General features: G+C 41.7%; 22 protein-coding genes, 1 long non-coding RNA gene and 1 other non-coding gene across 51 annotated transcripts; 8 read left to right on the forward strand and 16 right to left on the reverse strand.

Annotated features, from left to right (window-relative positions):
- Nucleotides 1–995: 995 nt before the first annotated feature.
- Trnah-gug lies at nt 996–1,067 on the reverse strand. The gene has a single exon. It is a non-coding gene; the product is annotated as a tRNA-His (tRNA).
- Nucleotides 1,068–6,796: 5,729 nt separating this feature from the next.
- Nucleotides 6,797–14,653, reverse strand: LOC116616199 (retrovirus-related Pol polyprotein from transposon 412). 2 transcript variants are annotated; one of them, XM_048724866.1, is made up of 3 exons: nt 10,690–14,653; nt 9,233–10,644; nt 6,797–7,826 (listed from the first exon to the last, which is right to left on the reverse strand). In XM_048724866.1, the coding sequence occupies exons 1-2, from the start codon at nt 14,303–14,305 to the stop codon at nt 10,094–10,096; spliced, it is 4,167 nt and encodes a 1,388-aa protein (XP_048580823.1). In that variant the 5' UTR covers nt 14,306–14,653; the 3' UTR covers nt 6,797–7,826; nt 9,233–10,093. The 2 variants fall into 2 exon arrangements, with proteins under 2 accessions (XP_048580823.1, XP_048580822.1); XM_048724865.1 differs by having other exon boundaries at nt 9,233–14,653.
- Nucleotides 14,654–16,665: 2,012 nt separating this feature from the next.
- LOC5518651 (NHL repeat-containing protein 2) lies at nt 16,666–27,705 on the reverse strand. 3 transcript variants are annotated; one of them, XM_048724867.1, is made up of 15 exons: nt 25,599–27,705; nt 24,489–24,655; nt 24,121–24,178; nt 22,341–22,421; nt 21,605–21,651; nt 21,272–21,308; nt 20,592–20,722; nt 20,238–20,274; nt 19,562–19,689; nt 19,321–19,357; nt 18,845–18,975; nt 18,337–18,370; nt 18,091–18,221; nt 17,834–17,897; nt 16,666–17,712 (listed from the first exon to the last, which is right to left on the reverse strand). In XM_048724867.1, exons 1-15 carry the CDS (start codon nt 25,672–25,674, stop codon nt 17,591–17,593), a joined length of 1,281 nt encoding a protein of 426 aa, XP_048580824.1. In that variant the 5' UTR covers nt 25,675–27,705; the 3' UTR covers nt 16,666–17,590. The 3 variants fall into 3 exon arrangements, with proteins under 3 accessions (XP_048580824.1, XP_048580826.1, XP_048580825.1); XM_048724869.1 differs by lacking the exon at nt 25,599–27,705 and adding an exon at nt 21,975–22,041 and having other exon boundaries at nt 24,489–24,566; XM_048724868.1 differs by lacking the exon at nt 22,341–22,421.
- A 3,541-nt stretch (nt 27,706–31,246) lies between these two features.
- LOC125561159 lies at nt 31,247–32,688 on the forward strand. Its single transcript, XR_007307169.1, has 2 exons — nt 31,247–31,824; nt 32,067–32,688. It is a non-coding gene; the product is annotated as an uncharacterized LOC125561159 (long non-coding RNA).
- A 1,975-nt stretch (nt 32,689–34,663) lies between these two features.
- On the reverse strand, nt 34,664–53,808 carry LOC5518642. 5 transcript variants are annotated; one of them, XM_048724583.1, is made up of 14 exons: nt 53,659–53,808; nt 51,220–52,281; nt 48,099–48,242; nt 47,493–47,688; nt 47,134–47,215; nt 46,593–46,764; nt 46,359–46,497; nt 42,876–43,047; nt 39,124–39,428; nt 38,584–38,669; nt 37,627–37,980; nt 36,616–36,991; nt 36,223–36,414; nt 34,664–35,063 (listed from the first exon to the last, which is right to left on the reverse strand). In XM_048724583.1, exons 2-14 carry the CDS (start codon nt 52,183–52,185, stop codon nt 34,942–34,944), a joined length of 3,306 nt encoding a protein of 1,101 aa, XP_048580540.1. In that variant the 5' UTR covers nt 52,186–52,281; nt 53,659–53,808; the 3' UTR covers nt 34,664–34,941. The 5 variants fall into 5 exon arrangements, with proteins under 5 accessions (XP_048580540.1, XP_048580541.1, XP_048580544.1 ...); XM_048724584.1 differs by lacking the exon at nt 53,659–53,808 and adding an exon at nt 52,362–52,379; XM_048724587.1 differs by lacking the exons at nt 51,220–52,281; nt 53,659–53,808 and adding exons at nt 49,112–49,831; nt 49,892–50,216.
- A 352-nt stretch (nt 53,809–54,160) lies between these two features.
- On the reverse strand, nt 54,161–58,657 carry LOC5518647 (lysM and putative peptidoglycan-binding domain-containing protein 2). The gene is made up of 3 exons (XM_001638599.3): nt 58,364–58,657; nt 55,398–55,783; nt 54,161–54,991 (listed from the first exon to the last, which is right to left on the reverse strand). The coding sequence occupies exons 1-3, from the start codon at nt 58,601–58,603 to the stop codon at nt 54,790–54,792; spliced, it is 828 nt and encodes a 275-aa protein (XP_001638649.2). The 5' UTR covers nt 58,604–58,657; the 3' UTR covers nt 54,161–54,789.
- An 822-nt stretch (nt 58,658–59,479) lies between these two features.
- Nucleotides 59,480–63,917, reverse strand: LOC5518658 (restriction of telomere capping protein 5). 3 transcript variants are annotated; one of them, XM_048724590.1, is made up of 9 exons: nt 63,902–63,917; nt 62,501–62,629; nt 61,957–62,100; nt 61,813–61,868; nt 61,249–61,347; nt 61,096–61,169; nt 60,360–60,517; nt 60,148–60,234; nt 59,480–60,025 (listed from the first exon to the last, which is right to left on the reverse strand). In XM_048724590.1, the coding sequence occupies exons 2-9, from the start codon at nt 62,564–62,566 to the stop codon at nt 59,939–59,941; spliced, it is 771 nt and encodes a 256-aa protein (XP_048580547.1). In that variant the 5' UTR covers nt 62,567–62,629; nt 63,902–63,917; the 3' UTR covers nt 59,480–59,938. The 3 variants fall into 3 exon arrangements, with proteins under 3 accessions (XP_048580547.1, XP_048580546.1, XP_032219357.2); XM_048724589.1 differs by lacking the exon at nt 63,902–63,917 and adding an exon at nt 63,109–63,866; XM_032363466.2 differs by lacking the exon at nt 63,902–63,917 and adding an exon at nt 62,987–63,035.
- A 1,393-nt stretch (nt 63,918–65,310) lies between these two features.
- LOC5518659 (dymeclin) lies at nt 65,311–90,829 on the forward strand. Its single transcript, XM_048724588.1, has 16 exons — nt 65,311–65,804; nt 66,804–66,856; nt 66,968–67,061; nt 67,452–67,615; nt 68,186–68,375; nt 69,554–69,657; nt 84,195–84,368; nt 84,542–84,629; nt 84,797–84,899; nt 85,333–85,458; nt 85,800–85,913; nt 86,202–86,296; nt 86,550–86,685; nt 88,774–88,956; nt 89,536–89,652; nt 89,866–90,829. Exons 1-16 carry the CDS (start codon nt 65,323–65,325, stop codon nt 90,007–90,009), a joined length of 2,367 nt encoding a protein of 788 aa, XP_048580545.1. The 5' UTR covers nt 65,311–65,322; the 3' UTR covers nt 90,010–90,829.
- A 555-nt stretch (nt 90,830–91,384) lies between these two features.
- Nucleotides 91,385–98,649, reverse strand: LOC5518704 (sodium- and chloride-dependent transporter XTRP3). The gene is made up of 10 exons (XM_032363464.2): nt 98,244–98,649; nt 97,300–97,569; nt 96,656–96,840; nt 96,230–96,340; nt 95,802–96,011; nt 95,119–95,235; nt 94,259–94,457; nt 93,340–93,499; nt 92,719–92,881; nt 91,385–92,422 (listed from the first exon to the last, which is right to left on the reverse strand). The coding sequence occupies exons 1-10, from the start codon at nt 98,461–98,463 to the stop codon at nt 92,216–92,218; spliced, it is 1,842 nt and encodes a 613-aa protein (XP_032219355.1). The 5' UTR covers nt 98,464–98,649; the 3' UTR covers nt 91,385–92,215.
- Nucleotides 98,650–100,624: 1,975 nt separating this feature from the next.
- Nucleotides 100,625–120,769, reverse strand: LOC5518660 (sodium- and chloride-dependent transporter XTRP3). 2 transcript variants are annotated; one of them, XM_048725379.1, is made up of 11 exons: nt 120,480–120,769; nt 111,035–111,481; nt 108,185–108,460; nt 107,002–107,201; nt 106,157–106,267; nt 105,693–105,902; nt 105,196–105,309; nt 104,756–104,957; nt 104,295–104,454; nt 103,208–103,370; nt 100,625–101,700 (listed from the first exon to the last, which is right to left on the reverse strand). In XM_048725379.1, the coding sequence occupies exons 2-11, from the start codon at nt 111,246–111,248 to the stop codon at nt 101,434–101,436; spliced, it is 1,917 nt and encodes a 638-aa protein (XP_048581336.1). In that variant the 5' UTR covers nt 111,249–111,481; nt 120,480–120,769; the 3' UTR covers nt 100,625–101,433. The 2 variants fall into 2 exon arrangements, with proteins under 2 accessions (XP_048581336.1, XP_032219316.1); XM_032363425.2 differs by lacking the exon at nt 120,480–120,769 and having other exon boundaries at nt 111,035–111,644.
- Nucleotides 120,770–121,287: 518 nt separating this feature from the next.
- LOC5518662 lies at nt 121,288–132,133 on the reverse strand. The gene is made up of 7 exons (XM_032363467.2): nt 131,922–132,133; nt 131,632–131,833; nt 131,160–131,201; nt 130,589–130,727; nt 129,463–129,689; nt 129,139–129,339; nt 121,288–122,898 (listed from the first exon to the last, which is right to left on the reverse strand). The coding sequence occupies exons 2-7, from the start codon at nt 131,657–131,659 to the stop codon at nt 122,183–122,185; spliced, it is 1,353 nt and encodes a 450-aa protein (XP_032219358.1). The 5' UTR covers nt 131,660–131,833; nt 131,922–132,133; the 3' UTR covers nt 121,288–122,182.
- Nucleotides 123,803–125,729, reverse strand: LOC5518661 (failed axon connections homolog). Its single transcript, XM_001638603.3, has 2 exons — nt 124,993–125,729; nt 123,803–124,463 (listed from the first exon to the last, which is right to left on the reverse strand). Exons 1-2 carry the CDS (start codon nt 125,316–125,318, stop codon nt 124,019–124,021), a joined length of 771 nt encoding a protein of 256 aa, XP_001638653.3. The 5' UTR covers nt 125,319–125,729; the 3' UTR covers nt 123,803–124,018.
- Nucleotides 127,089–128,733, forward strand: LOC5518705 (failed axon connections homolog). The gene is made up of 2 exons (XM_001638540.3): nt 127,089–127,582; nt 128,132–128,733. The coding sequence occupies exons 1-2, from the start codon at nt 127,239–127,241 to the stop codon at nt 128,571–128,573; spliced, it is 786 nt and encodes a 261-aa protein (XP_001638590.2). The 5' UTR covers nt 127,089–127,238; the 3' UTR covers nt 128,574–128,733.
- A 181-nt stretch (nt 132,134–132,314) lies between the features above and the next one.
- Nucleotides 132,315–167,458, forward strand: LOC5518663. Of its 3 annotated transcripts, none has more exons than XM_001638541.3 (34): nt 132,315–133,238; nt 135,379–135,555; nt 135,963–136,042; nt 138,103–138,209; nt 138,348–138,463; nt 138,971–139,077; nt 139,212–139,331; nt 139,556–139,691; nt 139,989–140,117; nt 140,923–140,973; nt 143,740–143,814; nt 144,380–144,456; nt 145,391–145,469; nt 146,719–146,873; nt 147,130–147,393; nt 147,914–148,030; nt 148,275–148,347; nt 148,604–148,822; nt 149,755–149,966; nt 150,441–150,704; nt 151,226–151,442; nt 157,483–157,616; nt 158,023–158,092; nt 158,619–158,769; nt 159,215–159,411; nt 160,615–160,862; nt 162,023–162,040; nt 162,215–162,346; nt 164,854–165,001; nt 165,292–165,375; nt 165,576–165,632; nt 165,808–165,879; nt 166,268–166,297; nt 166,369–167,458. In XM_001638541.3, the coding sequence occupies exons 1-34, from the start codon at nt 132,897–132,899 to the stop codon at nt 166,429–166,431; spliced, it is 4,521 nt and encodes a 1,506-aa protein (XP_001638591.3). In that variant the 5' UTR covers nt 132,315–132,896; the 3' UTR covers nt 166,432–167,458. The 3 variants fall into 3 exon arrangements, with proteins under 3 accessions (XP_001638591.3, XP_048580556.1, XP_048580557.1); XM_048724599.1 differs by having other exon boundaries at nt 132,316–133,238; nt 151,229–151,442; XM_048724600.1 differs by lacking the exon at nt 132,315–133,238 and adding an exon at nt 135,086–135,196.
- A 426-nt stretch (nt 167,459–167,884) lies between these two features.
- On the reverse strand, nt 167,885–169,827 carry LOC5518664 (deoxyuridine 5'-triphosphate nucleotidohydrolase). Its single transcript, XM_048724601.1, has 3 exons — nt 169,466–169,827; nt 168,458–168,641; nt 167,885–168,239 (listed from the first exon to the last, which is right to left on the reverse strand). The coding sequence occupies exons 1-3, from the start codon at nt 169,714–169,716 to the stop codon at nt 168,186–168,188; spliced, it is 489 nt and encodes a 162-aa protein (XP_048580558.1). The 5' UTR covers nt 169,717–169,827; the 3' UTR covers nt 167,885–168,185.
- A 9,101-nt stretch (nt 169,828–178,928) lies between these two features.
- LOC5518708 (biogenesis of lysosome-related organelles complex 1 subunit 6) lies at nt 178,929–181,313 on the reverse strand. The gene is made up of 4 exons (XM_001638606.3): nt 180,984–181,313; nt 180,763–180,850; nt 180,543–180,629; nt 178,929–179,462 (listed from the first exon to the last, which is right to left on the reverse strand). The coding sequence occupies exons 1-4, from the start codon at nt 181,178–181,180 to the stop codon at nt 179,340–179,342; spliced, it is 495 nt and encodes a 164-aa protein (XP_001638656.1). The 5' UTR covers nt 181,181–181,313; the 3' UTR covers nt 178,929–179,339.
- A 96-nt stretch (nt 181,314–181,409) lies between these two features.
- LOC5518665 (solute carrier family 17 member 9) lies at nt 181,410–189,840 on the forward strand. Of its 4 annotated transcripts, none has more exons than XR_004290328.2 (11): nt 181,410–181,568; nt 184,407–184,666; nt 184,960–185,173; nt 185,417–185,516; nt 186,660–186,893; nt 186,987–187,083; nt 187,162–187,249; nt 187,751–187,785; nt 188,162–188,349; nt 188,664–188,693; nt 189,271–189,840. XR_004290328.2 is itself a non-coding variant. In XM_001638542.3 (11 exons), the coding sequence occupies exons 2-11, from the start codon at nt 184,430–184,432 to the stop codon at nt 189,148–189,150; spliced, it is 1,347 nt and encodes a 448-aa protein (XP_001638592.2). In that variant the 5' UTR covers nt 181,410–181,568; nt 184,407–184,429; the 3' UTR covers nt 189,151–189,840. The 4 variants fall into 4 exon arrangements, 2 of the variants coding, with proteins under 2 accessions (XP_001638592.2, XP_032219365.1); XR_004290327.2 differs by lacking the exon at nt 189,271–189,840 and adding an exon at nt 189,011–189,208; XM_001638542.3 differs by having other exon boundaries at nt 188,178–188,349; nt 189,011–189,840.
- On the reverse strand, nt 189,735–203,942 carry LOC5518710. 4 transcript variants are annotated; one of them, XM_001638607.3, is made up of 24 exons: nt 203,812–203,942; nt 203,081–203,120; nt 202,761–202,893; nt 202,389–202,532; nt 201,964–202,148; nt 200,613–200,796; nt 200,285–200,418; nt 200,009–200,120; nt 199,612–199,797; nt 199,492–199,533; nt 199,194–199,361; nt 198,794–199,047; nt 198,578–198,695; nt 198,080–198,325; nt 196,549–196,766; nt 194,372–194,483; nt 192,971–193,076; nt 192,258–192,436; nt 191,598–191,777; nt 191,187–191,329; nt 190,977–191,116; nt 190,697–190,794; nt 190,236–190,374; nt 189,735–189,995 (listed from the first exon to the last, which is right to left on the reverse strand). In XM_001638607.3, the coding sequence occupies exons 1-24, from the start codon at nt 203,864–203,866 to the stop codon at nt 189,868–189,870; spliced, it is 3,444 nt and encodes a 1,147-aa protein (XP_001638657.3). In that variant the 5' UTR covers nt 203,867–203,942; the 3' UTR covers nt 189,735–189,867. The 4 variants fall into 4 exon arrangements, 3 of the variants coding, with proteins under 3 accessions (XP_001638657.3, XP_048581273.1, XP_048581274.1); XM_048725316.1 differs by lacking the exon at nt 203,812–203,942 and having other exon boundaries at nt 203,081–203,549; XM_048725317.1 differs by lacking the exons at nt 202,389–202,532; nt 202,761–202,893; nt 203,081–203,120; nt 203,812–203,942 and adding an exon at nt 200,905–200,978 and having other exon boundaries at nt 201,964–202,088.
- A 574-nt stretch (nt 203,943–204,516) lies between these two features.
- Nucleotides 204,517–214,634, reverse strand: LOC5518711 (guanylate-binding protein 7). 4 transcript variants are annotated; one of them, XM_048725322.1, is made up of 11 exons: nt 214,471–214,634; nt 213,869–213,971; nt 210,930–211,167; nt 210,223–210,457; nt 209,800–209,962; nt 208,414–208,651; nt 207,972–208,267; nt 207,262–207,522; nt 206,654–206,776; nt 206,185–206,232; nt 204,517–205,679 (listed from the first exon to the last, which is right to left on the reverse strand). In XM_048725322.1, the coding sequence occupies exons 3-11, from the start codon at nt 211,159–211,161 to the stop codon at nt 205,428–205,430; spliced, it is 1,848 nt and encodes a 615-aa protein (XP_048581279.1). In that variant the 5' UTR covers nt 211,162–211,167; nt 213,869–213,971; nt 214,471–214,634; the 3' UTR covers nt 204,517–205,427. The 4 variants fall into 4 exon arrangements, with proteins under 4 accessions (XP_048581279.1, XP_048581281.1, XP_048581280.1 ...); XM_048725324.1 differs by having other exon boundaries at nt 210,930–211,136; nt 214,471–214,633; XM_048725323.1 differs by lacking the exon at nt 213,869–213,971 and having other exon boundaries at nt 210,930–211,136; nt 214,471–214,633.
- Nucleotides 214,635–214,967: 333 nt separating this feature from the next.
- On the forward strand, nt 214,968–226,318 carry LOC5518667 (guanylate-binding protein 6). 3 transcript variants are annotated; one of them, XM_048725318.1, is made up of 10 exons: nt 214,968–215,116; nt 216,771–216,999; nt 217,489–217,736; nt 218,424–218,592; nt 218,905–219,166; nt 219,735–220,030; nt 222,567–222,821; nt 223,881–224,003; nt 224,534–224,581; nt 224,768–226,318. In XM_048725318.1, the coding sequence occupies exons 2-10, from the start codon at nt 216,775–216,777 to the stop codon at nt 225,068–225,070; spliced, it is 1,929 nt and encodes a 642-aa protein (XP_048581275.1). In that variant the 5' UTR covers nt 214,968–215,116; nt 216,771–216,774; the 3' UTR covers nt 225,071–226,318. The 3 variants fall into 3 exon arrangements, with proteins under 3 accessions (XP_048581275.1, XP_048581276.1, XP_048581277.1); XM_048725319.1 differs by having other exon boundaries at nt 215,074–215,231; XM_048725320.1 differs by lacking the exons at nt 214,968–215,116; nt 216,771–216,999 and adding an exon at nt 217,146–217,151.
- Nucleotides 226,319–229,404: 3,086 nt separating this feature from the next.
- LOC5518712 lies at nt 229,405–247,978 on the forward strand. Its single transcript, XM_048725325.1, has 9 exons — nt 229,405–229,566; nt 231,448–231,493; nt 234,625–234,905; nt 236,541–236,787; nt 239,419–240,179; nt 240,388–242,733; nt 244,289–244,576; nt 245,058–245,364; nt 246,077–247,978. The coding sequence occupies exons 1-9, from the start codon at nt 229,420–229,422 to the stop codon at nt 247,570–247,572; spliced, it is 5,919 nt and encodes a 1,972-aa protein (XP_048581282.1). The 5' UTR covers nt 229,405–229,419; the 3' UTR covers nt 247,573–247,978.
- A 433-nt stretch (nt 247,979–248,411) lies between these two features.
- Nucleotides 248,412–268,981, reverse strand: LOC5518713 (glutamate receptor ionotropic, kainate 2). 5 transcript variants are annotated; one of them, XM_048725329.1, is made up of 18 exons: nt 268,647–268,981; nt 266,121–266,324; nt 264,684–264,857; nt 263,997–264,275; nt 262,970–263,232; nt 261,916–262,068; nt 261,295–261,465; nt 260,631–260,735; nt 259,885–260,022; nt 259,461–259,664; nt 259,003–259,157; nt 258,482–258,602; nt 257,935–258,251; nt 256,585–256,755; nt 254,738–254,803; nt 253,005–253,189; nt 250,654–250,727; nt 248,412–249,590 (listed from the first exon to the last, which is right to left on the reverse strand). In XM_048725329.1, the coding sequence occupies exons 2-18, from the start codon at nt 266,200–266,202 to the stop codon at nt 249,357–249,359; spliced, it is 2,892 nt and encodes a 963-aa protein (XP_048581286.1). In that variant the 5' UTR covers nt 266,203–266,324; nt 268,647–268,981; the 3' UTR covers nt 248,412–249,356. The 5 variants fall into 5 exon arrangements, with proteins under 5 accessions (XP_048581286.1, XP_048581283.1, XP_048581285.1 ...); XM_048725326.1 differs by having other exon boundaries at nt 250,654–250,790; XM_048725328.1 differs by lacking the exon at nt 268,647–268,981 and adding an exon at nt 267,122–267,249 and having other exon boundaries at nt 250,654–250,790.
- Nucleotides 268,982–272,739: 3,758 nt separating this feature from the next.
- On the forward strand, nt 272,740–275,479 carry LOC5518714 (sodium channel modifier 1). Its single transcript, XM_032363461.2, has 4 exons — nt 272,740–272,819; nt 272,908–272,978; nt 273,144–273,232; nt 274,749–275,479. The coding sequence occupies exons 1-4, from the start codon at nt 272,769–272,771 to the stop codon at nt 275,342–275,344; spliced, it is 807 nt and encodes a 268-aa protein (XP_032219352.2). The 5' UTR covers nt 272,740–272,768; the 3' UTR covers nt 275,345–275,479.
- A 562-nt stretch (nt 275,480–276,041) lies between these two features.
- Nucleotides 276,042–281,516, reverse strand: LOC5518715 (secreted frizzled-related protein 3). Its single transcript, XM_032363460.2, has 6 exons — nt 280,973–281,516; nt 278,933–278,974; nt 278,115–278,186; nt 277,350–277,600; nt 277,101–277,185; nt 276,042–276,860 (listed from the first exon to the last, which is right to left on the reverse strand). The coding sequence occupies exons 1-6, from the start codon at nt 281,409–281,411 to the stop codon at nt 276,853–276,855; spliced, it is 897 nt and encodes a 298-aa protein (XP_032219351.1). The 5' UTR covers nt 281,412–281,516; the 3' UTR covers nt 276,042–276,852.
- Nucleotides 281,517–282,868: the final 1,352 nt, after the last annotated feature.

Below are 282,868 nucleotides of genomic sequence, written 5' to 3' on the forward strand. Positions count from 1 at the left end.
TCAATGCAAATGCGTGCAAATGGATCAATTCGATTGTTTCATCTTCATTTGCAAGCATTTGCATTGAATACGGCTCATGGATAATACGATGTTTGAACTTAGCCTTAGTATGTATATCAAGCCTCTGTGGTTTTATTGAATATAAAAATGTGTGTGTGTGTGTGGGGGGGGGGGGGGGGGGGGGGAGTTGCAAATTTTTGGACGTCCGGTCTAGGGGGGGTCACGATTTTTTGGGCTTGTATTTGGGGGAGGAGGGCAAAATTTTGAGCCCAGGGTTTTGCAAAATTGCCCCCCCCCCTCCCACCAGTAATTAATGACCGCTCCCTTACAGTCTTACAAAGAGTAACTGAACAACCTTTCACAGAGTACAGTTACATATCAAGAAAATTGAGCCTAAATTGTCGTTTTTGCCAAACGCGGTCACTTCCATATAAGGAAGCTAATATATTCCTTATTTGGAAAATCTGCATGATCTTTGTAATTTTTAAAGTAAGCGTACCCCAGGGGCTTCGTAAACTTTATGACTTGTAACCAGAAGAGAAAAACAGTTACTGTGACCATCTTTAGTTAGTTGAGAAGGTCCCTGAAAAGAAACTAAGTTTCCTCGGTACCAGACCCCCAAAACGACAACGTTTTCTTCATATGCAAATATTATAATTTTGTAAAAGTTGATTCTTAACCCGACCTCGCTACAACAGTATTTTCAATGGATTTTCCTTTATATCTTAAAATCGAGGGCCTCTATGCAACGATACCTCGATTTTTTGATGCATTTTCTTTCTCCCGAGTCCCGGTTCCACTGTATAGCACCCCGTTTTGTATCGAATTTTCAATCGAGCGATCTGAATTAAAGTTTTGTATCGAGCGGAACTCTGACCATATTAATCTTAGCTAGTTTTTCCTTTATTCAATTTGTTTTCATGCACGATGTAGTGTAAAGGCTATGAAAAGAATGAGAAGTTCGATGTTTAAGAGTTATAGGAAGAAAAAAAAAGTGCCGTGACCAGGATTCGAACCTGGGTTATTGCGGCCACAACGCAATGTACTAACCACTATACGATCACGGCATTAGGCCACCGACCGCGTGACCGGAGAAACCAGTTGAATTAAATAGCTATAGCCTACTGCTAACAAGTCTTGTCACGCATTGTTTAATTCTTTGTTCACTATTTGTAGTGGTTCCGTTTGTCTTAAAATCTTTGCCCAGCTCAATAAAGCCTGCTAGACTTAAGGCAAAATAGCAAAGGACATATTAAAGATAAAATCAATGATTCATTTGCGATGTTCATAGAATTTACAACCAAATGCTACCCAGGCAGTCCGTTCATAAAGCAGATAAAAGCAAAACTGAACGTGGAAAAAATACACCAAGCTAGTAATAATAGTCAAATATACATAAAAGTAGCCTTCTAGCCGGCTCTCCCCCGAATCTCCGGAGAGCAGGCTAACATAAAACATGTTTTTCTCTGTCTTACCGTTTTATATTGCTTTACAAACGCGCGCTAGATCGTGTTCGTGTGCACTGCGTGTACACTCTGTTTCTTTTTTATAACAACGTTTTTATAAGAACGTCAAGCCTGAGATTTCACCAAATTTTAAGAACATGCCGAAGCTCAGATAGCAGAAAAATATTGCTTTTTTAAGTCCTGATGCGTTCTAAAATGCAGCAGAATCAAATTGTGCTCATAATTAGAACCTTTTATATATAATTCATTGAGTATTAAGTATATTTTTATAATACACTAAAATTTAATTAAGAACATCGTTATTAACATACTACTCCCTAAATTGCTCCAGACGCCCAGCCTCTGAAAATTATACGTTCTTATAAAAAAAAGTGTATCATTCAAACATCCTCTCTTCTGCTTTTTATACACATACATTTTAGGGATCATACTTTTTGCTGAACACTTCTGTGAAAGGTGCATTCGGCTGTTAGAAGTAAATACTTTTGCGCAAGTGAAAAGAATTTTATTCAGAATTAAGTAGCCTTCAGCCGGCAGTTTGTCATTTTAGCAGAAAACCAAAAAGTGCGAGAAAGCATCAATTTCCATAGGCTGATTATAAAAAGAATATTGCGATACTTAAAATTGAATTTTGTACATGAAGTATGGTGCCGTAACGCCTAGAGCCCCCCCTCCCCCCCCATTTTTTTCTTAAATTATATTAGGGAATGAAAACTGGCGTTGCTGTCCTCCCTCCCCACTGTATCGTTTCTTAGATGAAGGAACGATAAAGAACAACAACTACAAGCCTACGAAACTCGTACAAGCGTGACTGCGCACGTGGTGTGTGACGTCACCGGAAGTTGTATAAACCGGATATCGTTACATCTCCCCTTCCAAAATTAAAAAAAAAATACGCTAACAAAATGTCATTGTCCTGGATAATAAAACTATTGAAAACGTACAGGCGGTTTCACAACCCTTACTGAACGCGTGCGTTGCTCCGCTGGGACATCGGGGACATCCTGTGCAGTATTCTAAGGGGCTTTCTCTGAAGGTTGTTTCTCCTGCTGCTGCTGCTGCTGCTGCTGCGGCTTGTGTGTCGTAGGCATCGCCGGTTTAGCAGGTCTGCTTGGGGAAGGGCAGTGCATTTCTATCTCTTCTTGCTGCGGTGGCTGCATCTGCTCTCTGGTTTTCCGCAGGTGTCGTCTGTTTCGTCGGTAAACCCGTCCGTCTTCAGTGCGTACCTGATATGATCGAATATCAACTTTTTCTTCAACTCTTGCTTGCTTACATTGTTTGGCCTTTCCCACTGTCTTTGTAGGTTGTAGACGCACAACATCTCCTTGTTTCAGCTCTTCTAACTCCTTTGTTCCACGGTTGTAATTCAAGCTTTGCCTTGCCTTTTGTAGCGTGAGCTTCTGGCGTACATCTCTGGGCACTGATGGTTTCAAGAGTCTGCTGGAAGTTGGTAGGAGTGTCTTGGTTCTCCTATTGAACAATCTTTGAACTGGTGAATAACCAAATGTTTCGCTTGGTGTATTCCGCCAATCCAGTAGAGCCAAGTACGGGTCTTTGTTTGATTCTGTGGCTTTTTTCACCAGATTCTTTGCCGTCTTGATTGCATTCTCTACTTTTCCTTTGGATTGGGCATAGCCTGGGGAGCTGGTCACATGTTCAATTCCATAACTGTTTGTAAACCGTCTAAACTCATGCGAGTCGAATGGCGGGCCATTGTCACTCATAATCTGGTCTGGAATACCATGTCTGGCCACGTGTGGTTTGATCTTCCTCATCACTTCTTTCGCAGTCTTGCCTTCCAACCTGTCAACTTCAAAGAAGCCTGAATAGTAATCAACTGTTAGTACAAAGTCTTTCCCATTCATTTCAAACAGGTCTATGCCTACTTTCTCCCATGGGCGGTTGGGGATTTCATGGCATATGATTGGCTCTTTGCCTTGCTCTGATAAGTGACTGTTGCAAATCTCACATTATTCATTCCAGGCCAGTATAAGACTTCTCTAGCCCTACGGAGACATCCCTGGATCCCTATGTGACTGGCATGTATCTGCCAACATTTCTACTCTCGAACTGTTGGGAATCACTAACCTCTCTCCTTTTGAAGACCAGGCCGTTTTGTAGTGACAACTCATCTCTAAAAAAGTAGTAATCTCTGATGCTCACAGGAACATCATCCTTCACCTCTGGCCAGCCTTGTCGGATTAGAGGCTTCAGCTCTCTCATAGCTGTGTCCTGCTCTGTAGCTTGTCGTAGTGATGCTTGGGTAGCTTCGGAGACAGGTAGAAACTGTATCATGTCAATACTTTCTACTTCTCGCTCAGTCGTACCTCTCATCTCTCCTAGTAGCATCACATCTCCTACATCATCTCGACTAGCACTCCTCTTCTGCCCTCGGAAGGCTCTGCTTAGGGTGTCTGCAAGGTACATTTCAGCTCCTCTCTTATAGTTGACTTGCAGTTCAAACTTCTGTAGTCGCAACATCATTCTTTGTAGGCGCTTGGGGGCACTAAAGAGGCTTTTCTTGAAATTGCTTTTAAGAGGTTTGTGATCCGTTTCAACTTTTGTTGGCCGTCCATACAGATAATGCTCGAAGCGCTCCACTCCAAATACAATGGACAGCATTTTTTTCTCAATGTGAGCATAGTTCTTTTCGGTTTCTGTTAGAGAGCGTGACGCATATGCGATGGGCTGTCCCTTCTGCATTAGACAGGCTCCCATCCCTTTCTCTGATGCATCACACTGCAGCTCGACCTCTTCGTGTGGGTCGAAGAACTTCAGAACTGGTGCTTGTGAAACAATCTTCTTCACATTCTTGAAGCTTTGTCCTTGTACTTGCTCGTCCCAGTGGAACTGGTTCTCTTCTCTGAGCACTTCGCGCATCGGTGCAGCTGCTTCTGAGAGATTCGGTGCAAACTTCTGGAGGTAATTTGCCATACCAAGCAACCTCTTGATATCTTGCTTGTTGGTGTAGGCATTTCTTCAATACCCTGTAACTTGTCGGGGTCTGGCTTCAACCCGTCTGTCGATACCACGTGAACCACGATACCCATGAACTTGACTTCAGCACAACGCAGCTTCAGCTTCTCCCTGTTGAGTTTGATACCCTTTTGGCGACAGCGCTCGAGGAGGGATCTCAACTTGGCATCATGATCTCTGATGGCTTCTTCTTTGGAGTCACCTTTTCCGAAGATAAGGGTGTCATCGAAGATTGGTTCGACAACCTCCAGGCCTTCTAGTGCTTGTTCCAATCTCCTCTGGAACTCTTCAGGGGCTGGGGCGATACCGGACGGCATCCTCGTCCACCTGTACCTTCCCCATGGGGTGCCAAATGTAGTCAGGAAACTACTCTCGTCATCCAGTTGTATATGCCAGAATCCGTTCTTCGCATCTACAACACTGAACACCTTGACATTAGTAAGCTGCGGAAGTAAGTCATCAATCACTAGTAGAGGGTATCTATTCCTCTTTAACCCTTTGTTAAGGGGCTTCTGATCTATGCAGAGTCTTATCTTTCCGTTAGGCTTCTTGACAACAACCATTGAGGATACCCATTCTGTGGGAACATCTACCGACTGAAGGACTCCTAACCCCACTAACCGATCAATTTTGTTGTTGAGTGGTTCTCGTACTAGCAGTGGCACCTTCCTGACTGGGAGGATTACAGGGGGGACAGTTGCATCGAGCTCTAGGTGTAGCTTTTGACCTAGTTTACCCTCCCCTGTAAACACATCCGGAAATGCACTAACTGGATCTGAGGTTGGGCTTGAGTCTGACAAAGACATAATGTTCTCACTGTTTACTGTCATTAGCTTGAAAGTCTGCACGGACTGTGAACCTAGCAGTGGGGTGTAGCCTCTAGGGTCTATTGCAAACTTCGTGAGCAGTAGATCATTATTCCTTGGGTTGAGGGTTTCTATGTTGACCACCCCTAGCGGTTTTAGCTCTGACTTGTTAAACATGACTAGTGTTGCGCTGCTTTTCTGTAAGCGTTCAAATTTTGGGTAATTGAAAACTTTCTTATACAAATCTTCTGGCAAGATATTGACTGTGCCTCCACAATCTAATTGGAACTTGATTAGCTCATCACGAAGGCGCATGTGTGCATAAATTTTCTTAGGGTTGAGTGGATTTGTGTTCAGAGTGTCCACAGACTCCCCAGTAAATAATGCACCATAGTCACTGTCAAGATTGTGTATTGGTTTCTTACCCTTCTTGCTTGCTTTTAGAGCCTTACATGCTACTGAGAAGTGATTAAGTTCTCCACATGTATCACATGTTTTCTGCCAAGCAGGGCATTTTTCTTTAGCTCTAGGGTGTAATCTATGGCAGAATTTACATTTGGGGTGGGGATTTGATTTGCTGCTATCCGTATGTGGCGGTTTTCTGGGTTCCTGCCTTCTACCCCCTTTTGACCCTGTTTTTCTGCGCGCGCGGGGGGGGGGGGGGGGGGGGGGGCAGTGGTAATAGCGCTTATTTCGCCGGATTGCTGGGACATTTCCTTTAGCCTTTTAGCAGTAGCTTCATTTGCACGGCATATGTCAACACACTTTGCTAAGGTGAGTTTAGCTTCCGTCAGCAATTTCTTCCTAATACTGTTGTCGGCTATTCCGACTACGATTCTGTCCCTAATCATTCCATCTTGCAATTCGCCGTAATTACAAATTTTATCAAGTGATCTAAGTGCAGCGATAAAGCTTTCTACTGACTCACCATTTTCCTGGTTTCTTCGGTTAAACAAATACCTTTCATAGATCGCATTCGTTTCTCCAACGCAGTGCGCTTCCATGAGCTCCATAATGCGATTGGTATTTGTTTTGTCCTCCGTCGTAGATCTCAAGTGCTTCGGGACCAATGCATGAAATCAAAGTAGCCGTTCTCAGCTCCATTCTCTGTTTATCCAGTGCGAGGCTATTTCGTAGTTTATCCAGAGCCTTTATTTGCCTGATATTTGTTTTGTCCTCCGTCGTAGATCTCAAGTGCTTCGGGACCAATGCATGAAATCAAAGTAGCCGTTCTCAGCTCCATTCTCTGTTTATCCAGTTGCAAGGCTATTTCGTAGTTTATCCAGAGCCTTTTAAAGGTCTTCCAATTGTTAGCTAAGTTGCCTCTCGTCCCTAACTTTTGCGGTAGTTGGAGGTTGGTTTGTACAAACCCAGGCGCACTCGTCGACTTCCCTGCACTTTCATTATGCATCATGTTCCACCACCAACAAAAACGGCACCATATGTAAAACATATAAAGATTGCATGTTCTATAAATACTGCAATTATTATTGAAAGGTGTCCTCCCAATCCTCCTAGGGAATACCTAGAACAAATATGTAAAACAAATAGGTAAAAAAAGTATTTATTGACATTACTAAGGATATCATTAACTAAACTATACTTGATAGACAACTGATACAGCAAAATTAGCAAAATAAATTTATGCTTGATTAACAGATAACGCTTTCAGGTGTAATGGGAGGTCATATTTCTTTTAAAATGAGGATCAATTAAAGTTCCTTACAAAAAAAAAACTGGGTGCTATTTTTATTCTCTTCAAAATCAAAAACAATAAACAAATACATATCAAATTCCTATACATTAATAAGTATATCAGCAAATCACACTATCATAGTGGATTTGAGGTAAAAGTACTCATTCCCTGCCTGTACTGTCCCAATTCCTTTAACTTCTTTAAATTACTTTACTTAACTTGCAAAGATAGGGATTTATCATTTTCTTTCTCTTGTGTAAGTTTTAAAGTAAGCAATTCAAATATTGGAAAAATATCTTTATTAACCTTCACTCTTGTGCTTTAGAATGCAACTTTGCTAAGGGTGGATTAAAAGCACTCCAACATATTTAAAAAAATTCTGAGTACGTCATTTTATTATACAGTTAAGAACCACATAAGAACCTAGAATGAACCTGTTAACCTAAAATTATCAAATTAGAATCCTTTTTATAAGCATCCATTTAGCCTATAATTTGAAATAGGTTGAAATAGGAAAATTGGTTTTCTAAATAGTTTTAAATATGATCTTAAGGGATCATATAGGAGACCTGTTTTTGTTTTTTTATGATTAACTTCAATTACTTTACCTCAATTACTTTACCACAAGTCATTGTAATAGCAAGAGACTATTTATGAACCTAAATAGCCTATGTGTCACTAACCACACATTATACAAGAACCTGTCAGGCTAACTTGGAAAAAAAAAACTAGGTTTTTTTACTTTTATAACTCTATATGTGTTTATTTTTGGTGACCTACATTAAATACCAATGCCTTATATGTACATCCTGCCCTGGGTCATGCCTCTTAGCCAGCAGCTTGTGTCTCAGCTTGATTTCAGAATCTCTGGCTAAGATTAACCTGAAGAAGTTTGGAGAAAAGCGTTTAAGAAAAAACTGGTAATTTCCTTAAGATACAAATATTATACCACAAAAACCTAATTCATAAAACCTAAAACTAAAAATAGCCCCAACTTAAATTTTATAAAATGATACCCATTACAGAAAATGAACATATACCTATTTCAAAAAACCGTTGTCAGTGCGAAACGGCAAATTGCGATTGGCAAATGGCAGTTCTAGGACCGAAAGGAACCATGGGCCTCATCAAATTTCTACTAAATGCTAAAGAATATGGATAAATCAAACAATTATCCATTAAAGATCATCAATGTATGTCTCTGACATTGCTAGACTTTATTTAACACCTTTAATTTTACGAATGATTAGTACCCAGAAGCACCGTTCAGGCTTAGAACTGCCATTTACTATTTGCCATTTGTCATTTGCACTGACAACCTTTTTTGAAATAGGTGTATGAACTTTGCTGTCTCATAAAGCTCTATGATCTGATGAGCCAGAGGTTGAAAGAGCTTTTATAGGAGAAGCTGCAGAGGGAAAAAAAACATTGCTTTTAAGCAAATTGCTCCTCCACAAAAAAGCTGTCTTGGCTTTCTATGAAACCTGAATTTTACTTTTGGACCACATTATATTGTGACATTGAGGTACCCAGGGTTATTGAAAATATTGTAGGTGGTATAAAAACAATGCATATTTTTTAGGTAATAACAGATCCTCAAGGTCCTAATATGTATGTGCACTTTTTTTTTTAATCAAAACAGAATTTCAGAAAAGTTGATTTAAATTTCAAGTGTTTAATTATCAAATATATGTTGTTTTTCTCAAATTACTAATACTTAGGGTTTAAGGAGACCAGTTCTTTATTTCTTTCTCCAAAGAAAGCTGGAGTTTACCCAAGTAATTCATTTAAGCCTTGCTCATCTTTGTGAGTATTTGACCAATCATAAATTGAAATGAATTAAACATCACTTGGTTTTATTTCTAGTATATCATAGCTGTCAACCCAACTTGGACAGAAATCTTGTGAAATCGGATGACAGCAAATCGGATGACAGCAAATATGTGGGGGAAAAAACAAGAGAGCCAATGCGGATGAATACAGAGAATGTATGAACATTCTCACAAAATTAGGTTAATGATGAGGTCCAAAATCTTGTGACAGAGTTGACAGCTCTGGTAACTTATATTCAATTTATTCATGAATAGTAGTTATAATTTTCCTATGATAGATGGTGAATGGCAGATTTAGAGATCGAATTTGATAAATACAGCCAAGAATATTTATTCCCTGAGGTAAGTACTTAAAGTAAAGTAAATTCAACAATGAAAAAGGTGTTCAAAGTTTGAAAACAAAACAACTCCGAAAGATCGTTCCGCTAATTACTTTAATACAATACGCCAACTTACCTACGTCTGCCAGTGCAAGAACAAATACATAGGAGCACTTGTCGGAGAAGGTGTCCATAAAATTAGCTTATTTTTTCTTTCTTTATCATGTGGCTTACTCTGACATTTCAGCTGACCTTGACTCGAGCACAAGACTTGACTCTTCAAAACTTTCAACCATGCTTTAACACAGTCTTTTGCACATAATTAGACAAGTTCATATCCGTGGTTTTAAATAGTTATTAGTTTATCGTTTTACAACAATACCTGGCAAATAATTCTAAGATTTTTTCTATATGCTGGTGTTACCTTATAATTTGTGAAAACTCGAGTAACATTAAAAATAAACCGAAAATAAACCACACAGAAACAAACATGGCGGTCAACACGTTTTCTTCTTCTTCTACACACACTGCATTATGGGTAATACAATATTTTTCTATGGGGGGGGGTGGGCAAGTGCTTAATTCCAAGGGTAACACACTTCCCCCCTGAAAAGATGTCGTCCTCGACATTTAAGTTACTAGTATGTTTCAATACTACAATGCAACTGAGGAAAAAAAAATCTGACTACTCTACTATTTCAATGTTCAGTTCCATGAAGGCATGGTGTAGGGTGATCAAGTCCAACCATGGCTTCCACTTGTTTCTTCATACAGCTGTATCTTGCTTATTCTTTACTCTACAGTTTTCTTGCACAATGTCATTGCCACGTAAATACCCAATGCTGCTCAAGGTCTTACACCTTGTTACCTACACTATTTGCTAGGCTATACTAGTATTATTCAACTAGTGTCTCTAACTAGACCGTTTTTTTCCTTTTCTTTTTCTTGTAACAAACAAACAAATATAAGTCAAGTAAGTGTACTAGTGTACTTGTAATTACATTGCTGGTGTCCATGGTGAGAAGGAAGGACATCTGTAGGGTACCTGTAAACCGTAGGGTACCGGATAACCGTAGGGAGTCTGTAGACTGCAGGGTACCGAATAACCGTAGGGTACCTGTAAACCGAAGGGTGCCTTGAACCCGCATGTGGCACATGGTAACTCTTGTGTAGGAGGTGCACCGTAAGCACTCCATGCTGACTCATTTATAGTTATACCATGGTTAGCGACCGGTCCCCGATAATAGGATGGCTGACCAATAACATCATAAGTAACCCGCAAAGGTGGATGCCTATTCCGCTCGGGTCGTCCAATGATGCTGCCATTAGCATAGTTCTCCTGGCTGTCCCTATCACCTTGTTCCCCTTGCTGCTGCTGTGATGCCCTCTCTGCCTGCTCCTCTATTGCTTCATCCAGCTCACCTGCCGTTCCTTCCTGCTGATCGGGTGCTCCATCCAGCTCGCCTGATGCTCCTTCCTGCTGATCAGGTGCTCCATCCAGCTCGTCTGAAGCTTCCTCTTGCTGATCCAGAGATACATCTGACTCGCCTGATGCTATTTCCTCTTGCCGATCCGGTGCTACATCAGACTCGCCTGATACTTCCTCCTGCTGACCCAGGACTACATCCGATTCGCTTGATGCTTCTTCTTTCTCGTCGGGCGCATATCCAACCTGTCTACCGTAAACAAAGTCTGGTTCCTCTTCACTACTCGACTCCTCTTTCAACTCTGCTGCGTTCCTTGTTGCAGGTTTCCGTGTTTTGGTTTTCCTTTTTGGCTGAGTAATCACGTCACTCATGAGATAATCACATGGCAGTAAGAGGTTATAATGCAGAGTCCGGTTCCTGCCCTTGCCATTCTCAGGTCTGACCTCATACACTGGGCTCGATTCTCCCTTCTGATTCACAACCACAAACACCTGATCCTCAAAGTATGAGCGTAGTTTCCCTGGACCGCCTCGTTCTGACAGGTTTCGTACCAATACCCGATCACCCGGCTTAAGTGATGAGCATCTCACTTTCTCCTCGTAGTACCTCTTACCCCGCGCGGCTTGAGCTGTCGACTTAGAACGTGCGATCCTGTAAGCTTCTTCCATGGTTTCTCGCCACTTTGTCACATATTTCGGATACTGTTGCGGAGTGCCTTGCAAACTGGTACCAAGCATTAAGTCAATGGGAAGTCGAGGTGAGCGACCATAAAGTAGATAGAAAGGAGAAAATCCTGTTGAGTCATTTCGAGTGCAGTTGTATGCGTGTACAACTTTGTTAAGACTATCTTTCCACTTGGATTTCTGGTTCTCTGGTAGTGTGCGTAACATTGCAAGAAGGGTCTGATTAAAACGCTCGACTTGTCCATTGGATTGTGGATGATATGGTGTGGTTCTTGAGTGAGCTACCCCACTAAGCTTTTCCAGATGTTTATGTAGATCGTTCTCGAACTCCTTCCCCTGATCGTGATGTATCCGAAGGGGAAACCCAAACCTCATGATGTAATCATTATACAGCTTCTCTGCCACTGTAGGGGCCGATTTATTCCGTGTTGCGTATGCTTGGGCAAATCGAGTAAAATGATCAATCACTACGAGGATATATTCATACCCACCACTGCTTTTTTCTAGATGTAAAAAGTCCAAAGAAATGAGTTCAAAGGGAGCTGTTGTTTGAATACTCTGCATTGGTGCCCGTTGAGCATGTTTCGGTCGTTTTTGCTTGATACATCGACAAACAGAGGTAACATAGTGTTCAATGTCCTGTTGCATACGGGGCCAAAAGAACCTATCCCTCGCAAGTTGCAATACCCTCTCTGCACCGAGATGCCCCATTTCCTCATGTAGTTCCTTATAAACGAGATGATGAAGTTTCCGTGGAAGGACCAATTGGAGACGTGGTCCAATTCTCCGGCGAAGGATATCATCCTTACCTAGTTCCAACTTCTTCCAGTGACGTAACATGGCCTTTGTTTCAGGAGTTTCCTTCTTTCGCTCCTTTAAGCTGGGTAATGACTCATTAAGTATGAAACCAATCACCTTTCCAATTGTTGTATCCTCACGCTGAAGTCTCACAATGTCCTCTGTCGACCATGCTTGCGTGCCTAAGGTGACATTATCGTCGGGAGAATCTTCAAGGCATGCTGACAAAGAGATAGTCGGAATGCCATCTTCACCTGCCTGGAACTTTACAGAATTCACAGTGGCTCCTATGTCTTCTTGGCATATGGTCTTCTGACATTCTTCCATATACTTCTCCATGCCTTGTGAAATCCGCGAGAGACCGTCTGCATCCCCATTTGCCTTTCCAGGTCTGTATTTGATGACAAAGTTATAGTCAGCCAATTCTGATACCCAACGCTGTCCGGTCGCATTCAATTTGGCAGTGGTCAGAATGTATGTTAACGGGTTATTATCCGTGTAGACAGTAAATTTAGGGGCATAGTACAAATAGTCTCTAAATTTCTCCGTAATTGCCCATTTTAGCGCTAAGAATTCGAGTTTCCCCGAATGCAGATGGTAATTGCGCTCGGCTTGAGTTAACGATCGTGACCCGTAACCAATGACTCTCAAGGTTCCTTTCTGGCGTTGGTATAATACAGCCCCAAGTCCCCGCTCCGATGCGTCAGTGTGAAGAATAAAGGGTTGTTGGTAGTCCGGATAAGCCATAACGGGTGGTGATGTGATAGTATCTATAAGTGTCTCCAGTATTCGCTGATGTTCCTCAGACCAAGAGACTGGTTGGCGTGATAAGGACTTACTCGACCTACTTTTCGATTTGGTACTTGTACCTCCCTTGGGTTCCGTCAAAAGATCATAAATGGGTGCTGCTAACGTCGCAAAGTTATGTACATATCTCCTGAAATAACTTAGAAGTCCCATAAGTCTGCGAACTTCTCCGACTGTCTTAGGTGGCGTATCCTTTAAATCCGTAACTGCCTTAATACTCTCCTGATCCATCCGATAACCTTCTTCTGACACAACATGTCCAAGGAATGTAACTTCCCTTTGAAAGATTTTACACTTGCTGGGTTTCAATTTTATCCCGTGTTCCCGCAGTCTTTGCAAAACTTTCCTCAGATCACTAACATGTTCTTCAAAACTTTGACTAAAGACAATGATATCGTCCAAATATGGGATACATGTGGTGTCTCTTAAATCTTCTAAACAATCTTGCATATATCTTTGAAAGGCCGCGGGGGCCTGGGAAAGACCCATGGGAATGCGAACCCATTCATACAGTCCCCAAGGGGTCACAAAGGCAGTCAATGGTCTACTGTCTTTCCCCATGAAACCCTGATGACATGCGCGTCCCTGATCCAGTACTGAAAACCAACTATTTCCCCCTAGGGTGTCTAATGCATCTTGAATCCTTGGGATGGGAAAACGGTCAGGAACACTCTTACGATTCAGTTCACGATAGTCAATGCACAGTCTTAGAGACCCGTCCCGTTTACGGACGCAGACAGCCGGCGACGAGTAGGAAGACTTTGACTTCACAATCCATCCCTTATTTATCAAGTCCTCAATATAGCCTTTGACTTCTGCATACAATGGGCGGCTAATTGAGACATATGTTTTCTGAACAGGAGTCTTATCCATTAGGGTTAAATTTAACTCAAGGTCTTCGATGCAACCGACATCCTGACTATCACGGGCAAAGGTCTCCTCCTCTTCCTGTAACAGACGAGTGACTTCCTTTTTTTGTTCTTCATTCAGATCTCCAATCACCACCCCTGGGACCCTCTGTGATGAATCTATGGTCGCCCCCCTGGATTCTTGTGTTTCACCTGGGTGTACCCCCCTTGAATCAGACAAGTTCATCTCACTAAGTTTCACTTCTGCTGGGGTAACTGATCTGATAAGGTTAAGACTACCCAAGATGGTGCCCCCCCTGAGGGTGATATCATGCTTGGTGGCATTACTGACGTAAATGTCAACTCGCGTAGCTTTCCCTTTCGGGATGGACAATAGAGACTGGGAGAGTTCTAGCCCTGTAGGCAATGTCTGGTCTTCATCTGGTTCAAAGATAACTGGGCATTTCTCCTCGACTGGGCCGGTATTTGCACGACAATTAATTCTCAGGGTCTGCCCCCCCGGTATGCTGACACTCTTCTTAGGTGACTTTAAGATGCACAAGGGTTCTGAGTTGTCACATGTTTGGATAAAGTTAATCAAGGCCACAACTGCCTCCCCTCTGATTTCTGGAAATGCACCTTTCATAATATCCTGTAATGGGCTCCCTGTGGTGTTGCTATTATCCCCTGGGAAATCTTTAATCACTGTTTCTATGACATTATATCCAATGATGGGACACTCTAACTCTCCTGGGGTCACTAAAAAAGGTACTTCTACATCTGGCCCTGTATACCCATGGGATTCTAGCTTCAATGTTATGGGGATCCATCCCTCATATGGGATCTCACTGCCATTTGCAGCAGATACATTTCAGTTTCTATCCCGACCCAGGAGTGTCTCAATATCTTGTAAATCAGTGTTCAAACCATTCTCATTGACCCATGATTTAGATAAAACTGAAATTTGCGCGCCCGTATCCCAGAGGGCCTCTGTGCTAATATCATTAAGCATGCAGGAAACTTTGCATTTTGGTCCTACATGTTTACAAATAACAGCATGTTGTTTTGGAGTGAGATGAGACCTAAATACACTAGACTGAATTCGCTCTGCGTACTCACTGTTTTTCTTGGCTTGTAACTCTTGTATCGCAGTGCAAAGTTTCTTGTGTTCCAACCAATGAGCCCGTTGGCATTGCACACCGCAGTACAATGCTGACTTACAACCTGCACATTGAACTAAACAATCACTACCAGATGGTTGATGCCCACATAACACACATACTTGGGCCTTTCCTGTGGAAGCAACTTGCGACCCGGCTACCGCCTGTCCCGCGGTGGCAGCCGGTGCTGGTTTCCCGAATCCTTGTTTTGTGTTGGTCTCCGCTTACGACATCCCCGTGCCCAATGCTCAGATGAACCGCAATAAAAACAATGATCACATGCATCAATCGTATTGCTATCCTCACACTGCTTGCAAACTCTCTTGGTCTTCTGTACATGTATATCCCGATTATCAATATTGCCATCCCTTTCCTGTTGCACTTGGGACACTGTCTCCCGCAATGTGGCCATCTCCGACTTCACTGACTTGAGTTCTGCTAGGATCAGGTCTTCTGTTGAGACTGCGGCTGGAGCAGTCTTCCCTTTGTCCTTACGTCCACCATTCCCTTGTGATTCGACATTATCACTTGTTAGCTGATTAACTTTCTTAGTTATTTTGGTTAACTTTGATTTCCTCTCTAACTCCTCAGATGCCACAATATTTACATGCTGGATTAAATCTTCATCAGTGGTATCTGTGTTCTGTAGATATGGTCTTAGTTTCATCCTTACACCATCATCCATTAATCCAGTCTCCACAGTTCTTAAAAATAGTCCTTGCACCAATTCGGGATCGTATTTCATTTTGCTATCAGACTCTTGTGACGCAAAACAAACTTTCTGCCTTTGATCCAAAGCCCTGATCACAAAACTCTGAGGGGTTTCCCCGGGAGCTTGAGCCAAAATTGCTAATTCTTGGTACAGTTCTGTTGCATTTTTTTCCTGATAATGCGAGCGCAAAATGTGTCTTAATTGGGCCAGAGTCAAGCTTGGAATACCTTCCAAGTAGCTGCGAAGTCTCATTCCTGGGCAAATGGACTTTATTACTGCATCGACCACCTCAACTTCTGTGTGTCCTTTCTTTAGTCCAGAGTCAATTTGTCTCACGAGACTGACAAAACTTAACTTATCTTTCTGTCCTGGCTCTCCAATTTGCCCAGAAATCTTCATTTCTCTCTTTATATCCGAAATGTAGAGACCTTTCTATGATTCCATACCCATAAGCTTGTTCATTTGATCCTTCAGAGCTTGGAGCTCCTCGCTCGGACTTGCACTTGCACTCGTGTTTGGCTGGGCTTGTTTTTCTTGTTTGGGCTTCGTTGCTCCAGAAATCGCCGAAATAACCTCCTCTAATCCCTTCAGATAGCTGACTGCTTGGTCTCCTTTGCTCTCAAGCTCGTTATCCACAGCTTGTGAGATCCTTCTGACCCGTTTCAACCTAGATAGTTTGTCGTCCTCGTGTAGCTTCAAAACGTTTTCCACTTCGTGTAACTGTTCGGCCGTCAAGCGACACAAACTCTCTTCGATACTAAGCTGAAGTTCTTCAGTCATCTTCTGAATCCGTTTTCTTTGTCTGAGCCCCCAATATGTTACCTTATAATTTGTGAAAACTCGAGTAACATTAAAAATAAACCGAAAATAAACCACACAGAAACAAACATGGCGGTCAACACGTTTTCTTCTTCTTCTACACACACACTGCATTATGGGTAATACAATATTTTTCTATGGGGGGGTGGGCAAGTGCTTAATTCCAAGGGTAACACTGGCATTTATGCGATGTCATATGAAAGCGGTTTACCACCTCGAGCCGAAGGCCGAAGGTACTGGAAATTGAAGTATGTAGAAAGGTTCGTGAAACTTGTATTAATCGTTCACTAATGTCCAAGAACAATACAGAATTCCTTTTGCATTTTATGAGTATTTATTTAACCACAACTCCCTGATTTAACACAATATAAGAATAATCTTCTCTTTTTTGCGTTCGTGTCGATACCAACGGCAACGCGGACGCCGACGGCAGAAAACAATGGAATTTGATTCAGAATTCAATAGCAGCACGTGGGAATGCGTTCTGTCTGATACATTTCAGCCGTTTTCCGTAAAACCACGACGTGAAAACTTCAAGTTTCACGGTCAATTGAGGACGCTGACGTTTGCACTGTAAACTCCAATAATTACGTTCGCCGCTGTAGAAATAATGTTTTTAGTTTATTTTTATCTCTCTCTGACTATAATGTTTTGCTTATTCCATTGCAATTAAATTATTATTGATCACCACGCGCGAAAACATCTTTTTCGATCGCGTTGTCCTAGTCGTCGCCGTCGTCCTTGCTTAAGGTCCCTAGTATCCCCCGGGGGTGGGGGGGGGGGGGGGGGGGGGGGTTCTTCAGGGTAAAAGTGATAGGGTTGCTCGTCGGGAAATTCGAAAAATACCCCTAAAAAATACCTGTACACCAAAAATTGCTACCCTAATAAATACCCCAGAGGCCCTGAAAAATACCAATTCTCGGATACCTCCTAAAAAAATACCTGAGGCCCGATTGTGACTCCTAAAAATACGACGAGCATCCCTATCAGGTCGTCATGGGAAGAACCCCCCCTCACCCCCCCCCCCCCCCCCCCGGGTCAGTATGTCAGCAACCAGTAAGGTCTCTTGAGATCAATATTATCACCATTATGATCGTGATGATGATGTTGGTGATGATGATGATTACATACAGTAGGTTAATACGATCATGGGTCCGTACCCTTCCCTACAGAAAGGCAGGCATCAATATGATGACGATGACGATCATGTTGATTGCGATGATGACAATGAGGACGATAATCACACCATCCTAGTCCGCAGTCTTCGCCGCCAATAGGGCCTTGACAACACAATGAGGGCCAGCACAACGGCACAAAATACAAACACCAACAACGCATTCTCGGAAAAGTTGGCTCGCAATTCTGAAAAACAAGATGGAATATCACACAGGCTGCAAAAATGGCTGTTGTGTCACTCTCTATCAGCTCCTCTCCCCTCTCTGTAACCCCCTCTCTAGTGCCTGATGGGGGTGCCACACCGTACCTTGCACTCTCGCCGGCCAGTCTTTGTTTCCAAGTCCAGATATGCTCCTGATCATATGATTATACTGCAAATAAATGTTGAGGTTGTCAAGACAATTCATTTTTCTAAAACAAATATATCCACCACCCTTACCTGTGACGTCAATAGATCACCTTTGCCTGAACTGTGACGTCAATACACTACTACCCTTGCTTAAGGTGTGACGTCAATACATCACCTTTGCCTGAGCTGTGACGTCAATACACCACCACCCTTACCTGATCGGTGACGTAGATAACTTTCCTCTTATGGTCGAAAGTGAGACGAGTCGGATGAAAGAACTTTGCGTCTGAGCCCACGCCATCTTGTCTACCGCTGGCCCTTCCACCGGCTAGTGTAGTAACGTGACCTGGTGAAATTGATTGATTGATTCATTGATTGATTGGTTAGTTGGTTGATTGGTAGGTTGGTAGGTTGGTTGGTTGGTTGGTTGGTTGGTTGGTTGGTTGGTTGGAAGGCCATACCTTGCGTTGTGATCATTCTAACAGCGTGATTAGCCTGCAAAAACCAATACTCCAATTTTAATATCCCTTCTTATATAACAATATAGATTCATAATTCAACTAATAGAAGCATAATGATATTAGAAGCGGAATGAAGCATTAAAAGTAGACGCAACGAAAATAGAATAAAAAATACACGGCAAACAATAATAAACAATTTTGTGAAGTGTTAGTCATACCCGGAATAATCAATGTCGTGACAAGTGAAATCAGGCAGACAGTTTCGCGAAAATAATTAAGCCACCACTTCTCGGGATCGAATCTTCGCGCCCTAGGCCCAAGATGCATTGCTAGCTGATTATTCCTCAATCAGCCACCCTAGCTGATAAGCCTTCAGATTGCGAGGTTCTGGGGTTCTCAAAATAAGCGCGCACTCTTGGCCAATCAGAATCGACATGGTGAGCACAATGTAGCCGCCTTGAGACGTTAGACATAGTCTAGCATAGTACATGAACTCTCAGACACTCACAAACTCCGCCAAATATAGCACACGATGGTCCGAGTCGTACTCAAGGCCTTCTGGGTAATTGAATGCGGCCTGGTCACCTTGCCCGTCCTTTAGTCCTTCTCTCCCGGTCCCTGCAAGCGTAGTAACCACGCCTGCACAACAGCAGACCGCTTATTGGTTAAACAACAACGTGGCTTTAAAGATGACATAGTCCAATCGCTCTACAACAGTTTTAAACTGAATGCAATAAAAACAAAATCACTATCAAATGATAATATAAGCTTTCCTTTAGAGGATGCCTTTGGCAATTCTTCAAAAGGCTGCCGAGGGGGACACAATTAAAGATGATGGAATTATTATTATTGTAAATCATGGAAAAAAATCATCATAGATCATAGGATATGATTATAGATCCTTTGATATCATTATAAATCATGGAACATATAATCATAGATCATGGAATATCATCAAAGATACTTAAATATCGAAATTCTTACGTTCTGATACTTTAACTGCTCTGATCACGTGGTTGTACTGTAGAAGCAACAACAACTTTCTTATCAGCCCAAGTATAAGTTTATGTTTGTTTTTGTTTTATTCCTGGGTGATAATGATCTTCAAGATGCGTCGAATGGGTATCACTTTTTCATTCATCCCTTTTAAAGACTATACACACTATTGCCATGTGCAAATCATGTGATTTGCATGATGAATCATGTAATTGCCATGTTTACTTACATGATCCGACACGTATAGTATATCGTTTTCCTTGTCATACGCTATTCCCGTTGGGTGGTAAAACTTGCTATTCAAACCAACACCATCCTTAAATCCCAGAGATCCACCAACCAGCGTCTGTACAGAGCCTGTAACAATCCACACTCGTTAGCAGAGCTGTAACACACATCGAAAAACATTGGGGGTGAGGGGCACGATACAAGAATCTTTCAGGAAACTTACTGGTCATTTTCATGTAATTTAAGGGAAAATGGGAGAGGGGGGGTGGTCACGGGCCCTCCTGGTCCCTATTGGCGTTACGGCACTGATAAGTGTTTAGAAATAGCAAGAGGCGACTGCATTCCGAACACTTATTTACGGTCCCAATGGGTCGCAATAGCAAGAGTTGTGTTTAACTGTGGTTTGGTGCACATTTTTTTTGCGGAAATCTGATATTTTTTTAGGATTCTAAAGCACAGGTAAGGCGTACCATACTACATGACAATTCCACTGGCGAAATAAAAAAACATTTTATCACGTCCAGGGCGTGATGATAAACGCTATGTACGGTCGCCCAGCCGTGACACCCCTTATTCTGTCAACCCCCTTTACCGTCACCACACCTTTGTCTGTCACCCCTTCTCGGTTACCCCAGCAAGCTACGACTGGCCATAGGATATATATATATGACACTCACCATCTTTTAGAGAGATGACTCTGATAGCATGGTTATCCTTAGGAATAAAGGAAAAACAACGTCTAGTTGTTACCACGCACAGGTAATGTACATAGTGTTAGTGTGGAGGGCGATTTAAATAATGGCGACTTGAAGGGAAAACAACGACGATAAAAAAGATGACGATATGATGATGATGATAACATTAGAAATCAAGGTGTTGATAATGATTATGACATTAGAGATTAAGCTGATTATGATGATGATGATGACATTATGATGATACATTTAATATTGAGGTGATGAGTGTGACGTTAGAAATTAAGGTAATGATGGTGATGTTAAAGATTAAAGTGCTACCAATAAAGTTTTTACCGTGTCTCCGACAAAAAGCCGGTCACCTTCATCATCCAGCGACAAGGACTGGGGCCCCTTAAACTGAGCTCGCGTTCTTTCACCGTCCACAAGACCCTCTGACCCATTACCAGCAAACGTCGTCACTTCCGCTAGAAACAAAGGTAGTTTGAGGACTGCTACTGATTATGCCAAATCAAGATTTTAAAACAACACGAGGTTTAAATTGAACGTTTTACAACGCTGTGAAAACAACGTAGTTAAGCTGATGTTACCAGGTTTCGAGCTTCTTCATCGTTGCAAAAAGAGAAAATCTTGTAAACTCTTAAAATTTCCTAGAGACTAGATGTTTCATTTTTCATCAAGAATGAAAGTCAGAGTCGTCGACAAGTTAATCTTATAGCTTTTTTTTCACGGTTAAGACATGAACCCGCGGATAAAGATGACATTGAAGTGATTTTGAACGCAACTCTTACTTGACATCCAGCCATGGTCAATGCTCAGTTGTCGATTGTTTTGTTAAAAAAATGTCGCTAGGACCTTCAAGCAAATTTACTTTCAGCGCAAGCTTAAGCATAAACCTCGTGTTGTTTCATTTTTTCTGATTCCACCAAGCCTACGCAGACCACCTATTCTAAAGCTTGTAGCTTTGCATACAAGTGCTTGCGTTATCAAATGAGAGAATATAATAAGAGTCCTACCTGTTGCCATGTCAACCTTGCGAATTCTGCTATTACCCTGTAAAAGAGGTGAGCGGCCTCGAATATTCGACTTTTTATTATTCGGCTGTTAAATCGTATCAATCATTCACTTGTTATTTTTAAAATTTTAAAATTTTTTTAAAAATAAATAGTAAATTTGCCTGAAAAAAATCAAAATAACCATCCTTGAATGATGTTTCTGTGAGCCCGCAGCGTAAAATGGCGGCGATTGCCCTTTGCCACTTTGATTTTGTGCTTTCACGGCGAAGTAATCCTGTGCCTATATCTGAAAGATGTGCAAATCGTGAGGGCGACTTGATATCTGTTACTTACCACATCCGCAAGATACATGACGCGTTTTCGAGTATCAATAGCCATACCTAGAAAACATATAGTCTAACTGCAAGTTGCAACAGTCTTAGGAGCACCAGAAGACTGGAACTAGCGCCAGGAGTTTGGGAAAAGGGAGGGAGGAGACCGCGCGTAGCCTTTATACAGACCCCCGTAATTCCATTACGGAGGTCTGTATACAGGCTAACCGCGCGCTTCTCAAAATAATGAGAAGACTGGAACTAGCCCGCATAGCAACAAGCGCAAGCGGTTTGGAAAAAGGGGAGGGAAAAGAGACCGCGCGCGTCTCGAGATAATGACGTCTACTAAGCCATATTTTATCTATCTAGCTGGATGCCATATAGACAATTACCCTGGAAATCCTGGGGACAAGGTTTGCTAGTTAGACCTTGTGACGTAGATATGGGGGGATGCTTGACCTAGAAATGAAAGAATGCGTGACGCAGAAACTGGTAAATGTTTGACGTAGAGAAAGATAGGGGATGCGTGAAGTAGAGGCGAGGAATGTGTGACGTAGAGATAATGGAATGCGTGAATGGAATGGGAGGAAATGCTTGACGGATGGGGAATAGGCTTGGGGAATGCTTGAATTTATTTTGACGTAGACGTTTTTATTTAAAACGTAGAGCTAAGAGAATACGTGACGTAGTGATGTGGGAATGCGTGACGAAGGGGTGGAAAAATGCGTGACTCAGATATGGAAGAATGCGTGACGTACCTGCCAGGTGGCTAAATTGCGCCTCTTTGCCGACACCATCCTTAAATCCCAGCATGCCTCCCGCGAAAGTAGTAACTTCACCTAGGGTGTTAAAGCCGCATTGTCACCAGTTTACTTCCGGTCGATTGCGTAACAATCTCCGATGCTTTTTAACGGAAAACGCGAAAATATTTCAAAATATTAAAAGCATTGTGTCTATTAGAAGTTTCTTTGAGGATGTGATTGATAATTTAGAGCGGATGGCCTGTTATAAATATCTGGGATTCTAATAGATTCTTTTGCCTTTAAACGGTTGAGTTTTCCGTCGGACCTCCGGTAGTAAACTGGTGACAATGCGGCAGGCGGACCATTTGACTTTTGAGGGGGGGGGGGGGGGGTGATTTTATGCCCTTCAAGAATTTTTTTTCTTTTCGCCCATCGGATGTGCAGGATTTATTTTTCCCATGTACTGCTATGCAGGATTTTTTTTTCTTGGAGCCCACGTCTTTTTGAAGCATTTTTCTTTTTTTCAATCGGCATTTCTTTTTTCTATTCTCGTCCTATATCTCTAATATAGAACTCCATACGTTCTTTTTGACCTTCAAATAGATTGAAATTATAATTCAATAAACTTACTAGATATAGGGATTATACATGGTAAGACCTTCGTGTCATAGCAAAACGAGTCTTCGCTATCAAGCTCTTACCTTGCATATTAAGTCTAATAAAATAGCAAAAAAAGACAGGCTTCTTTGAAATCTCCTATATTTGTTAGAATGTCTATTAAGGTTCTGTTGAAATATTCCACAAAACAAGGACATTCTAGGGAGCAAGCATTTATAATAGATTCCATCTCCTGAATTATAATCGATGGTTGGTATCTCTGCCTATATATATATATGGTTTAGTAAATATAAGTTTGTGACTTCTGTTGTACAAGTTAACTTTTGGGTATTTTTTTCTAAAATGATTGCAAAGGGCATTATATCAATCATCATTGAAAAATCTTCAGACATGAGCACTTTGGTTTGTCTTCAGAATGTAATTTCTAAAATAAAATCATTGGAACTAGCCCGGAACTAGTTCCATCTGATAGGAGGAGACCAGACAACTTATAAGTTTCAACATAGGGTGTGATAGTGGAAAGGGCGAGTCTCAACCAATAGAAACTTTCAAGAATATTTTGAGGAGAAATACAAAATACACATCAAAAATATAGAGGAAAACGTTTCATACCAAGAAAATTTAGCCAAAATTTGTCGTTTTTCCCAGACGCGGTCACTTCCATATAAGGAAACTAATATATTCCTTATTTGGAAAACGTGCATGATTCGTGTTATGAATTGCATTCAAAAGATAAAAACAGTGACTGTGACCTACTTTAGTCAATGGAGAAAGCCTCTGAAAAGCAACTAAAAATGCTCGGTACCAGACCCTTAAAACGACGTTTTCTTCATATGTATAGAGTAAAAAACGTCAAAGCTATCACAGAATTTTAATTTTATTTTATAGAGTTCATCTTTTCGCACAATAGTTTTGCAACATTTTTTTTCTTTAACTTGTGCATGAATTTTTTTTCTGCTTATTTACTTTGCATGCAATTTTTTTCTTTGAAATGTAGCTTGAAGGATATTTTTTTTCAAAATCACCCACCCCCGCCCCCCTCAAAAGTCAAATGGTCCGCCCCTAAGGCATGCAGGTTATAAGATGTGCAGAACATGCAAACTAGTCACGCAATCAACTCACTATAGAACTGTCACGCAAACACAAATAATCGGGCTTGGTATGTAACTTTGCTCACCTGTGTTGGGGTTTATTCTGCGGATTCTGTCGTTAGAATGTGGGGACTCAGGACAACTCTACAAAAAAGATATCAAACCCACTATGTATGTTACTGTGTTTCCACGTTTGAATATGACGTCAAATGTCACACATATCGCTGGTAAATCTTGTATCCACAAATCACAGAGAGCTCATTCATAGTTGAATAACATTCAAATGGTTTCCGAGCTCCATGTGACAAAATGACCTACTAAGGTGATTTGACTAAAACGACAAATTCCGGTCGACCTTATGTTCTCCGAGACAATACCATAGTGTTTTCGGCCTCATGGGCTATCGACCTTTAGAGCCCATTCAGGGCCGAGGAATAATTGTTAATATTCTTACACAATCTCCTACGTAAATCATGTTTTCCGTGGGGTCCCATTCGATTGCCCAGGGGTAGTTGAACCGTGCGTCACTGCCGATACCGTCCATCCCTTGCGCCGACTCGAAACAGTCCGAAACCCCGCCGTTGTGGGGATCTCCGCCGCCGGCGACAGTCCGCACAATACCTGGAAATACAGGACAAAATGTTTCAGCTTGGATGGTCACGCATGCTTATCGGGTATACTAATGCCCTGTATTGTAATGCTTGCGTTGCTTGTATTCTAGAAAACAAATTTACTACGGAACAATTCCACAACATTTTGATCATGAGGTGACGAATATCGTGGTGTATAAGAAGAACACACCACGGAAAACTATGGGAAATTTGTTAAATATCCTGTACACCGGTTACTGCGAAAAAAAAAATGCTAAAAAATATGCCCTAATATGCGTACTTTGCGGGCGAACTTTGGGAGTGCCCGCAAAGTACGCTGGATCCTCGAGCATGTAGCGAAGGTCGCGCTGATTAAACGTAACGCAACACCGTGACGGCATGTTTGTGTAACGCAGCAACGCCAAAGCAAGTTTAGACACGTTCCTTATAATCCGCAGTCACGATTATTAGAATCTGAAATACGACGTTGAATTCTATATATATATATATATATATATATATATATATATATATATATATATATATAGTGTTGGTTTGAGAAAAATACAAACTACATAGGTTTCCCTACAGGTCTGTTTCGTGGTTGCCCACTCATCACTCATCCCCTGATGAGTGGGCAACCACGAAACAGACCTGTAGGGAAACCTATGTAGTTTGTATTTTTCTCAAACCAACACTATACACCGCTCTACTTTCGAGTATTGAGCACTTTCTATGAAAGCCTTCAACCATCATTTTATATATATATATATATATGATCAAGTCGATTGTTTTATCTTCATTTCCATGCATTTGCTTTGAATACGGCTCATACCCTGGGTACCAGAGCCTCCAAACTTCTCTCGCCCAGTGACGCTCAGCCCAAATAGTCGCGACGGGCTAATGGCTTATGGATTATACGACATTTGAACTTAGCCTTAGGTTCATCTGAAATAAACAAATTTCTACCTTACCTCTCGCATTTATACTGCTTGTAAACAGACCAGACCAAGTCCATAAGATATAAGCAAAGCCGTGAAGACGACGCATATCAGCTGACGATGACTTGTGAATGCAATATAGAATTGTAGAAGTCTAGAAGTGATTGCCACACCGTGTGTTACAGTTCTTTGCTTGTATTTTCACGCACAAATGGTCACGCATGCGAATCAGAGGTGTTATTGAAGCGACAAGGGCCGCTACGAAGTTCGTAGCTTTGTATGATTTGTTACCACAAAGACTTTTAACCCTTCCATAGCGAGCCACACATAACTCATTGATGGTTTGCAACCAATCCTAGGAAGGCCAACTGACGCAAACGAATCGAAAGGAATGCCTGTGGATAACAATAGAAATCTTCCATCGTGCCTGATGGCTGCATTTTTTTACGACGTCATATAGGTCACAATGAAGGTCACAATACACCTTTCGCTGTTCAATAACGGGAAAGGGACATTCATTTGTGCCAAACGTTGTATAACGTGCATTGTACGTTCATCAACATCGCACGAAACATCCTTAGCGTGACTCGACTTTCAATAACAATGATTGAATATGCGCGAACATTCAATAGCATCAACGGACATTCAATAACGCAATTGGGCATTCATTCGGGATGGAATGAACATTCTTTTGCATGCAATCGAAAACTCAATTACACGTTTGGACAATCAGTAGCGTTTATTGAGAATCAGTTATAAAAGATAGAAAATTCATTAGTGCTATTAACATAAACAAAGACAATCAATAAGCCTTTTCAGACAATCATGTTCATCAATGTGACATTCATCAATGTGGTTTGACAATCATTTGTTTGATTCAAACAAACATTAAAAGAAAAGAAAATATCATTAGTTCTAGTGTTATTTTCGATTTTTGCATTGACATTAATCCCTCAATTTGATCTCTATTGATACAGCGAGGTACATATGTTTGCATAAAACGAAACCATTGCCCACATTTCGCTCCCGTGATTGTTCCTATGTTACGTTGTAATGCCTCAGACTCGTACCTAGTCGTTATTTGCTGTTGCGCGGATATCCACAGGAATCCTGAAGCGAAGACGGAAAAAAAATAACGACTGGCAGATTACAGATCCAAGATGGCGGACGAAATCGGCGAGCAAAAATGTTACGAATTTTCACAGACGAAGAAGGACTTATCTGTACTGCATTTCTAGCCTGTAAAATTCCATGTGCACATGACAACTGCAGAAATAGCCTAAATACTTTCCTGGAGTTTGGAATTCGGCGTAAGATCATGTGCGAATAGTGACTTCCTCGCTATTGAGCTTCTTCTACATCTTCTTCTAGGGAACATAAAGACAGTATGTGCTCGAATTATATCTCTGAAAGTGTATATTTGTGATAAATACAATCCAACCAGAGCATTATGAGTTCAAATGAGTGCCAGAACATTCAGATTATCCAAATTCATTTCATGAAATGATGTATCGAGCTCACCAGTGTCGTCCGCCGGTTTTACGTAACGAAAATATCGTCTAATTGAACAGGGAACCACCGAAAATAAAACTAAATGGTTTACAACGAGTGTGTGTAGGTAGGCCCTTGGACTTGTGCACAAAAAAAGGAAAAAAAAACGGTCGTAAAAACGCTGCTTGCAAGATATTTGAAAAACTTGCAAGATATTTCCTGAGTTCTGCCAGACGTCAAGCGAATTCCGACCCCGAAACCGCATCCTGACCGTCATGCATCGCGCGGTCTCTGGGTACGATACTGGTAATGCCTCCAGCAATAACTGGGTCCGTTAATGTCCGAGTGCAATCCCCAGGTTTCGTGCCTCCAACCTGTCATTCATTCGTCGCTGGGTCTCTGGACGGCTGATGTCGGCTTTAATAGCTGCTTTTAAAGCGCTAATCGCCTGCTCAACGATGTTCAGAAATGGGCTGTATGGCGGTGACGTTTTTAGTTCCGTGTTTGGGCCTGGATTTACTGGGTTATGGTGCGCTGGCGGTGCAACGTCGTAAATAAAAATGACGTTTTCGTCCGGGTCAAGATTTAATCGTGTTTGTGCAAGGAAGTCGTTGAATCTTTGTGCATTCATTCCCCCGATGATACTGCATTGTACTTACATGTAGAAGCTATTGTTAGGGAGAAGCAAGAGATCATAAATTCTGTTTAGTACACTATATGTTAACACATGAGCAGTAATCATTTCAGTAGCTATTTTTTCATGGCCACCACTTAGACCAAAATAGCTTACTGTGTTTGTACGGGCATGCAGCTCGGGGTGGGCACACTGTTTGTGCACCTCCAACTCTACAACGAAAAGCAGTCTTTTTAAAAATATACTTATTTTCCATTTAATATCTATGACTACACATCTGTCCAGATTGTCTGTTATGGTTATCAGATTTCACCTTTACCTTTTTAGACATACAATGCCTTCAATTAATAATTTCTTTTGTTTAATAAAATAAGACTACAAGCAATTTGTTTTTGTTCTATTTCTCTTATAAAAAAAACAGAGAAACAAACAGATTTCACCTTTACCTTTTTAGACATACAATGCCTTCAATTAATAATTTCTTTTGTTTAATAAAATAAGACTACAAGCAATTTGTTTTTGTTCTATTTCTCTTATAAAACAAACAGAGAAACCAAGAAACAAAGGGTTAGTGATCAGCCAAGACAGTGCCTACAAAGAAAATGGGGTCTAGCATAAGTCTGGCTTATGGAAAATGTGCGAACCGCCCCACACAAATCTAAAAGAATATCGATTTAACCCTTGCAATTGAATGACCAACCAATCTATGAGCTCGAGCACTTCACTTTTCCACGAGAACTTCTAGTCTATTTTATATACAGAAGGCGACGGGAAAAATTCGCAGCGGCTAAAAACAGCTTAAAATGGCAAATAATGGCGGATTTGAGTAGCAGCAACGTCAAGCTACTGTTTTATTTTCAAATCAGCATATTCATTTCAACGAGATTTGTTCGCTCATACAAACTCTGTAATAAACCTACCGAACCTACACTCGCCGTGAGCCTGGGCTACCTGTGATTTCCGAAGCACCCTTTAATTTAAGAGCAATAAGTCCTTAAATAGCAAAGACATGCAACAACAGCCAAAAATTATGTTTGCTTTTAAAAACATTTTAGGTACACCTAGTCATAGACTCGTTCTATGAAAATCATGTACAATATATGAATCTCCAACTAATAAACTCTCGGTGTTTGAAAGATGGGCTTCAGATCCTAACGCGTTAAAAAATAGGAGGATAAATTCAAAAGTGTGTCATTCACTCAGTCTCGACTAAATCTTTGTTCTAGCCGTAGAAATCTGCGTAAATAGCAAAAGAATGAAATGAACATGTGACCGTACATTCCAGCATGGCAACTGCGTTAAAAATAAACTCCCCCCCCCCTTTTTTTTACAAAATGTTGTTTATTTGAACTAAATAAAATTTTGTTATTATGTGTGAACATTACTCTTTAGGATGAGGCACAATTTAGAAAATGAAAACAAATAAAACGCTCAAAATAATTTTATTCACGTCCAAGAAGATTTTATGCTAATGATCGAGCATGATTTTTATTGTAAATTTCCTCTTTGCAATAAATTATGGTGGTGAGACACCGAGAGAGAGAGTAGAAAAGCAGCGAAGGATACCTCTTAAGCCTCTTTGAAGCTAGAAACCTCACTTTTGGTACTCCGCCTGAAAAAGGAAAATGCCATTTATATAATAGTGTAGGCTGTTTCACTTGTGAAATTTGTTTTACCAGCTTTAAGCAAAGCGATTCAATCGAATCAAAATGTAAACATATGACCAATGATTGATATTAACCAAAAAAAAAAAGAAATAATCGCAAAATAGGTTCTCTATTACAAGAGTCATCATGTGACCCACAGTCCCTAATTAGGTTAAAGCGGTTAAAATCGAGAGTCCTTGTTTAAAATCTACTTTAAACCACGCAGTGCATGTTGCAGTACTCCAAAGAAAAGGTTAGTAAAAAAAAGTTAAAAGACCCATTTTTAGGGGGGGAGGGAGGGTGAATAGGTTCGCGGATCGGCGGATTCAGCCCCGAAATGCTCACGGATTACGGATTTTGATGATTATTTCAGCGGATTGGCGGATTTTGGAAATACGGCGGATCACGGATCTTTTGACAATTTGGTCACGGATTTCGGATTTTGACTGCTTTGACCGTCGAATTTCGGATTTTAAATGAATATCAATCGATGCTATTGTTTTTCTGTCAAACCATGCGGATCTAAAAATATCTGCGGATCCACGGATTTGCCACGAAAATGTTGCGGATCGGCGGATTTACATACCCCTAATCACCCCCCCCCCCCCCCCCCTTTTAGCTATGGTTGCAAATCAGACAGCCTTTGTTACATCCTTACATCAACCGTATGCTAGATCAAAGGTGTGCTGTGTGTTGTTGTGAACAATAATGCGATAAATTTTAGTGAAGGAAAGAACCAAATACTACCGATCTTCAAGATTTCTAAGAAATTCATCATGTTAATAATGTGAATGATTTACGAAGATTGGCGATCAGCTTAGAAACTTTCTAACTCAAACCCCCAAATGCACACTGTTCGGTCGCATTTCTCCTCAAAAGCTCTCTTTCACCATATCAATATTTTTAGTGGGTTTCCCGAAAAAAATCGAAAGAATTCATCTAGAAAACTTGCTCACGCTAAAATTTGAAATGTTACAAAGTTGTGCTGAAGTACAGGCTTGGGTTTATTATCATTTAGCTAGGTAGAAAGCCGGCCTCGAGCGACGACCCCTTGGTAACCGAAGATGTAAAGTGATTTGAGAGTTAGCATTTCGAGGGCAAGTTCAAGTAGCTCAGGACGGCCACCACGAGACCTTAGGTATAAGAGCTCCTATAAGTAGCCATGAGCGGCAAAACTACCAGCTTACTGTCGAATCCGTTGTATCGCGACGCCGCATTTTCAAAACATCGATTTGTTTTTGTCTTTTGGGATTTTCTGTTCCGCCAGTCAAATTATTCTAAGCTAATCAGATTCTTGCCATCTCTCGCCTAGTGCAGTTGCCCGGCTTTCTGTCGGGACACTGTCTGGTTTTCGTCCAGAGAATAGCCAGGGAAGTGCACAAAGATAGACTCTGCTCTGGTTGGCTAAGAATAGTTTTTCTGACGGAACAGAAAACCAAAACAAATCGTGTTTTGAAGACGCGGGTCGCGAAACAACGGATTCGACAATAGTAATTGCAAATATAATGATTGTGTCATTTAGTAGAGAGGCAGTATGCTACATGGTGACATTTAGGTGGCCGCCTGAGCTACCTCGGAAAGCAAGGAGCCCAGTTCGGCCACCTAAACGAGCACTTTTCATAACCAAGAACCAAATAAGGGGTAAATGGGCTTCGAGGTAGTGTCCAGTTAGTTTGCCAGGTGTGTTACTATAATTCTACGGTGGATCTTTGAACGGAACCAGATATTAATTCAGTTTATTTTATCCCTGGCCTGGCAACCGGCTCAGACTGAGGTTTGAGTTTTGTGTGGAGAAGGGCTTGTCTGTTCGAGCTGTTCTTTAGGACTGAGTTTCTGGTGTAAGTTGGGGTCTGAGTTCCCTGCTAGCAGAGGCCTCTTTTCTCTGTATTTCGCTGGGCTGGAGTTCGCAACTCCAGCCCAGCGAAATACAGAGAAAAGAGGCCTCTGCTAGCAGGGAAGGGTCTGAGTTGTGGGTATTTAGATTTTTAAGATTCTTAGTTATTCTTAGTCTTAGCCAGGAATCATAGAAGTCCATTCTTAGGATGGTTTATTCCCTTATTACCCGTAACCTTGTATATACACCTATTTCAAAAAAGGTTGCACTCGAGAATCAGTGTCGTAACCCGCGGTGGCTCATGGGTAGCATATAAACGGCTGAATCTTGTATCTGAAAGCCATGTAAATGTTCAAATATTACTTCTCAAACTCATTATTTATTCATGCATGCATTAACCAATGAGTGGAGAGGATATGGGTCACATGCATGGGTCTTGATACCCAATGAAAACCCAGATGAACATCACTAGTGATTTGGATATGTGATCCAAACCACTTGTGAAGTTCGTCTGGGTTTTCATTGGATATCAAGATCCATGCATGTGACCCATATAGAACAATAACATCAATGACAATTTTATTTATAATTTTAATCACACAATTGGGCAACTAGTTTAATCAAGGAAACCAAATCAAGCCTAGGAAACAGCAGGTAGTCCTACTTTTTTTCGTTTACAATTATGTTAAGGGAGGAGCGTCACGGTAACTCGCAAGACGGGAAGCCTGTGTACTATTTTTCAAAATATCCAATCAGAGATGTCCACTTTACGAGAGTATCTTGTAACAAAATTTGGAAGAGAATCGCGCTAGTTAATCGTACTGTTTGTTTTGACTCAAACCCAATGAAAAATCTCTTATTTCTTGATGAAATAAGCGTCTTTGACATGTTTTCAGCGCTTGGAGAGGTCCCTGGAGGCCATACCGACGACTCTAAGGCAATGTTGTGGTTCGTATTCGATGTTTATTTCGTTGTCAATTACTGAGTTACGCTTCGGAGCTTTGCGTGGCTGAACAAATAAATTACACTTCCCTCTACAAACAAAATATTCTATTTGCCGGTTATTCTTCCAAGGTGATGACTGTGACTTTGACTAGGGATAAGCAGAGACTACCAGTAGCAAAAATATCCGAGATAAAGAGGAGATAAGAGAGAGATAGAAAAAGCAATACTCGAACGGAGAATGACATTTATATACGTCAAGTTGTGTTTACATATGCAATAAATTAACCTTGCACTAAAAGTCTTAACAATGATATTATTCTTGCCAGCATTGAATGTTCGATTACCCTTCTAAGAAAGATACTGAGTACTCGCTTCGATCCAAATTTATGCCTGATTTGACTTCCAATAGTGATCGCTGAACCATACCTGCTAAACCTGAAGAACGACTCCAAATTTTATCTCACTGATTTTTTAATCAGGAAACGATAATCTTTGAAAATATAACGCTAGCTAATAAGAAAAAACATTATTCGTAACAGAAACTTGGATTTAGCTTTCGGATGGGCAGTAAAACAGAGAGAATTTTGAAGAATTATCAACGGCATTTTTCCCCCTTCTCAGAGATCGATCCGGGCTATCCGTTTCGGAAGGCTTGAGAAGGCATGACGCTCCTCCTTTTACCTCACAATTTGAAAATGAATGATGCAGAGTGTAAAATTAAACTTAAGCCTTGGTCTACTTTATTGCACTCCGACATTCTGAATATTGACCGTTTCTTCCACCGCGGTGATCCTAGAACCTAATCCCTCAGAACCGAATCAGAACCTATAAACGGTCATGGGGGGGGGGGGGGGGGGGGGGTACTTCAAAAAAACAATAATACCTTTTAAACTAGTAAAATCAGCTAGAATCGATGAAAAGGCATTATATAAATATGCTTTCCTAAATTATTTATAGCAACTTCTGTATTTTGTTTGGATCCTAGACAAATGTTTGGATCCTAGACAAATTAGAATTCCTTGTCTGGTTTCTGCTTTTAGACGCTTGCAAATTTCTATGCAATCACAAGGAAATAGCAATAATATGCATTTATAAAACGTTTCTATACCGATTTAGCGTTAGTTATTGCTAAGTTTTCAAACAGCAATCGTCTACTTTTGTACTTTTTGGCGCCGACATAATGAATGCTGTGAACGGGGAAGATGTCACGCTTAGATCACGCGCTTGGACGTCACGCTAGCTACATCAACTACAGTAACTGCGCTTCAATTACGGAGTTAAATTGACCAAATTGACCGGGATAAAATCAAATCATCCGAAAGAAGGGGATTTTTTTCCTTATGAGATCTGCATAATTTTTTGGACCAGTTTCTGATCTGAAACAAAAAATAAATAAAAATAATAAAGAAATACAAAAAAAATAAAAAAATTAATGTTCCAACCAGCTGCTATTTATACGAAAATCCAAACTCTATTCCCCGTATTTTTATTCAATTGTATTAAGCTATGTGTATGTGTAGGATCGCCTTTTGGATATTTCACGCTACAAATTTTTTTTGACGTATTTCCAGCCCTACTCTGTAATTCTATGCAGAAAATAGGTAATTTTTATTTTTTTTGTTACCCCCCCCCCCCCCCCCCCCCCCTTGCCCCTTGCTATTAGCTTGTGTTTCGGTTCTGTTTAGGTTATGATCTGTTCTGTTTAGGTTCTAAGAAATTTTAGGCTCTGGATCACTGCGGTGTTTCTTCCTTCACATAAACTTTACTTTCTGGACCTAAAAGATTGGAAACTTTGCTAACCTGTACTCCTGTACATTGTCGACTTTGGGATGCTGGCTTTAACCAATGTCTTTTCGTCCTCTCCGCATCTTGGGAGAACGAAAACGATTGGCCGCTAAACCTTCGGCCATAGCTAATGCTTCTCTCGCCAAATGAATAATCTTGCGTCGCATAACAAAATGAACTAATTGTATTTCCCATGAGAAAAATCAGGTTGAGACTGGATACAAACTTCTCGGCATTGTTCGGTCAATAGTTTGAAACGCAGTTTTGCGTTCCGTTCATGCCTCCTTTTACAATAAGGGCAAAATTGCGACTACATCGTGACATTCTTTGGTGAATACTTTGAGAAGCCATATAAAAAACTCTTGCTTCGTTTTTCATCAGGGATTCCAAACACCTCGACACGATAAAAGCACTCGGCCTCATGCTTTCATCTCTCTCGGTGTTTGAAATCCCTGATGAAACACTCGCACTCGTTTTTCATAGATTACATAAACAAGAATTCTACAGATTTACATTTTATTCACGCTTATTTGCTTATTTGCTTGATACCCATGAAGCACTGCGGGTTACGATATACAGATCCTCAAAGTGCAACCTTATTTGAGATAGGTGTATACCGACATCACGGCATTTTGGCTGAGCGTCATGGATGAGAAAAGTCTGAAGGCTCTGTTACCCAGGGTAAAAAATGTAGCCTTCCTCGCAAGCGTTTTTAGGCAGGCGTCGTTCTAAGGCGAGCGAACATATGTTATATGAAAGGGAATTATGATAATTACTTTTATTCTATAAAAATATCATTTATATTTCAAAGATTAGTCCAAGCCTAAAAGGATTCGATTATTTGCGGAAAACTTCTATTTATTTACTTTGATGTGGAAAAGATTTATCTTTCTTTTCTCTTTCCATACTCAAATAGTACCTCACATGTCTTTTCTTTACCGAACTAGATAAAAACAACTTTCTTGCTTTAGAGTGGCTCAAATATATTACTTATTTTCATAAATTAATTATCGGCGCTTTGTCGAGTTCATGGGCTCTTGCTCAGTCCTCCTCCATAGCATGGTCACGTGGTATCCGGACAGTACCCACAAGGGGGCCATTCGTCTTGAACTTCCACAGGAGCTTGCCGTCCTCTGCCTTGAGGGCATACAAATAGCCATCCACTAGAATGTAAAATGATCAGTTAAAAGATGTCATCGTACAAATAGCCATCCACTAGAATGTAAAATGATCAGTTAAAAGATGCCATCGTACAAATAGCCATCCACTAGAATTAAAAATGATCAGTTAAAAGATGTCATCGTACAAATAGCCATCCACTAGAATGTAAAATGATCAGTTAAAAGATGTCATCGTACAAATAGCCATCCACTAGAATGTAAAATGATCAGTTAAAAGATGTCATCGTACAAATAGCCATCCACTAGAATGTAAAATGATCAGTTAAAAGATGTCATCGTACAAATAGCCATCCACTAGAATTAAAAATGATCAGTTAAAAGATGTCATCGTACAAATAGCCATCCACTAGAATGTAAAATGATCAGTTAAAAGATGTCATCGTACAAATAGCCATCCACTAGAATGTAAAATGATCAGTTAAAAGATGTCATCGTACAAATAGCCATCCACTAGCATGTAAAATGATCAGTTAAAAGATGTCATCGTACAAATAGCCATCCACTAGAATGTAAAATGATCAGTTAAAAGATGTCATCGTACAAATAGCCATCCACTAGAATGTAAAATGATCAGTTAAAAGATGTCATCGTACAAATAGCCATCCACTAGAATGTAAAATGATCAGTTAAAAGATGTCATCGTACAAATAGCCATCCACTAGAATGTAAAATGATCAGTTAAAAGATGTCATCGTACAAATAGCCATCCACTAGAATTAAAAATGATCAGTTAAAAGATGTCATCGTACAAATAGCCAACCACTAGATTAAAAAATAATCAGTTAAAAGATGTCATCGTACAAATAGCCAACCACTAGAATAAAAAAATAATCAGTTAAAAGATATTATCGTACAAATAGCCATCCACTAGAAAAAACAACAAATCGTTCAAATAGCCATCCACTAGAACTAAAAAAACATTTAATAATTGTAAGTAACAGTAGCCTTTATCCACTTATTTTTTATTTGAATAATGTGATAAAAGTCTTTCATTAAAATGAATAAATATAATAACTAACAGATACAGGATTCGCAATGTCCCGGATATTGGTGCGCGCTCTTCCCGCGGAAAGATCTAGAAATCAGCCCCCTATCAGCTTCCGGTTTTACCTCATATTGGCGCGAGTAGCCTGGAACCTACCTCCGCCGATATAAAGAGTGCCGTCTTTCGTCATCTTGGGTGAAGAGTACACCATATCGTCTGTCTCCGTCTTGAAGGACCAGATAAGAGAGCCATCTGATTGGTTGAGGGCCAAGACATTTCCCGTCCCAGACCCCACGTACACTCGGTTATCCGCGGCCACAAACGCAGTGGAGAAAAACTCGCCCTTGGCTAAAACAAACAACATATAATTACGGTCACTCTTGGCAACGGCCTTTCTTGGAAAATTTTTCAAAGCGCACATTTCATCATCCGATTATCTACACTGGACTTAAGATTATGCAGTAAAACAGACAGAGTTTTTCCCCCAATCTCTTTCACATAAATGTCCTCAATAAAACTTTGCTTGAAAAGAATGAATAAGCTACTCACATTTATGGATCCATTGAATCTTGCCATCACTCAGTCGAACACAGAACATATTGCCCTCAGTTGAGGTGACGAACATGAGTCCTCTAGACTTGCTCAGGGCTGGGGACGACTGGAACGAAGCATCGGCCTCGAATACCCACATGATCTTACCCGTGGCACTCTCATACGCGTAACAATTCGCATCAAACGAGCACACGTACACAGTGCTCTCATCCGCGCTCAGGGCCGGCGAGGCGAACACAGGCCCGCCCGTCAGACGCTGCCAGAGGACCTCCCCAGTCTCCCCTTGCAGGGCGAACACATTGTGGGGTTCCTGTGCCATGGAGGCGATAAAGACGACACGACCGCCGTCCTGTAGGGCTGGCGTGGCCCAAACCTGGACAACAAGGGGGTGTCAGTCTTTGAGCGTGGCCAATAGGAGAGAAGGGGATGCCAGTCTTGGGCGTGGCCGACAGGAGGGAAGGGGATGTCAGTCTTGGGCGTGGCCAATAGGAGGGAAGGGGATGTCAGTCTTGGGCGTGGCCAATAGGAGGGAAGGGGATGTCAGTCTTGGGCGTGGCCAATAGGAGGGAAGGGGATGCCAGTCTTGGGCGTGGCCGATAGGAGGGAAGGAGATGTCAGTCTTTGGCGTGGCCAATAGGAGGGAAGGGGATGTCAGTCTTGGGCGTGGCCAATAGAAGGGAAGAGGATGTCAGTCTTGGGCGTGGTGAACAGAAGGGAGAGGAAAACCATTCTTGGGCGTGGGGAATTGAAGGGATCAGAAAGGGGGCACAAGTATTTCATTCGGACGCACATAAAATACTCATGTGTCCGTTTGCACTAAGTAAACAATATTTACCCATTTGCTATCCAGGAATGAAGAGGTCGACTTCAATAACCAATTCAATTCCATTTTCAATCAATTCAATTGTGTAAAGGATTATTGGATCAAAAGTTCAAACATAGCAAAAAGGACCGGTCTAGGGGAGGGCATAAGGCCTTGTGAGAGTGTAACTATACGCGTATCCGTACCTGGTCCCCAAGGTGCTTCTTCCACTTGAGTGTCCCATCCGGCTTGATGCAATAAATGTGGCCATCGACGCACCCGACAAACAGCGTCCCATCGGTACCGACTCGCGTGGATGATGTCACAGCACCCTCCGTCTTGAACTTCCACAGCAAAGTGCCATCGAGGCGGTTAAAGGCGCGTATGAAGTTATCATCCGTGCCGCAGTACAGCACGGTTTCGTCAGGGCTGAACGCACACATGGAGCCGCCGTCTTCAGCCGTGCCGTACTTCCACATGAGGTCCCCGGTCTTGGCGTCAAGGGCATAGATCACTTGGTCATCCGAGCTGACGTACAGGGTGGCATCTGACGGATCAACCTGCGCATGGAGAGAAAATGGCACAGAGAAGGCTCGTACTTATAAGAAAGGTTTGTTCCATGCAGAGATCTGAGAAATAGAAAGATCAAATCTGACGGATCCGCGCATGGGAATTGAAAGGCTCATATTTCACGGATGTGTGAAATTGAAGTTTTGTTCTAAGCAGAGATCTAAGCAAAGAAAAGAAAATTGCCGCGGAACAAAAGTTTGATAAACTCCATACCTTACCCTAACTCCACGCCTTTAAATTACGACTATGGTCGATCGACTTCTGCTTTATTATTGTTTACAATTGTTTATTTTCAAGAAACCTTCAAAATAGCCTATCATAATTAAAGTCTAATACCTTATTAACGATATTTTATTGAAAGCATCTCAGTCACTTGCTAACTAGTAGATGGAAAAGGATTCTTTGAGTGAGTCGGTTTTGTGCGAGAGCTAAAAGGCGGTGTGATTGGCCTTCGTTAACACGACCCCGTGGTGTTGACGGTTTTATGTGGCTTTCCTATGCCAGTCCGTGGCGTGTATAACTAGATGCGGGGATATTTGTTGTTAGTCCTGTTTCCTGTTGAGTGCGCTTTTTCAATGTTTGACCTGCCTCACCTTCTTCACCAGCGTTAACTTGTCTATGATGCTAGGGTCTCGTACAGGTTTCTTGGGTTCCTCCTCTTCTTTTGCTTTCGGCTCTTCTGTAGATCATAATACAAAAGTTAGGTACTCGTGCGAATAGCGTGATTTGCAAGCGCTAAAGTGGGTGCGTACTCTTTTCCATCTCTCTCCGAATAGCCTGCTCACAGGTGTTTAATAGGTGATTTTAGGTCTCGCACGACCAGTGCGAAACACGATGGTGGTCAGGCTACTCTTCAAGAACTACACATTATCTGCCAAGGTAACAAATAGAGCTTTTATGTATGTGATTTTTTTGTCAACCTAGTGTAGAGAGTTAAGAACAGGGGGGGGGGGGGGAACCGATACATTTGACATTTTATCATATGGATAGTAGTGGAGTAGAACTAGTGATCTAATATGCAGTACCTTTGGCGGTTTTCGTTCAACTTAGAGTAGAACTAGTGATATAACATGCAATACCCTTGGCGGTTTTCGTTCAACTGTCAGTAGAACTAGTGATATAACATGCAATACCTTTGGCGGTTTTCGTGCTAACCGGAGCTACCTCTTCGTCCTCTTGTTCTGAATACAAGCCATCCAAGCTGTCAAAATACGCCATTTGTTTGGAGTCCAGTTGCACGTGGTCCAAGTGGAAGTTCGTCCTAATGTGGTTAGGCGTTCGGGACTGCGGGATCACCAACACGTCTTGTTCTAATGCCCATTTCAACACCACTTGACTCACAGTGGCGTCAAACACTCCCCCTATACGCTGCAATTCGAAGTTGTTCTGCACAGGATTCTTGTCGAAGCCTTCGCGCACATACATTCCACCCAAGGTGCTACAGACAAAAAGACAAGGTGCTACAGACAAAACGGCAAGGTGCTACCGACAAAAAGACAAGGTGCTACCGACAAAAAGACAAGGTGCTACAGACAAAAAGGCAAGGTGCTACAGAAAAAAAGACAGGGTGCTACAGACAAAAAGACAAGGTACTACAGATAAAAAGACAAGGTGCTACCGACAAAAAGACAAGGTGCTACAGACAAAAAGACAAGGTGCTACAGACAAAAAGACAAGGTGCTACAGACAAAAAGACAAGGTGCTACAGATAAAAAGTAAAGGTGCTACAGACAAAAAGACATGGTGTTACAGACAAAAAGACAAGGTGCTACCGACAAAAAGACAAGGTGCTACAGATAAAAAGTAAAGGTGCTACAGACAAAAAGACAAGGTGCTACCGACAAAAAGACAAGGTGCTACCGACAAAAAGACAAGGTGCTACAGACAAAAAGACAAGGTGCTACAGACACAAAGACAAGGTGCTACAGACAAAAATACAAGGTGCTACAGACAAAAAGACAAGGTGCTACAGACAAAAAGACAAGGTGCTACAGACAAAAAGACAAGGTGCTACAGACACAAAGACAAGGTGCTACAGACAAAAAGACAGGGTGCTACAGACAAAAAGACAAGGTGCTACAGACAAAAAGACAAGGTGCTACAGACAAAAAGACAAGGTGCTACAGACTAAAAGACAAGGTGCTACAGACAAAAAGACAAGGTGCTACAGACAAAAAGACAAGGTGCTACAGACAAAAAGACAAGGTGCTACAGACAAAAAGACAAGGTGCTACAGACACAAAGACAAGGTGCTACCGACAAAAAGACAAGGTGCTACAGACAAAAAGACAAGGTGCTACAGACAAAAAGATAAGGTGCTACAGACAAAAATACAAGGTGCTACAGACAAAAATACAAGGTGCTACAGACAAAAAGACAAGGTGCTACAGACAAAAAGACAAGGTGCTACAGACAAAAATACAAGGTGCTACAGACAAAAATACAAGGTGCTACAGACAAAAAGACAAGGTGCTACAGACAAAAAGACAAGGTGCTACAGACAAAAAGACAAGGTGCTACCGACAAAAATACAAGGTGCTGAAGACAAAAATACAAGGTGCTACAGACAAAAAGACAAGGTGCTACAGACAAAAAGACAAGAGGCTACAGACAAAAATACAAGGTGCTACAGACAAAAAGGCAAGGTGCTGAAGACAAAAAGACAAGGTGCTACAGACAAAAAGACAAGGTGCTGAAGACAAAAAGACAAGGTGCTACAGACAAAAAGACAAGGTGCTACAGACACAAAGACAAGGTGCTACAGACACAAAGACAAGGTGCTACAGACAAAAAGACAAGGTGCTACAGACAAAAAGACAAGGTGCTACAGACAAAAAGACAAGGTGCTGAAGACAAAAAGACAAGGTGCTACCGACAAAAAGACAAGGTGCTACAGACAAAAAGACAAGGTGCTACAGACAAAAAGACAAGGTGCTGAAGACAAAAAGACAAGGTGCTACAGACAAAAAGACAAGGTGCTGAAGACAAAAATACAAGGTGCTACAGACAAAAAGACAAGGTGCTACAGACAAAAAGACAAGGTGCTACAGACAAAAAGACAAGGTGCTGAAGACAAAAAGACAAGGTGCTACAGACAAAAAGACAAGGTGCTACCGACAAAAAGACAAGGTGCTACAGACAAAAATACAAGGTGCTGAAGACAAAAAGACAAGGTGCTGAAGACAAAAAGACAAGAGGCTACAGACAAAAATACAAGGTGCTACAGACAAAAAGGCAAGGTGCTACAGACAAAAAGACAAGGTGCTACAGACAAAAAGACAAGGTGCTACAGACAAAAAGGCAAGGTGCTACAGACAAAAAGACAGGGTGCTACAGACAAAAAAACAAGGTGCTACCGACAAAAAGGCAAGGTGCTACAGACTAAAAGACAAGGTGCTACAGACAAAAAGACAAGGTGCTACAGACAAAAAGACAAGGTGCTACAGACAAAAAGACAAGGTGCTACAGACACAAAGACAAGGTGCTACAGACAAAAAGGCAAGGTGCTACAGACAAAAAGACAAGGTGCTACAGACAAAAAGATAAGGTGCTACAGACAAAAATACAAGGTGCTACAGACAAAAAGACAAGGTGCTACAGACAAAAAGACAAGGTGCTACAGACAAAAAGACAAGGTGCTACCGACAAAAAGACAAGGTGCTACAGACAAAAAGACAAGGTGCTACAGACAAAAAGATAAGGTGCTACAGACAAAAATACAAGGTGCTACAGACAAAAAGACAAGGTGCTGAAGACAAAAAGACAAGAGGCTACAGACAAAAAGACAAGGTGCTACAGACAAAAAGACAAGGTGCTACAGACAAAAAGGCAAGGTGCTACAGACAAAAAGACAGGGTGCTACAGACAAAAAAACAAGGTGCTACCGACAAAAAGGCAAGGTGCTACAGACAAAAAGACAAGGTGCTACAGACAAAAAGACAAGGTGCTACAGACAAAAAGACAAGGTGCTACAGACACAAAGACAAGGTGCTACAGACAAAAATACAAGGTGCTACAGACAAAAAGACAAGGTGCTACAGACAAAAAGACAAGGTGCTACAGACAAAAAGACAAGGTGCTACAGACAAAAAGACAAGGTGCTACAGACAAAAAGACAAGGTGCTACAGACAAAAAGACAAGGTGCTACCGACAAAAAGACAAGGTGCTACAGACAAAAAGACAAGGTGCTGAAGACAAAAAGACAAGGTGCTACAGACAAAAATACAAGGTGCTACCGACAAAAAGACAAGGTGCTACAGACAAAAAGACAAGGTGCTACCGACAAAAAGACAAGGTGCTACAGACACAAAGACAAGGTGCTACAGACAAAAAGACAAGGTGCTACAGACAAAAAGACAAGGTGCTAACGACAAAAAGAAAAGGTGCTACAGACAAAAAGACAAGGTGCTACAGACAAAAAGACAAGGTGCTACAGACAAAAAGACAAGGTGCTACAGATAAAAAGACAAGGTGCTACAGACAAAAAGACAAGGTGCTACAGACAAAAAGACAAGGTGCTACAGACAAAAATGCAAGGTGCTACAGACAAAAAGGCAAGGTGCTACAGATAAAAAGACAAGGTGCTACAGACAAAAAGACAGGGTGCTACAGACAAAAAAACAAGGTGCTACCGACAAAAAAACAAGGTGCTACCGACAAAAAGGCAAGGTGCTACAGACAAAAAGACAAGGTGCTACAGACAAAAAGACAAGGTGCTACAGACACAAAGACAAGGTGCTACAGACAAAAAGGCAAGGTGCTACAGACAAAAAGTACAATTAGATCGCCCATAAACTAGATATACACTTAATACTAAACTCAACTATAGCCCATATACTTGATATTGAACTCACCTATAGCCCATATACTTGATACTAAACTCACCTATAGCCCATATACTTGATGTTATTTTCTTTGCAGTACTGCCTGGTGGCTTTATCTTGGTAAAACGGAGTAAAAAAATTCTGAATAGCAGACGGTGGAACCTTGGCGATGTCCTTCAGCTTTTTCAGGTCCTTTACTTCAAAATTGCTGACGCCAATGCTGCGAATCTTGCCTGATAATTATAAACAACCCAAGCGCTTCATGAGCTAATGCCACAGGCTAGCACTAGGGGGTGTACTCGGATACATAGAGCTTTAATGGATTTTTGGGGGTTTAAGACATTGACCAGAATTTTAAGGGTGTAGAAAATGTTAACATTTTACTCAGTGCTACAATAAAGGCTCATCATATCCAATATAAGTATGCCATACCCCTTTTTATAGGTGTGCTATTCATTAGGGCCATTTTATAGGTGTGCTATTCATTAGGGCCATTTTATAGGTGTGCTATCACTTAGGGTCTTTTTATAGGTGTGCTATCCATTAGGGCCATTTTATAGGTGTGCTATCACTTAGGGTCTTTTTATAGGTGTGCTATCCATTAGGGCCATTTTATAGGTGTGCTATCACTTAGGGTCTTTTTATAGGTGTGCTATCCATTAGGGCCATTTTATAGGTGTGCTATCCCTTAGGGTCATTTTATAGGTGTGCTATCACTTAGGGTCTTTTTATGGGTGTGCTATCACTTAGGGTCTTTTTATAGGTGTGCTATCCATTAGGGCCATTTTATAGGTGTGCTATCACATAGGGCCATTTTATAGGTGTGCTATTCATTAGGGCCATTTTATAGGTGTGCTATCACTTAGGGCTTTTTATTGGTGAGCTATACGTTAAGGCCATTTTATTGGTGTGCTATCCATTAGGGCCATTTTATAGGTGTGCTATCACTTAGGGTCTTTTTATGGGTGTGCTATCACTTAGGGTCTTTTTATAGGTGTGCTATCCATTAGGGCCATTTTATAGGTGTGCTATCACATAGGGCCATTTTATAGGTGTGCTATTCATTAGGGCCATTTTATAGGTGTGCTATCACTTAGGGCTTTTTATTGGTGAGCTATACGTTAAGGCCATTTTATTGGTGTGCTATCCATTAGGGCCATTTTATAGGTGTGCTATCACTTAGGGTCTTTTTATGGGTGTGCTATCACTTAGGGTCTTTTTATGGGTGTGCTATCACTTAGGGTCTTTTTATGGGTGTGCTATCACTTAGGGCCATTTTATAGGTGTGCTATCCATTAGGGCCATTTTATAGGTGTGCTATCCATTAGGGCCATTTTATAGGTGTGCTATCACTTAGGGTCTTTTTATGGGTGTGCTATCCATTAGGGCCATTTTATAGGTGTGCTATCACTTAGGGCCATTTTATAGGTGTGTATATTCATTAGGGCTATTTTATAGGTGTGCTATCACTTAGGGCCTTTTTATTGGTGAGCTATACATTAAGGCCTTTTTATAGGTGTGCTATCCATTAGGGCCATTTTATAGGTGTGCTATCACTTAGGGCCATTTTATAGGTGAGCTATTCATTAGGGCCATTTTATAGGTGTGCTATCACATAGGGCCATTTTATAGGTGTGCTATTCATTAGGGCCATTTTATAGGTGTGCTATCACTTAGGGCTTTTTATTGGTGAGCTATACGTTAAGGCCATTTTATAGGTGCGCTATCCATTAGGGCCATTTTATAGGTGTGCTATCACTTAGGGTCTTTTTATGGGTGTGCTATCCATTAGGGCCATTTTATAGGTGTGCTATCACTTAGGGCCATTTTATAGGTGTGCTATCCATTAGGGCCATTTTATAGGTGTGCTATCACTTAGGGTCTTTTTATGGGTGTGCTATCCATTAGGGCCATTTTATAGGTGTGCTATCACTAAGGGCCATTTTATAGGTGTGCTATCACTTAGGGCCCTTTTATGGGTGTGCTATCCATTAGGGCCATTTTATAGGTGTGCTATCCATTAGGGCCATTTTATAGGTGTGCTACCACTTAGGGCCATTTTATAGGTGTGCTATCCATTAGGCTTTTTTATAGGTGTGCTTTCCATTAGGGCCATTTTATAGGTGTGCTATCCCTTAGGGACTTTTTATAGGTGTGCTACAGTATGCATTAGGGCCTTTTTATAGGTGTGCTATCCATTAGGCTTTTTTATAGGTGTGCTTTCCATTAGGGCCATTTTATAGGTGTGCTATCCCTTAGGGACTTTTTATAGGTGTGCTACAGTATGCATTAGGGCCTTTTTATAGGTGTGCTAACCATTAGGGCCATTTTATAGGTGTGCTATCACTTAGGACCTATTTTTTGGTGTGCTATCTTTAAGGGCCATTTTATAGGTGTGGTATCACTTAAGGCCTTTTTATAGGTGTGCTATCCATTGGGACCTTTTTATAGGTGTGCTATCCATTAGGACCTTTTTATAGGTGTGCTATCCATTAGGACCTTTTTATAGGTGTGCTATCCATTAGGACCTTTTTATAGGTGTGCTATCCATTAGGGCCCTTTTATAGGTGTGCTATCCATTAGGGCCCTTTTATAGGTGTGCTATCCATTAGGACCTTTTTATAGGTGTGCTATCCATTAGGGCCCTTTTATAGGTGTGCTACCCATTAGGTCCCTTTTATAGGTGTGCTATCCATTAGGGCCATTTTATAGGTGTGCTATCACTTAGGACCTATTTTTTGGTGTGCTATCCTTAAGGGCCATTTTATAAGTGTGCTATCACTAAGGGCCATTTTATAGGTGTGCTATCACTTAGGGCCATTTTATAGGTGTGCTATCCATTAGGACCTTTTTATAGGTGTGCTATCCATTAGGGCCCTTTTATAGGTGTGCTTTCCATTAGGGCCTTTTATAGGTGTGCTATGCCTTAGGGTCTTTTTATAGGTGTGCTATCCATTAGGACCTTTTTATAGGTGTGCTATCCAATAGGACCTTTATATAGGTGTGCTATCCATTAGGACCTTTTTATAGTTGTGCTATCCATTAGGGCCCTTTTATAGGCGTGCTATCCATTAGGGCCCTTTTATAGGTGTGCTATCCATTAGGACCTTTTTATAGCTGTGCTATCCATTAGGGCCCTTTTATAGGTGTGCTATCCATTAGGGCCCTTTTATAGGTGTGCTATCCATTAGGACCTTTTTATAGGTGTGCTATCCATTAGGGCCCTTTTATAGGTGTGCTACCCATTAGGTCCCTTTTATAGGTGTGCTATCCATTAGGACCTTTTTATAGCTGTACTATCCATTAGGGCCCTTTTATAGGTGTGCTATTGTATCCAAGGGCCAGGGGCTAAGGCTTTTATTTAGGGCCTTGTTATTGGTTTGCTATCCCTTAGGGCCCCTTTTATAGGCCTGTTATCCATTAGGGTCTTTTTATACCCCAGACACCTCTTCCTGTTATGTTAACCCTCTTCTTCTCTGGGCCCCTCACACTGCCAAATCTAAAATTGATACATATTTGGTGTTAGTTATAGACTGAATATTACCTTGAGATACGAGTTCCTCTAAGGCTCTCCATGAGTCTTGCCAAGTCCCTCTTGGCTCCCCTTCACCACAGGTCAAAAATGCCTCAGGTTCCATCTCGCATTCCATAGCATGGATAAGCATTAAGTCAATGTATGACGTCTATAAAACAATAGAGCTATCAATAAACAGCAGTAAAATGATTGCAAATCATTCCAATTGCTTGTACAGTACATTATAACAAATTTTTACTTTACCTTAAGCTTCTTCAATGATTCCTCAACTGATCGAAGAGTGTCCTCATACCCAAGATTTCTTGGCTCAACTTTGGACACAATAAAGATATCCTCTCGTGGTACCCCACTCTCCTTAATAGCAAGACCAACTGATGCTTCATCATAACCCCTGGCTTGCGCTGTGTCAATCATTCTAGCAAAAATCATGACAATAGTTAGAATCATGGCATACTGAATACTATTGTCTCATACTTTTACTCACTTGCCTCATGCTGGCTACGGCCCTGGCTACGGCCCTGGCTACGGCCCTGGCTACGGCCCTGGCTACGGCCCTGGCTACGGCCCTGGCTACGGCCCTGGCTACGGCCCTGGCTACGGCCCTGGCTATGGCCCGTCCCCAGCTGGCGAACAGCTAAAAGCCAGCTGAATTATGACTCTATAAACACTTTAAACTTGATTTTGTGCTATATCTAAAGGCTCAATTTCCTAGCCAGCCAGCAGACAAATTTCTTAGGAACAACCTGCTGTGAGTTTGTAAAGATGGAAGAGAATTGAGACTAACCTGTAGCCTTCTTTTAATGCAACAACTATTGACTTTTGAGCATCTTCAAACAAACCAGCAGTTCCAAACCCAAGCATGGGCACTATACAAGAAGAATAGAACTAGTAATCAATGCTTACAAATAGAACAGGCAATCAATGGTTATCATACTCCCGCAGATGGTTCTGTTAATGATAAATGATAAGACCCAAAGACTCTCAATTAAAAAACAGAGTAATAAGTGCTTATTTTAATAATAATAATAATTTTATCATTTATATAGCGCAAAATTCATTATCTATATGATCTAATGCGCTTTTACATAGAGAAGCATTAATCCATTTCCATTTGGTACAGTATTGGTATATCATTTTCCTTACTTTTGTATCCACTAGCAAGAATTGTTGTCCATTTATCAGGGTCCTCTCTGTTAGGTTGATTGGGTTCATCTCCTTTGGGCCAGAAGACTTCAGACACAGGCCGATTCTGAGAGCGACACTCAATGGTTGAAGGGGCCCTGTCCACAAGTCTTTTAAATGCTGCCATATATTTCAAGGCATCAATTTCATCTTCATCCTACATTGTAATCAAGCATAATATTAGATAAATTGTATGTATACAAGTTGTACTTATTCCTTTAGTACAGTAAGTTATACACTTATACCCCTCCAAGCTATAGCAAGCTAAGGGCCATTCTACACAACATAATGTGTCATCTGCTCTAGCTTATTGCACCATCTGCATGTAGTGCATGTTGGTTAACCCAAATAGTGAGCCAAAAAAAGCAACAAGTTTGGCTCCTTGTAGCATCTATACGGGGGTGGATTGTGTGGGTATCCACCACCCCAACCCCCTTTTTTAGTAAGAAAAAGAAAATGTCTCTTTATTTTGCTTAAATAACGCCTCACACTTATGCCCCACCCCCCCCCCCCCCCTATAATAAAATCCATTCTGGATCCCTTCCTGTAAAAGTAAGCAGTAGTTACCTCCTCTGTAGCTTCACTAAATGCTTCTTCCTCTTTAAACATGTGGAACCAGAGAGCAATGCCAATGTTGGGAGAGTCAAAGGAGCGAACATGATGCCACCAGGTTTGTGGTATGTAGAGAATGTCACCAGCATTTAGTGTCACCTGGAATTAAATAAGGAAATTAGGGAGGAAGAGGAAAACAAACAAAAAATCAAATATTATTATCAGAATTCAGTTTCACCTGGAAAAAAAACAACAAGACAATTAAATAAATTATTGTCAGAATGGGAAATTTGTCAGCAGAGATGGTAAAGATGAATTCTAATTTCTAGAGTTCTCCAATATCCCCCAAAAAAGGTTGATTAGTTGACTTGCAAGACAAGACAACCATTCAATAAAGTAATTCAAACCATAAAGAAAATGCAGCTCTCCATGTACTGTAGAAGTCCAATTAAAAATAAAAATTCAATCTAATCATCTTTGATTTGAGCCAAGTATCTCTGGCTTATAAGGCAGAAAATATAACCCTTAGTTATCATGGCTCTTTTCAATCCCAGTGAGTGTATTTCAGACAACATGACGGAAAAACCTGCAATTTGCAATTCCAGATAGAGAGAAGACACAATTTCTTCAGTGGCTATAGGTTTCTTGTATTACGGACTGATTTTTAAAACAAAAATAAGGTGAGGCTGAAGTGCACATAACCAGATTTTGGCTTTTTAAGATAATTTTTCCTTGATAATCATTGCCATGTGTATCAACTCAGGGACGAAAAGCTCAAATTACAATGACACTTTACAAAAAGTCACATCAATTTAAAAAAAAGTCGCACTTGATATTTTATTTGCTATAAGTTACTTAGTACTGAGAGAAATTCTCTGCCTTATTCGATGTGAAATGGGCTTATTTGAAGCGTCACGTCATGTTTTTCCGTCATGTCATTTCAGACCTGACCAAGAAAAGTTCAAAGAACAATGAGCAGAGATTCAAACAATGATGTCAATGGTTTACTACCACCATTTCAATCATACCTTATGAAATGGGATTTTAGCTAGATTTGGCATCCGCATGAGATCAATGGCTTCTGGGTTTAAAGGTGCATGAGGAATAATCTTCTCTGTCACAGTCTTTTTCAGATCCAAGTGAAACAATTCACTTTGGCTATAATTAGCAAGTAGAACCACCTTTTGTCCAGACAGAACTGTCAATAAATTCTCATAACCATCATAATGGCAACTACTACTTGTATTACCGCTACTAAACAGTAAATGAGTGCTGATGATTTGTGAAGCTTGCTCTTCACATTGAAGGCAAAATGGCAATTTCAGATCTTCTGTCATCTGACTCTGAGGGAATGGTGAGTCCATATACACATCTTGTGTTTCGTAAATTCTAAGGAACTCACTCATATTCATTGTCCTCTTTGCTGGCGGATCTGTTGGACTGTGAACCTTCCTGTACTCTACATCGAATACCTCATGACCATATTTACTAGCTAGATACTCTTCATCTTTCCATAATTTGAAAGCTGGCCAATCATTCGCTGCATTCCGCATGATAACTGGTCGCCGCTGACGTATAAAATGGCTATAAAAATCCTTTCCATTTAGAACATAATCTATCTCTTCAATTTCACCTAAAAGGATTGGTGACCCATGTTCTCCCAGCTTCTTAAGATGACCCGAGGGAACATGGGTCGCAGGAGGATTAATAGATTCAGTAATATCTAACTTGGGAGGTTTGGCAGTCTCCCCTTCTGCACTGTGCGACTCGGCCTGCACGGAAGCCTTTTTGTCTGCTCGTTTTGACTCGGGACTTGATGATGGAGTATCTGCTGTTTGTAAAATACCGGTGTATTGTTGAAGTGTTTCGTTATTCCATAAGTACACAGCTGCAGCGAATAAACCAACGAGAGACGCGATCAGGAAAAACCCTGACTTCGCCATTGAGCGTAAACAATGAAGAACTAAGCAATGTTTACCAACGATCTTGGGGTTCTAAAACGTCCAAATAATACAGAATAAATACCGTAGAAAAGTGATGCTATCGAAGATGTCTTTGCATGCATTACATGTTAGTTTTTCTAACACAATGGTTCGTTATTTAGTTGCAGGACCGTCTGCTGCAGTTATCCACCAGGCGTTCCTAGAGTAGCTAAAAGGAGGGAGATTGGGAAATGGCGTGAGACGTTCGTCGATGAGCACTTTACGGCAATCGAGCACTTGAAAAACTCGGCTTTTTGTACGCTCACAATCATGCGAGGAGCTTTATGGCGAGAACAAGAAAGAGAGAGAAAAGAATGTGAGGAAAATATTAAAAAACTAACGCAAACGAGAATTTTGCTATCACATCTTCACTAGAAAGTGATGGACAGATGACCATAAAGGTGTGCGCAATATCGGAAGTGCACTGTACTGAGATAAAGTGGGACGGATTGTTACGCATTTTCTCTGACGCTGCAGTATGAGAGAAGTAAATGGAATCAAAGTAAAAAGCAATTTTTTTCTTTTTCACATACAATACGCGAAGCTCCAGGACCTAGCGATGCCAGTCAGGGGCGTAGCCAGGGCCTAGCCCCCCACCCCCCTTTATCAGCCAAAAATACAGTAAATATATGAGACTATCTAAAATACGGAGGAAAATGCCTTGAAAATCCCTTTTGGGCCTCCCTCTTGTTAAAAATCCTGGCTATGCCGCTGCCAGTATCAAATCAAAACATGGCAATCGTTTGTTTACTCTTGAACTCTTTTCTTGTAAAAGGCACCTGGTGATCTTGGCGATACTTGGGAATCGATCTCTTACCTTGTAAAAGGCACCTCGGTGATCTTGGAGATCCTTGGAAATTGACATCTTACCTTCTGAAAGTCACCTCGGTGATTTTGGGGGTCATGGGAATTGATCTCTTCCTTGTGAAAGGCACCTCGGCAATCTTAGGAACCTTGGAAATTGACGCCTTACCTTGTGAAAGGCACATCGGTGATCTCATAGTTATTTATGGTGATCTTGCAGATCCTTGGAAATTCATCTCAGTCTTACCTTATGAAAGACACACCTCGTCGGAGCTTTGGGATCCTTGGAAATTGATCTCTTACCTTGTGAAATGCGGCGATCTTGTAGATCCTTGGAAATTAATTCTTACCTTGTGAAAAGGCACCTCGGCGATCTTGGGGAATCTGAGTAGGTCCACTGCTTCTGGATCGATAGGAGCCTCGATATTCACAGTGGTGTAGTTACGGTGGTAGAAGCGGTCAGTGTAGGAGTAATTTGCGACCAGGACTTCCTTTGTTCCCGATACCAAGCTCAGCAGATTCTCATAGCCGTCATAGTGAATACTAGAGCTTGTGTTCCCGCTGCTGAAAAGCAAATGAGTACTAGCGATTCCGCTAAGGAGCTCGGGGCATTGTAGGTTGTACGGCACTAGAATGTCTTGGGTCATAGGGCTATGTGGAAAGGGGCAGTCCAGGTAAACGTTTTCCTTCTTGTAGATTTTAAGATACTCCTTGAGGTTCATTGTCTTTTTTATTGGTAAAATTGTTTCATACTTTTTAGTGAATTGTACGTCGAATATGATATCGCCGTATTTCTCCGCGAGATACGATTCATTTGACCAATGTTTTACCGCTGGCCAGTTTTTGATTGCGCCTCTCAGAACTACCGGCTTTCTCTGGCGAACAAAGTGTTCATAAAAGTCTTTCCCGTTCGGCACAAAGTCAAGTTCCTCGATTTCTCCCTGTATAATAGGAGAGCCGTGTTCTCCCAGATATTTCAAATGTCCCCTAGGCACCGCTTTTTTGGCATTTTCTTTTTGTTCATTTTCCTGCGCGCTTTTTCCCCGACTTCCGGTTTCGTCGTCTTTGTGTTCTCTATCGCTCTTTTCGGTTCTATCGCCTTTCCCTCGCTCTTGTTTGTAATGTTCTTTCTTTTCTCCTTCCGTTCTTGATTTACTTGGTATCTCGCTTTTATCGTACGAGACAGGAGTCCCTTGGAAAAGTTGTTCCTTCGCTGTTATTATAGCAAGTTTCACTTCCTCGTTCTGCCAAGCATAATATGACAGAACCGCCACAACTCCAACCAGTATTGCTACAGTCAAAAAACCTTGCGCCATATTAGAGGACTGACGAAAAAGATAAAGCTTGAAAGTAGGTGATGTTTACTCGTTCACAGGGTGGTGGAAATCATGTAGTCCCCTGTACCTTTTGACCTGTAAAGAAAAACCGCAAAGACTGCTCAATACATAATCCCTCAGTCACAGCGAAATGTCAGATTCAAATCGGAATTCACCTGTCTTTACAGCATATGCAAATACGCCTAGCGAATTCATTAAGTACAAGAGACGGGGCAAGACTTCATTTGCTGAATTGAAAAACTACTGGTTAATTGTAAAGAGCAGCCCACACATTAATAATGATTTTGAATAGAGTACGTTTCTCAGGGCAAAAGTCTGACAATCTCCGTAGAAACGTGCGCCTGCTATTGCAAAGAAGTATAATGACATTGGATATTCATTACAATGGAAAAATCAATGTTATCAAGTATCTAAGTGATTTTCAATTTGCGGAGAATTTATAATAAAAAAAATACCTGCTGTAATACGGCATCCTTAATAAGATGAGCAAACAAACTAGCAAGTTGTGATTATTTACACCGCTACAACCTGATGCTTTAAAAATAAGTAAATCTTGACCGTCTGTTTCTCGTTACTTGTAACACGCTTCCGGGATTTGTTATCTCGAAGTCTTGAAGGAGGTAAAAATCTTTGAGCTGTGCTAATTGCTGACTTCAGATCAATTACCTATTACGCCTCACAGAGAATGTGTTATTTTTATCATTTTTTTTTATTTGCGAAAAAGAAAGGGATGCGAGGAGGAGGAAAGAGCAATGTTGAATAACAGAAATGTCAAAAATGCATTAATCATATTATTTTTTCCAATCACTTGCACCCACGTATCGGTGGCAACGCGTCATTGAGAAGAAAAGGTGAGATAAGAAAAAAAAGTGCTTTTTTTGAAACAGCAAAAATAATTATGTGAATACTAAAGAGATTAAGAGGACTGCAAGAGAGATGGAATAATTTTTTTTTAACTTATAAAACAACACCAAAAACTTCTTAGGATAAAAACATTCTGTATCTATAAAAGGAAGTGTGAATACTAAAAACCCTAAACCAAAATAGAGCACATAAACACGATATCTGTTCTAATCTGTTAACGGTGAACATTAGTTGCCGATGCCTCTGTTTCCACTACTAGACAACCCTGCCCTATCACCCCTCCCCCAAGAAGACTATTCAATTTTAATCAGTTATTCCGGTCCAGCGAAGCGCGTCTTACTAGGTTTATTATCGTTTAAATTCGCACAAAAATTCGTCACTGGAAACTCACCGACTAACAGCAACTAAAAACCTTAGAACGACAATTCAAAACAGACCATTCCAATTTCAGCGTTGTAAAACCGCTGAATTATTTTTATACGGACGACCTGTTATGCTACGAAAGTAAATAAAATAGTTTCCAATATCTACAGGATTCTAAACATACTTAATCGATATAGTAAACTTATGTAATTCCGCATTTTTTACCTGATAGGCTTAAAATGAAGGGTTTGTAAGCTGGTCGGGGGTAATCATGGTCTGTTTTGCTCTTGCGCTATCTGTATCAGTTGTATCGATGAATTATACGCTCGATTGCTGTCAGTGTTGATCAAATCAAAGGCTACTTGAAAGGAATTCCAATTATACGCTCTAGAAGAACATGCCTTTCTTATGTGCGCATCAGCTTTTGTACTTTTGTTTTGCGTGGGAAGGGGATAAGGTGTGCAGTAGCGGATCTAGGGGTAGGGTTTAGGGGGTTTAAACCCCCCCTTTGGGCTGCCAGAAAGCCATATGTAACAACAACAAAAAATTACCCAGGCTTTTGTCACTGCCAAACCCCTTTTGCGAAAAGCTAGAAGTGCTGTAACTTCGTTAGATCTGCTGGTATGTGTGTGTGTGTGGGGGGAGGGTCGATGTCAGTCAAATTTCTGTTTATTGCAATGAAGGCTTTCAGGCACATAAGCAATAAAATTGCACATTCAAAAAAAAAAAAAATTGGAACCTTTATATTTGTTATTCCAATGAGAGTTTGCGATAACCAAGTCCCGTTAATCATTGAACAATGTCATTTCGTATAAAAATACAATTGGTACACAATAGAGTGATTAAAGCTTATACATGAGAAATTATCGTTTCAGCACTATTCACAGTTCCATTAAGCCTTAGCCCTTTTTTGAAAGGCACTTGTTTCAAGAAATTAAGTTTAATCACTCCAAGTCAACTTTCTTGGCTAATATATTAGAATTTATTTATTTTGATGAAATTCTTCTTAAGGTATTGCTGCAACTTGTATGGCATCTTTAATAGTTTTGGAAATTCAAACAAAAAATACTTTAGTTTAAAGTTTACATTCAGACCAACATTATTTCTCCCATTTCCCAACCTCTTTTGCTCTTGTCAAATCTGTAAAATAATCTATTAATTTCTATTTTAGTCCCTGGCTCGGTTGCTTCGTGTTTCTGTTGGAAAATTCAAATTCTCAAAGTATTGTATTATGTAGAACAGCAGTTGACCATTGCTAACAATAAAGAAAGAATTAATGTCCCGAATAATTGGGTTTATATATCTTGTATAAGCATAGTTGGTAATTGTCACACTGCTGCCTACAAGTAACCATGGTCATAACTCAAAAAACTGGTCCTCAGTGTGGTTAAGTTTTGACCTAGCTCTGCTGACAAAGCGTCCTGTTGCCGCAGGGGCGGGTTCCTGAGTCCCCCGTCTGGCCCCATATGATAATGGTCTAAACAGATCTTCATCAGAGGATGGTGAATTGGGATTCCTTCTTTCCAGAGATTGAATAACTTGGGGTCCACTCTGCTTTCTATGAGTAAGAAAGGGATGTCAAATTATAAAAAGATGATAAACAAACAAACCTCTATGTTTGACAGATAAATGGATAGATGTTGACAGATAGCCAGGAATTGAAGGGGGGGGGGTGAGGGAATTATCCACAAGCTCCTAGATATGTAGGTTTTGCTAAATAGGGAAGAGTTAATTAGGATTACTCACAGGCATATAGAAAGATAGCTAGGATTTGCTGAGGAAGGAGGGTGGTGGTAAATTCTCCACAGGTGCCTAGATATATAGAAAGCCAGGGTTTGCTGAGGGGGAGGGGGAGGGGGAGATCATAGTCATATTCAAGTTATCACATGCAGAAAGGCTAGGGTATTACTGTGTTTCTGCTGACCACCCACCAGTTATGCAACTGCCCTATCCTTTCTACTTACATCAGCTTTTCTGATTTCTCTACATTCTGCATAATCTGTGAATCAAGTCGACTCAAGAACTTGGCCATTGGATCTGATTTTATTTGTTCTTTCTTCCCTGCAGGCTTTCCTTTACCATTATTAAGGTCACATGTGAAGCCCTCTGTATTGACAGAGATACAAGCACCATCGATATCATCACCATTCTCATCAGCAGCATCATGAATAACGTTCATTCGTTCTTTAGAAACACTTGGTATTGGTGCTGTCGATGACTCCAGACAGTTTGCTTCCTCATCACCAAGACTAGCAAAGTCAGACTCAGTTTTTATAGGGATTTTGATAATTTTGAGAATATACAAGCTGTCACTTGCCCATAACTTGTTCACCCTTCTAATATCTTCCATCTGTAACAAGAAAAATTAATCTCAGCATCAGCTTCAAGCTATCTTACTGGAAAAAAACTTGAATATATTTATTGCCTCTTCTAGCCTGCTGGATATTCCTTGGTGTTACAAGTGTTACGGAGAGCTTTGTTTTTGGTGCTCAAGGCCGTTGTACTCTATTACATTGTCTTGTTCTAAGGTCGTTGTTTTTCGCTTTTGTTCCATTGTGTTTTTGGTGCTGGTGCTCCGTAACACCAAGAAACTACCAGCCTGCTACTTCAAAATCAATTAAAAAATAAAATCAATAAATGATATATTCATAATAACTTATTTAGCAGGAACTTCATAAGAATGTCATAAGAATGCACGCTCTGATTGGTTCGCTATCTGGGAATAATGGACAGTATTCACCACTAAAACTCGGAACAATGAGTTGATTTGTGAAATTACCATAAAACACTTGCTTCTTGCACCCAAAATTATCGAGATTCACATTTAAACTTCTTTTTTTTTTTCAAATAAGTTTAGATTCATTGTCCTTTATGGAAAATTGGCTTCAAACTCCCTGTGTTTTGCCAATTTCCCACTGAAATTATTTTGAAATGCGCGGGATGACAAGAGCAAAAAATGGCAAAGCTCAAATTGTATGGTTGTGTTTGCTTATATTTGCTTGATTTTTTGCATAGATGTTCCTTGTGTAATATAAAACAAAATAAGCTTTAGTATTTTTTTGTAGATAATCCGTTCTTGAGGTATTGCAAATTGTAAGACTCTTGATTTTTTCCGAATTTGCTCGATTTGGGCGAAATTGCTACTTTTTTCATGATTTATGGCAACTTTGCTCAATCCTATCTCAAGAAGTGCCCCTGAGAAAGAAGGCCTCTCTGTTCGCTGCAGTGTGCAATCCCTTGTACACATCTCTCAAACCGAAATCTTGAAAATCGAAGCATGGCTTCACAAAATGCAGACATTTCTTGAGGAGAGCCTGTCTGCCGAAAGAGGACTGTTATCCTTTTGATTATGGTGTAGAATTTGATCGAATTCAGATCCCGAGAGATTAAAATTAATGGTGAAAGTGTGGCGACTGGACGATAACTCTTTCAAATTCCCTATGACAATGGAAAGTGGCAGCCTTCGTAAGTGAAATACATTCATCACCCCTGGGCAGTGTTTGCCCTGTGTTTTGGGAAGATTTTTGGCCTTTTTTTAGTAAGGTAAATAGGCTGGTAAAGTCACCTCTTGTACTTTCGACATTAGCGTATGTTACCACAAGAGCAAAATTGACCAGTACACGAATTTCCTGTGCCTGTAATGGATCAATCTAGAAGAATCTAGAATCATGCAAAGAGGAGAAGTGCCAATAGATCAGCAACTAGATGAGATAATGCACCATAAAATTGCTTGTAATCAAGAGGTCATGGTGTCAATTATTGATAGGAGTTACTGTCTGTGTCACGAGCTGCATTACAATGCGAGGTTGTTTTTTTTATATATTGCTACTGTATCACACTATTTGGATATTGCCAAGGGTTTTTTTTAAAGAATAACTGGTACTTGCCTCGCCGCACTTTCAAGAATACAAATTTGGTTAAATTAGGTAAGAATAGTGTATTTATTATCTGACTAATTGATGAACGTAGGCACTCAGTCTTAAATGACCATAAGTTTAATAAAGCACCAGTTAAACTTAACCTTGAATTTACCATCTGACTATATACATCCTTAAAATGCCAAATGCATTTCCCAAAAATTCTGCTGATTGCATGTTTCAAACATGTAATTTCATAAATTACCTGTGAGGAATGCCCCTATATTCCCCCCCTTCCTCCCTTGATTGGTCCGTGACCATTTGGAATCAGTCTAGATCCACCCCTGAATAGGATCAAGCTCAGTGAATAGCGCTATCCAACGCTATTCACTTTGCCTTTGGCAAATAATTGTTAAATATTCCTCCTCTTCTGTACTGGTTTGACAGTATTTTTATCAAATGGTGTATTTAAAACCGTGTATTGTTTTCATTTGTTTGAAAGGCATATGGTTTGTGCGAACACTTGCAATCGTAGATAATTGTTCTTATTTTAACATCACTGTTATTTCTTTTTGTCTTTTATTTTAGTGAACAATACACTGAAACATTTTTTCTCATCTTCCTATTTTGACTTGCCCTAATACAATTATTTGAATAAAACAGGTTCTTTAATAAAAAGATAAACATCTAGTTACACAATTACTATTTAATAAATAATATTATGTAATTTAAGTTTTAAGTTTTGCTTACGCCCAAGAATAACATCTCTCGCACAAGGAAATACTGCGACCTTTATACTCGGTACAGGGCACAACGATTATCAGATTGTTTTATAATGTAATAAATCAGCCTGACAATGAATTAAGGTACAAAATGAAGAACAGCAAAGCAAAGGTAATGTATAGAGCAAAATGTTATTAAACAATGTTCGTGTAGATACGAACACCACACACAAAGTTGCGGAATTGCTATGTAAGTATTTATCATCTGCGCCTAAACAATTTAACAATTTAAAGGCTGCACGTATTTTAATCACATATATAACATCGTATCCAACATGTATTTCTACTTACCGGCACTCCATATTTAATGGCGAGTCCCTGTAGAGTATCGCTTTCTTGTAATACATGACCGACAAGTTTCGTATCCACGCCACTCTTTATAGGATTTGTCGTAGATCCATAGCTCTTTTGGGACTCATAGCGTCCAGAGAGTGAGCTCCCTTCGTTAGCTTCTCGTTTCCTAGCCGAGGTTAACAAAGGACTATTTTTATGATGTTTCTTGCTGCTGGAATCGACCCCGGCACGAGACATGGTTCTACACTCAGCCCGCCGCCATCTTGGATAAGAAGGGATATCCAGTCCCCAATCTCTCACGCGACCGGAAGTATTTTGATATAAAAATATCACAATCACGTGAAACGTCTGCCCTGTAGACAGCCCGCTAAAATTATTCGATCCTTACCAAGCATTTTCATAGCCCCAGAATTAGATTGAATGATCAAAACAAGGGAAAAGGAATTTAGAGTAAAGTTTAAAAGAAAACTCCAAGTTCTGCCGTACTATCGATGAAGAAATTTATGTCAAAGAGGCACAGGGAACCCATTATTTAGAAAGGCCGCCTGGTAAGGCTAATAATAAAATTTCTTACCAGATATTCAAATGCGGCAGCTCAATCTCCGGTGCCGTGTTAACTAGTTTCGGATATTTCATTTGACTCTCTCTTTCTCTCGCTCTGCTTACTTAAGCTTGAAAACGGAAGATTGCTCTAAGCCGTGTGCGATGGCAGTGTCTTACAACAACCCTAAACACTAGCGGATGTTTATTTCGACCTGAAGAAATTTTCGCGGGCTACTCCATCTGGAAATCATCAAGAAAACCCTTAAGGCGATTGCTTTTTAAAAGCAAATGCATATAACTATAACAATGCTGAGTCAGGTATGCAGGGGAAGTAGGAGAACTTTAACAAAAGGTATCTGACATAGTCTTACATTTCCTGGGTGGGGAAAATTCTCAAAACGCGGGCTTCATATGCTCTATATGAACATTCTATCCCTTAAACTGAAATAAAGATCTTATTTCATATGAAGCCGGCGTCGAGGGGTTATCACTCTTGTTCATAACTATTGAAATGTTTTCGGATCCAAATTTTCCCACACGGCCCGCGCATTCGGTAAATACACTCATAGATAATGTATATAAATATATTCATATTAAAATAATGCAATTTATACATCGATGTCATTAGATATTCAATAAATTTCTATCAAATGTGAATGTTCAAATGCTTTGCGGACGCTCCCGCAAAGTACGCTGGGTCTTCGAGTATGGATCAAATAATGACAGGACCGTTGTTTGTAGACGGATGTTGCTTCCGTGCCACTTTTTGGCTAAGAGTGGCTTTCATCCCCATCTACCTCGTCCTGGTCCGGTCTATTTGGCTCTCTACCTGCCGTAAGATCCCACCCTTTCTCGTGCAAATAAAGAAACTCTCGTCTTCCGCGGTATCGCGTCCTATTTATCACTGGAGATAGCTTTAATCCATTCATACACATCTTTTTGGGTAGTAATTCCTTCCATCTCTATTCCTGTCGTCTTTGGTTGTAGCCTTTTTGCCATAGGCTGCGTCTCTTGACATCTCACGCAATCTCATCTTTGACTGTAGTTTGTTCTTATTCCTGCCATTTCTAGTATTGCTTTATCTGGGTTGTCGTCCCATTTTCCGGGTAACTTAACCTGAATAACAATAACACCATCGAATGATTCGCGACTTATTTCTTTACATTTCAACTCCAATAGAAGAAGGTTTGATGTAGAAGGTAAAAAGAGGAAAAAGCACCTTCGTTCCTATTGCTTACCTTACGTGATTTCTCGGCCTGAGCACGCTCCCATTGCTGTTGCTTTTTCTGGAATTCTTTGGCTTTCTCTCCCCCACATCCCCAAACCTGAAAAAAAAAATACGTGTCTTAAAAAAAAATCTCCAAAGTCTAAAACAAGTCATTGCATTAAAAAACCCAAATAGATTGGGCTAGCCACGTGTGATCCGTGAAGTGTACATTTGTCCGAGTACCTCTAGTTTCGTGATGGTCTGGGTATCACTGTCGCCTTGTAGTCTGACAGAGGACAAATCCGTATCTATAACTGCCCATGGATTGGCAAGTGGCCCCAGTACAATTCCCATGGGACGCCCTCGGGTTCGCTCATTGAAGAATACCATGTTGGCACCCCCTGTTATTAGATGATGTCTGTTATAAATTACTTGCACTATATAGGTTGGTGTTCTAGTACAGTGGAACCTGGATTTTACGATATGCCTCAGGAAAAAGGAAATGCATCGTAAACTCGAGTTATCGTTACAAAGGGGTACTCGATTTTATGATTTACAGGAAAACCCATTGAAAATATCGTTGTAGCTAGGTCGGGTTAATTATCAACATTAACAATATTTTGACTGTACTCTGTGTAAGACTGTACAGTTTCTCTCTGTAAGACAATTATCTGTGTTTAACGAACTCTGGCAACTCAAAAATCGATTAACTGTACTGTACGTGTGTGGTGTTTTGAGTTTTTCTCTCTTTCTTGATATACAGAGTCAGAAATATCGTTGAATGGAGATATGAATATTTTCTGGAACTACACATTTCACTTTAACCTATTTCCGCCGGGAGAAAGGAACGCCATCGTAAAATCGAGGTTATCGCAAAATCCAGGTATATATATACTTCTTACAACTATATTGAAGGAACCAAGAAGTTTTTCAAAAAGGATGCAAAAGGAGGGATGTTAATACCTTAGTTTTTGGTTACCTTGTAAAACCTGTAGTTGTGGCTGGACGTAAACCATCACACAATCAGTTTTACCCCATGAAGATGAAGACTCCCTGTGACCAAAATTTAAATAGATTAAATCTGAATAAAACTAAATACCTCTTTACTTTAAGCCATACTTTGATTAATTACCTCCATTCGGTGTCTATTGCCATAACAAAGACTTGACCAGACATGACCCTCACAATGAAAAGGGTAGGACCTCGGTATGAGAAGCAATGGTGCTTGAACCTTTAAAAAGGAAAAGAAAAAAAACCCTTTTACTCATCAACCTTTATCTCATAAACCAAAACAGGCTGATGTCAAGATGAACATTGATGAATAACCCTCATTATAAATCTCAAACATTGACTGAACTTACACACCTTGAGCCACAACCCACTAAGGAAAGTTTCAAACTTCAAAACTATTATAGCCATTTTGCCAATCAGGTGAATGGATTTGGTCTGAAGGTCTACTATGTACTCGGTTAAAGAGAGCCCTGGTACATAAAGAACTACTACACTGAAAAAAAGGGTTCTTGGTTGTATAATCAAAATTATAATAATTGAAAAAACCTGGGGATGTCTTCTTTTCTGTCAATAGCTCGTTTATTAAACAGTACACATAACCTACTATAAGAAAAAGGTCAAAATCTATTTTAAAACCCAGAGAGCAATACTTGTTGTACTGATGGTCTAAGGCTTTCTGTCAGACCTGTTCAAGCTCTGTCCGTGCTCCACACAGTCATAGAGGAGGGTCCAAACGGGAACCTGGGTTTGACAAAGGGAAAATGTTGGTTTAAACCATCTTCTCTTTAGTAAGGGTACTAAATAAAAGAACTCAAGAGCTGGTATCTACCTCCTGGTCATCTGAGGGTGCTGCAGTAGGCAGGGCATGCTGGTTACCAAGGTAACATCCAGGAAGCACCATGGACAAGAGCCAGACAGTATCTGGACTGAGGAGTACTATACTGTCATGGGACCAGGAACAGCATGGTAACACCTAGAATCAAGACAGTCAAGAGGTCTCAACTGGTACGCCCCTACAATCCCTCACCACAACAACCCTTTCCCCAAAGACGCAACTATAGAGGTAATAATTAAATGGTTCTTGAAATGCACTTATGATTTGAGGGGGGGGGGGGGGCATAAAGGGCACATAAAGGGGTAGTACCTGTGGATTTTGAGGGGACCATTTTGGGCACTTTATAGGGTAGTACCTGTGGACCTTGATGGGGCCAAAAAGGGATTGTATGAAATAGTACCTGTGCATTTTGAGGGGACCATTTGGGGCACTTTATGGGGTAGTATCTGTGCATTTTGAGGGAACCATTAGGGGCACTTTATGGGGCAGTACTTGTGCATTTTGAGGAGACCATTTGGGGCACTTTATGGGGTAGTACCTGTGGTTGTGCTGACCCTCCATTCAGAATTCTCCCCATGAGCCACTGGTGGAGACTGCCAAACATCGAGGAGACGTAAGAAGAGGCCCAGCTGATAAACTGTTCACAGCTAATGCCTTCTTGACCATCCTGACAAAAATAATTTAAATTTAATTATTCTTGCTGCTTACGGAAATGATTCATTTGCAGATGATGCTAGTGCTGCTATCACTGGGCCTAGGGTGTGATGTCATGTGTTTTACCAGGGCAGATGATGCTAGTACTGCTATCACTTGGCCTAGGGTGTGATGTCATGTGTTTTACCAGAGCAGATGATGCTAGTACTGCTATCACTGGGCCTAGGGTGTGATGTCATGTGTTTTACCAGGGCAGATGATGCTAGTACTGCTATCACTTGGCCTAGGGTGTGATGTCATGTGTTTTACCAGAGCAGACGATGCTAGTGCTGTTATCACTGGGCCTAGGGTGTGATGTCATGTGTTTTACCAGCGCAGATGATGCTAGTACTGCTATCACTGGGCCTAGGGTGTGATGTCATGTGTTTTACCAGTGCAGATGATGCTAGTGCTGCTATCACTGGGCCTAGGGTGTGATGTCATGTGTTTTACCAGCGCAGATGATGCTAGTGCTGCTATCACTGGGCCTAGGGTGTGATGTCATGTGTTTTACCAGCGCAGATGATGCTAGTACTGCTATCACTGGGCCTAGGGTGTGATGTCATGTGTTTTACCAGCGCAGATGATGCTAGTACTGCTATCACTGGGCCTAGGGTGTGATGTCATGTGTTTTACCAGGGCAGACGATGCTAGTACTGCTATCACTGGGCCTAGGGTATGATGTCATGTGTTTTACCAGGGCAGACGATGCTAGTACTGCTATCACTGGGCCTAGGGTGTGATGTCATGTGTTTTACCAGCGCAGATGATGCTAGTACTGCTATCACTGGGCCTAGGGTGTGATGTCATGTGTTTTACCAGCGTAGATGATGCTAGTGCTGCTATCACTGGGCCTAGGGTGTGATGTCATGTGTTTTACCAGCGCAGATGATGCTAGTACTGCTATCACTGGGCCTAGGGTGTGATGTCATGTGTTTTACCAGGGCAGACGATGCTAGTACTGCTATCACTGGGCCTAGGGTGTGATGTCATGTGTTTTACCAGGGCAGACGATGCTAGTACTGCTATCACTGGGCCTAGGGTGTGATGTCATGTGTTTTACCAGCGTAGATGATGCTAGTGCTGCTATCACTGGGCCTAGGGTGTGATGTCATGTGTTTTACCAGCGCAGATGATGCTAGTACTGCTATCACTGGGCCTAGGGTGTGATGTCATGTGTTTTACCAGCGTAGATGATGCTAGTGCTGCTATCACTGGGCCTAGGGTATGATGTCATGTGTTTTACCAGCGCAGACGATGCTAGTGCTGCTATCACTGGGCCTAGGGTGTGATGTCATGTGTTTTACCAGCGCAGACGATGCTAGTACTGCTATCACTGGGCTCTCCTCAGAGACTCCCTGCTGACTGTGGTCCAATGATTGACAGCTAGCAAACTCCCAGCACGTGTAGAATATCTCCCTAAGATCTAAACAATCAGGTTAAACAGTATAAGAATAGAAAACATGATCAAATAGTGGTCTTGGGAAATGATTGGGTGCCATCATGGGAGGGGTACTAAAGATGTTTCATCCCAAGAGTGTAAAGTAGGTACTCAGATATTAGCAGGACAGGGGTCCCAGTATTGGGATTTGTATTTTTAACTTTACATAAAAAAAAGATATTTTTTTAAATTTGAAGTAGGTGAATTGGGAACACTTTTCTGTGATGTGGTCATGTTGTTTTTTGGTACTTTAAGGCAAATATTTTTTTGGTATAGATTTCAGGGTCTGTTCAGTTTCTAGTATTGGTATTTTCTTGGGGTATAGGATTTTGGTTTCTGTCAGAGCCCCTGTCATGTTTATAGATGAGTAAACCTGTGGGAGGGCACCCATCTGAATTACCCTATTAGAATAGTGTCCTTTGCTGGCTCGCCAGCATGGATCATCTTCTTTAAATAATTAATTTGGAAAAGATTATCTTGCTTTAGATTATTCACCTTGATCACCGAGGACTGGCTTTCTGTTGGTCAAAAGCTTGGAATACTCTTGAAACTTGCCTTGAGCAGAGGAGCCTGGGTGGATTAGAGGCATAACCAAAGTAAGATAAAACAATTACTGTGTAACAGACTAAATGCACTTGCAAGGCCACACTGAATGATAGTATGATAATAAAACTCAACCAGACATACACTGATCAATGAACTTCTCCAGACGTCTGACCAAATCTTTAGTCCCAAGTGCTTCCATGTGATCACTAACATGGTTGAAAAACAGATGCCCAAGCTTCCCACTCTTCCTCCAGCAGAAATATTCCTTTAAGGAAAAAATAATTATTAAGTAATTACTACAGCCTTTTGAGACTGTCAGCAACTGTGTGTCTTTTTTCATATTTTCAAAATTAAAATTTAAAAAAAAATTCGTTCATTCGTTATCTTTAAATTTCATTCCCTCTCATCTTTCTCATCCATCACCTTTTTCTTCTACTGTATAGTATATAAACGGCATAATTTGTAGCAGTCTTTATTTATCATTTAAGCAGACTTGTGACTAATTTGTGGGACTATAACTTACTTAACTTAATTGAACAACATCCTAATTGAATTTACTTTGATTTATCCTTAACCGCCATACCTCAAAATCAGCCACTCTTATTTTCTCATCAGGTTTGTTCTTTGCTAACGACTGAAATAGAGAGCCTTTAGTTGCACTTCTATCATACGTTGGGGTAATGATGGACTTCTCTAATACGCCCCTTTACCTCAGTAAATTTGACCAACTCGTTCCAGAATACACATCGCGGTTCTTCCCGTTTTGGGGATCCTTCTTGAATATTCCCCATGGCTCTTCATTGCTTATTTACGTCCATTTCCTGTTGAAAACAATTAAAAATACCAACTCAATTTTTATTTCCACTGGGCCGCCATCTTGCTCAAGCTTTGCGCGCCTGCGATCGACTGTTTATGATCAGCGTACTCCACCATTGGGCTTCGTGGCACAAAATGGCGGCGTCGAGGGAAGCAACGAAAATGGGCTGAAAAAGCTCACTCAGAATACGCTATTTCCGGAAAAGATGGGCGCTAGACCTTCCTCCATCAGCGACCTACAACACAACGCTGTATTGAAGAAACTTACCGGCGAGCTAAGCGTTGGAGATGATGAGGAGTTTTGGGACGAGCTGTTGTCATTTTCGTTCCGCGTTCCGTACAACAGGTGAGAAAAAGATGAACGTGGGGATTTATATATGATAACACTACACTGATGTTAGGGTGACGGGACAGCACATCCATGAACAGGAAGGAGATTCAACTGAGCTGTGTATAAACTCAGCGGTACAGACATGTTAGCAATTTTGAAAACGAGCTCACGCACAGCATAAAATTTGCAATAAGCTTAAGATAATACTTATAAGCTGACATGTTTTAAATGAAGCCTATAACATCAAATTTATCCTAGTATTTAAGGTTTAGCTATTTTATAGTGATGGGGCTTTACCGAACTGTTGTAGCCCCATTTATTGCTTATTCCTGTCTGGTAGATATCATTCTATGAACAAAACGTCTGGTTTCTTTCTGCTTGCTGCTTCGTATGTGAGATGATCGGCATTGTTTCTAGTTCCTGTTTACAAATAGTTCCTTGTGTACCAATAATTAGCCAAAAGCACGATTAACATTTGTCTAAATGCACAGTATCATTAAAGTACAAGTTGTACTCTGAAATAACCAAGATTTATTGGCTTTGGCAGAGATGATTGAGTTTGATTTCTGGATTTTTTAATTGAATTTACGAGCGCATGTTAGCTTATTAGTTTACCTAGTTATAATGACACCCTAATACATATGACATTGTTTTAATCCCGGCTAAAACCCAACATATACCTCTTTGTTGCCATGATATTGTAAATTGACTAAGGAATTTAATTCATTTTTAACAAAACACATCTCAGTCTCATTTGTTGCTAAGAACATCTTTAAGGTATTCTTATATTAATATTCTATTCCTTGTTAAGCATAATTTAACTCTTGTTAAACATAATTTACCCCATGCTTTTCCCACAACCATTTTTGTAATTTTGTTTATTTTTATCAGTATGGATTGTTTGATAAAGCAACTTTTTTTTTGTGCATTTTATCTTTATGATTTGAGGTATTGAGCCCTAAAGGGTCATTTAGGGCTCTTGAAGCTTCTTAACTCTTTTAAATGTATACACAGTGCTGATGCAAGATTACTGGAGGAAGCGACAGAACCAATATGTCAGCATTTAGGTAAGCTTCATCAAAAAATATATAAAGTGTATGTACTATTGCTTGTACCAATATTGTTTGGAATTCTTGGACTTTAAATAAAAATGAAAATTGATGCATTTTTGGTTTCAGCCCAAAATAACTTGACATCTAAGAACTTCATCTTTCTTGTGCGAGTGCTTTTATCAAGAATTTCTGAACTGAAGAACTCAGACAAAGCTGAAGAGTAAGATTCATGGTGTTGCTAACATAACAGTGGAAGTTTAGTATGAACATAGTGACTAGCATAGTTGTTTTGTATTTGCATTAGTTAGATGTGTTGCTCAACACAATGCTAATTAGAAAGGAATGCATATCATAAAAGGGACATGCCCTAGGTTAAGTCATCATCCCTGTCAAATTTTGTCTAATACAGACCTTTGTTAATATTTAAAGCAGCATCTCACATAGACTCATTTTTAAGTTGAAAACATTGTTTTGTGAACAAAAGGCAATTACATTGAACTAATTGGAATTTGTTTTATTGCTTAACTTATGCACCGACTTAAACACATACAAAAACATGAAATTAATGACCTATTGACATATCACTGATCAATACTATTCTCTCTTGCAGTTCAGACTTCTTAGTGCAATTATACAATGCTCTCTTGCTCAAACGGAGCTTCTGTAAATATTTTGTTGAGATGCTGCCATGTGAAGATGTAATCCTTCACTTTGGTGGCTCTCTCTCACAATCCATACATAGTGAGACAGGGAGAGAAGTCATCACTTGTACAGGTGAGATACCTGAATATCTCGTTTTGGAGAATGATAAAATATGTCAACTTGCACCTCAGGCCTGTACATAGTATTTACTGAGGGAAGGTGTCTCTTGTCATAGGTATCATTTGGAAAAAAGGGTAGTATTTGATCACCCCTCACAAATAAATGACCCAGTTTTGGAGGGGGCCAAGGGGGACAGACATCCAGCCCGCCCTCCTGTGTACAAGCCTGCACTTGGGGAGCTCAAACTTTTGAGGTCACAATACAGAGAGCATTGTTTATTTCTTATTAAATATTGTTATATATTGTACATTATATATTTGTCTTTCAATTTCCTCTCTCCCTTTTTCTGCACCGCTTCTCCACTTACCCAGACACCTACAACATGTAGACTGCTCTCATTTTGTGCCTGCTATCCACTACCCTACCCTCCCTATCTCTCCCTGCACCCCAGGTGCCTACCACTTGTAGACTGCTCTCATTTTATGCCTGCTATCCACTACCCTGCTGTACTTTCTCTCCCTGCACCCCAGGTGCCTAAGTACAAATACCCAAGTTTTTATATTTTGGTTTATTTGATTTCAGATTGTGGTATTACTGAGGATGCCATATGTGGCTTGTTTGACATTCTAATCAGCATCCCTGTAAACAATCAGACATACGCCCTCCATGTAGAGACTATGAACTGTGTGCTTGTACTGCTTGCAGTGCAAATGTTTGATCCCAATGCATCTAGCAACAGTATATTCTACCACACCATCATGAGGGGGAAATGGTGAGTCACCCCTACACAAAATTGTCCAATTGTCTATCTATAACATTTCTAGATGTAAAACCTCTACCTTCCAGGGGCCGGTTGCACAAAGCTTGGATAACTTCTATCCACAGATTAAATCCTTATCCAGCGGATAAAATTTAAGTGGCATGATTCAGTTGCACAAAGCCCTAATAAAAGTTATCTAGCCTGGTTGAAATAGGTTGGATAAAATACACCGAATATATGTGAAGAGAAAACAAAATAGCGTCTTGCATTTTAATTTATTTTCATTATTTAGACACTATCTTGATAGAGTGAAAGTTGAAACAGATGCAAAAGATGCAATTCACAGTTGGTAAATTTGCAATGAAATACGAACTTACATGCAGCTCTGGTAGGACTAGAAACAGTCTATATTGCCCTTCCTGTCAAGAAATGTGACTCCCACAAGATAGGAGGAAGTTAAACACTATCACATGTACTTTGCCTTGATAACTTGTTTGTTTTCTATCACCTTTTCTCGCTCTTGCTATAGCTGCCATTTTATATATGCTTTGCATATTTACCATGGAAATCGGAAGCCATTTAGTGGTAAATGATGGCTATTCAGGAATAGTTATTCAGTCTATTCAATCTACGCTTTGTGCAATGCTATTTTATCCAGCGGATGACTATCCACTGGAAAGGGATTCAGGGTTCAAAATAGCAGCCAGCTGCTGGCAATAGCTGGCTGTTTTCTGGTCTTTGCCGGCTCTTTTTTTCTGTATCCCCTTGTCATATTTTTAGTATGCAGGCTTTTTTCCCCCACCAAAATCCAGAAAGCCGGCAAAATCTAGCAGATTAAAAAAAAATATTTTGAACCCTGGAATTTTATCCAGTTTTGTCGCTTTGTGCAACTGCCCCTGAAATATTTGGTAACATATTTTTGTAACTTCCATGACTGAAAACTGTGAAACCTTCAAATCTATCTGCCTTAAATATAAATATATGTGTTTTTTTTTTTCAAATCTTTTTGTCTTTAAGTCATCTTTCCTATTCGTATAATTCCTTTTTTTACACTTGTCTGATTTTACTTCTTCCACTTCCACCCTTAAATAATTTGCTCAATTAAAAATGGTTTTAGACATCTACTGTGCTGCAAATGTGTGTTTCTTACTATGTCATGTCTTTTTACATTTTATGGTGTCTCCCTCTAGTGCCAAGATGTCTGGGAATATTGTGCATTCATTACTACAGAACTTTATACAGCAGATGCCCACCCCAGCAGGTCTTACCTCAAGTGGAGGCACCGGGTGGTTCTGTAAGTATATTATACTTATCCCAGCAGGTCTTACCTCAAGTGGTGCCACTGGGTGGTTCTGTAAGTAATTATACTTACCCCAGCATATCTTACCTCAAGTGCAGCCACTGGGTGGTTCTGTAAGTAATTATACTTACCCCAGCACGTCCTACCTCAAGTGGTGCCACTGGGTGGTTCTGTAAGTAATTATACTTACCCCAGCTCGTCTTACATCAAGTGGTGCCACTGGGTGGTTCTGTATGTAATTATACTTACCCCAGCACGTCTTACCTCAAGTGCAGCCACTAGGTGGTTCTGTAAGTAATTATACTTACCCCAGCACGTCCTACCTCAAGTGGAGCCACCGTGTGGTTCTGTAAGTAATTATACTTACCCCAGCACGTCTTACCTCAAGTGGAGCCACTGGGTGGTTCTGTAAGTAATTATACTTACCCCAGCAGGTCTTACCTCAAGTGGTGCCACTGGGTGGTTCTGTAAGTAATTATACTTACCCCAGCACGTCTTACCTCAAGTGGAGCCACTGGGTGGTCCTGTAAGTAATTATACTTACCCCAGCACGTCCTACCTCAAGTGGAGCCACTAGGTGGTTCTGTACGTAATTATACTTACCCCAGCACGTCCTACCTCAAGTGGTGCCACTGGGTGGTTCTGTAAGTAATTATACTTACCCCAGCACGTCTTACCTCAAGTGGAGCCACTGGGTGGTTCTGTAAGTAATTATACTTACCCCAGCACGTCCTACCTCAAGTGGTGCCACTGGGTGGTTCTGTACGTAATTATACTTACCCCAGCACGTCTTACCTCAAGTGGAGCCACTAGGTGGTTCTGTAAGTAATTATACTTACCCCAGCACGTCTTACCTCAAGTGGAGCCACTGGGTATTCCTGTAAGTAATTATACTTACCCCAGCACGTCTTACCTCAAGTGGTGCCACTAGGTGGTTCTGTACGTAATTATACTTACCCCAGCACGTCTTACCTCAAGTGGAGACACTGAGTGGTTCTGTACGTAATTATACTTACCCCAGCACGTCCTACCTCAAGTGGAGCCACTGGGTGGTTCTGTAAGTAATTATACTTACCCCAGCACGTCTTACTTCAAGTGGGGCCACTAGGTGGTTCTGTAAGTAATTATACTTACCCCAGCACGTCCTACCTCAAGTGGTGCCACTGGGTGGTCCTGTAAGTAATTATACTTACCCCAGCACGTCTTACCTCAAGTGGAGCCACTGGGTGGTCCTGTAAGTAACTGTACTTACCCCAGCACGTCTTACCTCAAGTGGAGGCACCGGGTGTTTCTGTAAGTAATTATACTTACCCCAACATGTCTTACCTCAAGTGGAGCCACTGGGTGGTCCTGTAAGTAATTATACTTACCCCAACATGTCTTACCTCAAGTGGAGCCACTGGGTGGTCCTGTAAGTAATTATACTTACCCCAGCACGTCTTACCTCAAGTGGACCCACTAGGTGGTTCTTTAAGTAATTATACTTACCCCAGCACGTCTTACCTCAAGTGGTGCCACTAGGTGGTTCTGTAAGTAATTATACTTACCCCAGCACGTCTTACCTCAAGTGGAGCCACTAGGTGGTTTTGTAAGTAATTATACTCACCCCAGCACGTCTTACCTCAAGTGGAGCCACTAGGTGGTTTTTTAAGGAATTATACTTACCCCAGCACATCCTACCTCAAGTGGTGCCACTGGGTGGTTCTTTAAGTAATTATACTTACCCCAGCAGGTCTTACCTCAAGTGGAGCCACTGGGTGGTTCTGTAAGTAATTATACTTACCCCAGCACGTCCTACCTCAAGTGCAGCCACTGAGTGGTTCTGTAAGTAATTATACTTACCCCAGCACCTCTTACCTCAAGTGGTGCCACTGGGTGGTTCTGTAAGTAATTATACTTACCCCAGCACGTCTTACCTCAAGTGGAGCCACTGGGTGGTTCTGTACGTAATCATACTTACCCCAGCACGTCTTACCTCAAGTGGTGCCACTGGGTGGTTCTGTAAGTAATTATATTTACCCCAGCACGTCTTACCTCAAGTGGAGGCACTAGGTGGTTCTGTAAGTATATTATACTTATCCCAACACGTCCTACCTCAAGTGGTGCCACTGGGTGGTTTTGTAAGTAATTATACTTACCCCAGCACGTCTTACCTCAAGTAGAGCCACTGGGTGGTTCTGTAAGTAATTATACTTACCCCAGTACGTCTTACCTCAAGTGGAGGCACTAGGTGGTTCTGTAAGTAATTATACTTAACCCAGCACGTCTTACCTCAAGTGGAGCCACTGGGTGTTTCTGTAAGTAATTATACTTACCTAAGCACGTCCTACCTCAAGTGGAGCCACTGGGTGGTTCTGTAAGTAATTATACTTACCCCAGCACGTCCTACCTCAAGTGGTGCCACTGGGTGGTTCTGTTAGTAATTATACTTACCCCAGCACGTCTTACCTCAAGTGGAGGCACCAGGTGTTTCTGTAAGTTATTATACTTACCCCAGCACGTCTTACCTCAAGTGGAGGCACCGGGTGTTTCTGTAAGTTATTATACTTACCCCAGCACGTCTTACCTCAAGTGGAGGCACCGGGTGTTTCTGTAAGTAATTATACTTACCCCAGCACGTCTTGCCTCAAGTGGAGGCACTAGGTGGTTCTGTACGTAATTATACTTACCCCAGCACATCCTACCTCAAGTGGTGCCACTGGGTGGTTCTTTAAGTAATTATACTTACCCCAGCACATCTTACCTCAAGTGGAGCCACTAGGTGGTTCTGTAAGTAATTATACTTACCCCAGCACGTCTTACCTCAAGTGGACCCACTGGGTGGTTCTTTAAGTAATTATACTTACCCCAGCACGTCTTACCTCAAGTGGTGCTACTGGGTGGTCCTGTAAGTAATTATACTTACCCCAGCAGGTCTTACCTCAAGTGGAGCCACTAGGTGGTTCTGTAAGTAATTATACTTATCCCAGCACATCTTACCTCAAGTGGTGCCACTGGGTGGTTCTGTAAGTAATTATACTTACCCCAGCACGTCTTACCTCAAGTGGAGCCACTAGGTGGTTCTGTAAGTAATTATACTTACCTAAGCACGTCCTACCTCAAGTGGAGCCACTGGGTGGTTCTGTAAGTAATTATACTTACCCCAGCACGTCTTACCTCAAGTGGTGCCACTGGGTGGTTCTGTTAGTAATTATACTTACCCCAGCACGTCTTACCTCAAGTGGAGGCACCAGGTGTTTCTGTAAGTTATTATACTTACCCCAGCACGTCTTACCTCAAGTGGAGGCACCGGGTGTTTCTGTAAGTTATTATACTTACCCCAGCACGTCTTACCTCAAGTGGAGGCACCGGGTGTTTCTGTAAGTAATTATACTTACCCCAGCACGTCTTGCCTCAAGTGGAGGCACTAGGTGGTTCTGTACGTAATTATACTTACCCCAGCACATCCTACCTCAAGTGGTGCCACTGGGTGGTTCTTTAAGTAATTATACTTACCCCAGCACATCTTACCTCAAGTGGAGCCACTAGGTGGTTCTGTAAGTAATTATACTTACCCCAGCACGTCTTACCTCAAGTGGACCCACTGGGTGGTTCTTTAAGTAATTATACTTACCCCAGCACGTCTTACCTCAAGTGGTGCTACTGGGTGGTCCTGTAAGTAATTATACTTACCCCAGCAGGTCTTACCTCAAGTGGAGCCACTAGGTGGTTCTGTAAGTAATCATACTTACCCCAGCACGTCTTACCTCAAGTGGAGCCACTAGGTGGTTCTGTACGTAATTATACTTACCCCAGCACGTCCTACCTCAAGTGGAGCCACTGGGTGGTTCTGTAAGTAATTATACTTACCCCGGCACGTCCTACCTCAAGTGGAGCCACTGGGTGGTTCTGTAAGTAATTATACTTACCATAGCACGTCTTACCTCAAGTGGAGCCACTGGGTGGTTCTGTAAGTAACTATACTTACCCCAGCACGTCTTACCTCAAGTAGAGCCACTGGGTGGTTCTGTAAGTAATTATACTTACCCCAGCACGTCTTACCTCAAGTGGTGCCACTGGGTGGTTCTGTAAATAATTATACTTACCATAGCACGTCTTACCTCAAGTGGTGCCACTGGGTGGTCCTGTAAGTAATTATATTTACCCCAGCACGTCTTACCTCAAGTGGTGCCACTGGGTGGTTCTGTAAGTAATTATACTTACCCCAGCACGTCTTACCTCAAGTGGAGCCACTAGGTGGTTCTGTAAGTAATTATACTTACCCCAGCACGTCCTACCTCAAGTGGAGCCACTGGGTGGTTCTGTAAGTAATTATACTTACCCCAGCACGTCTTACCTCAAGTGGACCCACTGGGTGGTTCTTTAAGTAATTATACTTACCCCATCACGTCTTACCTGAAGTGCAGCCACTGGGTGGTTCTGTAAGTAATTATACTTACCCCAGCACGTCTTACCTCAAGTGGTGCCACTAGGTGGTTCTGTAAGTAATTATATTTACCCCAGCACGTCTTACCTCAAGTGGAGCCACCGTGTGGTTCTGTACGTAATTATACTTACCCCAGCACGTCTTACCTCAAGTGGGGCCACTGGGTGGTTCTGTAAGTAATTATACTTACCCCAGCACGTCTTACCTCAAGTGGAGGCACTAGGTGGTTCTGTAAGTAATTATACTTACCCCAGCAGGTCTTACCTCAAGTGCAGCCACTAGGTGGTTCTGTAAGTAATTATACTTACCCCAGCACGTCCTACCTCAAGTGGAGCGACTGGGTGGTTCTGTAAGTAATTATACTTACCCCAGCACGTCTTACCTCAAGTGGAGCCACTAGGTGGTTCTTTAAGTAATTATACTTACCCCAGCACGTCTTACCTCAAGTGGAGCCACTGGGTGGTTCTTTAAGTAATTATACTTACCCCAGCACGTCTTACCTCAAGTGGAGCCACTAGGTGGTTCTGTAAGTAATTATACTTACCCCAACATGTCTTACCTCAAGTGGAGGCATTGGGTGGTTTTGTAAGTAATTATTCTTACCCCAGCACGTCTTACCTCAAGTGGAGCCACTAGGTGGTTTTGTAAGGAATTATACTTACCCCAGCACATCCTACCTCAAGTGGTGCCACTGGGTGGTTCTTTAAGTAATTATACTTACCCCAGCACATCTTACCTCAAGTGGTGCCACTGGGTGGTTCTGTAAGTAATTATACTTACCCCAGCACGTCTTACCTCAAGTGGAGGCACTAGGTGGTTCTGTTAGTAATTATACTTACCCCAGCACGTCCTACCTCAAGTGGTGCTACTGGGTGGTCCTGTAAGTAATTATACTTACCCCAGCAGGTCTTACCTCAAGTGGAGCCACTAGGTGGTTCTGTAAGTAATTATACTTATCCCAGCACATCTTACCTCAAGTGGTGCCACTGGGTGGTTCTGTAAGTAATTATACTTACCCCAGCACGTCTTACCTCAAGTGGAGCCACTAGGTGGTTCTGTAAGTAATTATACTTACCCCAGCACGTCCTACCTCAAGTGGAGCCACTGGGTGGTTCTGTACGTAATCATACTTACCCCAGCACGTCTTACCTCAAGTGGAGCCACTAGGTGGTTCTGTACGTAATTATACTTACCCCAGCACGTCCTACCTCAAGTGGAGCCACTGGGTGGTTCTGTAAGTAATTATACTTACCCCGGCACGTCCTACCTCAAGTGGAGCCACTGGGTGGTTCTGTAAGTAATTATACTTACCCCAGCACGTCCTACCTCAATTGGAGCCACTGGGTGGTTCTGTAAGTAATTATACTTACCCCAGCACGTCTTACCTCAAGTGGAGGCACTAGGTGGCTCTGTAAGTAATTATACTTAACCCAGCACGTCTTACCTCAAGTGGTGCCACTGGGTGGTTCTGTAAGTAATTATACTTACCCCATCACGTCTTACCTCAAGTGGTGCCACTGGGTGGTTCTGTAAGTAATTATACTTACCCCAGCACGTCTTACCTCAAGTGCAGCCACTGGGTGGTTCTTTAAGTAATTATACTTACCTCAGCACGTCTTACCTCAAGTGGTGCCACTGGGTGGTTCTGTAAGTAATTATACTTACCCCAGCACGTCTTACCTCAAGTGGAGGCACTAGGTGGTTCTGTAAGTATATTATACTTATCCCAACACGTCCTACCTCAAGTGGTGCCACTGGGTGGTTTTGTAAGTAATTATACTTACCCCAGCACGTCTTACCTCAAGTAGAGCCACTGGGTGGTTCTGTAAGTAATTATACTTACCCCAGCACGTCTTACCTCAAGTGGAGCCACTGGGTGTTTCTGTAAGTAATTATACTTACCTAAGCACGTCTTACCTCAAGTGGAGGCACCGGGTGTTTCTGTAAGTAATTATACTTACCCCAGCACGTCTTACCTCAAGTGGAGGCACCGGGTGTTTCTGTAAGTAATTATACTTACCCCAGCAGGTCTTACCTCAAGTGGTGCCACTGGGTGGTTCTGTAAGTAATTATACTTAACCCAGCACGTCTTACTTCAAGTGGGGCCACTAGGTGGTTCTGTAAGTAATTATACTTACCCCAGCACGTCTTACCTCAAGTGGTGCCACTGGGTGGTTCTGTAAGTAATTATACTTAACCCAGCACGTCTTACCTCAAGTGGAGCCACTGGGTGGTCCTGTAAGTAATTATACTTACCCCAGCACGTCTTACCTCAAGTGCAGCCACTGGGTGGTTCTGTAAGTAATTATACTTACCCCAGCACGTCTTACCTCAAGTGGACCCACTGGGTGGTTCTTTAAGTAATTATACTTACCCCAGCACGTCTTACCTCAAGTGGTGCTACTGGGTGGTCCTGTAAGTAATTATACTTACCCCAGCAGGTCTTACCTCAAGTGGAGCCACTAGGTGGTTCTGTAAGTAATTATACTTACCCCAGCAGGTCTTACCTCAAGTGGTGCCACTGGGTGGTTCTGTAAGTAATTATACTTACCCCAGCAAGTCTTACCTCAAGTGGAGCCACTGGGTGGTCCTGTAAGTAATTATACTTAACCCAGCACGTCTTACTTCAAGTGGGGCCACTAGGTGGTTCTGTAAGTAATTATACTTACCCCAGCACGTCTTACCTCAAGTGGTGCCACTGGGTGGTTCTGTAAGTAATTATACTTAACCCAGCACATCTTACCTCAAGTGGAGCCACTGGGTGGTCCTGTAAGTAATTATACTTACCCCAGCACGTCTTACCTCAAGTGCAGCCACTGGGTGGTTCTGTAAGTAATTATACTTATCCCAGCACGTCTTACCTCAAGTGGACCCACTGGGTGGTTCTTTAAGTGATTATACTTACCCCAGCACGTCTTACCTCAAGTGGTGCTACTGGGTGGTCCTGTAAGTAATTATACTTACCCCAGCAGGTCTTACCTCAAGTGGAGCCACTAGGTGGTTCTGTAAGTAATTATACTTATCCCAGCACATCTTACCTCAAGTGGTGCCACTGGGTGGTTCTGTAAGTAATTATACTTACCCCAGCACGTCTTACCTCAAGTGGAGCCACTAGGTGGTCCTGTAAGTAATTATACTTACCCCAGCAGGTCTTACCTCAAGTGGTGCCACTGGGTGGTTCTGTAAGTAATTATACTTACCCCAGCACGTCTTACCTCAAGTGGAGCCACTAGGTGGCTCTGTAAGTAATTATACTTACCCCAGCACGTCCTACCTCAAGTGGAGCCACTGGGTGGTTCTGTACGTAATCATACTTACCCCAGCACGTCTTACCTCAAGTGGAGGCACTAGGTGGTTCTGTTAGTAATTATACTTACCCCAGCACGTCCTACCTCAAGTGGTGCTACTGGGTGGTCCTGTAAGTAATTATACTTACCCCAGCAGGTCTTACCTCAAGTGGAGCCACTAGGTGGTTCTGTAAGTAATTATACTTATCCCAGCACATCTTACCTCAAGTGGTGCCACTGGGTGGTTCTGTAAGTAATTATACTTACCCCAGCACGTCTTACCTCAAGTGGAGCCACTAGGTGGTTCTGTAAGTAATTATACTTACCCCAGCACGTCCTACCTCAAGTGGAGCCACTGGGTGGTTCTGTACGTAATCATACTTACCCCAGCACGTCTTACCTCAAGTGGAGCCACTAGGTGGTTCTGTACGTAATTATACTTACCCCAGCACGTCCTACCTCAAGTGGAGCCACTGGGTGGTTCTGTAAGTAATTATACTTACCCCGGCACGTCCTACCTCAAGTGGAGCCACTGGGTGGTTCTGTAAGTAATTATACTTACCCCAGCACGTCCTACCTCAAGTGGAGCCACTGGGTGGTTCTGTAAGTAATTATACTTACCCCAGCACGTCTTACCTCAAGTGGAGGCACTAGGTGGTTCTGTAAGTAATTATACTTACCCCAGCAGGTCTTACCTCAAGTGGAGCCACTGGGTGGTTCTGTAAGTAATTATATTTACCCCAGCACGTCTTACCTCAAGTGGTGCCACTGGGTGGTTCTGTAAGTAATTATACTTACCCCATCACGTCTTACCTCAAGTGGTGCCACTGGGTGGTTCTGTAAGTAATTATACTTACCCCAGCACGTCTTACCTCAAGTGGTGCCACTGGGTGGTTCTTTAAGTAATTATACTTACCTCAGCACGTCTTACCTCAAGTGGTGCCACTGGGTGGTTCTGTAAGTAATTATACTTACCCCAGCACGTCTTACCTCAAGTGGAGGCACTAGGTGGTTCTGTAAGTATATTATACTTATCCCAACACGTCCTACCTCAAGTGGTGCCACTGGGTGGTTTTGTAAGTAATTATACTTACCCCAGCACGTCTTACCTCAAGTAGAGCCACTGGGTGGTTCTGTAAGTAATTATACTTACCCCAGCACGTCTTACTTCAAGTGGAGCCACTGGGTGTTTCTGTAAGTAATTATACTTACCTAAGCACGTCTTACCTCAAGTGGAGGCACCGGGTGTTTCTGTAAGTAATTATACTTACCCCAGCACGTCTTACCTCAAGTGGAGGCACCGGGTGTTTCTGTAAGTAATTATACTTACCCCAGCAGGTCTTACCTCAAGTGGTGCCACTGGGTGGTTCTGTAAGTAATTATACTTAACCCAGCACGTCTTACTTCAAGTGGGGCCACTAGGTGGTTCTGTAAGTAATTATACTTACCCCAGCACGTCTTACCTCAAGTGGTGCCACTGGGTGGTTCTGTAAGTAATTATACTTAACCCAGCACGTCTTACCTCAAGTGGAGCCACTGGGTGGTCCTGTAAGTAATTATACTTACCCCAGCACGTCTTACCTCAAGTGGTGCCACTGGGTGGTTCTGTAAGTAATTATACTTACCCCAGCACGTCTTACCTCAAGTGGAGCCACTAGGTGGTCCTGTAAATAATTATACTTACCCCAGCAGGTCTTACCTCAAGTGGTGCCACTGGGTGGTCCTGTAAGTAATTATACTTACCCCAGCACATCTTACCTCAAGTGGAGCCACTAGGTGGTCCTGTAAGTAATTATACTTACCCCAGCACGTCCTACCTCAAGTGGAGCCACTGGGTGGTTCTGTACGTAATCATACTTACCCCAGCACATCTTACCTCAAGTGGAGCCACCGTGTGGTTCTGTAAGTAATTATACTTACCCCAGCACGTCTTACCTCAAGTGGAGGCACTGGGTGGTTCTGTAAGTAATTATACTTATCCCAGCACATCTTACCTCAAGTGGTGCCACTGGGTGGTTCTGTAAGTAATTATACTTACCCCAGCACGTCTTACCTCAAGTGGAGCCACTAGGTGGTTCTGTAAGTAATTATACTTACCCCAGCACGTCCTACCTCAAGTGGAGCCACTGGGTGGTTCTGTACGTAATCATACTTACCCCAGCACGTCTTACCTCAAGTGCAGCCATCATGTGGTTCTGTAAGTAATTATATTTACCCCAGCACATCTTACCTCAAGTGGAGCCACCGTGTGGTTCTGTAAGTAATTATACTTACCCCAGCACGTCTTACCTCAAGTGGAGGCACTGGGTGGTTCTGTAAGTAATTATACTTACCCCAGCACGTCCTACCTCAAGTGGAGCCACTGGGTGGTTCTGTAAGTAATTATACTTACCCCAGCACGTTTTACCTCAAGTGGGGCCACTAGGTGGTTCTGTAAGTAATTATACTTACCCCAGCACGTCCTACCTCAAGTGGTGCCACTGGGTGGTTTTGTAAGTAATTATACTTACCCCAGCACATCTTACCTCAAGTGGTGCCACTGGGTGGTCCTGTAAGTAACTGTACTTACCCCAGCACGTCTTACCTGAAGTGCAGCCACTGGGTGGTTCTGTAAGTAATTATACTTACCCCAGCACGTCTTACCCCAAGTGGAGCCATTGGGTGGTTCTGTAAGTAATTATACTTACCCCAGCACGTCTTACCTCAAGTGGTGCCACTGGGTGGTTCTTTAAGTAATTATACTTACCCCAGCACATCTTACCTCAAGTGGAGCCATTGGGTGGTTCTGTAAGTAATTATACTTACCCCAGCACATCTTACCTCAAGTGGTGCCACTGGGTGGTTCTTTAAGTAATTATACTTACCCCAGCACGTCTTACCTCAAGTGGTGCTACTGGGTGGTCCTGTAAGTAATTATACTTACCCCAGCAGGTCTTACCTCAAGTGGAGCCACTAGGTGGTTCTGTAAGTAATTATACTTACCCCAGCAGGTCTTACCTCAAGTGGTGCCACTGGGTGGTTCTGTAAGTAATTATACTTACCCCAGCAAGTCTTACCTCAAGTGGAGCCACTGGGTGGTCCTGTAAGTAATTATACTTAACCCAGCACGTCTTACTTCAAGTGGGGCCACTAGGTGGTTCTGTAAGTAATTATACTTACCCCAGCACGTCTTACCTCAAGCGGTGCCACTGGGTGGTTCTGTAAGTAATTATACTTAACCCAGCACGTCTTACCTCAAGTGGAGCCACTGGGTGGTCCTGTAAGTAATTATACTTACCCCAGCACGTCTTACCTCAAGTGCAGCCACTGGGTGGTTCTGTAAGTAATTATACTTACCCCAGCACGTCTTACCTCAAGTGGACCCACTGGGTGGTTCTTTAAGTAATTATACTTACCCCAGCACGTCTTACCTCAAGTGGTGCTACTGGGTGGTCCTGTAAGTAATTATACTTACCCCAGCAGGTCTTACCTCAAGTGGAGCCACTAGGTGGTTCTGTAAGTAATTATACTAATCCCAGCACATCTTACCTCAAGTGGTGCCACTGGGTGGTTCTGTAAGTAATTATACTTACCCCAGCACGTCTTACCTCAAGTGGAGCCACTAGGTGGTCCTGTAAGTAATTATACTTACCCCAGCAGGTCTTACCTCAAGTGGTGCCACTGGGTGGTCCTGTAAGTAATTATACTTACCCCAGCACATCTTACCTCAAGTGGAGCCACTAGGTGGTCCTGTAAGTAATTATACTTACCCCAGCACGTCCTACCTCAAGTGGAGCCACTGGGTGGTTCTGTACGTAATCATACTTACCCCAGCACATCTTACCTCAAGTGGAGCCACCGTGTGGTTCTGTAAGTAATTATACTTACCCCAGCACGTCTTACCTCAAGTGGAGGCACTGGGTGGTTCTGTAAGTAATTATACTTATCCCAGCACATCTTACCTCAAGTGGTGCCACTGGGTGGTTCTGTAAGTAATTATACTTACCCCAGCACGTCTTACCTCAAGTGGAGCCACCAGGTGGTTCTGTAAGTAATTATACTTACCCCAGCACGTCCTACCTCAAGTGGAGCCACTGGGTGGTTCTGTACGTAATCATACTTACCCCAGCACGTCTTACCTCAAGTGCAGCCATCATGTGGTTCTGTAAGTAATTATATTTACCCCAGCACATCTTACCTCAAGTGGAGCCACCGTGTGGTTCTGTAAGTAATTATACTTACCCCAGCACGTCTTACCTCAAGTGGAGGCACTGGGTGGTTCTGTAAGTAATTATACTTACCCCAGCACGTCCTACCTCAAGTGGAGCCACTGGGTGGTTCTGTAAGTAATTATACTTACCCCAGCACGTTTTACCTCAAGTGGGGCCACTAGGTGGTTCTGTAAGTAATTATACTTACCCCAGCACGTCCTACCTCAAGTGGTGCCACTGGGTGGTTTTGTAAGTAATTATACTTACCCCAGCACATCTTACCTCAAGTGGTGCCACTGGGTGGTCCTGTAAGTAACTGTACTTACCCCAGCACGTCTTACCTGAAGTGCAGCCACTGGGTGGTTCTGTAAGTAATTATACTTACCCCAGCACGTCTTACCCCAAGTGGTGCCATTGGGTGGTTCTGTAAGTAATTATACTTACCCCAGCACGTCTTACCTCAAGTGGTGCCACTGGGTGGTTCTTTAAGTAATTATACTTACCCCAGCACATCTTACCTCAAGTGGAGCCATTGGGTGGTTCTGTAAGTAATTATACTTACCCCAGCACATCTTACCTCAAGTGGTGCCACTGGGTGGTTCTTTAAGTAATTATACTTACCCCAGCACGTCTTACCCCAAGTGGAGCCATTGGGTGGTTCTGTAAGTAATTATACTTAACCCAGCACGTCTTACCCCAAGTGGAGCCATTGGGTGGTTCTGTACGTAATCATACTTACCCCAGCACGTCTTACCTCAAGTGGAGGCACTAGGTGGTTCTGTTAGTAATTATACTTACCCCAGCACGTCCTACCTCAAGTGGTGCTACTGGGTGGTCCTGTAAGTAATTATACTTACCCCAGCAGGTCTTACCTCAAGTGGAGCCACTAGGTGGTTCTGTAAGTAATTATACTTATCCCAGCACATCTTACCTCAAGTGGTGCCACTGGGTGGTTCTGTAAGTAATTATACTTACCCCAGCACGTCTTACCTCAAGTGGAGCCACTAGGTGGTTCTGTAAGTAATTATACTTACCCCAGCACGTCTTACCTCAAGTGGAGCCACTGGGTGGTTCTTTAAGTAATTATACTTACCCCAGCACGTCCTACCTCAAGTGGAGCCACTAGGTGGTTCTGTAAGTAATTATACTTACCCCAGCACGTCTTACCTCAAGTGGAGCCACTGGGTGGTTCTGTAAGTAATTATACTTACCCCAGCACGTCCTACCTCAAGTGGAGCCACTAGGTGGTTTTGTAAGTAATTATATTTACCCCAGCACGTCTTACCTCAAGTGGTGCCACTGGGTGGTTCTGTACGTAATTATACTTAACCCAGCACGTCTTACCTCAAGTGGAGCCACTGAGTGGTTCTGTAAGTAATTATACTTACCCCAGCACGTCTTACCTCAAGTGGAGCCACTGGGTGGTCCTGTAAGTAACTGTACTTACCCCAGCACGTCTTACCTCAAGTGGAGCCACTGGGTGGTTCTGTAAGTAACTATACTTACCCCAGCAAGTCTTACCTCAAGTGGAGCCACTAGGTGGTTCTGTAAGTAATTATACTTACCCCAGCACGTCTTACCTCAAGTGCAGCCACTGGGTGGTTCTGTAAGTAATTATACTTACCCCAGCACGTCTTACCTCAAGTGCAGCCACTGGGTGGTTCTGTAAGTAATTATACTTACCCCAGCAAGTCTTACCTCAAGTGGAGCCACTAGGTGGTTCTGTAAGTAATTATACTTATCCCAGCACGTCCTACCTCAAGTGGTGCCACTGGGTGGTTCTTTAAGTAATTATACTTACCCCAGCACGTCTTACCTCAAGTGGAGCCACTAGGTGGTTCTGTAAGTAATTATACTTACCCCAGCACGTCTTACCTCAAGTGGTGCCACTGGGTGGTTCTTTAAGTAATTATACTTACCCCAGCACGTCTTAACTCAAGTGGAGGCACTGGTGGTTCTGTAAATAACTAGGTTTTCTTGCAAGGTCTTTTGCCAACACATACAATAAAAATAAGTGAAGAAATGTAACAGTCTTCTTGTTTTACTGCTTTAAAGGGGCAGCGTCATAGTACTGCGCAAGTATTGGGTCAGTGTTTAATGTAGGCTTTTAATTGTCTACAAACAGTTGAACTTTAAGCTGTAAATGCTTTGTTAAAATAACATCAATATTTTATTGAAAACTATGTTTATTGACAGTCTGTAGTCATTTCCTTTTAATTTAAGTCTCCCACATGTACCAAAGGCTCATAAGTCAATATTACAATTTGACTAAAATTCATTGTGTCTGGGCCGGAGAGCTATTGCGAAGCTCTCACATGACACTGCCCCTTTAAGTGCAAGTTATGTTTGAGTTCAGTATATAAGAATGTTTGTGGTGTATAAATATACCAATTATAAAACATGTTGGCAGGGTCGTTCTCCAACTGGTTTGTCAGTGAAATGTCTGCTCATGTTTGTAAATTTTTGCATTAATTTGGTGACCTCTAAAAAAGGAAATGAAAAAAATGAAAATAGAAATTGAAAGACACCTTCTTAGGCTAGGCGATGAAGAGATAAAAGCACAAATGTGTGTAGACTGGCCACTTTGCCTAACCCTTTGATGTTCACAAGAGATATTTATTATTTCAGCTGGTTTTTGGTGGTTGTTTGGAAGCCAGAGCACAGAGGAGGAATCAGATCCACTACTAGCCAATCAGAGCTTGCTATTACTCTTAGTGCTTGTCAATCATTGTACACAAAGCAAGAAAAAGATGAACCCTTACCGTCTCGCCTTGTTCTCATTTGCTGATAGACAGGCTAAAGGTGAATTGGTCAACTGCATGACTTATTGTCTTTTGCTCTGATGAAAGGGCTTATACTCCAATCATAAGTAAAGCTACTCTGTTTTCAACGAGTTTAAAATACATACAGTATTAAGCATGTGTTTCCTTTTTCCATATCTATTTCTTTGTCTCTGATCTCTCTCTTTATTTCAGCAAGTGGAGGTAAATCTCCAGATGAGAAGAGACGTGCAGATCCGCCATTTTGTATAAACCTTGGATTGCTCTACACAACTATATGCAAGTATGTTTGCATGTTTATTTATGTATTGAATGGCAGGGGCATGGCAAGGGCAATTCGCATTTACTGTGTCTTTGTGACTTTGGCTGCTTGTTTTTATGCCGTTTTATGATTATGTTGCTGCTTGTTGTGATGTCATTCTATGACTACAATTTGCTGCTTGTTTTCAGGGGTCTTATTAAGGACCAAACCACCTTGCTGCTCTACCTGATATTACACAGAAATCCTAATGTATCTTCATTTATACTATCCCGTACTGATATTGACACACTAGTAAGTACACATATAATATTTCCAAATATCAAATGGTCTTTGTCATGTAAAGAGGGCATGGAAGGCTTCAATGATTTCTCTGATCTATGCCCTCTGCCAGTTTGGTAGAATATATACTGTCTTCTTACATTCAATATCATGTTCAGCAAGTCCCCAAGGAAATGGTTTGAATGTTGACCAATTCAAAAACATCATTTTGTCATCAAGAACCTTTTATGATACACAGCCTAAATGACACTGTTGTCCTCAATGATGTATTTAATACATATTAAGTTGACAATATTGTGTGATTTCCTGCCTATAATCAGAGAAATAAGGCTTCAACCCCAACCGCTAAGGCCCCCACCTCAGCACCCCCTTCAGTTTGTAGAATGGACCTCACACTATTTCCACTAGCTCCAATCCGTTGAAGTTCACACTGTTTGATTGACAGGTAATACCTATACTAAAGCTGCTGTACAATGCTGAGGAGCAGAACGCCCACCATATCTACATGTCCCTCATCATCCTACTCATCCTTAGCCAGGACGAGAACTTCAACAAATCTGTCCATGAACTGGTAAGTGGTTCCCTATAGTTCCCTTAAGTCTGATAACAACATCAACATTATACTGTGACACGTCTAAACACCAAACACCCACTTTCAAAAGCCATAACAGCTGTAGGATATAACAATTTAATGTACTACTGTTAAATGTTTGATAAATAAATTTGTGTAAACTTGGGAAAGCAAGTCATTATATATTGTAGAACATGGCAGAAGTCCTTTTCAATTATAAAGAGAGCTTGAACTGCATAATCCTTAGTACCATACTAGGCCCATCCTATCATTCAAATAGGGAAACATCTATGTGACTATATGTGAACCTTAACGTCTTATCTGTTCTTGTTGTTTGTCAGGTTATCTCAAATATTCCATGGTACACAGAGAGAGTTATCACAAACATCACCCTGGGGGGACTCCTTGTGCTTGTTGTGCTGCGAACCATACAGTATAACATGACAAAGATGAGGGTAAGGTGGCTGAGACATTGACAAAACTGGGGGTGGTCACGCCCAAACTGGTCATTTCTTTATAATTTAAGAAAAAAATGGGTGGGTGGCCACCAGCCCCTATTGGTATAACTCCACCGAATGTCGTTTTTTAGCCAACACAAGGTTTAAAGTTTATGTAGGCAATAAGTGGTTGAAGTACCTACCACCATATATTCATGTGCTGCATGTATTTTCTATTTATAATAACTGCTACGAGTAAATTCTGGGTGTGTCATATTTTTAATGCTTGCATACTTTGTCTTCCAGGACAAGTATCTGCACACCAACTGCCTTGCCACTCTCGCTAACATGTCATCTCAGTTTCACGCACTCCACCCTTATGTCACACAACGAATCGTCAGGTGAGCACATGACTTCGTCACAAACCCTTATGTCACACAACGAATCGTCAGGTGAGCACATGACTTCGTCACACACCCTTATGTCACACAACGAATCGTCAGGTGAGCACATGACTTCGTCACACACCCTTGTGTCACACAACCAAAGCTGTAGCTTCATAATAATGTGCTTGGGACTGATTCTGTTTTCATGTTATTGTTTTTTATCATTCAATTTTTTTGTTTAGATTGACCTCATTCATTATGATTGCAGTTTGTATGCCTTGCTGTCGAAAAAGCATGCCAAGGTGACGGAACACATCAAGCAACTTGAGACCACTCCCCTAGTGACAGAGAACGGCGGACCGGACCATGCAGCAGGCTCACATGATGCGGACTCCGAACATTATGTGCGTAAAGTACTAGTATTATAACATCTTACCATATACCGCAGCTGTATGAGGAGGCTTAGTTCTTTGATTTATCAGCTGGAAAGCCTGCATCAAACGGAGATGAGAGCTGATGAGACATCCAGCTATCAGGACCGTTTGACCGTGCACACTCACATAGTCTTTGATTCAATGTGAACATGTTCAAATTAGACATGAAAGTTGTCATCTTTTGATCGCATAAGTGAGAGTTGATACGTGTAATTACAAATATCGTGATGAATCCTGAAAGCACACGATTGACTGCGCTGATTCTTGTATAAAAAACGTGACCATTCTCATCACTTTTCAAAGACCGCAATCTAGTGAGAGCTGGAAGAGTGTAACTCTCATCAACTCTCAAAGACCATTTGATCGCAACGCGTGGGAGATGTAGAAAGAGAGGAACTCTCATCAACTCTCAAAGACCATTTGATCGCAACGCGTGTGAGATGTAGAAAGAGAGGAACTCTCATCAACTCTCAAAGACCATTTGATCGCAACGCGTGTGAGATGTAGAAAGAGAGGAACTCTCATCAACCCTCTACTCCGTTTGGTTGAGGCTTAGTCTACCCGTATTGTCGGGCCGTGTTGGAGGGCGAGTGTTCTAACAACATGCTATTTGTGTGTTTATACGCGTAGGTTCATTTACTAAACATTGTTTACGAACACGAACTGTAATATGTGTTGTGTTATTTTAAAAGTCTCTGTCAGTCGCCATTTTGTCATCCTAATAATATACCAAGTATGAGAGAAACATTTTTATCACCTGATTTGGGGAAACTTGAGTTTCTCGATTGAGTTTCGGTAAAAAAAAGTATAAAGCTTTGTTTTTATATTGTTATTTGAAAATTGTATCGCATGATGTATTTGCCGTCCAATGTTGAATGGTAGCAACTACAGGTGTGGCTCTTTCATTTTCAGTTTATACTATAACAGCATGTTATCTGTCTGGTCTCTTTTATATACTATAACAGCATGTTATCTGTCTGGTTTCTTTTATATACTCTAACAGCATGTTATCTGTCTGGTCTCTTTTATATACTCTAACAGCATGTTATCTGTCTGGTCCCTTTTATATACTCTAACAGCATGTTATCTGTCTGGTCTCTTTTATATACTCTAACAGCATGTTATCTGTCTGGTCTCTTTTATATACTCTAACAGCATGTTATCTGTCTGGTCTCTTTTATATACTCTAACAGCATGTTATCTGTCTGGTCTCTTTTATATACTCTAACAGCATGTTATCTGTCTGGTCTCTTTTATATACTCTAACAGCATGTTATCTGTCTGGTCCCTTTTATATACTCTAACAGCATGTTATCTGTCTGGTCTCTTTTATATACTCTAACAGCATGTTATCTGTCTGGTCTCTTTTATATACTCTAACAGCATGTTATCTGTCTGGTCTCTTTTATATACTCTAACAGCATGTTATCTGTCTGGTCTCTTTTATATACTCTAACAGCATGTTATCTGTCTGGTTTCTTTTATATACTCTAACAGCATGTTATCTGTCTGGTCTCTTTTATATACTCTAACAGCATGTTATCTGTCTGGTCCCTTTTATATACTCTAACAGCATGTTATCTGTCTGGTCTCTTTTATATACTCTAACAGCATGTTATCTGTCTGGTCTCTTTTATATACTCTAACAGCATGTTATCTGTCTGGTCTCTTTTATATACTCTAACAGCATGTTATCTGTCTGGTCTCTTTTATATACTCTAACAGCATGTTATCTGTCTGGTCTCTTTTATATACTCTAACAGCATGTTATCTGTCTGGTCCCTTTTATATACTCTAACAGCATGTTATCTGTCTGGTCCCTTTTATATACTCTAACAGCATGTTATCTGTCTGGTCCCTTTTATATACTCTAACAGCATGTTATCTGTCTGGTCCCTTTTATATACTCTAACAGCATGTTATCTGTCTGGTCCCTTTTATATACTCTAACAGCATGTTATCTGTGTGTGGTCCCTTTTATATACTCTAACAGCATGTTATCTGTGTGTCTCTTTTATATACTCTAACAGCATGTTATTTATGTGTCCCTCTCTTAAGATGGCGGACTTGGCTATCCTGGAGGAGGTGCTCCGTATGGTTTTGGAGATCATTAACTCGTGCGTCACCAACACCCTGCACCACAACCCCAACCTGGTCTACACCCTGCTGCACCGGCGAGAGCTGTTCGCGCAGTTCCGCACGCACCCTACCTTCCAAGACATCATACAAAATATAGACACGGTAAGTTTTTCATTTTGGCTCAGATAGTGGTATTTTACAGTCTCATCTTAAAGCCGCATTGTCACCAGTTTACTTCCGGAGGTCCGACGGAAACCTCAACCGTTAAAAGACAAAAGAATCTATTAGAATCCGAGATATTTAACATGCCATCCGCTCTAAATTATCAATCACATCCTCAAAGAAACTTGCAATATACACACTGCTTTCAATATTTTGAAATATTTTTCGCGTTTTCCGTTAAAAGTCATCGGAAACTGTTACGTAATCGACCGGAAGTAAACTGGTGACAATGCGGCTTTAAATAGCTTTGATAATACCCAACACTCGTTTTATCGGCCTATAAGTTCCAGAGTTTTCCTTCAAGCACATTTGCTCTGCAGTCCAGAAAACCCTTCCCTTCCTCATACCGTGCTGTGTGTCCGCACACAATGGCGTATCTTCAGGATCTTCTACAATCCGAACATCCCCAACATTTGTTAATCGTCTTGCGTTTTGAAGATCCTGGCGTTTTCTCCCCGTGCTTACTCTACAGGCTAGAGTATCTCCCCCTTTTCTTTAATCATACTATGCGTTGCACAGGTCCTGGCGTTTTTCAGCGCGCGTTTGGAGCAGCATCCGGACCAGACTTTGTCTGTTGGAGTAGTCTTAGACGTCATCAAACAGGGAACGCTCCAGTGGCCTAAAGACAGATTAAAGGTAAAGGGCTTTGTTTTTTAACTAGTCGAGGACGATTCCTTGTCTCCAAGCGTCATTTATCCCCGGTAAATATTATTGTAAGAAACTTGACAATAATCGTTGCATTAAAACTACCGTACGTATTTCACCTCGCTCATTGTATAACACAATACGATATTTATTTCGATGTGTAGGAAGGAACTAATTGTAGTTTGTTATGTTCCTCCCTTGCAGAAGTTCCCCGAGCTGAAGTTCAAGTATGTGGAGGAGGAGCAACCAGAGGAGTTCTTCATCCCCTACGTCTGGTCACTAGTGTACAAGTCATCAACCCTTTACTGGAACAAAGATCATATCATGCTCTTCCAGCCAGATTCCTGACCTAGATCAACCCTTTACTGGAACAAAGACAATGTCGTCTCTTCCAGCCAGATTCCTGACCTAGATCAACCCTGTTCTGGAACAAAGACAATGTCGTCTCTTCCAGCCAGATTCCTGACCTAGATCAACCCTGTTCTGGAACAAAGACCATGTCGTCTCTTCCAGCCAGATTCCTGACCTAGATCAACCCTGTACTGGAACAAAGACCATGCCGTCTCTTCCAGCCAGATTCCTGACCTAGATCAACCCTGCTCTGGAACAAAGACCATGTCGTCTCTTCCAGCCAGATTCTGACCTAGATCAACCCTGTACTGGAACAAAGACAATGGGACTCTTGACCTAGACCATTTTCGCGTCATCGGCCAGCCTTACGCGTCAAAACGAAACCCGCCCACTGAACTCTCAGAATGGTGCTACGCCATATTAAAATATTGTTCCAAAAGCTCTAGTGGAACCCTTTAAGGGAAAAAAAGAACACATTTACAGTAGGAATGAGTCATTAGGAAACTTGAAGTCAGTTCGAGTTATCGGCCATAATAATAGGCTTACAGATTATACGACTGGACTCAAGGAAAAAGTTTAACGTGTCGGACAAACGACATACATTTATAAAATTGTTTATGAAAAGAATAATGGAAAAATTGTCTCATATCCTTTATGTCTTAAGAATATTAGATTATTAGGTAATATAGGTGATGTTGCTTGTGATTATAACCCTTTTTGTAAAGTTATGCGATTGTAATATTTCGAGAATTCTCAGTCAATTTTATATATGGAAATAACATAGATATGTTAAGTAATAAAAAATGTATTGCGAATACACCGTCATTTTTGTATTTACCACTGGATTTGTAACCAGTCCCTCTCCTCAAATGACTCAGTCTAATGTATCCCTTGAAGTCTATGCATGGACAGGAGTAACAGTTTGTTAGGCTAAATTATGATATTATTAAACCACAAAATTCCCTGTAATATGCCTTCTTTTGTGACGCGCTTTCATTGGTTACTTAAAAAAAAAAAAAAAAAAACAGTCAAGTTACGCGAAATCTGAGCACCTATCATGTGGTGCGTGAACAGTCCCGACGCGCTAGCCGAAACCTACCCGAGTATGTTCCGGCTAGCGCGTCGGGGATTGATCGCGCGCAGTAAACACGGACAGCGCGTCCAAAACAAGGAATATTTAAGCCAAATTAGAGGAAATTTATGGTTGATTACGAAAATTTCGCCTAACAAACTCTGTACCTCGTGCGTTATCACTGCTTCCACCCCCTTCCTAACAAGAGCCCAGAGACTGGATCAGATTTAGATACTCAAAGCCTCATATTTCTAATAAATATTTTAGAATATAGAAATAGGAAATACACGTACGACCTCATGCACTACACACTATTTATTTTTACATTGACTCTGATGTAACACAATGACGCACGTAATTCAAAGCGCTTACCTTTTTCACTTCTATCAAAATATATATTTTATCTTATCAAACCTAGATTTACCAAAATAACTTGCTTTCGTTTTACGTGGGTAGCTTCGTTTCTGAATGGCTGCCCCCATGAAAGTCAACTATATAAAACGCTTCTATAATTAATATGAATGTATAGATTTACTAATAAATCTCCTTTCGTAGATTCAAATGATAGTGTATTAAATAGACACATAAAATATATTTAAAGTTAAAAAGACAGAAAACGCCGGAGAGCAAAGAATAAGAGCGTTTTCAAGTGTAAAATAACTAAAGAGTAGCTTAAAATATGGAAAGCTTTTGCGTATTACACCTTTGTACAAATCCTATTGCTCTTCCTTTGTCTTGTCAGACTTTTATTCTTTAATTAATACATGGAAACAACTCAAAACTACATTATATCTTCACGGGTTTCCGAATTTAACCCTTGTATGTATCCATTTTTAAAATATATTTACAATTGTTGGTATCCATACCGAAATTCGAGTAGTTCAACTTATCGCGTTTCCCATTTCCGAGTGTTAGATTTTGCTGCTATACGCGTGCTGCATAGGAAACACTGGAAATGCTGAACAACAAAATGATAGTGGCGTTCGTAAACACGTGAAACAAAGTGTAATATCCAAGCCAGCACAGAAGAGAACAAAGACATTGGAGTGTATTAATGCTAAATGAGTATATTCCAGGGGTGTACGAAAACCACACTAATGTAACGCGCGCATCAAATGAGTTGGCTTGTTCTTAATAATCGACGCCAGTCTTGCCGGTTCTCGTCAGCATATTCTCTTCTTCATGTATATTGCGTTCCCGCGATTTGCGAGAATCCCGTTTGTATCCTCGCAAAGCCCTCACCACAAATACGCCGGGTATAAAGAGACAAGACGAGCCAATCAGAAACGCGATGACAATGTGTCCCCACCAGGGATAGGCTAGGATCTTGGTGTCGGCCTGCGAAGGAATCAGCATTGTCATTAGGGACTAACACGTGAATCGGCCCTATTGACGGCGTGCTGGACTTCAAATCTCAAAGCATCAATTTCTATCGGCTGATTTTGATAGATAAAGCATAAAGATTTAATTTTGGTGAGATTTCTTCTCCTAATTTGTCTTCTGTAATATTGTGAAAACAATACAAGTTAACAAGGTACAAGAGGTACAATAGTTTTGCCAGTCAAGTCACCAGAGCCTTTATTCTAAATAGGGGAGGGGGTGCAAATAATAAACCTCTAATAAACTAGCATCACCTTAGCAAAGTCCCACACGGTGTATCCGATTGGTTTGACGGCGAGGTTCACCACACTAGGAACGATTATAGCTAGCACGACAAGGGGGGACAAGACGAACCAAGAGATGAGCCAGTACCACCCTGGGCGGCAGCCGATCATGTATTCGATGTCGCTCTCAAATCTGCAATGGTAAAAGCAAGAAAATAACCTGATCATGTATTCGATGTCGCTCTCAAATCTGCAACGGTAAGATAGGGAATGAAACGATTATGTATTCGGTGTCGCTCTCATATTTGCAACAGTAAGCAAGGGAGTGAACCGACAGAAACAAGAAAATAAATTCTTGCTCCGCATTCATGAGTGGGTAGAAACAGACATTAATAAAGAAAATTGAAAAAAAAAGTGGTGTGGAGACAGCAGGGTGTACTTCAGGTGCTGTAAACAATTATACCGCTGAAAGATGACATGTAAATACATTTACGTGGATCAATATCATGTCAGAAAGGGTGCAGTAAAAGGGTTTTTTTCATCGCTCTCTGATGTGACGGCCGCAACCTTTCCTGCATCTGGCGTCTGTCACTGAACATGTCACGTGATTTCTTAGTGCAAGTCGCCAAATGACACCATATGACAACCCACCTTCTCAGTCCATACACGTAAGCCACTCCTATAAGCTCGAACAAGCCCACGAACAACAAGGGCAGCGGTCCAGAGAACGAGTCAAACATCTGCAGCCAGTACTCTCCAGACCTCTGACAGAACACGAGGCCAACGAAGAACGAGATCACGCACAAGAGGCCTGGTATCAGAGAAGGGAAGAGCGCATTTTTAGCAATAACACGTCGTCTGTATATCAATAATATAATGGTGTTGGCGGCTCGTTGGTGCAATAAATAAATTTACAACAGCGAAAGAAAAAAATTCGTACTCTCTTAAAGACCATTTATAGTTCACTACATTCTTTGGACTTTGTTTACCAGGCTGACTCGTCAATGGTGACTTACCTCCAACCAGAAAACAAGCATTCTGGCAGTGTTACTACATCCCCCCATCCTTATCAGACTCCCCATCCTTTCTAGAACAACCCTCCCTTACCAGAACCACTACTTATTAGACCACCTCCTTACCAGACCCCCTCATCCTTACCAGACCCACTACTTACTAGACCACCTCCTTACCAGACCCCCTCATTCTTACCAGACCCACTACTTACTAGACCACCTCCTTACCAGACCCCCTCATCCTTACCAGACCCACTACTTACTAGACCACCCCTCCTTACCAGTCTTCCGACCCTTTCTAGACCCCCTCCCCCAATACACATGGAATGGATGCCTAAATCAAAGACTTTTTTAGACAACGGACGGCAACAGGGAGTTCCTTGTATAAAGTTTTGCATGAAACCAATGTAAAAGACGCTTCTTTTCCAACACGCATGAAACCTAACATTGTGATAACGCTAAAAACAAAAATCATCTACTTCCGGTTGCCATCAGTTTCCTAGAGACGCCTTTGCTTAAGTACCCTAATAATCTCTGCAAAGTCGCATTCGACTCACCTGCAATGATCTCCTTTCGGAAGGGCACCAATTTCATCTCGTGTATTGGTGTGACCACGCCCTCGAGGATGCCATACTGGCTGCTTAGCCCCAGCATGATGAGCATCCCGAAAAAGAGCACGGCCCACAGGGGAGAGATAGGCATCTTGAGAATGGCCTCTGTGAAGGCGATGAACGTCAGACCTGGGCCCCCGGCGGCCTGTAACAAACCCTTGTTAATAACAGAAGAGAGGAGGGCGGTTGTGTTGTGCAAACCTTTGTAAGTGAGGGCAAGGAAAACGATATGGCCTTGCATAGCCGTAGCAGGCCTCGAATTATTGGGGGGAGGCACAATACAGAAACATTAAGAAAACAATGGGGGGCACAGCCACGCCCCTACTGGTCATTTCCTTATAAAAATATTCCTTTTAAAATATTAGAGGGGGAGGCACGTGCCCCCAGTGCCCACTCCCTGCTACGGCCCTGCCTTGTAAGTGAGTAAGTGAGGGCAGAAAGGGTGTTGTGGCATGTATGCATGCTTATAGTGCAAAACGTTTATTAAGAGCACATCTAAGGGAGCATCTAACAGAACTTTCTAAAGGCTGCACGATTTAGTTGTAGGCCACACTTTTACAAATCGAGTCGTAGAGTTTTATTCAACCTAAGACTCTGCTAAAATGTTCAACTACGAAAGTTGCAACATATAATTCACGGCTAAGACATGATGCCTATGAATAACTTTTAGTAATAGTAATAGCATAAAGGGGGGGTCATGGTGAAACCCTTTAAAAAGTGGGCAAATAAGAGTGTGGCATGTAACAGATGGTGGATAAGCACCTGAAAAAAGCAAACACTTATACTGTGCTCAAAACTCTTTGTACCTCATTAAGCCACTTTTCCAAGTTAAAGCACATGTCTGCCATTGTCTTGTTTTCTGGGAGAAGAGTCCCATTCACGCCTCCGTACAGCGCAATACATTCGTCGTATGATCTGTTTGCCTGTATAGTGCCAAAGAAACAATAAATAAGAATAAGAATGTGATTATTGTGACCAAGAAGAGATAATTGATTATAAGCCATTTAGTGTTTGATTGTTTTGTCATACCCTTGAATCTAAGAGAACTGCACTTCCTGCACAACCTTGTCATGTCCTCAGAGAAAAGTCTGTATATCCATTTTATCCGGTTTAAATACCTCTTTACTTTATAGACTACTGTATAGACTACCTATTCACTACTTGATTTCATAGCATTTTGGATTCCATTTGCCTTGAATTCCAAGACAAAGATGGTAGCATATGCTGAGTCGGGGGTATTGGGATGATTATCAGCAAAATATATTTTAACCCTAAGGAATAGCACTTTATTGGTAGTCAAGTATTACCCCTTAGAGTAGCACATTGGGTACACAATTAGCATGAGGCAGCCTAAGGGATAGCAGAATCCTAAGAATCTTTGAATGTCCCCTAATGGATAGCAGATGGTAGAGTTTTATACCCTAAATGATAGGATCTCCCCCCCCCTCCCCCCCTCCCCAGGAGATGGAGGTTACTTATCCCCACATACTTTGAATCCCAGGATGGAGAAGATGACAATAGTGGCGTAGATGGAGGTGGCACAATTCATGAGAGACACGAACACCGCATCACGCCGGCAGTTGTTGTGGATAGGGTTATAACTGGACATCGCAATCAATGAGCCATACCCAATGCCAAGGGAAAAAAAGATCTGAGTAGCGGCCTCCAGCCACACTTGTGGGTCCTTTAGCTTGTCAAACTTAGAAACAAAATAGTAATCAGTAAACCCCTAAGTTTATCAATCTACAAAACTGCGAGCATTGTAAACACTATTGACTTTAATAAAGAAAGGTGTGTACCTAACTTACAAATAGTCCAGCACTAACACCACTTCAGTGAGGTTTAATTGTTACTGAAAGTATAGCTATGAAATGGCCGATGTGATGTACTCTAATAGAATAACAGCTAAATGGTTACCTGTGGTGTGAACATATGTTTAATGCCATCAACAGCGCCATCAAGTGTAAGCCCTCGAATGAGGAAAATAGTCAGCACAATGTATGGTACTGTAGCGGTCACATACACAGCCTGTTGGATGTAAAAACACCAAGATATCATTACATGTAGATAGAACAACATCAAAGGAGTGATGGCAAAGCTTGGCAGAGGGGATGGAAAAGGGTGGGTATAGTGCTGTATGTAGTGCTGATGTGTTCATCAATCTGCATCATGACATCTTCAACATTAGTCACCATGTCATCATCGTCGTCGTCGTCGTCCTCGTTGTTGTCGTTGTTGTTGTTGTCGTTGTCGTCATCATCATCATCATCAACATCATGACCACCGCCACCGCCACCGCCGCCGCCGCCGTGGTGGGTATAGTGCTGTTTCTTTTTTACACACCTTTCCTCCTGACTTGACACCCCTCATGATGCACAGGAACACAATTATCCATGACAACAGGAGACACAGGCAGAGATGCCACTGCAACCCCCCTCCCTCCTCCAGGGATGAGGACACACCCAGTGCCGTCTTGTACCAGTAGTACTGGGTCCTACCTGCAAATGTGCATTCTGGTATCTCTGTACCTGTAAGACATAGGCATAGCCATTTTCACATCCTCAAATCATCACAGCGGCGTAGCCAGGATTTTTAACAGTAGGGGGCCCAAAAGGTCCTATCAAGGCATTTGCCTCCTTTTTTAGATTATGTCTCATGCATTTACTGTATTTTTGGGTGCAAGAAGGGGGGGCTGGGCCCTCTGGGCCACCCCCTGGCTACGCCCCTGCATCACAATATACATGAAAAACAATATACCTTTCAAGCTGGTTGTAGACCAGAGTGTTTACACATTGACTCAGACTCATGTTTGTAAACTGCATAGAGCAGCCTATATATCTAAGACCAGCTGTCATTTGCATGTAAAGTGCAGGTGAGTATGCCTACATAGATACTTGTGCTCTAGAAACGCATCACACTTGTTACATCCGGTCTTGACACCATCATCACAACTACACCTCCACAACTATGACCTGCTACTCTCTTACCATTAATACTTGGGCAGGAAGAGTACGGCAACTCCTTTTGGAATGCACCAAACAAGTAAATAAAGCACCATGCCAGAAGCACGTTATAATAAATACTGATGAGCAGAGAGAGAACGACAGAAGCAATCCCCACACCTCCTAGGTAGGGATGGATATTGTTCCATACTCCGATAGACCCCTTGCGTATGCTCTGGCCAATTGCAAGCTCCAGAAAGAATAAAGGAATTCCCATGGTCACAAGACTTGTGAAGTAGGGGATAAGAAAGGCACCTGGAAAATGGTCACAAAAATGATCACACTTTATGGGTATGAGTTTAGACTTAAAAATCTTCTTATAATCATTATAGGGTAGGCATCTTACAAATTCTTAGTTTCAATTATGGATTTTTGTGATTATTCTAAGCGAAATTTTTCTAGATCTGTTATATGTCTCACAACTCTATTCTGTCACACGTAATATCGACGATTGTAAACGTGGATTCGACTGGATTCGACTCAAGGCAAAATCAAAACAAAACGCGATGCATGTTGGGTAATACTATTTTTAGATTTCCCGCTCGCTTTCTATAATGGATTTTCCGAGAAATGGTGAACAATTAAAATGGCAAACTCATTCTCTTTATTTCTAATATTTAGAGGGTTTCTTTTTACATTGTAATTGTGTATTCAGACATTGAACAATACAATAAGAAAACAAAAAAAATACTTTTTTACATATCAAGCGGCTGACTGGTTTAGCGGGTTAACAAACGAGAACATTTGTTTTGAGTAATTTTCACTTCGTTTAACATATTCTAGAAAGTTAAAGATAACAAACAATGAATATATAAAGTTTATTCTAAATTCATAATTTTAATTTTCATCTCATAGAGTAAACGTAACTACTTCAACTAAAGCTTGATATTATCAATATTTTGAAATAATTAAAAAGAACACGTGCTTACCTCCGCCGTTCTTTTGACAAAGATACGGAAACCTCCAAACATTACCAAAGCCGATGGCAAAGCCAATTGTAGCCAGAATATACTCCACTTTACTTCCCCATCCTTCGCGATGGTGGTCTTCAATAACAACAAACTCCTGTGGTGGATTCGCTGTACTACCACCGTCACCTACTACAGCGAGAGTTGCTTTACTTTCATCTTCCACAAGTGGAATAGACATTTTTTAAACAGGTCTTACTTAAATTTCCCTAAAAGATGACACTACATTTAGGGGGTTGTTTTCCCCCTTTCGCTACGTTCCACGTTAGCCGGTTGAATCGTTTCTTCTTGATTTATGCAAATACAGCTGAATGAACAAAGCGAGCCATTGAGCAACTGAGCAACCTGCCACTGACGGGCCCGCAGTCACGTCATACGTGGCACTTGGAGGTTCTTTTTAAAAACACTCAAACGACACGAAGTTGAACACAAGCGATGTGTGGGTGCTAGTGTTTGTTTCTGCCGTTATGGTGTTTATCTAAATAAGAAATTCCAAGGGGTTTTCTATACGAAAATTATTGCGAAACCGAAACAAAAGAAAAAAAAAGATTATAGGATTACCTTTTGAGTAGATATATGCAAGAGTAGGTTTATTCAATTTATTCAATTTCTATTGTCTATAAAAGTCTAGAACAGGTACATTAAAGGTACATTATTTAAGTGGTACACTTGAACACTTTTAGGGGCCGGCCATTTGACTTATGAGGGAGAGGTGTGTGGGTGTTTTTGAAAAAAAATATGATGTACGCCCCCCCCCTAAAAAGTCAAATGGTCGCCCCTTATGAAATCGCGTTGTAGGGGAAGGGTAGGGTGTAGATTAAGGCAATATTTACTCCATCACTTTAACCCCTGCGGTGTCACATCCAAGGCGATCCGAGAAAGGTTGGTGTATAGGAGGTAAAAGCGTAAATATATTTCTCATAAGTTAAATTACCTCCCCGCTCCGGGGATTTCTTTATCCCCCCCCCCCCCCCCCCCCCAGGAAATCCCGGATCCAGGTATTCTTGATTTTTAGATTCTCTCATGAGTTTATTGCTTCAGCGCTTGCAGTGGCTAGTTCCTCCTCAACCTCCCCCCCATGGACTTGGCGGGAAAAAGTGTCACGCTCCCGTGCTTGGAATGATTGAGTTTCCTACTCGCCTCGCGTTACTCGTCGAAAGACATAATCAGGTGTTGCATGTAAAACTAGACGCTGCACCAGCGTTTACTCAGGCTACAAAAGAAATCACCGAAAATATTTCGGAATCACATGTGTCCATCGGAGGTTGTTAGAACTAAGAAATATTTGCGTTACGAGCTGCAGAGAAAAAAGGCCGAGGCGGAGCGAGTCCCTTTATAGCAGTCCTTGAAACAACCCTGGCCAAAATATACGGCCAGGGTTATACACATCTTTTAGTGTGGGTCTATCGCAGACGGCGAGTGCATTTGTGCGAGTAGTGAGCGTCCGAATTTCGCGAACGAAAAGAGTCTTCCACAAAAGCCGCTCGCTTTCAGGCAGAGTATACCGCAGACCTCTGAGCATCGCAGGCTTACACGGCCAGGGTATAATTTTTCATTGTCTGTGAATAATTAACAATTTATCGGCGGCTTCTTACACTTGATTAATGAACAAGAATCTATGCAAGAAATGTTTACTCTACTTCATATGCTTGATTTCATTTCATATTCCAAACCCCTGGCTTTTTTTTGCTCTTTACCGTTTATTTTGCCTGTGCTAGATCGAAGATTATTTTTTGCACCATTCCAAGTCCTGTCTTCTGCTTTTTACACATACATGTAAGAAAACATACTCTTTACTGAGCACTCCTAACTCATTTGTTGTGAATAATCAAGCTCTGAGCGTCAAACTCTGCTTTAGGCTAAGGCTAAGTTCAAACGGCGTATTATCCATGAGTCGTATTCAATGCAAATGCATGCAAATGAAGATTAAACAATCGACTCGATTCATTTGCATTGAATACGGCACATGGATAATACGACGTTTGAACTTAGACTAAGAGGAATAAATGCTTTTGGGGGCTTCTAAGAAGAACGCTTTAATTAAAGCTTATCTTTGCTTTATCATCTCAACATCAAACCATTCTCCGGTACCCCCTTATGGCTAGGGATTGTGATCGATGTGATTAATGAGCCATCTACAATTTTTCAGGGGATTTTTCTAGTATCCTCCAGAAAACATAAGAATCCGATGTGATCATGGTATTACAATAAATATCGAACAAGAAATGTTGTCCGGGAAGGAAATAAAAAAGAATTAGAATCGGAAAAGATAGGCATCTACATAGAATGGCACCCTCCCCTGAACCCGCCCAAGACTAAGTGATTGGCTCCTGACAAGAGTATATGATTTCACTGATGTGTTTTATTTGTATGATATAAATCACGATAAAAACACCGTCAAAATTTATTGTCTATCCGCCTGTATATGCTATCTACCTTTTTCTTTACTTTAGATTATAAGCTATATAAAGATTTGTTAGAGTACTTTTGGTGAAGATAGACTGATAGAGTTTAAAATCGCTCTAATTCTTCTTTCGTAGATACATCAGATTCTCCTCTAAAAACGAGGATATATTCAAAATAGATTTACCAATGTAGAAAGGGACCACATCGCTGGTCTAAATTATATTTTGCGCGCCCATTATGAACAGCGGGAATACGAACGCAAAGCATGGTGGGTAAACGTTCGAAATCCAAGTCACAACTCCAAATTAATATCTAGAACTCATTTAAATTTTTTTTTTAAAAAAAAGCAAATTTAACCGGCTTATACGTAAATCAACAACGATATCAGAATATATACTTCATTTAAAAGGCTTGTTCAATTTACAATTTTATGCTTGGTGGTCCGCTAGAGACACGCAAATCCTATACTTCTTCCCACAATAACTTATTAGCAGATTCGTCATCTCCTTTCTAAAGGCGATGTGATAAGAAATACGGTCACTCACGATTTGAGATGCGTCAGTTCAATTCAAATCGTCTAAATTCGTCATTTACATCTAGAATCGGTCTTGAATGAGCAAGTTGTATAAAAGTCGTGCATTTTAACGTTGGAAAAATATCCAAAAGGCTCAAAACGATCACCAAAAAGATAACTTTCTCCTACAAACACGTTTCCAGATGCATAATCATTATCGGTGATTCATCATCAGTTGATTCTCATCTCATCGTCATCATCCTCGGCTCCTCCCATTGGCTCCTCCGTCATAGTGATCGGCACCCGGGTAAGGTTAGGGGTCATGGCCCCGGGGGGGACGATGTTCTCCTCCGCCCCCTTAGAGGTCTGCCTCTCGTATTTAGTAAAACCGAATCGCCGTAGGATAAACACTAGTGGGATGGGTAGGATGGACACGGCGATGATGACAGCAATGCAACCCAGACCCCAACCGGGGTACTCGGTGTCGATAACTTTCGACTAAAAAAAGGATTCAGAAAGACGTTAGAAAGACACTAGGAATGCCATCTATCATCGTGATGTAAAATGGTGGAAATGGATTACAGTGAAAACGAGTTATTGAAGACACTCTTGGGACCGAAGAATGGCCTAATACAACCGTGGAACCCTGTTTTAAAATAAGACTAAAAAACTCCTCTCATTGAAAGTGATTTGTACAGAAATAGCATTTGAACTTTATCCTATTTAATCCTGGTAAAGTGCCATTAAAGAAGGGTTGATATTTATAATAATTTAATATTTATATGGCGCAAATGATGAATTTGGTGAAATGTTGAATGTGTAGTTCCAGAAAATATCCATACCCTCCCATTGAGGGGATTGGAAATTCCGGGGGTGGGGGTGGGGGTGGGGGTGGTCAAACGCCCAGGAATTTCCAGGGTGTGTGTGTTTCTGGGGGGGGGGTATGCACGTTAAACCGAAGGTCCCGTCTCTCCAATACTACTTTACACTAATCTGAACCGGGGGGACGTAAAAGAACCGCTGAGGACGTGGAAACCCTGGCAGTGACCATCCCCGTGACAAAACTTACATTACTAAAATACTTATGCAGTCTTTGAAGATGAGATATCCTAGCATGCAAAACGCTTAGAGCTAAACGAAAGCGCTATACAAATGAACACATTGTATTATTATTATTATTATTATTATTATTATTATTATTATTATTATTATTGTTATTGTTATTGTTATTGTTATTGTTATTGTTATTATTATTATTATTATTATTATTATTATTATTATTATTATTATTGCAAATCAAATAAAAAACTGACTGAAACTATCTTTCGAGGGGCTTTCCACTTAATAAGACGGGTTATTTTTCGTAACGCTTTTCTGATTAAATCTGTCATGGATTTGGGATCAAAATTTCCAGAGGAGGTGGGGGTACTATGTCTGGAAAATGGGTTGGTGGTGGGGGTGGGGGGCAAAATGGGCTCCCAAAAAGGTAATTTCAGAGGGGTGGAAGGTGAGATGTAGATGTTTTATTATTGTTACCATATAACTTTTGTTACAGGTTGTTTCAACCAATAAATTTCTATATTTCATTTCCTTATACACATACACAGACCCCCTCAAAGGGGGGATGGTATGGATATTTTCTGGAACTACACAGTTTGATCAACATCCAGAATTCGATGTTTCACTTCGCTCTGAATCGACAACCATATCCTTGTGTGCCATTTATGGCGAGGAGGTTTGTTTACTATAATCTGGTTAGTAAGATCGTATGCGAGACGGTCAAAGCCCTGTGATTACTCTTTGCTAATGCATCTTGTTGTAGCTCACCTTTGAGTTAGTCCGCAGGCTCGCGTGGTCGTGACTGGTTCAGATAGCATGCCCGCAAAACCCGCGAACACTCACTTTAGAGTCCCGCAAAACCCGAGAAACACTCACCTCAGAATAAGACCATGCGGAGTTTGTGATCGGTTTGGATATCATGCCCGCCAAACCCAAAAACACTCACCTCAGAGTTAGACCATGCGGAGTATGTGATCGGTTTGGATATCATGCCCACCAAACTCGCAACCACTATCCCTGCCACGACGACCGGTGCCTCGTACCTCCACGTGATCTTGAAGTACCAGTTAGGCCGCTTGCTGATCATGTATTCGATATCGTCCTCAAACCTACAGCGACGCAACAACACGTATGAGGTTTGCATATCATGTGAGCTCAATATCGATGTTTAGGCACCAATAGGTATCATTTGGGTCAGGCCCGTAGCCAGGGGGGGGGGGGGATTCGAGGGGTTCGGACGACCCCCCTACCCGGCTTGAAGGTCCGCTCAGAGAAAACAAAAAAATATATAACGTTTGGCTTGATATACCGTGCACTTCAATATGTCTTTAAAAGGACTATAATTTTTTTATAATAATTATCTTTATTATTATTATCGCTATATGTTCAAAAACACTCGATAATAACATTTTAAATACAAGATTGAATTTATTGATTGCCTAATGTAATAAGGCGAGGAGATGGGTATACCGGTAATTTGGTCCGCTCAAATAAAAAACGAGCCACCCCGCTCAAAATCCTGGCTACGGGCCCGTGGATACTATTTGACGATACTTCAATAAGTATGACGCACGTTTTGGAGGTCGAAGCGGAAGATTATTATGAAATATGTTCTCTCGAAACGGACTGTATTAGCCCTTCACACCCTCCTAGCTAATACAAATACGCCTATATAAATATAACTATTGCACGTAACATGACGGAAAAACATGACATGACGCTTCAAATAAGCCCATTTCACATCTAATAATTCACATTTAATTCACATTCACATCTAATATCAAATGCGACTTTTTTTTTAAATTGATGCTACTTTTTGTAAAGCGCCATTTAAATATTTGAGCTATTCGTCCCTGAGCCATACACAGAACAAAAATCTGGGTATGTGCATTTCGGTCTCACGTTATTTGTGTTTTGAAAATCATTCTGGAATACAAGAAACCGATGGCCATTGTAAGAAATTGTGTCGTCCTTCTCTATCTAGAATTGCGATTTTCCAGGTTTTTCCGTCATGTCATTGCACTAAGGTTTACCTCTTGGATCCGTACACCCAGCACACTCCGATCATTTCCAGCATTCCGATGACAAGGAGGGGGAGGGTTCCAGAGAACGAGTCGAACATCTGCAGCCAGTACTCGCCCGAATTCTGACAGAACAGCAGTCCAAGCAGGAACGACACGAGACAGATGGCGCCTGCACAAACAGGACAATTATTACAATGATATGATGATGATGATGACAATGATGATGATTATGATGACAATGATAACGATGATTATGACAATGATAATGATGATTATGACAACGAATATGATAACAATGAAGAGAAAGGAGGAAATGAAAATGAGGACGAAGCAGGCAATAATCACGATAATGATGACTATCATGATGATGGTAAAAAAAAAACAAGATGACATTGAGGCAGCTGATTAGCATATAGTGATAAATATGATTATGACCATAATAATAATAATAATGATAATGCGCTATATACCCGAGACAAACTCCTTTCTCCACGACACAAGTTTGGCGTCGTACACGGGGGTAATCACGCCCTCCAGGGTCCCAAACATGGAGCCGAGGCCAAGGGTGAGAAGCATGCAGAAGAAGAGCGTGGCCCAAAGTGGCGAGAGTGCGGGCATCTTGACGATCGCCTCGGTGAACGCAATGAAAGTCAGACCAGGCCCCTCTGCAGACTGCAAAACGATATAATCGAGGTTCAGAATAAACAACACAAAATAGCCATATCAACTGGCAGTTAAACCATCTATGTTTTATAATTTCTCTGTCATCCAAATAGAATTTAAATCTAAAATAACATAAGGAAATGGTTAATATTTCGCAAGAAAATAGTCAAATGGGCATCGGCCTGCTCTTCTGATAACTTATATAACTTTTACACAGAATCATTTTTCAACATTCTTCCCCAGTTACCTGACCAAGCCAGTATTCCAGCGTCTTGCATGCCTCGCCGACAGTCTGGTTGCCTGGTAACGTCACATTGTCCTTGGTGTAGAGCTCGATACACTCGGTGAAGGTCTCGTGCGCCTGTAGAACAGAGTACACATGTTAAGGATGGAGACACGTGCGCCTGAAGATAGTACACATGCTTAGGATGGAGACACGTGCGCCTGTAGAACAGAGTACACATGTTTAGGATGGAGACACGTGCGCCTGTAGAGATTACACATGCTTAGGATGGAGACACGTGCGCCTGTAGACAAGAGTACACATGCTTAGGATAAAACATGACACGTGCGCCTATATGGTAGAATACACTTGGTTAGCTGTCCTCTTTTTATACGACCTCACGTATGTCGGTTCTCTAGTCTTTGTCCACTTTGTCTATGTCATTGTCTATGTCATCTCAGCATGCCTCCTTTATCCACCTCTCTTTATTTCGACAATAATCAAGGAGCAGCAGACTTTACCTTGAATCCGAGAATGGAAAAGATGACGATACTCGCGAAGACAGACGTGCCGCAGTTGATGAGCGATACCATGACGGCGTCACGAAGGCAGTTATTATGCACGGGGTTATAGCTCGACATGGCGATCAGACCACCGAATGCCACGCCCAGAGAGTAGAAGATTTGCGTGGCTGCCTCGAGCCACACGCGAGGGTCCGCCAGCTTTTCGAACTAAAGAAAAGAAACGTACCGTAATTTGCTCGAACATGCGCCTGCCCCAAATAACAGCCTCTCCCGAACGAGCGCCTCGCCTAGATGCGTTGCACTTTATAGATTTTGATGCCAAGAGGGACTGTACTATTAAAGGGAAGTAAGGAAAACTGAGAGTACTACGCGCCACAACATTTTAACTTTGTATAAGCTTGTAAAACATACCGTTTCAATCTGAAGGAACTGTATGCATTATTTTCTTAACTTCAGCATACCTGTGGTTTGAACATGTGCGCGACGCCTGGTCCGGCTCCCTCTAGAGTGACGCCACGACCGAAGAAGATGATGAGAACTAGATAAGGGAACGTCGCGGTGAAATACACAGCCTGTCAATCAAGACGAAACACTTAAGAAAAAATTGAAGCAAGCATAGTTCTTCTTTTGTTCATTCTCAAAATGAATACAGCAGACTTGACCAATGTGTCATTTCTAATGACACTTTGAGCTAAGCAAATCCTAACATAACAGAGCCGTAGCAGGCCATGTAAGATTGGGGAGCACAATACAGAAACATTAAAAATATATTGGGGGGGGGGGGGGGGGGGGGAAGGGGGCAAAGCCACTCCCCCTACTGGTCATTTCCTTACATATCAAGAAAATTGAGCCCCAAATTTCCATATAAGGAAACTAATATATTCCTTATTTGGAAAACCTGCATGATTCTTGTATTTTATAAGGTGAGCGTACCGCAGGGGCTTCGTAAACTTTAAGACTTGAAACTAGAAGAGAAAAACAGTTACTGTGGACCATCTTCAGTTAGTTGAGAAGGTCCCTGAAAAGAAACTAAGTTTCCTCGTTACCAGACCCCCAAAACGACAACGTTTTCTTCATATGATAATTTTTGAAAACATATAAAGAAATCGTTGTCGTTTAAGGGGTCTGGTACCGAGGAATTTTAGCTTCTTTTTAGAGGCCATTGGGGAGAGGGGGGTGGGGGGAGGGGCACATGCCCCCGGTGTCCCAACCCATGCTACGGCCCTGACAAGCAATACAAAAGAAATATAACAAAAAAAAAATTACATGGTGGTATATACAACAAAACGTAAAGCAAAGTCCGTACCTTGCCTGCAGACTGCACGCCTTTCATCATACACAAAAAGACGACGATCCAAGCGAGCAGCAAAGACAGGCACATGGGCCACACTAGCCCGCCACTCTCATCAATAGTCGGCGCTATTTTTAGTGCATTCTGGTACCAGTAGTACTGGGTACGTCCAGCGAGCCCACACTCGGGAAGGTCATAACTTGTTATGTCAGAGCCTGTGAGTCACAATGGGAAATAACTTAATCCCGGTGCTCAAAGTCATAGTGGTGATGCAGTGTGCTAAGCTCAATTTCACTTTAACGATAAATGGCAGTCATACTCAAAAAGTACATCATACTCTCTTTTCATACAGTAAACACCCGTGTAGAAGAAACTAGAAAATTCAAGATCAATAGGCTCTTATATATGTGGCTCTTATATATATATGGTTCTTAATTCTTTGACTTACACCATACAAGGCTCTTCTAAAAAGAGCGGTTAAAATACAAAATGTCAACCTGTAGGTTTTCAATCTATAGATGAGGGGGACATAAGGGGGGGAGGGGGTCGAAAACCGCACAGAAATCGCATAGGAAAACGCCAAAAACAGCAAAACCGTCTAAATAAGTCAATAACCGTAAACCGCGCAGTCTAGAGAAACCGAAATGCCGCGGAATAAAATAAGAAAAACTGAAAAAGCCGCGCCAGATTAAAGGCAAAACCGCAAACCCTTACGCCCCCTTCTAGGTTCTTACACGCGGGTGTTTACTGTACTATAAGATGTGTCTCTGTGCCGTGGACGCAAGAAATAAAAAGGCGGGACTAGTAAATGGATGTGGGCGGGGCTTATTACGATTGTTTATTGCCCATGCGATGGTTTGAGTTGAATTGAGTTGAAAGTGGGGTGGCACGACATCACCTGTGGGGGGTCTACATGTGCTATTTTATTTCCATATGTCGTTGTTCAAAATGGTCTAGAAGAGCCTGGGACGAGCGTGTGGGAAACATGTGATATTCCAAAACTATAGGGTATGGGCCTTTTTTAACCTTTTTAAAACCTTAATAAGACGAACATTTACGTGGAAATTTTCGTCGTACACAGTTCTAAGGCGAAAAACTGATTAATGTGGACCCAAAAATAAAGCATGCAATGTCCTTATAAGGAATTGCCTAAACGAGCTTTCAAAACAAGATTGAGAAAAAATTCAGGACTACTTACTATTTGTGAGAACTTGCGGACAATAGCTGTACGGAAGAGGAGACTGCCAGGAGGCAAAAAGGTAATAGAAACACCACGCAATAATCATGTTATAATATACAGCAACAAGGAAGCAGACGATAACAGATGAGATCCCCACCCCTCCCAGGTAGGGATGGATATAGTTCCAGACCCCGACCGAGCCTTGACGCACGCTTTGACCAATAGCAAGCTCCATAAAGAACAAAGGAATCCCGAGTAGAGCCAGGCATAGCACGTACGGGATGAGAAATGCACCTAAAATACAACACAAAAATACAATAAGGGGGTTATAGTCCAATACAACACACCAAACCACAATCAGGGGGGGATATAGTCAAATACAACACACACAAACAATCAGGGGGATATAGTCTAATACAACACAACGTGATATAAAAAGCCGACCTTATGGTAAAGTGAAGCACAAACCCCCCCTCCCCCCCCAAAAAAAAAAAAATCTGTCATCCCTCCCCCCATATACAAAGACAAGCGGAAGCTCAAAGGGTGTTAGGGTCAGCACGTCAGAGCACAAGTGGTGGAGAGTTCGGGGGCCTTTCGTCCCAACTCATCTTTAGATGTTCGAAGAATCCGTAAAGAATTATAAGCGGGGACGTTTTTTTTTTAGCAAATTTAACATATCCAGCCCCCTATATATGATTTATGAAGACAAGCGGAAGCTCAAACGGCGTTGGGGTCAGCACGCCAACGAAACACGAGCGGTGGAAAAGTATGGGGTCTTTTCGCCCTAACTGATTTTTAGACATTCAGAAAATCTGTAAAGAAACTTTGAACGGTGGCGGAGTAAGAGAGGTTTCTGTTCAAAAACTGATCTTTATACATTCAGCGATTCTGCTGGGAATCTTTCAAGGGATCTGAAAGGCAAACTCCATATACATCCAACAGAGCGATCAAGTGCGAAGTGCGATCCGGTGCGGTTATATGGCAATCACGCTTTACTGTTGTCACATGTTTTATTCATTTCAAAAGCCCCACTTCCCACCCCCCTCGGGGCATACAAAAAGCTGCCCTGACCTTTTAAAATAATGTAGTCTTTTCTTAACTTCACAAAACATTATTCGCCTCATGTGCCATGTACATGACATCATCGCTCAGTGAGATACACTTCAAACATGAGTACTTTACGCTAACGCTTGCAACACATTTATTGACTTTAGGACAGGGTCCGAAAGTAGCTCATTTGCTACTAGGGGTACTAGTAGATATGATATTCTCCAAAGGTCTGTGTTTCTTTTATAACAACAGATCATCAATCATCTTGATTAAAGGGGATAGAGTTTGGAAATGACAGAAAGATAATCGATTTTCCAATAAAAAAGGTGTTATATTCCAAAAGAAGACGCAGAAATGAAATAAGTTCACCTCATCGATTTGCATTTTTTTCTGTGAAATTCTACATGGGTTAAATGAAGTTTTGTAAAGGTCGCCCCACGCTATAGGGAGATAGTATGACGGAAGTTCTCAGACGTGCTCAACCATTTAGCAATTACGAAATCACAAATCCTCCGGCAGAGCCCCAATATACCGCAAACAGTCTTCTTTCGGAGGAAAATTACCCCTCAATGTAAAAGATGTTATCTACATCTACTAAATACATCAGGGGTTTTAAGGTGACAGAAATGGCTTAAAATACGATGAAGTTCCTAAAAGGCCGACCATTTAATGTGAAAATCAGATAAAATGACGAGAGCTGTGCTGTTGCCTCGCGATACATTCGCGAATAACATGACATATTCAAATGAGGTTAGAGAAACCATTTTGCCAAGCTCTAATTAAAATAGACTTGAACAACAAAGGGTTTTATAAACATACACGCCTCGACTCGGTCCGTTTAATTAATAAATAAAAGCTTCAACAAAAAGTAATTCACGAAGTACTGTTTTAAATAATCCGATTGTGCTTAGTACCTCAGGTTCTCGCCAATGTTGTCTTCCTTTCCGAGGTTTAAAACCAAGTTTTCTCACTTATCAAGTTTATAGAACAGCATGTGTAAACAAAGATTACAAGAAAACACAAGGATTTCACATGATTTAATACAGTGCTTTGAAAACAGTAGTTGAGTCGGCGACTTGGTTTTGATGTGATATGATTAAAATAAAACGCAATTAATTCCAGTCAAGAAACCAGTTTTCGTCAATTATGCATTTTCATTGTATTATTATTATTATTATTATTATTATTATTATTGTTTTTTTTCAGTATTTCTTTAACAGCTTTATAGAGAGTAAATAAGCTAAAACAATAAAGGAAGTTAATTCAAAACTCTAAAAAAGGTGGTCGGTTAATTAGTAAAAACATCGATGTCCTATCGCGAGATATAATAGAGGTGAAAATGCGATAGGTTAAGAATGGAACTTGGTAGGAAATAATCCAGAAGAAGAAAGGTTACTGGTAATGATAATATGAGTTTTATATCAAATAAACCGATGTTAACTCAGCAGGGAGCCCGTAAGCCTTCAATACAAAGTTCACAAAAAAGCGAGCCGAGAAGCTAGTGATCGAGTGCGTAGACTTGAGCTACCGCGTGCTCGTATTCTTAACCTATGACAAGTCTATTATCAAAGCTTTCGAGAATTATTTCATCCAAACACAAAAGTAATTTCACAACAACGCTTAATCCTTTAGGATTTCTCAACACAAATCATTAGCCCATTTACTATGGCGAAATCGCTTTCCACTCTTGGAGATTTACTCCAAATTAAAAAGAATCAATAATGCAAACGTTCCCGGGAATATACTCAACGCAGGACGCATAAAAAAGGCTTGTAATTTGGGGAATCGGATTCTATTGTGAGCCATAAACCCTCTTACCTCCACCGTTTTTCTGGCACAGATAAGGAAATCGCCAAACATTGCCTAGTCCTACGGCATAGCCAACAGTAGCAAGAATAAACTCGAGCTTGTTACCCCAGCCTCCGCGATCATCGTTAACTTGCATTTCGACATCCATGCTGTTCGCATTCTCCTCGAGAGGCGTCACAGTCACCGACATCTCTCCGTTTGCTTGCACTTCAGCTTTCGCCATCCTGAGATCTGCAAAAAGCCCAGCTTCGGGGACAGGTTACACGCAGTTACCCTAACTTGAGCAGCGTTTGCGGTGAGATTATGCGTTTTTTTCCTGCGGGGTCAGTTATCGCACACCGCTCGCTCCTTGTGCTGCCACGGAGTGGAGGCTCTCTCACGTGCGCAGTCCGGATAGGAGCTCTCCTATTACACCGTTCTGCTCACCACAAGACAGCCTGATCAGGGTGCAAGTACCTTGAAGAGAAAAACCCTCAAATTTTGGCGTTATTTGCGCAGTGAAATTAAGCGAGATAAGAACTAAACGCCAACTCAAACTGTCTTTTAGAGTCTGCTAGGCATGTAATCTGATTCCCCCGTACTACAAGGGGTGTTATTTACACAGGATTGATATGTCACAGTTTGTGACCGTAATTTGCATGTGTATATAAATTTCCTTTAATTAGAATCGAATGTAGTACTCGGATTGCTCACTGAGTATCGCAGTCTACACACAAGACGTCCAGCAATCGCTGTGTTGTTGCGCAGGTTTAGGATAACTGATACTATGTGCCCGGGCGCTAGCTGCGATCCCGTATCTGTTCGCGTTTCCGTTTCTAGCAAGAGTACGTTGACCTTTAGAACCGGTGTAACCTCTATGAAAGCTGCGCGCGCATGCTTTAAAGCGTTGAGACTTGCAGGCTCAGGTAATCTCGTGATGACCATGCATAAAACTAATATCAAAGGCCACCCTTCCAAATATTGTATCCAATGCTAAGAGTGTTAAACTCATCGTCTGATAAGTCAAGTTTGGGGTCAGGTATCGGATAGCTTGGTAACCGACTAATCAAGCGCACCCGAGGAGCCAGGCCTCCGGGCCACAGCTCCCCGCCAAAGGGTGCTTGAAACGGAGGGACTGAGGAACGGAGAGAATGGTGCCTCCTGACCCCAAACACTGACAAGCACCACTGGACCGCAATATGTCTCTGCTACATAGTGTACGAAGAACAACCTGACGATGCCCTGATTATACCTTTTGCTGAACGAGAAGCCGGCTGCGGCCATGAAACCGGCAGTAGTAGCCAGGCACTAGCCACTCAACCAGGCGCCGAATACCGCCCGCCGATACGGTGTAAGCATAACACGTGTGTCAGCTTTGCGTGTTTATCACCAGATCGCTCGGCATCAGCCACACTCCTGGTGCGACCGCAAGACTCAGTCTCACCTTGGCCTCCTGCACGGCTAACTGGTATACCACACGTGTGTTAGCCCAGACAAAACACACTCCAACAGAAGCTCGCGTGGACACGCTAGTTCCTATGGGCGGGCTAGGATGGGGCCTAGGGGGGAGGGGGGTGGGGGGGTGGGGTCACATGAGCGCGATAGCTTGGAATAGTGTGTTCCACACCAACCCGGCGGTATAGCCTGCACAAGCGCGCTAGCCGAAAACCCCGAGTAATGCTTACATGAGCGACCAGCAACTCCGGCGGCGGTGTCAATCAAGTAAGTTCATAGGTCGCGTAGCCGCCTGAAAGCAGTCCAGAAGAGGGCGAACCTCATCAGCCCCCTGCAATGCACGGCTTGCATGACCCATGTGTAGGATGCACATGGACCAACAGACCTGGCGGTGTCGCTCGCCGAGCGCTAGGTGGGGCTCAATGCAGACCTAACGAAACCCGCAGCATAGCTCGCGTGAGCGCTGAGAGTTGGACTGAGGGTGAACCTCAATTAGCCATCCGGCAATACATGGCTTGCATGCGCCTAGCTAGGGCTACCTATGGATTAACAAGTACGGCGGTGACGCCCGCATAAGCGCGGTATTATTTGGGGCTAAGGGCGGACCTAGCGAACCCCGCAGCACAGCTCGCGTGAGCGCGCTTGAGACTGAAGGCAAACCTCGCTTAGCCTCCAAGGCAATACAAGGTATGGGCCTTGGATGACCAGCACACGCAGTTTGGTGTCGCTGGCCTAGTCGCGCTAGATGGGGCTTAGTGCGGACCTGTACAGGACCCGAAATAATTCCAGGACCCGAAACGATCCCAGGACCCGAAATGATCCCCAAAAGTACCCCAACTGATCCTCGGACCCGAAACGATACCGAGGAGTCCCCGAAATCAACCCCAAGGAATTGCGGTAATGGACAAAGGGGAAGCAGAAGAAATACTTTCAATTCTTTCAGCATAATAAAGGATTAACAGCGACTCGATTTCTAAACAACGTGACTTAAAAATATTAAATTCCAACGCAATACTTCTATTTATTACATTGCCCGGCGTTAAACCAATAAACAGAGTCCAAAACAAATACACAACTTTAACTTGCTACTGAAAGGAATATAGCATAAACATAGCGCAGCTTTGCTCAGATCAACCATACTTTTGACCTTCCATCACACTCTTAACATTTTGCGGTTCCGACACATGACTCCGACACTATAAATCTTATTTCCGGTAAACATCACCCCTAAAAATTAATATTCATCTGACAACCAAACATGTATTTCACCACGAAATCCTTGTTCACACGAGCGAATATTTACCGACACATTTTAGGCAGCCGGTTTGGCCGAGAAGATGGAATGACAAAAGCACACTGAGTAATACACTCGAACAACCCTTCTACTACCGATGCAAAATATTAAGAGGATGTGAAAGCAATATTATGTGAGTTTTGAATTTCCTCATGTAGTCGTGCGTACACCCCAGCATGATCTCGTGATATGATACTTCTTTCATTCACCGAAAACAAACATGCCAAAAAATAACTTTAAAACATTTCGCTTCCTATGTAAAGCAGCATGTCCCATCTGTAAAGACTTTCTTTTATGGCTAGTTATGTAAAAATGATTTATCCACGCCGGGCTCCTCAAATTACTATCACAGGGATTGTTAGTTGACCCCAATTTCTGACTCAACCACTGTATTCCCCCCGCAGTCGTATATAAAAATCTTAATACTATAGTTTTAGTTAATGTAAATTTCCTTTTAATAACACAAACAAAGCTAAATGTTTCATATGTTTTTAAAACTGAAAGCCAATCCTTACACATTCCTTTAGTTGTCCATTACTGTAATTCCTTGGGGTATATTTCGGGGACTCTTGGGGATCGTTTCGGGTCCCGTGATCAGTTGGGGTACTTTTGGGGATCGTTTCGGGGCCTGGGATCGTTTCGGGTCCTGGGATCATTTCGGGTCCTGTACAGACCTCACAAACAAGGTGGCATAGCTCGCGTGAGCGCATGAACCTGTTTGGGACTGTTAGCGAACTTCATAGGCCCCCAGGGGAACGAACACATATCATGCCCGAGCCTGGCTTGGGCTCGACGTGGACCAAAAATTTCCCAGGTGTCATTCGTCTAAACGCTCTAGATGAGACCAAGAGAGCATAAGATAAGAGAGGGACACTTTGGTATTACCCGCGCGCCATGTTGCGTCCGAATCCGGCTATTTTTAGTAACCACCACCCCACCACTACACGTGAGCATTTTTACTCACCCTACCCCCACGCTTTGGCATTTACATCTTGTTGTTTGCCGCTGTTTTGTGACTTGAAACCGAAAAAAACACCCTATTTGCACAAATACCATCGAAAATTTCATTCTAGCATCAAGGATACAGGCACTTTATTAAGGGGGTGTAGTACTTCGAGGATTGCAAGATTTCCAAAAGGAGATTTCATCCAAAATCAAGAGCGAAAAACCTCGTGCTTCAATCACCGATTTTGCTCTAACTTCGATCATCGAACGGGGAGGGTTTTCCGCGATGATAACCGAGTATTCCCTGCTAGCAGAGCTACTTTTCTCTGTATTTCGCTGGGCTGGAGTCCGCGAGGAAAAGATACCTCTGCCATGGATCGAGACTGTTTCTGTTGCGCATGCGTGAGCGGTAATATGCGACCGACGTGCCAAAACCCGTACCATCGCGCGAAAGCTGTCAATATGCTTTGCATGGGTTTCAAACTCCGGTTAGTTCTCCTCTTCGAAAAAAGAAAACAACTGTTCAATTTCAATCACCTAAAACGTCACTAAAAAGATTGAACAACAAACGCAGCAAAGACGACTTTTGTCTTGTTTGTGGGATTAATTTCAAGACATCTGGGCAGGCGAGTTTCTTTGATGTAAATATCGCACAGTTGGATTCGAAGAAAATGTTACAAAACTTTTTGGTAAAATTAGATCAGCTATTCCCAGAAGAATATGCAAAACCTGTAAACGGAAGATTGACTCGTTTGTCAAAAGAGAGAAAATTCTGAATGAAGATAAGGCATTGAATGGCTTCTTTTTATAATTCGTCGCGTGATATTTCTACGGAGGACGCCGTTTCGAATGCGGGCTTATTATCTGGCAGCGGATATACGTTTCATGCATGCGCTAGTCATTGTGGGCTCAAATAGTGGCCAGAAATTAATGAACGGAGCATGCGCTCTGGATCTCGTCCACGGTCGTGGACGGCGGTTTGATCAAACGAACTTGCGACCCATGGCAGAGGTATCTTTTCCTCGCGAACTCCAGCCCAGCGAAATACAGAGAAAAGAGGCCTCTGCTAGCAGGGAAAACCGAGTACCGCCTGCAAGCAGGCTAACTATTAAGGGATTTAGCTTTCTGTGAGTATATTTGCCAATCTTGGTAACTTAAGTTAGACCTGTTTTCTTCTTCCGAGTTATTTGACATCTCTTTTCATTCCTATCGAGTTGGCAAAATAACAACACGCAACCCGCGGGGGAGTAGGACAAAATAAAAGGAGCAAATCCTCACGCGCAGTGGTGGGGTGGTGGTTACTAAAAATAGCCGGATTCGGACGCGACATGGCGCGCGGGTAATACCAAAGTGTCCCTCTCTTATCTTATGCTCTCTTGATGGGACTAGAAGTAGAGATTTAACAAAGTACATGGCATGCATGAGCAAAGTGCGGGCCCAACACACCGACGAATCCAGCGGTGTCGCTCGCATAAGGGCATTGAAGAAAAAAAAGGGGGGGGGGGGTTCAGGGCGGACCAAACGGACCCCGCCGAATCGCTCGCGTGAGCGCGTGAACGCAGTTGGGGGTGAAGGCGAACCTCACAAGCCCCTCAGGTAGTACATAGCTTGCGGGAGCCTAGCTTGGGATCAATGTATACCGGCGAATCTGGCGGTGTCGCACGTATAGGCGCGCTAGATGGGGCTCAGGGTGGAACTGACATCCCTGCAGCATGGGTTTCATCTGGTGGTGTCACTCGCATAAGCACGCAAGGTGTAACTTAGAGCGGATCTAACGAAACCTGTTATATAGCTAGCTTGAGTGGGGGGGGGGAGGGGGAAGGGCCAAACGATGTATAGCTAGCGTGAGAAGGGGGGGGGGAGGCCAAATGAAAACTGCAGCATAGCTCGTGTGTACGCCGTTGGCGACAGCAATACATGTCTTGCTTTAGCAAAGCGTGGGCTCAACGGACCTCGGTGCTGGTCGCCTGGGCGAGCTTTGTGGGGCTTTACGCGTACCTAACGAACCCCGCAGCATGGCTTGCGTGAAAGCGTGAACGCAGTCGAGACAGAGGGCGTACCTCATAAGCATTCCAGGCAACGCAGCTAGGGGTGAGGGCAGACCTAATCAGCATTTCCGGCAACGCAACGCAAATAAGGGGTGGGGCAAATGAAACGCACTTAGGCTAATGGCAAACCTCCTCAATATTCCAGGCAGCGCAATTAGGGCTAGTGGCGAACCTCATAGGCATTCCCGGTAACGCAACGCCATAACGGCAAACCTCATCAGCCTTTCAGGCAACGCAACGCGATTAAGGGCACAACCTAATCAGCTTTTCAGGCAACGCAACGCAATTAGGGCTGAGGGCAAAACCTCAAGAAACCTTTCGGCAACGCAACGCAGTTAGGGCTGGGGGCAAACCTCATCAGCCATTTAGGCAACGCAATTAGGGCTGAGGGGCGCATAGGCAAAAGGCCGCCAGGAGCGCCTAGGCAGAGGCGCGAGAGCTGCAAAGGCAAAGGCCGCGAGGGAGGCAAAGATCACGAGGGCCACAAAGGCAACGGCCACGGGGGCCGCAAAGGCAAAGGTCGCAAGGGCCGCAAAGATAAAGGCCGCAAGGGCTGCAAAGATAAAGGCCGCATGGGCCGCAACTATAGGCCACCAAGGGCCACCATTAGGCCACCAGGGCCGCAACTAGGCCAACAGGGCCGTAACTAGGGCACCAGGGCCGTAAATAGGGCACCAGGGCCGCAACTAGGCTAACAGCGTCACAACTAGGCCGCAAGGGGCCGCAACTAGGCCGCAGGAGGGCGCACCAAAGCCGCAAGGGGCGCAACTAGGCCGCAACTAGGCCACCAAGGGCCGCAAGTAGGCCACCGAGGGGCGCAACTATAGGCCGCAAGGGGCCGCGGCTATAGGCCGCAGGGGCCGCAACTATGGGCCGCAGGGGCCGCAACTATAGGCCACCAAGGGCCGCAACTAAAGGCCTCAAGGGCCGCATCTATAGGCCACCAGGGCCGCTACTAGGGCACCAAGGGCCGCAACTATAGGCCGCAAGAGCCGCAACTAAAGCCCGCAAGAGCCGCAACTAAAGGCCGCAAAGGGCTGCAACTATAGGCCGCAAGGGGCGCGGCTATAGGGCGCAGGGGCCGCAACTATAGGCCACAAGGGCCGCAACTATAGGCCACAAGGGCCGCAACTATAGGCCGCAGGGGCTACTAGGGCACCAAGGGCCGCAACTATAGGCCGCAAGGGCCACGGCTATAGGCCGCAGGGGGCCGCAACTATAGGCCGTAGAGGCCGCAACCAGGCCACCAAGGGCAGCAACTATAGGCCGCAGGGGGCCGCGGCTGGGGCCGCAACTATAGGCCGTAGAGGCCGCAACCAGGCCACCAGGGGCCGCAACTAAGCCACCAAAGGGCCGCAACTATAGGCCGCAAGGGCCGCAACTAAGGGCCACAACTATAGGCAGCAGGTGCCGCAACTGTAGGCTTCCAAGGGCCGCAACTAGGCCACCAAGGGCCGCAACTAGGCCACCAAGGGCCGCAACTGTAGGCCACCAAGGGCCGCAATTATAGGCCACAAGGGCCGCAACTATAGGCCGCAGGGGCCGCAACTATTGGCCACCACGGGCCGCAACTATTGGCCACCACGGGCCGCAACTAAAGGCCACCAAGGGCCGCAACTAAAGGCCGCAAGGGCCTGCAACTAAAGGCCGCAAGGGCCTGCAACTAAAGGCCACCAAGGGCCTGCAACTAAAGGCCGCCAAGGGCCGCAACTATAGGCCGCCAAGGGCCTGCAACTAAAGGCCGCAAGGGCCTGCAACTAAAGGCCGCCACGGGCCGCAACTATTGGCCACCACGGGCCGCAACTAGGCCACCAAGGGCCTGCAACTAAAGGCCGCCAAGGGCCTGCAACTAAAGGCTGCAAGGGCCGCAACTAAAGGCCGCAAGGGCCTGCAACTAAAGGCCACCACGGGCTGCAACTAGGCCACCAGGACCGCAATTAGCCAACTATGGCCGAAATTTGGCCGCAAGGGCCACAATAATAATAAAATAATAATGGTAAGCAATAGCAATAGCACTAATAATAGCAATAGCAATAACGATAGCAGTAGCAATAATCATAGCAATAGCAATAATAATACCGATAGCAAGAACAAGGGCAATAGAAATAGTAATAGCAAAAATAATAGCAATAGCAGTGGCAATAGCGATAATAATAGCAATAGCAATGATAATAGCAGTAACAGTAGCAACAGCAATAATAATAGCAATGACAATAGCGATAGTAATGTAATAGCAAGAGCACTAGCAATAGCAATAACAATAGAAATGGCAATAATAATAGCCATAACAATAGCAATAATAGTAGCAATAGCAATAGCAATAATAGCGATAACATTAGCAATAGCAATAATAATAGCAATAGCGATAACAATAGCAATAACAATAGCGATAGCAATAATAATAATAATAGCAATAGCGATTATAATAGCAATAACAATAACAGTAGCAAGCAATGGCACTAGCAATAAGGATACCAATGATGATAGCAGTAGCAATGATAATAGCCATAACCATAGAACTAGCAATAGTAATAGCAATAGCACGAACAAGGTGTGTGTGTGTGTGGGGGGGGGGGGGGTCTGTAGTTCTTGAGTAAATTAGTTGCATACAGGGTGGTCTAGTCTAGGGGAAACGCCATCACCCTTCCAGGCAACGCAGTATGTTTGAGGTCACATCTCATGGCATTCTAGGGCCTAGATCCACTGCAGATGCCGTAGCCTAAGAGGGAGGAGATGGGGCTTACCCATCCCAATACAACAGCACTGGGGCTGGTGGGGGGAGCCCTTGCCATGCCCAACACGACACTGCTAGGGCAGTGAGAGAGAGGTGGATTAGCCGCCCCAACACAACACTGCTAGGGCAGTGAGAGAGAAGTGGATTAGCCGCCCCAACACGACACTGCTAGGGCAGTGAGAGAGAGATGGATTAGCCGCCCCAACACAACACTGCTAGGGCAGTGAGAGAGAGAGATGGATTAGCCGCCCCAACACAACACTGCTAGGGCAGTGAGAGAGAGGTGGATTAGCCGCCCCAACACAACAGTGTTAGGGTATTGAGAGAGAAGTGGATTAGCCGCCCCAACACGACACCGCTAGGGCATTGAGAGAGAGGTGGATTAGCCGCCCCAACACGACACTGCTAGGGCAGTGAGAGAGAAGTGGATTAGCCGCCCCAACACGACACTGCTAGGGCAGTGAGAGAGAGATGGATTAGCCGCCCCAACACAACACTGCTAGGGCAGTGAGAGAGAGATGGATTAGCCGCCCCAACACGACACCGCTAGGGCAGTGAGAGAGAGGTGGATTAGCCACCCCAGCACGACACTGCTAGGGCAGTGAGAGAGAGGTGGATTAGCCGCCCCAGCACGACACTGCTAGGGCAGTGAGAGAGAGGTGGATTAGCCGCCCCAACACAACATCAAGATGCTCCGGGCGAGGCTTGGCCTCGGCCTGTTATCGTCCAAAGGCAAAGTCATATACAGCAATACGACCCACCAGTGTGGTTGGTATTCCCCAGCAAGATTATTACAAGTAAATACGTATGACCATAGTAAGGTAACCCGAGCCAATTCAGCAAATGTTGTAGATAGTTAGGTTTCTGTCGTTCAGCCAGCTCAGCCAGCATCTGTTGAGTTGTGTCATGCTTGACACACTGCCTCTGCTAAACATCGTGGCATTCTACAAAACGACAAGCCAGCCCACTGCATATATACTGAGAGTATATATTACTCACCACTACCACCGACGTGAAGTGAAGGTTCGTCAATGCTAACTGCAATTGCATCTTTCCTCCACTAGCAAACGTGCCCTGATGTTGAGATGCTATAGCTCTGTCACACTAAGTGGCCTTGAGTCGTTTGCTTTTACCGAAGCGGTCGACTCCAGCCATTGAAAACAGCTCCCCAAAAAACGCGTCCGGCGGTGCGAACATGATCGGAACTTGTAGGCCTACCGAAGATTCCTGCTTGAGTACTTTTGCCATTGAAAAACACAGCGAAAAACCCGCGAATCCAGTGTTGAGTCGAGCGAGATTTGCAGGACTCTCAGAGAGGATGCAAACGTGCCAAGGCCTGAATAACCGGGGCGCCCAAGCCGCAGCAGGGGCTAGACCCAGGAGCGCGCGGTCATCCTCGATTTTAACTTATGCTAAATTGCGCTTATGCTTATGTAGCATACATTAAACAGTGGTTTTCGGGCCGTCGATGTGTTTCTCTTCAGATAAGGATTACGAAACTGAGTGTGTAAGGACAAGGATGTAAATAGACAACCTGACCCGCCCCCTCCACCCCCCTACCGATCGGTTGACCCGACGGAAACCTCAACCGTTAAAAGACAAAAGAATCTATTAGAATCCGAGATATTTAACAGGCCATCCACTCTAAATTATCGATCACATCCTCAAAGCAACTTTCAATAGACACACTGCTTTCAATATTTTGAAATATTTTCCGCGTTTTCCGTTAAAAATCATCGGAGATTGTTACGTAATCGACCGGAAGTAAACTGGTAGCGGCTTTAACCTCTTCTCTTTCGACACATAGTAACCATATATAGTTTATATTCTCTATACTGAGGAAATATAAAATATACATACCTAGTCAACAGCATGATATTCTATTTCGCTATTTCAATTACTTATATACTTTCTACGTTGTTTCTTAGAGAAACCTTTTTTCTACTGTCTTAACTTGTATCTTAATTTAGAGATGATATATAAGTGAACAGTTCATGTTCGAAGATCCAGTGATTATCGCGCTGGATCGGCAAGCATGGTTTCTTTTCTGAACAACATCTTTTTAAAATATGTTCTACGTAACTGTTTTTTTTAAAAAACCTAGACAATCATTATTTTCTTGCTAACGACTCTATAAACCCGTGAATCTATGTCCGGTTCACACGGCGTATCTGTAACATGCATCTGTCTCGCATTGAACATACCTGTGTAACTATATCAGGTTCCGACAGAACAGGTATCTCTCTCGCAGTACTCTATAGACCTGAACATTTATGTCAGGTTCACATGGAATAAGCATCTTATTCAAAGTACTCTATAGGCCTGTACATCTATGCCAGGTTCCCACGGAACAGGTATCTCTCTCGCAGTACTCTATAGACCTGAGCATCTATGTCAGGTTCACATGGAATTAGCATCTTATTCAAAGTACTCTATAGGCCTGTACAACTACATCAGGTTCCCACGGAACATGTATCTCTCTCGCAGTACTCTATAGACCTGAGCATCTATGTCAGGTTCACATGGAATAAGCATCATATTCAAAGTACTCTAAGGCCTGTGAATCAATGTGAGGCTCATTGAGTAGGTGCCTTGTTTGCAATATCTTACTACAGCCTGTACTGCAGCATTTTGGCTCACAAAACGGGGTTTCTGTAGCAAATAAAGTGCGAAAAAAAATTTAAGCGATAGAGGCTTCAAGGTTAGAGCCACACGCTCAATACATTGCCATCAGTCTCCCTTTCATTTCTTATGGAGACTATGCTAGGTTCACACGTAACTTGACTACACACTTGACCCGTTTCCTCTCGCCTGATCCATGTGGGAACAGTTTCTTCTAACAGTGTCATTGGTTCACCGCTACTGCTAACACCATCGCCATCTGCGCTAGTATAATTCCGACGGGCTGTATCACCAGACATCCTATCCGACTCGACCCCGCTTGGTGGATCTACCTCTAAACGCACCGCCTCACCAGAGACGCAGTTGATCTCACAATCATCGTTTGCTGAGTCAGCACTCGCATGGTCAGAGGAAGTCCCAGCGTTGCCATGTCTGGCGTAAGGCCTTTCGGAGGTGTACCCGGGTATCTCATCATTCTCCTCGGTTTCCTGACTCTGCACATTCTCATCTCCAAACCCGTGCTGGCCAAAATGTTGCCCACGATCACGAGACGTCGTTTCGCTAACTCGATTAATCTGAACGGGAACAGAGTAAGACTCTAATTCTGGTTGGTTAATTACTATCCCGGGGTAGGGTGGGGGACCTTCGTCTTCATCCTCGTCACCAGTGTTGCTGTGTGTTGATAACCTATTTATGACGTCACGAACGACCAAACCACGTGATGTCCCAGGAGTCGACACAGGGGTCCCAGTGAGGGAAGCTGAGGGCGTAGGGTAGAGATCTGGACGGGCCATTACTGAGAAACACAAGACACGGATTAATCGAGTCCACACGCCACCTATCATAACGTTTTTTTGTAATTGTTCACTGTTAAAGAGGCATTGTCACAAGTTTACTTCCAGAGGTCCGACGGAAACCTCAACCGACAAGAAACAAAAGAATCTATTAGAATCCTCGCTTTTTAACAGGCCTTCCGCTCTAAATTACCAGTCACACCCTCAAAGAAACTTCCATGAGACAAACTGCTTTTACAATTTTTTATAAAAATTTTTCTCGTATCCCGTTAAAAATGATCGGAGATTGTTAAGGAATCGACAGGAAGTAAACTGGTGACAATGCGGCTTTAAGTTTAAAATTTGTGTAACGCGATGGCATCTGAATTAATAGAAATACATTACTGTGAAGATTGAGAGTTTGTTTATACAAACATGCATGCGCTCACTGGTGCGACCCTTAAGCTCCTATATGGTTCAGCTAGCAATAAGGTGTTATAATGGACTTGAGCCAAGAGATCACGTGACTGTTTGGGTGGCAAACTAGCGCGCTCTCAGGCAAAATAACAGCAACAAAAAACAACTTATTCAACGCTTACTAAAAAATACTTTTTTCAGTAAGGGTTTAGTTTCATTTAAAGATTATATTTTTTCGTTGTCAGTAATTTCTGTTATTATTTTGGTTTGAATTTGCCACCCAGAAAGGTCATGTGATCTCTTAGCACAAGTCGCATATTGTTGAAAAAAAAAAAAACAAAAAAAAAAAACACGAAGATTCATGAAAAAAGGTGTTCCGATGGCGACTTCTCACACAGGCTAGGCCAAGAGTTTTTAAACTCGCCACAATCTCTCGTGAAAAAAGTTGGCCAAAAGAAACCTTGTAACGAATCCAAACAAGACAAAACGAAAAGTATGGACATGAAGAACTGAAGCAGACTTTATAACTTTATTCGCTATAAATACATGCATTTGTTTCATAAGATAAGTATCTCATATTTAGATGATTAATATTTACACTTTGTGATATATAGCAAAGCTTTGTTATTAGATACTTTTGATTACTTGAAGACATTCAATATTTTTTAAATGATAAATAATTCTGATTTCTCCTCATACAAATCAAGTAATTTCATTTTGAATTGTTCACTTTTTTTTCTTGCAGAATTCAAATGATTCACTCTTGATGACCTCGTCCCAGTCCGGATAAAACTCCTTCTTGATCCTCTGCGCATGATCAGCTAGATTCGGCAGTTCTCCACTGATCAGCTTCTCTTGCGGGCTCTCTTGCATGGTCCAGATCACATTTGCCACGATTCCAAACAGGGAGGCGTCCGCTTCCACGGGCCGGTCCCCGAACAGGTATGGCTTGTCCCCGAGTAGGGTGGAGACAGCGCGGAGGTCGCGTTCAGCAAGACTGTATACCTCCGCCTCAGTATGGCGACCCATGCCCTGGGCCTGGAGCTTTTTCTGGGTGTCACATCTGAAGCAACAAAAGGCGATCTTCTTGAAGAAGGAGTTGAAGCCGTACATCAGGTTATCTCTGAACTGTGTGGCGTAGCCGCTACACCAGCGATGGTACAATAAGGTCCTTTGGGCGGAATAGACAAGATAATGAGATAACTCTGTTGATACAAAATCATCGCCATGCTATAAAATTGAGGTTCACTAGGACGGATGCTTAAGTCCGCATGTTATTAATCTTTAATGCAAATATAAAAAGGATAATCTTAGCACAATTTTGTTTTCGTAGAAAATACATTATCATTAAGCAAAAGATGGGTCATGATTCATCATAACCCGAGGCTATTCCACACGAGTAACCCCACTCAGACGTCATGTAAGCTGGCGTGACAAGGACTGGCCACGCTTGAGCAGCAGAGGCAGTAAACAACACACACCGCAAAATACAACATTGAAACCACCAGCCTGACCACAGGCGTTAGGTGATTTTAGTGCAAGAAACTCCGACATGACTTAACGGAAGTAGTTCAAAATGGCGGCCATATGAAATCTCCTGGCTGCGGAATTTCTTTACGAAAGTACGAACAAACGCATACTATTAGGCTATAAACAACCTACAGTTTATCAAACATCCCACCAATCACCGCGCCACTCACCAGCTAGTGTGCTCGTCCAGCATAGCTGTAATCGTTGTTGCGGTAGCTTTTTGCTCCTCGCTCAAGTCTCGGTCCAGTTCCACGCCATAGCGCTCGTTCAGGTACGGTATACATCTTGCCGAGTGCACGACTACTTTGCCATCGTATTCTACCGCCGGCATGTTCACCTTATCGATATTCTCGCACGCGGTGTTGACGTGGTACTGGATGTTTGCCATGCGTGCGTAAGTCTCCAGCTTCAGGCACGATGGTGAGATGCTAGGTACAGGCAGCTTGGCGAACCGGGGGAAAATACGCAACACTAAAGTCTTGCTGTCAAATGCCATCTTGTAATCAGGGAATATATTCTGCGTCTGGAAAAATAACTGCACTCTTTTCGGATCTTTCTCAGCTTTTTGTTGTTGAAAGTTTTTCTTTGGTTCTTTTTTCCTCTATGTGCTTGTTGTATTCAATATGAATTTGCAGCTTTTCTTCGGTAAGTTTTTTCGTTTTTCTTTGTGTTTCGCTTTTCTTGAGACTTGTTGTAATCCGTTTGACTTTTTCGCTTAATTCTTGGTTTATTTATACCCAGTAGTGGCGATGCTTCAATGGATACACACGAGAATGTCGTAAATATCTAAATTTATTTGACCGCCACGTATTAATGAACTTCATGCTATATTGGACCGTGAAGGGTCTGATACGTCCGAATTTAAATCTTCTTCCATATAACCCCATCTCCTTCTATGCGAAGATTCTTATGAGGTATAATAAGAAACGCTAAAAAAATCTATTCAACTCATTACATGTCTGCTCATGAGTAATCCTTAACAAATAAATCATTTTATCTACTTATTTTATTTTATGGAAAAACAAGTACAAGGGACGTTTTGATGTTTGCATCATTCGAAAGAACATTGGACCGGATGTGACGTCATAACATCTGTAATTATTCTGATGTAAACTCTTGGTTTAGGAAAACAGAGGCCCAGGAGTTCATGAAATACTTGAAAGCTCTTGCGATAAGGTGGACTTCGGGAGAGACAGGTAGAGCCAAGGTCTACCATTCAACTAAGTCTGCCGATTACGTATTTCTTTGCTAAAAAAAAGTAGAAATATCTTTTATGGAATACCCAATTTATCAATGATAGAAGTAGATTGACTTGCACAAGGCTTTTAGCCTGTGGCTTGTTGAAGAGAACCATTTGTAACAGCGTTGTTGGTAATAAAAATAAGTTTTCAGAGGGGTAAAAAAGCGTGATCACAAATCTGCTACGAGATGACGAGCACCTGAAAACTTAAATTTTACAGAAACACAGCAACGAGGTACATCGAGTAATTCATCCTTGAAATACATGAAACCTATGCAAAACGAACTACAAGCGAAATAACGTTATGGATATAGGCTTGTTTATGGCCTTACTGGAATTGTATCGGGTTATTTTAGCTAAACTATACCTACATGAGCCAGGAGCGATAAATAACAAATGAACGCAACCAGCAACAACATATGTAATTATCATAAGTGAAAAGAAAAAAAAAAGAAGAGGAAATTTACGCAAATAATATCAGGCGCTGGTATTGGACTAAATAGACGGGCTTTATGGTGTTCACAATAAAACTTCAAGCGTGAGTTATCGGGGGAAATGTTCATACTACGATAACTTTGTTTTGAAACACATAAAATCTAACCATCTATACAATAAAATGGTTACTGCAAACGGCTTCTTAAAACCAACTAACACCAACTAGTTAAAAAATTAATACAGAGTTATAAAAAAAACTTCGTTGAAGACGTCATGTCCGGTCCAGACGTAATGATGCAAACAGTACGGTTTGCAAACTGGAAAAAAAAACATTTCGCCTCAAAGAAAACTAAGTAAGAAAAATCAACAAAATTATGTTCGGTAAGGCTCTGTATGAACTAGTTATATATTGTTATGATTTTGCATAAGATTATCTTTAAGATTTATCGCTTTATAAGTGAATTTCCCGGCGGACATGCAAATGAAAACAAATTTAGACAGTTACGACATTATCTTACAATCTCATTGGAGCAGGACCACTCGAAAGGGTATAAATAAACCAACATGCAGAACACACGAACTAAAACAAGCATTTAGAGAATAGCACTAACAGAATTCGTTAGGCGACTGCTTTAAAAAGAACGCGACAACTTAAACAGAAAAAAGTTTCGCAAAAGTTTCCACAAAGAATTAACACTTATCCTAACAAGAAACGCAGACAGAACAAAATTACTACTGATCATGGCCGATAATTCATCCAAGATGTTCGACAGCAAGACTTTAGTGTTGCGTATTTTCCCCCGGTTCGCCAAGCTGCCTGTACCTAGCATCTCACCATCGTGCCTGAAGCTGGAGACTTACGCACGCATGGCAAACATCCAGTACCACGTCAACACCGCGTGCGAGAATATCGATAAGGTGAACATGCCGGCGATAGAATACGATGACAAAGTGGTCGTGCACTCGGCAAGATGTATACCGTACCTGAACGAGCGCTATGGCCTGGAACTGGACCGAGACTTGAGCGAGGAGCAAAAAGCTACCGCAACAACGATTACAGCTATGCTGGACGAGAAAACTAGCTGGTGAGTGGCGCGGTGATTGGTGGGATGTTTGTTAAACTGTAGGTTGTTTTATTAGCCCACCAGTAGGCGTTTCTGGTATTTTCGAGTTTTGGGGTGAGCAATGTGATTTACTGCATTACATTGCTGCAAAGTTGCAATTTTCCGTTTTATCTTTTACGTACTGTGCATTTGACCATGTCACTTCATGACAAATTGTTCTCATGAACGGCCAGCATGTTATGTTCCTTTGTCTGTTAATCGTTCGAAACAATCTTAGATGTTTAAGAACCACTAAATAAAAACTAAACGCAGTTTGGTGACATAGCGAAACCCCGCATCTAATTCTCGACAATTATCATTTATTGTGACTGACAAAATCTTTTTGTATTTGTAGAAAAAAACCCGCTATACCTGTTGTCATCTTCTCTTGTATACCCCCTCATCTTCATCAACAGGACGCTGCTGCATCATGTTCCCTTCTAACCTTCTAATTCATCGTATGATCTTTCTAACAAGACGCTGTTGGATCATGTACCCTTGTGTATATTAATCGTAAGATCTTTCTAACAGGACACTGCATTACCATCGCTGGTGTAGCGACTACGCCAAACAGTACAAAGACGAGCTGATGTACGGCCTAAACTCAATATTCAGGAAGATAGCGTTTTGTGTCTTTAAAAGTGACGCGCAAAAAAAACTTGAAGCGCAGGGCATCGGTCGCCATACTGAGGCGGAGGTATACAGTCTTGCTGAACGCGACCTCCGCGCTGTCTCCACCCTACTCGGGGACAAGCCATACCTGTTCGGGGACCGGCCCGTGGAAGCGGACGCCTCCCTGTTTGGAATCGTGGCAAATGTGATCTGGACCATGCAAGGGAGCCCGCAAGAGAAGCTGGTCAGTGGAGAACTGCCGAATCTAGCTGATCATGCGCAGAGGATCAAGAAGGAGTTTTATCCGGACTGGGACGAGGTCATCAAGAGTGACACGTTTGAGTCAGGAAAAAAGAAATAAAGAGCGGCTATCTATCACATACTGCATGGGCTCTTTAGTTCACAAATAGTTTAGCACATTTGATACGTTATACTGCTGTGGTAGAAAGAATTGACCATAAACAAATAAATTGACAAAAACAAATAAATCTATGTTAATATCTGCCTGATATTTAACCAAATTTGGCAGTTGTGATTGCTTGTTAGAGCTAACTCTGTGGTTGATGTTTTTAACATTTGTTAGATGTTGTTTTTTGCATTGAGGCTGATAACACCATTTGCCATTCAGTCAAGCTCATCTCAGGAACACCCCCCCCCCCTTACTGAGCAACATGCAAGACCCTTTGAAGAACACAAGGGGGGGCAGGCCACAGCTACTGGGGGGGGGGGGGCTAGGATTCCCTTTGGCTACAAAGGTCTTCCAAGGTCCAGGCAAGTGTTGTTGATGAGCATGACAAAAAATCGCAATCACATCTTTGGTGTTAGAAGAAGGGGTGGGGGGCAGCTACTGAAAAGGGGATACACAAGGAACACCTACTGCTTCCAGTTAAGATACTTAGCATCAAAAAGAAACATGCAAATCATACCTGTGACATAATCTGGTGGGTTATCCATATTAAAATCTACCGGGTCTTCATCTGTCCCTACACATTCTCGCACACCTGTCTCTGTTTGGCATCGGTGACACATTCCCATCATTATACATCGCATTGTTCCAACCCCAAGAAATACAATGCCACAAAATATAGCAGCAACTATTCCAGCTGTTGTCTGGGAAGTTGTGATGGCTGTAAAATAATTCACAAAAGAATCACTATGGCTACACAGCCCTACACCACCAAGCATGGGAGCAGAGGGTGCAGCCATCTCCATGCTCCTGTTCAACCCACATACCCCCAGTACCCCCATACCTGAGTTAGAGTTTGCAAAAAAGGATGCTTTGAATCCTGATGCAGTTTTGTCATCACCATTAGAGTAGAACTCGACACGTAAAGACTTTTTCTTCACAAGAATGTCTGAGGGAATCACTGAACCACAAAACTTAGCAATTTGATTTTCTATCTTTGGCAACATTCCATAGTAGATAGCAACATAGTCTAGGCATACTTTGTTGGTTGGTGGTGGTAGGTCAAAGGAACTGAAAAAAAATAGAGATACATATATAAACTTATACTTATACATATACTTTTTCAAGAAGATACAGTTTGGTACAACAAAGCTAATAAAACATATGCTTTAAGCACATGGTCTGATCTGGCCTTTCTCCCCGAATTTTCAAAGATTTTGTACAAAAAAATAAAGAAGTATAAGAAAATGTAAGAAAGAAGAATAAAATAAAACTAGCAATAAAATTGGCCAATTCTTTTTTTTTAAATCATTGCTCCTTTCCTGTTATTAAAACTCCTGGATCCACCCCTGGAATTTGTACAAGCAGCACTTCCACACCAGATTTTAGTGTGCGTTTTTCTACTGAATAGATTAGCAGAGGACAGAATGGGTGACATTGGTCACTGTTATGGAATTCAATACATGCAATACTCTTGTTGTTATGGAATTCAGTACATGCAATACTCTTGGGGCACGTGTACCTAAGATTATGCAAATCTAGCGTATAAATTAAGTGTGTGAGTTGTTTTACAGTGTTGAATAAATATCTGAAAAACGAAGTAAAACTCTGATTTGTGAGGCGAAAAACCATGGTTCTGTTTCAATAAGCTGTTTGTAATAACAGTGTTGTCAATACAACTGAAAGAAGGCTAATATTTCTATGAGTTGTTGTACAACACTGAAAGTAGACTTGTGTTTCTATGGGTTGCCTGTTACAAGAATTAATGTTTCTATGATTTGTCTGTTATAGTTAGTTGACCGCACAATACTTAAAGGTTAATTTTTCTATGAGTTGTCTGTAACATTTGGTTGTATGTATAACGCTAGAAGACTACTGTAATGCGTCTATGAACTGCCTGTATTACTGAGTTACCCATATGACACTGAAAGGAAGCTGCTGTAATGTGCTCTCCAATATGTAGAACTGACCTGAATTTGAGTTGTATTTGCGGTGCACTCCCCTGCACAGTGATAGTCCATACACAGTTCTTGTCTGGAGGGTATGGTTTAGGGTGATTAGGTGACATGAAAAAGCCTGTATTTGCTGTCAAGTGAGACCCACAATCAACTGGAATGAGAAAACAATGTAAATCAGCAGCAGTAACCAGGGGCTTAGCCAGGGGGGTGGCCAAGGTGGCCTGGGCTCTCCCTTTAAACAGCCAAAAATACAGTAAATGTATGAGACATTATCTAAAATACAGCGAAAAATGCTTTGAAAGTCCCTTTTGGGCCCCTTTCTGTTAAAAATCCTGGCTACGCCACTGGTAACCTATTGTTGCATTGTTACTTCTACTATTGTATTGTTTTTGCAGCTCTGAGTAAAAAGCGTGGTTCGAGAGGGGGGTAGGGTAGGTGTGGGGGAGGGGAGTAAGAAATATTAAATTTGATGAGAACAGTTATTCAACAATATTCAACTTGCATTTTGTTCTTACAAGTATAAAGTGCCCGGCAAAAAATGTTTTTTGGCTTTCACCATCTACGAGTAAAAGGGTACCCATACCTGCATAACAACTCTTTAGAATACAGACCAGTAAAAGGAGTCCTGGAAAACAATTTATCACACAATTATTGTTACCTTCACTAGAAAAGAGTTGGCAGTCCATTATGGTTATTTTACGATCACGATTACTTTGCACTTTACTGGCCCATTCAAAGGAGGACCTTGGGGCATTCTACTAAGGCTTTATCATTAATTGTTAGTAAATGTTGTACGTAATGAGAGATTTCCGTCGTCGAATAAATCAAACAACGTCATCACTATAGGTTTCTAAAAGATGGAATTCGCCTACAAACGGAACAAAAATAGAATACGATAAAATTCCCACAGAAGTGTGAAAAAATTATTCCAACATATAATTAAAGTACCATATAAGCGTATGTTTACTAAACAAACGACGTTGAATTTAAGGCCTAAAATAAAAATACTGTTGGGGCTAAAATTCAAAAAGAATGAAATTAATTAATTAATTCACCTGAGGAAAATGTCAGAATATGCCCCATGGCTTGCTTGACAGTAAATGCTCATTTGCACATCCAATATCCACGCATTGCTTGTTGCCTCTTCAAACAACCCAGGTATTGTCGCATTAATCTTATCGTTTCTGCTTCTTTGCTTTAAGGTGCGCACTCTAAACTGACAATTTCAACATCGAGACCATGGCCTAGACCTCTTTTCTATCACAAAAAAAAAATAAAATGACCTCCAATCTACAATGATCACTTTTCGCTAATGCACTTTTGTTGGTTGTCGGGAGAGTCGTACTTTGTGTCTTGGTATTGAAATGGCGCGTGGAAGAATGGTTGCAGTGTGAAATCGTCTATCTCACTGAACCGATCGCCACGATTCTCTCTCTTGGCCAAATACTTGACATTAGAAATGGTTATAATATGTTACAATACTTAAATGTTGGCGGATATGAGGAGATGTTTAGAAATATGCGCAGCAAAACACGACAAAATGTTTACTCGCATGCCGAACCCGAAGAAATACTCCGTCGATATTCGCTCGGATACCGTCGAATTTCACTCGGTATCTGAATAAATTTGATTTTTTTAAATCCTTGAGGCATTATACATTTCTATTTGCGGTAATGATAACATTTGGCAGATTTTTTTTTTAAATTGAAGTATCCAAGTGTAGATTTTGAGATTTTACAGCGGAAGTTCTCGCTTTGAGCCAACTGGTTCTTTTTTCTCGAGTACCTGCGGGATCTTTCGGGATTTTCACGGGAAAGCAGCGGGTTTTTCGGTTGTTGTGGAAATGTGAGCCGGCCTAACGACTACCAACTACACTATTATAACACACGTCGATTGAATGGAGATTTAGCTAACTTTATGGTAAAAGCATCATTCGAACGAAGCAAGGATATCATCAGTGTTTAGGATTTAAAGGCGAGGTTAATGTTGTTTCGGACGTGGGACTCTCGTTTTGCGGGATCGTCTGGTTGACATCGCTCAAGAACTTTTCCCGAATTCCTTTTACCGCCAATATTTTGACCCCAAGTCAACTGATTAGATGTCTGTGCTCGCAGTCTGTAAACATGTGGGGATAAGGGTGGACTCATTATGACTTGAGCCATGTTTTGGGTGCATTTGCTCTATTTACTGAAAAATTAATTGTGTTGCCATGATGCATAAGGAACTGAGGAGGGCACCCAATTCTCCATTCTAACTTTGTGAAACTTCGGGAGTTCGTTCCTTGGAAAGTACTATGAGTTTCAGTATAACTCCATGAAATATGGCCACAGGCTACAAGCAAGATGACCAAGGCGAGATAAATTCAACAAACGGCCAGAAGTCAGAAGATGCGCGTAGCAGAGCGGATGAAGATGTCGGGTCGGCAAATGGTCAAACAATATGGCGACTTGTTCTTCTCTCTTCTAAAATTCGACAGTCTTCAACTCTCAGTGCTGCTGCAAGGACAGGAGTTCTGGTCTCGCAGTATAAATACGAGAGTAGTACTTTGGAGACAATTCTGGCTCAAGCGCAAAATGTCTTGTCCGGGCGAAAGGTTGCAAGTGTCGCGATCATAGCGAACGGACAATCTGGGACATTTCAGCTCACAGCCTCTGCAGATCAGGTACGGGAACAGGGTACTTTTATTTGTTATTTGATTATATTTTTAATTTAACTTAAGATTTGATACTTCACATCATCAAAATATACTCTCAACTCTCGTACGAATTAATTATTTCTGATTAAATCTTCATGGTTCTAATTTTAGCAGGCACCGTAAGCATATGTCTATCATTGATCGTATGTCAAATACCATTTCCTTTTTTTTTTCTTTGATAGATGCTATCAAATGGAATCCATGTCTGTCAAATACTACCTATCATGTTTCAATTAGGAATCTCCATGCCTTTTTTTGCTCTGCCCTACCCCCCCCCCCCCCCCCGTATTATTTGACAGAAAGCCTCCTACATTCAAGACGAATAAAACAACAGTCCAATTTCAAATTCATCCATATTAAATTAAAGAAACAATGAGCAGCTACAGCACAGGCAGGATGGAAGGCATGACATGAAGCAGAGTGTAGTACTGTACCATCATGAGCCTAAAGGAATCCTGCTACAATTTCCATCAATGTCTTACATTCCCAGAAAACCTAAACAGTTTTTTTAATGGAAGGCGTCTCATAACTCAATCTATACTCCAAGTCATAAAATGTCATTTTAGTTTGTTGTTGCATGCAATGGCAATTTGCCCTAGGGCAACACGCTTCTTTTTGTAAGACTGCCTACTTTAGAAAAGGGTTTTGTAAACACTTAATGCGAAATATAAATAGTAGTGGCCTGCTGAGTTTTATCACGAAAACAATCCCCATACCAGTTTCTAAATACAATCTCTGCTCTAAAAGTATACATAAGCATGTTGTTAACACTGACCGTTTTTGACTACTGTTTTACCATGGAATTTATCAATGTGTTTGTACAATGTAAGGTGTATTGAAACTTTCCTCTAAATCAAACTTTTGCTGTAAAAGGATTGAATAAACTATTATTATTACTATTTTGTTTTTATTTAGTTTCCTGCAGGGACAAAAAATCTTCAATACATTATGGCATTTGACTGAAAAATATAAAATATTTTTAAAACAAAGCAACTCAATTTGTGCTAGAACTGTAAAAACAGGAAACAATAGCTGAAGATGTGAGATGTAATTAAAAAAAAAAGAAAAAAAAAGAAATAGTTGTTATGTAATCTTATAAAGCTGATCTGTATTTCAAATAAGCATACCGCATTCAGTGATGTCACTGAATCAAAATGAGTATACAGTATCTTCTCTTGACATACAAAATCTTATTCCATCTTGTTAAAATTAGGACTTCATTGCCTCCACTGCCAAGTCAACTTTACTAGCCTTTCTATTATTGGGCTACCCTTGCCTTAAGTTTTTTTTAACCTTGATGCTTAATCTGGTTTATAAAACTTTTTTACTGTGATGGCATCAATTGTTCGACTCTTGAATTATTAACCAGATGTTTTAGTTTGTTGAGATTTTTGTTTCTAAGTTTTAACTTTATTAGCCTTTCTATTATTGGGTTACCCTTGCCCTAAGTTTTTTTTAACCTTGATGCTTAATCTGGTTTATAAAACTTTTTTACTGTGATGGCATCAATTGTTCGACTCTTGAATTATTAACCAGATGTTTTAGTTTGTTGAGATTTTTGTTTCTAAGTTTTAACTTTATTAGCCTTTCTATTATTGGGCTACCCTTGCCCTAAGTTTTTTTAACCGTGATGCTTAATCTGGTGGATAAAACCCTTTCATTGTGATGGCATCAATTGTTTGACTCTTGAATTATTACCTAGATGTTTTAGTTTGTTTAGATTTCTGTTTCTAAGTTTTAATGTCCATCCCACACACTCATGAAGTGATTATGTTAAAAAAATTTCAAATTATTATTACTCTGGGTGCAAGAAGCTCCAAGCTCCAATGCCAAAGATCCTTGAAGTGGAGATGACTAAGCAAAGGGACATGACTCCCTCTGCTTGTTGTCTTTGAAGGGGAAACTTGGAATCTCTGGTACACAGGGTAGAGTATTATCAATTCCTTCTTTGCTTTTTTATTTTATTTGACACACTTTCAATGGTAAGTTTTTAAGAAAGGGTTATAACACTATAAAAAATAACCAAGATTTGTTTGTACCCTGTATCTATCTATTTATCACATGCCATTGTTTTGTGCGATAAGGATATATATTTTTGTCTTTATAGGTAGTAACTCTAAGGTCATTAAAGGATCAGGAAGATATCCGGAGTTTTTTCACTCAGCTCGTTTGTACTTGCCTGGACACTAGTATTCCTGGAGCACGCCTGGACATGCTTGCCTGTCCATTGGTACAGAGCAGTGACACTGTGCAGTTTATTGACTTCTTGGAAAATGTAGCCAAGGTACTTTACATATGTATGCATGTCATGTGACCATAGACTGAGAAATGACTCATTTTGAAAATACTACTTTGTTATCATTATGAATCACAATTCTATCTTCAGTTGTGCGTTTTGGTCAGGTGCACTACTGCCCTTTGTCTCTGTGTTCATATTACAGGTGTTATTAGGTCTATACCTGCTTCCTAAAGCCAACACAACCTCTCTAGCCTTGTCTAGCATGTTCTTTGTCCTCTACTGCATGATTATGGGTGCCAATTGGTGACAGAGGCAATATCCAAGTGTCATCAAATAAACTCATGACAAATCAGCTTTTATTTGCTATGTAGGGCTGATTGTCCCCAGGCATTACCACCTTAATGCACTCCCAGCATAAATTTTGTCCACTTGACCTAAGTATGTGTTTGCAGGTGACGGTTGGCATGACCAAGGAGCTGCTAGGAGCAGATGTTAGAGGGAACAATAACATAAAGGCTGATGATGGATCAAGGTATAAGCATGCTCTTATTATGTCTATAAAAATTACAACTTCACCACTTCATCCCCTTTCTGATATGAACCCCTTCTACATCCATCACCTTTCCTATATGACCCCCCTTCTACACCCATCCCCTTTCCTTTATCCCTATATGCCCCCTTCTACACCCATCACCTTCCCTATATGACCCCCTTCTACACCCATCCCCTTCCCTATATGACCCTCTTCTACATCCATCACCTTCCCTATATGACCCCCTTCTACACCCATCACCTTCCCTATATGCCCCCTTCTACATCCATCACCTTCCCTATATGACCCCCCTTCTACATCCATCACCTTCCCTATATGTCCCCTTCTACACCCATCACCTTCCCTATATGAACCTCCTTCTACATCCATCACCTTCCCTATATGACCCCCATTCTACATCCATCACCTTCCCTATGACCCCCTCTACATCCATTACTTTCCCTATATGACCCCTTCCACACCCATCACCTTCCCTATATGACTCCCTTTCCACACCCATCACCTTCCCTATATGACCCCCTTTACACCCATCACCTTCACTATATGACCCCCCTTTACATCCATCACCTTCCCTATATGACCCCCCTTTACACCCATCACCTTCCCTATATGACCTCCTTCTACACCCATCACCTTCCCTATATGAACCCCCTTCTACACCCATCACCTTCCCTATATGACCCCCCTTCTACACCATCACCTTCCCTATATGACCCCCCTTCTACATCCATCCCCTTCCCTATATGACCCCCTTCTACACCCATCACCTTCCCTATATGACCCCCTTCTACACCCATCACCTTTCCTATATGACCCCCTTCTACACCCATCACCTTCCCTATATGACCCCCTTCTACACCCATCACCTTCCCTATATGACCCCTTCCCTATATGACATCCATCACCTTCCCTATATGAACCCCTTCTACATCCATCCCCTTCCCTATATGACCCCCTTCTACACCCATCCCCTTCCCTATATGACCCCCTTCTACATCCATCACCTTCCCTATATGACCCCCCTTCTACACCCATCACCTTCCCTATATGACCCCCCTTCTACACCCATCACCTTCCCTATATGACCCCCCTTCTACACCCATCCCCTTCCCTATATGACCCCCTTCTACACCCATCACCTTCCCTATATGACCCCCTTCTACACCCATCACCTTCCCTATATGACCCCCTTCTACACCCATCCCCTTCCCTATATGACCCCCTTATACACCCATCACCTTCCCTATATGACCCCCTTCTACACCCATCCCCTTCCCTATATGACCCTCTTCTACACCCATCACCTTCCCTATATGACCCCCTTCTACACCCATCACCTTTCCTATATGACCCCTTCTACATCCATCACCTTCCCTATATGACCCCCCTTCTACACCCATCACCTTCCCTATGACCCCCTCTACATCCATTACTTTCCCTATGTGACCCCCTTCCACACCCATCCAGTCCCTATATGACCCCTTCCACACCCATCACCTTCCCTATATGACTCCCTTTCCACACCCATCCAGTCCCTATATAACCCCTTCTACACCCATCACATTCCCTATATGACTCCCTTTTGCACCTATCACCTTCCCTATATGACCCCCCTCTACATCCATTACCTTCCCTATATGCCCCCTTCTACATCCATCACCTTTCCTGTATGACCCTCTTTCACACCATTCACCTTCCCTATATGACCCCCTTCTACACCCATCACCTTCCCTATATGAACCCCCTTCTACACCCAACACCTTCCCTATATGTCCCCCTTGTACACTCAAATGAACATAAAAATGGTCAGTTCTGATTGACAATATAATGGGGTCCATGCCCTTTAGTCAACACAGGTGTTATAGAATCTTATAACCAACATTTTATTTGTTACCAACCCTTTATCCGTAACCCACCCTATATAACATCCAATATTTATATGCTATTTTAAGTTGGTATAAGTACTGCAACAGAGAGATGGGCTTTTTTGAGAATATTTCTAGCATTTATTTATTGTTTTCTTGTATTTTCATATGCAGCATATTTCCTGGTGATTTGTACTTCAAAGCTGAGAAGATAAGAGGCTGGTCTGGGATGCAGCCACAGAGCATCAGCAACTTTGAGAAGATACGGACAGTTGGCAAAGGTAGTGCTCTCTTTGCTTTACTTTGGGATGTCTGAGGGATCTTTCGAGGGTTTGATTTTTTTGTAGGAGGGGGGGGGGGGGCTGGTGTATTTTGAATGCACTTTTTCGTAAACAATTTTTTTAATAATTTTTTTTTAGGTGCATATGGTGCTGCTGTCCTTTACAGAAAAAAAGATGATGACTCACTTGTCATTTTAAAAGAAATCACCTTACATGACCTGACTGGAGCCGAGCGGCAAATGGCCATGAATGAGGTAAACTGATTGGCAGATTGAAAGGGATGTGGTAAGCTGTAAATACGATAGATTCAGATCATGAGTTGACTCACAAAGGGTAACATACCTGGCAATGCCAACAATGCCACCTGGCTCTTCCCATTCCCTGATACACTTCCTCACAGACATACACAGCCATGAATGAAGTAAATGGAATGACAAATAAGGTTGTTTGGTGTAGTAAGCCAAAAGATGCTGATCATGAGTTGACTGACATAGTTTTACAGATCGCTATGGCAATGTCATCTAGCACTTACTTTTCCTTGCTCCACCTCCCAACGGGCATGCAGGGCCATAGCAGGGGGTGGGGCACTAGGGGGACGTGCCCCCCAATATTTTCAAAAGTTATAAGGAAATGACCAGCAGGGGCGTGGCTGTGCCCACAATATTTTCCTAATGTTTCTGTATTGTGCCCCACCAATATTTCGAGGCATGTTACGACACTGGCATGCATAGTGTACTAATGCTCAGTTTGTCTGTATGTAGGCGAAAGTGTTGTCCAAGCTAAGTTTACACCCAAATATCATCAGTTACTATGACAGCTTTGAAGTGGAGGGGACCTTGATGATAGAGATGGAGTACGCAGACGGAGGGTGAGTGTATATTTTTTGTGAGAAATTATCTACAAGCCAACATAGATGCCGTTTGTAGTGATACAGGTAACAGGTACGACTTTCAAAAACATTACAAAAAAGAAACAATCTTGTGAAATCCGTTCTAATTGCAGCACATTGGCACAGTACTTGACCAAGCTGGAGAAGGACATGGAGGAAAAGGACATTCTTAACATGTTCCAGCAGATGCTCTCTGCCCTCAAGTACATTCACAACAATAACATTTTGCACAGGTACGATTTCCAAGAAACAATAAAATGACTTGACTTGATTTTTAGGAGACAATACACCATTTTGCACTGGCATGATTTTTTTGAAACACTAAACTATTTTGCAAAGGTATAATTTCAAAGGAATAACCTCTTGCCAGTATGTTTCCAAGCGACAACATTTTGTGTGGGTGTGTTTTCCAAGAAACTATCCTGTTTATTTACATGTATCTCCTTGGTGTTAACAGGGACCTGAAGACAGCCAACATCTTCCTGACTAAAGACACAGTGGTCAAGCTGGGTGACTTTGGAATCAGCAAGCAACTTGAAGGGTCTAAGGCCAACACTGTTCTTGGAACACCATACTACATATCTCCTGAGATGGTAAGTGGATATCTAAACGCTCCACTGCTGATTTCATAACACCCTTTTCTCCATCTCCTAAGATGGTGACGTTTCCCAGCTATTTGAAATAATGTAGAATTATTGAGGATTAGATGTGTGCCATTATTCCCACCGTGGGGCTGTCGTAAACAACATATTTAACGAAGCATGGTACCATGCAATAATTTACTTGGTATCCCTTCTGTCCTTTACCAATACAAAAGCCATGACAGTAACATTACAGTAGGTGCCATTGGTCTAGGCAAAACACGGCTGACATTGTGTCTGTTCCTTCAGTGTCAAGGCAAAGAGTACAATCACAAGAGTGACATCTGGGCATTGGGCTGCATTCTTTACGAGATGGCCTCACGACAGAAGACTTTTGAGGGATCCAATCTCCCCGCCCTTGTTAACAAAATCATGAAGGTATGTGCAGTATACTTAACAGTGCAGGGGGCATATCTCCCTAATGACAAAATCATCAAAGTCAAAATCAAGGTATGTAAAGAAATATGTAGAACCTAGCAATGCAGGGTTGATTGATCTTGTAGCTCAGAGAGCCACGATAACACAGTGTCATAGGCTTCTCTTTTCAAGACATTGCACCGGGGCTCAATCCAGGGTCTGGCCGGACACATTACATTTACCTGCATGGGGGGGGGGGGGGGGGGTTAAAGAACCACTGGGAGGCTGTCACGTGGTACCTTCTTCGTGCTCACACTCTTAGGCGTGGATCAAGACCTATTTACTCCTGTCTACGTATTTTGTGTTTGTTCTGATTGGCCGTGTAATGTGTGTGTTTGTACTGTTTGGTTGTGTAATTTGTGTGTGCTGGTTGGTCGTGTTATTTTGTGTACTTGTTCTGATTGGCCGTGTAATGTATATGTCTGTACTGATTGGTTGTGTAATTTGTTTGTGCTGGTTGGTCGTGTTATTTTGTGTACTTGTTCTGATTGGCCGTGTAATGTATATGTCTGTACTGATTGGTTGTGTAATTTGTTTGTGCTGGTTGGTCGTGTTATTTTGTGTACTTGTTCTGATTGGCCGTGTAATGTGTATGTCTGTTCTGATTGGCCGTGTAATGTGTGTGTTTGTACTGTTTGGTCGTGTAATGTGTATGTCTGTATTGTTTGGTCGTGTTATTTGTGTGTTTTGTCCTGATTGGTCGTGTCGTGTTATTTTGTGTGTTTATGTTCTGATTGGTCGTGTCAGTTTGATTGTTTATTTTCAGGGTCAGTTTGCTCCTATTCGAGGGAACTACAGCGCAGAATTTAGGACTTTGGTGAGTTGGAAATGTTAAATAGTAGTCTATATAACTCGGAAACAATTTAGCATAACAAACAATCTCTTTTATATTAAAAAAAATCATGAAATTCCCTTTTGGTTTAGCTTTTTGCAGCAAAATGTTGGTAAAAATAACTGTAGTGGCTTTTAACTTCACAAAGGAATAATTGATCAAAATTCTTTAAAGAGTAAGAGTTTCAGTTGCTTAGATGCGTTTGGGTTCGTGTGGGATTCGTACGGGTTTCGTGTAAGATTCGTACGGGTATCGTGTGGTATTCTTTGCTAACTATGGGCGCGTTTTTTTTTTCATAACATTCTGGAATGGGAATGGCTGATAGAGAATGTTCAGAATGGCATTCGAGTTATTCTGCTACAGGTAGAAGAATGGGTGGAATGGCCTTCATTCCATTCCGGAATGGGAACGCAGGATAAACGAACGCGCGCTTTTTCTATTATGATAATTCTCATTCCGGAATCACGAGTAAAAAAACGCGCCCTATCTCTTTTGGAGAGTTGCTGAGTAAAGCGAAGAATGGAATGGATACATACCTCATGAGGCAACTCCTTTAAAAAGGAAATTATATAAAGAAAAGGCTAGATTTATCAGTAAGTTTTAAGTTGTTAAAATATTCTGCGATGCAAAGCCAACGGAGAAGTGGCCATCTTTATTCGGCACGACGTCAGCTCGTTCTGGCATAACGGCACACATTGAGTTGCACTTAATTTGCAGCTACAGTAATAAACTGCTTATAATATACAAAAGACATCGGGTTTATGCGACAGTAGGTGAAAAAATATCAACTTCATATGAAATAAGGGCTCTAAGGGAATTTTTACAAAATACGCTAGCTGTTTTCTATTCATTTCCATCGGATAGATGAGACGTTCAAACCACAATACTGTATAGGTAGCATATGCTACTTAATAAACCTGGATCGTTTTATTAAGAAATTCTGTTTGATTTTTGCGGTTTTCGGGCTTTCCGATATTGCTCTAAAATCGATCTTAAACCGTACAAGGAGATAGGAGATGGGATATATCGACGCGTTGATCGTACGCAAATGAAATGCGCGGATAAGCGATTAGTAATTAGCACCTTTCTATTCACCTGTCGAGACGCCTCTCACGCCTCCACGTAACTACTACACAAAGCGATTTAAACCTGCTTTTGTCCAAAACAAGAAAAGGCGATGATTAACCCACCTTCAAACTTCATCAGCTAACTCTCTCGTGCATGCGATCACATTACTAAAACAAGAGCAAAAACGAGCTTGTAATAGGTACACCTTGAACCAACAACTACCCGGTCATTCATCTTTTTAACTACATTATTTAGAATTTTAATTTTGTATTGAACACACAGCCGTTATATATTTATCTTGACCGGTTAAATTAAATTTAACCAGACATTTTACTTGTTCTCTTTATCGCGTCTTATGGATCAGTCCGCCGGGTAAAACCTGAGCAAAGAATGGCAAAACTGCCTTGAGGTGTGATCGGCATCGTAACAGCAGTCGAGCCAATATAGTACGGATCCGACATGAGGCGATTATTACAGACTGTACGGGTTCATAGCGAAACAAGTGTTGTTTGCTGACCGACCGCTCATTACGCGATCGGTCTGGATACTTGTGGACTGGCTCGTCTCTTACTGTGCTATCTAGTTTGTTCAGTTTGCTGGATTTACTGGCCTGTATTTTGACGTGTTTCATGGTGCACCGCTCGAGTGTGTTATCAGCTCTCGTTCTCTCGTCTCTTGTCCAGCGTATCGTTACACGATGTGACCGTAGATGAAGAGATTCGGATGGCAGCTAGAGCAGTTGTACCTTATACACCAACAAGTAAGACCTCCAACGGCTCCATTTAGATGATTTCTTGTCCATTTCACAATCGAAAAAACAAACTTTTATGCAAATGTCCGATTCTCACTTGAACATAAGCGCAAGAGCAAGCGCAAACGAACGCAACTGAATGATTTTCTTGCGCTTGTGTTTGGACTTGCTTTTGTGCTTGCGCGTACATCCGTGAGAACCGATCTATCGTACTGTGTACTGAACTTGTGCAAAAATCTTCATGTAACGTGCCAATGCTATTCACGCCAAATAAGGTTTCTGTGTCGATTTCTACTTGAAATCATCTAGCACAGAACTTCTCGTTGTAATATCAAGGGGTTTTTTATCAAGAAAAATTTGCTAGTGTTTTTTTGTAGAGCTCATGTCGGGAACTGCCAGATTCAGTCTTCGCCGAACGTATATGATTTTCGAAATCGAATTTTAACCTGGACCAGAAATAACATTTTCTTTCAAAAAGTCATTGAGTTTTAGTTGCAAAGGTTCGTGTGGGGTTCGTATGAGGTTCGTGTAGGGTTCGTGTGGGCTTCGTGCGTGGTTCGTGTGGGATTCGTGTGGGATTATTTGGGCCAACTCTTTCTCTTCGCTTGTGGCGAGTTGTTAAGTAAAACGCGACATGGAGGCGCACCACCTTTCCTTATCAAGCTGGGACTGGTCCAAATTCGTGTACAGTGCTTTGTAATTGCTCCTCAGAAAAAGATAATATTCCATTTAAAACTATTTTTGTTAGTATTAACTCTGGTGGTTTTTTTTAGTTGTTTCCTCATTTTTAGATTCTAGCCTGAAATTCCGCTATCTTTTGTTTCTCCTCCCGCATTTTAAATTCCCACTTATTTCCTTTGCTTCCCCTCTAACAGCCTCCCATCTCCTTGTATGGATCGCGTTTTGTGAGGGTATTTTTTGTGTGTTTTCAGGTAAGGGACATTTTACAAAATGATCCTGAGAAAAGACCCTCAGTGAGTGAGCTCCTGCATGAGAGAGTGCCAAAGGTAACATGGCGTGGACGTGCTTTTGTATGGCTTTTTATCGCATACTAAACACCATACACTGTTTTGTTTTCTCTTTCAAGTTTTCGTATTACAGTATATTACAGTAAAACGCCAAAAGATATGTGTAGAAAGTTTATTGTCTTCTGACAAATCGCAAGCTATAATTTAGTCAACGAAACTTGTAAAGACTTGTTGACTAATCCAATATCTCCAGTATGGTTGGTCGAAACCAATGTTTCTTACACATTACCATTGTTTTACTATCGCGCTGTAAGACTTCTTTAGAGCGAAAATATTTTAAAAGTTCATCGGAACGAGAATACCAGTGTTTAGTGTTTCAAATTTATTCATTATTCTGGTTCGATATGACTACTTGAATTATTATTAGCATAATAATTGATATTGTTATCAATATTTTATTAATTTCATATTAATTATAATTATATAATAATTCTATTATTATAATTATCATTTTTATTAATATTATTATTATTGTTATCATTATTATTATTACTACTTGAATGCTTTGTACCCCTGTTTGTTGATGTGCGATGGTGATTCTCAGCTCTTGGAGCGCTATGAGGACATCACGGAAGACGAGCTCAGCAGTTCAGTGGATCACAACCGACACAAGAAGACACGGTCAGTGATGGTCAATAGAGGTCGATGGTCAGCGATGGTCATTAAAGATCGATTGTCAGCGATGGTCAATAGAGGTCGATTGTCAGTGATGGTCAATAGAGGTCGATGGTCAGTGATGGTCAATAGAGGTTGATGGTCAGTGATTGTCAATAGAGGTCGATGGTCAGTGATGGTCAATAGAGGTTGATGGTCAGTGATGGTCAATAGAGGTCGATGGTCAGTGATGGTCAATAGAGGAACATGGTCAATAATGGTCAATAGAGGTCCATGGTCAGTGATGGTCAATAGAGGTTGATGGTCAGTGATGGTCAATACAGGTCGATGGTCAGTGATGGACAATAGAGGTCGATTTGTCAATGATGGTCAATAGAGGTCGATGGTCAGTGATAGTCAATACAGGTCGATGGTCAGTGATGGACAATAGAGGTCGATTTGTCAATGATGGTCAATAGAGGTCGATTTGTCAATGATGGTCAATAGAGGTCCATGGTCAGTGATAGTCAATACAGGTCGATGGTCAGTGATGGTCAATAGAGGTCGATTTGTCAATGATGGTCAATAGAGGTCGATTTGTCAATGATGGTCAATAGAGGTCGATTTGTCAATGATGGTCAATAGAGGTCCATGGTCAGTGATAGTCAATAGAGGTCCATGGTCAGCAATGGTCAATAGAAAACCATGGTCAGCGATGGTCAATAGAGGTCGATGGACAGTGATGGTCAATAGAGGTCCATAGTTAGTGATAATCCACAGACTGCTAAACGTCCTAAGAGGTGGAAAGTAATTCAAAGCTACATACATTTTTTAATGTGCCCAAGGTCACAGGTTTCCTCAAGATCTTTTGTTGTAATCCTGTTACACCCGCACGTCGTTATTGCGCTACCTCGATTTACAGGTTTCTTGTTCTGTTCTGAGTGTCATGTTCAACCTTCAGGTCTTTGTTTTTCTACCTCGATATGGCGACCGTCAGCATGTTTCCCATAGAGACACCCGTGCGTGCGCAGCTTGGAGAGGTAAGTGACCCGTGAGTGTGTTACGCGTGAGCATGTGTCACATGAGCTTGTGACCTTGTGAACGTGTGACCCGTGAGCATGTAATCATGTGAGCGTGTGAGAATGACCCGTGAGCATGTAACCCTGTGAGCGTGTGAGAATGACCCGTGAGCACGTAACCCTGTGAGCGTGTGAGAATGACCTGTGAGCATGTAACCCTGTGAGCATGTGAGAATGACCCATGAGCATGTAACCCTGTGAGCGTGTGAGAATGACCCGTGAGCATGTAACCCGGTGAGCGTGTGAGAATTACCCGTGAGCATGTAACCCTGTGAGCGTGTGAGAATGACCCGTGAGCATGTAACCCTGTGAGCGTGTGAGAATGACCCGTGAGCATGTAACCCTGTGAGAGTGTGAGAATGACCCGTGAGCATGTTACCCTGTGAGAGTGTGAGAATGACCCGTGAGCATGTAACCCTGTGAGCGTGTGAGAATGTCCCGTGAGCATGTAACCCTGTGAGCGTGTGAGAATGACCCGTGAGCATGTTACCCTGTGAGCGTGTGAGAATGACCCGTGAGCGTGTGACCCTATGAGCGTGTGAGAATCACCTGTGAGCATGTAACCCTGTGAGCGTTAGAGAATGACCCATGAGCGTGTGACCCGTGAGCGTGTGACCCTGTGAGCGTGTGGTAAGTAAGCGTGTTACCTGTGAGTGTGTGTGACCCGTGCATGCGCAGCTTAGAGAGGTAAGTGACCCGTGAGTGTGCGACGCGTGAGCGTGTGAGAATGACCCGTGAGTGTGTGACCTGTAAGTGTGCGATCCGTGTGTGATCGTCGAGCATGTGACGCGTGAGCGAGTAACCTTGTCAGGGTGTGACAAGTATACGTGTGAGAATGAGCTTCGAGCGTGTGAACTGTCTATATGTGACCCGTCAGCGTTAGATGCGCGAGCGCGTGACCTGTGAGTGTTTGACACACTAGCATGCAAGAGTGACCCGTGAACGTGTGACCCTGTGAGCGTGTAACCCTGTGAGCGTGTGACCCTGTGAGCGTGTGACCCTGTGAGCGTGTAACCCTGTGAGCGTGTGACATGTAGGCGTGTGACCTGTTAGTATTTGACACGTGAGCGTAGGGTGATCTGTGATTGTTTGACCTATTAGCTTGCGAGAGTGATTCACGAGCTTGTGTGACCCGTGAGCATGCGAAAAAGGCTACACGGACGTACACACGGTCTTGTGATATCTAATCTTTCATGATGCCTACTTGTAGGTATCGGTGGGCCAGTCGCACGTTGCCGTGGTTACGCTAGAGCGCGCTGCATATACCTGGGGAGACAACAGCCGCGGTCAGCTCGGCCAGGGGGACTTGGTCAACCGGGACAAACCTACCCTCGTCGACACGCTCAAGGGCAAGGCCATCACGAGGTAACCACGTGGTAATAGCATGTGAGAATGGAAGACTGAGAGGGGGGTACAACGAGGTAGCCATGGAAACCACGGATCCTTAGCGGAAATGAGGGGAGGGGGCGTTTGGCACCAGGTTGTACCAGCTGCTGTTATCCGATACGTACCTCGCTTTAGAGACATTGATTAGTGCAATGATGTTTTGTTTTGTTTTTCTTTGTCCATTCGATTTGATGAATGTTTGTAAAATTTCGGTATCCCCTTGTCTCCCCCTAAGGGCTTGTTGTGGCGACAAGTACAGCGTGTTCGTCACGGATAACGGCATAGTGATGACGTGCGGCTCGAGTGATACAGGTTGCCTTGGACACGGAGACTGGTCCAGTACTCCACGGCCAAAGCTGATCGAGGGACTACTGAGTGTGGACGTGACCGCGGTGTCTTGTGGGCCGCATCACGTGGCCGTGGTGTGTAGCGAGGGACTGGTGTTCACTTGGGGCAAAGGCGCGGACGGGAGACTAGGACTCGGCAATGAGGATGACCAGTAAGTCCTTGTTTTTGCCACGTGACCATCACGTGACTTCACGCAATGTTTCCTGCTATCCAATGACCGATATTTGTCTATTGCCGCATTCCCACCAGCACTTAAACCAATTTTAAGGTGGTTTTATTAAACTGGTTTAATAAAATCTCAATCTTAATCTCAATCTCCCAAAAGTAGACAGAACCAAAAACAAAACTGAATATACTGTGATGTACATGTTACTAAGTGATCATTTAGCTAGTAAGAATTCAACACAATGAGAAACTTGGCAAGTTATCAGGGAAAGAAAAACCTTAACTATACATGGTTTTGGTGTGAATGCAGCATATACTATTTGTATATGTTTGTTATGCTAAGGCTTGTTGGCAGCTAAGGCTGCCATGGCCGATCGCCAAGTGTGGCATACTGTTTTGCGAGACATCACAATGATTAAGGCCTGTTACCAGGGTTTAACACCTCTTGTCATGTTTATCTGAAGGATGGTGTGATTTGCTTTTATTAAAAGGCGTGCTCCTTTCAGGTGCGTGCCGTGCCAGGTGACCATGGAGGATGCTAACGTGTCAATCCGTGATGTGAGGTGTGGTCTGGACGGGACCATGTTCCTGACCGACACGGGCGCGCTACTCGCGTGCGGGAGGTGAGAAGACTTGCGCACTGTAAAACCGTAATGCGTTCAAAGGAATGATACGACATGTCACGTTATAAGGTCCTGGACGACATCAATCTTTGCAGCTGTGCCTGTGTCATGTGACATGAGAGGTGTCATGTGAAATGAGATTTGTCATGTGACTTGTGTCATGTCATTTGGCTTGTGTCATGTGATTCTTTTAATGTGATTTTTTTCTTGAGTCTTGTGATCTGACATGTGACTTGTGTTTCAGCAACGCGAACAACAAGCTCGGGTTGAACAACCGCCAGGGATTCTTGATGCAGATGAAGAACTTGCTCAACAAGGTAAGGCTAGTTTATTAGCACATTTCAATAAGCAATTTTTACAAGCTGTTGTTATTTCTTGCCAAATCAATTAAGAAGAATTAATAGCTCAAGTCAATAATTGTGCACATTTCCATTCAAATGTTTTACGCTCTTCTGTACAATGCTGTCATTTCTTGTCACATACCATATGTAAGCCTCACAAAGTTTTACTCAATCCCAACTGTATTCTATCGATCCGTGTAGCACTTTTGTTCACGTCTTTGTTCGTTCCCAGGACCCAGTCAAAGTGACGACTACACCGACCGCAGTCAAGGCCCTGTCCCGTTACCGTGTGGTAGACATGGCCCTGGGGCCGACCCACAGTGCAGTGTTGGTAGAGCCTGGTCATGTGCACACCTTTGGTAGCAATCAAGACGGTCAACTGGGCAGCGGTAACACCAAGCCCCGGGATGCGCCTGCCAGTGTCAAGCAGTTAGAGGACCAGACAGTGACGGTACACGGCATGCCATATCAGATCACTCAACGATCACGCGTGGAGCATTGGGTCAAGATTAACAATCACACCCTACTTGCAGAAAAACACATCAGTTCACAAGTCACTAAACACACATCAGGCAGCGGCAATCATGCATTAAGTTATCGCGCTTTCACAGGTTGTCTTGAAGAAGCTGTTCTGACCTCTTTTTTTACTCAGATCATTCAATTACTTCCTTTTACTGGAAGGCAAAAGGTGGTGTTTTGTGGCTATGTTTCACTGTCTTTCACGCGCTTTCACAGGTCGTCTTGAAGAAGCTGTTCTGACCTCTTATTTTACTCAGATCATTCAATTACTTCTATATTCTTAAGTTGTCACAAGTCTACTGGGCTACGTTAAGCACGTACTTGATCCCCTTCTACGCACGATTTACCTCTTGTCTGATATTTGCAGATAGCATGTGCAGATGGTGTTTTGTGGCCATTGGTTCACTGTTTTGTCTGACATTTGCAGATGGTGTTTTGTGGCTATGGGTTCACTGTCTTGTCTGACATTTGCCGATGGTGTTATGTGGCTATGGGTTCACTGTCTTGTCTGACATATGCAGATGGTGTTTTGTGGCTATGGGTTCACTATCTTGTGTCTGACATTTGCAGATGGTGTTTTGTGGCTATGGGTTCACTGTCGTGTGTCTGACATTTGCAGATGGTGTTTTGTGGCTATGGGTTCACTGTCTTGTGTCTGACATTTGCAGATGGTGTTTTGTGGCTATGGGTTCACTGTCGTGTGTCTGACATTTGCAGATGGTGTTTTGTGGCTATGGGTTCACTGTCTTGTGTCTGACATTTGCAGATGGTGTTTTGTGGCTATGGGTTCACTGTCTTGTGTCTGACATTTGCAGATGGTGTTTTGTGGCTATGGGTTCACTTTCTTGTGCCTGACCTTTGCAGATGGTGTTTTGTGGCTATGGGTTCACTGTCGCCGGCACCAATGACAACACATTGTACTTCTGGGGCTCGAGGCCTGTCCGGCGTCCTCGCAAGCAAAGTGACAACGGAGAAAAGACGGATTCTGAGACTTCATCCGTCACTAAAAGACACAAGCGCAACGCTAGTGGCAGTATGAGTATCTGTAGTGGGGATAGTTTAGACTGCTCGTCAGGGTAAGAATTTAACATAAGCGCAACGCTAGAAGCATTATGGGTATCTATAGTGGAAGAGGTTTAGATTTCTCTTCAGCAACGCTAGCTAGTGATTTAAATTTCTCTTCCGCAACGCTAGTGGTTTTATGGGCATCGTAGTGGGAATATTCTAGACTGCTTATAGGGATAAAGAGGGGAATAGCCTACAATTCCAGTCCCAAAATTAGGATTCCATGTACCGATTTCAAATTATGATAAATATCCGAAGTCAAGATGAATGTGGTTTATATCTATTTTTCTGTTTATTCAGCTTCGTCTACTTAAACAAATCATACTCATACACAGTTTACTATATACATAGTAAACTGGGACATCATGAACAGCATATTCATCCGCGTAACCCAACCTCATTGCTTTGGAAATCAAAATCATTGGCAAACTCGCATAGTCAACCCATAGCTCTTGTTCTGATGGATGAAAATATCTCATTACCAGGAGTAGAAGCGGTGACGGTCTCGCCAACAGCCAGTCCTTCAAGGACGCCAAGAAACGACGAGAAGGAATCCTGGAGCAGAGCCAGGGCAAGGGTGAGAGTAACGGGTCAAGAAGCCGCAAGGATGGTATGCAGGAAGGGCTAGCCATGCCCGCGTCGTACAAGAAGCGCAAGGATGCCGTGCAGGAGGGAGGGAGCAGCAGCCAGATGGACGTTATGGGAAGCTGCTCCAGCGTGTTTGAGCAGGCCATGCTGGCAGGAGAAAGGTGAGGCGATGTGATGAGGGTGGCAGAAGAAAGGTGAGGCGATGTGGTGACGGTAGTAGGAGAAAGGTGAGGCGATGTGGTGACGGTGGTAGGAGAAAGGTGAGGCGATGTGGTGACGGTGGTAGGAGAAAGGTAAGGGTGTGTGGTGAGGGTGGGAGGGGAAAGGTAAGGGTGTGTGGTGAGGGTGGGAGGAGAAAGGTGAGGGTGTGGTGAAGGTGGCTGGAGAAAGGTGAGGGTGGAAGGAGAAAGGTGGAGCTATGTGGTGACAGTGACAAAAGAAAGGTGAGGGTGTGGTGAAGGTGGCTGGAGAAAGGTGAGGGTGTGTGGTGAGGGTTAGGGAGAAAGGTGAGGCGGTGTGGTGACGGCAGTAGGAGAAAGGTGAGGCGATGTGGTGACGGTGGTAGGAGAAAGGTGAGACGATGTGGTGACGGTGGCGATAAACTGACGATAATGATAACGGATGTGTCAATGGTTGTGGTGTTGAAGGTCAAGCTTCACTCTAAACTTCGTTCTTGCTCTAGTAGTAACCTGTCAGATGCCGACAAGAGCGAGTCTAAGGACATCTCAAAGAATTACATCCGGATGTCGTCGCGCAAGGTGCGGCTAAACGGACACGTGGGTATGGGCTCGCTCAAGATGCACGATAACGAGCCTGTGACCACCCCCATCGCGCTCTTCCATTGGGACGCCATCAGCGGGATCGACGAGACGGAGAGCGAGTTCCCGGTGTTCTTACAGGTAAGAGGCACGCATTGTCCACGCCGGGCACAAAACACTCCAAAAGCGGCAGGGTTTTCCGTGTCAAATCGCCATCTTGGACGGGGCACGTTTTCAGAGGACTGGTGCCGAATTTACGAATCTGCTCGGGCCCTATGTTCTAAAGCTCGTAGGATTTTCGCTAGCTTCGGAAAATAAGATCGGATGGCGGTAAGGCACAGACGGAAGAACAAGGTTTGATTTGGTATCAAACACGGCCAGAATTTCGCGTGTTTCCTGCGCCTATTCTTCAAAGGGATACGGTCTTTCCGCGACTTTTCCCAAAATGTCTTGAATGCAGTTATTTTGAGTCCCGATTTTATTTTTACGTCGAAAGAATTTATTGAAAATCAGCAGGGTAGTCCGATTCTTGAATCCCTGAATGTCTTCGCTATGATTTTTGTTTTGTATATTTCTCCTCTGTTCTCGCGCGATTATTTTTGAAACCTCACTCTAATTTTCAAGTTTAATTGTAAATATGCCAAAGAGGTTTAGTCTCGGAGAGTAAATGCGAGAGGCTAAATTAAAGTGACAGAATGTGATGGACTCTTCGTGAGAACTGCAGGACCTGGAGGATGAGTTTTCTTCCTTTTAGCAAAGCATCGCTGAGAAGAAACTTGAAAGCGAAGCGAGAAAAGCTGAGAAGGCTTAGCAGAAAGGTATTTATAAAGAACCAAATAGAATGTGTTTACATATAATGCTCATTTTGTAGAAATGCAGTGCTTATAGAAAAGGAATCGAAAGGAAAGGACATATTTGTTTTAGCCAGACTTGCGCATTATTTTACGCTATCGTGTTATTTGAGAGGGGTGATTTATTGAGTTATAAATTATAGTCAAATTGTTGGTTCTTTTAGATCGAAAGATCGTTTCGTCAAAGAAATAACACATGGAATAGAACTAAAAAAACCCGGCGCGCGCGTTGCTATGGTAGCTTATAAACAATAATTATTCTTTGTTGTGAAAGTATTTTCAGTTTCAACAGCGCTTCAGTTTATTGTATTCTTGGATAAACTTGTTCTTAACGAAACTCAAGTGAAACCAAATATGATAATCATTTAAGTTACATCAGAAAACTTAGTCAAATCAAAATAGTTAAGTAAGACTTAGTACTTAATTGGATTCTAAATTCTGAGTTCTTCCAAACAGATGACTTGTAGTTTCATGTTGGTCTAATTATTATCTTTGTTTGTTTGTTTCATATTTGATGGCTACATGGATATTCTCTTCAGATAAGTGATATCCTCAATAGAAAATAGATAGCAGTAATTAGGTTATTATATTATCAGGCTATATTTAAATGTAATCAATAACCTTACTCTGCATAGCAGTTAAAAATAGGTAGGTAGATTCAGACAGTCGTATGGAAGGTAACAGTCAGGAAGGAGGCAGTCAGAAGGGGTTTTTAAATGGAAATGCAGTGTCTATGAGGAGGAAGAATCCGACATGCTTCACTGAGGGAGGGAACATGCTACCTGCTATAGTGATGCTATAGTGGTGTGCAAGCTTTAAAATATCTTAGGGGTAAGAATTACTGTTGACTACACCCAAAGTGCTGTCACTTAGGGTTACGCTACTAACGTTTACATGTTTCCATTATTTCTCTGTTGTTTTTTATCTTGCCTTGACATACATCCAGAACATGTTTGATGTACACACACTTTGTGTACAAGATATAAATGTTGCATCCAAACATTTCTTGGTGGCTGATTGCCATGGCTCTAAGAGTCAAATAATAAAGGTATGTAATCCTGTAAAAAATAGCATGTTTGATGTACTCTGAGGTGGATTGTCTCCTTAAAAAGGTTTGTTAAAAGATGTAAGAGGCTAATTTGATAGAAAAAAAAGAATCTATTTGTAAGCATCCAATGGTTAAATGCTTTTTTTATGAATGATAGACTTTGATAGGTGATGAAATATTTTTTTAAAATAAAATGTTTGATTTTCTATTATCTTTATTGAACTTTTTTTGTAAATTATCTTATGGCAGCCTAAGACAGAGTTGGTATACTTTCTACTTATCCCATTATCTTTACAAATGCTAAATGCAGATCTCTTATGTTATACAATTACAAATTACAGCAAATAAAAAAAAATACATATTTGTATGTTAATTTTGGAATACATTTGATCAATATATTATTTCAAATCATCAGCAACTCTTTTTTTATGAATAAGAACATTGTTATTGTGATGCAGTGAGGTTTATGATAAACTTGAACACAGTATTTCAATGATGCAAAATCTGGGTTTAGAAAAGTTGTTTGGAAGTAAAGCTGTTTACTCACAAGAGTGCATGTTGGCAGAGCATTTACTGTATTGTGTTCTTACATAAAAAGTGTGATTGATCTGCTTTCAGCATAAAATAAAGTGGCTACCTAATGCAGGTTCATAAGAAATGTAAGGAAACTGGAATTGTATATCCCTTAGTAAATATGTTATGTATATACTAGAATCAGGGAAGAAATAAACAACATTCGTCTATGGTACTAAAATTAAAATACTTTAACACATTGACCCCTGAACCGGCCTGTACCGGCTTTGGGAAGTACCCACAACCCAAAAAATTCATAAATTCAAAATAAACACAACAAGATGAAGATACTCAGGCATCAGTCTAAGGGATAAATGGTCTTGCAGATATGCATCCAACCAAGGTGCTGGCATCTACTCTTAAGCCAAATAATAGCACAGGTTCTTTGACAAATCTCAAATCGAACAAGGAGAGAAAAGCAGAATCACCCCTCTCAATAAAACGCTCAAAATACCACACAAGGGAGAGAGATCAGCAAACACAGCTCAAGACACAAATAGATACCTTTATTCTGATCCTCCAGGTACATTTCCTTGGCCTCAAAACACAATGCCCATTCCTTGAAGGATTGTACAACCACGAAAATATGTTTACGTATTGCAAAGCATTCTGGGAGATACAGGGGAAAATTCACGAGGGGAGGGCCAGTCAACACTCCTCTCCCCAAAGTCAGATGGTTTTTATAAGTCTTTTCACCCCGAAGCCAAACGAATCAATTCCAGGTCATACAGACCCAGAATAGCAGTGTAAACAATTTTGCAATCAATTTGGTTTCAGAAAAGACACCATTTAGGAGAGCTGTGGTGATTCATTAGAAAATTATTTTCTCATCCGGGCAAAGCCAAACAAGAAAAAATCATCATGAATCCACCTTTGCTTGCAAATATCCATAAGCAAGGCACTCAATTATGCCCCAAAAGACTTCATGATGTCCTGAGACACTCTCCTAATATGCTCATAGCTGTATTTTTGATGAAAAATACAAGCAACCATCAACTTGTGCTGGCTTCAGCACATCGACGAGGGATTAAAAGTGGGGACCGCAAAGCACTGCTGGAAAGCTTGGATACCGCTGACTAGGTGCAGCTGTGTTTGACTTTGACGGGCTGTATAAAACTCAGAATAGGGGGGGAGGTATCTGTTTTCAGTCTGTTTTTGGTAAATTCAGCTCCAAAAAAGCCAGGAGTCAATGGGTTAATATATTGGTAAATTATTCTTTATTGAGGTTTTCAAAATCCTATGCAACAAAATGTTGCAAATTTTTGTATATACTGTACAAAGTGATCTATACTATCTGAAAATAATAGTTATGTAATATTTGAATTCTGAGGCATAATACTGTAATGCTGATATATTTATATATATTTTGATATATCCATAACTATTAATTCTTGCCAATATTTATTCTGTCACACAACAGTTTTTTGACATTCATTGCTTAAAGCAATTAAGGATTTAGCAAAAAAGTAAAAATTTATTTGAAAAATATTTATATAATCTTACTTCAATTTTAGAAGTGCTCGTGCCTTTTATGGTAATAGAGACCATTTAATAAATACTTTATTCATAAGATAATAAATAATATAAGATTATCATATCAATTTATAAATATATATATATATATATATATATATATATATATATATATATATATATATATATATATATATATATATATATATATATATATATATATATATATTTACAATATTTATTGAATTGTTACATATTTTGTAACCTCTATTTCTGAAATAAATCTTGCAATTTCATACTCCTGCCAGATATTTTCTATTAATATAGATATACTTAAAGTAGGAGTCCCTCACTAGAGTTGTCCCTTGAATAGAGGTGTCTCTTGTTGGTAGAGGTGTCACTAGAATAGAATGTCCATAAAATAGAGGTGCCCTTTGAATAGAAGTGTCCCTTGAATAGAGATGTCCATTGAATAAAGTTGTCCATAAAACAAAAGTGTTCTTTGAATATCATAGAGGTTCTATCTTGAGTTAAGGAGAGATAATGCCGTTGAATAGAAGTATTCTTTGAATAGAGGTGTCAATTTCATAAAGGTGTCCCTTGAATAGAGGGTCCCTTGTATAGACAGTGATCCTGAATATAATGAGGATCATGACAACCATACGACAACAGAGACTGCAGAAAAGCACTGAATTCAATATCTATTTTTCGTCAGGAATCTCATCTTACTAAAAATAATGCATTGTCTGCCTGGATAGAGGTGCCCTTCGAATAGAGGTGTAACTTGAATAGAGATGTTCATTGAATAAAGTTGTCCATAAAACTAAAGTATTCCTTGAGTTAAGGAGAGATATGCCATTGAATAGATGTATTCTTTGAATAGAGGTGTCAATTGTATAGAGGTTTACTTTGAATAGAGGTGTCTCTTGAATAGAGGTGTCCCTTGAATAGAGGTGTTCCTTGTATAGAGGTGTTCCTTGAATAGAGGTGTCCCTTGAATAGAGGTTTCCTTTGAATAGAGGTGTCCCTTGAATAGAGGTGTCCCTTGAATAGAGGTGTCCCTTGAATAGAGGTTTCCTTTGAATAGAGGTTTCCCTTGAATAGAGGTGTCCCTTGAATAGAGGTGTCATTTGAATAGAGGTGTTCCTTGTATAGAGGTGTCTCTTGAATAGAGGTGTCCCTTGTATAGAGGTGTCCCTTGAATAGAGGTGTCCTTTTAATAGAGGTGTCCCTTGAATAGAGGTGTCATTTGAATAGAGGTGTTCCTTTAATAGAAGTGTTCATTGGAAAGAGGTTAGAAAACAGTAAAAACGAGAATGTCAGTTTTTGTGTTGTGGAATTCCACAAGTGTTCCATTATCCATAATAAAAAGAAAGAACAACCTGCGATCGGCGTGTATTGTACGCTAGTCTCAGCTCCTTGTTTTCGGAGACAAAAAGGGACACCATATGCCCGGTCTTCATTCCTTTAAGCTGGCGTTTGAAAAATTCCAATCACCTCTCTGATGTGAAGCCGGACAAAGTAACGCAAAACACCTTAAATAAACGGATCGAAAAAAAAGTGCAGAACTTCTTCCTTCTTGTCCTTGGAAATAAAAAAAAATGGACAAGCAAAACCGACGAGAGTTTTTGCCAGTCTTCGTTGTCGTAGGGTTGTCATAATCCTCGTTATATTCAGGATCACTGTCATCAAGGACAAGAGCGAGCACTTCTTCACGACTGTAGCGAGCCGCCATTTTGAAAACCCCGCCAGACTCACGCGTGCATCCACTGATCAAAAGTACAGGCGAACATTGCCGATTTTAGGACACTTTGTGCCCGGCGTGGTCTGTGATCAGGTATGCTTGGGAAACCTCTTACCAATTATCAAGTGAAGGGACAAGGAGGGGTGTCAGTCCTTCCACTTTTTGGCAGGGATTCGATGGTTGCAAAGCGACAAATCGCTCCTCGTTCTCAGCCCTTACCCATTCACCCACTCACACACCTATCCCCCCTCTCTTTCACACTCACCCCCCTCACTCACACTGACCCACCCACCCCCTCCTCAAACACATACACCGCCCCTTTCATACACGTACCACCTCTCTGTCACACAAGCTAACTCAGCCTTCCCCCACTCACACATAAACTAACACCCCTCCCCCACTCACACTCACTGAACATTCTATTCTATTGCCTCCCCCCTGTGGCCGCTACCCCTTTCAGTACTTTTGAACTAATGTGTTTTTTGCTTACAGGACATCAGTGGTTATGGCGAGAACGTGTTCGTCCAAATCGAGACCACGGCGCCGCCTCCTCGCAAGCGGTCTAAAAAGCGACTGAGTAAAAAGGACAAGAAAACGAGCAAGAGGAATCTGGAGGGCGTATCTAGGTAAAGTCCATGTTGTGTGTGATGCATATATCATTTGTGTATTCACGTATACTCAAGGACAGTGATGCTTTCACTGTATTGTGACAAGTAGGCTCTTACCCCAGAGAACAAGGAAAAAGAAAATCAAGTCGAAACCAAGAGTCGAACATGGAGCCAGACAGGGCCGTTCCTGGGCCGATATTAGCCCACCACCGATTTTTTATTTTTATTTTCATTTGCATTTAAAAAAAAGTCGGGCTTCTGACTTAATGGAAGCTACATCACTGCTAGTGATAAGTGGCGCTTTAGAACTTAAATAAAACATTTTGAAATTTATTCACAAATGCATCCAAAGAGATATGCCTCGTATTCCGTTATCGATTTATTGCTGTAGACTAATGTTTACTTTATTTTAACTGTTCTGCAGTTCAGTGCCTGGTGTACCGCTAGACTCCTCTGTTGGATCCAGCTCATCCGAACTCGACACTTTAGGGGAGGTAAGGAAATCCACTTTTATTAGCAGGGTTCAAATTGACACTTTTCGTTACCACATAGCATCGATCATGAAATCAAATTGACACTTCTCGTTACCTCCATAGCATCCCTCAGGGAATCTAATTGACACGCTTGGTTACCCCATATCACCCCTAAGGGGATCAAATTGACACGCTTGGTTACCCCCATAGCACCCCTAAGGGAATCAAATTGACACGCTTGCTTACCCCATAGCACCCCTAAGAGAATCAAATTGACACGCTTGCTTACCCCATAGCACCCTTGTGCCGAATTGACACTGCAGGTTACTCTATAGCACCCCTTAGGGATCAATTTCACACTTATCCAATAGCAGCCTTCAGGGGTCAAATTGACACTGTAGATATCACCTCTTACGCTGGTCAAACGGCGCCCTTCACCACCCATAGAGCACCCCTTCGGCGAATCGTATTTAATCTCATACACCACCCCGATATCACCCTCAGGGGGATCATTTTGACACTGTACATTGCTCCTTACTGCACGCAGGTTCCCACCTGGCTGAAAAATGAGTTGAAAGAAGGCATCATGGCGTCTGTGCCAATTGATGATGACGCCGACAGCGAAGAGGAATCAGAAAGTGACGTCACAGATAGCGAGGTGGAACAGGCTGAGAAGCTGCCCATGCGTAATACAACAGGTATTAGAATCGGGGTGGGTACGGAGTCATGCATAGAGGTGGGGTGAGTAGGGGTGTGTGGGGGATCAAAGATAAGGGTTGGTCCAGGGGTGGGTTGGATAGGGAATCATAGATAGGTGCTGCCTGGGTAGGGGATCATAGGTAGGGGCGGGATGTGTATGGGAACATAAAAAGCAATATGAAATGGTTGTGTAAGGGTTCAACGATTGCCATATCATACGGGTTGGGCTTGTGAGGGGGAAGGGAGGTGGCTACATTTCCACAGGTATTGCAAGGAGAGATTGGCCATACAAATCTTTACATTGGTCTTCTTGAATAACGACAAACCAACACATACTAATGGCAGTAAAGCCAGGGCAACCTGTATTCCTACTTATGGCTGTTTTCCAAGTGCAAATGAACGTATGTCATCCAAGATAAACACCGCCTTTTGCTTTTTCTGCAGCATTCCAGAACTTCCCCGAGAAAGCAACCAGGGACCCGGAAAAGAAAGCCACCATGCGCAAGTCCGTCTCCGAGACGATGATTGTAGGTGGCGTCGCCATAGCAACGTCAGTAGGCGCCGACATCCCACTTAGCGTCAACGCCAGCGCAACCTCGCTTGGTTCTGAGGGGACTGGGAGCAAGGAAAATGTCAAAAAGGTGAGAATAGATAACTTTTAAGACTAATGAATGCCGATGACTGAAGCAGAAGATAGATCACTTTGGTTTATATGCTCCACCACGCGCACTTCTTGCCCTCAAAGTTTCTTCTCCGAACATTTTTAAACTTCTTCGCAACATAAATGCTGAAGTTTCATCTCTTAGGTCTTGTTTTCTAAATTCTCAAGATTTTTTTTTGGCCCTACTTTTTTGTCTGAACATCATGTTGGCGCTGTTTGTACGGGTCTTCGCACACTGAACATCATGTTGGCGCTGTTTGTACGGGTCTTCACACACTGAATATCAATCATGCTGGCGCTGTTTGTACGGGTCTTCACACACTCAACATCATGTTGGCGCTGTTTTCACGGGTCTTCACACCCTGAACATCATGCTGGCGCTGTTTTCACGGGTCTTCACACACTGAACATCATGTTGGCGCTGTTTTCACGGGTCTTCACACACTGAATATCATGTTGGCGCTGTTTTCACGGGTCTTCACACACTGAACATCATGTTGGCGCTGTTTTCACGGGTCTTCACACACTGAACATCATGCTGGCGCTGTTTGTACGGGTCTTCCCACACTGAACATCATATTGGCGCTGTTTTCACGGGTCTTCACACACTGAACATCATGTTGGCGCTGTTTTCACGGGTCTTCACACACTGAACATTATGCTGGCGCTGTTTGTACGGGTCTTCACACACTGAACATCATGTTGGCGCTGTTTTCACGGGTCTTCAAACACTGAACATCATGCTGGCGCTGTTTGTACGGGTCTTCACACACTGAACATCATGTTGGCGCTGTTTTCACGGGTCTCTACACACTGAACATCATGCTGGCGCTGTTTTCACGGGTCTTCCCACACTGAACATCATGTTGGCGCTGTTTTCACGGGTCTTCACACACTAAACATCATGCTGGCGCTGTTTTACGGGTCTTCACACACTGAATATCATGTTGGCGCTGTTTTCACGGGTCTTCACACACTGAACATCATGCTGGCGCTGTTTTCACGGGTCTTCACACACTGAACATCATGCTAGCGCTGTTTGTACGGGTCTTCACATACTGAACATCATGCTAGCGCTGTTTGTACGGGTCTTCACACACTGAATATCAATCATGTTGGCGCTGTTTCCGTGGATCTTTACACTCTCACGATTCCTTACTCAGCTATCCCTCACTCTCCTCAGGCCCTTGCCAGCGTCTCGTCCCAGGACTTCTCGTCCAAAGACGCCAAGAAGGGCGACCTGAGTATCTCGCGGGTCTTCCCGCGTCCCGCAAGCAGCCCGGCCTCGGGACACCAGCGGTCGGCGTCCGAGAGTCACCTTGAGAAAGGCCTTGTGTCGCCTGATAGCGGGTGTGAGGTCACGCTGGTCGAGAAACTGAATAGCTCCAGCGAGGGCTCCGACAGAGGCTCCGCCAAACCCTCCACGCTAGAGTAGGTCTTATTTTATCTTATAGCAATTGGCTTAGCCAAACCCTCCACGCTAGAGAAGGTCTTATTTTATCTTATATCAGTTGGCTTAGCAAAACCCTCCACTCTAGATAGGTCTTATTTTATCTTATATCAGTTAAACCCTCAACGCTAGAGTGGTCTTATTTTATCTTATATCAGTTGGCTTAGCCAAACCCTCAACGCTAGAGTAGGTCTTATTTTATCTTATATCAGTTGGCTTAGCCAAACCCTCCACGCTAGAGAAGGTCTTATTTTATCTTATATCAGTTAAACCCTCAACGCTAGAGTGGTCTTATTTTATCTTATATCAGTTGGCTTAGCCAAACCCTCAACGCTAGAGTAGGTCTTATTTTATCTTATATCAGTTGGCTTAGCCAAACCCTCAACGCTAGAGAAGGTCTTATTTTATCTTATATCAGTTGGCTTAGCCAAACCCTCCACGCTAGAGAAGGTCTTATTTTATCTTATATCAGTTGGCTTAGCCAAACCCTCCACGCTAGAGAAGGTCTTATTTTATCTTATATCAGTTGGCTTAGCCAAACCCTCCACGCTAGAGAAGGTCTTATTTTATCTTATATCAGTTGGCTTAGCCAAACCCTCCACGCTAGAGAAGGTCTTATTTTATCTTATATCAGTTGGCTTAGCCAAACCCTCCACGCTAGAGAAGGTCTTATTTTATCTTATATCAGTTGGCTTAGCCAAACCCTCCACGCTAGAGAAGGTCTTATTTTATCTTATATCAGTTGGCTTAGCCAAATCCTCAACGCTAGAGTAGGTCTTATTTTATCTTATATCAGTTTAGCTTAGACAAACCCTCCATGCTAGAGTAGGTCTTCTTCCATCTTCACCTCAATCAACGTCACCGTATTTTGAATACTGAAATATCTTATCTCTTATGAAAATATTAATATCCATTGATTATTTTAGCAATAGCACGGAGCTCTTTTTATCGGAAGATTGGTCGAATTTCACAGTGAAGTGCACAGTGCATATTTTATTTGCTTAGATCTTACAGAGTCTTTCGTTACAGTGTCAATTTCGCATAGAAGTAAGGGAATAAGGCTAACTAACCCATTTTCGTCCTTTTTTGTTTATGAATCTGATAACTAACTTGCTGTTTCTGTTTTATTTCCCCATCATAGAGTCAAGAAGCGAGTTGGGTAAGTTCGCAAAGAACAACATTAGAACCCAGCCCCTCATTATGGTTGCTCCCCCTACCCCCCCCCCCCCCCCCCCCCCCCCCCCGTCACCTGTCCTCTATCACAAACAAAGCCTCTGTTCTGTTTTAAGTCTTCCGGGTGTTATATATGTATAATTACGTGTTCATAACTTAGGCCACCAGCGTCCCCGCTAGCATCACGGTCAAGCAAGACTTCGTTAGCTGCGCGCGCAGAGAGGCCACATGATCCGAGACGCCCTGTGGGCCGAGCGAGGTTCAGTCACGTGGGAGGCCGGACTAGACCAGGGTGAGTGCTGTAGCGCTAAACCGCTGACCTGGCACTGGTTTTCATTACCGTGGCCGCGTATCCTGCTACGACGTCACATGCAGCCACCGAACTCGCGATACGAGAACAAAAATTATGTTATTCCTCGGCCAAACACGTTTTCAAATGTACATATGATTCCATAGGCTACAGTAGAACGTATATAGTCCTGGTGGCCGTTTTCGAATTTGTTTTGTATTTGGGCTGCCTGTGGTATAATACGGCGCCATGTTGACGTGTGATCAGCCTCGTCCCCAGGATCTTGTGGATAATTTTCAATATTGCGTCTAGCTAAGAAGAACCGAAGAAGCCATATTGAAAATTACCCAGGAGAACCTGGGGGCGAGTTTGCGTCTAGCTAAGAAGAACTAAAGAAGCCATATTTACGTTACCCAGGATACCCTGGGGGCGAGGTTGATAAGTGTTGCCCATCTACGTTAGCATACTCTCCCCTAAAGGTTGCGAATTTGCTTCCGCGCAATTTAGAGGAAGTCAACATAATCGTGTTATGGAAAAACATTATCTGGCGACATAACATGTCGACGCAAATGTCGGTACTGGATAAAAACATCGACCCACGAAACTTTCCATTAAATCTCTTGAATCGTTTCTCCGAGGCTTTCACGTCTAGGAATAGTCTTTATTTTAATCCGCGTGAGTATTAAATGTATTTGCGTAAATCCTCGTGACGTTATCATGGCTCAAAGCGGTGAATCTTGGCTTACATTGCAATGCGAAGCGTGAGTGTGTCTAGATCGTTTGTTCTAATGTTCATTTGTGACAAACTGTGCGCTGTTTGGTGTGATTTGTGGAAAGGTAAGTGTTTTTTCGGTTAAAAAATAAAATGCATGAATGGAGAATGCACAGTTGCTTTTATTTGGTTTGAACTGAGTAAACCTGGTGTGCGGGTTGAAACAATAACAGATCAGTTTGATATAGGTAGATAGTTATTGTGTAGTAACAGACTGAATTACCGTTTGTTGTTGTAAATTTCATCTAAAAACTGTGCTCTTTTTTAATCTGTATTGATGGAAACGAAAAGTTCTTATCCTTTTGTGTTTGCGTGGATTTCACGGGTCTTGCACCTGTGATTTTAATGTACGGAAATGCTATGGTTGTGTATGATGAGATAATAGTGATCGGCGTATTATTGAATTTTTGTTTTGTTTGTGCTGGGTGGTGTTTCTGCAAATTTTGGAATGCGTGAAATTTTTGTCAAAACCATTGTCAGTTGCTCGTTTTCGTGAAGCTGACGCCGTGCGAGAATCCATTAAACAGCGTTATTACTGAGCGGTTAATGGGTATTTATTGTCGTAAATAGTTAAGGAATCAGGAATAATGATTACAAAATAATAAGAACATTTCTAACTGCCTCGGAGATAAGAAGAAAGAGCTCGATTAAGAAATATGAAGCAATAGGCGCTCAAATTTCTCGATACCGTTAGTCCCGAAAAAACATAGGTTACTCTAACCTATGTTTTATCCTCTATTACTCGAACTCCTGATGTAGCCGAACCATTTTCGATTTCCCTTACTCTACATAGGTCCTATTGTGTATATGTTAGTCCAAAGGTTGGTTCTCACTTACTCCTAGGGCGCAAGAGCAAGTGCGAAACAAGTGGATATCGACCAAATAAAAGCGCAAAAAAGGGAAAATAAAGCAGTTGCGTTCTCTTGCGCTTACTCTTGCGTTCCAGTGAAAATTGGAAAATTACGTGCGTTACGCTTGCACCCTAGTGAGGACCAATCACGTCGTAGCAATCTTTTCACGATTGCACGTGCTCCCGACTTATTTGCCTTCTTTGTCACCTCTTTTGAGTAAAATCCTACTGTTCAAACATGTTGTAACCTTTAGAGGGCTAGAGACGATACGATACCGCATACTCTTGTTTTTATAAGAACCCTTTTTTATAAGAACGTCAAGCCTGAGATTTATTTTAACTAATTCTAAGAACATGCCGAGGCTCAGATAGCTGCAAAATATGAGTGATGTTTTCTGAAAAATCGAATTGTTTCATGTGTTATATGTAGACTTCATTGGTGTCTCATTCTTACTGGCTTACAAAACGTTACAATCTCCGATGATTTTTAACGGAAAACGCGACAAATATTTCAAAATATTAAAAGCAGTGTGTATATTGCAAGTTTCTTCGAGGATGTGATTGGTAATTTAGCGCGGATGGCATGTTAAATATCTCGGATTCTAATAGACTCTTTTGTCTTTAACGGTTGAGGTTTCCGTCGGACCTCTGGAAGTGAAGTGGTGACAATGCAGCTTTAACAATAGCTTATAATAATCTATGATTTAATTCCCTCTTTCCTTAGGCCTTCCCCTCCGGCCAATGACCGCAATAGCCTATAATAATCTAAGATTTAATTCCCTGTTTCCGTAGGCCTTCCCATCCGGTTAATAACCACAAAAGCTTATAATAATCTAAGATTTCATTCCCAGTGTCTATAAGCCTTCGACATGTTCCCTTTGTCCGTAGGCCGTCCCGTCCAGGTGATGACCGCAAGGTGGAGCGCATGATGAGCTCCCGCCATGAACAGGTGGTGACGGAGCTGCAAAAAGAGGCGAACCTCGCGCAGCAGGCGCTCAAACAGCAGATGGAGCGGCTGAAGCAGGAGAAGGAGGAGGTGGGTACCCTGTGGTGCAAGAGGTGTGTGTGAATGTTTGGGGATGGGGGTGGAGGCAGAGTTGTGTGATAGGTACCTGGGCGGAGATGTGGCAGAGGCATCTGCAACCCGCGATGTGGTGAAGATGGGGACTACAGATATAACTTCTCGTGCTATGGCCCTGGGGTTCTGTTCTACAATTGGTGATTGTGATTGTGTTGATAATGATGATAAAAATGTCATTGTTTTGAAAAAATGATTGTTCAAAACATTGTGTTATGGTTCATATACATTATACTTTGATGTTTTAGAGCGAAAGACGACTGGAAGAGTTCCGTGAAGAAGAAAGAAAACGCATGGAGCAGTGGAAAGTCCAGCAGGAACAAGAATCCAAGGTACTGTACTTATTTCAACATTGTCACACTCCACTTTCCCCATGTAAGTATTATTGTCGATGTTGTGGTGGATTTGCGTCCCTTTTTTCCCCATTTGCATTGGCGTTTTAATAGGCTTTGTAGACGGCAATGACCATCTTATGTATCATGTTTTGTCTGGCAGAGCACTATTTCAATAACACCTCTATCTTGTTTTTCAGGAGCGAGAACAAAAGCTTGAGGAAGAAGTGCAGAATTTGAAATCTGAATTACTTAAGGTAACACAAATTATGTGCTGACAAGTTGTACGAAGGTGGGTTCAGAAAAATACAGACTTACTCTTACGGCAATTATACATCACTTAAATTTACAAAAGTAGAACTGATAACTGATATGCTTAGAGGTTACTGTTTCGTGTACTTGTAAGCCTGATGCTCTTATCATTTGCTGCAGCAATGTGGAAAACTTCAAGACAACTACAACGTGGTGATATCCCTACAGGAACAGCTCGCTCGTATGCAGCAGGTATGTTGCAAGACAGTTAAATAATATAGATATATCAGTAATGAAGGAACAGCTTGCTCGTTTGCAGCAGGTATGATATGATGTAGTTATATCAGTGACACAGCTATATGAAGAAACAGCTCGCTCGTTTGCAGCAGGTATGATGCCAGATAGTTATATGATATTTAGTTATATATAGTTATATCAGTGATGAAGCTATATGAAAGAAAGGCTTGTCCCTATGCAGCAGGTTTGTACCAGATAGTTATATGAAGAAAAAGCTCGCTCGTATGCCACAGGTATAATGCCAGTGCAGTAAATGCCACCCTGAGAAAACTGAATATTTCATGGACTGTACGGCCTTCATCCATCCCTAGAAACTCATCTTACATGATTTCCTTTCTTACAGGAACAAATACGACAGCAAGCAAAGGAAAAGGTAACTTAGAGAAAAATATGCCTTTATTTCCTCTACCTGGTTTTAAAGAAATTGCATCTTATATCTTCCAGAGGCAGAACAAAACATTACAGAAGCAAAACTCAGCTAAAAGTTCTGTGTGTGCTGTTATGTGATGTCACGAGGTCAAACCCAAGTTACTAGGCCAAGGTACTAGGCCATTGAGAAGCCCCTTAAAGGCCAAGCCAGGCCTAACAAAGCCTACTCAAACAAAACTGTTGGGCAACTTGGGCTATACAGGCTATCTGTCAGCCAATGTGTGGCACAGATTCCTGAACTTATTTCAAAGCATGTCATCACAAGGTCATCAATAGGACTTGTAAAGGGTGTTTTTAAAATGGTCAAACCGTAAAACGCCACAATATGCACCATATGTATTTACGCATTCAAATAATCACAGATATTTATATATCACCTTATTGCTAGGAGTCTGGCAAGAAATGGAATTTGTTTTCCTGAATTTTTCCAAGTATCACTTTGTCACTGTTTTTTTATTACACAAAGGCTAGCTAAAACCAGTATTATTTGAATGTACTTCAGTGTGCCCCCCAATATTTTGAGGTCTGCTACTTCACTGTACTTAAAGTCGGAATGCACAGTACTGAAGCAATTTTATAGCTGCACCAGAAAGTGTGAACCCATTGATAAGATTTTCTCATTCATACTAGAAGATTCCTAGACTCATTGCACAAAACACTGAGCACACTATCACTCCTTGTGTGTAGTATTGGCATCACAAATAAGCCACCTCCTCAGACAATGCTCTTTCATTAATCTTGAACGAAAAAATATATATGGTGGAGCACAATCTCCCTTGCTTGCTATGGTGCTCATGCCTCATGTTTTTTTTGTTTGTTTTGGATTTCCTAACACCTAAAGGCCTGTGGAGAAAGCTCAGCTCAGATTTAAGTTAGATATATCACCAGTGGAAAAAAAACTGGGTATTTATTCAATTAAAAAAATTATTTGTCATGGTGGAAGCTGCACAGAATATAATTGAGGAAACTTGGATGTATATGTTTAAATTAATTACATTCTTTTATATGGAATATTTGTACAAAATCATAAAATGAATATTTACACCATTATTAAAAGTGGTATTATACAATAAATGTGTATAATAAAGCTATTATTTGTGGATAAGCTACAGAACTTGTTACTTTACTTACAAAGGCATATTCAGGTGCACCATTGCTTCATGGGCTAGAAAATTCTATTATACTAGAGCGCTGTTTTGTGTGCCTAGTTTTGGCTAGGTATGTCATGGCATGTTTGCATTACTTATAGTCATTAGGACATGGGAAACGAGGTGAGTTTTACCAGCTAAAAATAAGTCTGGACACATAAGACATTGGGCTTCTTCACAAAATCGGCCACATCAGAAGACAGAAACACCTGTTTTGGGGGAAAAGCCCACTTTTTTCATTCACTCACATTTGTGCAAAACCACCTCGAAATCAAATGAACAAAGCCTGTTGAATAAGTTCACAAGCGTTATCTAGGTCCGAGGATGGTATGCACTTGGTGAATTGATATTACTTAGGATACTACAGATTAGAAGAAACTCAATCATAAGGAAAATAACCTTTACTTCTTTACTGACTGTACATATTTTACAAAAAGATCATTGATGTCAAATGCAACTTTTATCTGTGGGAGCTTACAATCGACGAGCTGCAATGCTTGCTGATATTTCACAGAGCTATTTTCCTCCTTATAAAAACAGCTTACATTACTTTATGTCAGCTTTAAACTCGGCCTTTTTTCAACTTGTTTATCTTGCAAGGGGGTGTATTGCAGCTTTCTAATTTGCTCTTGTAGCTGCACTCACCAGGGTTTACCCAAGTAAATATGTTATAGTTTGTACATCTCACTTCCCGGTTGAGCCGTAGCCTCCAGCTCCTCTTTCTGTACTATCAAGATCCTGAAGAATAAAGTCCCTAGTTATTTCTTACTTCTATCCCACCCTATCCCAAAGATAGTTGAGAATACTGCACATGGGAAAAAGACCAAGTTTGCACAATCCCTTTGATTTAAAGGTACAGCATTTTAAAAACCCAGCATTACCAAATTGATCAGCAGCAGACTGCTGGATGTCTGCACTCAACTTCCAGAAAGAAATTGAAATTAAAAGTTCCTTACCTCGACCTCAACAATTGAAGGAGTCTGTATCCTTTCCACGATCAGCTGGGCGATACGATCTCCCTGCTTCACTTCATAGGCACTGGAACCAAGGTTGAATAGTACAACCCCCACGTTACCACGGTAATCTCTGTCAATCACTCCAGCTCCAACATCAATCTGGTGCTTCCAAGCCAGGCTGGATCTGAAATACAAAGATGGCAGTGTTATTATAATTCTTATCCTGCATTAACCACCCCCTAAGACACCCTTAAAATATATTTTTTGGGGGCTGGCATTTTTATCCTCTGTATCACCCACCCCCTAAAAAAAGACAACAGGGTCTAAAATATCGTTTGGGGCCTGAATTTTTATCCTCTGTATACCCTCCAAAAGACGACAGGGTTTAAAATATCTTTTGTGATGCTCGCATTGTTATCCTCTGTATTATGTGGAATAGATAACTTTGTCTTTTTTGTGGGGGGGGGGGGACAAAATTTTGACCAACAATAGAAAGATGGCTCAACAAATACAAAGCAGAAGAATAGAATATTTTGCAACACATTTCTATTCAGTTGTTGATGACATGCAGCCAATAAGTGTAAAATAGTCACGTGGTAAAATGTTCAGTTATCTATGCCCCATCTATTCTTTGTTGTATCAAATTAATTGGTCATTCATTTAAGTTTCTATCCTGACAGCTTTTTGTGTATAGAAATGTGGTTCTTTTCATTCTTTATTGGGGCTCCCCCCCACCCCCCAAAAAAAAAAAATAATCATAATAATCATAATAAAACATCCGGGGATGGAATTGCCCGCTGAACAAGTTGCAAATTATAATGATCAACCTTTTCTTTCATATTTGCCTAATGAGCCCCTAAAGTATTTCTAGATTCCCAAATGCATAACTACTTAAATAGAAAAAAATTCTAGATAGAATCCCGTTCGAACTTGCTTTGGCAGACACATTCCATCACATAAAAAAAAAACGCTATCCGTGATTGGTGTTATAAGCAAATATCGTCTGACCTTGGAGCAACACGACCATAGCAGCCATCGGGAATAGCTACAGCAATGTCTGTCTTCACGAGAGCTTTTCCTTGAGCGGGGATTGAGACGTCATACGCACTGTACAGATCATAGCCGGCAGCGTGGCTAGACCCACGAGTCGGAGGCAAACCAAGTTTCGTAAGTTTCTTGAAATACAGCACAGTTTCCGCTCTTTCTTCGTAGGAATACCAGCCAACAGCTGCTAGAACATTGGAGAGAGCTTGTCCCATGGTGTGCGATGTTTTTTTCACGGCTAGATTATCGAATCGTTGCAAGTTGGGACCTCAAGTAGATTGATATTTCTCTTTCTCTAATATAATAACTTTCGCGCGCTTTTTTATTCTCTTCCAAGGGGACTGGTATCTACATGCAACAGGTAGCCAGTGACAGCTAAACCCTCGCCGAGAAAAAAATTGTCGTAAAAATGAGGAAGCCACTAATAATAATAATAATAATAATAATAATAATAATAATAATAATAATAATAATAATAATAATAATAATAATAATAATAATAATAATAATAATAATAATAATAATAATAATAATAATAATAATAATAATAATAATAATAATAATAATAATAATAATAATAATAATAATAATAATAATAATAATCGCATACCTATAAGTCGCATACCTATACCATATTTCTATGCCTATGGAGCTACGCGCGCTTGGCTCCGCTATAATGGTAGTGTAGATCTTCCATAGTCCTCCTCTATAGTCCTCTTTTTAGCTGTTGCGACGGGCGGGATTCACGAATACTAGGGTAGATTTTGCTATCTCGTACTTCAGACAAAACGGTTCCTAAAAGAATTCAGTCCATTTGAATCCGCATATTTTCTCATTAAATACTGCCTTTTTTTCTGTGAACATACGAACTTTGAACTAAAAACACATAAAAGCGTAAGACCAAGAGGGGCCTGAGAGTTGCGCGGCTGGATTACTGGCTGGCTGGCTGATTTGTGACACCACAGGGTAACCGCGCGATGACCACAAAACCAAGTCGCATAGCTTACCATATTTCTATACCTATGGAGCTCCGCTCCGCTGGCTCCGCTAATAGTAATAGTAATAGTAATGGTAATGGTAATGGTAATGGTAATAATAATAATAATAATAATAATAATAATAATAATAATAATAATAATAATAATAATAATAATAATAATAATAATAATAATAATGTTTTTCTTAAGTAGATTAAAAAAGTCATTTTTTACTGCCATGTCATTATGAATTGTACAGGCCCGTACCTAGGAGGGGTTCCCCCCCCCCCCCCCCCCCCCACACACACACAACGGCCAAAGGAACACTTTCGGTTCTCAATAGATGTGCTATTATTTGTAGACAAAACTCACTCTGGTATGTAGCCAGATCCGACATTAAACCTCCCCTGGAGATACTGCAAAGGCGCGGTCAGATTTTTATCAGAGAACTCCCCCTCCCTCGCCGGAAATATAAGGTCCACTTGTTTTATTTCTCACCCCCCCCCCCCCCCCCCAAGAAAAATCCTTGGTATGGGTCTGTTGCATTGGCCCCTCCAAATGTATCAAGCAAGCACTCATTTAATAATATTAAATATGCAGTATGAAAGTTAACAAATACGAAACCTTGGTGTGAAAAAGGCTGTCAAAGTTTAGGTGTCTTAGTTGGCGAGAATTATTTTCAGGAGTCTAATGGCCAATTCTTATTTTCCCTCTTATTTAACTCCACTATCTATATTTTGTTTTTTTATCAAAATAGCATTCTAACAAGCTTTGACCTTGTGAAGACTATATCAAGGATGTAACAGTATTCCAAAGAATTAGATGCCATACTGTAGTTTTCACGTACTGCAACTGATTATTCAGAAGAATGTGTTGAAATTAAACTCCACAAATATACCTGACATGCATTACATATTGGTGCACCCACCCTTTGGCCTTTTTTAGAAACTTTGGATCCACCCATACAGGCTACTCAAAAATAAATGCAATGGAGGCAAATCCTAAATTACTGAAAGTTTCTAATTTTAAACCAAACCATGTTCATTGCGATCTTTGTTGGGGGCAGAGAGGAATAAATATACAAATAAACAAAAAGTCAATTGGGAGCGGAGAAATGGAAAAATGTGACTTTATTTAAACAAAATGTTACTCTGTTCTAAAACATTTATAACAATAATGCAATAATAACTTGACTGAGCACTTTCCTAGTATTTTTCCCTTCCCTATTACCTTTAGGATTGATATAAAACTGTTTTCTTTACAAATTTATTATTGAAAAAGCACAAGTTTGTCGTTATCTTTATATAATTTAAGTACTTTGATCTAATAAAAACCTTTTCCCTTTATAGGAGTATAGAACTTGTATCAAAGCTACATTCTGACCAGCTTTGCCCTTGCAAAGAAACAAATAATGAATGAAACAGCATTCCAAAAATATAATGATATAGTTATACATTTCAGGTGCCATATGAATTAAATGCAATGGAGAAGAACAAATTCACTTGGGAAGCAAATTCTAAAAGAAAACCTTGATATTAATGAAAGTAGTGCTAAAAGAAAATGTCTTATTTCAAACCTAACATATTTTAATTTATTTAGGGTGCAGAGGGGAAACAGCAAATAATATCAATTGCATACAAAAATAGTCAGCAGAGAGAAAAAAGGAAGAAATGGTTGTCTAAAACTCACCTTGGCAGTTTTTTTTCCGCTTTCTGTTGTGGTTGTGGTTGTTCGCTTTTGTTGTAAACTGTGAAGTTGTCGAATTTCTGCTAGCAAGGAACTCGTCGACACGAGCGAATGATTTTTATAGCTGAAAACAGACATCAAGGCCCTTTCTTCTCAGGATCTCCTTACATAAATTTAGACGTGAATGAATATAATATATAGATTTAGGCACTGCCTAAAAGCGGAGCCAGCATTGAACACCTTTTGTATTGACTGATCGAAGTATTTTTGGGGGATCTAGGATCCTGCTCTTTACTGAGATTTATTCATTGGACAAACCAAATGGATCCAGGCCTTATTCAATATTTTTAATTATGCAGTACATCAAAGTTAACAAACACAATTCCTGGTGTAAATATGGCTGTCAAAGTTGTCAAGAGTCTAATGGTAAATTTCCCCACCATAGAAGTTCCATTATGAATATTTTTTTAACAAAACAATACTCCGACAAGCTTTGCCCTTAATCAGAATATGTCATGGATGTAACATCATTTCAAAGATTCCAAATAATATATTATAATTGTACTTATACTGTAATTTGAATGTATCTATTTAGTGGTGATTCTCTTCTTTATTGGACTGAATATTAAGAAAAATGTCTGGAAATTGAAATCCACAAATGTATCTGCTTTCATGCATCACATATTGGTGCACCCACCCTTTACCATATAGTGGCCTTGTTGTTGGTGGCCTACTCCAAAATGAATGCAATGGAGAAAAAGACAGATTGATTTTGGAAGCAAATCCTAAAAAAATACATCCAAGACATCACTTACAGTGCTAAAATGCTACCTTTTAATTTCAAACCAAACCCTTTCATTGATCTATGTTTGGGGTAGAGAGGAAACAGCTAAGAATATCAATTGACTAAAAAATTGTTGACGGGAGAGGAGAAATAAAGGAAATCGACTCAACTTGAACGGTTTGGTGAAAAAAATAATGAAAGTAATGAAAATAATTTGATTGAGCATTTATTGACATTTCCCCTTTCCCATTACCTTAACCCTTTCACCACCACAGGCCTCTAAAGAGGCCAAGCCTATTCTATCCAAGCTATGTGAACAGAACATGGTTGTTGCTAGTGTTATATAGTTTAAGTATCTTGCCCTAAAAAAACCCTCATAAAAGTTCCATTAATGTATATTTGTAAAGGTACATTCTGACAAGCTTTGTCCTTGAGAAAAACAAGTAATGGATGAGACAGGATTTCAAAGATATTATATAGTGTCAGAGACTGAATTGGAGAGGAAATCCTAAAAAAAATATATAAGTTAAAGTACTAAATAAAAATTTTTAATTTAAAAATCAAATTTGTTCATTATTTATTTTTGGTGTAGAGGGGAAATAGCAAAGAGCATCAATTGCATAAAAATTGGAGAAGTAGGAGAAGTAAAAGGAATAAATATGACTCTTCTTTAAATGTTTGAAAAGAAAATATAACAATAATAAGTATATGATAATTTTATTCAGTACATTCCTAAAATATCCCCTTTCCCATTATCTTTAGGTTGATAGAAAACTGTTTTCTTTACAGATTTATTATTTAAAAAGCAAAAGTTTGTTTTTAGTTTTATATTACATAAATATCTTGTTCTAAAAAAAACCTATTGAGTGTGTACTGCTGAATCACATAGTAATGAACTAGTCATTTGAGCCCCCTCCCTTATGGTTCCACAGAAGTCAGGGGTTAATGTGGGGTTTAAGACCACTTTTTAACCAGAATATGTCAAGAGGGGTGGTGGTATTGACGGTTTTTGACTCTTAACTTGGAAACAGGCTTTTATTAAAGTCTAATCCCCCACCCTTTCCTGGGACCATGGGTGTGGGGGTATCAAATGACTAGTGAATAAGAACTCCCTACTGTTCTCTTAAATAAATGGTTTTTAATTCTCATGTCTTCCAGTCTTTAGCATTCATCTTGGCCCTCAGGTAATTCCTGGTTCATAAAAAAGTGAAAACAATTATTTATTATTTCTTTCAAAACAATCTTTTCATCAAGCCATTTATAATCAAACTAATTTTTCACAACTATTTAAAAAAAAAAAATAAACACATGAGATGCAAGATGCAGACAATAACAACAATACATATTGACAATAGGGGTTGATTTTTTTTTTATCCTCGATAAGGAAAATTTCTCTTGTAAGTTGAAAAAGTTGCTGTATCTTCTAAGGATATGTATCTTTTTAGGACCAAGAGCACAGGATATAAACACAAGAACGGTCTTCTTTAGCAGGATTTGACAAACGCAACACGATATTTGTTAGCCTTAAGTACTCGCATTCTCATAGCAAAGAAAAAGCCCAATAACTGTCATATCCTCAATAGACAATACAAATCGTCGTCCGAAACTCACCTTGCATTGTTTTTTTTTTTCGCTTTCTTGTGGTTGTGTTAATCGCTTTGTAATGTAACTGTTACTTGCTTAAATTTACTAGCTAAAACCAAATAAATCTTGGCGCGGATGAATGTTAGTAGATCTCCTTTGGTTGACTTTATCCTTAAGTCACAAAATTTGAGGCAAAATAGATAATCATCGCATAATCGACAAGAACTTTTTCCCTTGCTCCGTGCTTGTATTTAGTCGCCATTTCGGGGGCGAGTGGGGCCTGGGAGTCGCGCGGCTGACTGACTGACTGACTGACTGACTGACTGACTGACTGACTGACTGACTGACTGACTGACTGACTGACTGACTGACTGACTGACTGACTGACTGACTGACTGACTGACTGACTGACTGACTGACTGACTGGCTGGCTGGCTGGCTGGCTGGCTGGCTGGCTGGCTGGCTGGCTGGCTGGCTGGCTGGCTGGCTGGCTGACTGACTGACTGACTGACTGACTGACTGACTGGCTGGCTGGCTGGCTGGCTGGCTGACTGGCTGGCTGGCTGGCTGGCTGGCTGGCTGGCTGGCTGGCTGGCTGGCTGGCTGGCTGGCTGGCTGGCTGGCTGGCTGGCTGGCTGGCTGGCTGGCTGGCTGGCTGGCTGGCTGGCTGGCTGGCTGGCTGGCTGGCTGGCTGGCTGGCTGGCTGGCTGGCTGGCTGGCTGGCTGGCTGACTGGCTGGCTGGCTGACTGACTGGCTGACTGACTGACTGACTGACTGACTGACTGACTGACTGACTGACTGACTGACTGGCTGGCTGGCTGACTGGCTGGCTGACTGACTGACTGGCTGGCTGACTGACTGACTGACTGACTGACTGACTGACTGACTGACTGACTGACTGACTGACTGACTGGCTGGCTGGCTGACTGACTGACTGACTGACTGGCTGGCTGGCTGGCTGGCTGGCTGACTGACTGACTGACTGGCTGGCTGGCTGGCTGGCTGGCTGGCTGGCTGGCTGGCTGGCTGGCTGGCTGGCTGGCTGGCTGGCTGGCGAGTGACACCACAGGATACCCGTGCGATGACCACAAAAACCAAGTCGCATACCTATACCATATTTCTATGCCTATGGAGCTACGCGCGCTTGGCTCCGCTATAATGGTAGTGTAGATCTTCCATAGTCCTCCTCTATAGTCCTCTTTTTAGCTGTTGCGACGGGCGGGATTCACGAATACTAGGGTAGATTTTGCTATCGACTCGTACTTCAGACAAAACGGTTCCTAAAAGAATTCAGTCCATTTGAATCCGCATATTTTCTCATTAAATACTGCCTTTTTTTCTGTGAACATACGAACTTTGAACTAAAAACACATAAAAGCGTAAGACCAAGAGGGGCCTGAGAGTTGCGCGGCTGGATTACTGGCTGGCTGGCTGATTTGTGACACCACAGGGTAACCGCGCGATGACCACAAAACCAAGTCGCATAGCTTACCATATTTCTATACCTATGGAGCTCCGCTCCGCTGGCTCCGCTAATAGTAATAGTAATAGTAATGGTAATGGTAATGGTAATGGTAATGGTAATGGTAATGGTAATGGTAATGGTAATGGTAATGGTAATGGTAATGGTAATGGTAATGGTAATGGTAATGGTAATGGTAATGGTAATGGTAATGGTAATGGTAATGGTAATGGTAATGGTAATGGTAATGGTAATGGTAATGGTAATGGTAATGGTAATGGTAATGGTAATGGTAATGGTAATGGTAATGGTAATGGTAATGGTAATGGTAATGGTAATGGTAATGGTAATGGTAATGGTAATGGTAATGGTAATGGTAATGGTAATGGTAATGGTAATGGTAATGGTAATGGTAATGGTAATGGTAATGGTAATGGTAATGGTAATGGTAATGGTAATGGTAATGGTAATGGTAATGGTAATGGTAATGGTAATGGTAATGGTAATGGTAATGGTAATGGTAATAATAATAATAATAATAATAATAATAATAATAATAATAATAATAATAATAGTAATAATAATAATAATGGTAAAGCTACATAACCCCTTATTCTCAGAATATTTTTTTCTAAGCGCAGAAAAATTATTGTAGATCTTGGCAAATTTCTACATGTGTTTGGGTTCGAAATCGGTTGACGCTGCAGAGCTCCAATTCCCTTCGAATAAATACTCACCATCTTCCATATTTTTACTCCATCTCTTCGAAGCCTTGCACGAGATATCTTGGAAAGATGACCTAACACACTGGCTGCTCTAAAATTGCAAAAATCGACGGGAAAAAGCTTTTAAAGCAAAAAATATATCTTCCCGGCGGTAAAAGGCGAGGGGCTTGAATGATGACGTCATAATCCATTTAGGCCGCCATATTTGTGTTTCCAGAAAAGGAAATATTCTGAGCTGCTAAGTGCTCGCTTTGGTTGATAGACATCTTAGATCACTGATGTATTCTGCCATGAATAGCCTTATATGTAAGAAGTAAAACTTTAAAATCAATACGCTGCTGCACAGGGAGCCAATAAAATTGCCTTAAAACTGGCGTTATATGATCGTATTTCCTCGTAAAGTAATGAGTCGCGCAGCTGAGTTGAGTACATATTGGAGGCGCTTGATGAGATAATCTGGCAGACCGACCAAAAACTATCTAGTCTGGATGTCATCAGCGGACTTAAAGCTTAGGTATATCTGGGTGTCATCAACGTACATGATATCCAACTCCAACTCCGTACGTGATATCCAACTCCATGCCTTCAAAGGATAGCGCCAAGAGGGGTGGTGTAGATGAGGTGCAGCATTGGCCCTAACACAGATCCTTGAGGTAGGCCGCATGTCAGGGGCCGGCTTGAGTATCGACAGCTGCCAATCTCGACAAACTGGGTACGGACGGAAAGGTAGGACTGAAACCAATTGTGTACTGGTCCAGCGGTGCCAAACTGGTCGATAGCCTCGACAACATGGAGTGATCTACAGTGTCGAATGCTGCAATATTTTGGAGAACAATATCCTGTTATGGGGTCCGGAAACCTTTTTTTTGGCACAAGACTATCTAGGACCCCGGCAGTAGTAACGTGCCCCACACTCTTACATCTAGATCCCAGAATGAAACAGGGACTAGGTATAGAGGGGGGTGGGGGCGAATTGAGTGGATATTCAAAACTCCCTGTTTGGGAAGAATGCCAAAGCAGGAGAACATGTTCTCCGGGTCAAAGTTATGCCTCTTTGTTTTGTATAAAAAAATATATTACCTCGACCTTACATCTGCATCTTGTAATTCAAACCCCTTATAAAATTATCGATGTTGACTCAACGGGTTGATTGGTAACTTGGCATTTTCAGGATATCTTGTTATATAAAACATACCGTAAAAATCCGGTAATAAGCCCCGGGGCTTATACCTTTCAAAGGCCCTTTTTTTTTGGGGGGGGGGGGGGGGCTCATATTCGGGGGGGGGGTTATAATTGGAGGGATTTTTGCGTCTGTGTGAAACATCGACCATTGTCTATAGCATTAAGTATTACAAGGTTCATGGCCCGGTTTTTTGATAAAAATGTTATTCAAACACAACAGACTTTATGAACAACACAACCGTTTAGACTACATGATCGACTCAAAATCGTCAGATCGTTGATCAAACATCGGCTTCGAAAAGGACAATATGAAAAGACTTTGTTAAAAGTCTTTTTTTTCCTTTTGACCCTCAAATTGCCATGGATATTTAGGCACTGCCAAAAGGCGGAGCATTTTTCGTTCAATAACCACAATAGAAAGCTTTACGACTGCTCGCGGCGCTACACTTCACCTGACTGTCTCCTTGAAATACATGGCATTTTCAAGGCCCATACCCAGCCCCCCCCCCCCCCCCCCAACATTTGCGGTTCGCAATGGACGTTTTATTTAAAAATGGCATAAAAGTTTTATATGAACCCCCCCCCCCCCCTTCCCGGAAATACTACCACTTTTTTGGATATCGCTCCAGCCCCCAAGATCAATCTTGGGTACGGGCCTGTTTATATATGTATGGGCAAACTTACAAACAGGCCAGTACCCAAGATTTTTTTAACCCCTTTTGACACCTACCAAATTTGGTTACCATAGGATGTTTCTTTCATTAAATATTTTTTTTTATTTTGATGTCAGAATATTTTTGCTCTTGTGACGTCTTGATACATACTGTACATGACACCTACAGTGCCAAGTTTGGTTGAATACAATGTTTTCTTGGGACGGATAGATGGACGGACATCACATCACGATAACTCATGTCAGTGGGATACCAATATTTGCTATCATAATTTTCTTGTATACCACTTTTTCTTAGGTATGGGGCTGGCTTCGCTCCGCTAAAATTCTGAAGCTGGGTTTTATTCACTGAATTCACTGAGTCGTACCATTTATTGATTCTATTTCTAACATTTTTCTATTGAATGACTGACCCAAATAATAAAAAAGACCTTGTTTAAAACAATTCTTTATAAAATGAATAATTATTTCTTTTTAAATGGCAATAGAGTACTCTTACATAGACATTTCATATATAGACCCCTTGTACAATCCAAGCATGGCATCATAAACAGTTAGAAAAACACCCCCATTTCCTTTCCGAAAGTAATAGTTGCTTGGTGGTTTGAAATTAAATGGCTTTCAAAATTATAATAAAAAATTATATGATATTATAATTATGAAGGGGGGAGGGTGAGCCCAGTACCCCCCCCCCCCCTCAGTCTAAGCCTCTGATAGTGGCATTCCAATTGATTAAAATTGATTATCATCCTATGCTGTAAAAGCTATTTAGGTTCAGTTGCTATCTTTGCAGTCAATTCTCTCTCTAGTTCCAGCTCTCGTTGCTGAGCCTCTAATTTGCTCTTCTCTTCCTTCTCTTTTTGACTCTTGAGTTTCTGAGCTCTTCGCTGCAATGAATAAAGCCCACTCTTAGAAAACCAGCTTTTTAAGAAGTTTAACAGACTATTTTCCATCAGGTACTTGCCCTAGCTCATGAGATGGTATTTCATTTTATCCCATTTTAAGCTGCATTGTCCCCAGTTAACTTAAGGAGGTCAGAAGGAAACCTCAACCATTAAAAGAAAAGGAATTTTTAACCATAAGAGATAGCGAATTGGGTAACGTTGAAGGAATTTTAACCTTAAGAGATAGCAGAATTGCGTAAAAAAATTTTAAACACTCCCTTAGAAATAACAATTGGTCAAATTTTTATACCCTAAGAGATAACAGAATAAAAAAAAATTAAAAACCCCCTAAGGAATAGAAGTTGGTCAAACTTTATACCCTAAAAGCCGGGATGATCACCCCTGTCAAAATTTATACCATAAGAGATGGCAAAAAAAATCCTTCAACACCCCCCCTAGGGGATGGCAGTTGGTTGAAATTTTAAAGCCTAAAAGATGGGACAATCACCCCATCTACTTTTCTGGAAAGTCCCCGTGCCTGGGTCAACTTTTTTTGCAACGCCTTCCCATACTACTGTTTACTCCTCATGTGCGAGCAAGACCATGTCAAATAACAGAATGGCGACTGTGCAGCAAGAAGATGTTGCGGCCGAGGTTTTAAAATTAGCAGACACACTGACAGAGCAAAACAAACATGTCCACACAACTCTATTACATTGCCTAGATCTATCATCTTTATCATCATCAGGATTGTCAACTAATAGCATCAAAACAAAGTTTGCATGTTGACAAAGAGTTCACTGCTTGACTGCCATCTTTGTTTATAAAAGTGCCGCTGTGCAAAGACTAGGTATTAAACTTATGTTGCCAATAGATAACTGCACTAAAAATTATATTGTGTAACATGCCTGTGCCAACCCGTGTTGCACTAAAAGTTGACTTGTTTGACACACCATTATAAATTGATGCAACTGTTGCATGAAAAGTTTTTGTTGCTAGCTGTCCCGTGTTACACTGCCTTTAGTTGGTAGCAGAGTGGTTAGTGTGATAATACTGCAATATATTACTGAAAGCAACAGCTACCTTTAATCTTGCAACTCTTTCGTTGATTGATGACATCTCATGCTTGATTTTGTTCAACTTGATATGATATGCCCGTACTTGAGACAACTTGACAAAACAAGTACAATATGATAAGTAATTAAGTTAGCTTTAATCATTTTAAATACAGAAAAACACAAAACACATTTTATTTAAAAAAACAAACAAATCATTATCATCTACATTTTTATCACTAACTTACGATTTCTGCCAGAGCTTTAGCTTCTTGACTCTCTGCAAACTTGGCATTTTCCTGTTGCATAGTTTCAATAAGAATTCCCTGGTTTTGCCTAAGAAGGAATAGAAGAAAAATTACAATTTCAGAAACCTTCTTTTTTCCAACGTTTATTAAACTTTAGTCACCGTTCTCATATCACAAAGGGACACAAGCCATCAAAACGGGATATATTATTCTCTTCTTACGTCAGCTCGTTAATTTTCTCCTTGGCCTCGTCCATTTCGGGCAAAAAAGCCGCGAGCACTTCGGTTGAAAGTATTTCAATAGCGGCCTCCAAACTCTCAAGACTGGCCCCTTCTTTCTGTTCCTCTGGCTCTTCACTCGCTACTTGTTCTGTCATATTTTGGGCAACTGGTTCCACCGTAGTCCCTAAACTCGCCATTGCGGCGACTGGAAAACGATATACTTTAGATCACATTCCTTTTTAAAGAGACTCACGATAATGAATAGTCCACTTCGGTTCGGGGTTCTTCGGTTCACAATAAAAGTGAGACTTCGTTCGATTTTTGTTCGAAAACAAAACCGAGAGTCGATGTTAGCTCGTAAAAGGAACTGAAACAATAGCATACCTTTTTTGGAACCTCTGACGACAAAATATTGACTCGTTTTCCGGTCATCCTGTGGTACGATCGATTACCCGTGTTTTTGACACTTTCGAAGGGATGCGAGACAATATAACGTCTTTGTAAAAGACCACCCCAAGTTTCCTGTAAAGTGTTAATATGTTTTATTCTTAACCAAGTCGAAGGATCGCCTTTCACCCACTGGTAGTGAGTATTTCATGAATGCTTTTATCATTTTCAAAACTAACTAATGTGTTCAGTTTTGTCTACGTGTTAAAGTGCCCCTAGCATCAAATTCCAGTAACTTGTTTTTAATATTTACTTACCCTGAGATGAAGAATAGGTAGAGAGTTTTCATATGATTTCAGAAAAATTCTCGAAATTTGACCACGGGCAAAGATACAAGCGTTTAAAAACAGCTCTTCCTTTTCACAAGTTGACCCCATAAAACAAGCCTGCGTGTGGTAAGAACAGCGGGTGCTTGCATCAAGCTAAAATGTACAAGGAATTTTCTAAATGAACGCTTTTTAGGGGATGTTAGCAATTAAAAATTATTCGAACAACTTTTTGTTGTGAAAGAAAAGAACTAGAAAAGGAAGAAAAAGAAAATTAAAGAAAACGAAAAACAAACAAAATTGTAAAACATGCGGGTAAGAATTGAACCGCGGATCACAGCCTTACCAACCTCTCAGTCAGTCTCCAGTCAATCCCAGTAACTCAAATATTTTCACGATTGATCACCTCTCATTGCTTTGTGATGTGTATTTATTCAGAAAAAGCGGTATTTCTAGCGTTTGAGCCGTTGAGGGTTCCGTGTTACTATATACCTATAAAAAGAGGTAAAGGCAGACAGGCTTTGGAGACATGCGATCAGATCAAGCGGCCAGAATTGGAGTAGGTGTCATCTCGAAAATCAACCACCACAGTACGGTAGAATATAAATATCTCCATGTCCCCATTCTACCAGAAAAGGCTAAGTTTTTACACATATTGGCAACCCAGAGACGATAGAGGAATCCGTGGATGCAACATTCGAATTCAATTTGAAAGCGTGGCTTGAATTAACCAATCAGCGCGTCGCCTCACCGACAGCATGCATCTGGTGACAATTAGCGTTGCATCCACGGTATCCTCTATCGTCTCTGGGTTGCCGATATGTGTAAAAACTTTTAGTAACGCAGAACCCTCAACTGCTCAAACGTTAGAAATACCGCTTATTCTGAATAAATACACATCACCAAGCAGTTTATTGTCACCTTTATTCTAGGATATAAGACAATTATAGGACAATTACAGGGGGTGATCAATCATGAAAATATTCGAGCTAGTTACTGGGATTGACTGGAGACTGACTGAGAGGTTGGTAAGCCTGTGCACGGATCGAGGTATTTGTATTCAGGCGCACTACCCATTGGGCCATCGAGGCAAATGGGAAACTTCAATGAAAAGAATAAGGTTTTTATCTGGTACCTGTTGTAATCAAAGCATCAATTCGAAAATTCGTGAAAAGACAGAACTCATTTGAAAAATTAGAGACCTTAGAATGAATTTACAATTTTGACACAGTGTTAAGTTCTAAATAAGCTTTTTCTCAAATAACTATAAAAAAAATCGCAGTGGCTAAGGGGTAGCTCAGACTCTCAGTTTCCACTTCCAGTTTACAAAGGGAATGTTTGAAGAAGTCTTGTCTCCTTGCGGTATGTCAACAAGAAATTCTAAGCTTTCTTACTGAAAAATAGACAATTACAGGGCTTCAGGAATTAGGCACTTGTGAGGAAGCCAAACCTTCTTCGCAGATAATAAACTAAGCTGCAACCCCACGATAACTGGAATAGTGCATTTCCACTCTCGATTTGTTGATTTCTCTTCTAGAGGGCATTAAAATTAGCAACAAATTCAATACTGCCAACCAGGAAGCTCGTAACTTGGGTGTTATTTTTGACATTAATCTATCCATGTCCAGTCACATAAACAGTGTCTGTCGATCAGCTTGGTTACTTGGTTGCACAAGTTAGAAAGTACCTAAACAAATCCAACACAGAACGACTAGTTCATGCTTTCATCTCTTCCAAGATCGAATACTGCAACAGCTTGCTATACGGTCTTCCTAAGACTGAAATTAGCAAATTTCAAAGAGTGCAAAACGCTGCGCAAGATCTGTGACTCTGACTAAGCGCAGAGATCATATAACCCCAATCCTATGGGAACTTTATTGGCTTCCGGTTGAAAAGAGAGTAATTTTCAAAATTCTTCTGCTTACTTTCAAAACGCAAAACGGCTCTGCCCCCCAATATATATGTGATCTTTTTAAACCTTACGTTCCTAGCCGGTCCCTGAGATCAGCCAATCAGGGACTGCTTACTGTTCCCTGGTCCCCCACCGTAACTTTATGGGGACAGATCTTTCTCTATAGCCACCCCTCAATTATGGAATAACCTTCCATCTGCTATAAAAAATGTTTCTAACGTGTCCATTTTTCAGAGCCAACTGAAAACGTTTCTCTTCGAATAAAAGAAATAAAGACAATTTGAGAATAAAGACATTTTAGAAATTTATAGTTCTTTTTTCTCATCTGTTACTTTCCTATACAATGTAAAATTTTATGTTCTTTTATTATACTTATTTTTATTATATACATATATACTTATTTCATTTACATATATTTCACTTTTACATTGTAAACACACTGAGGCGTAAGCAAAATGCGTCCAAAGAACTGTTATTATTATTATTATTATTATTATTATTATTATTATTATTATTATTATTATTATTATTATTATTATTATTATTATTATTATTATTATTATTATTATTAAGTAGACTACTATATGAAGACTCGCTCATTTGTTTATAATACTGCTATTCTTATAGTCGTGTGCTGACTTTGATTAAATTTTTCTGCAAATATTTTAATAGTTACTTACCCAGCTAGGTTTTATGATGCAGATAAGAACAATTGATGGAAGTAAAATGCACATTAAGCTTATTAGCTTACATCTCAAATATCCTATGATATGTACCATACTTTCTTTATGATTTCAGGAGCTTCACCTGACTTTGCTGTAATGCTTCGTAAGAGAAAGATGGAGGAGGAAGATATAGTGTTGGTCGCGAAGGAGCTTTTGTCTGAGAAAGAATCTGCTGAGTCAAAAGAATGCTCATCCCATTGGCCAAGAAAAGACCGATCGCAATGGCTTATTACTCTTATGGCTTCAACAGCATCCATTTATGTCACCAGAATCATAATGCCGCTGTGTGAGCCAACACTCGCCTTAGATATGGGCTGGAACAAGAGAGAATCAGTAAGGATAGCATTTTCCTTGATCAGATGTCCAGAGAGAAGGTTCGGGAGGGGGAGTCAGTAGGGGTAATAACACAAAGTTTCCAAAGTGACCCCATAAACCCCTTGTATCCCCTTTTAAGCAACCCTTTTCAAAGAAGTGACTCCATACAGTAGCTTTTAGCCCTAAAACTTTTGTTGAAAATGCTATAATTATCAACTTCATCAAATGTATGCACCCATTCAACACACACATGTTTCAAGATATAATTTTTATTATTATTCATCCATATTTCACTTTTATTGTGTTTCCAGGGCCTGGTTTTGTCATCTTTCTTCTGGGGTTACCTGATCACCCAAATTCCTGGTGGCTTTTTGAGTGATGTGTACGGAGCTGAGCGGCTATTATTGTGGGCCGTTACAGGCTGCTCACTCAGTACATTAGTTATTCCACTTGTTGCCTCACAAAAGGTCACCTCTCCCATCACCCTTGTCCTCATATCAAGGCTAGCACTTGGCGTCTTTCAGGGTACAGTCATTTTCTTGATCCCCCTGGTCCCCCTGGCAAGGCTAGCAAACTTAAACCACATAAAAATCCTCCAGTATTCAAGCCTTGAAATATCACCACAATGCAAATCAATGCATGTTGTTGCAAACATATATTTGCTCTTCCCAAATGCAGAGTATCACCTAGAAAGTAGTCACAGAATATTATGATGAGGATGGTCAGTGGCAATAGTGTAGGTCTATGATGGTTTTCTATATGTTCTAGGTATTTATTACCCATCACTTTACAGCTTATTGGCCAAGAGTTTGCCAATAAGTGAGCGGTCATCTTGTAGTGCCTTTGCACTAGCTGGAGGCCCTGTTGGGTAAGTATGTTGTACTTATATTAGCAATAAGACAGGAAGACTTGTGTAATGCCATGTTTCTTTGTAATAAGGCGTAATCCTTTATTATGCAATGACGACTAAAATGTGAAATACTATTAATCATGTTTAATTTTATGCATGATGTGTAATCATCTATCCTTATACACATCCATTATGTGGTACATCATCCATCATGTGTGGCATCATCCATCATCTGTGACATCATCCATCATGTGTGACATCACCCATCATGTGTGACATCATCCATCATGTGTGACATCATCCATCATGTGTGACATCATCTATCATGTGTGTCATCATCCATCATGTGTGACATCATCCATCATGTGTGACATCATCCGTGACATCACCATAGTTGACATCATCTATCATGTGTGACATCATCTATCATGTGTGACATCGTCCATCATGTGTGACATCATCCATCATGTGTGTCATCATCTATCATGCGTGACATCATCTATCATGCGTGACATCATCCATCATGTGTGACATCTTCCATCATGTGTGACATCATCTATCATGTGGGACATCATCCATTATGTGTGACATCATCCACCATGGTTGACACTCATCTATCATGTGTGACATCATCTATCATGTGTGACATCATCCATCATGTGTGACATCATCACCATGGTTGACATCATCTATCACGTGTGTCATCATCTATCATGTGTGACATCATCCATCATGTGTGACATCATCCACCATGTGTGACATCACCTATCATGCGTGACATCATCCATCATGTGTGACATCTTCCATAATGTGTGACATCATCTATCATGCGTGACATCATCCATCATGCGTGACATCATCCATCATGTGTGACATCAACCATGTGTGACATCATCCATCATGTGTGACATCATCCATCATGTGTGACATCATCCATCATGTGTGACATCATCCATCATGTGTGACATCATCTATCATGTGTGACATTCTCCATCATGTGTGACATCATCCATCATGTGTGACATCATCTATCATGTGTGACATCATCTATCATGTTTTACATCATTTTATTTATGTGCCATCATCCACAATGGGTGACATCACTTTTGAGACATTATGGTATTGATATTTTTGTTCTCAGGGATTTCTCTTTGTTTTCAGCTCTCTTGTCATTGGCGGTCTTGGCTCCTTGGTGCTAGCTAGATGTGGCTGGCGCTGGGTCTTTCTATCATTTGGTTCAATTGGTCTGCTATGGGCAGTCTTATGGAAGAAGATTTTTATTGATCATAATTCACAAATGAATCCAACTTATTCTCCATCCCACACAAAAAGTGAACAATCTTCTGCAAGGAAAAATGTCCCCTGGGGGAAAATCATAAGTGAACCGGCCATATGGTAAGCATGGAGTTTTTAGGGTGTCTTTGGGTTTCAATCACCTCTTGGAGGTTGCTCTGTCAAGAGGTGCTAATTGATTTGTTTGTGTTTTAGGGCTGTGGTTATCGTTCACTTCTGTCACAACTGTATGTATTTTACTCTCATTTCATGGATGCCAACATATTTTCACGAAAACTTCCCTGAATCTCAGGTACTAGTTAAATTTAAAAATGCGTTGGTTTTATTTATTTTTTATTTTTCATTTTTTACCTTTATGTGCTGTTTGAAGGGCTGGGTGTTCAATGTTGTTCCATATATTGGGAACTTTGTTGGAAAACTTGGTGGAGGCTATGTAGCGGACAAGATGATCAAGATGGGTATGCATTGGAAACCTTTATTTAATAGAAGTAATAGTAATAAGGATAATGTTTCCCAATTGAGACAAATTCATATAATGGCTATTCGTCCTCTGGGTTAGCCACGAAAGAGAACAAGAGAGCTAAAAGCAGAAAAGCACATCCTTTAAATTGTAAATGAAGCGTTAGGAGACAGGAAAATAGATTTGTCTACTCTGGAAGACTGGAGAACAATAAACAAACTCAACTTACTTGCAACACCAAATTTAAATCCCGAGCTGAACCCAGAAAATGACTCCGAGTTCGGGACAGTAAGCAAGAGCCTATATGCGATTATGGAGTCGAGTTGTGTGACTGTTGTTTGTGCATGCTGTGATGTCATTCGTGGAAAACAGAAGCACAAAAGAATGCTAGCTTTTGAACATATTGCACACTATTTTTTAAACGTTCACAAAATTCAGAACATCTTTAAGCCTTGAACTAAGCACTTTATATTGATACTTGGTATTGTTATTTTTACAGGCTTTTCAGTAGCATTTACAAGAAAGTTTCTAGAGGTAAGATTTCAATAACTCTCTGTGGAAGTTTAAAAGACTACATGAGATGGTTATGTCGTCCTTGTTGCTATCCTTAGTACAATAATACTATTATGTGTTCATGTAGTAGATTTCAATGACTCTCTGTGGCATGTTGCTCTAATGGAAGTTTAAAAGACGACATGAGATGGTTATGTCGTCCTTGTTGCTATCCTTATTACAATAATACTATTATGTGTTCATGTAGTTACTTAATTAGTTAATCTCGTGTAGAATCTAGGCACTAAGTACTGCACACGCCGTTCTGGCAGTAGACTTTCTCTAAGTCGCTTTCTCAGAGTAAACTGGCAGGCGCTAGCGTGTACCTTTATAATGACCCCTTTAGATATCGAAGTAGTTTTTATCTTTTCTAGACCCTCGGTACTTGTGTTCCGGCACTAGTGCTTCTGAGCACCTCGCAAGCCGTTCATTTCTGGCAGGCGCTAGTGTGTATGTCGATGGCGTTGTGCCTGTGTGGGGCATCCACTAGCGGCTCTCTGATGAACATACAGGACCTCTCTCCCGGGTTTGCTGGATCTATCTCCGGTGAGTGTGGCGAATATATATCCGCGTTTAGCTATGTGGCAAATAATTATCTGCGGTAGTTGTGAAATATCTATCTGCGGTAAGTGTGGCAAATATCTATCTGCGGTAAGTTTGACAAATATGCCTCTTGGAAGACGATCTAAATTATCTGGAAATGTTATTTGGCAAATGTGCTTTGAATTCTTGAGAGACATTTATCTATCAGTCCGCGACGAGTAATTAAAATGTGAATATGGAATTCATTCAAAGGCAACGGGTATTACCGCCGCATTTTTTTTGAATGACTGGAATTATTTTTTTTATTTCCTGACCAGGTGTTGTCTTTACAATTAGCGCAATCCCAGGTATGTAATAATCTCACGTTTACCGAAATCGTGTTTTTTAAAAACATTCCTAGTAACACAAAAGAAATGGCAGGGTAGCGATAGTGCCAACAGTGTGGGTATCGATGGCATTTACCCGCAATCACAAAAAAAGGCTACTACTGTCCCTCATATACTACTTACTTGTGTTTGGTTAGCATTCATAGTATTGTCGGTACGTTGTTTGCAAAAAAGAACATTCCCGTGTGTTTGAGTCATCTCGTAGAAGAACCTGTAAGTCATTGTGTTGACACTTTACCGCACGCTAAACTCAACTAGATGTTTGCCTCTCTCCCCAGGCGTCCTCGGTGTTTACGCGACCGGGTATATTCTACATGTCACTAACAGCTGGACCACGGTGTTTCAGCTGACCGCAGTCATTTGTACCGCGGGCTGCGCTGTGTATAACGTCTTTGCCAAAGGGCATAAAATACTTTAATGGGGATAAGATTAGATTTGTTGCCATTTTTAATGATAAATTGCCAATTTATCTTGCATTTATGAATTTTTTGGCTTTTGGGTACCTCTTTAACTTCTGGTTATTTTATAAATGGTACAGATTCCTCCCACTGGAAAGTTTTCGTAAAATGTGGAATTGCTTGAGAGGTAGTCCACTTTTACCGGGGAGACCAGAAATTCAGGAAAATCGTGATGATGTCACACATGATGGATGATGTCACACATGGTGGATGATGTCACACATGATGGATGATGTACCACATGATGGATGATTTACAGTTTTCCATAGAATATCTGACCGAGGCCCCAATCGACCACTATTCCCCAGGACCCCAAAAGTAGAATTTCTGGGTACAGAAGCAAATGGTACATACGTCACTCCGGAAATTCTAAAAAAAATTCTAACCATTATGACAACCCCAGTTTCCGCCAGGTATTTATGGCTTATTGTCTGAAAATAGAAATAACGAGTCTGTTGATTGATTCATTAGTTTAAAAAAATTTAATCAAATAGAAGATCGCTCTAAGCACGAGAGATAAGCATAAATAAGATGCACCTACATATTATTTTTCACCATTTTATACATTAATTTTATTTCAATGAAGGTGAAGCATACATTCCGTTTAATAAATCAATTTACATAGGGGCAATAAAGGATAAATGAACATACATATGTACGTTATGTTAGAAGATGTCTTATACAAGTGTGATAAAGGCTCGAGTAATCCAGCGAGTTATGGCCTCTTGGTAGTAATGTATTGGTATGAATAGACTCGTGGTGAACACAAAAGCTAGATGGAACTCGACACCAGCACCTCCTGAACCTGAAGAATAGAGAGACTCATTTTTTAGCCCCCGCGTGACAGTAGATGAAGTGGCCGTTGAGCTGTTCTTATATTATGAACATTTTAAGACTGAACATTTTCTTACGAGTTTTCTTTAATTTGAACTATGAAATCTCAATATGAACGAAAGGTTTTTGAGATGAATCATCCAATGATTAATACGTTGTTTGGGTATCACAGTGTCATGCGTAAAACACTTTGCAGCACTAGTATGCTTACCAGCGTCACTGATGTAGATAGAGCCCTCTTTGTCTGCCAAAACCTTGCGCTTTTCGGCAGGTAGTGCGTTCTTCTGTGCGTCTGTCACTGCCATAACTTGAGTGACATCTAACCCCTGCAGCTGAGTCACAGTGAACCCCTGCAATAAGGAGAGGGGGATAGAGATGATTCGAGAATAAGAAGAGGTCGGTGGAGATTATTCGAGAACAAGAAAAGGTGACTGGGGGCAATACGGGAACTTCTGATTGCCTATTCAAGACAAGAACATCAACACAGATCTGACTGATAACCGTCCGCGTGATCATACCCACGTAGTGTTTTATAATAGTGACGTCACTAAGAAAGGAGGAGGTACTCACCACGAACAGATCCACAGGGATCTGACCGATGGCCGTCCGCGTGATCATACCCACGTGGTCTTTTCTAATAGTGACCTCACTAAGAAAGCTGAAGGTACTCACCAAAAACAGATCCACAGGGATCTGACTGATGGCCGTCCGCGTGATCATACCCACGTGGTCTTTGCTCAATGACTTGAGCTCTGATGTCGTCATTCCACCTATGAAGTAACATGCTTATTAGCAACAAATCAGAAATTCTTGACCCTCGTTTTGACGCTGACTCTCCTGCGGTTATCTACAGCCAATTTAAAGGGACACAGAGGACTACGTCACCAAGCGTAACTTCCATACGTTGGATCGAAGATTGAAAGAGAACTGCGTGGTTATATATCGTACGCACCTATAGCCGCGCCTGCTTCTCGAAGCTCATCCGCTGACCAAGTGCTGACAGCTCCATACACTGCAACCGCTTTTTCTTTTAATTTCTCCATCTGAGCCTCTGACCAACCGGTAAGACTGCCCATCGGTGCTATGGCATCACTGATAATAATATGTTGAAAGTTAAACGACTATCTACTAAGGCTTCCTTGGTTATGGATCTGGGTCATACCCGAAGGTTGCTGAGCTGATCTGGCCGATTTCTGTCGGAGTCATGGCGAGCGCAAAGTTGTTGAGTGAGGCGAGCTCGTCTCCATTGAAGCCACTGACTTCTTTCGACTTCTGTGACTTGATCTTTTGCAAAGCGCTGGTGAGCTGAACACAGACAATCGCAAGATTGAGGAGGTATATTTTACTCCTCTGAGAAAACGGAGTAGTAGCCTTCCGTTGGAGCAAAAGACATAGAGCTAACACTTTAAACGTCGGCGAGTGTACTCCTGTATTTACAGGCGCAAAACATCCCATCTCAACCTTGTGTTGATTTATTTCACAGGGGTGACGTCACATCTCTTACCAACTAAAGGAAGCTCGAGCAGGGCCTGGGACCATACAAATAACGCGCGTGCTACATGTGCACACTCACTTGCTCTAGGGTGAAACCCGCTGAATCAGATGTCTGCAGGGGCTGGGATCCCAATGATTCAATGACGTCATCAGTGGAAAGAGGCATCTTGCCTATATCTGTAGCGGTAAAGCCAACGACCACCACTCCAAGTCTATGAAGCTGATCGGAGGTGAACTGCGCGGGGTCGCTGTTCCACGCCTAAACAAATTTCAAAGGCGAAACTTGATTTGCAAAAGCCCTGATTATAAGTTAGTATGAGCAGCATAAGTTCTGGCGGTACTTTTTCTAATCTCAAACTAAATTGGTCGGCCAAATAATATTTCTAGAATATGTCCTTAACTCACACCAAAGTGAAAGAGGTAGAATGATGTGTACGACGCAAGTATTATACATTATAATATTATATGTATTATGCTATAATTTTTGCGTTTAGGGCACTGCTTTGGGGCTCTTTCAATCCTCAATGGATTTTATAGTTATCTAGGCCCACTCCCTCCCCCATCAATGCCTGCGATGGGACGTGAGGTGCAGGAGTAATCTTTTCTCCTTATGGATCTCAGACTTTCCAGCCAAACCCCAACCCCCATTACCTTAGCCCTTCTACTTTGGGGCGGTTTGGGTTGTGGGGTGTTAAATTTGCACAGCCTTTATACCATCAGCCAATGAGTCGGACTTAACTGCTTTGGCTCTCCTCGCCCATGCTTGTAGCTGCTCCTGGCTGAAGCCGGGTATGGAAGCCACAGTAGAGGCGGCCTCGTCATAGGCTGCTGCATCCACGCTATCGATTTCCGCGATGGTCAGGCCCATAAGACTGTTGCCCATAGCGATCAACTCGTCACCAGTCTTGCCCGACATGTCTAGGGAACGTGTCGCATTATGTGTAACCTCAACAGTTGATTTAAAGAACACCAGCTACAGTTGTTTGACAAAAGGTTGTCGTGAACCGGCTTCGCGACAAGCCCGCATGTAAGCATGAGTAAAATTTACTGAAGCGCCTAGCTGCATTTATCCACCGCATAACTTCAGACTTAGACACGGTAGCGGTGGCTAATATATGCTGCTAGAAGTTTTAGTGGTTTTACCATGCTCGAGGATCCAGCGTACTTTGGGAGCGCCCGCAATGTAGGCTGGATCCTCGAGCATGTGGTTTTACCCATGCTTACATGCAGGCTTGTCGCGTAGTCGCAAAGCTAGTTCACGACAACCTTTTGTCAAACGACTGTATACATACATCGGCACTAGTCGGGCCACTGACGAAACGCTAGCACAGACTTGTTCGCCAACAATAGACATTTCATTGTTAGAGTTTACCAGCATATAAAATAGCGGGTTCGCTTCATACAAACTTCATCGGCAATAAACTGCAGGGCGACTGCAGTTAGCAGGATTACCTCTCCGTTTTCTCTTTGCAGACGTTGCTCTTTCAAGTAAGCCTTCGGCTTGTTCCTTGTCGAGAGGCAAGGTTCCTAAGTAATCGATATTGCCTTCAACCCGCTCCTACAAACACAGCAAAACAAAATAAGATAAAGTGAAAAGAACGTTTTCATTTTTTTACATAAAAAACGCTTTTTAGGAGATGTTAGCAATTAGAAAATATTCGAACAACCCTTCGTTGTGAAAGAAAAGAACTAGAAAAGAAAACGAAAAAAAGACATTGCGGGTAAGACTAGAACCGAGGATCGAGGGATTCAAATTCAGGTGTGCTAACCGATGGGCCATCGAGGCAAAGGGAAACTTCAATGAAAAAAATAAGGTATTTATTTGGTTCCCGCTGTAATCTAAGCATCGGGTCGAAAATTCGTAAAAACGGAACTCAATTGAGACCACAGAATGATTCAATTAATCTACAATTTTAGCACAGTATAAAGTTCTAAACAGGCTTTTTCTCAAATAACTTTAAATAAAATTCTATCTACAAATTTTTCCTATAGCGATAAAAGTATTTGATTCGTCGCGAACGAAATAGAACGCTCATTTTTTTAAATGGTTCAATATTTCATGGAGTTAGCAAAAGAACTCTAAATTTCAAATTAGATTAATGTTTGCGGTTGATAACAGTTAAGAATTGGAAATATAAAACTTTAAAGATTTAGAGTTTTCAGGCTTTTCTTTGATCAAACGATAATTGATACCCAACTTGAAGAAATTGATTCGAGACCTTATAATGATTCAATCCAATTAGAACTGCGTCCATGCTTTTGTTTACTCAAAAACTAATGTTAAAAAAATTTTTAAGCACATTTTTCCTTAGAAATAAGGGGAAATGCAGTAGTTAAAAAAACACACACAATTTAACTCCTATGTCGGAAATATTTTATTGATAATTATACAGATTATCATACTGAATAAGAAAAATAATGGCATTGCTCTGGTAACATGGTAAAACAAGGCCCGAAAATAATAGAAAATGTGCCCTTCAGGATTCCTGAATCAACGAGGAACGCCTGACGCTTTCGTAAAGTGGGGTCACTTTTCGCTTGAGAGTGCGATATTATTTACATGTAAATGCTGGCAAAACCCCACGAAAACCCGTCGTATGGCAATAAAACTTGGTATGGTTTGTTTTCAAGTCCTAAACTTGATATATTGGTATAAACCCGGAAATTAAAAGTTAATTAATGTGTGGTGAATTTGTTTTAGTCAGGTAAGGTGGGAATAAGATAAGGGTACGGTGAAGGGAGACCAAATATAAAATGAGATTAAATGTGAGGTAAGGTGAGATGATGGTAGAGGAAAAAATATAGGATAAGAGTGCAAGAGTAGAATGAGCTCGAAATTAGTGTTGATCTCACCTCATTCATTTTGAGAAAGTCCTGTTTTGTGAATCCCGCAAGGATTATTCCTAGGTCATATATATCTGTGTCTGATAACAGCGACGGAGCATCTGCAGCCGTGCCAACGCCTCTAAGGATCAATATTCGGCTAGCTTATAAATCCGAACCTACACGCACGCAGGGATTACGATTGACGATTTGCTCAAATTACACATATCTTATGACAACAGCATAGACGGGACATGATGAATGTTATTTTTATAAATTGAAAAATAAAACATTTAACTGAGCCACCATATTGCGATTGGTTCTTGAATGATTTATTGCTCATTAAGAATAAAAAAATCATTAAGTATACACTTATTTGGCAGGTTAAACGCTTTTTGACTAATAAATATTCGATATTCGACGCTTAGTGCTTGCTTTTTTGTGTGATTTTTAGCTCTCTAATAATATAACACATTCCATTTTTTTGAAAATCCATGAGAAATAGTGCCCGAGTGCAAACAAACGCAAGTTCAGGTGCGTTTTAATAATGAATAGCAGGTAATCGGATTCGGATTCCAAGCCAACTTGGAATATGATCAAAAAGAAACTTAGAATACATAAAAGGATTACATAAAAAGCAAACAAGTGTAGAGAATAAATGCAAAAAGAAAAAACATTTTCGGCCACGGATGTAACTGATATTTGATTTCGCTTGTCATTTTTGCTAAAATCAACACCTTTGTCTATTTCGGTATTTTAAATCAGGTATTCATATGAATTAATAGGTTTTTTTCACCCCCAGAACCAGACAAGCACCTGCTGAAGGATATTTGTTTATAAAATAGATGGTGTTTTTAATAAAGCAGTGTTTGCGTGATTAATACGAGATCCTTGTTTGGCTGATTTATTGCGCACCATAAACTCAAGGGATGAAAGTTACAAACACATTCCCAGAGCTGAACTGATGTTAGAGTATGGCCGGGACATATGAACGTTCGCCAACATCATAGAAGTTTCCATAGCTACCGGTTTAAATATCGAACATGTTAGCAAGGTGGTACATAATTCGGCAACGAGTACATTAACTTCGAGTGCTAATGGTTAGAATAACACGGGGGTCAAAGAATATGTTGACTTGAGGATCCATCGTGCAATGAACGACAGCTCGTCCATTGCGTGCTCAAGCCACAAGCTGGAGGTGGGTATCCTACTGGCGGTCAATTGCGTCTCGGCAATTGCAACCTCCTTGTTGAATACCCTGGTCATCATGGCAATCTGGAAGACACCGGCCTTGCACACTCCTTCGCGTTATCTCCTCGCGAGTTTGTCCATCCTGGACCTCTTTAATGGATGCGTCGTCCAGCCAGGGTTCATTGGTTACTTGGCCCTTCTCTTTGCTGACTGGTGTGATACGAAATACGCGTTATTAGTGACCCTTCATCGGTTGGCGTACTTTTGCGGTGCGATGTCCCTTTATGTAATGGCCCTGATGGCTCTCGATCGCCTATTGGTCGTGAAACTTCTCGTGGCTTACCGAGTGGTGGTAACAACGAGACGAGTACTTATTGCTGTATCTGGAGCGGTTGTGATCAAGGCAGTAATTTATTCCCTCATCCCTGCTCACTTCGAGATACTCAAATTAGTTGGGTACATATTCTCAGTGTTGTACCTGAGTGCAATCATTGTGTTTTATGCCATGGCTATAGTATACCTTCGAAGGCATTCCTCCCTAGTTAGTCCAACGGCCTCTGATGATCAACCCGCTGGCGATGAGGTGTTTAGCGTCTGTAAGTACCGTAAGAGTTTCGTAACTATGGTTATCGTGCTGGCGTCTAGTCTCGTTGCGTACGTACCAGTGCTGTGCTTTTTTGCTGTCGTGCGGGATCTCTCCCTGACACGTGTTCTAGACGTTGTACGAATGCTGTTTGTTGAGATACTGACAGCGCTCCTGACATCCCTCGTGAACCCCATAATCTACTTGTGGCGTATGAGAGATCTCCGAGGTGCGACCAAGTCAATTATCTGGTGTCGCGACTAGGGTTACGTGACTCGTGAATCCCATCATCTCCTTGTGGCGTACGAGAGATCTCCGAGGTTCGACCAGATCTATTATCTGGTGTCTCATAAACCCTATAATGTTACGGGCTTTCGCGGGTCTGGAACCAGGGTAATTATAATAAGAGGGGTACAAGAAACATGTGACTCACCGGTAGGCATCCTTGGCCTTCGAAGCAAGCGCTTTCAGCTGATCCTTATCGAAGCCTTGGACTTGACCGATGGAGGAAACGGCACCTTTAAACGCGTCTGCGTCTAACTGGCCGATCTCCTTTGAAGTTAAACCAGCTCCCAGGCCGCCCATATCAAGGAGCTCGTCGGACGTAAGCTGTGAAGGTTTTAAAATACTTACAAGCCCTCGCGCCCTGGCCTAAAAGAAAAAAAACAATTGATTTCACACAATAACTCGCACTTTGGCCTTAAATAAAATAACAATCGGACTTTACACAAGTTAAGCAATCAACTGCCTCGACAGTCAAACGATACGCCAGAACCATTGAGCGACAGATGCTTGCAACTTGTATAAATCTCAGGCTACGTATAGTCTCTCGTTAAAAGCACGCCAGTAAAGCGTCATCAAGTCTGTGTTATGTACGGATGTTTTAAAATGGTCTTACTTGCCGCGCACAAGGCAACCGATGCTGAAGGATTAAGGCGTGAAGCAAGCCCGTTAATGTTTTGTAGATAGTAAGCATGTAATTTTTTTTAGTAAGCCCGATACCGTAAATGATCTAATCAACGCCCGGCACGTTTATCAAATTTCGATGGTCCGAGAGGAGGCGTTTATTAGGGTGGGGCGTTCTTTACAAACTATAAAAATATAACAACCCACGTGCAATGGGGTTCTAGTCTTAGTCAGGATCACGTTAAATTAAAGCCTGCGTAGCAAGCATTTGTCATTATATAACAGGGGGGAGGGCTGCTATGTTTATGGGGAGAGTTACAATTTTTTGAGCGCCGATTTGGGGGAGGGGCCTTACCGGTTAACATAAGAGAAAGCATTTTTTTTCTTGGCAAAGTACCTAGTCTTGTTTATAGTACATCACGGCATCGTAGCAAGATTGCTAATACAGTCATAAAATCTTATGGTTCTCCTGGTTGAAATTGTCGTACGTATCTCACTGCTAGACTATAATTTTAATAAAGTAAACCGGATATTTTAGGGGGTCTCCTCTAAGCATATCCCGTTGTCTCAATATTCTCTACCTGAATAGGTTTTACACTCCCTTTCGTGAAATAGTGTGGAATCGACCGAAAGTTTACATGAACGAAGTTAATGGATTTACATTCTTTTTGTTCTGGGGGAAGGCCTTAATTTTTGGGCCCTTTTTGGGGGAGGGTCAATGGGGAGGGGGGGGGGCAAAGTTCGAACCGGAAAAAATTCAACTAAGCAGCCCCCCCCCTTCCCCCGATAAGTAATGACCCTTCCCTTACCGAAATTCCTATGCGAAGAAGGCCTCAAAGGAACAATGAACATCACAACAACTCAAAGTGTTTGAAAATATCATTTTTTAGGCTGGGAGGGAGGGTAGGGGGGGTGGGGGTGGGTGGCGTTTTCAGAGAGGGACATTCATTTCAAACTTGTAAGCTTGTGGGGGCATTTATTAGATAGGAGGCGTTCCTTAGATAGGGGGTGTTTATTAGATCATTTACGGTAATGTTTTTTTTTTTTAACTTGCTCACCAACAGTTTCAAAGCGCTGCGTGTTTTCTTAGTGATGAGGTCTCGCGGTAACCCTGTCATATCCGCCTCACTCATCTGTCGCACCGCCTCGGCCGAGATGTCTACTGAAAGCGCGTCTAACTCTTCTGCAGTCAGTTCCACCGTCAGGTTGCCGAGCACCAGTAGCTGATCCTCTGTCATAGACGAGAAATTGCTGGGCGTTTCCAAGAACAGTTGCCTCTTGTATTGGCTCAGTATCATTTCCCTCTACAGGCATAAGCAACGCGTCAATGCACCCTAAGTATAATTCCACTAGACGGGCGTAAGAAACGCGTCAAAAACATTCTGTATCATTCCACTAAGTATCATTTTATGTCTACATGTCAAGGACGGCATCAATTCCTTCTTCTAAGAGACCGCCCAGCGAGCAAAGATTTCCTCCTTTGGGCGGATGTGAGCTTCTCTCATGTGCAGTGAATGGAATTAATTTTCGAGAATTTCCTGGTAATGCTAACTCACCTGTCCTGCGGTAAATCCACCGCGTGCTGCAAGCATCTCCAAGACGTCCTCGAACATGTCATTGGGAAAACGCTGAAGCAGTTCTTTCCACACCCCTATGAGCAGACCTTTCAACTTCCTTAAACACATTTGGAAGAGAGTATTATCGTATGGTAAGGCTCCGGTAAGATTCTGACTACAAGTACAGAAATTTGCAAAATAAGCTAAATTTCTCACCCGATGTTCTCAAGGACCCATTTAGAGGCGCTATCTGCCGGGTCACCCCAAAGGTTTCGAACCTTTTGCAGAATTTTGCGGGCCTGGGAGAGTTTCCATGTCAACGCGTCCCTTTCTGTGTCATCAGTGCCGTTAGCAATGCTTGTTCCCAGTCCCAGCTCCGCCTCGACATCAATGCTTTCCAGATCCTTGAGGCTGAAGCTTTTAATAAACGAACCAACTTCGAGAAGTTTAAGCGTGCCACTCTCTTTTGCCTAAAAAAAACAAAGAAGTTGCTTGGGTTTGGCAACAATCTTCAATAATCAGAGGAGATGTCGCAGAGGCTGTAGTCTACCAACCCCTGGTTTCCAAGGTAGGGAAAATGGACAAAATAGACATAAGAAGCAGTATTGCCACACACCTTCTTAAGCATGGCCCGCTGCTTGGAAGGTGGGACGGTGCGGTCGCCCTTCATCGCCTTGATGGCCGACCGGACGGACTCACCGGACAGATGGGCTAGGTCTTGTAGTGGTAGACCACTGACCAATGGACCAAGCGTCTGTACAGTTGACTCATTCCACGAGGAGGGCTTCAAAGCAACAATGAAAACCACATTAACACAAAGTGTTTGAACAAAATACAATCAAAACCACGTTTCCAAGATAAGATTTTAATATGTTTTGGGAGCACCAGGTGCAAGAATTCGGCTGAGTACTTACATCTCCGAGTGATTCTTTGAGCTTTTTCGCGAGCACTCTAGCCTGCAAGGTAACCAAATGCACTCGATCAAGATTAGCCAGTCAGGGAGGTGGAGGGCACTCAGATTTCTCTTAGAATACCTGACTCCGGGAGAAGGGGACTTGCTTCAAGTCCTCTACGGACTCCATGACTGCTTCCGTGGGCAGATTGCGCAAATCTTTCGGTTTAAGACCCCGTAATATTCCAGAAGCGTTCTTGATAGTATCTGCTGTCCATGTGTTTGGGGAACCCAATGCTGTCTTCACCTTACGGGCCATCTTGCTCGCCTGAAAAAAAAAAACACCAGGAAATCTCACCAAACCGTGGTGCAGCTTATCAAGCACTTCGTCGTGCTAAACTAGCCACAAACATTTATGACCCAGCCAACATTTAAAAGGACTTGAATGTGAAACAGCCAATATACGTGCCAAAAAATAATAATAATTCGCAAATCTCTTATAACATCATAGTACTGATTATAAATACGATGATCCTGACCTGCTTTTTTGATAGTGGAACATGACTGAGCGTGCGCAAAGAGCCTCTGATAGCGTCTGCATTCAAGCTGTCGATATCTCTCATGGTCAGCCCTTTTGTCAGATTCCCAAGCCTAAAACACAGCATGGCAATTACAAGGCTAGCACGGGAAGTGCGTTTGCATCCTTTGTCGAGTGGAGACGCGGCTTCTTTTGACCAGGGTATAAATTTGGACTTATTTCGAAATAATGGAGATAGCATTACATCAAGGGAATGTGTCATGGTGTTGGAATCTACCTGTTGAGATCGTCTGCAGTCCACGATCCCGGCGAGCCATAGCCCTCACTGCCGTCCTTCAGCTTTTTCATTAGCTCTCTGGCACTCTTTCCGTCCATTTCAACAGTTGCAAGCTCCCTTATAGCCCCCTTAACCTGCAAGCATAGACCTTAACTTGTCATCCACAATATCTCGAATAAACGCTCTGACATAATTTGCTTAATTCAGCCCCAAAACCTTCTTCGTCGTGAACAATTAATCTCAACATCCTCTACCAACAATATGCTGCGGTGCCAATCAATCTGTAGAGTCATCAAGAGTTTTAATTATAGCTAGAGTTGTGTCTCACCGCAGTTGTTGACAGTTGTTTGATGTCTTTGGGCTTCATACTGGGCATAAACGTAGCCATCTTGCTGAGTGTGTCTGCCGTCCACCCGTCCTGTTTACCGTACGTTTTGAGGGCACCATTCACAAGCTCTTTAAGTTGGCCTTTGCTAAGATCCTTTACACCCGCTTTGCTGATCTCTTCAATGCTAAAAAAAAAGTATTTAATGATCACCACATACGTCATCGTCATCACTATCACGGTTGTCTCATCATCACCACCAATACCACTATCATTTTATTACCATCATTCCTACCATTATCCTCACATCTACCATGTACAGGGACGGGCGTGAAGATGGAGAGGAGGATGGGGGTTTCAAGTCCAATTCTGAAGAAACAGGTTGGGGTGGAAAAATTTAATAAGTGTATTTTTTTGTCTTAGTTGCCTCAGTGATACAGTAAAGTGTAATCATGGAATTAAATCACTCTTTCAACATGCCCAAACCATTACTGGCAAAGTGAGCAAAACTAAACTTATTTTTGTAATCATGGAATTAAATCACTCTTTCAACATGCCCAAACCATTACAGGCAAAGTAAGGAAACTAATCTGTTTTCGAGGAGGTATTTCAACATCGTGATAATAATTATCATGATGATGGTAATAATAATGACAATATATCAAAAGTTCTGTTACTTGTGCCTTTTCAAATGTTGCTTTTACGACATTTGCTGGGTCCCATATTCCACTAGGCACCAGGCCCTTGGTGCTACTACCACCATCATAATATTAATCACCATCGTCATATCGTCGTCATTCATTCATTGTCATCACTTATAATATCACATCATCACGACATTATTCACCATCATATGTCACTTATCTTCATCATAATTGCATCATTATTTATCATCATTATTCATCATTTATCATCATCACAACTTTTTCATCATCATCATATTATCATAAGCGTCACATCATCATTTATCATAATCATAAATCACATCATCATCCATTGTCATCACTCATCATCAACACATCATCATTAATTATTTATCGCTTAGAACAGCGATGTATAAGCGCTATATAAATGTTATTTATTTATTTATCATCACCTTATTATCATAAGCATCACATCATCATTTATCATCATCATAAATCACATCATCATCCATTGTCATCACTCATCATCAACACATCATCATTTATTATCATCACCTTATTATCATAAGCATCACCATCATAATCACTAATCATTCGTCACTCTAGATGATAATAATATTTTTATTTATAAAGCACTAGAACTGTGTGTACATATTCTAGATGTTGTATGACTAGCACTAAAAGCATCAAGAATTCTCTCTTATATGTACCTTGCTTCAAATGTTTCTCTCCCAGCATTTGCCAAGTCTCGTATTTCACTAGGTACCAGGCCCTTTGCCAAGGAACCCAATTTTTTCACATCATCCGCTGACCAAGTTGATGGGCGACCTTTTTTCTCCTTCATGATTTTGACAAAAACCTCTTTTTGACTCAGGGACAATTCCTCTGTTGAATTCTATAAAGAGAAATAATGTGAACTTTATTGCAATACCTCAGCCATCCCCCAAGAAGTGATATAGATCTTAGCTTTTTCTATCTAGCTATTCAGTATATTCAAGTACAATTGTTCCAAATAATATTATGGTTGCTTTATCATAGTCTATTCAGGAAGCCCAGCATATGAATAATTGTATAATTAAAATTCCTTGAGCATTTATTTTGTCTACTATTATCCTGTCAATCTATCTGTAACAACCTGCATGTCCTGTAGCATATCCTCGAACTGACTGCTGCTCATTGCATGAAGTACTTTCTCCACATTCCTTGAGGCAGCCCCTCTTGTGAATGTTTTAGCCAAACTTTTCAACTTGTCCCTTCCCATACCCTGAATAGCCTCTGTCTAAATAAACACAACAGATCATTGGAATAAAAATAGATACAAACCTTAAAAAAATAGAAAATAAAAAAATTTAAGAATAAAATGAAATGAAATAAAATAGTTAAAATAAAATCCCCCCTCCCCCCTGACATTTTGATATGAGAATTGGAATCCATCAGAAGATCCATCATGATCCCAAAATGAACCTTTATGGACTAGTTGAACCTAAAGCTCTTGGGTCACTCTTACCCCAATATTTGCAAAAACAGAAACTGGCAGCTTTTCAATGACATCATCAGTAACATTGGTAAAGGCACTTGCCCCTCCAGTCTCCAGCTTTGTGCGCATGTCACTTGGAAGCTCAGAAAAGGCATTTTTGACTCTGGTTTATAGACATAAAATGACCATCATTTTTTTATCAAACAAACCATAATTTCACAACAATAATGTTGCTAAGCAAGTTTTTTCTTAAAAGATTTGCCAAGAGAGACACATCATTTTATATATTAGAAATTACAAATTCTGCTACAGGTTTCTTATGAATCAAGATTATACATGGTCCCTTTCACCTTTTGTCTTTTTCTGCTAAGGTTCTCATATCCATAGAAGCTGTAAATAGAAAACAAATCTTAGTATTTCCAGATTTTGTGCTCACTCTCTTGATTCTGATTGGAGAATGCTTTACATTGATAATCATGCAATCTGATCAGCTAGCTAATTAATGAATAAGCTAGATGTTTGATTCTATACACACAATGCATATTTGGCCTAGGGCAACAGTATACTTTATGGACTTGATGTATAACTAAACACATATTGAATAAGGTTTTTGAGATATCCGGAATAAACCATGTCTCGCCAAGTGGAAATAGTCTCAGCCTTTGGCATGATTCCATTTGTTTCAACATTGATTATTCTCGATATCACAAAAACCTCATCCAATGATTTCTTGTTTTATAGATTATGACAAAAAGCTTTTGCTGCAGTAGTCTTTGAGCGCACAGGTCTATTGTACGGCTAATAAACTTGTTCTGCCAAATGTGTAATGGTCTTTTGGATGTTAAGATTGTATAGGATATGGTAAAAGACGGTAAAATTTGACCTTACAATTGAGCATCAGATAAACGATATTGCGTTATATTTATTAAGTATCTTCATTTAATTTTTTTGCTTCAGCTTGTTTGAGAGGTTTTGGTTTTCAAGCGATAAGAGGCATCGCTACGTACTCTGCAAGTACCTATACTTTGTCATTTCTTATCTCTTTTTTCGGAAACAAATCACAAACGAGAGTGACACTAACCTGAGAAGGCAATCAGCCACGTCGTGGTTATAAAAGCAATGGTTGTGAGAGACATATTTTCGCTGGATGAGCCAGGAAAATGCAATTTCTTGCAAAGAAATAAACTTTTACACCACTTCAACTTTGGCTTTGGGCTGACGTCATCTCTGAAGCAAAAGCGTCACGTGACAAGCAGGGCCCACAGCCAACCCAAATCTTTTAAAAGTTTGCGTCGATTAGACAGCCTAAATTGCAAACTTTCAAACTTTGAAAAAAAGAAAAATAAGTACTTATGGAAGTAAGTATTTATGTATGGAGGGAAGGGGGCGGTAAAAAATACGTCAAAACTTACGAAATTATCTTTTATTAATGATTGCAACCAAGAGAGTATGTGCTCTCTTGGTATGCAATCTACAAGGTGTTATAGCCAAATTCGTTGTTGCGCGACCTCCCAGAATAAAAAAAAATCCTTTATTCGTTGGGAATAGCGCGAAGTCAATCAAATTAAACAATCAAAACCAGACAAACCGCCCCAAAAGCTTGTGTCTGACTAGGCGCTATTTCCAAACGAGACAAGGATTATGGATTCGCTGAGGTCGCGCACAACGAATTTGGCTGTAAGGCTGAGTTGAGAAGACCTTTCAGTAGAGGAGGGGGGGGGGTTTCCAGTTTTATCAAAAGTGACTATAATCTATTCTCAGAAACAGATAAGAATATACGTTGCAATACAATACAATAAACTTTTTTAACGAGGGTTGTATGAGCCCCTGCCTATTTACAGTTACACATATGAAGAAAACGTTGTCGTTTTGAGTGACTGGTACCGAGGACTCTTAGTTCCTTTTCAGATATTTTCTCCATTGTCCAAAGATGGTCACAGTCACTGTTTTTCTCTTCTGATTACGAGTCATAAAGTTTACGAAGCATCTGCCGTACGGCAACCTTAAAAATAACAAGAATCATGCAGTTTTTCCAAATAAGGAATATATTAGTTTCCTTATATGGAAGTGACCGCGTTTAATACCTAGTATTGAAAATAATAAAAAGACTCTTATGTTAACATTTACTGAAAAACAAATGGGAAATTTGGAAATTAAACTATAAGACACTAATACTACACCTTGATAGAGTAACTAAAAATTAACCACAAACAGGCAACGTCAACATAGAAGCAACTACAAACAGAAAAATATTAACATGCAGTAACAATTAAAATTAACATGAGAAATGCTCTCTTGATGAGACATTATCTAAAACACAGGAGAAAATGCCTTGAAAGTCCCTTTTGGGCCCTCTCCTGTTAAAAATCCTGGCTACGCCGCTGTATCCGGTTTTAGGAAAAGTAGCAGCGGCAGTCGATATAAAAACGGCATGTATGGCAAAATAGCTGTTCTAAGTGAGATACCGAGTTAAGATGAGAGTGGAAAATATTACGGGCTATAGCAAGACTTGTAACATTTGGTAGTTGATTGGGATTTGAAAAAAGGGAGAAAGCTAGTTGTTTAAAGCGCACAGATACTGCGAATCGGAAGTCTTTACGCCGTCCTTGCCTTCGCGTATCTCTTTAAACAAGGTTACTAATGATTTTTCCAAGCCACACTGATTTTACAGACTTTGGCTTTTGAAGGTTTATTCTATCACATCTTTTCAAGGCGTTTCCTTGCTTCCTCGATCTCTTTTTCCCGCTCACGTAGCTGGCGCCTCATCGCCTGCTCTCCTCGCTGTAAGATGTCTTGCCGGCGTCGCAGGTAGTTATTGTCTTGTGCACCACGTTCTTTCTCTCGTCTGACCATCTCTGCTAGCTCCTCGTTAAGTAGACGTTGTTCTTCTCGCATTTCGGCTTCCATGACTTTCAGGTCCATCTCTTGATCTAGCCGTAGCTTCATCATCTGTTCAACAAGAATAACGTAAAAGAAAATTCAAGGACTCCTTGAGCAGGCCGACTGTATTCCCGTATCTAGCGGAGTGGGGTAGCTACTCCCTAGCAAATACACTAAGCTTCCTTCCCCATTATACATAATAACTTTGTATAGGCAATAGTAAAAGGTATGGTTTCAGGCGCGTATCCAAGATTGGCTAAGGTGGGTACGTCAGAGTGTGTGTTATTGAGCAACGCACAACCTGTGCACACCCCCCTCCCACCCCCCCCCCCCCCCCCCCACCCCGAATCTTCCACCTGTGAATACCCATTTGAAAATCTTCATTTTTCTCGAGTAAGTACCCAGCAGCTTTGTCTCCTATTATCTTTGTTCTATAAAGGAGTTCTTTTGTCTCTATTCTTCTCGTTCTTTGTGTCGAGGTGCGGGTATTGTTCATTTGCCCAATCAAATTGCAGCTTGTAATAACTGAGTACTAACTCTTTTTCTCTAAATCTTGATTAAAGCAAAGCATTACCTGTTGCTCGATTTCCTTCAAACGTTCGGCGACAGCGGGATTTTCCGCCTGCAGAATTTACAAGTCAAGCACGGTAAGTCAAGCAAGGGTAACAAGGCAGCTTCCTCGACCCCCCCCCCCCCTCCTTACAAGTCCGTGACCAAAATTAGTCAAGCAAGAGTGGCTGCATCCCTCCTGTTTTTTCACGTTTAAGGGGCTGTTTAGTTTTAAGGCATTTCAGGGCATTTTGGGAAGAGGAGAATGTAGAGACTTCAATTCCCTGCACAGCTCAGTTTAAAAGACTGATCCAGTGATCGACGTCTAAAGGAAACCTACTTTGATCTGCCCTAAAAATCACCCAGTAGCTCCACCATAATCTCCCGCTTTGTCAATCATTGGAAGAAATATGGGCAAGATAAGTGAAAGCGCGTACTACAATGTAGTTTTACAAGATTCACAGGTGTCCAAAACAGTACAGGGATTCCCTCACCCCGAGTCTCCGGGCCTCATCTTCTGTGTCTTTTCTCGCCAACTTATTTGCCATGATTTGGTCATTTCGGAAGCACATTTTTCTGATCCAGTCAACCTCTTTCTTCATCTCCCGGTCCAGCTCCTTACAGCGATATCAGGGCAGAGATGTTACACTAAGAAATGCTAAAAAAACAGATCCTACCAACAATATGCCTGCGTACCAAGCGCTAGGAGCAAGGGAATGAGAAGAAGAGATCAAGCGTGCCTGGGAGAAGGGGAATCCTCCTTCTATCGCTTTGCCCGCGGCAAAATCGCTTATCTCTTACCCTTTGCGTTTGCTACGCAGACTAAACAGTAAATAGATGTTAGGCAAGAAATGCTACACGAAGCTGGGGTTCATCTTAGAACACATTTCATAGTTCTGCGCGGCAATTCATGCTAATTCAGGGGCGAAGAAGGCCTCGAATTATCTTGGGTGTACACAATACAAATACACTATGAAAACTGTGGGCGCGGCTACGTCCCTACTGGTCATTTCCCTATGATAAAAAAAATACTCATAATGTAACAATGCTGCGGTGGCTTTCTTACGCTTTAAGTATAAACTCAATGCATGTTTTTCCCTACCTGTTGCCTGAAGTAGGCGAAATCCTGGCATATATCACGGCAACCGTGGATATTTTTATTGAACTCAATCATCAGCTCTTCGTACGCGCTCTCGATGCAAGAAATGGCATAAGCAAACTCGTGGTCCTCAACCCGTCGCCATAGCAACCGCACAGGCTCGAGGATCTTGGTGCGCAGTCTCTGGTAGAGTTCAGCGCATGCGTCCTCGGTTGCACGCTTGTTGGCAATCAACCAATCACACTCCTTTTGGTCTGCAGCCATCTACGATTCGAGAGATTTGATCGGTGCACTGCGTTTGGGTGGGATTGACTTTTCTAATATGTGCGGAGTTGGGTGTGCATATAAAATCTTAATTCGCACGCACAGTACAACGGTTCAATTTTCATAAAAATGTAAAAAAAATTCCACGTCCCGGGTGCTGGCTGCCGGAAATTGCCAGAGGCTAATCAAGTCCAGCTGCTTGCAGTTATGACTAAAATGACTACAAGTAGCAGATAATAATATGCTGTATATTATTCTAACAAAATAAAAGGAAAATTAAATGGAGGTTGTACAAATTGTGGTTGTATTAAATTGTAATTGCACTGAATGGTAGTTGTACTAAATGGTAGTTGCACTGAATGGTAGTTGTTATAAATGGTGGTTGTACCAAATGGCATATATTTGAATGGTGTTGACTGTTTGCATGTGGGTGGATGATATTTTCTTACGTGTAGCTGTACTGCATACTTCCACCTGTCCTTTTTCGGTATTCCATCTGTTTCCATCTCAAAGAATTTCTCGGCCTGGCTTAGCGCCTCTTCATTCGCCCTTGTGATGGTGTCTGTCAAACAAGGAAGTCTACCGTCTAACAAGTCACTCATGGCAAACGTATAGACATTCTTGGCCTCCTTTACTGTCTTCGTGCCTTTGTTTTCAATGTAAGTGTCCCATGCGCGTCCAATAGAAGGAACTGCATCCGGCGCATTGAGCGCGCTTACGTATTCTTCGAGCATGTCCGCTAGTGCTGAGACAGACGTGACAAGGTGTTTAGCTTTATTCTATGCGAATTGACAGTACTATTGCTTAAATGAAGAATATTAAATATCGAACACAGCTATACGACAACAACGCCGATGAAAACAACAAAAACGACCGCTAAAAAGCACTCACCTTCACCAGTCAGGAACCCTTGATCTCCCGGCGTCCTATTCGGCCTTAACTTTGCATGTAACAGTCCTTTAAATTTCTCTACTCCTTTTAAAAACCTGCTATTCAAGCTGTCGCTTTTCTCTTTGATATTGCAAAGCACTTCGGGATCGTCGGACGGGAAGGGCAGAGTAAAGGCGTCGAAGCTTGAGAAGCACTTGATGACGTCATCGCGTGATGTTGCCCCGTCAGACGTAAAAACCTACCGGAGATAGAACGCAGAAGGTCAGTCTTACGGGAAAAACTATGTACCGTGCGCGTTAATCCCACCTCTCTTTGCATGGTCCTGGCATCTGTTATCTTAGTTTGGATACTTAGACTACTTGCGAACAAACTGTTAAGTGTTAAGTTAAGTGTTGCCTCGCAAATATATGTCATGTATCAATATATAATTTAAAGCAATTTTTAAAAGTACATTTAAATAATCTCAATAACTCACCCATTTCCTAAAATACTATGTGATTTTTTCTGTAGTCTCGAGGTAGTATTTACTACATATCAATAACTCACCCTTTTCCTAAAATACTCCGTGGCGTCATTACAGTCTCGAGAAAGTATTTACTACATATCAATAACTCACCCTTTTCCTAAAATACTCCGTGGCGTCATTACAGTCTCGAGGTAGTAGCTACTACATACCAATAACTCACCCTTTTCCTAAAATACTCCGTGACGTCACTACAGTCTCGAGGTAGTAGTTACTACATATCAATAACTCACCCTTTTCCTAAAATACTCCGTGACGTCACTACAGTCTCGAGGTAGTAGCTACTACATATCAATAACTCACCCTTTTCCTAAAATACTCCGTGACGTCACTACAGTCTCGAGGTAGTAGCTACTACATATCAATAACTCACCCTTTTCCTAAAATACTCCGTGACGTCACTACAGTCTCGAGGTAGTAGCTACTACATACCAATAACTCACCCTTTTCCTAAAATACTCCGTGACGTCACTACAGTCTCGAGGTAGTAGTTACTACATACCAATAACTCACCCTTTTCCTAAAATACTCCGTGACGTCACTACAGTCTCGAGGTAGTAGCTACTACATACCAATAACTCACCCTTTTCCTAAAATACTCCGTGACGTCACTACAGTCTCGAGGTAGTAGTTACTACATATCAATAACTCACCCTTTTCCTAAAATACTCCGTGACGTCACTACAGTCTCGAGGTAGTAGCTACTACATATCAATAACTCACCCTTTTCCTAAAATACTCCGTGACGTCATTACAGTCTCGAGGTAGTAGCTACTACATACCAATAACTCACCCTTTTCCTAAAATACTCCGTGACGTCACTACAGTCTCGAGGTAGTAGCTACTACATATCAATAACTCACCCTTTTCCTAAAATACTCCGTGACGTCACTGCAATCTCGAGGTAGCGCTAGTACTACATCTCTCAGTAACCAAACAAAGCTGGGGAACACAGTCTGCGCATGCTCGGGATCCGTGGCCTTTTCGGCGAACACTTGGATTCTCTGGCACAGTTTGATCACGTGGCTTTATTGTCAAGGAATTGGAACCCATATTTTGGTTCATCCCAGTTCAAGCGAAGTAACGCGTTTTAACGTCATTAATTCATTTATTTGATATCCCTGAGGCAACGCCGGCTACGACACATGAATCCTCAAGTGCAAAATAGCGGGATGCGCAGGGTGAGCGGGCATCTTCCCTTACTCGCAAAAAGAATAAGTCAAATATCCTTTTTCTATATGACACATCTGACTGCGCACTTCTAAACTCCAGCAAATCAAGGATACTTCAACTGCTCCAGGTCGCTTGCCGTGGGAACCCCCTCTGAGTTGTAGATTAGCACGGAGCTTAGCAGCAGTGTCAGAGTGACTATGACGTCATCTTCCTTCTGCTGGCTTTGCGATGCTTTGGTTCCCTCTGAGTCAACTAATACCACCGTGAAAGGTTGGCCCTTATCGTCGCGGAATTGTTTGGGCACCACCCATAGCCATAGACCCATCGTCTTTGGGTCTAGCTCATCACCTTGAAAAAAAAGAAAACACGGAAAAAATGAATATAAAAAAAACAACCTTTGTTAAATTCTAGAAAATATTTTGTCAAATTTTAAAATATATAAGGTAGTATTTGTAAATGGGCGCTGGTGGTAACGTTAATAACGATCGTAATCGTTATATTTCCTCTTACTCCATTCAGGAGCGGATCTAGGGGGAGGGTTTAGGAGGTTTAAACCCTTCTTTGGTTGGAGAGAAAGCCATATGTAACAACAACAAAAACTAATTACCCCCTCCCCTTTTGACAGTGAGCCAATCCCCTCCCCCCCCCCAGATCCGCCTCTGCCATTGATTTGCAACTGCTTCCTTTTTATCAACTAAAGAGGGCTATAACGGAAAAGCTCTTTTATTGTTTTAACAACAGTTGCAAACTTGTGCGGGAAAGGGATGAAATTAAACGATCACTATCTATTTCCTGTGTACTCTAATTCTGTAGTCCTTACCCAAAGGGAAGACTTCTTTTTCTGTAAAGCTCTTTGCAAGTATGAAAGACTTGCCCTTTCTGCAAGGCCCTGTCACGGACACCACGCACACCGGACCGCGGATAGCTCGAAGACGGCGCAGGGAGTTTTCTATGAGGTGGATGGAGGACCGAGGAATACCCTGTATGATACTGCATTCATTCGTGTCTTCATTCCAGCGGCATGTGTCTGGGAGACAAAGGGGTGTTGCCATGACGACCTGTATAATCATCGTTCCTTGTTACACTATTTTTTTTATAAGAACGTCTAATTTTCAGTTGAGGCTGGGCTGATCTTATTTTTGGGACATTTTAAGGCTGTTAGTGTATATAAGAATGTAATACCCAAGAAATTATTAGGAAGAAAATAACACTAATAATCAATGGCAATAATAAGGTTATATAATAAGGTTGTTACTATGTGCACAATTTGATTCTGCATTAGAACACACCAGGACAATAAAAAAGAATTTTTCTTCTGCTATCTGAGCCTCGGCGTGTTCTAAGCATGTTCTTGAAATTTGGTGAAATCTCAGGATGGACGTTCTTATAAAAAGGTTCTTATAAAAAGGTTCTTATAAAAAGGTTCTTATAAAAAGGTTCTTATAAAAAGGTTCTTATAAAAGGGTTCTTATAAAAAGGTTCTTATAAAAAGGTTCTTTTAAAAAGGTTCTTATAAAAAGGTTCTTATAAAAAGGTTCTTATAAAAAAGAGTGTATTGTGCCACAAAGTTCTTATACAACGACACAGTGGAAAATGACACCGAACACTGTTAGGTTCGGCCTTTTCAATGCAAGAACAGCGGCGTAGCCAAGAGTTTTAACAGGAGAGGGTCCAAAAGGCCCTTTTAAGGCATTTTCTCCACCTCCCTGGCTAAACCTATGAAGCAATACATTGAGCATGTTAGCAATTACATATCTTTAGTTAGCGCATGGGCAAGACTTCATTGTTCTTCTAATATCAAGTCTAATATTATCTATCAGTCTAATATTATCTATTAGGCTCGTTTATGGTGGTTGTTTTTCGAGTAAACCAAGAAACGGCGACGGGAACACTTATGACATCCTGGTCTGCCTGCTTGTGAGAGTAGCTTGCGAGTGGACGGGATATTTGAACATTTAGAGCTGATTATTGAGTTCATTATTAGAAATTTAATCTGACTATTTGCCGAGAAATCTCCATTCTTGAGACGAGTTTTCGGATGTTCTCACTCACTAAGATTTGCTAGGCCTAGGCACATAATCCTGGAAGTTTTTTGGGGAATTTTAGACATTGAAAAGAATTTTAGAAAATCTCGGGAATTTAAGAAAAAAATGACTTTTTGAGAATTTTAGGGAAACAAGAACTTGAAGGCAACGCATTGACATCTTTCCCTCACATTAATGTTGATGTTAACGTATATTTCTTGGTATTTCTGCTACCCAAGAGAGGGCTTAGTCTAACAGGGCACAACAATACACCAAACCAGCGGTTTTCTACTACACAAGGGTCCGCAGTTTCCCCGCCATGCAGTCTACGGAACAGATGTCATTTGCATAAGCCACGGTCCGGCGTCCTCGATCCCATGCGACGCCATTTTCTTCCATTTGTCATGACAACAGCCCACGCTTTGACGAAGGCGATGTTTTGCGAAGTTTTAGATAGTGTGCTCGCCTGTTATACTTTTTAAACAAAAAATATCATGACAATAAAGTATAAGGGTCAACTTATCTCATGTTAGCAAATCAACTTCCTAAGAAGTCTTAAAAGAATCAGATTTTGGTGATATTTTGAAGAGAATGAATCACATGAGAAAAAAGTTCTAACTCACTAAATTTCACATTTTTGGTACATCCAGTCATAAGCAAAGTTAAAAGCCGAGACTCACAGCATAGCTAAAACTGTTATTTTACTTAATCTGAGTGAACTCTGAGCACGTATTTCCACCTGGTTTTAAAATTATTAAACGATTACGAGCTTGCATGGTTTTACCGTCTCCAAGCCCAAAAGCACGCATGTAATTATACTTTATATATCGAAAAGGCGTGGAAATCGCTGGAAAGTTTGTATTGAACGTTTGATAAGAATTCCTTCAGGAATATGTCTGGGAGGTCTGATTTCTGTAGCACCCTTTATTAAGAGGAAAAAGTCCTTTAATAGCATAGACATGCAACAACAGCCAATAATTATGTTTGCTTCTAAAAACATTTTTGGTACACCTTGTCATAGACTCGTTTTATGAAAATCATGTACAATATATGCATCTCCAACTAATAAACTATCGGTGTGTGAAAGATGGGCTCCAGATCCTAACGCGTTAAAAATAGGAGGATAAATTCAAAAGTGTGTCATTCACTCAGTCTCGACTAAATCTTTGTTCTAGCCGTAGAAGCGTGCGTAAATAGCAAAAGAATGAAACGAACAAGTGACCGTGCATTCCAGCATGGCAACTGCGTTAAAAATAACCTTTCCTCTTTTTTCTCCAAAATTGTGTTTATTTGGACTAAATAACATTTTGTTATTATGCGTGAACATTACTCTTTAGGATGAGGCACAATTTAGAAAATGAAAACGAATAAAACGCTCAAAATATAATTATATTCATGTCCTAGAGAAAAAAAAGTTAGAAGACCCATTTTTAGCTATGGTTGCAAATCAGACAGCCTTTGTTACATCAACCGTATTCTTGCTCAAAGGTAAACCCCCGTAAGCCAACTAAGAGGTCATCAATGACAATTAATTTTATAATTTTAAATAGAAGCTTTAAACGACCAGAAAGGCGTAATGTGCCATTGAAATTGTTGTGTGTTGTTCTGAAGGGTGAACAATAATGCGATAAATTTTAGTGAAGGAAAGAACCAAATACGTCCGATCTTCAAGATTTCTAAGAAATGATCATGTTAATGTGAATGATTTACTAAGTTTGGCGATCAGCTTAGAAACCTTGAGTAAAACAGCCTTCTAACTCAAACCCCCAAATGCACTGTTCGGTCGCATTACTCTTCAGAAGCTCCCTTCCACCATATCTATATTTTTAGTGCGTTTCCTGAAAAATATAAAAGAATTTGGCTAGAAAAGTTGCTCACGTCAATTTTTGAAATGTTTCAAAGTTTGTGCTCAAGTACAGGCTTGGGTTTATTATCATTGAGCTAGGTAGAAAGCTTGATAAGTTATCTCATCCCTGTGAAACGATGACTTAAAATGGAGTCGCATGGAATCGAGGACGCCGGACAGTGGCTTATGCAAATGAGCATCTGTTCCGTAGACTGGATGGCGGTTTCTTGCCGCTATTTTAAACGAGGCTGCATTGAAAATTCGAAAACTCGTTTTAAGATCGGAAACTTCGCGGCAAATATTCAAATGATTTTTCGAATTACAGAATAATAAACTCAAAAATCAACTCTCGGGGGCATCGGCACGCTTGACTTGGTTTGACAGTAAAGTTAAACTATAAATATTTTTAGGCGAAAATAGCCATTCTTCTATAGATTCAATATATAAGCTTATGTATTAAGAGTCTCCACTCGCAAATTCAAATCACTCACCCGAGACTGTGTTTCTTGTCTTGCACTCGTTCTAGTCGGGGGTCATATTAATCGCTTTCTGGATTCTTGAGGGCTGCACGAGCAGTTATAGTCAGCTAAATCGACAGCCGGATTTTCTAGCCTTAGCGAAGGATTGTTGACCACCAAAACAAAGAAATTTCCCTTTGTAATTTTTAATTTATTTTTGTCATTCCGGGAAATTTCCCTGAGTGTTGCGTGACCCGTCAAACAATTTATTCCGACGTTTACGAATATTCCTACGTATAAAAAACATCATGCTTTAAAACTTGAATGCTATTATTATAAATCATTTCATTCAAGGCAAGCACATCCCTTCTTGAACAATTCAAAGAAAAAAATTCGAAACCGTGGTCAACAAACTCGTGTTGAAAGTGAAAGGTATTTTTTTTTTCGAATCGGGGAAATTCCCTTGAACTTTTGCTCTACTCTATTTTTAGTAATCAGCTAACCTTCTTCCGTTTTTTAGATGACATATATCAAAGTTTCCACCAATCATCAGCGAGATGGAGGGGGATCCCGAGGTTAGCATAGATGGTAAAGTCCTAATGCAAGATCGAATAATATCATAGCTACAACGCACTGGGCTAAGGAAGAAAGTCTTTCACACTAGGCTTGGCTTTATAAGGTACAGTGTGAACTAGTACGACAGTGTTACATTCGAAAGTGTGGTTTACACAGAAAAAGATTTATTCAAATCACTGAAAGCGGATTTTCTACGAACGCGCTTGACTCAGCGTATGGTATGTTTTTTCGCCGAAGCTTCGTAAATGCGGAGAGGGTAAAATGCGGCTTCGAACAGATGGACTGATTTTTTTAAAATAATAATTCTTTTATTTGATCTCTGGATTCCCTTCAAACTTTATATTTTTTTTTTGATTTAGCTATAAGCCAGACTCAGAGTAAAGACGCGGGGAGACTGGGTTGAATCGATCGAATCGGACTGGGCGATTTTGCAGAAGAGTTTGTATGGCGGTCTTGGAGAAAAATCCTTCCTACAAAGCAGTTTTAAAAGATATGGGAAAACTAACCACATTTATGTGTTGCACACTTATTGTTTTACCTTTCAACCGCGTTTTGTTATGAATACGGACACATAAATATTTTTAAGGATAGATTGACGGTAATCCTGGAATCTCGCAAACCACCGATGAAAACACGCAACAACAATTAACTTTGGTTCAGATAAAAACAAAATGATTTTCGTCCACCATCCACCGTCCACCAGTAATATTTTTGCTAAACAACTAAGAACAATATTGAATTGAATTTACGGCATGAAAATTGAAACGGCACTTCTACCGATGCACTTTGAACTCCGATTTGGAGTTCGCCGATAAGCTTTTACATTATTTAAGTGAAGGAATGACTCAGGGTACTCAGAAAATCGCTCTGTAGAAATACCTTTTGCGCCTAATTCATCCAAAATTGCCTCCCATACGAAGTACAATAAAGTCCTCACGTGTGACAATGCATGATTTCACTATATCTTTTAAAGCTGTTTTGTATAAAGGATTTTTCTCCAAGACCGCAATACAAAATCTCTTGTGAAATCGCTCTTTTGGCCCTAAGAGCCCAGTCCCTCACGGAATTTCTTAAACTCTGAACTGGCTTATTGCAAGCTAAATGTAAAATTTAATACTAAGAATGAAATTTCCATTAAAATTAGCTCACGCTATTTTACTTGAGACTGTAGTGTAGAGGATTTCCAGGATATTATCGCCCTGAAAAAAATGTACCGTTCAATGCATTTGTAAAAACGTGGTAGATTTTTTCTCAAAGCGTCTGAGACACGTCTTGAATTATTTCGAGAATTTCATAGGCAAGTGATAGCACGTGAAAAATGCTTTTTAGCATTCCAGCCGTTCCGCCTATCAATCTGTACTGGAGGCTCTTGCTTGTCACGCCGGTCACGCCTGTCACGCTCCCCGTAACCAAAACCGGCGTGACAAGTAAACGAGTGAAGCTAGAGCCTCTGGTACCCCAGGGTAACCATTCTGTTTCTTTCTTTTTTTTTTTAAATTCGTTTAGAAACCCAAAGTATCAGGAGTATTTGGAAAAAGGTTTCTTTTTTCCCCGCAATAAAAAAAAAATGGTATTCAAATGATATGGAAAATGCTTGATACGTGTGGAGGCTCAGGGGGGCAAAATCTCCGTTTTCAAAAACCGCCGGATATTTCTGGGGACGTGGTTTAGTTACTAGAATAAAACCATTACGCTCTCAAGAACATGTTAAGCCTGTAACACTCAGCCCAAATTCTGACGATCCTGTTATAACACAGGACAATGGTGAAGACAGCAGTTCCGCTCATTTTACCTGACAACTTCTCGTGGAATGAAGCCACAGGCCAGTACACCAAGCTTGGAGAGGAGCGGAAATCACTGGTCGTCATCCCAAGAGCACTTAAGCTCCTCAGAGATATCAAGGGTCCCGTATGTGTGGTGTCTATTGCTGGGCCTTGTAGGAAGGGCAAGTCCTACATTATCAGCAAGGCGTTTAACCTCGGAGAGGTAATCTTATATCTATCATGGGGAAGGGGATAGAGGGGGTGCCTACATTATCAGCAAGGCGTTCAACCTCGGAGAGGTAATCTTATATCTATCATGGGGAAGGGGATAGAGGGGGCGCCTAAATTATCAACAAGGCGTTCAATCTCGGAGAGGTAATCTGCATTATCAGCAAGACGTTCAACTTTGCAAGGGTAATCGAAGATCTATCTGTTTTATTTGGGGGGCGAGTGCCTACATTATTAGCAGTGCGTTAAACCTTAGATAAACCTAAATATTCTTTTCATCATGGGAGGTTGGGAAGGGGAGGGGGGTTCCTATATTATTCACATTTCAACCTAGGAGAGGTAATCTTAGGTCTATCAAAGGGGAGGGGAGAATTTTTTTCGCAAGTTACCCTGGCTCAATCCAGATACAAATTCATCCCTAGAATTTTAAAATGGACATTAAATGGACAGTAATTAGAATAACCATATGCCGATGTCTGTCTAGATTTTTCCTCTCGGTCATCTGATGGATCCTGAGACTATGGGGATCTGGTTGTACGTGGTGGACCAGAAATTCAAAGACGCTAATGGAAGGGAGGTGACGGTGGTCCTACTTGACTCTGAAGGAATCAATGCAACTGGAGCCCAAAAGTCCGATGACCACAGCGTCTTTACCCTCTCCGTACTGCTCAGCTCGGTCATGATCTATAACTCGGCAGGCGTTCCCACCCGTACTGATTTAGAAGACCTTGAGTATCCTTAACCATAGCCGTAGCAGGCCTCGAATAATTAAGGAGGGGCACGATACAGAAACAATAAGAAAATATTTGGGGGGTACAGCCGCGCCCCCACTGCTCATTTCTTTATTATTTCGAAAATATTGGGAGACACGTGCCCCCACTGCTCCACCCCCTGCTACCGCCCTGTTAACATTTATAGCAGTCCAGGTAATACGGAAGAGAGTAAGGCTGGGTCGTAGCAAGGTGTTGAGGAAGGTGAAGGGAGCTACTGAGGAAATGAGGTATTCATTTCAGGAGCGATCGAACTAAATCCGCTAGAATCCTTGTAAAGTTCAACCCATTCTACAACAAAACGGCTCAATTTTACAAAGTATCAAACAATAGGGCAAGCCATATTTTGCAAAACGAAGAAAGTTTTTATACATATTAGAAACAAAAAACAAATTATCATCGTCATGCAAGTAGGATAAAGTACTTATAGGGGAGAGGGGGCGTTTAATAATTCTACCCATCCTCGGGGACCCAGGGCGTCGCGGAGATCGGGCACACAGGGAGCGCGGCGTGAGAAAGAAACAGGTCAGCCTGTTTCTTTCTCGCGCCGCGCTCCCTGTGTGTCCGATCTCCGCGACGCCCGGGTCCCCGAGGATGAATTCTACCATGTCGTTATAAGTAAAAGTGAATATTTCTGAGCTGTATTTAGCTACATAGTCAAGCTTTCTCAACGCGTCCAGCTTCGCACAGGTCACACCATCGCCGAGGACGCGGCGCTTCTGCACAAGACCTTCCCCTTCTTCATCTGGCTTCTTAGGGACGTGGTACTCAAGCTTCCCACGGGCTGCTCAACCATCAGAGACTATTTTATTAAAAAGGTCTTGGTTAAAAAAGATTACTCTCTTTTCACGCTCGCGTAGCAAGGACTAGCTTAGGAGGGTGTAGTGGCTGCGTAGACATGCATCTGTATGTAAAGACTCTAAGATTTGGCGGTACCTTAGTAAGAAAAGACTGCTATTTTGCAGTCTAGAGAGTGTTAGGTGTGGTGGAATGTGCGCGCCAACCGTCACCTACACCCCTGCCTCTTTATCTAATAGCTTTCTCCTCGAAGTTAAGCCGCAGTGGACACATAGATTGCCATCGCGGTTCTGTCCCCTTCTTTACAGTGTGCTTCTTTATTTGCATGCTAGGTACTCAACGCAGAGGAGAGAGGTCCCGCAAAAGCACAAAAGGCAGCAGAGAGTATTCTCAAGTTCTTTCCTGGATTTGACGCGTTCAAGCTCCCTCCCCCATCCGACGACCCAGACATCATCCAGCGAATAAACGAGGAAGCAGTTCAGGACAAGCTCAGTCCAAGATTTCTAGAGGGTGTTGAGCAATTTAAAAATATTTTGCATCCTCGTCTTGTGGCAAAGACCTCTTTCAACGAGGGAGAGCTCGTCTCAGGGGAAGGTTGGTACAAAATGTCGTTTTGATGTGGCTTGATTGGTGAAGTGGGATTGGTTAAAAATTTTCCATGTGATGGCTGTCGGTTTATTGTTACCGAAGTTCACGAGAAGTTTGGATTCCTCGGCAAATCTGCCCTTGTTATTAGGGTTGCATTTTTGGAGTGATAATCAGTTTCGTGGACAGTGTTTATTATCAACCCGACCAGTCGGCAGTCAATTCAGTCCTTCTTCGGGCACTCAGTCCTATGTCGGCAGTCAATTCAACCCGAATTTTGGCCGTCGCAATTCAACTCGACTTCGGGCAGTCAAATTCAACCCCATTTCGGGCAGTCAATGTAAATCCATTTCGGGAAATCAATTTAACACGATGTCCGACAGTCAATTCAGCTCTACTTCGGGCAGTTAATTCAACCCCTCATCGGGCGGTGGTTTCAACCAAGTGACTTCGGGATTGGCCTGTTTGCCTCTCCCCTACCCCTCCCTTCACTATTCGAAGCGGAAACAAAAATTGAATTGGACATTTGAACACTTTTATGAGAAATTTTCTCATTCTTTGTTTATGATTCTCTTAGCTCTCTCAGCCCTTGTTCAACTGTACACGGAGTCGTTGAACACACCTGGCACAGTACCAAACGTACAGAGTGCGTGGGACACGTTCATCCAGACGAAATGCACAGAAGTCATGGAAGCGGCAAAGCGCCTATACAAGAAGGAAATGACGTCCCGTATGGAAGGCAAGCTGCCATGTGACAATGACGTCATCAGGCAGGCCCACTTAGACGCACTCGACGACAGCCTGACCATGTTCCGGACAGAGACGTATGGTCTGTCCGCGCACAGCGTGGAGAATTTCTTGAATCAGCTGACGGTACATACCGAGCTAGACCACAGGCAGCCTAGGCTCTCTATTTGAGTGCTTGAGCTATCTGTGTCTAAACAACATAAAATACTGAAAATGCGCGGCGTGTTTCCTAATATTTTGTTTTAAGTCTACTAAAACGTGTAGACGATGGCACGGAAATATATATTAACTGGTGAGAATAATAATACCAATATAATACCAATGTCCGTTGGAAAGAGTTTGAAAAACGATATCTAATCGTGACCACCTATCCTATCAGACCACCTATGAATTAAGCTTCCTTTTAAGGCTTAAGGATTTGGCTAAAGATTCATTGCTTTTATGCCTTTTCACGAACAAGCTAATTTTGTCATGGCTCTATTTCCAATGAACAGCTAATACAGTCATTGCACTTTGTCCCTTTTTCTTGGAATAAGCTCATACAATCATTGCTTTTTTTATCCCTTTTCTGGGAACAAGCTAATATAGTCATTCATTGCTCTTTAGCCTTTCTTTCTGGGAACAGGCTAATACAGTCATTGCTCTTTGTCCCTATTTCTGGGAACAAGCTAATACAGTCATTGCTCTTTGTCCTTTTTTTCTTGAAATAAGCTAATACAGTTATTGCTATTTGTCCCTATTTCTGGGAACAAGCTAATACAGTCATTGCTCTTTGTCCCTATTTCTGGGAACAAGCTAATACAGTCATTGCTCTTTGTCCCTATTTCTGGTAACAAGCTAATACAGTCATTGCTATTTGTCCCTTTTTTAGGAACAAGCCAATACAGTCATTGCTCTTTGGCTTTTCCATTCTGGAAACAAGCTAATACAGTCATTGCTAGTTGTCCCTATTTCTGGGAACAAGCTAATACAGTCATTGCTCTTTGTCCTTTTTTTCTTGGAATAAGCTAATACAGTTATTGCTCTTTGATCCTTTTTCTGGTAACAAGCCAATACAGTCATTGCTCTTTGGTCCTTTTTCTGGGAACAAGCTAATACAGTCATTGCTCTTTGGTCCTTTTTCTTGGAATAAGCTAATACAGTCATTGCTCTTTGGTCCTTTTTTCTGGGAACAAGCTAATACAGTCATTGCTCTTTGTCCCTATTTCTGGGAACAAGCTAATACAGTCATTGCTCTTTGTCCCTATTTCTGGGAACAAGCTAATACAGTTATTGCTTTTTTGTCCCTTTTTTTAGGAACAAGCTAATACAGTCATTGCTCTTTGTCCTTTTTTTCTTGGAATAAGCTAATACAGTTATTGCTCTTTGATCCTTTTTCTGGGAACAAGCTAATACAGTCATTGCTCTTTGTCCCTATTTCTGGGAACAAGCTAATAAGTCATTGCTCTTTGGCCTTTCCATTCTCGGAACAGGCTAATACAGTCATTGCTCTTTGTCCCTATTTCTGGGAACAAGCTAATACAGTCATTGCTCTTTTGTCCCTTTTTCTGGAAACAAGCCAATACAGTCATTGCTCTTTGTCCCTATTTCTGGTAACAAGCCAATACAGTCATTGCTCCTTGGTCCTTTTTCTGGGAACAAGCTAATACAGTCATTGCTCTTTGTCCCTATTTCTGGGAACAAGCTAATACAGTCATTGCTCTTTGGTCCTTTTTCTTGGAATAAGCTAACACAGTCATTGCTCTTTGGTCCTTTTTCTGGGAACAAGCTAATATAGTCATTGCTCTTTAGCCTTTCATTCTGGGAACAAGCTAATAAGTCATTGCTCTTTGGCCTTTCCATTCTGGAAACAAGCTAATAAGTCATTGCTCTTTGGCCTTTCCATTCTGGGAACAAGCTAATACAGTCATTGCTCTTTGTCCCTATTTCTGGGAACAAGCTAATACAGTCATTGCTCTTTGGTCCTTTTTCTTGGAATAAGCTAACACAGTCATTGCTCTTTGGTCCTTTTTCTGGGAACAAGCTAATATAGTCATTGCTCTTTAGCCTTTCATTCTGGGAACAAGCTAATAAGTCATTGCTCTTTGGCCTTTCCATTCTGGAAACAAGCTAATAAGTCATTGCTCTTTGGCCTTTCCATTCTGGGAACAAGCTAATACAGTCATTGCTCTTTGGTCCTTTTTCTGGGTACAAGCTAATACACTGTCATTGCTCTTTGGCCTTTCCATTCTGGAAACAAGCTAATAAGTCATTGCTCTTTGGCCTTTCCATTCTGGGAACAAGCTAATACAGTCATTGCTCTTTGTCCCTATTTCTGGGAACAAGCTAATACAGTCATTGCTCTTTGGCCTTTCCATTCTGGGAACAAGCTAATACAGTCATTGCTCTTTGGTCCTTTTTCTGGGTACAAGCTAATACACTGTCATTGCTCTTTGGCCTTTTTTGCTGGGAACAAGCTAATACAGTCATTGCTCTTTGGTCCTTTTTCTGGGTACAAGCTAATACACTGTCATTGCTCTTTGGCCTTTTTTGCTGGGAACAAGCTAATGCCATCATTTGTCTTTGTGCCTTGTTCTAGGAACAAGCTAATGCCGTCATCTGTCTTTGTGCCTTGTTCTAGGAACAAGCTAATGCCATCATTTGTCTTTGTGCCTTGTTCTAGGAACAAGCTAATGACGTCATGGCGGGGTTTCTGGAGGAGAATAAGCATCTGACAGAGAAGCTCTGCCAGCACCTGGTCGTTGAACTGAAAGAGAGCAAGCTCGACCCAGTGCTGGCTCGTCTGAGGGGTCCACAGGGACACCAGTTAAAATTTGCAGAGATCATTGCCGCTTTTTCCGCCATTGAGCAGGAATACCGAACTCGTGCGCGTGGCGCAAAAGATGTCTGTGCGTCGGTATTCTTCGCTTACCACCCGGTGAGTTTATGGTAATATAATTATCATCAGCTGAAGCACCACCAAGCTTGCCCCTTATCCTTATCATCAACACCATGATCCTCGCCAACACCATCACAATCCTCATAATCATTATCGTTATCAGGAGAATATATTCTCCTGTCATAACATAGCCACCATCATCACAGACACAACTGTCACCATCAACACTCACAACCACAAACCATCACAAACAACACCCCCATTAAAACAATCATCTTTAATCATCGTTGTTGCCATCGTCGTTATCATTATAACCTCTTAATTATCATTATAATTATCATGCACTGTCAATGTGGCTTTCTCAACACAACCCGAATAACATTGACCACTAAACAACAATCACCACTAACATCATTAGCAGCATGATCGTGCTAAATATCATCATCATCATCATCATGCTAATTATTATCATCATCATCATCATGTTAACTATCATCATCATCATGTTAACTATCATCATCATCATCATCATGCTAATTATCATCATCATCATCATCATGTTAACTATTATCATCATCATCATCATCATCATGCTAATTATTATCATCATCATCATCATCATGTTAACTATCATCATCATCATCATCATGCTAATTATTATCATCATCATCATCATCATCATGCTAATTATTATCATCATCATCATCATCATGTTAACTATCATCATCATCATCATCATGCTAATTATTATCATCATCATCATCATCATCATGCTAATTATTATCATCATCATCATCATGTTAACTATCATCATCATCATCATCATCATGCTAATTATCATCATCATCATCATCATCATCATGCTAATTATTATCATCATCATCATCATGTTAACTATCATCATCATCATCATCATGCTAATTATTATCATCATCATCATCATGCTAATTATTACCATCATCATCATCATCATGTTAACTATCATCATCATCATTATCATGTTAACTATCATCATCATCATGTTAACTATCATCATCATCATCATCATGCTAATTATTATCATCATCATCATCATGTTAACTATCATCATCATCATAGCACCTCCAAAAGGAGATGGAACAGCACATGGAGCAGCTGCAGGCGCTGAAGGACTACGACGAGAGGCTGACCCAGGAACAGGCAGAAAAGGCGGCCATGGAGGATCACAGGCAGAGGCTGGAGGTATGTGGGGTGGGGCTAGGGGTTACCCAGGAACAGGCAGAAAAGGCGGCCATGGAGGATCACAGGCAAAGGCTGGAGGTATGTGGGGTGGGGCTAGGGGTTACCCAGGAACAGGCAGAGAAAGCGGCCATGGAGGAGCTCAGGCAGAGAGTGGGGGTATGTTGGGTGGAGTATGTGGGATTGGGTGGACCCAGGAAATGGCAAAAAAAGCTGATATGGAGAAGCAAAGTCAGAAAGTGAAGGTGGTGTGAGGGGGACGTGATAGATAAAATAAACAAACGAACAAGCAAAAAAAAAAAAACCCAGAGACGCGACACAGCTAATAAAGGCAATGTCCTTCTCTATCTTAATTACCTCCGTCGTTGTTATAAACATCAATTAGATTCATAAACCTACACAGCGGCAAATGCCATTGCTACTTTACGTCGGGAGCAATTACTAATCTTAATTTTTATCAATTCATAGATAATTGATGCAGTCACAATTCGACTCCTATTTGATTCCTTAACTTGCTATGTTGCTGTTCCTAGGAGGAGAAGAACAGATTGGAAGATGAAAAAAGGGTGAAAGAAAGAGAGGTTTGTTGATAAGTTTGATATTAAATTGTTGAATACAGAGGACATGATCAATTTATTCGCGGTTACAGGATGCATGCCCACTTGCATTATGGAGTGAGTGGAGCACCATATCTAGGTAAAAATGGTATACAAGAAAAATATGATGCAACCCATCGACTCGAGTTTTGATTTATAATTTTGTTGCAGTTCGCTCTGATGATAGAGAAACAGGAAGAGGACAAGATGCGCTTGCAAGAACAGTTCGAAGAGAACATGCGAAACCAGCGAGAACAGATGGTGAACATGATGGAGGCGAACCAAGAAGAGCTACGGCGCGAGAGGGAGGTCATCACCCAACAAAACAGAAACCTGGAGAACGTGATGGAATCCATGAGGGAAATGATGGGCAAGAGAGACGAGGAGATGAGTAGAATTATGGAGAGGATGGTGGAGATTGCAAACAGACCAACGCCACCCCCACCAAAAGGTGGCTCTTGCATTATCTTGTGAAATGCTGGGCATAAAGTAGCGCAAGGCTTAGTCCCCTGCGTCCACCTCCAGCTAAGCTGATAAGACATACCACGGCGTAGGCAGGATGTTTTAACAGGAGAGGGCCCTAAAGGAACTTCCAAGGCATTTTTCGCTGTATTTTAGATGTCTCATACATTTACTGTATTTTTGGCTGCTAAAAAACGGGGGGGGGGATGGGAAGGGCAGGGCAGGGCCCCCTTGGCCACCCTCCTGGCTACGCTCCTGCATACATTGCTAGACTTCTAGATATTGCCTGGTGTCGTTCCAGAGTTGATACATCCATGTTTATCTTATTCCGTATATAATTTAACCTTTGTTAATAATGACAAGGAATGTCCTTAAAGGGGAGGTGTCATGGTAAGAGATTTGCAATAGCTCTCCGGCCCGCACACAATGAATTTCATTCAAATTCTATTATTGACTTATGAGCCTTTGGTGCATGTAGGATACTTTTAAAAATTCAAAGGAAATGACCACAAACTGTCAATAAACATATTTTTCCATAAAATATTACATATTATTTTAACAAGGCATTGACAGCTTAAAGATCAACTGTTTGTAGTCAATTAAATCCCTACAATAGACACCGACTCCAGACATTCGCAGTACCATGACGCTGCTCCTTTAAGTCGTATGGGACGTTCTTAAAGTTTGAGATCGATTTGTTAAAAGCTTATGAAGAAAAGCAGTGTTACATTATCAATATAAACCATTGAACATGGGGAAACCATGTTGTAGCCTCATGCGTGGATGGATATTTTATTATGGCAATGAAAGCAAGCGTGGATTATTCAGTAAAAGTCGAGTACGTGATATTGACATGTGATGATTACCTACAATCTCATTCCTAGAGCCCGCGACCCTATGAGCCAGCTCATGCATATAAGGTTCACTATAGTGTCTTTTATCACCCTAACCCTTACCCTCTGACCCTAACCATTGTTATAGTGAACCATGTGAATGATTAAAGCAGCCCAGTGGCAGCTGCCCAAAAAGATCGCGGGCTCTGATGACGAGAATGTGGGTGGCCTACTAGTGCTTACCGGAGAATGCACAGCATACGTAGGTCCTTACCTTTGGGGTATCGAGGTTGAGAAAGAAGGACTACGTCACATAATGACGATTAAACGATATCGCGTAGCAGATTGTCCTTCCTGCCCATATAATGTAACTATAGATGCCTCGGTTTTTTTTCTTGTATGTAATAAAGAAGATAGAAGATGCAAACCGTTGTACACGAGAAGTGTAGTGTCCTTTTCAGGGAACAAGGCGCCACACAGAAGAGAAAACACAGCTAACGGCAGTATCCACAACACACCAACACGTGGGCGAGTCGCACAACATTACTGATCAGGGGCGGATCCAGGATTTCAAAATTGGGAGTGGATAATGGCCGGATAGACAGAGATCTAACAATACTTCAGAGATCTAACAATACTTCAAGCTGAATTGAATTTGTCGCAGCAAACTCAAGCAGGCGATGGCACATGGATAGTACCTTCTCCGTAGTTTCTTCAAACAAAGTGATTTTTCAACTTTTTTTGCTCAAAAAGGGGGGTGGATATCCACCCAATCCACCCCTCCCCCCCTGTATCCGCCCCTGCTGATCTTTCATAATACACACTTCTGTTGAAGGGTAATTATCAAAGGGTGACATGTGACTTGCACGTGACCTTTTGGGGGAAAAAATCGCGCTCAGGCTTTTATCGGCAAAATAACAGCAACAACAGAATCACTTGTTCAGCGCTAACTAATTAGCGCGAAAGTTTCTTTGTCAAAAAGGGCTTATTTTTGTTGAAATATTTTTTCTTCGTCGTTCTCTGGTGTGAGGGCAGCCATTTGTGTGTCTTTTTTTCTGGGGAGGGAGGGAGGGGGGGGGGGTGGGGCTTGAATTCACCGCACTAACATATCGTGGGTCATTTTGTTTCTGACTTCTACTTTTATTGAAACACTATGAATTAAAGGCTGCGGCTTTAAAGGTATTTGTGAATTGTTTTTTTCCGTTGCTTTGTGAAATTTTACCGCCTGCCGTCGAATATGTTACAAAAACAAGAGGCTGGAAAAGTATACAGCAACCTTCATTCTCTATCATATCACCTTCATTTTTTCTCGACATTTTAGGAAGTTACTAAATAAATATAGTTTAAAAAAAGGGCTTGCGTCATATTGTTTTAAAGACCTTGTGTCCATTTGCACTCTTACGTTTTTCTTTCTTTTCAAAGTAGTGTTGATATGTTTTTCAATATTTAGATAGAATCATCAGTTGCTTTATTAGGATGGTCTTAACAAACATAATATCTTCATGACTTACTCGAATAACCTTTCGGCTTCTCTTACATTCAGGACTTTGTGTTACTTTTGTTTATCGTCCTGCGACCAAATGTGCATACGTGCCCACCGCCCAAACCTGTCGATGTCTAACCGGCGTTCAGTCATGAGGTATCGTGCCATTTCTAAGGTTTGTAGTCTTTACCTTTGTACAATCCTCTGATATATTCATTCTTTCTGACAAAGTGTAAAAGCCGTTGACTATTATACTATATATATCTATTATACATCGTTTTGAGTGTTTTTTCTTATCGCAAAGTACCGCATTGTTTCTGAGCATGCCGAACATAACCGCCTATAAAACCAATAAAATCGAGAATGCTATCATAATAACTTTATTGTATTTATTGTTAGGAAAGCCTATCAACGGTGATGAACCCAGACCTATATAGATCTACAATAAAAAAAATAATAGTAATTATCTCAAATGATTATGCTAATGGTAATAAGCAATACACTCTTTTCTTTTTTTAAGAACATTTTTAAGAAGAACGTCCAGCCTGATATTACCAAATTTTAAGAACATGCTATTAAAATACCGATACTCAGTAGTAGTAAAATATCCGCAGTGGCTATATGCCCGACAGTCAGGACAGGTCTTGGATTGACTAAATGCCCGACAGTTTTCAATTTATTCAAATAACTAAGTTACATTGTCTTTCTAGTGAGTTCAAAGTATTCTTTATTTGTTGAGAAAGGGCAAGCGAATCTGAAACTAAAATTACGATTTTATAGGGTACACAGACAAAGGAAAGCATTCAATACCGACAACAAAGCTCAATCCAGAATAGCTTCCCTTTCTAAACAAATATAGGATAATTTGAACTCACTTGGTTTACAAATTATTGGCTTATTTGAATAAATTGGAAACTCTCGGGCATTAGCTAAGTCCATTGAAGACCTGTCCCGATAGTGTTGTAGGAGAACAAATTCTGTGTCACTTTGATAACGATTTTATAGTATATACAAGCAAGGAAAAACGTTAAATTCCGACTACAAATCTCAATTTAGATTCGCTTGCCCTTTCTCCACAAATATACAATACTTTGAACTCACGATAATTGAAAACTGTCGGGCATTTATAGTCCATCCAAGACCCATCCCGACTGCCGGGCATAACGCTCTGTTTTTTTTTTTTTTTTTTTTTTTTTTGTAGATGCTGTAATATACCTAATATGCTTCGGATAAGATATCTTTATTACTTCTTGATGAACAAAAAGCAAAAATACAAAAGCAAAACAGAAGCGAGATTAGGTGAAAGTTAGTGAAAAACTAGCCGAAACGAGTATCTATCAACCGTTCTGTGTAAAAGAGTCCAATATATTGGATGAACGTATTGTTTGAAGTCTACCAATATACTATTCTAACCTTTTAGAATCATTTGCAGGAGGGACTCGTTTCCGATCTCTCTCACTTATATATGGCGTAGCGGGGCTGGAATGCTAAAGTTTTTATTAAAAGAATTTAAAGGACCTCTGCAAAGTTTGGCAACCAGGTTATTATTTTGTAATGCTTCTTCGCAAACCTATGTTAACGTTAAACAGTCAAATAAATTGTGACCAGAAGGCAAAAATGCGACTTTAGAGAAAAGTGTTTGGGAACTAGGCAAATTACAAACTCCCCCTTTTTCTGACACGGAAATGAGTTTTCGCTGGGATAAAGTCTTCTAGACTACCTTATAGTCCAATAATATGTATGACTATTGTTTGACTGTTTACAATTGGTCCTTGAGTATAGGACATGACACCTGCAAATAAGACCACAACCCATGGAAAACATTTTCTATTGCAACAACAGAGAGAAGTTATTAGCTCTCACATCCGCTTACTATGTCCCCGCTCCTATTTTCTCCTGTGTTTTTATTTGTGAGCAATGTCGTTTTATTTTTCATGTACGAGAAAATACAGCATTGTTGTGGTGATGCCACAATAAATGTGCATTCCATGCGCCTTATACCATATGCTAATGTATGCTAATTAGCACGAGGTCCACATTTGCGCATGTTGACGGGTGAAAGAGAAGACCGAAAAGCCCGTCAAGAAGATCTGATCTGTAACACACGAAAAGCCCTACTTCCTCATTCAAAACTCCAAATACTTGATATACCACAGCCGGACCTACGAAAAACACGCGTCAGAGCTCTAAAGGTAAGATTAGGGCCCCAGTATTAAGGGAGATGCTAGAATTCGCGAACAAATCCGCCTTTGCTGTTTGCGCTTGATCTTCTTGGTCTTCACAAATCTTATGAATTGTCCACTGTGTAACCTCCACTAAAACACGTAAACCCTTGATTTCTAGCATTTACACAACGAGCAGGTACCTCCAGGACATGAGAATATTATCGGCAAGGAATATATCTTGGTGAATATAGGCGAAGGATGAACTCGCGCATACATGCTTCTAGTGGTCTGTCGGACCTTGTGGCCTCTTTTGTAATCTGTCAGATGTTCACCAACCTTCGACCAACCCTTTCGCTTTCCTGTCGCTAGAAACTTTGCTACATTGCAGTCAACCACAGGAATTCCATCTCACACGCTTAGCAGTCGCATTTATTTGTAAATTCCTGCTTGTTTTCCGACAGTGACTTGAGTATTGGCAGCCAATACGCGATGTACTTTCCGACATGTTATCTTCTTGTTGTTAGACGTCGCGCTTATAATAATGCGCGTTGATGTTTAGATGTGTAGTTGTGTGTATTTGCCCTGCTTTCAAACACTTCTTATAGCCAATAGAGTCGATACTCTGATACCTAAATACAAGTTTCTTTTTTTTGTCAAGGTATTTTAAATTTGCCTCTTCAATGGTTGATGGGGCTTTCTTGTCTGGATTCCAAATCACAAACCGCTCATAGAAGAACCGCACTATCGACCCTTCCCAAATATTCAACAAAGTTTCCGCTCGCTGATAAAAATCTCTGTATGCATATAAGCTCAAGAAAAGCTTCATTTTGGGTTTAACTATCCAGAATACATATAGAAGGGTGTATTATTATTTTTAACATCAGCTGAACAGCTTTATTTATTGATATGCTAGATGGAAATGGTATGGGGAATTGGCTACTTTAGAAATCAAGCTTAGGATTAGGATCAAATGATCATATGAAATCTTTCGAGGTGAATATTTTTACTCGATTGTAACATATACCACATGTTTAATAGCCACATAATATCTACTAATATCTACTACTATAAAATTCTAGTTTTTGCGCGCTGTAATAATTTTTATCCATTTGATCGCGACAAAAAGCCTTCCTATGATGGCAAATATATAACTATTGCCTTCATAAATATTTATAGAATTGATTATTTTTTTCTTTGCCGTGCCATTTCGAATGCTGGGAAAGACTTAAATGCTAAATTCGAATTAAGATTGCCATAAAAACGCCATTTAATGAGTTGAACATCTGTAAGTAGGGACATATATTATTGTCTGATTGTCTGGCGACTGTAGTGTGATTGCCTGTATGTTAAATTAAGAGGAAAATAACTGCATCATGGCTTCTTTTACTGAATGTTTTTTATTTTAATTTGGAGTTATATATTTGAGTTTTATTTTTTTTTGTTTTTGGGATGTTTGTTGATACAGTAGACATACTTGTATGCAGCAATATCTATCATTTTTAAAAACAATAGATTTAAATATTTGGCTCTTTTAATGGATAAACAGCTATGATACATCATCCAGTTTGTATCATGCTGTTGTTATCTTTTATGTGCAATGTCATTGCCCTTTGTAAATATATATAACCAGAAAAGTAACTTTGATATTATGTACTTTCTATCTTTTCTGATATGACACTAAATATTTTAGATATATGTTTTGTGATATATTAGCAAAATATGTTTTTTGTAATTAAACATACTGTTTGAATAAAATTGGTAGACAGTGTTTTTCATTTAGGTGAATAAATTCATGTCTGGAAGTCAATTAACTGCAGACTTACATAACACACTGCCCCTAATTACCACAAGTGAATCTATTTTGCAAAACATTGTTTGGTTCTGTCTTATATATTTCTTGTTTTTCAGAGCACGATGGCCGAGCAGCCGGCATACCAGTCAGATGAGCACATATGTAAGTTCACTCACCTGAGTAACAGATCATACCATAATTTTTGGATCTGTAATGTTGTTTTTAGAAATATTTAAAATATTTTATGATGCAAAGGAGCCAAATAATCAATCCCATTTACTAATTGTTTTTCCTATTATTATTTTGTGATACATACTAGGTTTTTTATAGTTGAGCTTTGAAAATTTCATTCTCTTAGGCCACATAAAAAATATTTTGGATATTTTTGGATATTATTAATTTCTTCTATACAAATGGTCATTGTATTCTTATCCAAATTTGTTTAGACTTTAGAGCTGCCCTGAAAGTTGGCTCGAAAGTTGAAAATGGATAATTATGAAACCTCCCTGTGCAACAGCTTTTTTCATCCCAAGCACATAGTTTGAGGGTTTTACAAGAGGCAAGAGCACCCTTTCAGCCAACAGTATTTTTTCAATATTCAACTGATTTGTATATTTATCACAAGCATCTATATCTGCAGCCTTCTCTCCCCTCACTACTCAGCACAGGCACCATCACGTCCCCCACCCCCCCTCCGAGTAACGCCTATGTGGCCAATGCCCCAGTATTGTACTTGGGCTATTGAATATTGTTATTTAGTAAATAAAACTCGGGAACCTTGCAAGAACAAGCGATTTGATTGGTTGAGAAACTCGGGATAAAATGCAATATACACCTCCTAGGAGGTGGATATTTTCCTGCGCCCAAAATCAAGCAAAATGGCGGATGTAACAGCCGATTTGCAAGAGATAAAAAAATTGCTCTAACACGGATAGTGGCTTTCAAAATATCTATATTTTGCCACTATCCACCTCAATGGAAAAAGGTATAATTGTTAACTATCTTGCTATCTCAGGATATTCCACCTGGAATATCATTGGTCATGCACAAGAAAGCAAGGCTGATACTGTATTTTGACATTCTGAAAATCAAATATTGGTATAAGTTCCTTTTTATTTGTATAGAAAATGTAATTCTATAGCTATTGGGCTCTTTATCACCCTGGAAAGATAATGAAAGTGCATTAACAGCATAAAAAATAAACTATACACCCAACTGACTGCCCAGTTTTAATGGAAAACAAAAAGGCTGTCTTTTTGTATTCAATTTATCCAGAATCTCATAACCTCCCATCCCATTATCCCATTTTTCCGAATTTTTAGGGTTTTCATGATGTTTTTCTGTGTGTTTAATAATAGCACCTTCTTGATTAAAGCTAGTGCAGTGCACGGCTTATTATGCCATAACGCATCACCAAAAAAAATGGTTGTCTCACAGATGTAGCACTTTAATAGTATAAAATAGGGAATAAGTGATAATACAGATTGAGGTTAACAGTTGTTTCGATGCCACTTTGTCACCAGCAACTTTTTGTTGCATATATTTTAGAATAAATATTTTGCTGAACTTAGAACTTTGAAAAAACATGTACATGATACATAGATTTGGATGAATGGGTCTATGCATGTTCCTTTCAGGAAGGGGAGAGGCACATAGATCATACCCGTGAGGGAGGGAAAGGGAGGAGCACAAAGATCATACCAAGGAGGGAGTGGAGGGGCAGATAGATCATACCAGGGAGGGAGGGGAGGAGCACATAGAGCATACCAAGGAGGGAGGGGAGGGGCAGATAGATCATACCAGGGAGGGAGGGGAGGAGCACATAGACCATACCAAGGAGGGAGGGGAGGGGCAGATAGATAACACCAGGGAGAGAGGGGAGGAGCACATAGATCATACCAAGGAGGGAGGGGAGGAGCACAAAGATCATACCAAGGAGGGAGGGGAGGAGCACAAAGATCATACCAAGGAGGGAGGGGAGGAGCACATAGACTATACCAAGGAGGGAGGGGAGGGGCAGATAGATAACACCAGGGAGAGAGGGGAGGAGCACATAGATCATACCAAGGAGGGAGGGGAGGAGCTCAAAGATCATACCAAGGAGGGAGGGGCACAAAGATCATGCAAGGGAGGGAGGGGAGGGGCAGATAGATCATACCAGGGAGGGAGGGAGGAGCACATAGACCATTCCAAGGAGGGAGGGGAGGGGCACATAGATCATACTAGGGAGGGGAGGGGAGTTGCACATAGATCATACCAGGGAGGGAGGGGAAGGCAAATAGATCATACCAGGGAGGGAGGATAGAAGCAGATAGATCATACTAGGGAGGGAGGGGAAGGCAGATAGATCATACCAGGGAGGGAGGGAAAGGCAGATAGATCATACCAGGGAGGGAGGGGAAGGCAAATAGATCATACCAGGGAGGGAGGAAAAGGCAGATAGATCATACCAGGGAGGGAGCCAAAGGCAAATAGATCATACCAAGAAGGGGAGGAGCAGATAGATCATTCCAGGGAGGGAGGGGATGGCAGATAGATCATACCAGGGAGGGAGGGGAAGGCAGATAGATCATTACAGGGAGGGAGGGGAAGGCAGATAGATCATTCCAGGGAGGGAGGGGAAGGCAGATAGATCATTTCAGGGAGGAAGGAGAAGGCAGATAGATCATTCCAGGGAGGAAGGAGAAGGCAGATAGATCATTACAGGGAGGGAGGGGAAGGCAGATAGATCATTACAGGGAGGGAGGGGAAGGCAGATAGATCATTCCAGGGAGGGAGGGGAAGGCAGATAGATCATTCCAGGGAGGGAGGGGAAGGCAGATAGATCATTCCAGGGAGGAAGGAGAAGGCAGATAGATCATATCAGGGAGGGAGGGGAAGGCAGATAGATCATACCAGGGAGGGAGGGGAAGGCAGGTAGATCATACCAGGGAGGGAGGGGAAGGCAGATAGATCATATCAAGGAGGGAGGGAAAGGCAGTTAGATCATACCAGGGAGGGAGGTAAAGGCAGATAGATCATAGTAGGGAGGGAGGGAAAGACAGAGAGATCATAGTAGGGAGGGAGGAGCAGATAGATCATACCAGAAAGGAAGGGAAAGGTTGATACTATTAAAAAGAGATGAGTATGTCACACAAATTGGAAGGAAAATATGGATTATAAAGAAGGTTGATGAGACATATTTATAAAATAGATTCATATCTGTAAAGCTGTGTATACATTGTTGCTTACCCTCTGCTTGATATATTTTCTATTTCTTTTCCTTATTTCTTCCATTTCTGTATCATGTTCAGTGTGTGATGAGTGTGACCAGCTCTACAAAGGCCACTGTCCAGTCCATGGTCCCCTAGAATGGATTCCTCATTCTAAAGCCATCAGCTCTGCCCACTACAGCCCATGTGTAGCGTCCCTGCCTGACGGCCTGCTGATGAAGGAGTCCACTATCCCAGAGGTGGAGATGGGTGTGTTTGCTGCCAGGATCATCCAAAAGAGGGTCATGTTCGGACCTTTTCAAGGCAAGAGGGTACTACCGCAGCAGTTGATCTCTGGACAGAACTTGACATTTGCTTGGGATGTAAGTACAGCTCATTGAACTAATCTGGGACATGTATTATATACTGTATGCTCGGGACATGACTACAGATTATTCAACTAATCTTGGACAGGTAGTTAAGCAATAGTATGTTTGACAGCATAAACATATTGTGTAATTATTTATCATGTAATCATAGTCCACCCATCCCTGGCTATGTCTCCATCCTAGATTATCATGTCATGCTAAAATATTTTATCTCCATGTTTGCCACTAGGGCGCTGAGCTTCTAGCATGCAAAAAGAATAACAAGCATATCTCTTTGTCGATAAATAATAATTGACTGCGCACCCTGGCTTTTTTCATTCCTTTCTCCTTTTAGTTGCTTCAGAGTGGCCTTGCTACATCTGTGCTGGATAGAAGCTTGCGTGACTATTTCCAATCCTTTCCCCTTTTAGTTGCTTCAGAGTGGCCTTGCTACATCTGTGCTGGATAGAAGCTTTGGTGACTATTTCCAATCCTTTCCCCTTTTATTAGTTGCTTCTGAGTGGCCTTGCTACATCTGTGCTGGATAGAAGCTTGCGTGACTATTTCCAATCCTTTCCCCTTTTAGTTGCTTCAGAGTGGCCTTGCTACATCTGTGCTGGATAGAAGCTTGCGTGACTATTTCCAATCCTTTCCCCTTTTAGTTGCTTCAGAGTGGCCTTGCTACATCTGTGCTGGATAGAAGCTTGCGTGACTATTTCCAATCCTTTCCCCTTTTAGTTGCTTCAGAGTGGCCTTGCTACATCTGTGCTGGATAGAAGCTTGCGTGACTATTTCCAATCCTTTCCCCTTTTAGTTGCTTCAGAGTGGCCTTGCTACATCTGTGCTGGATAGAAGCTTGCGTGACTATTTCCAATCCTTTCCCCTTTTAGTTGCTTCAGAGTGGCCTTGCTACATCTGTGCTGGATAGAAGCTTGCATGACTATTTCCAATCCTTTCCCCTTTTAGTTGCTTCAGAGTGGCCTTGCTACATCTGTGCTGGATAGAAGCTTGCGTGACTATTTCCAATCCTTTCCCCTTTTAGTTGCTTCAGAGTGGCCTTGCTACATCTGTGCTGGATAGAAGCTTGCGTGACTATTTCCAATCCTTTCCCCTTTTAGTTGCTTCAGAGTGGCCTTGCTACATCTGTGCTGGATAGAAGCTTGCGTGACTATTTCCAATCCTTTCCCCTTTTAGTTGCTTCAGAGTGGCCTTGCTACATCTGTGCTGGATAGAAGCTTGCGTGACTATTTCCAATCCTTTCCCCTTTTAGTTGCTTCAGAGTGGCCTTGCTACATCTGTGCTGGATAGAAGCTTGCGTGACTATTTCCAATCCTTTCCCCTTTTAGTTGCTTCAGAGTGGCCTTGCTACATCTGTGCTGGATAGAAGCTTGTGTGACTATTTCCAATCCTTTCCCCTTTTAGTTGCTTCAGAGTGGCCTTGCTACATCTGTGCTGGATAGAAGCTTGCGTGACTATTTCCAATCCTTTTCCCTTTTAGTTGCTTCAGAGTGGCCTTGCTACATCTGTGCTGGATAGAAGCTTGCGTGACTATTTCCAATCCCTTCCCCTTTTAGTTGCTTCAGAGTGGCCTTGCTACATCTGTGCTGGATAGAAGCTTGCGTGACTATTTCCAATCCTTTCCCCTTTTAGTTGCTTCAGAGTGGCCTTGCTACATCTGTGCTGGATGCGACAGAGGAGTCTCGTAGTAACTGGATGCGTTACGTCACATACGCACGCGATAAACGCGAGCAGAATTTGACTGCATTTCAGTTCTGCGGGGAGATCTACTACCGGACCTTCCGCACCATCTACCCAGGGGAGGAGCTGCTTGTGTGGTTTGAAGACGAGTACAGCTGTTCTATCGATGACCTTCCGGAAGAGTTTTCTAGTGATCAAGGTACTGGCCCTTACGCATGCAAGACAGTACTTGATGATTACAGTAATAAGCATGTCAAAAGCTACATACGTAAGACAATTCTTAATGATAAGTTAACATACCAGAAGCTACATACACACGCTACACATGCAAGACAGTACTTGATGAGAAGTTAACGTGTCAGAAGCTACATACACACGCTACACATGCGAGACAGTACTTGATGAGAAGTTAACATACCAAAAGCTACATACACACGCTTCACATGCGAGACAGTACTTGATGAGAAGTTAACATACCAGAAGCTACATACACACGCTACACATGCGAGACAGTACTTGATGAGAAGTTAACATACCAAAAGCTACATACACACGCTACACATGCAAGACAGTACTTGATGAGAAGTTAACATACCAAAAGCTACATACACACGCTACACATGCAAGACAGTACTTGATGAGAAGTTAACATACCAAAAGCTACATACACACGCTACACATGCAAGACAGTACTTGATGATTACAGTAAATAGCAGTCAAAAGCTACATACGTAAGACAATTCTTAATGATAAGTTAACATACCAGAAGCTACATACACACGCTACACATGCAAGACAGTACTTGATGAGAAGTTAACATACCAGAAGCTACATACACACGCTACACATGCGAGACAGTACTTGATGAGAAGTTAACATACCAGAAGCTACATACACACGCTACACATGCAAGACAGTACTTAATGATAAGTTAACATACCAGAAGCTACATACACACGCTACACATGCAAGACAGTACTTGATGAGAAGTTAACATACCAGAAGCTACATACACACGCTACACATGCGAGACAGTACTTGATGAGAAGTTAACATACCAGAAGCTACATACACACGCTACACATGCAAGACAGTACTTGATGAGAAGTTAACATACCAAGAGCTACATACACACGCTACACATGCAAGACAGTACTTGATGAGAAGTTAACATACCAGAAGCTACATACACACGCTACACATGCAAGACAGTACTTGATGAGAAGTTAACATACCAAAAGCTACATACACACGCTTCACATGCGAGACAGTACTTGATGAGAAGTTAACATACCAGAAGCTACATACACACGCTACACATGCAAGACAGTACTTGATGAGAAGTTAACATACCAAAAGCTACATACACACGCTTCACATGCGAGACAGTACTTGATGAGAAGTTAACGTGTCAGAAGCTACATACACACGCTACACATGCAAGACAGTACTTAATGATAAGTTAACATACCAGAAGCTACATACACACGCTACACATGCAAGACAGTACTTGATGAGAAGTTAACATACCAGAAGCTACATACACACGCTACACATGCAAGACAGTACTTAATGATAAGTTAACATACCAGAAGCTACATACACACGCTACACATGCGAGACAGTACTTGATGAGAAGTTAACATACCAGAAGCTACATACACACGCTACACATGCAAGACAGTACTTGATGAGAAGTTAACATACCAGAAGCTACATACACACGCTACACATGCAAGACAGTACTTGATGAGAAGTTAACATACCAGAAGCTACATACACACGCTTCACATGCGAGACAGTACTTGATGAGAAGTTAACATACCAGAAGCTACATACACACGCTACACATGCAAGACAGTACTTGATGAGAAGTTAACATACCAGAAGCTACATACACACGCTACACATGCGAGACAGTACTTGATGAGAAGTTAACATACCAAAAGCTACATACACACGCTACACATGCAAGACAGTACTTGATGAGAAGTTAACATACCAGAAGCTACATACACACGCTAAACATGCAAGACAGTACTTGATGAGAAGTTAACATACCAGAAGCTACATACACACGCTAAACATGCAAGACAGTACTTGATGAGAAGTTAACATACCAAAAGCTACATACACACGCTACACATGCGAGACAGTACTTGATGAGAAGTTAACATACCAGAAGCTACATACACACGCTACACATGCAAGACAGTACTTAATGAGAAGTTAACATACCAGAAGCTACATACACACGCTACACATGCGAGACAGTACTTGATGAGAAGTTAACATACCAGAAGCTACATACACACCTAGGCAATTTCTTGATGATCTCTGACTTAGCAATGTCACAAGGCATGCAAGGATAAGTTGAAACCCATGAGTGAATTTAACTTCGCAAAGACTACTTCACATTTTTTAGTACTGGATTTCTGTGCAATAGCTTGATGTTTAACAGTAGTTGCTACTTTTTACCCATGCTTCTTTCGGCTAGATACTTAAATACAAATTTAGTGTCTCTTGTCTTGTAATGCCTGAGTTCGCGTGCATGTTTTGCCGTACGGTGTTCGCCGGCAGCTAATACCGTCTTTTGGCTTGTAGTGCCTCAGTTACCGTGTCTCTTGCCTTGTAGTGCTCCAGTTCGCCTGCATGTTTAGCTTATACCGTGTCTCTTGTCTTGTAGTGCCTCAGTTCGCGTGCATGTTTTGCCGTACCATGTTCGCCGGTAGCTTATACCGTGTCTCTTGTCTTGTAGTGCCTGAGTTCTCTTGCATGTTTTGCCGTACGGTGTTCGCCGGTAGCTTATACCGTGTCTCTTGTCTTGTAGTGCCTGAGTTCGCGTGCATGTTTTGCCGTACGGTGTTCGCGGGCGCCACTTACCTACACAAGCACCACAAGTTCCGCTGTCCAAACGGACCCCTGCATGGCACCTACGGCGCATCCCGAACCACAGGCCTTGTGGGGGCGTTATTTCGGTTACCTGTCGAGGTCCCCGATGGCTGGAGCAGCACTGAACAGGAATTAGAGAGCAACACCAGAAAGTCCCTGTCGCCTGACTCCCATCACTCGCGACGCAAGAGCAAGCCCCGCAAACTCGCGAGACAAATGGAAGAAGACGAGGCGTGGAACCCCGAGCAGCCTTTCGGTCCACCTCCCGCGTCCTTCCTCAATGAGAACTTCACGCGTGATAAAGATAGCGCGACCCTCGTGATGCTACCCCCTGGCACGCGCGTGTGCGACTCGCGCGACGACTCGTGCGATGCAGAGAAGCAGATGCTACACGCGGGAACAAAAAGGTCCGCGGAGGATTATGACGATTACTATCACATGGACAAGCAGGTGTGCCACGAGCAAGGCGATGACCCGCGCGTGTCGCCAACGAGTCAGCAATACGCGTGTGGCGAGTGTGGCAAGACTTTCGCGCGACCCACATGGTGGGCAAAACACGAGTCTGCGCACAACTGCAAGCGAGCTTCACCGAGCGCGAGGTCCTCACCGACCCCGAGTGAATCACCTTCACTCAGTAAAATACCATCCTCAAGCAAAACACTGTCTCCAAGTAAAATATTCGAACACAACGAAACTGAGGTGAGTCAAAAACAGGGCTCAACTTTATCGTCATTTACCAGGACAGGGGAGTCGGTCTGCGAAGATTTGCTGAAATAAAAAGAAATTTCTTCAAATAACTCAAATAACTCCAATGCTGACTAGTGCTCTTAAATGAAAATTCTTAATTATAGAATACAGGGAATTCAACTTCATGGATTCGCGTGTAATTCTCATTTTACCTTTGTAGCCGACTGTGGAGAAAAAACCTAAGATGAAGCATCCTCGTGTGTCGTACCGGTGCGATGAGTGCGGCCGCGCCTTCGCCTGTCCGTCCTGGTTGAAACGCCACAAGCGTGTCCATGGGGGCTCTACCGACCTATCACCAACCGAGGAGAAACCTGTCCCTATATCGCATGCGTCGGCCAACGCCCTGGACGAGACCCGACCACATATATGTCAAGACTGTGGCCGGCGATTTGCTGTCCCGGCCTGGCTAACACGTCACCGTATGGTCCATCACAAGTCTGCGCCCCAAACTACCTACGACCCGTCCAAACCTTTCAACTGTACCATCTGCGGACGATCATTCGCGGTCGCCTACTGGCTGATCCGCCATCAGAAAATGTACCACGAGGAAGTAATTCCCCCCACTCCGATCACACCCGCAGCTCAGTCAGACAATAAGGACCTTCCATGGAAATGCGAGGACTGTGGACTGGCGTTTAAGTGGTCGTCCTGGTTACAGCGCCATCAGCGCAATAATTGTCACGGTGAGAGTAATAAGAAGGCGGTGGTGACCGTGACATCCAAGATGCAGGCACCGAGGTCTGATGCCCCGTTTGCGTGCGAGCGACCAGGATGCGGGAAGGCGTTTGCTACTAAGCGTCAGTACGGACGACACAGGCGACGGCATTTGCAGAATGATATCTTAAATGGCAGAAAGGTGCCCGAGGAGAAACCCTCCGAAACGGCTACTAACGGCCCGCCCTTCATCTGTCCGCATGCGAACTGTGGGAGATCGTTCGGCGCCAGACATCTCTACTTGAAACATAAAAGACGCCATCTCAGCACTCAACCACAAGTTCAGGATTCCGCCAAACATGATGCAGCCAAGAGTATCGAAAAAGAAGTCGAGCCGTTGAAAGAGACTACGCCAGATGATGCAATGGAATCGGAGAAGGTGGATTCGGAAAGCTCAGTGCAAGGACCTCCATACACGTGTAAGTATTGCAGTAAGGTGTTCTCGTACTCTCTGCTGCTAAAAAGACACGAGTTAAGACATCGCAACAACGAAAACACCAAGAAGAAGATCCTGAAGGCGCTCAATCTCCCGCCTGAGTTACCTGTCGAGGAGAACACAGCGTTCCCGCACGTCTGCGAGATATGCGGAGCTTCGTTTAAAGGCCTCCACTTGTGGAATCGCCACATGGTCAAGCATCTGAACGACAAGGAACCGCCCAACAAGAAACCAAGTGTTCTTTTCAAACGCCAAATGTACTCTTGCGAGGAATGCGGCAAGAAATTCGCGGCAGCCTCGTGGCTGACACGTCACATGCGCGAACATGCGGCAAGGGCAGAAAGCGTCGAGGACCTACCAAATGCCACGGCGCCTCAATCCCAGGCAGAACCTGTGAAGCACACGTGCGATGAGTGCGGTAGAATGTTCGCGACGTCGTTTTGGTTGACAAGACACAAAAGAGAACACGCTAAGCGTTTAGAGGGTGTGGCCCAAGGGATAACCACTGAGGGTTCACGGTCTACCCACACGGAGAAGCATAACAAGCCTTCCAAATTCAAGCGGGGAAAACATACCTGTGATGAGTGCGGGAGGAGCTTTGCCGTCGCATTCTGGCTGACAAGGCACAAACGAGAACACATGCCGAAGTCTGCTGATGGGGAAACCATCGAAGAGACCCCCGATCAACCCGTGGGCGTCAAGAAAAATGGACGGACTGTGTATATTTGCTCAGAACCCGACTGCAATAGGGAGTTCCCTTGGCCGTCGTGGCTAGTGAAGCATCGACGGATTCATCAGCGGAAAAAGGTGGCACAGATGAAGGCTGAGGCTGAGGTCGAACAAGAGGCCAAGGTAGAAGAGGGCGAGGTCACAGAAGCGCCCGCAGTGACAGCTATCGAGGAGAAGGAAGAGGTATCGAAAGAGAAAAATGTGATCATCCAAAGTGAAATGGACACGGTGACGGACATGAAGACGGAGCAGTGTTACGAGGTGTTCGGCGAGGTGGGGGTGAAGCAGTACCGGTGTAAGATCTGCCACAAGACTTCTGCTTGGCACACAGGTATCGTGTACCACGTGCGCGTGCACCACACTCACGAGCGGCCCTTCCAGTGCCAGATTTGCCACAAGTCATTCCACATGGCGGGCGACCTGACCAAGCATGCCAAGCGCCATTCCGGTGAGAAGCCATTCCCATGCCAGCACTGCTCTAAGTGCTTTGCCACCGCGCAACAGGCACGCAAGCACGCCAACAGCCACCACACCCCCCTACCCTACCACTGCATGGGGTGTGGTAAGAGGTTCCGGGACAGGAGCTCCCTATGGAAGCATAAGCTCAGTAGTGGTCCTTGTAATAAGGTATGTCAGTAATGAGGTATGTCAATAATGAGGTATGTCAATAATAAGGTATGTCACTAATGAGGTATGTCACTAATGAGGTATGTCAATAAAAAGGTATGTCAATAAAAAGGTATGTCAATAATGAGGTATGTCAATAATGAGGTATGTCAATAATGAGGTATGTCAATAATGAGGTATGTCAATAATGAGGTATGTCAGTAATGAGGTATGTCAATAACGAGGTATGTCAAAAATGAGGTATGTCAATAATGAAGTAAGTCAATAATGAGGTATGTCAATAATGAGGTATGTCAATAAAAAGGTATGTCAATAATGAGGTATGTCAATAAAAAGGTATGTCAATAATGAGGTATGTCAATAATGAGGTATGTCAATAATGAGGTAAGTCAATAATAAGGTATGTCAATAATGAGGTATGTCAATAATGAGGTATGTCAATAATGAGGTATGTCAATAATGAGGTATGTCAATAATGAGGTATGTCAATAATGAGGTATGTCAATAATGAGGTAAGTCAATAATGAGGTATGTCAATAATGAGGTATGTCAATAATGAGGTATGTCAATAATGAGGTAAGTCAATAATAAGGTATGTCAATAATGAGGTAAGTCAATAATGAGGTATGTCAATAATGAGGTAAGTCAATAATAAGGTATGTCAATAATGAGGTAAGTCAATAATGAGGTATGTCAATAATGAGGTATGTCAATAATGAGGTAAGTCAATAATAAGGTATGTCAATAATGAGGTATGTCAATAATGAGGTAAGTCAATAATAAGGTATGTCAATAATGAGGTATGTCAATAATGAGGTATGTCAATAATGAGGTAAGTCAATAATAAGGTATGTCAATAATAAGGTAAGTCAATAATGAGGTATGTCAATAATGAGGTATGTCAATAATGAGGTATGTCAATAATAAGGTATGTCAATAATGAGGTAAGTCAAAGTCATGATGGGTCACCCATCATTAGCTCAGAATCTACGAATTTTGGATATGCTGGTTTCTTTTCAATCCCTTTTTGTTGTTAGGGTTCTAACTGAGATTACCGCCTATAGAAAGAGTAATCGCAAACTCTTTGAAACTAGCGATCGATAAATTATTAATTAGGAACGTCTTACACGTAATGTGGCAAAATTTTCAGCACACTGTAAATCATATGTCAATTTCCTTCTCTGTAGCTATGTAAACTTTTTAACTCTTCTTTCCTCACTGTGCCACCTCCTCTTTGTAACTATGCAATTTTTTTTTTGTTAAAACTCTTTTTTCTTCACTGAGCCATTTCCTCTGTAACTAAATAACCTTTTCAAAACTTTATTCTTCACTGAGCCATTTCCTCTGTAACTAAATAACCTTTTCAAAACTTTATTCTTCACTGAGCCATTTCCTCTGTAACTAAATAACCTTTTCAAAACTTTATTCTTCACTGAGCCATTTCCTCTGTAACTAAATAACCTTTTCAAAATTTTATTCTTCACTGTGACACATCCCCTGTAAATGGGCAATCTTTTAAATTATCCTTTTTTCACTGTGCCACATCCATATTTAGGTAAAGGATAGACGCAAGGTAGCCCACTCAGCGAAACCTGTACCGGAAAAACCCCAGCCCCCAATGGCACTATCGGGACATGGTTCCACTCAGTGCAACATCTGCAAGAAAGACTTCGAAGACACGGGCTCCCTGTGGGGCCATCGCTTGCGAGTACATCCCGACATGCTCCTCGGCACGTGTAAGAAATGCGGTAACCATAAGGGCGACGGGCACTCGTGTCAGGGCACTGCGACAAGGTCACAGACCAAGGTCAGCGGGGCACCTTCCACCAGGTCACACGCAAAGGTTGGTATAGCGCTTTTTAATAGTACAGATAATCTATGATTGCAATAGTGTTGATTCAGTTCGAGTATTGATAAGCGGCTGTTTTTTTTGTTGTGTGAAAAACAAGTAAGGGTTAGGATTAGGGTGCATCATTTCCCTTCTTTGTGACAGCTTAATCATAGCTTTACTTGCACACCTCTACCACAGGCCACCTTAACACGCATTGAATGGAACTCTACGCCATTTTGTATCCATCAATATTTATTGTATGTTTATTTGTCCGACGCACGCATCACCGTTGAACCCTGTATGTACCCGGCATGTAAAAATACGCTGACCCGTGGTTCCATTAGTTCCAGTTCTTACACACTAACTCCCACCACTGGACCAGTCTTATCATGCCTTATGCGTTAAGTTTTGTTTACAAATACTAGATGTGTCCGCATGTGCTTGTCTCCTTTCAAACTTGCACCATCCCAATTCAACTTTTATGTGTTTATAGGCCCTACACCTGACTTGTTTCCGCTGCGGCGAGTCGTTCAGTGATCGTGACGAGTACCGCAGCCATCTGACCACACACCGCACGGGCGAGAAGATCGTATGCAAGTACTGCGGCAAGAGCTGGCTCCGCAAGGCCGACCTCACCAGGCACTTGCGCGTGCATACGGGAGAGCGACCCTACCCATGTCCTGAGTGCGGGCTCGCCTTCAAGGTATCAGATGGACTCAAGCGGCACATGCGCAGTTTGCATCCGAACTCGACTAAGCCTTGCTTGAGGGTAGAGCCCGACGGTGCTAACAGCAGTGAAGGTAATCCCTCCCCTCCCCTCTTCTTTCCCCTCTCCACTCCCCTCCCCCTTGAGGGTCGAGAGCTCTCAACCAGAACTTTGAAAACTATTAGACTGTATCTTTTCCAACGTTGACTGCGAGTATTCTGAGAACTCTTGCGATCGATTCCCAAAATGCCAAAACCGCTTCTAACCGTCAATCAAGTTTTGAATTTTAATAATAGAACATGTTTTGTACTCTCGGATTGGTCAAAGCATTGCAGTGAGGTGTCTTTGGTAGAAGCCATCAAAGTGTAGGCCATTTGAAGGTTTTTGACAGTTGAAGGTTTTTGACAAACAAAAGCTAAAATGCATTTTGTAGCTTGGAATTTATAGAGTGGCGCGGTAGCTTAGTGCGGGCTTAGCTTCTCATGCAAGAGGGCCGCTGACAATGATGACACTGCTCACACACTAACTCACAATCATGTTTTTTAACTGCGTGGAGCAGTCCGTATCTATACACTGACGAGTAAAGTCAGTCACATGTGAAGCGCATTTGATTGATTCGTATGTTAAAGTGCGCTATACAAATGTCAAGCATTAAATGTCAAGCATTAATTTACATTACATTTTATTTTTATTAGGAGGAGTTCGCAGACTACTTGCAGTTAAGTGTTTAAAAGGCTGCGTGTTGCTTTAACTTCTCTTCCTGCTGACAATTAGTGCGTATATTCATGTAGCTTATTTATACGCAGACAACGAGATACACATTGGGGAGAATCAAGACGTTGAAGCTATGTCAAGCCCTGATAAAGCGAACGAAGATGACACCGAAAACAATGTGTCGGGACAAAAGGCCTTGTCAAGCCCAAGTAAAGCGGACAAAGATAAGCATGAAAACAATGAGTTGGGACAAAAGCCCGTTTCAAGCCCCGCTAAAGCGGAAAAAGATAACACTGAATTCAGCGAGTCTGGACCTGAGCCCGTGTCAAGCCCTTTAAAAGCGGACAAAGATAAGACCGAAATCGATGCGTCGTCTGGGCAGAATTCGGCTGACGACGCAGATGGCGTCACAGAGAAACCTAGTGAGAAGTCGACCAGTAGAAAGGAATATGTTGAGTTAGAGAACATTGTAGATTATACTAGGGAAGACAGCCAGAAACAGACTGAGAATGGTGCAATAACGAAGCCTATGGACGGCACTGAGAAAGCCGCAAGTAACGATGAAGAGGATTCGACCAAAACGGATACGGACACTTCTAGGGAAATTTCTAAGAAAGACAGTGAAGAGAATTCGACCAAAACAGATACGGGTACTTCTACGGACATTTATAAGAAAGACAGTGAAGAGAATTCGACCAAAACAGATACGGGCAGTTCTAGGAACATTTCTAAGAATGGTAGTGACAGTGAACTGGAGAACGACCACGGCGATGATGAAAATATTCTCAAGCCAAGCAAGAAGCCGGAAGTGTCGTCACTAGGCACAGAGACTGACGTACCAGAAGAATGTGATAGGTCTGCGAATAACACAGAGCCGGTAAGGAAGGATACAAGCCCTTCTCAGGTGAACGGTACGGCAGAGGAGATCGGGGAGAATGTATCAACTAGCATTCCTGCTGCCCTTGGTCAGACTGTTGTTGACACTAATCGCAAGGATACGCGCCCAGAAGAGGCGACCACGGATCGTCCTCTTGGTGATGCTTTAAACGCGTACAGCGAGACGGATGGGCCCACGAACTCGCTTTCAGAAGAACAATTCAATACAGGCTCCGAGCAAGTGTCAGAACCAGAGGAATCGCGTAGAATAGACGTAGAACTTGAGGTCTCTGAGACGGGAGCGACGGTTAATGGCAAAGAAGACAAAAGATACGACACAGAATCAGATACTGCGCTCACTCCTTCCTCAGAACTGGGGCATGAGAAAGAAAGCCACATTGATATAACTGAAGCGGGCGAATCGGATACCTCTTTTCAGGCAAGCAGCAAACGGGGGTTGAAGGCCAAGAAATCGAATGCGAAGAAGAAAGTTGCGGATTCAGTTAATAACAATGACGCAGGAGACACGAGTAAAGCGAAGGGGAACGCGGGGCGTAAATGCCCCTATTGCTCTAAGTTGTTTTCGTTGCCTGGTAACCTGGCCCGTCATGTGCGGCTTCACACGGGGGAGAGGCCGTTCTCGTGCAAAACGTGTGGAGAGACGTTCATGAGGTCAGATGTCATGAGCCAGCATATCGCGACATTCCACTGATCGTCGCGCACGTCCACGCCATTACACGTGTCTGCAACACGCATCGGAAAAGGCGAGCGCGGAAAACGACCGAAATTGTTGCGTTCCATCAAATAGCGGCTACACCGTTTCTATCAAATAACTGTGTCGTAAAATGATAAAAACGGATGAAATCTATTTCTGTTATTTTGCAAAAAAGGGGCTATAGATCATTCCTAATAGAAGGGGCTTGCCAAACTACTGTTCTGTTGAAGAGAACTTGATATCGAGTCTTTCCTGATTTATCCTAGAGCATTATTACCTTCTGATATAAGGCGCTGATATATGCGTATTTGATGGGTTTTATAGATATACTGTGTATCATAGTGGGCGTCGGTATTTATAATATTCGGTTACACGAAAACATTAAAATATTATTCAGAATAAATCCCTGGTGTTGCTTTTGTATTATGGATAAAGCGTTGTACGCTTTACATGACAGACGCGCAAGTTAGATCGTTGCGGTGAATGGCAGCTCTTCCTTGTACAGTTTAAGATTCATCCAAAGTTGAAAATCTATACTATGAACATAGGTTGAGTCGTTACTAGAAGAAGTGCTTCAAAAACCACATTCAGCCTGAAGCAAATAATGCCGGGTAAAACAAGCCTTTTGAAGTGGTTTTCATATTAACAATGTCTCTGAGAAATATACTTCAACTGATACACTTAGTTCAACAGGGTTTTGAAAACAACAACTCTAATATATTTGGCCTATGCAAAATTAAGTACCCCTCCCCTAACCCCTCCCCTTAATAGAACATAGACAGACTTACCAGTCCATTAATAGTCACCCTGTCTGTTATGATAATGTAAAACTCTCGTTTAAGTAGATAATTTATATCATTTATTTAACACGCTGCTTATCATACAATGATATAAGCATTAGATTGTATCCTAAGAAGAGTTCAAATACTTGATAAAACAGTGGACTATTATTGCCAAACTATACATAGAGATAAACTTTCTGTTTTACACAGAAGATCATTTAATTTCTTTGTAGACTTTAAAATTTCCTTTTTTGACGCACGTTCATTAGACAAAGTATTGCATCTGGTACTATGATTCAACCACCAGGAGATGGACTCGACAATCCGCTGTTCTGACAAGCGTGCGCCAAACAACAGCAACAAACCTTTATCACTGTTTGGCATAATATAACGTGATGCACATTTGATACGGCGGAAGGCCGAAAGGTCCATAGTACTCATGATATTCAGGAATTCCTTTTTCGCCTCTAAACGACAGCAAGTATAGGTGACTTGCACTAAAAAAAACCGTGAAATTTTGGTAACTCAACGGCGCAAAATACCAATACCAAAAATCAACTTATTCAGCGCTCACGAATCAGCCAGAAAGTTTCTATATCAAAAAGAGCTTATTTTATTGATTTTATTTGTCGCTCTCTGACGTCACGGCCGCAGCAAAGGCCACCCAAGCTTATTATTCGTAAATATTCAAAGTAGAGATGGTTCTGTACTAATTATATTCATTGAGATTTCAGCATAATGCAGTTTTGCTTATAATATTCTATTATTATTACTAATTATACTTGCACTGGCAGAAACCAACGCCTCCTTAAGCCTCGTAGTATTGGATCATTTGGGGTAAAGTTCTAATATTAAAACTATAGCATTTTGTCACTTTATAAAAGTGCGATATTAACAACACAATGTGTGTAAAATGTCCATTTGACAAGTAAGTCCATGTCGATGAACCTCCATCTTCACCTCTTGACACGTGATCAAGTCAATCTTCACGTCACGTGATCACAGCGAGATCTCTTTGACGTCATAAACCGACCCATTTGCCTCAGTGCGCATGGGCACTAAGTCGTCCTTGGTCCTCAGCACTGCCCAGCGGCTGAGATGTGAGTTTCGTGGAATCTCAGTGGTTGCCTCGTCTTCGGTGTCTGAGCTTTCTCTCCTCTTCTCCTCCTTGCACCAGATGTCCTTACAGACGCGACCCAAACGGAACGAGACGGCCTCGCACATCGTGCGGTGCTGCAAGTGGGAAAAATAAACCATCAAGATAGTGTAGACAATCCATCAACGACTCCTTGGCTTAGCCTGCTCCGCAGGTGTCTCGAGTGTTTTTTGTAATTTTTCAGTATTTTTATGAATTGGGCTTCCTGTGGCGAGTTAAACCGGAACCGGAAGAGGGGAGTGGGACAAAACTCCCTCTTTTCCTAACCCATGCCCCACTCTTGAACACGCCACAGGAAGCCCGAAATCGAAAAAAAGCTTTTTCCCAAATCACTCAAGACGCCACTTGCGAGTCTACACTTGGCTGATTAGTTCGCCAAACTAAAGATTCCTTCTCGCTAGGACGCATGCGCAGCACGTAGTTTTCTGATTCTCCAATGAAACGTAAGGGCAAACGCAAGTGAACGAGAACTGGTTAAATTTCTTGCGCTTGCGTCCTAAGAACCAGTGTAGTGGGAATCAGCCTTACTAGTATGATTGAACTGTGTTAAACCAAGAGCTGACTTGAATTAGTATAGGTAATCATAACAGTTTCGAGTTCTATTCGGAATTAATTTGCGTTTTTCATAAGGTATCATAATTGCTCGAGCCGTCTTCATTTCTCTCTGTTTCTTTCTAATATTTGAATTAATTTTATCAAAAAAGGTTTTGAAAATTGTTTAGAGTATTATACATTATCTCTCGTGTAAGAACATACTAATTTTCGTGGATTATGACTTTAAATGTAATTGCACTGGTATTACAACTTTCTATACTCAGGGGCGGCGGAAGGGGGGGGGGGGGGGGGCACGGGTTTCAAGCGGTACATATGCGACCGAAAACAAATATGTTGAAAAGTTTAAAATCCCGTGCAGAATCGAGAAATTTGTTTATGTATATTTTATTATACATTATGAAAACTCCTAAAATGCTAACTGACAAATCACGTGAACCAATACGTAGCACGCAAACACATTAGAAACACATTAAAAAAATAAAGCAAGTAGAGATCATTGGGCTTATAAATATAAAAAACTGTGGTGTTTGGAAAATTTGTATGCTCTAGTGAATTCATGCCCGGATAAAAGAGTGGTGAACATACCTTTTTGTATGCAGTATCTCGTATTGCGGCGTAGACCCACTCGAAGATCATAAATACCCAGCCAAGAGCAATACCTATGGCCATAAACACAAACACGCCAAGCATGTCGTACAGGCTGACGCGCTGAATGGACTGCCCTAAACACGTGACAAACACACGGGTCAGACCGACAGGTCAAGTTTAGTCACGTGATAAAAATAGACAGACACGTGATAAACACACGTGACAAACATACGGGTCAGACGGACAGGTCAAGCTTAGTCACGTGATAAAAATAGACAGACACGTGATAAACACACGTGACAAACATACGGGTCAGACGGACAGGTCAAGCTTAGTCACGTGATAAACACACGGGTAAGACGGACAGATCAAGCTAAAGCACAAGAACACTATAGAACACTGCCCCACCCCATCCACCTGTGTGAGAACAACACTGCCCCACCCCATCCACCTAAGTAAGAAGAACACTGCCCCACCCCATCCACCCGAGTAAGAACACAACTTCCCCACCCCATCCACCTGAGTAAGAACAACACTGCCCCACCCCATCCACCTAAGTAAGAAGACCACTGCCCCACCCCATCCACCTGAGTAAGAACAAACCTGCCCCAACCCATCCACCTGAGTAATAACAGCACGGCCCCACCCCATCCACCTGAGTAAGAACAATACTGCCCCACCCGATCCACCCGAGTAAGAAAAATACTGCCCCACCCCATCCACCTGAGTAAGAACAGCACTGCCCCACCCTATCCACCTAAGTAAGAACAGCACTGCCCAACCCCATCCACCTGAGTAAGAACAGCACTGCCTAACCCCATCCACCTGAGTAATAACAACCCTGCCCCACCCCATCCACCTGAATAATAACAACACTGCCCCACCCCATCCACCTGAATAAGAACAACACTGCCCCACCCCATCCACCTGAGTAAGAACAACCCTGCCCCACCCCATCCACCTGAGTAATAACAGTACTGCCCCACCCCATCCACCTGAGTAATAACAACCCTGCCCCACCCCATCCACCTGAGTAAGAACAACACTGCCCCACCCCATCCACCTGAGTAAGAACAAACCTGCCCCACCCCATCCACCTGAGTAAGAACAGCACTGCCCCAACCCATCCACCTGAGTAAGAACAACACTGCCCACCCCATCCACCTGAATAAGAACAACACTGCCCCACCCCATCCACATGAGTAAGAACAGTACTGCCCCACCCCATCCACCTGAGTAAGAACAATACTGCCCCACCCCATCCACCTGAGTAAGAACAGTACTGCCCCACCCCATCCACCTGAGTAAGAACAATACTGCCCCACCCCGTCCACCTGAGTAAGAACAGTGCTGCCCCACCCCATCCACCTGAGTAATAACAGCACTGCCCCACCCCATCCACCTGAGTAAGAACAATACTGCCCCACCCGATCCACCCGAGTAAGAAAAATACTGACCCACCCCATCCACCTGAGTAAGAACAGCACTGCCCCACCCCATCCACCTAAGTAAGAACAGCACTGCCCAACCCCATCCACCTGAGTAAGAACAGCCCTGCCCCACCCCATCCACCTGAATAATAACAACACTGCCCCACCCCATCCACCTGAGTAAGAACAGTACTGCCCCACCCCATCCACCTGAGTAATAACAGTACTGCCCCACCCCATCCACCTGAGTAATAACAACCCTGCCCCACCCCATCCACCTGAGTAAGAACAACACTGCCCCACCCCATCCACCTGAGTAAGAACAAACCTGCCCCACCCCATCCACCTGAGTAAGAACAGCACTGCCCCAACCCATCCACCTGAGTAATAACAGCACTGCCCCACCCCATCCACCTGAGTAATAACAACACTGCCCCACCCCATCCACCTGAGTAAGAACAACACTGCCCCACCCCATCCACCTGAGTAAGAACAAACCTGCCCCACCCCATCCACCTGAGTAAGAACAACACTGCCCTACCTCGTCCACCTGAGTAAGAACAGCACTGCCCCATCCCATCCACCTAGTAAGAACAACACTGCCCCACCCCATCCACCTGAGTAAGAACAACACTGCCCCACCCCATCCACCTGAGTAAGAACAAACCTGCCCCACCGCATCCACCTGAGTAAGAACAACACTGCCCCACCCCATCCACCTGAGTAAGAACAAACCTGCCCCAACCCATCCACCTGAGTAAGAACAACACTGCCCCACCCCATCCACCTGAGTAAGAACAACACTGCCCCACCCCATCCACCTGAATCAGAACATCACTGCCCCATCCCTCCCGTACCCACATGAAACAAAAAACATCACTGCCTTAACCACCTGAGTAAAAACAACACACCACTTACCTGAGTCCTTGCCTGACATCTCTTTCATCTTGTCAATCATCTCGCACTTTGTTTTGTACGTCCACTTGTGTTTGAGGCGATCGATGATTAGATCGCGTTGCAGACGGAAAATCTCCATGTTGAAGAGATTTGTGATGGGTGAATTGAGAGGGAGCGCGAACCCATAGCCGTAAGTGCTACCAAACCTGGCAACGAAAGGTTATAAGTGTCATAGGGGCGTTACCACTCAAGCATACGGGCTTCTGCCGCGAATCATCCGTGACACAGGCATCAGTGCAATGATAATGATGATGACCGGGGGCGGATCTAGGATTTCCGATGGGGGGGGGGTACTCTCCCAAAATTATATATATAAAACATATAGAGGGAGGTAAATTCGTGAATTTTAACTACCATTTACCATTTTGGCCCGAAGGGGGGGAACCCCCTGCCCCCAGCACCCCTGATCCGCCCCTGATGACGACGGTTTTTAAGATGATGATGATGATAACTGCGATGATGATGTATTCATGAATGTTACGTTATGCGACAAAACAACGTCTGTTATATGTAATTAAACAGGTTAATATCGGCTTGTAATCACACACTTAAACACTACAATTCACGATACAATTTACCCACTATAATGCAAAACATCATTACAATATTACACTATTATTTTGAACAATCATTAATACATAACAGTACACTTTTATTTCAATCTTAATACAATACAATTATTCATTTTACACATGCACACGGTCTACTCTTATTTTTCTATTTCTATTTTAAATACAAAACATCCTATTTAACACATGAAAAGGCCAGTAGTGCGCTTTATCGTAAGTGATAAAATGAACTTTTCCTGTTCACGTCATCAGCGACAGTAGTCAAGTATTCCGTATGAGGGAAGTCTTAGAAGCGGACAAAATAATGGTTAGATTGTCTGATTTTTCATTGTTTTAAAAGGCAGCATAATGGTTTAATAAATTTTTATTGAGGCAACAGCATTTACTCGAATAGAGCCGCGAGGTTTTTAAAACTTATCGTATATGACTATTTGAAAATCATTAAGATTATTATACGATGGAATTTGTGTAAACAGTATTAGAGGAGGCCACTTGAAAATTTGGTATACACTATTTTTTCTATAGAACCTTTTTTTATAAGAACGTTCAGGCTGCGATTTCACCAAATTTTAAGAACATGCCGAGGCTCAGATAACAGCAACATATTGCTTTTTAATTCTGATGTGTTCTAAAATGCAGTGTTAAACTATGTTTATTAATAACAACCTTAAATATTTAATAATATTGATCATTTAATATTGTGTATTTGTGTAATTCTTCCTCCTAATAATTAATTGGATACAATATTTTATAAGCACTAAAATTTAAGAACATCGTTAAAACATTTTCAGCCTTAAAATGCTGCAAAAATAAGAACGGCTCAGCCTCAACTGAAACTAGACGTTCTTATATGGAAAAAAAAAGTAGAAGTCCCTTTATGGTGAAACACACAGGCATACAATCACAATCGCAGGAGTTACGTTGTTTTGCGCCATCAATTCTCGCGCTCCAAGTACCGCGGACATTCAAGTTCTGCGCCATCGATTTTCGCCGCTCCAAGTGCGGGGGCTATTCGAGTAAATGCAGTAAAAGAAACTACAAAATGATGTGCATGGATGGAAAGGTGAAGTGTTAGCTGCGTTATTGAAGAGACTTCTGATTGAACGAGAACTTTAGTACACGTACGTTAGAAAGTTGTGACATTTCCCTCTTTTGCGCTTCCTCTTGCAGGCGAAAAGAGACTCGCGTTGGCTGAAGGAGAAAAACAATCCAAACAGCTCTGAAAGCTGAACCCCTATATTGCCTGGTAGAAATTGTGGCTACACAAGTCATCGATAGAAGAGTTAGAAACACTAAGAAAGATTCGACGGGATCGTCAAGACAAGAGGGAATGTGTAAAAACAGTCACTGAGCTTTTGATGGTCATCATATCGTCGCCATATGGTCATCATTATCATTGTCATCATTTTAAATAACATCATTATATTCATTTTTATCAAAACCCTATACATAATCATTACCATCATCATAGTCATTTTCATCATTTCCGTCATTTATTCATTAAAAAAAATAACATAACCATGATCATTATCAGGGAAGCTTTTGACTTTTTTTAAAAAAATCGTCTTTACCATTACTTTCTTTATCGCGGTCATTATTATCAGCACCATCATCATAATTATTATCACCAAGACTTTTATTATATCATCACTATCCACAATAACATCATCGCCATCACCATCGCCACCATCAACCCCAATCACCATCACCATCACCATCACCATCACCATCACCATCACCATCACCATCACCATCACCATCACCATCACCATCACCATCACCATCACCGTCACCGTCACCGTCACCGTCACCGTCACCGTCACCGCGTCACCGTCACCGTAACCGTCACCATCACCATCAAACACATCATCACCTTTTTAATCTTCATCTTAGCTTTGGCGCCTATGTCTTAGTCATCGACATTATTTTTTTGATAATATTACATTATTTTTGTTAATATGCATTATTATTGTTATCGTTATTGTTATTGTTATTGACATTATATTTTGATAATATTACATTATTTTTGTTAATATACATTATTATTGTTATTGTTATTGTTATTGTTATTGTTATTGTTATTGTTATTGTTATTGTTATTGTTATTGTTATTGTTATTGTTATTGTTATTGTTATTGTTATTGTTATTGTTATTGTTATTGTTATTGTTATTGTTATTGTTATTGTTATTGTTATTGTTATTGTTATTGTTATTGTTATTGTTATTGTTATTGTTATTGTTATAACATTATTATCATTGTTACTGTTTTTATCATAATAAGGATTATTGTTATCATTATCATCAATTTTTTATTATTATCATAACCATGCGTGGTTAGACTGTTAAAGAAATATTTTTGGTTTTTGGTTTCCAACGACCAAGTGTCTAAAAAGGTTGATTAAGCATGGAAGGTTATGACGAGGACGAAAGATGAAAGTTGAACAGAAAGATAAACAGATGGATAGAGGGATGGAGTTACGGACTTTTTCCTAGAGGGCACGTGCAAGCCAGTATCGTCCCCCTCCCCTCCCCTTTAAAAGATATTTAGAGGCCTACTTCAGCTTTCATAAATCAACAAGTGAATACTGTTGCCATTGCGTTAAAAACATTAGACATTAGTTTAGTATTAGTTATTATTTTATCATTGTCGCTGTCATTGACTCTGGTGTCTGTGAGGTAAGTTTATCCAGTGGCGACAAGCGTGTTATGAGATGAGGCGCTTTCACGTAAGGCAGTCGACTACGAAAGACATGACCCTGGCATGACCAAGTACAAGTATAGGCAAATCTGAGCAATAGACACCGAAAACGACCAAGGTCGCTCTCTTCTCTCGTTGCCCGTTTACAGCCATAGATTGTAGTGCTGCTGCCTTGTCACAAAGAGCGAACCACGGCATGTATACCTCGAAACAGTGCCTTTTGCATTGTTAAACTGCTACTCATGTTAAGTTTGCGAGCAATCATTCACTTACCCGCCGATGACTTTGAGTTTGCCACAGTATTCAGGCTGCCTTGCTATGTACTCCAGGATAGGGCGGTCAGAGATAAAGGCGAAGTTACTATTCATCACGCGGTCGATGGCGGTTTGTATGTCTGGCATCCACGTCTTCCTCTGTTCCATAAACTGGCCCATCACAAGAAACCTAAGTTATTCAAAAATATCATCAGACTTTTCAGGGATCGTCGCATTTTACCAATTCGAGCTGAGCTATGTCTATGTAATATAATCAGAGTTACTTAACACTCTACATGAGCAGTACCAGGGGCGCGCGTCCTTGGCCTCCAAAAAGTGGACATTTCCTATTAAAGAACCATCAAATGCCGGATTTTTCCCATATGATAGCGATGACTGAGCATACCCCCCCCTCCCCCGGTCAATCCTTGGCACACACCTTCTCTGCGGTGGTCTATTCATCATAAGTTCATCAAGTTCCCGTACTCACCTTGGCACATACGTCCAAATGAAAAAGTTCCTTAGGTTTGAGCTAATCAATTTAAATTCTATTACTCACCTTGGCCATCCGTTCTCATGAAAAAGTTCCTTAGGTTTGAGCTAATCAATTTAAATTCTATTACTCACCTTGGCCATCCGTTCTCATGAAAAAGTTCCTTAGGTTTGAGTTCATCAAGTTCCCGTACTCACCTTGGCACATCCGTTCTCACGAAAAAGTTCCTTAGGTTTGAGTTCATCAATTTAAGTTCTAATACCTTGGCACATACGTCTTCATGAAAAAGTTCCTTAGGTTTGAGTTCATCAATTTAAGTTCTATTACTCACCTTGGCACATACGTCCTCATGAAAAAGTTCCTTAGTTTTGAGCTAATCAATTTAAATTCTATTTCTCACCTTGGCCATCCGTTCTCATGAAAAAGTTCCTTAGTTTTGAGCTAATCAATTTAAATTCTATTACTCACCTTGGCCATCCGTTCTCATGAAAAAGTTCCTTAGGTTTGAGCTAATCAATTTAAATTCTATTACTCACCTTGGCCATCCGTTCTCATGAAAAAGTTCCTTAGTTTTGAGCTAATCAATTTAAATTCTATTACTCACCTTGGCCATCCGTTCTCATGAAAAAGTTCCTTAGTTTTGAGCTAATCAATTTAAATTCTATTACTCACCTTGGCCATCCGTTCTCAAGAAAAAGTTCCTTAGGTTTGAGCTAATCAATTTAAATTCTATTACTCACCTTGGCCATCCGTTCTCATGAAAAAGTTCCTTAGGTTTGAGCTAATCAATTTAAATTCTATTACTCACCTTGTCCATCCGTTCTCATGAAAAAGTTCCTTAGTTTTGAGCTAATCAATTTAAATTCTATTACTCACCTTGGCACGTCCGTCCTCATGAAAAAGTTCTGCAGTTGTGAGTTCATCAGGGTCCCGTATTCTATCGTGGTCTGATGCGCTAAGTCCTCCACAGTCTCTATCGGTGTCTGCATCCGGGATACTGTCAAGTGGGCGGCAAGATTCGCGGTGTAGGTGGCGTTGATGATCATGATGGCGAACCAGAAGACGGACACGGCTATCTTTCCGGACAGACTGGCCGGTTGCTCGCCCCCTTGGCTAAGGTAACACAAGAAGGAAGACCATATAGCGCTGACAAGGCTCAGGGTGTTCTTGCTCTGTTTTATCTCACGGTCAACCTGGGAATTGGTAATTTAAGAAAATAATATATACCTGTTAAAATAAGGATGCAATCAGATAATTTATGTGTCATAGCCCGGGGAGTTCTTCATGGGCATCAAATGAATAAGCAAATATGCGTAAATGAAAACAAAACAAGGTCTGAGAAGATGTATTTTTGTTTGTGTGCCTTAAAGCATTCAAATGTTAAACCAGCTATGGACCAGCTAGGTAGCAATAGAAAGCACACCTTGTGTTTTCGGGGGTGCTGGGCGTAGCGTCCATAATACCCATACGGACTGAGCAGACTAAATATCCAGAGAACGATTCCCATAGCAAAAAGCATGACGCAGATACTCAGCCATAGATTACTGCAATGCAAGAAAACTAATTATTGTTACCATGATAAAAATTGAGATATGCATGATCGTTATCCTCAAATAATCATCTACATTTAGATAGACACCATCATAACTCTCATACCCTGACAAAAAATATCATAGCAAACACCAACATAATCATCACCGCCTGACTCGCTATCCCTAGCTACCTTACTCATTTTTGTTATCAACTTATATAGTATACAACATCTTCACCATTATCATCACTACCATCATCATCATCATTGCCATCATCACCAACACCATCATCACCACCATCACCGTCATCATCACAATCACCACCATTATCATCACCACCATCAACGTCATCATCATCATCACCACCAATATCATCATCATTATCATCATCATTATCACCACATCCCTGTACCTGTGGTAAGGTGTAAGGAACCGGAAGTAGTTCTCTTCCACGTCTTTGACTCTCATCACGAACGCGACTCCAAACGTCATGTACGGATGAGTGAAGTCCACCACCGTCTGGCCCTCGGAACTGATGGTCAGCGGCGCGATGCTCAGTTTGGCTTTCTATGGAAAACAGGGCAAGCACGTGGCATCAAAAACTGCCAACATGATACTTTGAGCAGTATCGTGCGGGAAAAACGCCAAGACACTGCTGGGAAAACCCAAAGGTGCTGCCGGGAAAACCCCAAGCCGCTGCCGGGAAAAACCCCAAAGCGCTGCCGGAAAACCCCAAGGCGCTGCCGGGAAAACCCCAAGGCGCTGCCGGGAAAACCCCAAGGCGCTGCCGGGAATACCAAAAGGCGCGGTCAGGAAAACCCCAAGGCGCTGTCGGGAAATCTCCAAGGTGCTGCCGGGAAACTATCTTACGTCGTCAATGATTTCTCCCATGATGCCGTTCCACTTGTTACTAGTCCTACTCCTGCTACCGAACTGGCCGTCTGGCGCGAGATAGAGCTTGTAGCTGAAGCCGAGGCTCTGTTTCATCTCTTCCAACATGTCTATACTTAGCCCTTCGTACTCCTGGGTGCCGTTACTGCCGGAACCAGTTTTCTTCATCACAAACGGGGGAGCCTGGTAACAAACAGGTGATTAATCACCGTTACACGATGCACCGTAACACGCTCTATAACACGCTGTACACGCTCTATAACACGCATTGCACGCTCTATAACACGTTGCACATGATCTATAACACGCTCTACATGCTCTATAATAAGCTTTAAAACAAACTATAAAACACGCTATACACGCTCTAAAACACCCTCTGAAACACGCTGTATAGCGCACTCACCAATACTGCGACTACGTCGATGGTTTTGTTTTTCAGGTAGTTGGGGATGTCTAGTGGGATTTTCTTCTTGTTAGACATCCACTGGACGGACGTGTTGTTATCCATATCAAGCTGCGAGTGGGTGTCCCATTCACCAATCTTAAGAAAACACACAAATCATCAATCGACTTGCGTGAATATGTCACGTACGCAACGTACGCAACATTTATGCTGTGACTCCATAGATGTGTCCTATTCACCTTTCATCAATGAGGACTAAATTCTACCCCTCCCCACCCCTCCCCGTCTTTGTAAGTGACGCACAAACACCTAGTAATACCGTCTTTACATCTCGCCTCTTTTCTATAGCGGCCATCGCAGGAATGCCGTCTTTGAAGCACGGAGTTAGCTCTACGCACATCTTCTTAGTGACGTGCATATGCTTTTGCGGTGCCCTCTTTGCGGAGGTTGAGTATATCAAAGTGACTCACATATACCTTAACAGTGCCCTCTTTGTGGAGGTTGAGTATATCAAATTGACTCACATATACCTTAACAGTGCCCTCTTTGCGGAGGTTGAGTATATCAAAGTGACTCACATATACCTTAACAGTGCCCTCTTTGTGGAGGTTGAGTATATCAAAGTAACTCACATATACATTAACAGTGCCCTCTTTGTGGAGGTTGAGTATATCAAAGTGACTCACATATACCTTAACGGTGCCATCTTTGCGGAGGTTGAGTATATCAAAGTGACTCACATATACCTTAACGGTGCCCTCTTTGCGGAGGTTAAGTATGTCGAAACTTGCACTGCGGGCTTCTCCATTCTCTTCAAATCCCAATTCTGACATGAATCCGGGCATCATGGTCTTTGTTGACAAGCAAAAAGTAATCACCATCATATTCACACAAATTCCCCGACACACATTACATTGTATTACATCGCGTCTAACTTTCATCACTCAAGAAACTTTAATAACCTATCGTTATCATAATTATAGTAATAATGATAATAGTCATAACACCATCACCATCGGTGTCATCATCATTATCATAACACCATCAGCACCACAACAATCATATGCATACATTACAACTATTATTGTCGATTCTTATTGGCTAAGAGCACGCTTTATTTTAAGAATCACGCAATCTGAAGGTTTTCACTAATCAGCCAGCAGTTAGTGATTCTTCGGCCTCGCCTCATTCCACTTGCCCCCCTCGGCATTGATTATTGCGGATATCACAAAAACCTCATCCAATAGTTGTTTATAGTCATTACCACCCTGACGTTATTATTGTGTATAGACATTGTGTTATTATTTCTTCTAACATGTCTATACTTAGACCATTATACTCTTGTGTGCCGTTACTGTCGAGACCACCAAACTATCCCCAATGTAACCATGTTATCTCATTTTCTAATACCTTTTTCATGTTCCTGTAGAGAGTATTTCCACCCTTCTTAATGGTCTCAGAATTTGACGAACAGAAGCCTACAGACATGGCCTCGTTTGATATCTGAGCTCCTTGCTTAAGCGTCTTGGCGATACCTTGAGCCGCGACCAGCACCGAGTCGTACACATGGCCAGCCGACGCCTGTGGTATAGAAACAGTCATGTTACGTTAAATCACTCGAGTCACCCGCTAGCAATAACTCAAGACCATAATTATTAAGTAATGGAGAAGCGTTAAATCACTCGAGTCACCCGCTAACAATAACTCAATACCATAATTATTAAGTAATGGAAAAGCGTTAGATCACTCGAGTCACCCGCTAACAATATCTCAAGACAATAAGTATTAAGTAATGGAAAAGCGTTAGATCACTCGAGTCACCCGCTAAAAAATCAAGCCCTGAGGCAGTAAGCAGCGGGTAACGCGGCATGCGCGCCTTTACCGCCGCAGGAGGAGGGAAGTAAAGCTCTAGCTTCTCGTTAAGTCGTAAAAACGCATAGTAAGAGATCCACAAGTTGGAGAAATGGAAGAATTGCGAATCGCCTGTCAATTGTTAACACCAGTGAGAATAAATGATGCCTTAATATTTACCGATATAGTGGCAGTTTTATTTCTAAGGCTCATTCCTTGCTCGAATGCGTCCCTAGCTTGACTTGCGGCTCTGCCTTTCCCCACGGAGGTCCTGAGTCCCATCAGCCCGCGCATGTAGGACGGGACGGGTTGGTACCGACCGACCAAGTCTTCCTGGAGAACAAGCCACGCGAGAACGAAATAAGTGCTGATATGTTCATTATTCGTCTTAAGGCGCGGATGGGATAGCGCTGGGATGGGGGTGAGGAAAGATATCAACAGATACAACAACTAGTAATTGCATCATCCAAATTTTCGTCTTCTATTAAAAGTATTGCCTAATGGATCGTGTTTAGTGATCTTAATTTACAACGAAGTTGAATTCGTGTTGCCTATTTTGCCTTCAATTGCAAGATATGCTCGCAGAGTTGCCAACACTTAGTGAGTGGTGGAGTGATGGGAGGTGGTGGAGTGATGGGAGGTGGTGAAGTGATGGGAGGTGGTGGAGTGATGGGAGGTGGTGGAGTGATGGGAGGTGGTGGAGTGATGGGAGGTGGTGGAGTGATGGGAGGTGGTGGAGTGATGGGAGGTGGTGGAGTGATGGGAGGTGGTGGAGTGATGGGAGGTGGTGGAGTGATGGGAGGTGGTGGAGTGATGGGAGGTGGTGGAGTGATGGGAGGTGGTGGAGTGATGGGAGGTGGTGAAGTGATGGGAGGTGGTGGAGTGATGGGAGGTGGTGGAGTGATGGGAGGGGGTGGAGTGATGGGGGGTGGTGGAGTGATGGGAGGTGGTGGAGTGATGGGAGGTGGTGGAGTGATGGGAGGTGGTGGAGTGATGGGAGGTGGTGGAGTGATGGGAGGTGGTGAAGTGATGGGAGGTGGTGGAGTGATGGGAGGTGGTGGAGTGATGGGAGGTGGTGGAGTGATGGGAGGTGGTGGAGTGATGGGAGGGGGTGGAGTGATGGGGGGTGGTGGAGTGATGGGAGGTGGTGGAGTGATGCGCACCAGTTGGGATTCTTCAAAAAGGAAACACCCTTTTTTCGTGGCCGAATGGGTTGCTACTTCTGTATACTTACGTCACTCTGACCAAGATCAGAGAAAATCCAGGCCCATTCATCAATCAGTTCAAATCTCATGGCATAGCGCAAGAGGTGCTTGACGGCCCACGCCGGACAAAACACGACCACAATTCGGACGTTAGCATGCTTGAGACTATTGAGCTCCTGCCGTGGGGAGATCATGCGCGGCATTTTGTTGTCAGGAGGGAAAAGTCTGTCGACTACAACATCCCATTCCTTTTCCCGAGCTAGGACCCGAAGGGCATTCTTCCCTTGTGAATCTGACAAAGAAACAACAAATAATTTACTTACTATTGAATTTGTGTGATATGTAAACAGATTTGTATACAAATTATACAATCATAACCGAGTTCAGTCACACACTCACACCACAATCGCAAAATACACTGACCACGACTATGTGCAATTACACACTGACCACAATGTGCAATTACACACTGACCACCATGTGCAATCACACACTGACCACCATGTGCAACAACACACTGACCACCATGTGCAACCACACACTGACCACCATGTACAATCACACACTGACCACCATGTGTAATCACACACTGACCACCATGTGCAATCACACACTGACCACCATGTGCAACCATACACTGACCACCATGTGCAACCACACACTGACCTCCATGTACAATCACACCCTGACCACCATGTGCAACCAGACACTGACCACCATGTGCAACTACACACTGACCCCCATGTGTAACCACACACTGACCACCATGTGTAATCACACACTGACCACCATGTGTAACAATACACTGACCACAATGTGTAACCACACACTGACCACCATGTACAATCACACCCTGACCACCATGTGTAACCATACACTGACCACAATGTGTAACCACACACTGACCACCAATCACACACTCTAACCACCATGTGTAACCATATACTGACCACCATAAACTTAACATCATATGCAATGACACTAGCAAAAGATTAGTGAAAATGATTTTCAGGTATTCGTCAAATAACTTAACTACCATCTATAAAAATAACTTACATTCTTTACACCCATCTCCCCGCAGCCCGAGTATAGCTATCCGCTTCCACTTAAAGTGCTGTATAATGTCCACGATCACCTTGGCCTTCAGTTTCTCGGTGGGGGCCATGCGCAGTAGATAGCCATAATCATTCTGATCCAGAGCTGACGTATCCATGCTGGTCAGTGGTAGTATTTGAGGGACTTGCGCGATAGACAACATAGGTCCTATGGCGGGAATGGTACTGCTATCCATTGGACCAATCAAAACGGAGATCCCTTGTCGGAGCAACTTATTGACTGACAGCGAAAAACAACGAAATAAAAAATCAAGTAAATAAAAAGACCAAAGCAACAATGTACCTTCTTCGTCTTTAGCGATGATAATGATGATATGTTGCTCAGATAACGCTTACGATCAGCTATTTATGATAATGACATATATAAAGTAATAGCAAAGTCCATGACTGAATTAGTAATAATGGTGTGAAGTCAATGCCGATTTTGAGGACGTTATTGTTCGCGATGATGATGTTGTAATGTTTTTGGTACTTCTTGTTGTTGTTGCTAATGATGATGATGATATTGATGATGATGTAATCACTGTTGTTGTTTTTCGTTGTTGCTAAAGAATGATTATGATTATGACAAAAATGATTGATAGTGAGTTGTGTTACGTTATCCAAGCTCTGTACACTCTATTATTACCCATGAATATATTGTCATAGTCTTCCTCTGGTTCTGCTCTCTCCACATATCCCTTAAGTTTCCTAGACGGTAATAAACTCGGGTTGCTGTTCACTTGGTCGATAGCGATGCGAAACGCGAGTTCTTCTGGAGTCGTCGTGTGGGGAACGCCCTTGCGTAATCTAAAGATAGCCCCTGCATAACGTAGCATGATTAGCATAGGTTCGCATCTTGCTTTATTTTACCATACAAACCCCTTTTTATGGAGCGATTTTCATCCCGTGAACTACACTTTATTGCGATCTTATTCAATAATTTCCTGACTGTTGCCCTCCTATCACACTAATTTTCACGGGTTAATAAAGAAAAAGAAAAAAAAATAAACGTCTGGTTGTCAACCACACCCCTTCCCTTTTATTCTTCAAAAGCATTTTAATGTTAAAAAAAGACAATGAATGACTTGTGGTGGTAGGATAGCGGTGAAGATTTGTTAAAAGTGGACGTTCCTCATTTTTTATCTTCTGTCATTCATTTCTTTATCTTCTGTCATAATTTATGAGCCGCCGTGTTCATATCTCTATTTGGTTATTTCGTATCCCTCAGAGGTTTGGATAGTCTATACGTGGGTTTGGGGTTGAAGTTATAGCTCATTGAAAGACCAGCATCGTTTATTTTGAAACAAAAAATCGCAACAGTTTTCAGTTTACTTTTCATATAAAAACATGTATTACTTTTTGGCAATGTAAAAGCAATTCAATATTTTAGCAGAAATGTCAAGTAGTGTGATTTATTTTCACTTATTTCTCTCAGCATAGCTCAGCTAAACGACCTTGCAACTAGCTTTTGAGTTGCCAATTAGTAAGATCGAAATTACACTCTTAGCCATATGAATCATTTACAAGGTAGTTCTATAGTCAGTAAAACTGTATTTCGGTACCGCAATCGACCCGGTATCACCAAAGGGAATAAAAATTATATTCCTTGTTTCCTAAGTTCATTAGATTTTATTGTTTTGCACTATCCGGACAGAAAAACTATCAGTGACAATCTTACCTCTTTGAGTTATGAGATTAATTCACAAAACTGTCTCCTTGTTCAGAAAAGTTGAAAAACAAGACGTGAATTATTAAGTTCTACTAATATAGCACCTGTTACCGATGCCAATCCTCCAGGTTGTAATGTAGGTCCTGCTAATTTACTAGCCTTATAATAATGCTTAATATTGATATGTAACCGAAAACGTTTAAAGGAGATTTGAACAGAATAAAGTAAATAGAGTATTTTTTTTCTCATTCTAAATTGTCCTCTTTCAAAAAGGCATAATTATATACACATTCTAAAAAAGAATGATGTATTCTTCCTCACAGGTAAATATTATCCGTGTAAACATTAGTATGACTTTGATCCGTATACTAAAAATTACTTGTAAGGATTTAGTGTTCGGTGTACGGTACTTACCCACTCGGATATCCTCCTCAGAGTTTATGCGAAAAGAGGATTGGAAGATAAGCAAGGTGCAAAGTAGCAGTCGTGCCGTCATGGCTTGGATGGGCTCAGAAGTAGCTGCCCGTTCAGTGTCGCAGTGTCTCAAATCTCGTGCTCTCAAATGAGCTCCACTCTAGGCTGGTAATCCGACACAGAAATCACGCCTTTATCGTCCAGCTAGAATATAGCAAATCATAGTAATAATACGTTGAGAATGAGAGAGTTGAAGTGCAGATCCAGAACACAAGACCGTTTCTTTTCTGATTAATGATTAATTGGAATCATTTCAATTTAAATTACTGGGACTTCAGGGCTTATCTCGCGTGGGGGTGGGTTAATTCTAAGTTAAAATCTAAAGGCATTTTTTATCCTGGGATTGCGCTACATACAAGACGCGATTCTTATTGTCAATTTAACCACGCGCGAATGTGGTTATTTTCTCACCTTTTATACTTTACTTGAGAAGCAATCGAATACTTCAAGGATTAGAATTAATAGGGCGTCATAATTATTATCAAAGCCGTTAGACAGTAGCATTCTTAGTGGTCGGCGTAAAGCTTATAGCTGGTAAAAAAATTGCGTCGCTTTAAACGAGACATATAGGTTGCAACCAGGTGATATATCAAATTATGCTCACCATCATATAATATCAAATTATGCTCACAATATACTCTAATTCTAGGCGAAGTAAGCAATAATATTCGCCCATCAATCCATAGAAATATGACAGTAAGTGACAGTATGGTTGTAAGAGATAAACAGAGATTTCTTTCCACTGAAATAGAAAAAAATATAGTTTACAGAATAAATTGCATATTATTGCAAAACAAACCGGTTAAACGCATCGAAATAAAAAAAAAGTCTCAATCATGATAAAACAGGAAAATAGTTTCAATTCCTTCCTCTTGTTATTGCATTGTACTAAATCAGATGGTTTTCTTATTCCATCTACTAAGATTACAAAATACTGGTACCTTATCATGGAAGTCCTGCCCTACCGTTCTCGGCGAGTAAGTACCGGCCCTCACGGTTTCCAAGGAAATTCTCACTTACGGATTTTAAGCACGCATATGGAAAAAGGCGGTTGCACGCTCGCTTATACAGATCTCTAGACTGATACACCTCGTATCAGGGTATTTTGGTAAAATTGGCATGACTTTCAATTAAACCCCAAGGGCCCCCCCCCAAAAAAAGGAAACCATACACTTAAAGATCTTTAGAAAACGTCTAGAGTGGGTTATCTTGACATCTTGTATTCTAATGAATTAGAATTAGAATTAAAAGTTTGACCTTGTCCAGTAAGAGTGAATGAACAGCGTTGCCCTTCTTAATTAATGGAATAGAAATTTGAAGGGTCTTACTAAATTTCTAGGCAAAACTAGGCTTTTACTAATCATAGGGTAATACGTTAGTTTGAATAAGATCTGTAATAAATTCTAATCATAACGCGGCTCAAGATCAAATGATAACACAGTAGACATTCCGAGCTGATTAAAAAGTGCTTTAAAGACAATACTTCTAACTACCAAAGAAGGGAGCCATGGAAATCGTTCAACCACCCCAGGGAATGCGGTGCGCACTCAGAGACCAAACTCTCATGTGTAGCGCAAATATCGTCTCGTTCTCCCTCTATAAAGCTTTCCCTGGTATTTTTTATTTCAGCTGCATCCTCATCGACGAGTGAATAACTCCAGCGTCTTTTAATTGCTTTAGTTTATATGTCTCGCAAGCTGTTTGGAATCGCCGTAGGTGCCCCCGTGTTCGACGACACTAGGGGATGATCTCTGTGTCAAGCTTATTTTCCCTGGCCCGTGTCTTTAATTAATAGCCAAAATACTGATGAAAATCTTCATAGAGAGATCTTTCTGCAGCAAAATTATGTGAATATATCATCCAGGTCAAAGGCGGTACTTTTTGTCTCTATAAACAATTATAGTAAACACAGGTGTGGTTATGAGCCTGAGTTTAAAAAATAGCAATTTAATATATTAAGAATTTTAAATAATAACACAATGAATGACAGTATTCAGTTTAAGACATCATTTTGCCGGAATTAGTGGATATGAAAATAATCAACAGTTTCAGCGCGATGTTTTATTAGAAAATCAATAACATCATTAGACCTATTAGAAGAGTCTCACTTGATGAGGATTTCGTTTTTCACAAAAAAGGGAATGAATTAACAGAAAAATGGAGAAAGCTCTGTGAGAAGCAAGTCTGTCTACACTTATCGTGACGATTTCATTGCCAAAGTCAAATACAGAAAATGCCACTTGTCAAGTTCTTGTTTTGTTTAAATATGTAAAAATTTAATAAGCGTCCAATATTTCTAACAAAAACGCAGCAAATACAAGTTTAAAACAAATCTTTTTTAGCGTTATCGCCGAAGCAAATGGCCGGTTTTAACCATTAAGCTTTCTCGTATATATTATCCCCTCGCCTCATGAGGACTTCTATACCTTTCCTAGTCTTCCTTTCCTCTCTCATCTCTTAACTTACTTTGTGTTTGTCCCACTACTCCAGTACACCTCTAGTATTGCTTATAGTAGCTTCCTCGTATTCGCGCTTTCGTCCGCTGCGGCTGCTTTTATATATCGGGTGGTCCACCACGTCGACAATTTATGCTTGGAAAAATTCCTTATTTATGGTTTTATGTTTTTGTTAAGGTGCTAATCTTGACGGAGTGCGTAATCTATGTGTCGACATGAGGACTACAATTCTGGAATTGTCTAGTTTTTTGTTCCTTAGAAAGTCCGGATTTACGGGATTGGAGTACTAGTCAATACATTTCACAACCCCCTACTCGCGCAAGACAACAACCGACCTTGGTACTTTGAAGTTCGTTAGCCTAAAAAAGAGAATGATCCATCAAGATCACTTTTAATTATTCTATTGCGTGTAGTGCTTTGTTTTTGTAAATTAATATCATTGTGCTACTAAGTGCTCAATTTTACCAGTTTCCGATCTGAAATTCCTATTTGATCATCCTTTTCAAAGGCATACAACGAGCACCTCTTCCTAAAACACCTTAAAATGGCATATTTCGTCGGTTGAATTTGTTTTGATGCTGAAAAGATCCATTTTAAAAGTTGCTGGGGAAAAAATATCTGTTCGTTTTTCCCATGAGGGACCATTCCTATTTTTCCAGCCAGCATTGGTTAGGATTTTTTTCCCAGCCAGCATTGGTTAGGATTTTTTTCCCAGGCAGCATTGGTTAGGATTTTTTTCCCAGCCAGCATTGGTTAGGATTTTTTTCCCAGCCAGCATTGGTTAGGATTTTTTTCCCAGCCAGCATTGGTTAGGATTTTTTTCCCAGCCAGCATTGGTTAGGATTTTTTTCCCAGCCAGCATTGGTTAGGATTTTTTTCCCAGCCAGCATTGGTTAGGATTTTTTTCCCAGCCAGCATTGGTTAGGATTTTTTTCCCAGCCAGCATTGGTTAGGCATTTTTTCCCAGCCAGCATTGGTTAGGATTTTTTTCCCAGCCAGCATTGGTTAGGATTTTTTTCCCAGCCAGCAGTGGTTAGGCATTTTAGCACACCAATAATTGCCCGTATAATCGATCGGGACGATTTTTTTCCAAAGCATCCGCCCCAGCGCCCCAAAAAATATTCCCAGCACAACTAGTTAGACTCAACAAATTTGCCGGCAGAACCATTCCGAACTATTTTTTCCTCTCGGCAACCGAGGGGTCTAACACCTTCCCAGCCAAAAATAAAAAAAATGGCCTGCGAAACAGATCCGTTTTGTACCTTTGTCTTTTCATCGAGTTTTTTTTTTGGTGAATTGTAATGTTATCAAGGCTCCTTCGGGCGTTGCGGTCTTACGCTAACAGAAACGGCTGTTAATCAAGCCTATTATATGTTATCACGACTCTAGAACAATTTCAGCTATCTCTTTTTATGAAAAAAAAAAAAACAACTCTCTGAGCGCTCATGTTCTACAATTCTTCCTAGTTTTTGTTCTTTAATAGCTCCGATAAGTATTCAGTTTCGCTTTCCCCTAATCAGACTTTGACATGTGGTTCTGTATCAAAAGTGTGGCTTATTGTTTTTCTGACCAAAAGTGTCTAGGCCCGGTAACCGCACTTATGCAATACATCATGTACTCAAATGTTGCGAAACAAGCCCTCGGTTGCGGTGGATTCTACCCGTTTTACGACTACGTCTGTGGGTCATCTTTACTAGCTAAACTTTAAACCTGCTACAACATAATCACCTTCCCTTTCTTTCTTCCTTTTTTCTAATTGTTTTTGTATAAACTAAACATAATACCATCCATATCATAAAAGAGCCTAATCCCCAATCCAGCTAAGTAATGACATGATAAATAATGACATTAGGACGAATGCATTGTTTGTTATAAGTAAGAGACCATCCTACATATTTAACTCTCTTGTATAGGGACGTTTGGGGCTATAATTTTCGATTTGTATTGATTGAATTGCGATATACGGTATTTGAAGGTTTTTGACTACCCCCCCCCCCCTCCCTCCGCAACGCCCCCTCAATTTTTTCAAAAATAGAAAAAAAAATATTGTTTGAATTTTCTAGAAAATCCGAGAATGGTAGCCCTTGAGCCCTTGATACTCGTAATTAAATAAAACATCTTGGATAACCTACAGTTTAGCATGTTAGCAGTTTAGCAGTTAACCTGTTTTAATCGAGCACAAAAGATATCATTTGTCATTTTCACGTGCGTAATTGTACAAAGCAAAAAAATGCATACAGCCATAAAGCAGATAATATGTGCATGATGGTGACACACTTAAGGCTAAGTTCAAACATCGTATTATCCATGAGCCGTATTCAATGCAAATGCATGCGAATGAAGATGAAACAATCGACTTTTTTCATTTGCATGCATTTACATTGAATACGGCTCATGACCTGACGGAAAAACCTGGAGAACGCGAAATTCCAGATAGACAGAGAAGACACTATTTCTTACAATGGCTATAGGTTACTTCAAGTGGTTCCTTGTATTACGGACTGATTTTCAAAACACAAATAACGTGAGGCCGAAGTGCACATAACCAGATTCTGTCTTTTTAAGATATTTTTTCCTTGATCATTATTGTGTATCAGCTAAGGGACGAAAAGCTCAAATTTCAATGACACATTACAAAAAGTCGCATCAATTTAAAAAAAGTCGCACTTGATATTTTGTTTGCTATAAGTTAATAAGTACTCAGATTAAATTCTCCGCCTTATCCGATGTGAAATGGGCTTATTTGATGCGTCACGTCATGTTTTTCCGTCATGTCGCCTCATGGATAATACGATGTTTAAACTTAGCCTGATACGATAGCGATAGAGAGACAGATTTCCCAAGAGATGCCAGCAGTGTGAAAAGCCCCTCAAAATCACAGCGAACTGCGCGTGGCGTAACCGTATGATAAGGCACAGCTAGGAACCTGGTTATTGCCTCTCTTTTAATAATACGCGGGTGCCTCGATACCTTCAAGTTGTACATGTACAATTCGCTGGATAGCGGTGCCGGGGCCGAAATCTTCAGCCTAGCCGTAAAGATATTATGCTGTCGGTGTTTCAGCATACATGCATATGTCTGGAAGTATGGTCTAGTTTTTCTCACTTCCTGATCTGATGGTTCGATCTACGGTTAATGAGCTTGTTTTTTTTTTTTTTTTTTACTATCACATCTCTATCATTTTTTTGATAGAGTCTTGATTTATGGGTTTTCTATGCTCGCTCATATAGGCACCGTGATTGGTCGATAGGGGCATTACTTTAATGATTACGCGCTTTAGCTCTTTTTTCTATCACATCTCTATCATTTCTCCATGTCTTGGTTTTATAGGGTTTTTCATGCTCGTCCATTTTACAGTAGCCGTGACGCTTTAGCTACGCGCCTGTTTTTGTCACTTAAACTCATCGTCAGATAAGTTGGGGTTAGGTATCGGAGCGCGTACTTGGTCGCCCGACCAAGCACTACCCAGGGAACCATGGCAACCGGGCAACAGCTCACCGCCACAAGGGATACCCGTCACACTGATTTGTGGAATATACTTACCATAAGCTTTGGGAGGGTGGGTGGGGACTAAAAAGCGTGGATCATATAGGTTAGCTTCACTCGAAACGCTGCCAGTGCAAGAAAGGCGCGGGGTGGTCGTTCTCTTGACCAGGGGCCGGCATTCGACCCCAGGGCGCGTGACCGTGACTCAGTTTAACTTCGTCTAAATTTCATTCAGACACATTTTTACGCGTGCATATCAAAAAGTGTTTAAGATAGCTCAAGCCATCCCCTGATATACTCTAAACAGACTCATATTTCTTTTGTTAGCGCTGAAAAGCAGACATAATTGAGCTATTCTATTTGTATTAGAGTTGACTGCTTGTCTGCTTTTCTTCTTCCAGGTTTTGATAAAAGTTTTCTTTAAATGATCATTTTGAGATTTATAGCTTGCAGCTTGCAGCCGGCTCTTATTCTATTGGAGCGCGCGAAGGCCGATGTGCGCCATCCACAGAATTCCCAATATTCTAAAACAAAACATTTCCCCGGCTAGCAATGTAGCATGAAATATTAGATTTAGAGCTCATGAGCTGAGGTGGTATGGTATCCCTGTTGCCAATCCGCTGACCGCACAAACAGCGAATCCAACATGGCGTTCAAAAGAGTCGCGGATGACTTCGACGACTTCAAAATTCAAAAGGTGGAATAGCAAAGAAGGCTCTAGAAGCTTAATCTTGATATGTTTGGATATATTATGTTTTAAACTCATTTTTTTCTTGATATTTCAGAAAAGACGCGTCAACGACCTGCTGCTAGATGAAATTCCGATCGATGAGGCGATTATCACGAAGAACGGAAAGTAAGTTGGCGATTGGCGTTGGACATTATTACCTTGCTATTAACAAGAAATGTCATCTTGTCAAGCTTCTGTCAGTCTATCTTTCAACCCGTCCATTCGTACAATCTTTAATGCTATTATCATTAGCTATCGTGATTTCTAATGCTGCCCGTCCTCCTCCTTCAGGCTTGCATGTCTTGTGTGTAACCACAGGCCTGTGTTTGATACGTCAGCTGTGCTAAGTATCCACAGACAGGGAAAGAAGCATCTAGCAAGTAGGTTACTTAGACACTGTCCCCACGTATCCATTTTGTTCCGTTTTCAAAACGATTCGCTTCCATACGAAGCGTTTTCATTTTGATACGACCCATCCCCACGAAAATGCCGAAACAATAGAAAACGACAAAATTCTCTACAGCGCATGCGTAAACCCACAATTTTGCTTGTTTACATCGCGCGCAAAATTGAATCACGCCATCGTTTTCGAAAGGTTCCGTTTTCGTCCGTCCCCACGGCACCGATAGGGTATCATTTTCACATTATTCCACTCTGGAGATCGTTTCAAATCGTTTGGTTTTCAGTCATCGTTTTCGTGTTTCTCTGTGGACGATACCTGTATCCGTAACAAGAAAGGGTGCATTTTCAAATGAAACAAAAACATGGGGACGGGGTCTTACCATCTGCAAAGTAAGTTACCATTATATGTTTCCTACCATCTAGCAAGTAAGTTACCATTATATGTTTCCTACCATCTGCCAAGTAAGTTACCATTATATGTTTCCTACCATCTAGCAAGTAAGTTACCATTATATGTGTTACCTACCATCTAGCAAGTAAATTACCATTTACATGTGTTACCTACCATCTAGCAAGTAAGTTACCATTAATGTGTTACCTACCATCTAGCAAGTAAGTTACCATTAATGTGTTACCTACCATCTAGCAAGTAAGTTACCATTTACATGTGTTACCTACCATCTAACAAGTAAGTTACCATTTACATGTGTTACCTACCATCTAACAAGTAAGTTACCATTTACATGTGTTACCTACCATCTAGCAAGTAAGTTACCATTTACATGTGTTACCTACCATCTAGCAAGTAAGTTACCATTTACATGTGCTACCTACCATCTAGCAAGTAAGTTACCATTAATGTGTTACCTACCATCTAGCAAGTAAGTTACCATTAATGTGTTACCTACCATCTAGCAAGTAAGTTACCATTTACATGTGTTACCTACCATCTAACAAGTAAGTTACCATTTACATGTGTTACCTACCATCTAACAAGTAAGTTACCATTTACATGTGTTACCTACCATCTAGCAAGTAAGTTACCATTTACATGTGTTACCTACCATCTAGCAAGTAAGTTACCATTTACATGTGCTACCTACCATCTAGCAAGTAAGTTACCATTTACATGTGTTACCTACCATATTAAAGTTACTATTATACATGTGTTCCTTACATCTGCCAAGCAAGTTACCATACAATGTACTATTACACTGTGTTACCCACTATCTAGCAAATAAGTTAAATAGTACATTGTGTTACTAAGCAGCTTGGTGTGGCTGTTTTGTAAAATAAGAAGTTTAAAGTGAGCTTGTGTTATGATGCATGCTTGATTGTCTGGAAAATATTTTTACCTACCTCAGAGTAAATTTTCTGAGACCCCCTTCCCTCCCCCTTGGAGATGCAGAAAGAATTGTTTGTATGCGAGAATGATTGGATTTCCTAAAAAGATGTTGTCAGCTGAATCTCTAATCCTCATCCTACTCATGGTAGATGTGGCAATTAAACTTGAGCGTGCCAAGCAAGATGCTGAATTGAAGCAGAAAAGAGAGCATGAATCCTATCTAAAAAATTCTGACAAATCTGGTACAGAAACTGCTCCACTTTTAGGACTCACAAACAGGAACAAAATAATTGCCTTGAAAACCAGGACTTCATCATTGGTAGAAGTGGACACAACAAACCAGCAGAAATATAAAAACATGCCTTTTTTCCAGCCACAGATGCAGTTTAAGGATTTTAAACCCTCTCTTCATGTTACAAGTGAGGATAACAAAAATAGTAGTGACCAAACTACAACAACAGAGCAATCGTGCTCATCCAGTAAAAATACTGTGCAAGTAAAAAGTGTGGATACCTTGGATAATAATCTATCGCAAAACAGAGTACATTCTCAAGGTTCACAACTATTGAACACTGGTGCTTTAAGCTCGCCATGTGCCAGCCCTAGCAAGAAGCTGAGAGCTGAGTATCTTGTGCGCATGCGTCAGCAGGGATGGATTATGGGTAATGATGGAAAGTGGCGGCGGGACCAGGACGCTGAGTTTGACTCAGACGAGGAGGAACCACCCCATCCACCAAATGTCTAGTCATCCTTCGTATAACTTATAAATTTTATACTACAATGAGACCTCCATAGAGACACCAAAATGGACCCCAAAATATATTTCCATTATATCTTGCGAGATATGCCAAACAAAGACACTTGAGACACCCGTGTATTACAAAAAAAAAGCTTTTTTATTGTGTAATAGATATGCAAAATAAAAAAATAATATTAAAAAAAAAACCCGATTGTGGCTGGCGTGGCTTGAACTTAGATAACTCAGTTGAATTTTGGAAAAATAGACCATAACCAGGCCTGAGCCCCTGTTCTCTCGCACGGCCATACAAAAAGCTAACAAAACAAACTACAACGGATAGAAAACTGCTCTGAGACACAACATAACCGCCAGCTACGCAGGCTATGGAATAAGCTTGTGTGTTGCATTAAAAGGCGAACTAGAGCCGGGTAAACACAAATTGCAGTGCCTCAGAATAGGCCATTCCAGCTATAAGCATGCATGCGCACTCACCATGGGAACCTACCTCAACTACCAGCATGCAGTGCGTGCTTGTTTGATGTAAGCTTAAAAAAGCGCGGGCTGCACTCTGGTAGTTGAGGCAGGTTTCTATGGTTATGCGCGCACAAACTTATAGCTGGAATGGCCAATTAAATGAACTCAAAGGCATACAGGGTGTCTGTCAACCCTGTTCATCTGAACTAATATAAAGAGACAGCCCTGCTATTTCTAATTTTGTTTTAATAAATATTTCTTACCTTACATATATATGATATTGTTCTCGAGTTTCACAGCACATTAATGCTGATGTCTAATTATTCATCTCTACACAGGGCAAATGTTTCCAGATTTCCTGCCTCTGTCTTACTTAAACAACTTTAAAGATAAGCCTTATTCTCATGGTATCCAAACAACTTATCCTTCTCTTTAAGCAGTCCTAGGAGGGGCACTCCAGGGCTTAAGAGGTCAAATAGCCGAATTGCACTAAAACCGAGATTATCTTGGGGTCAAGAGCCAGATTTACACTCTTGTGCTTTGAGTAGAAATTATTACCCGAGATTGGTTATTGTCAAACAATATGTCACAAATAGACAAGGAGCTTTTGCTCTTTCAATAGAACACTCCCGCAAACTAGAAAACAAAAAGAAAACAAAAAAACAAACAAATAAGTTGTCCCACGTGAACGGTGTTTGTTTAGGGTTCGACCATTTAACTTTTGAGGGAGGTGTTTTTTTTTGTTGTTGAGCAGGGTATTCATTTTCACGGTATCTCGCTTGTAGGCTTGTATCTTGCGTTTTTCTTTGGACCAAACAATAGACCTGATGGGCATGGATATTATTTTTTTCCCTCCCCTTCCAAACTTAAATGGTCGGTCCCTAATTTGAGCTAATGCCACCTCCGTGTGTTACAGGACTTCGTTCATTTAACGTTTAACTTTTTCTACATGTTCAGGCTTTACAAAGTGATATTTCCGTCTAGCTTTTTGGTTGATTTTTACAATGCTGTGCATTTTTACACCCGTAATTTCCTCTTTCTCAGATTCCTGCAACGAAAGAAAACATTACGGTTAAACACATTACCGATTCTGATTTTATTATATTTGTTATTACTGTCTGTCATAGCTGTGTCTTGTTGTCGTCGTTATTGTTGATGTTGTTTTTATCATTGCTACTGATGCTATTACACATCCTTGAGGGTTATTAATGATGTTATTGTTATTGATGTTGTTGTTGTTGTAGTTGTTGTTGTTGATGCTGTGTGGTTCGTGCTGTAGATTATCAACCTCTCGGTTTTCTCCTCTTGTTCATCATTCGCCTCTCTTGTTCCCAGTGCTTCACCAAATTTCTCAACTCAGGAGAGAATGACCTCTGCGTGAGAAATGATAATAAATAAGAATTTTTGTTCTCTATAGACAGACAATTTAATTCGTTCACTCGACTAGGGTAAATTACCAGCCGTTCATTTTACGCATATAAAATTAGCCTGAAATCGAGCCTAAATTGGGCTCCCTGTGGCTTTTGTTAGTTGGTACCTTTCTCCACACTTTAACGTAGCTCCGCTGACTGATGTAATGCGCCACTCCGTTGGAATTTTCGTACCCAGTAATAAGATAAGTCTGACCGGTTTCCATCTGGGGGCATGGACACGAGCTATTCGTGGTTAGCCTCAAAAGGCCTCGGTAGATCTTGATCTTGCTGTATTTCAGAACTTTTTTCACGTCTACGCTTATGACACGGTTCCCAGAAGACGAGTATGTGATCGATACTACTTCCGCTCTGACCGCTGAAGAAAAGGTTGAATGAATCAACGTTTGAACAAGCTTGAGATAAAAGAAGTTTACTGAGAAGAATTCTTAAGTTTTCCTATAGTGCTACACTAGAACAGCTGTAAGCGCTGGGTGGCGGATGCTTTGGAATTCCCAATGGCCCTAAACACGAAGATATTTCCGACTGAGCAAATAATTTCATATGAGACACATAACCCCTTCCAACCTCTATATAAGGCCCATAACCCCACCCACTCCTTATATAAGACCATAACCCCGCCCAGCCTCTACATAAGCCCCATAACCTTACTCATCCCCTACGTTAGGCCCATAACTCCACCCACCCCTTATACAAGGTCTATAACCCCGCCCACCCCCTACATAAGACCCATAACCCCACCCACCCCTTAAACAAGGTCTATAACCCCGCCCTGCCTCTCTATAAGGCCCATAACCCCACCCATCACCTAAATAATGCTCCGGGTATCACATCACATTAGGGGGCAATACACAGCGGGGTGTTGTCCTTACCGAATTTGTATCCCTCCTGCTTGTAAGATCGGAAGTCCAAAGCAACCGGTACCGAACACTGGCTGCAAGAACCTATGGTAAACCACATAGACATATCATAAAAATCGTGTTATCCTATGACATGTAGCATCGCTGTTTCCGAGCAACAGATGAGGCAGTCTCCCTTCTGGTCCTATGGGGCCACGGCCGGCTCCCCGTGAGGTCAGAAAACAATCCTTACCGGATTGCAACACTACGGACCAGGGTCGTAGCATGAGATGGGTCACTAGGGGCACGTCCCCCCCCCAATATTTTCAAACATTTTAAGGAAATGACCAGTATAGGCGTGGCTGTGCCCCCCCCCCCAATATTTTCTTAATGTTTCTGTATTGTGTCTCCCCCCCCCAATATTTTCTCAATGTTTCTGTATTGTGCCCTGCGGACACGGATCCTTCGTCTGCTAGATGCAATGGTAGACCGCACAGATTGTGCGCATTATGATTGTTCCCTTGGATATAGGCGGGAGGAGGAGGAATGTGATTGCGATATTTAGTTGTCAAAATAACGTGTCTGGGTCTACCCTGGGTACCAGAGCCTCCAGACTTTTTTCGTCCAGTGACGCTCAGCCAAAATGCCCACGCCCTACATAAGACCCCTCTCACTGGACGAGAGAAGTCTGGAGGCTCTGGTCCCCAGGGTAGTCTGGGACTCGATCTTCTCTCTGCTGCTATCGCATTTTTGTTACCTGATACGGCGCATCTCACACCTGCCGTGATTAAGCATCACCGCGCTAGATATTCGTCATTACTTCCCTCTAACGATATTTTAGTTGAACTTACCCATATCCCTGGCTCTTGCATTTGCCGGATCTCCATCATCCACTGAAACCGCAAGAAAAGGGAAAATATTGATTTCTATCAGGTTGCCTTGGCCTCTGTTATGAGGTAACGTCACCAAAAGAAGCACAAGAAACCTTCCCCCACCCCTCCCTACCCGAAAGGTTTATTTAAACATTCTTACTACAATACCGTAAATGAAGAGAATTAAGTATAGTCCGCCAAGAATTTTAGTGCCCCCGAATGGTCTTTGGCGAGCACTTGCGAGCACTTTTAGTTGTTGAATAAATCGAGCAGCGAGCACAAACAATGCGAGCACGGCGAAAAAAATTGCGCGAGCATGCAAGCATTACCCGAAAACTGCGAGCACATGGAAATTTCGGGGGTCCTAGAATTTGATTATTCTGATTGTTGAAATACCCGCAATGTATCATGGGTAGAAGGATTGTTAAAAACTGTGCGAGCGCGCGAACATTGGCCTGATAGTGCGAGAACTTCGGGGAACCTTTTAGGGGCCATCTATAAGTATATGATAGTCTCCTCTTCATAATTTTCGTATTTCAATTGCAGTTTATCACTCAGCGCGGGGTGCTAAAAACCCTAAGAATAATAATATTATATTTACAAGAATTTCTTCCATGGAGGCGTTCTGTTTTTTTCTAATCGTGTTTAATCCCGACAAAGTATCCAAGACAAGCTGACTCACTTGACATACAAAGCCATCAAAAGGGTTCCAGTTTTGTTTTCTTTTCGGCTCTTAAAAGCACGGAGAGCAAAGCTCTAGTCTACAGCGGCGTCTCGCGCGCATTCTAGACATAACCGGCTTAAAAAAATCCTGCGCCATTGCGCTGTTTATTATATAGGCCATGTGTTTCTTTGTGTACCGAAACGTTCGAGACCAAAGCACATCTCCAAAAGCCAAAGGTTGTTTTCTGAGTGGCATGCATGAGATCAGCACGCGACGTACTATGCCACAAATATGTGGAGGTAACGTTATAATATAAAGCATGTCTTTTTGTCAAGCTGCATAATCTTAATTCAATTTCAAATGTGTTTACAAATGGGGGGTTTCTTGCGATATCACTTAAGAATTCCAGTCATGGTGGTCGAAAGTATAACAAGACCAATGTTATGATATGTGACGTCATGAAGCATTTTTGTCGTTGCCTTACATTCAAATGATTGATGGATATGCAATTCGCGTGCCAAACAACAATATACAAAATATTACGCCTATTATAATAGTCATGATCAAACTAAAATCTTTGCATCCGAGCAAAATCGCATAATGATGCGAAATGATGTCGCTAAAAAGTGTCGCTAATCGCTGGACACGCCCATTGCCTTTCACTAGATCACAATATACAAGTTGCTGGTGGGCGTACGCTAATCATTTGCGGATGGTACCGGAATGATGTGCTGTAGGGAAAGATATCGGTCAAAGTTATTCCTTTTACAACCTCATACTTCAGAGAAGCAAACAACTGATCAAACTAGCTCATAGAATCTAAAAATAGTCGGAAATGATAAGTGTAGTTCCAGAATGAACGTATGTTTCAAGTCAAGGCCAATGTTATAAACCCTAAATTCTGAAAGTTCGCTAAATGACCGCAGCAACATGGCCAAGAAACCACAAACCCCAAAGCAGTCATGTACGATCATGTGTTAAGTACGATCAAGGGGGTTGCTGTTGTTTCTCTTGAGGACTACATACAAGCTGAACCATCACACTACTCAATCAGGTGGGGGTAAAGGGTTCGCTCTTAAATATTCCCTGTAGCGTGTCAATGTGCGGGATGCGTTAATTGGCCCTTGTTAGCGTCAGCGTAAATGCTAGTGATAGTTAAGTACTTTCTACTAGCCAGCTAACGGCAAAATTTCTAGGGAACCGCAAAATTGTCCGGTATCGCAAAGCTCGTTTATAACTAGTAAATTTATCCTATGTGGTTTTCTTCAGACTCGTGCGCCGACTAGCCTACCGCCGTCCACTTATCTACATTTTGATAAAAGTACATTATAATCGTTTTTTAATTGTCCACTCACCGTGAGGTAGGAATGATTCAGGCTGGACACACACCCCCGTCTCGTAAGCAGGCATATCGTTGCAGTTCACATTTCGTCTGGAGCGTTGATCAGAGAACTGTCCTATTATGGGCGCACAGTCGCGCTTTACTTGGCGACATAGCGAGCGGCATGGTAAAACTGGCTTTTCGAACTCCACCGCGCAGATAGGCAAATGGTAGACGCACAGCAAGAACACTAAGTCGGCCGAGCAATTGGCGCTAATCAGCTGCGAGTACTCGTTGATTTCGTGCTCGATTTGTCGCTGTGAAGTGTGTCCCAGGTGGTTAGGCAGTCGAGTCATGTTATACGGCAGAGACTGGCATGCAGGCACGGTGATGGGTTGACATGTATTCGGCATCGCGTACAGACCCTCCGAGCCTTCCAACATAAATAGAACAAGAACCGCAAGCGCTATCATGGTGAGATCCTTGTTTGCTCTTGTGCACAATGTTTGCTCTTGTGCAGAATTTATCAACTGTTCTCTTGGGTTCCAGCTCTCGCCTTAATAATCCCTAACTTACCGCTCGCCCACTTAAGAAGTTTTTAACCTGTCAGCACTTATCTGTGGCGGTTACGTAGCGCCCCAAGCCTTATTGCATTCCAGTGGCGAGCTCAGAGCGCCCTATTACAAGTGTCTGTTTAGCTTAAGCATTCCTGCCCAAAATTCAGTTGACAAACGCTACGCACTAATGTTCTTATCGTTGACCTCGCCCTTACGAGTTTTGGTCTTTGCGCAGTCCCTATATCATCCTTCCGGTATCAAGAGCTGTTCTTCAATGAGAGACGGATTAGCTCAGATTGTTAGTCTCTTAGTGTTTATGGTCTGGCTAATCAAATAATTGCGTCTACGAAAGCTTAGAAAGGGTGCATTCCTCTGGCGATTCAGAGAGATGCGATTGTATCATGTACAGATTTTTTTATCATAAATGAGCAAAAGTATGATACTAACGAAATAATGACTTCAGGCTGCACAGCTATAGAAAAACGAACACTTTGGTAAAAATAAATTAAATTAAGAAAATTTAATTTGAGTTCAAAAATAGTTATTATGGTTCATAAAACATGTTACAAGCGGGTCCTGTTTTGTCTAGTCAATTTTGTTTATCAAGAAAAAGGAATCCGAGTTATGAGGCGTTTTTAAATTGAGCTTCTGATCCACATTTTAAACTCATTTGTAAATAAATATAACTCCAGAAAACTCCCACGGTAGTGCTATTAGTAATATCCTTTATGTTGTTTATTTAAGGCATAAGCCGGTTCCTTAATAAAAAAAATCATTGTAGACAATATCGTGTTTGGCATTCCTTGGGCCGCTTAAAACGTGATGTTAAGTAGATGATAGTTGGGAATCTTATCGTTGTTTGCTACTCTCAAACGTGTAACCGTTCTGAAGCACTCTATCCGCGTGGCGAGTCTTTTTCCGTACGTAAATCTTTCCTATCGCTGATTGTTTTTCGCTAAGCATGACCAAGCCACGCCCTTGGCAAGAACATTTGGACACGCGCTCACATTCCGGGAGAGTACATACATCTAAACAGCGAGGGAAGAAAAAAACTAAATAAGACATCTAAACCGGTGCTCTTAATTCTTAATGGAAGTCACTACAGAGTCAAGATGATGTTATCTAAGCTCTCACAGGATTTTAAGTAGTGTTGGAGAGGGCCAAGGTGTTTGGTGTGACGTGTTGTTCAGAACGGCACAATGCAGCGTCAATATGGCTCCACTAAACAAGGACACACACATGAGTGATTATTTTCAAATGTTTCAAGGCGCTTTTTCATGCCAATGTACACGTAGGAATGTGCATCACAATTTAAAAGGCGCTCGTACGATAGCAAAGAGAGAAAACTACCTTTTTAGCTTGTTTAATCACGA

This window comes from Nematostella vectensis, chromosome 3, assembly GCF_932526225.1.
Source record: "Nematostella vectensis chromosome 3, jaNemVect1.1, whole genome shotgun sequence".
Lineage (NCBI taxonomy): Eukaryota > Metazoa > Cnidaria > Anthozoa > Actiniaria > Edwardsiidae > Nematostella > Nematostella vectensis.

Coding starts and splice junctions, on each gene's coding strand:
- LOC5518713 (XM_048725326.1), bottom strand. CDS start 266,202: ATGACGGCACGACTGCTACTTTGCACCTTGCTTATCTTCCAATCCTCT. Junction 259,158..259,460: donor TGGGAGAAATCATTGACGAC/GTAAGATAGTTT, acceptor TGTTTTCCATAG/AAAGCCAAACTGAGCATCGC. Junction 256,756..257,934: donor ATGAGGACGGACGTGCCAAG/GTGAGTAATAGA, acceptor TGAATAACTTAG/GTTTCTTGTGATGGGCCAGT.
- LOC5518705 (XM_001638540.3), top strand. CDS start 127,239: ATGGCCGATAATTCATCCAAGATGTTCGACAGCAAGACTTTAGTGTTG. Junction 127,583..128,131: donor CTGGACGAGAAAACTAGCTG/GTGAGTGGCGCG, acceptor TCTTTCTAACAG/GACACTGCATTACCATCGCT.
- LOC5518708 (XM_001638606.3), bottom strand. CDS start 181,180: ATGGCGAGTTTAGGGACTACGGTGGAACCAGTTGCCCAAAATATGACA. Junction 180,851..180,983: donor GAGAAAATTAACGAGCTGAC/GTAAGAAGAGAA, acceptor ATTCCTTCTTAG/GCAAAACCAGGGAATTCTTA. Junction 180,630..180,762: donor CTAAAGCTCTGGCAGAAATC/GTAAGTTAGTGA, acceptor TGTTTTGTCAAG/TTGTCTCAAGTACGGGCATA.
- LOC5518712 (XM_048725325.1), top strand. CDS start 229,420: ATGTTGACGGGTGAAAGAGAAGACCGAAAAGCCCGTCAAGAAGATCTG. Junction 231,494..234,624: donor CCAGTCAGATGAGCACATAT/GTAAGTTCACTC, acceptor TATCATGTTCAG/TGTGTGATGAGTGTGACCAG. Junction 242,734..244,288: donor GTAGTGGTCCTTGTAATAAG/GTATGTCAGTAA, acceptor ATCCATATTTAG/GTAAAGGATAGACGCAAGGT.
- LOC5518711 (XM_048725322.1), bottom strand. CDS start 211,161: ATGGCAACACCCCTTTGTCTCCCAGACACATGCCGCTGGAATGAAGAC. Junction 209,963..210,222: donor AGCGACCTGGAGCAGTTGAA/GTATCCTTGATT, acceptor TTGACAATAAAG/CCACGTGATCAAACTGTGCC. Junction 207,523..207,971: donor AGTATGCAGTACAGCTACAC/GTAAGAAAATAT, acceptor CTCGAATCGTAG/ATGGCTGCAGACCAAAAGGA.
- LOC5518660 (XM_048725379.1), bottom strand. CDS start 111,248: ATGGCGAAAGCTGAAGTGCAAGCAAACGGAGAGATGTCGGTGACTGTG. Junction 108,461..111,034: donor GTGCCAGAAAAACGGTGGAG/GTAAGAGGGTTT, acceptor GTTGTATTTTAG/GTGCATTTCTCATCCCGTAC. Junction 104,958..105,195: donor TGGAATACTGGCTTGGTCAG/GTAACTGGGGAA, acceptor ATCGTTTTGCAG/TCTGCAGAGGGGCCTGGTCT.
- LOC5518642 (XM_048724583.1), bottom strand. CDS start 52,185: ATGGCGCAAGGTTTTTTGACTGTAGCAATACTGGTTGGAGTTGTGGCG. Junction 48,243..51,219: donor CCGAGGTGCCTTTTCACAAG/GTAAGAATTAAT, acceptor ATTTAATTCCAG/GTGACACTAAATGCTGGTGA. Junction 46,765..47,133: donor GCATTAAAAGAAGGCTACAG/GTTAGTCTCAAT, acceptor GATTTTTGCTAG/AATGATTGACACAGCGCAAG.
- LOC116616199 (XM_048724865.1), bottom strand. CDS start 14,305: ATGAAAGGTGCATTTCCAGAAATCAGAGGGGAGGCAGTTGTGGCCTTG.
- LOC5518658 (XM_048724590.1), bottom strand. CDS start 62,566: ATGTTTGGCAGTCTCCACCAGTGGCTCATGGGGAGAATTCTGAATGGA. Junction 60,235..60,359: donor AGACCATCACGAAACTAGAG/GTACTCGGACAA, acceptor TTTTTTTTTCAG/GTTTGGGGATGTGGGGGAGA. Junction 60,026..60,147: donor AGGCCGAGAAATCACGTAAG/GTAAGCAATAGG, acceptor ATTGTTATTCAG/GTTAAGTTACCCGGAAAATG.
- LOC5518647 (XM_001638599.3), bottom strand. CDS start 58,603: ATGTCTCGTGCCGGGGTCGATTCCAGCAGCAAGAAACATCATAAAAAT. Junction 55,784..58,363: donor CCATTAAATATGGAGTGCCG/GTAAGTAGAAAT, acceptor TTCTTGTTACAG/ATGGAAGATATTAGAAGGGT. Junction 54,992..55,397: donor GAGAAATCAGAAAAGCTGAT/GTAAGTAGAAAG, acceptor TCTTACTCATAG/AAAGCAGAGTGGACCCCAAG.
- LOC5518661 (XM_001638603.3), bottom strand. CDS start 125,318: ATGGCATTTGACAGCAAGACTTTAGTGTTGCGTATTTTCCCCCGGTTC. Junction 124,464..124,992: donor CTGGACGAGCACACTAGCTG/GTGAGTGGCGCG, acceptor TTCCGCCCAAAG/GACCTTATTGTACCATCGCT.
- LOC5518663 (XM_001638541.3), top strand. CDS start 132,897: ATGGCCACAGGCTACAAGCAAGATGACCAAGGCGAGATAAATTCAACA. Junction 165,376..165,575: donor AGCAGGAACAAGAATCCAAG/GTACTGTACTTA, acceptor CTTGTTTTTCAG/GAGCGAGAACAAAAGCTTGA. Junction 165,633..165,807: donor TGAAATCTGAATTACTTAAG/GTAACACAAATT, acceptor CATTTGCTGCAG/CAATGTGGAAAACTTCAAGA.
- LOC5518714 (XM_032363461.2), top strand. CDS start 272,769: ATGGCGTTCAAAAGAGTCGCGGATGACTTCGACGACTTCAAAATTCAA. Junction 272,820..272,907: donor ACGACTTCAAAATTCAAAAG/GTGGAATAGCAA, acceptor TTGATATTTCAG/AAAAGACGCGTCAACGACCT. Junction 273,233..274,748: donor GGGAAAGAAGCATCTAGCAA/GTAGGTTACTTA, acceptor TACTCATGGTAG/ATGTGGCAATTAAACTTGAG.
- LOC5518665 (XM_001638542.3), top strand. CDS start 184,430: ATGCTTCGTAAGAGAAAGATGGAGGAGGAAGATATAGTGTTGGTCGCG. Junction 185,174..185,416: donor AGCACTTGGCGTCTTTCAGG/GTACAGTCATTT, acceptor TATATGTTCTAG/GTATTTATTACCCATCACTT. Junction 187,786..188,177: donor TTACAAGAAAGTTTCTAGAG/GTAAGATTTCAA, acceptor TATCTTTTCTAG/ACCCTCGGTACTTGTGTTCC.
- LOC5518704 (XM_032363464.2), bottom strand. CDS start 98,463: ATGTCTATTCCACTTGTGGAAGATGAAAGTAAAGCAACTCTCGCTGTA. Junction 96,841..97,299: donor TTCCTGCCCAAGTATTAATG/GTAAGAGAGTAG, acceptor TATGTCTTACAG/GTACAGAGATACCAGAATGC. Junction 96,012..96,229: donor AACATATGTTCACACCACAG/GTAACCATTTAG, acceptor TTTGTTTCTAAG/TTTGACAAGCTAAAGGACCC.
- LOC5518667 (XM_048725318.1), top strand. CDS start 216,775: ATGGTGAAGACAGCAGTTCCGCTCATTTTACCTGACAACTTCTCGTGG. Junction 217,737..218,423: donor ACTGATTTAGAAGACCTTGA/GTATCCTTAACC, acceptor AGCTGTATTTAG/CTACATAGTCAAGCTTTCTC. Junction 224,004..224,533: donor ATCACAGGCAGAGGCTGGAG/GTATGTGGGGTG, acceptor TGCTGTTCCTAG/GAGGAGAAGAACAGATTGGA.
- LOC5518651 (XM_048724867.1), bottom strand. CDS start 25,674: ATGCGTCGTCTTCACGGCTTTGCTTATATCTTATGGACTTGGTCTGGT. Junction 19,358..19,561: donor TACTATACGTGTCGGATCAT/GTAAGTAAACAT, acceptor TTGCTTCTACAG/TACAACCACGTGATCAGAGC. Junction 17,713..17,833: donor CTGGCCGGCGAGAGTGCAAG/GTACGGTGTGGC, acceptor CTTGTTTTTCAG/AATTGCGAGCCAACTTTTCC.
- LOC5518710 (XM_048725316.1), bottom strand. CDS start 203,208: ATGATTATCAATGTAAAGCATTCTCCAATCAGAATCAAGAGAGTGAGC. Junction 202,533..202,760: donor CTGTTTTTGCAAATATTGGG/GTAAGAGTGACC, acceptor GTGTTTATTTAG/ACAGAGGCTATTCAGGGTAT. Junction 198,326..198,577: donor GTGGATTTACCGCAGGACAG/GTGAGTTAGCAT, acceptor TTATGCCTGTAG/AGGGAAATGATACTGAGCCA.
- LOC5518715 (XM_032363460.2), bottom strand. CDS start 281,411: ATGATAGCGCTTGCGGTTCTTGTTCTATTTATGTTGGAAGGCTCGGAG. Junction 278,975..280,972: donor TGAATCATTCCTACCTCACG/GTGAGTGGACAA, acceptor TTGCGGTTTCAG/TGGATGATGGAGATCCGGCA. Junction 277,186..277,349: donor ACGTTAAAGTGTGGAGAAAG/GTACCAACTAAC, acceptor TTTCTCACGCAG/AGGTCATTCTCTCCTGAGTT.
- LOC5518662 (XM_032363467.2), bottom strand. CDS start 131,659: ATGGGGCATATTCTGACATTTTCCTCAG. Junction 131,202..131,631: donor TATTCTGACATTTTCCTCAG/GTGAATTAATTA, acceptor ATTGTTTTCCAG/GACTCCTTTTACTGGTCTGT. Junction 129,690..130,588: donor CAAATACAACTCAAATTCAG/GTCAGTTCTACA, acceptor ATTTTTTTTCAG/TTCCTTTGACCTACCACCAC.
- LOC5518664 (XM_048724601.1), bottom strand. CDS start 169,716: ATGGGACAAGCTCTCTCCAATGTTCTAGCAGCTGTTGGCTGGTATTCC. Junction 168,642..169,465: donor TATGGTCGTGTTGCTCCAAG/GTCAGACGATAT, acceptor TTTGTATTTCAG/ATCCAGCCTGGCTTGGAAGC. Junction 168,240..168,457: donor CTTCAATTGTTGAGGTCGAG/GTAAGGAACTTT, acceptor TTTATTCTTCAG/GATCTTGATAGTACAGAAAG.
- LOC5518659 (XM_048724588.1), top strand. CDS start 65,323: ATGATGGACTTCTCTAATACGCCCCTTTACCTCAGTAAATTTGACCAA. Junction 84,900..85,332: donor GTACTGATATTGACACACTA/GTAAGTACACAT, acceptor TTTGATTGACAG/GTAATACCTATACTAAAGCT. Junction 86,686..88,773: donor ATGCGGACTCCGAACATTAT/GTGCGTAAAGTA, acceptor CCCTCTCTTAAG/ATGGCGGACTTGGCTATCCT.